This window comes from Oncorhynchus keta, chromosome 30 (assembly GCF_023373465.1).
Source record: "Oncorhynchus keta strain PuntledgeMale-10-30-2019 chromosome 30, Oket_V2, whole genome shotgun sequence".
NCBI lineage: Eukaryota > Metazoa > Chordata > Actinopteri > Salmoniformes > Salmonidae > Oncorhynchus > Oncorhynchus keta.
The window spans coordinates 58,334,533-58,622,890 of record NC_068450.1 but is presented as its reverse complement, the minus strand read 5'-3'; the positions used below and the strand labels follow the sequence as shown (position 1 = coordinate 58,622,890).

The 288,358-nt window shown below is 43.5% G+C and overlaps 9 protein-coding genes and 2 pseudogenes across 17 annotated transcripts in view; 5 read left to right on the top strand and 6 right to left on the bottom strand.

The window, feature by feature from the left end:
• The window catches only part of LOC118363824 (heparan-sulfate 6-O-sulfotransferase 3-B-like), a 26,760-nt gene extending 11,576 nt beyond the window's left edge, over positions 1 to 15,184 (top strand). The window contains exon 2 of the mRNA XM_052488667.1: positions 13,692 to 15,184. Within this exon, the coding sequence (XP_052344627.1) occupies positions 13,692 to 14,457 (766 nt within the window). The 3' untranslated portion in view covers positions 14,458 to 15,184. The remainder of the gene's footprint in view (positions 1 to 13,691) is intronic.
• Positions 15,185 to 19,452: 4,268 nt separating this feature from the next.
• LOC118363823 (2-oxoglutarate receptor 1-like) lies at positions 19,453 to 26,539 on the bottom strand. Of its 3 annotated transcripts, none has more exons than XM_052488664.1 (3): positions 26,451 to 26,539; positions 23,247 to 23,345; positions 19,453 to 20,812 (listed from the first exon to the last, which is right to left on the bottom strand). In XM_052488664.1, the coding sequence occupies exon 3, from the start codon at positions 20,770 to 20,772 to the stop codon at positions 19,714 to 19,716; it is 1,059 nt and encodes a 352-aa protein (XP_052344624.1). In that variant the 5' UTR covers positions 20,773 to 20,812; positions 23,247 to 23,345; positions 26,451 to 26,539; the 3' UTR covers positions 19,453 to 19,713. The 3 variants fall into 3 exon arrangements, with proteins under 3 accessions (XP_052344624.1, XP_052344625.1, XP_035600963.1); XM_052488665.1 differs by having other exon boundaries at positions 23,251 to 23,345; XM_035745070.1 differs by lacking the exon at positions 23,247 to 23,345 and having other exon boundaries at positions 26,451 to 26,513.
• A 1,497-nt stretch (positions 26,540 to 28,036) lies between these two features.
• On the bottom strand, positions 28,037 to 32,060 carry LOC118363822 (kelch-like protein 41b). Its single transcript, XM_035745068.2, has 6 exons — positions 30,799 to 32,060; positions 30,382 to 30,539; positions 30,151 to 30,258; positions 29,087 to 29,272; positions 28,757 to 28,903; positions 28,037 to 28,454 (listed from the first exon to the last, which is right to left on the bottom strand). Exons 1-6 carry the CDS (start codon positions 31,906 to 31,908, stop codon positions 28,343 to 28,345), a joined length of 1,821 nt encoding a protein of 606 aa, XP_035600961.1. The 5' UTR covers positions 31,909 to 32,060; the 3' UTR covers positions 28,037 to 28,342.
• Positions 31,961 to 67,974, bottom strand: LOC118363179 (collagen alpha-1(XXVIII) chain-like). 2 transcript variants are annotated; one of them, XR_008087657.1, is made up of 37 exons: positions 67,624 to 67,974; positions 67,097 to 67,266; positions 65,239 to 65,813; positions 62,552 to 62,572; positions 62,362 to 62,421; positions 59,680 to 59,733; positions 59,558 to 59,602; positions 59,344 to 59,370; positions 59,209 to 59,253; positions 58,886 to 58,930; positions 58,651 to 58,704; positions 50,499 to 50,567; positions 50,331 to 50,399; positions 50,140 to 50,208; positions 46,268 to 46,336; positions 44,787 to 44,855; positions 43,143 to 43,211; positions 42,960 to 43,028; positions 42,780 to 42,851; positions 42,608 to 42,676; positions 42,403 to 42,474; positions 42,234 to 42,302; positions 42,075 to 42,143; positions 41,875 to 41,943; positions 41,722 to 41,790; positions 41,542 to 41,610; positions 40,702 to 40,770; positions 40,498 to 40,566; positions 40,329 to 40,409; positions 40,162 to 40,197; positions 40,033 to 40,069; positions 39,340 to 39,897; positions 38,574 to 38,836; positions 37,671 to 37,896; positions 37,198 to 37,389; positions 37,009 to 37,097; positions 31,961 to 31,990 (listed from the first exon to the last, which is right to left on the bottom strand). XR_008087657.1 is itself a non-coding variant. In XM_052488663.1 (36 exons), the coding sequence occupies exons 2-36, from the start codon at positions 67,245 to 67,247 to the stop codon at positions 37,093 to 37,095; spliced, it is 3,654 nt and encodes a 1,217-aa protein (XP_052344623.1). In that variant the 5' UTR covers positions 67,248 to 67,266; positions 67,624 to 67,974; the 3' UTR covers positions 34,600 to 37,092. The 2 variants fall into 2 exon arrangements, 1 of the variants encoding a protein (XP_052344623.1); XM_052488663.1 differs by lacking the exon at positions 31,961 to 31,990 and having other exon boundaries at positions 34,600 to 37,097.
• A 5,221-nt stretch (positions 67,975 to 73,195) lies between these two features.
• Positions 73,196 to 78,923, top strand: LOC118363821 (ATP synthase subunit beta, mitochondrial). The gene is made up of 9 exons (XM_035745067.2): positions 73,196 to 73,363; positions 75,464 to 75,637; positions 75,832 to 76,006; positions 76,192 to 76,313; positions 76,401 to 76,585; positions 77,159 to 77,440; positions 77,589 to 77,801; positions 78,145 to 78,346; positions 78,660 to 78,923. Exons 1-9 carry the CDS (start codon positions 73,261 to 73,263, stop codon positions 78,755 to 78,757), a joined length of 1,554 nt encoding a protein of 517 aa, XP_035600960.1. The 5' UTR covers positions 73,196 to 73,260; the 3' UTR covers positions 78,758 to 78,923.
• A 2,379-nt stretch (positions 78,924 to 81,302) lies between these two features.
• On the bottom strand, positions 81,303 to 85,973 carry LOC118363820 (retinol dehydrogenase 7-like). Its single transcript, XM_035745066.1, has 5 exons — positions 85,875 to 85,973; positions 83,209 to 83,523; positions 82,320 to 82,578; positions 81,948 to 82,111; positions 81,303 to 81,723 (listed from the first exon to the last, which is right to left on the bottom strand). Exons 2-5 carry the CDS (start codon positions 83,519 to 83,521, stop codon positions 81,500 to 81,502), a joined length of 960 nt encoding a protein of 319 aa, XP_035600959.1. The 5' UTR covers positions 83,522 to 83,523; positions 85,875 to 85,973; the 3' UTR covers positions 81,303 to 81,499.
• A 3,146-nt stretch (positions 85,974 to 89,119) lies between these two features.
• LOC118363177 (bile salt export pump-like) lies at positions 89,120 to 103,484 on the top strand (annotated as a pseudogene).
• A 4,971-nt stretch (positions 103,485 to 108,455) lies between these two features.
• LOC118363176 (cystein proteinase inhibitor protein salarin-like) lies at positions 108,456 to 117,625 on the top strand (annotated as a pseudogene).
• A 14,616-nt stretch (positions 117,626 to 132,241) lies between these two features.
• On the bottom strand, positions 132,242 to 246,141 carry LOC118363819 (beta-1,3-galactosyltransferase 1-like). 2 transcript variants are annotated; one of them, XM_035745064.2, is made up of 3 exons: positions 246,046 to 246,141; positions 185,259 to 185,313; positions 132,242 to 134,494 (listed from the first exon to the last, which is right to left on the bottom strand). In XM_035745064.2, the coding sequence occupies exon 3, from the start codon at positions 134,223 to 134,225 to the stop codon at positions 133,236 to 133,238; it is 990 nt and encodes a 329-aa protein (XP_035600957.2). In that variant the 5' UTR covers positions 134,226 to 134,494; positions 185,259 to 185,313; positions 246,046 to 246,141; the 3' UTR covers positions 132,242 to 133,235. The 2 variants fall into 2 exon arrangements, with proteins under 2 accessions (XP_035600957.2, XP_035600958.2); XM_035745065.2 differs by lacking the exons at positions 185,259 to 185,313; positions 246,046 to 246,141 and adding an exon at positions 134,716 to 135,199.
• Positions 246,142 to 251,696: 5,555 nt separating this feature from the next.
• Positions 251,697 to 288,358, bottom strand: part of LOC118363817 (xin actin-binding repeat-containing protein 2-like) — a 53,567-nt gene continuing 16,905 nt past the window's right edge. For 2 of the 5 annotated variants that reach the window (XM_052488652.1, XM_052488653.1), the window contains exons 3-11: positions 281,008 to 281,128; positions 270,650 to 270,834; positions 269,162 to 269,302; positions 268,175 to 268,267; positions 267,191 to 267,260; positions 266,730 to 266,833; positions 256,112 to 266,399; positions 251,946 to 252,079; positions 251,697 to 251,844 (exon numbers count right to left, since the gene is read on the bottom strand). In XM_052488652.1, the coding sequence (XP_052344612.1) occupies positions 251,985 to 252,079; positions 256,112 to 266,399; positions 266,730 to 266,833; positions 267,191 to 267,260; positions 268,175 to 268,267; positions 269,162 to 269,302; positions 270,650 to 270,834; positions 281,008 to 281,128 (11,097 nt within the window). In that variant the 3' untranslated portion in view covers positions 251,697 to 251,844; positions 251,946 to 251,984. Of the gene's footprint in view, positions 251,845 to 251,945; positions 252,080 to 256,111; positions 266,400 to 266,729; positions 266,834 to 267,190; positions 267,261 to 268,174; positions 268,268 to 269,161; positions 269,303 to 270,649; positions 270,835 to 273,489; positions 273,686 to 274,415; positions 274,794 to 281,007; positions 281,129 to 288,358 lie in introns of those variants that run through there. The other 3 variants (XM_052488655.1, XM_052488656.1, XM_052488654.1) reach the window with 3 other exon arrangements.
• Positions 281,881 to 288,358, top strand: part of LOC118396022 (cysteine/serine-rich nuclear protein 3-like) — a 67,161-nt gene continuing 60,683 nt past the window's right edge. Inside the window, exons 1-2 of the mRNA XM_052488661.1 lie at positions 281,881 to 282,253; positions 282,873 to 283,080. The gene's annotated coding sequence lies outside the window, so the exon portion shown is untranslated. The remainder of the gene's footprint in view (positions 282,254 to 282,872; positions 283,081 to 288,358) is intronic.

Genomic DNA, 288,358 nt, shown 5'->3' with positions numbered 1-288,358 from the left:
TTATTATTCTTTTTTATTTTATTTGAACCTTTATTCAACCAGGAAGGGCTCATTGAGATTAAAATCTCTTTTTCAAGAGCGCCAAGTCATTACAAAAAAATTACAGACAGACAACGTGAAAAACTACAAGTAAACTAGTAAAAAACATTGAAATCACAAGAGTATAAAACAGGAAATTAAAAACATTGACAGGTCAGGGAATCAGCCTCAAAATCCTTCATCAGTGATTTAAAAACACCAATCGGGACAATTATTCTTTGGTGTCTCCCCGCCTACCCTCCGTTCCTCTCCCTCTCACCCTCGCCCTCGCCCTCCTTCTCCTACTCCCCTCTCCCTCTCACCCTCACCTTCCTTCTCCTTCTGCTACTCCCCTCTCTCTCTCTCAATTTAATTCAATGGGCTTTATTGGCATGGGAAACATGTTTACATTGTCAAAGCAAGTGAAATGGATAAACAAATATTTTTCTCTCTCTCTCTCTCTCTCTCTCTCTCTCTCTCTCTCTCTCTCTCTCTCTCTCTCTCTCTCTCTCTCTCTCTCTCTCTCTCTCTCTCTCTGTCACACACACACTACCCAAGATCTACCCGGTAAATCTCTCATTTTACTCCACTGTCTCCACACCAGTAACCCTGGGGCTTTCCTGTAGCTCCCGAAATAGCATCCCAGATCTGAGACCATCAGAGAGCCACAGTTAGCCCTCTCTCTCTCTCTCTCTCTCTCTCTCTCTCTCTCTCTCTCTCTCTCTCTCTCTCTCTCTCTCTCTCTCTCTCTCTCTCTCTCTCTCTCACTCTATCTCTCGCTCTCTCTGTCTCTGTCTCTCCCTCTCTCTACCAGTCTGTCTCTCTCTCTGTGCTGTATCGAGTAACATACCTTCTCTGCCTATTCTTCTGTGGGCTTGTAATGGACTGCACATTGTACTGTGGATGTACAGTAAGTGTGTGGGCATTTGTGTGTGTGTGTGTGTTGGCACATGGGCATGTGTGGGTATAGAAAGGTATTCTATTATCACCACAACTGGCAGAGCATTCCAGTAGAGGAAGTGATCTGCTCAGTCACGTCCACTAATTGCTCAATTAAAATGCACAACTCTATTTAATCCAACAGCATCAGCCGAACGAGTGGTGTTAAGTTATGACAGCGTCTCTAAAGGAAACAAGGATTTCACACACAGCTGTTCACGCTTGGCTAGCACGTAGCATCTTTCCCTGCTTTAAATGAGTGTTGCATCAGCATTCACTTTTCATCTGTGGAGAGAGACTATACACGCCGTCGAACAGAAGAGAGTGAAGAAGTGATCTGATTGGTCCCTAATACAGTTGAAGTCGGAAGTTTACATACACTTAGGTTGCAGTCATTAAAACTTGTTTTTCAACCACTCCACAAATTTCTTGTTAACAAACTATAGATTTGGCAAGTCGGTTAGGACGTAATTTTTCCAAAAATTGTTTACAGACAGATTATTTCACTTATAATTCACTGTATCACAATTCCAGTGGGTCAGACGTTTACATACACTAAGTTGACTGTGCCTTTAAACAGCTTGGAAAATTCCCGAAAATGATGTCATGGCTTTAAAAGCTTCTGATAGGCTAATTGAAATCATTTGAGTCAATTGGAGGTGTACCTGTGGATGTATTTCAAGGCCTACCTTCAAACTCAGTGCCTCTTTGCTTGACATCAGAGGAATGTTTGACCCAAGTTAAACAATTTAAAGGCAATGCTACCATATACTAATTGAGTGTGTGTAATCTTCTGACCCACTGGAAATGTGATGAAAGGAATACAATCTGAAATAAATAATTCTCTCAACTATTATTGAATAAAAGTGGTGATCCTAACTGACAGGGCATTTTTACTAGGATTAAATGTCAGGAATTGTGAAAAACTGAGTTTAAATGTATTTGGCTAAGGTGCATGTAAACTTCTGACTTCAACTGTACATGATGACAGTCATTTACATTCAGGAAGAGAAACATTTGTTTCTGTCCCAAATGGAACGCTATTCCCTATTTAGTGCACTACTTTTGACCAGGGCCCATAGTGCTCTGGTTAAAACTAGTGACCTTTAGTGAATAGGATGACATTTGGGACAAACCCACTGAGAGAGACACACTAACAGTCCCATTCTGCCAAGTGTGAGCTCTGACGTTACTTGATGCTCTGTATCAAATATTCTCAGTGAGGACTTATTGAGCTCAGTTGCCATAATTGGGGCTAGTTCGATTTTTTTACCTGACCATGATGATCTCTGGGCTCCAGTCATTATAAGTGAATTACCCCAACAACACCACACCTTCCAATCCTGGAACTGGCTTGAGCATCAATCAGTCATTTAACAAAATCAATCTCACACTAGAGTGAATGAATCTGTTCACTCCCACACTTGGCTTTTACGAGCCGGAGACAGTGCTGAGAGTGTGAATGGACAAGAGGTCAGTCTGACCCATAGAACTGGAATGAGTTTCATTCTATTTCTAGGATCTGACCTTACTCTACAGACAGCTCAGGCAGGTCTTTCAACTCCTGTGGAGTTGTCCTCCCTGCAGGCTCTAAGAAGGGCCTTTGTATATATAGCATCTATGCTCTTTTATCCATCACTTATATCATTCCCTGCCTCTTTTTTGTCACTTCTCCCTCTCACCCTCTGTCTGTATTTTTCTTAGACCCTGTGGGGCAGCGAGGGTTTATAATGTAGAGCTCCAGCTCTTTGTTGTGTCGTTGTGTCTGTTTGTCTCCCTGTCCCTATTTGCCTCTTCTTCTATAACTTCCTCTCTCTCTCTCTCTCTCTCTCTCTCTCTCTCTCTCTCTCTCTCTCTCTCTCTCTCTCTCTCTCTCTCTCTCTCTCTCTCTCTCTGTGTTTGAGTTTTCATTAAGTAGATCTCTAGACCAGACTGGGGAGGATATCTCCTACAGTGTGACTGCTGGCAGTTGTCACACAGCTCCACATGGCTCTGGCTCAATGGACACACTGATGATCCAACTCCCATCTGATCGTTTCTCACATTAATATAACTCCCATACTGACATTCTAATATTCTGAAAGAAATGTTTAGGTGATGTGATTTTAGATGTTATCTTCAGTTCCCTGTTTTGACAATCTTTCAGGCCCTACAGTAAGTATTGAATGAATCTGCCACTAAGTGATCTGCCACTAAGCATGACCACATTACCAAGGACACAACCTCCATTCCCAGCAGCAAATTCCACCTCTTGCAGGGGGCCGGGGAGCAGGAGGTCACAAACTCACACCCTCTGGGTCTCCTGCAGAGAAGCTAATTCCCACACCAGAAAGGGGTGTCGGAGAGTGTTTGAGGGTGTTAAGTTTGGGAATAGGACAACCGATTGGGTTATTGTGAAGATGAAAATGTATGATAGAAAATGGTACGCCTCGTGTACCCTATGTGGGTGAATGTAGCTTCAGTGTGGTGTTAGTGACACGAATGAATTGGATTTGCACTGGTTGTGTGGTACACTCCCCGAGAACCATCATCACCCTAGCTTCAGTGTGAAGTAGAAACATCCACCTCTTTCAAACCTCTTATCTACCAGTATCACACAATATGGCAGAAGTAAGGGTAGGGTAGGAACGCTAGTACACAAGTACCAGGTCAGGCAACCGTGATTTATTGAAATGTCTGATGGACTTATTCACCTCATTGGAATCACAGACAGTAGTCTCAGTTTGGCCAAACTTCCTATGGGGGGGACAGTACACAGACTTAAAACAGCCATTTTACAGGCTCCTGACCAATTCTTATTTTTTTTGTGCATAATGTGTTCGCCATAATTTCCTATGAACGAAAACAGCTTCTGGACAGAACAGCGACCACTAACCTCGATTTGGATGACAATTTATATTTCAATGATTCGACAGCTCTGGACTTGCTGCTTACTCCAGACCAGGCACTAATCCCCGGGACTCGAAAGAGGAAGCGACAGGGCAAGACAGGCAGACGAGCCGCCATCCTGATGAGATGATGTTGACGAGGAAATGAACCACCTTTACCCTCTGTTCTTTTGGTGAACGTACAGTCACGAGAGAGCAAACTTAAGAACTTTAATATTCAATGTTTCTCTGAGTTGTGGCTGAACAAGGACATGGATAATATACAGTGCATTCGGAAAGTATTCCGACCCCTTGACTTGTCCCACAATCATTTCAGCAGCACTCCACCAATCAGGCCTTTATGGTAGAGTGGCCAAGCGGAAGCCACTCCTCAGTAAAAGGTACACGACAGCCCGCTTGGAGTTTGCCAAAAGGCACCTAAAGGACTCTCAGACCATGAGAAACAAGAATCCCTGGTCTGATGAAACCCAAGATTGAACTCTTTGGCCTGAGTGCCAAGTGTCACATATGGAGGAAATATGGCACCATCCCTACGGTGAAGCACGGTGGTGGCAGCATTATGCTGTGGGGATGATCTGGAAGACCAGCCAGGATCAAGGGAAAGATGAACGGAGCAAAGTGCCGAGAGATCCTTGATGAAAACCTGCCCCAGAGTGCTCAGGACCTCAGACTGGGGAGAAGCTTTACCTTCCAACAGGACAACGACCCTAAGCACACAGCCAAGACAACGCAGGAGTGGCTTTGGGACCAGTCTCTTAATGTCCTTGAGTGGCCCGGCCAGAGCCCGGACTTGAACCCGATAGAACATCTCTGGAGAGGCCTGAAAATAACTGCGCAGCGATGCTCCCCATCCAACCTGACAGAGCTTGAGAGGATCTGCAGACAAGAATGGGAGAAACTCCCCAAATACAGGTGAGCCAAGCCTGTAGCATCATACCCAAGAAGACTCGAGGCTGTAATCGCTGCCAAAGGTGCTTCAACAAAGTACTGAGTAAAGGTTCCGCACCGCTCTGATTCAGAGGGGTTAAATGCGGAAGACACATTTCAGTTGAATACATTGAGTTGTACAACTGACTAGGTATCCCCCTTTCCATTTTCAGTTTTTTATCTTTAATGCAGACTATACTATTTACCAAGAGAGTTTTCATCTACATTTTTCATGGCTATCTATTTGCCACTACAAACCGACGCTGGCACTAAGACTGCACTCAACGAGCTGTACAGGGCAATAAGCAAACAAGAAAATGTACATACAGAGGCGGTGCTTCTATTGGCTGGTGATTTTAAAGCAGGGAAACGGAAATGAGTTTATCTTCATTTTTACCAGCATATCACCTGTACAACTAAATGCAACATAAATGTACATCACATTTACTCCACACATAGAAACTCATACAAGGCTCTTGCCCTCCCTTTAGCCAGTCTCTATCCTCCTGATTCCTGTTTACAAGAAAAAACTCAAACAGGAAGTACCAGTGATGCCCTCAATACGGAAGTGGTCCGATGAAGCGGACGCTAAGCTACAGAACTGTTTCGCACAGACTGGAATATGTTCTGAATCCTACTATGCCGGCTCTGACACTCGTCGGATGTGGCAGGTTTAGCAAATTATCACGGATTAAAAAGGTAAACCAAGCTGCGAGCTGCCCAGTGACGCGAGCATACCAGATGAGCTAAATGCCTTCTATGTTCACTTCGAGGCAAGCAACACTGAACTAGTGTTGTCACAATACCATCATTTTGACTTCAATACCAGATTTAGTGTCACAATACTCGATACCATCACAATACCCGATACCAAAACGATACCAAGGCAAAAAATAAGGCATATTAGCCAATGCCACAGAATGGCATTTGATCCAGACAGATAAACTCAGCTGCTGCTCTGTTAAATTTTTGGGCATCTTTTGAGCGCCTTTTTTTTTTTTTTTTTTACATCAACATATTTCAGAGACAGCCATATATAAGTGAATTAATCAATTATACAATCATACAATCAATTTGATTTTTTGTTTGTTTACCAATCTAACTACATAATGGTAATCATTTATTTGAATGGTAAATCTCTGTTGATACATTTTGTAAATCAACATATAGCCTTATCCACAAAACAGGTGAATACATATTCAATAGGAGTGTGTTGAGTTATTGAGCTTGTTTTAGCAGATTTCATGGGCCTCAGATGACAAGCAATCTGTTTCCCTTCCATTTGGGACTTATTTTATTGCACTGATCAACAACATTTGCATAGAAGTAGATTATTTTATATAAATGTGCTCTGTCTCTTTAACCTGTAATAACGAACATTCATAATGCAGTTAGTTCGCTAATGAGAGACCGAATAAGTAAATTAATAACATTTTGGCAATCAGCTTTGAAATCAGCATTTTTTGCTGATTTCATTTGGCTGATCACAAACAAAGGACGAGGGTAGTGAATTGATGTCAGATTTATCTGTAAGCTAGCAAGGAAAGTTATCCTACAAAGCTGGATGCTACCAGTATTTCATTGTAAAGGGTTCTAGCCTGTATAGACATTGTTTTGTGAAAAATAATTAACAGTTTCAACATTTCTACAGGCAGTGTCACATTATTCAAGTGTGTTAACTTCTGTGCAGTGGGTATCTAACATAATGCCTTAACACCTAGTATCAACACCTAGTATCAAAAAAGTACAGAAGTTTTGGTATACCGTGCAACACTACTCTGAACCATGCATGAGTGCACCAGCTGTTCCGGACGACTGTGTGATCTTGCTCTCCATAGCCAATGTGAGTAAGTCCTTTAAACAGGTTAACATTCATAAGGCTGCGTACTCATAGCAGCTGACCAGCTGGGATGTGTGTGCAGCCCAGTACATCACTGGGGCCGAGCTCCCTGCCATCCAGGACCTCTATACCAGGCGGTGTCAGAGTAAGGCCCTAAAAATGGTCAAAGACTCCAGCCAACCATAGACTGTTCTCTCTGCTACCACACGGCAAGCGGTACCGATGCACGAAGTCTGGAACCAACAGGACCCCGAATAGCTTCTATCCCCAAGCCATAAGACCGCTAAATAGTTACCCAAATAGCTACCCGCACTATCTGCATTGTCCCTTTTTGAACTAACTCTTTTGACTCATTACATACACTGCTGCTACTAATTATTATATATCCTGTTGCCTAGTCACTTTAACCCAACCTATATGTACAGTTGAAGTCGAAAGTTTACATACACCTTAGCCAAATACATTTAAACTCAGTTTTTCCACAATTCCTGACATTTATTCCTAGTAACAATTCCCTGTCTTAGGTCAGTTAGGATCACCACTTTATTTTAAGAATGTGAAATGTCAGAATAATAATAGAGAGAATTATTTCAGCTTTTATTTCTCTCATTGCATTCCCGTGGGTCAGAAGATTACATACACTCAAATAGTATTTGGTAGCATTGCTTTAAAATTGTTTAACTTGGGTCAAACATTTCGGGTAGCCTTCCACAAGCTTCCCACAATAAGTTGGGTGAATTCTGGCCCATTCCTCCTGACAGAGCTGGTGTAACTGAGTCAGGGTTGTCAGGGCCTCCTTGCTCGCACACTCTTTTTCAGTTCTCCCACAAATTTTCTATGGGATTTAGGTTAGGGCTTTGTGATGGCCACTCCAATACCATGACTTTGTTATCCTTAAGCCATTTTGCCACAACTTTGGAAGTATGCTTTGGGTCATTGTCCATTTGGAAGACCCATTTCTGGAGGAGTACAATTGTTTTTCTGAGGTCTTGGCTGATTTCTTTTGATTTTCCCATGATGTCAAGCAAAGAGGCTCTGAGTTAGGTAGGCCTTGAAGTTAGGCCTTGAAATACATCCACAGGTACACCTCCAATTGACTAAAATTATGTCAATTAGCCTATCAGAAGCTTCTAAAGCCATGACATCATTTTCTGGAGTTTTCCAAGCTGTTTAAAGGCACAGTCAACTTGGTGTACGTAAACTTCTGACCCACTGGAATTGTGATGCAGTGAATTATAAGTGAAATAATCTGTCTGTGAACAATTGTTGGAAACATTACTTGTGTCATGCACAAAGTAGATGTCCTAAGAGACTTGCCAAAACTATAGTTTGTTAACAAGACATTTTGCGGAGTGGTTGAAAAACAAGTTTTTATTGACTCCAACCTAAGCGTGTGTAAACTTCCGACTTCAACTGTACATATCTACCTCAATTACCCCTGTACACCGACTGGTACCCCTTGTATATGGCCAAGTTATCGTTACTCATTGTGCATTTATTCCTCTTGCTATTCTTTTTTTATTGAGAATCTCTCCATTGCTGGGTAAGTAAGCATTTCACTGTCAGTCTACACCTGTTGTTTATGAAGCATTTAACTGTCAGTCTACACCTGTTGTTTATGAAGCATTTCACTGTCAGTCTACACCTGTTGTTTATGAAGCATGTGACCAATACAATTGTATTTAATTTGAGCCATTTTCCAGTAAGTCACTCAATTCCACCTCATCAAGCCAGTGTGTGTCCTTAATGGTAATGAATGAGAATTGTCTTGGCTAATATTGATCCCATTTCCTCTACGGAAATATGAGTGCCTTGAAAGCCTAAGCAAGCGAGGGGGAGGTGAGGGGAGGCAAGGGGGGAGACGGCAAGAGCGTCAAGTTCGCCCCACACACTCAGGTTAATCAATGAGAGGCTGTCTGCGCTGCAGATGAAGGAGACTTGGAGATCAGGCCATAAGAGGGGCATAGAAATAGACATAGAATTCTAGGTCTATGGGAATACAAGGTGTTTCAACATCTCTTGCTCCTGTTTGAAGTGTCCCATCCATTCATTTACGTTAGTCATGGAGTGCTTTGTCTGATATAGCAGCATAGTGTTTTCTTAAGAGTTGTATTTTTTTCAATCATATGAGTTTGTGTCCAAGTATCTTCCTGACTATCATGGGTCCGAGTACCCATAACACCATCTGTTTCCCTCAGACATTTCTAAACCGGAGAAATGTGTCAAAAAGTTCAGCAGACACTGCAGACACTGTATAGTTTACTAAATTCCAGTGGATACAAGTCCAGCCGTGTTAAATGCCATAAGCCAACTTCGCCCATTTAGTTTTTTAAAATATTTGACCAATTATCTTTATTCAACCATCCATCAGACAGACACTGGGAGTCCTGGCAGGGCAGTATTGATTGCTTGCCCAGAGTGCTCCTATGCACTGTTGAAATGGTCCGTTATGAATGATTGAGAGGCACTCATCTTATTAGGGTGGATAGAGGCCTCTCTCTGCCACTGGGTCAGATGCATCTGAAATGGCACCCTATTCCCTATACAATCCACTACTTTTGTCAAAATAAGTGCACTACATGGAATAGGGTGCCATTTTAGCCACAGCCTTTGCATTGAATAGAAGATGAGGAGGGGTGTTCTTCTGAATGAAAATTATTATCTAGTAGTGAATTACGTTGTTGGTCATTTACATACTTTCCCCTAAATTGCGTGTTTTACTACTTTATTTCAATAAATATTAGTGACTATTAGTAAATTATATCGGCTTCTTACAGTACATGTTCATATTCCTTGTTGCAACACAATTTGAATTGAAGTGACACGGGGATTTTGTCAGAGCAACACAGAGAGGAGCTGGGCTCATTTGCCTGCACTTCTCTGCCTGAGCTCTGTGGAAATAGTCGTTTGTTTCTCAAGGAAGTCATCAGGCAGGATCAGTCCTCCAGTCGCGCTAATAGAATCCGAGCTGTCTCATTCCACTATGGAAACCCAGTAGATATCACAGGTATTCATTAGAGGAGTAGCAACCCGCTACAGCTGTTGAAACAGTGGGAGGCAGTTGTAGTGTAGACGGTCATCTAAGGTCAGGGGTTAATGTACCGGTTTGAGGATGGGAAGCTAGATCTGTCCATGTACCTGCAGCGTTGAACCTTTTTACTGCAGTGGGCTGAATAAGGGTCACACAGAGTGTTTCTTGGTAGTCTTAAAACAAGAAGACACCTGCACCATGTCAGATATAGAGTTGAAATGTATTACATTTTGAGTTTGCATCCCAATATTACACTTCATATACATAATGGAATAAGGAAAAATATAAAAATCGTTTGACAGAAATCCACACTAGTTTTATGTGTTAAAAAAAATAAGAATGTTTATTAATTAGGAAATTAGGAAAAATATGAATAACATTCTACCCATGAGGCCACTAGGTCATTTGACTGCAGTAAAGGTCTACACAGAAGAAATGGAGAAGATTCCCCATGTAATGAGGATGTTTAGTTGGCACGATGTCCCATTTTAGTTAGGTCGAAATGATTGGGAACAAAGTGGCTGCCAGCTAAACTCTCTTTTTTTGTCACCATATGCAGATGGGCCCTAAGCATTGTTTGACTCTCATTTATAAGGGATCATAATATATGTCTATAAGCACACAGAGTGTATAGGATTTGGCGTTAAATAGTTTTGGACATTCACATTTTCAGCTTGTTTTATTTAGATGTCATCCCCTTTTAAAGATGACTGGCGCTAACAAGAAAGCCACTGAGGCGGCAGGGTCGCCTAGCGGTTAGAGCGTTGGCCTAGTAACCAAAAGGTTGCATGTTCAAATCCCCCAGCTAAACGACATCTGTCATTCTGCCCCTGAACAGGCAGTTAACCCACTCTTCCTAGGCTGTCATTGAAAATAAGAATTTGTTCTTACCTGACTTGCCTAGTTAAATAAAGGTAAAATATATATATTTTTTAAAAGCAAGCCCTTAGGCTCTAGTCAGCTTCAAGTGACTGGAGTTTCTTATGTGCTGTAGAAATGAAACAAGTATACTGAACAAAAATATAAATGCAACACATAGCAATTTCAACTATTTAACTGAGTGACAGTTCGCATGAGGAAATCAGTCAATTGAAATGAATTCGTTAGGCAACAGCTCTGGTGGACATTCCTGCGGTCAGCAGGCCAGTGGTACACCCGCAAAACTTGAGACATCTGTGGCATTGTGTTGTGTGACAAAACTGAACATTTTAGAGTGGCCTTTTATTGTCCCCAGCACAAGGTGCACCTGTGTAATGATTGTGCTGTTTAATTAGCTTCCTGATATCCTACACCTGTCAGGTAGATGGATTATCTTGGCAAAGGCTCACTATGTAAATAAATTTGTGCACAGAATCTGAGAGAAATAAGCTTTTTGTGGGTATGGAAAATGTCTGAGATCTTTTATTTCAGCTCATGAAACATGGGACCAACACCTTACATGTTTCGTTTATATTTTTTGTACAGTATATATGTAAATGCATGGAGTGTAGCCCGTCTGTAAGTCAACATCCATCCTGCTACAGAATATGATGTTCGCCCAGGTCAATTACATGCCAAACGTGTGCATGTTGAAACAATGTGTGTGTGCACTGTTGTTTTGCCCAGTAAGATAAAGCTGAACACTCCATCGTTTGATGACGGACTCTAATAACTGTTGACTGATGCTCCGACCTTCCCAACCACTCTGTCCCTCGGACACACACACACACACACACACACACACACACACACACACACACACACACACACACACACACACACACACACACACACACACAGACGAGTAATCGGAGCACTTTGACATTCGTCCATTCATGTCAATAGGTCACTATGGAAGAATAGAAGGATGGAGCTAGAATGTCTGGATTGTGCGGAGACATATTGATGGGCCTGTCCTGTGGTTATGTAGAATCTTAATTGGACCAGTATTGTCACAGCAAAATAATCCTGCAGCAACAGGATTTGAACGGTTAGTCCATAATGTTGCTTGAACAGTGGTTAGGCTATTAGCTGGTCAAAATGTAGTAACATGAAAAGTGAAATACTCTTAATAGAACTGTGCGTTAGTGCGGGTTTTCTGTGAATGTATGCATATCCAGTGGTGCAGGAAAATTCTCAGCAACAAAAGAGTGATCAAATAAAGATCCTACATCTGTAATAGGGGTCTAAAATGCCCTCTTCCCAGAAACACTGTGTAGGCAGCAGCTCTGGGAGTGTGTGTCCATCTCTCTGTACAGCTCTGAGAGTGTGTGTCCATCTCTCTGTACAGCTCTGAGAGTGGTGTGTGTCCATCTCTCTGTACAGCTCTGAGAGTGTGTGTCCATCTCTCTGTACAGCTCTGGGAGTGTATCCATTTCTCCCCACACTCTCAGTGCCAGTTTAATTCATTTGCAGCCTGTGCTGTGGTCGAATATCCATTACGGCTTGGAGTGTGTGTGTGTGTGAGTGCGTGTGTGCGTATGTGTGAGTCTGTGTGAGTGCGTGTGCGCTCACGCTCGCGCGCGTGTGTCATGAAAAAAAAAAACTTTGTTAGGATCTATTTCTGCTGACACATTAAAATATCGGTCGATGGTAGTCTGCCACCCGACAATAATCTCCTAATTACCTTTGAGGGTGGTGTGTGTGTGTCCCCTGCACCAAAAGGTCAACAGTCAGATGGTTCTTTAAATGGCAGCCACCGAGCCATTATTACCACTTCAGTGGTGCAGACTGACATTTCCCTTTCCTTAATTACCCCTAAGAGTTTTGGTCGAAATCAATATTTGTTGATCAGTATAGAGACAACATCTGACATACTCTGACTACTCAACACCATTGCTCACCGTCGAGAAAATCCTGTTCAAGCAATTCAGTTTCTGTTCAGGCAAAATGTTAGCGGCTCAGTGTTGACTATGATATTCTATCGTATAAAGCGTCTGTTCCTTCTCCATCAGAATGTACAAGTGAATGCTTTGTGACGCTTCGTCTCCTCTGGCAGTCTCAACTCTTTTGCTACCCGCTCCTCATGAGTCTCTAGCAGCTCTGCCGTCTTTATGCCCTTACACTGTGTATAAGACAGTAGGTTTGGAATTGTTAGTTAGATTACTTGTTGGTTATCACTGCATTGTCGGAACTAGAAGCACAAGCATTTCGCTACACTCGCATTAACATCTGCTAACCATGTGTATGTGACAAATAAAATTTGATTTTATTTGAACCTCGAAGTGAAAACAAAGCAGCGCTCTGCATTTGACACATACAAGATGTTTACTTTGCCGTGTAGCTGCAGCTTTCAAGGTTTTAGTCTTGATCTCAATTCTCAAACTCCCCGTGGTACCTGTCGGGTGCCCAAAACGGTTCCCCTACTTTATTTGACTACGGGATCATGTAAAAACAATACTGCAGTGCGGTGTGATCTGTATTAGAAAAAAAGTGATTCTATACACTACACTCATCTTTAGACTATATTCCCTTTTTCTGATTTAGAAGAAATCCTGCAAGGTTTGGATGTTCGATAAGTTCATCGTTTTCAGAAAAAGGACAGTAGAGCGCAACATGCTACTTAAATGTAGCTATTTGTTACGCAGTGAAAGGAATGTACCGAGGTACGCATATTCAGGAGCTAGGGAGGCCTAGCAATAGGATGAGAAATGTCTCTTATTCAGTATGAAAAATGAGATAGCCCACTGTGCTCTCAGCTCATTAGGATCACTGTTTAGAGAGAGCGTTATGAGAGTTTCCTATCTTCTAATGCTGGCTATTTTTAAATGTGAGAAATATGATATTTTCTTCATTCTATTCATCGCCCCATTTCCACCTTTTTCTCTCTCTCACATGGTCAAATAATTATAGCTCATTGCCACCTCCTAGCTCATCAGCGAGTGTTACATAGAGGGAGGGAAAGTGAAAGACGTGTGCCAGTCTCACTCTCTCTAACGCTCCCACTTCTCCCACTTCCCAGTTCTGTCATTACGGATTGGAGAGCACAGAGGAAAGGAAACAAGGAAAGGAGACATGGAAAGGAAGGAAGTATTGAAACAAATGTCTTTTTCTGTCTTTGCTGCTGCAGGAACTTCTACTACATCACCATGCTAAGGGACCCTGTCTCCCGCTACCTGAGCGAGTGGAAGCACGTGCAGCGTGGCGCCACCTGGAAGACTGCCCTGCACATGTGTGACGGCCGCTCTCCCACACAGGACGAACTGCCCGCCTGCTACAGTGGTGACGACTGGACCGGGGTCACGCTGACCAACTTCATGGACTGCCCTTCCAACCTGGCCAACAACCGGCAGGTCCGCATGCTGGCCGACCTCAGCCTGGTGGGCTGCTACAACGTCTCCACCATCGGCGCCGAACGGGAGCGCGGCCGTGTCCTACTAGCCAGTGCCAAGAACAACCTCCGCAACATGGCCTTCTACGGCCTGACCGAGTTCCAGCGCAAGACGCAGTACCTGTTTGAGCGGACGTTCGGCCTGCGCTTCATCCAGGCTTTCACGCAGATCAACAGCACGCGGGCGGCCAGCGTGGGGGTGGGGGAGGGGGCTCTGCGGCGGCGCATCGAGGGGCTCAACGCCCTGGACGTGGAGCTGTACGAGTATGCCAAGGAGCTGTTCCTCCGGAGGTACCAGTACAGCCGCCAGACACAGCACCAGGAGCAGAGGCTGAGGAGGAGGCAGGAGAGGCAGGAGGAGAGGCAGCGGCTACACCAGCACACAGCCCCCATCTCCAAAGCCAGGAGGGAGGAGGAGGAGAGGGAGATAGAGGGGGTGGAAGGGGAGGAGGTGGGAGGTGTAGCCACCACAGAGGACTACAGCAGCCAGGTGGTGAGATGGTGAGGCCGCAACACCCATGCAAGGACTAGTACTTCCTGTCAGTTTCTCTCTCTCTCTCTCTCTCTCTCTCTCTCTCTCTCTCTCTCTCTCTCTCTCTCTCTCTCTCTCTCTCTCTCTCTCTCTCTCTCTCTCTCTCTCTCTCTGCCTTGGGCTGCCCAATGGTGTCTTAATCTTTCAAATAGATGTATTTATTATTACTATTTATCATGATGTTGTCAACTTTTGTTTCTCCTCTCATGCAGAGTTTATTGTGTGTTCATTTTCTAATGCTTGTCTGTTCTTCAAAGTAGGTGAACAACTCTAGTGTCAAATGGACATTCTACAAGATTTGATCAGAATCTCCATGGGACTGTACGTAAACAAAATAAGCGCCTCAGGATTCTTGAAAAGTAATGTGGTTCGCTTAGGGTTGCAATGGGAGGGTATATTACTGGAAACTTTTGAAGTTTACCAGTAAACTACCAGGATTTTGGTAGCTTTCTTTTTATATTTTATCAGATGGCATCTACTGGCCATTTTGGGTACTTCAGATTATCACAGGTGTCAGTAATTATCTGTGGCCCTCTATGTGGCCTTATCACATGTAAAATGTATAAAATAATCAAGTAAGATTATTCTAAAATAAGAAATTAAATGTAAAACCTGTCAAATATTATCCTAATATAAACCATCAATCAAAACCATTGGTGTTTAATATGAGGGTTTCAGCATTAAACACCTTTAGATTTTTTTCACACGCTTTTATTTATTTGACTGTCTTTGTTGTAAATGTGTTGGCGCCAATGTGGTGGCAGTTGTGAAAAAAAGTCAATAGTTGGAAGAGTTGCAGAGTAAGATGAAAATAATGCCATTCTTAATTAGATGCTTTTTTCATTAATTAGGCTATTTTCTCTTGAACCATATGATCTATCCACTAGAAACTCATGGACAATACGGACACAGATATAAAAAAAAAAAAATGTATACATATATGCATATAAATATTTTTAAAGTTATTTGAGTAAATTACCAAAGTTACCAAAGATTACATTTTAATTACCAAAATTACTGAAGATTCCGTTAACCTAGCTTTACAACATAGGACTTGCTCATGATATGTTAGTAAATAACACAATAAATTATCCATTTACCACCCTCCCATACTTTGGTTATTTAGGACAGGACTTGTATTAGTTTACCTTGTAAGTTTGCTTTCCAACTATGAGTTAGTATGTACAGTATGATGGTATTCAAGACATTCACCTGAGGGAAAGTTGTGCATTAAATGTACGCAGCGTACCACTGATTCCCAAGCTTTCCAAAAGCTGTCCTTTTTTCTGCTTCCATTCACATCGTGTGTTATTCATGACAAAGAAAAGTCTTGATGACATCCACTTCTCTTTGCACGCTTTCTCTGTCAAATCCACGAACGCACACACACTCACATGTACACGTACACACACACACGCGTACACGTACACGTACACACACACACACACACACACACACACACACACACACACACACACACACACACACACACACACACACACACACACACACACACACACACACACACACACACACACACACACACACACACACACACACACACACACACGTACACACACTGTGTGATGGAACTCTGTTTAAGATGTTAGAAATAAATACCGGGGGGCACAATAGGCTGGCTGTCTGAACCAATTAGAGCCTTCTTACATCATGGTGGTGTAGAGCAGCCGTTAGCCATTAGTTGTGGTTACAGGCAGTTCAGGGTGAAATGAAGCGTTTAAAGTGCGATTGAGCTTGACTCCAACGCAGCACAATAAAGAGTAGGCTATCTGAATACCTTTCTCCTCCATCGGGGTACATAGTCACTCTGGGGATTTCTACATACCAGAGAGGCTGGTGTAATGTGATGAAGAGAGAACAGAATCAGTGATGTATGGAGGAGGAGGAGGAGGAGGGAGGGGAGGAAGAGGAGGGAGGGAAGGAGGAGAAAGTCAGTGTGTTCTTACCCCAAAATAGCCTCTCTTCAGCCCAGCTGCAGTTCTCAGGCTATCTAATTGCTATCGCAGTAGGAGAGAGAAAGAGAGACTTATTGAGGTCAATAATTCTACAACCATCATTACTTCTTATCAAGTCAACTACTTCTCTCACTGTTACTGGGTTTTTCTCCATAACTACTACCATGCACTACTCTGAATAACACTTAGAATGTGAAGCTTTTTTAAAAAAGCAGTGTGATTCCATTGTTGTAAGAATTCAGACCAAAATGAACCCGTGTCAAGTCCACCTCTTCTCCAAATGGCACTTGTTCTAACCAGAGGAGCTCTTTCCCTTTTACAATCATTAACATGAGCGAGCACTGTGAAATGGTCTGTGAAGCATGGAGGGATATGACATATGGCATTCAGTAGAATGCCTTTGATGACATCATTTCTAAAGAACAAGCTATCCAGTCACTCTTCTTTTCTGAAGATGGTGGTTCGGGGAAGAAGGTGGTTCGGGGTTGACTAATTCACCTTAAATATACATTGAAATGAAATGCAGCCAGCCCTGAACCACACGGAGTCCTTATACGCAGTACACTTATGTCATATTCAACATGTTATGTCAAATTGATGTTTTGGAATCCGACTTTTTACATTTTTTTTTTTATAGTAAACTATCTGTGGTCTGTAGAGACGCCTGTAAAAACAAAAGATTTGTCGATTTACATTCCAGTTGAGTTATATGGGAAGGGCGGGGTGCTGATCGAAAGACAAGCGGTTAATCGAGAAACGTGAAAATATGTGGATAGAAAGGGAGGTGTGCAGGAAGGAAGAGACAAACACTGGAAAGGGTTTTTACCAGACAGAAACAGTTCCTTCCTGGTTCCCAGTCAGTATGAAACACAGCACCGATCTCTGTATGCCTCCAAAATGGCACACTATTCTCTATATGTGCACTACTTTTGATCCGGCTCTGGTCTAAAGTGGCGCACTATAGGGAATAGGGTGCCATTTGGGCCACAGGCCCTGAGTAGCCTGGGAGTACACTGACTACAGAATAAACCACTGAGTTGGAATCGCATGCAGTGACCGTATACGTCCATGTGTACAAAAGTACATGCACATCCACGTTACACCATGTTGAGAGTAGTGAAGTATGATGTCATTGGCAAAAATCTGTACATCTGAACACTGCTGAATGACAGTAGATACTATGATAGGAGACCGCATGCTCCTGTTGGCATACACCTGCACATTCTCAAAAGGGTCAAATGCATAACACAGATTCCAATGATTTGGGGAATTCATCAAAGGAGCTTCTCAACCATGTTTACTGGAAAGGTAGAGGAAGAGATTGAAAGGTTGACAAGAAACAATATCCAACAATCAATTGCAACTAGAGACAGGAGGAACTTGTTGCACGCATAGATAGCCCAACTCATTTATATTCATATTCAAGTTTCCCTCCTAGCCTATCACTCCTCTTTATTGTTCTCATTGTGTTATGGTAGCAAGATACTATACTGAGGTCTTTTTTGCTGTCAGAGTTCACTCAAGTGTTTCTTTGCATTTGATACTTGCTTTCAGCTTTGAATTTGAAGTGAGGTCTGGGCTCCAACAAGGTAGGATGGACAGTGGACATTACCCCCCTTTGATGTGGGACTCAAATGGTACAGCCTCAAATAAACATTTGAGCACCACTAATCTGACACTAGTTTGTTGGCTATTTGATACTATCAAATGATGAAATGTGTTGAAATAATTCAATTGGATGAATAATGTATTACAGTAAATAGCCTCCAGACGAAAAGCAGGATGATACAGTTTACTATCAGTTTCCTTATTAGGAAGTGGTTATGTGATTCTCCATAATGTAAGATGTAAAACAGACAGAACTTTAACAGCAGGACGTCTTTCCCCCCAGCCGCTCCTTTCCCCCCCAGCCGCTCCTTTCCCCCCCAGCTACTCCTTTCCCCTCCAGCCCCTCCTTTCCCCCAGCCGCTCCTTTTCCACCCAGCCACTCCTTTCCCCCAGCCGCTCCTTTTCCCCCAGCCCTCCTTTTCCCCCAGCCGCTCCTTTCCCCCCAGCCGCTCCTTTCCCCCAGCTACTCCTTTCCCCCCAGCCCTTCCTTTTCCCCCCTCCTTTTCCACCCAGCCACTCCTTTCCCCCTCCAGCCCCTCCTTTTCCCCCAGCCCCTCCTTTCCCCCCAGCCGCTCCTTTCCCCCCAGCCGCTCCTTTCCCCCCAGCCGCTCCTTTCCCCCAGCTACCCTTTCCCCTCCAGCCCCTCCTTTTCCCCCAGCCGCTCCTTTTCCACCCAGCCACTCCTTTCCCCTCCAGCCCCTCCTTTTCCCCCAGCCGCTCCTTTTCCCCCAGCCGCTCCTTTTCCCCCAGCCGCTCCTTTCCCCCAGCTACTCCTTTCCCCTCCAGCCCTCCTTTCCCCCAGCCGCTCCTTTTCCACCCAGCCCCTCCTTTTCCAGCCCCTCCTTTCCCCCAGCCCTCCTTTTCCACCCAGCCCCTCCTTTTCCACCCAGCCCCTCCTTTTCCCCCCCAGCCCCTCCTTTTCCCCCAGCCCCTCCTTTTCCCCCCAGCCCCTCCTTTTCCCCCAGCCCCTCCTTTTCCCCCAGCCCCTCCTTTTCCCCCCCAGCCCCTCCTTTTCCCCTCCAAGCCCCTCCTTTTCCCCTCCCAGCCCCTCCTTTTCCCCCCCCAGCCCCTCCTTTTCCCCTCCCAGCCCCTCCCCCTCCCAGACCCTCCTTTTCCCCTCCCAGCCCCTCCTTTTCCACCCAGCCCCTCCTTCCCCCCCCCAGCCAATGTGTTCCTTATTCCTTGACTCTCATCTCATTGTTGCTTGCGTTAAGTAGGGGAGAAATAAATACCTGACAACACTTGGTATAGAAGTGAAAACATTTGGTTTCTGAATCATATTGGCATGTTTCTGGTCCTGGGCCAAATGTATCATGTTCTTGTTTCTCTCAAGTCATACCAGAACAATGCATCAAATACCCACTGAGCTCTGAGACAGATATCGGATGGTTAAATGTTGATTGTTAAATGTTTATTCATAATGAAGTGATACGGCAATATCAATTAGAGTATACAGTATATATAAAGTCACCCTTTATAGGTATCTAATATTTTTATAGAAACCACATCAATGTTGTAAACCTCATACGGGCCTATAATAAAATCTGATAAAAGGTGTTCTATTTACAGTACAGTATACACAGTATTGTAGGACGATATATTGCCATGGTAGTAATGTCCACACAGAATGAAGTAGAACACTGTATTATGTTTCCTGTTTATGGATGTCCATATCCGTGGCTACTGTCCTTACGGCTGAAGCTGTGTTACTGGGCTTACTGACGACAGCCTGGCTGAGTTTGAGGTGAGTCCTGAACCTGATCCACCAGGGGCCCCAGGGGAACACACTGAGGAAGGCCTGCTGGAACTTGTCCCCGGCCAGGGTGTACAGAGCCAGGTTAAAGAAGGTGTTGAGGCCCGCTATGGGCCTGGATATGATATAAGCGGCATGGACCCAGTGCTCCACCATACATGACGACTCAGGCTTCATCCTGGTGTCTACTCTTAGGATCCTCAGGACGTGGTACGGCAGGAAGCATACCACGAACACCACCAGGATCAGTATGGTGAGGCGGCGTGCCCGCACCCGGCAAGGGCTGTGGGTGTGGGGCCCCTTGGCTAGTTCCCGGGCGATACCGGCGTAACACAACACAACCACCACCAGGGGCAGCAGGTAGCCCAGCACGGTCAGCAGCCAGCTGTACCACCACACTAAAGCCGGGTCGCCGCTAGCAAAGTCCAAACACTGGGTGTTGTTGTTTTTATTCTCCATGGTGATCATGGTGAGCATGGGCACAATCTCCGCCCCGGCTATAGCCCAGACTGCGGCGCACGCCAAGATACCCCACCTCTTCTGCTGCACCTGCGCCGTCCTCAGAGGATTCGTCAAGACTACATATCGAAACACAGCCAAACAGGTGAGAAACAGTATACTACCATATAGGTTAAAGTGGAACCCAAAACGCACAAAGCGACACATGAAGTTGCCCAGGGTCCAGGATTCACCGTTGGTGTAGTAGTAGACCAGGAAAGGCAGACTCAGAACATACAGAAGATCTGTCAACGCCAGGTTGAACATGATGATACAGCTAGACTTCCAGGGTCGTAGCTTGGCCAAGTAGATGGCGATGGAGGTGATGTTACCCAGCAGCCCCACAGCGAAAATTACACTGTACATGATAGGCAGGTAGTAGAGTTTCATCAGGATGACCACGTTGGTGCAGTTATGGTCGGATTTGTTCCCGCTGTAGATGACGCTAGACATGACCGTGCTGTGAGTGTTGTTATCGGCCTAGAAGAGGAACCTAAACAGAGAAAGTGTTATATGATTATATACGTATATAGTGAGCTCCAAAAGTATTGGGACAGTGACAAATTTGTTGTTGCTTTAGCTCTGTACTCCAGCACTTTGGATTTGAAATTATAAAATGACTATAAGGTTAAAGTGCAGACTGTCAGCTTTAGTTTGAGGGTATTTTCATCCATATCGGGTGAACCGTCTTGAAATGACAGAGCTTTTTGTACATATAGTGGGGCAAAAAAGTATTTAGTCAGCCACCAATTGTGCAAGTTCTCCCACTTAAAAAGATGAGAGAGGCCTGTAATTTTCATCATAGAAATAAAAAATCCAGAAAATCACATTGTAGGATTTTTAATTAATTTATTTGCAAATGATGGTGGAAAATAAGTATTTGGTCAATAACAAAAGTTTATCTCAATACTTTGTTATATATCCTTCGTTGGCAATGACAGAGGTCACACGTTTTCTGTAAGTCTTCACAAACTGTTGCTGGTATTTTGGCCCATTCCTCCATGCAGATCTCCTCTAGAGCAGTGATGTTTTGGGGCTGTTGCTGGGCAACACGGACTTTCAACTCCCTCCAACGATTTTCTATGGGGTTGAGATCTGGAGACTGGCTAGGCCACTCCAGGACCTTTAAATGCTTCTTACGAAGCCACTCCTTCGTTGCCCGGGCGGTGTGTTTGGGATCATTGTCATGCTGAAAGACCCAGCCACGTTTTATCTTCAATGCCCTTGCTGATGGAAGGAGGTTTTCACTCAAAATTTCACGATACATGGCCCCATTCATTCTTTCCTTTACACGGATCAGTCGTCCTGGTCCCTTTGCAGAAAAACATCCCCAAAGCATATTGTTTCCACCCCCATGCTTCACAGTAGGTATGGTGTTCTTTGGATGCAACTCAGCATTCTTTGTCCTCCAAAGACGACGAGTTGAGTTTTTACCAAAAAGTTATATTTTGGTTTCATCTGAACATATGACATTCTCCCAATCTTCTTCTGGATCATCCAAATGCTCTCTAGCAAACTTCAGACGGGCCTGGACATGTACTGGCTTAAGCAGGGGGACACGTCTGGCACTGCAGGATTTGAGTCCCTGGCCGCGTAGTGTGTTACTGATGGTAGGCTTTGTTACTTTGGTCCCAGCTCTCTGTAGGTCATTCACTAGGTCCCCCCGTGTGGTTCTGTGATTTTTGCTCACCGTTCTTGTGATCATTTTGACCCCACTGGGTGAGATCTTGCATGGAGCCCCAGATCGAGGGAGATTATCAGTGGTCTTGTATGTCTTCCATTTCCTAATAATTGCTCCCACAGTTGATTTCTTCAAACCAAGCTGCTTACCTATTGCAGATTCAGTCTTCCCAGCCTGGTGCAGGTCTAAAATGTTGTTTCTGGTGTCCTTTGACAGCTCTTTGGTCTTGGCCATAGTGGAGTTTGGAGTGTGACTGTTTGAGGTTGTAGACAGATGTATTTTATACTGGATAACAAGTTCAAACAGGTGCCATTAATAGAGGCAATGAGTGGAGGACAGAGGACACATCATAACATTGTTATTGCATTGTATTATCAAGCTTTTCCTATAGGTGACCTCTGCAGACCCAGACCATTCGTCTGGACAAAACTGCAGGGAGGGTATGTACTGTGTTGGTTCGTGAGCTGCTGATTTCACAAGCCTGGGCAAATGCAAAGTATTGTTCATGGTCAACCAAGTATTGTTTTAACCGTACTTCATGTCAGTGGAGGCTGCTGAGGGGAGGACGACTCATAACAATGTCTGGACCGCAGCTGATGGAATGGCACGAAACACATGGCAAACCATGTGTTTGATGTCGTTGAGACATTTCCACTCATTCCGCTCCAGGCATTACCAAGTGCTCATCCTCCCCAATTAAGGCGCCACCAACCTCCTGTGCTACACGCGGCTATCACAAACCGACACAGTGTCCATAACCATATCCAGTCCCTAAAGTGGGTCCTGTTAAAGGAAACATTAACAAGACCCTCTTGCATGATGCTAGTCTAGTTACGGTTAATGTGTCCTACAGCATATCTAATGTTCTGGCAGCATTCCAGGCTCATTGTAGCAGTAATGGTAGAACATACACATGGTTGCAGACACTTATTGAGGATTTAATTTCTGGTTACAAGGGCAGACTTGCTATCCAAGCCACACACGTACAAAGCGAGACTTAATCGTGGCTTTGACCGGCCTTTTTGGGGCTGGTAACTCCATGTCGAACACATATCAGCTGGCTAAACAAACACAATATACTGCATGGATTTCAAATCGAATAGCTACTGGTTTTCAGCACCTGGCGCTTGGTGATGATAGTATCATCAAGGCCGTCAAGTCATAAGCTGAGACATTATTGAAGCTTAGTCACATTGTTTTTGTCCAAACCCACACTGTGGAACACAATACAGCTTGTATAACTTACGCACAGGACTTGTTCACAGCTGCACGGCAGGAGATATTGGATCTCCGCCTGGGTAAGGAGCGGCGCCATGCGCTGAACGACCTCGTTGTTTCACTTGAACTAGAGAAATGGTTCAAGTCAGACAATATTCAGAATATTTAATATGCAGAACTGTTAGCCACCATTGATGCACAATTCTAGAGGATTTTTTGGCTGTATTTGTTTTTATATGACCCAACATTTCCAACTCGAGCTCCACCCGCCCTTCGTGAGTGGTTGTTAAAGACCAATTAATAAAAAAGGGATCACTTTGCTGGCTATTGTTGGGTGAAGGGTACTGATACGCTGGTAACAACTCGGTCTTGTTGTCATGCGACTGTAATAAATATGTCATTTGCGCCTGTAATACATTACCACCGGTAACTTTTGACGATACTAAACTGATGAGAGTACTTAAAAACGACGGAAGATTTCACAATGGGACAGACAGCTGAATATTCTCGGACGGGTATCCATGTACACTGACATTGCACCCTGGTGGGAGGATGCCTTCTATGAGAAGAGCACCAGGTCTCTGACGGAACCCACGGCCATGGTACAGGAGCTTCTGCAGGAGACCTGCTACCATCTTGCACACTCCCAGGTCGAAGTCAACCTGGTCAAGAAGACGCCAACTATCCCGACTAGTGTCTCCATTGCCTCAGCCAAATACGCCTACACAGGGTGGGACTGGGTGTACCGCGCGTTCCGTCTTGGCAAGCCTGCTTGTGGTAACTATAACTTTAACACGGTGTTGCTTTTGCAGACATTGGATCACCTCTCTTCGTGAGACCACTTCGACTGCTTTCGTTATGGCACCCCTGGTTCTTTCCTGGCCCAGAGGTGCCAAACAGGACATTATTGTAGTCGAAAAATAGAGAGAGTAAACTAATGTGAACGATGATGAAGGCCAGTGATGACGACGCGTCTAGCGACTTGCTGGCGCCGAGGCCCGGGATGATGACTCAATCACGATTTATGACATTGTTTGAATGGCAGACCATCAGTGGGCTATCACATGGGTCAAACACACCTTATCTGTGGTAATCTCGAGGAAGAGACATTCCCACAGAAATCCCAGGGTCGCTGAAGGCAGGAGAGGTGAAGACTGATTAAACGTGAAATGAATGTTATTGTTGTGTGAATTAAATGATCGTGTTTGGATTGTTTCAAGAGTTCACAAAGAGCTATGAATTATGATGTATGTTATTGTACTGTAAGTGCTATGGATTTGTTGTTACATAGACACTGTGTTACTCTGTTGGTCGGACGGCGGATAGTTCAAAAAGGACCGGCACAGGGGTGTGCTCTCATCACAGTGTTGAGATGTGGTGATTAGAAAATGCGTGTGAAGTTTCATACCTTTTGTTTAGATTTTTTTGGGGCCTTGCAAAGTGATGTTAATTAGATGATGGGAGATACTGGGATTTGCCATTCTTGGAAGAAAAAAAGATGGGGTTAAACGTTGATCATGGAGTCATTTGTAAACTGATCTCCTGATGTACGTTTGTATGTCATAGTAGTGAATTTTCTATGCCGTTAAAGACTTAGGATATTTTGTATTATTTTTATCGTGAAGATTTCTGGTATGTACCATTTGCTAATTGTATTCTTATTGCGTGACTGGAATAAATCGGATTACTTTTAAATGGATACAATCCGTAGTCCTCACGTTTCTGAGTAATATTCCTTGAATTATTATTATTATACTACTACTATAACTATTACTATTCCTGCTACTACTGCTACTACTCCTGCTACTGCTACAACTACTGCTGATGATGCTACTACTACTACTACTGCTACTACTACTACTGCTGCTACTACTCCTACTCCTGCTACTGCTACTACTACTGCTACTACTACTGCTACTGCTGATGATGCTACTACTACTACTACTGCTACTACTGCTACTACTACTACTACTGCTACTACTACTGTTACTACTGCTACTGCTGATGCTACTACTACTGCTGCTACTACTACTACTGCTGATGCTACTACTACTGCTACCACTACTGCTACCACTACTGCTACTGCTGATGCTACTACTACTACTACTACTACTGCTACCACTACTGCTACTGCTGATGCTACTACTACTGCTGCTGCTACTACTCCTGCTGCTGCTACTACTACTACTGCTACTACTACTCCTGCTACTGCTGCTACTACTACTACTACTACTACTCCTGCTACTACTCCTGCTGCTACTACTACTACTGCTACTACTACTACTACTGTTACTCCTACTCCTGCTACTACTACTACTGATACTGATACTGCTACTGCTACTACTACTACTACTACAGTACTATTACTATTTCTAATACAGTCACTTACCCTCAATTTTCAACACTAGCCTCTAAAAATTTCAACTTCTAAACATCTTCTATGAACATAAAAAACACTGTGAGACAGTCTCAGGTTTTTCTGGCAGCATAAATAAACCAAAAAAATCCACACCATGACATTGCAAATTTTACACCTCAGGTCTAATGATTTTTTCTCATCTTGTTCCTTACTTTTCACTCTGCACTTCATGTATTCTTCCTTTTAGAAAATACTGTAACATGTGAAGCCACCTAGTAAGTATGATCAACGCTATACTAGAATTTAAAAAATTATACTTAGAGTTTCTTTGTACTGAACACATTGAGTCAGAAGCCCCGTTGATAACTGGTTATAAAATGTGTCCTTTGTCCTGGTCTTGTCCACATTCTGATTGTGCCCACATTTTTAGACAGGTGTGGATGATTAAAATACGCATTGTGATCTGTCCGTGATCAGATCTTCCTGACCACCTCCGGACGTAGTCAGGGACCCAGTGTGTTTGGATATTATCATCACTATACCGGTCTCTAAAATTGACAGGAAACACCATGTCTTAAAATAAATACATTCATATTATTTTGAAAGAATATCTGTCAAATAATCTGCATACTGGGAGGCACAAGGGAATCTAGTCACAATGCAGGCAAAATACACATTTTAATACCATTTGTAGATGCCATGGCTACAATGTGGGCACAATAAGAATGTGGCAAATATCAGGACAGAAGTCACATGTTAGCATCAGGTATAAGCAAGGCTAGAGATAAGTCTTCCTGTCCCAATACACTGAAATGGTCCCTTTCCTTCCCTCTTCTCCATTTAACTGTGATATGGCAACATATGGCAACTTACAGTTAGTCAGTCAGTCAGACAGTGCTGCTCCCTCAGTCATCGGTATCCTCTCTGAGATTTTCCTCCTCCTCTCTCTTATACATCAACCACCTCTGGTCCCTCCTTTCAGCTACATTAACCTCCTACAGCACAGTCTGGCCCCCACCACGGGGAAACACAAGCATGTCACGCACTGTGCCTTTGTTGGGTGTTATCTCATTGTCTTCTGCATCGAAACCCTTATTCACAAAGAATTCCGATCCTATTTCTGTATTTGACATGAATGTATTGAAAATATACGAGAAGTACAGTACTACTTCCTCTTCACTATGGGTACAGTACAACATTCCTGTGCAGCAGTTAAATAAAGGGAGGAATAACGTGGAGTACATTAAGCGGCGTTATTCCCCCTCAGTGCTGGGTGTTTAGTGGCTTAGTATTACTGTACTATGATGTCACATGTCCTGCATTTAGCATCAGCCGGCAGGTTGATACAGGGAGGGAAAAAAGTATTTGATCCCCTGCTGATTTTGTACGTTTGCCCACTGACAAAGAAATGATCAGTCTATCATTTTAATGGTAGGTTTATTTGAACAGTGAGAGACAGAATAACAACAAAACAATCCAGAATAACGCATGTCAAAAATGTTACCTAGTTCACCTACATTTCATCTCTAGGACAGACATAGAGATTTCCAGTTCTGGGTTACCAGGGGTGTAAAGTACATCAGTAAAATACTTAAAAGTACAATTTAAGTAGTTTTTGGGGGTATCTGTACTTTACTATTTATATGTTTGATAACTTTTACTTCACTGCATTCCTAAAGAAAATAATATAATTTTTACTCCATACATTTTCCCTGACACCCGAAATTACTCATTACATTTTGAATGCTTAGCATGACAGGAAAATGGTCCAATTCACACACTTATCAAGAGAATATCCCTGGTCATCCCTACTGTCTCTGATCTGGCGGACTCACAAAACACAAATGCTTTGTTTGTAAATTATTTCTGAGTGTTGGAGAGTGCCACTGGCTATCCCTAAATAAAACAGAAAGAGAATTGTGCTGTCTGGATTGCTTAATATAAGGAATTTGAAAGGATTTATACTTTTGATACAGAAGTATATTTTAGCAATTACATGTACTTTTTGATACTTAAGTATACTTAAATCCAAATACTTTTAGACTTTTTCTCAAGTATTATTTTACTGGGTGACTTTCACTTTTACTTTAGTCATTTTCTATTAAGGTATGACAATTGGGTACTTTTCCCACCACTGTGGGTTAATGAGATTAACCTTTTGTATGTCAAACCTACTGTGGAAATCTACTGGGACCTACTGGTATGACACATACTGTAGTGTACATAGTGTATGCATAATGCATGGCAGTTGTTTAAATCTGCCAATGAGTAGGTGTTTCCCATGTTAGTTTTAACTATACCAACTGGCTCACACCTAGATTTAATTTCCTGATATACCATATCTTCGACCTGAATCTAGTTCTAGTAAAACATGTGTGCTATGCACAGACAAATGTTTAAACTAAACCAGCCAGAAAAATGGCGACAACTGTTTCTCCAAATTCAAAACAACCATAACAGGAGTTTTTGAACAAATGTTTATTTTACAAAAAAGCTAGCTAAATACACGTTGTGGGTTACTCTATAATGAGGGAAACTAATATACTGATGCGGTCTTCACTGAAGCAAAGTAGATGTTTTTATTGTACAGAAAATCACCTGAGATCAGAAAGAAACTCACAACACAATCAACCAATAAGAGTCCACATTTGAGTTGTCATGTGACACCCCCTCTATTCCTGAAATGGAAAGACTACTCAGAGGAGATGGTGGTAATCCGGGCAGACAGAGGGCACCATGGGGAATCATGACTGGGCAGCGAGGGTCTAGAGTTTGGGCATCTTGGCAGCATTGAGGCGCATGGACACGCAGGAGGAGCCAGCGGCGTAACGCATCTCCCTCAGCATCCCGCTCCATTCCTTCTTGTCCTCCTCGTACCTAACACAGGGAAAAGGAAGATACAGTGATGAAGAACAAACCAAGACGTCGTTGATTGTTTGTACAGTACCACTGACCAAGTAGGGCGCTCTCATTTATTTTTTCATTTAGCTTCAACTTTATTTCTTATCATACATTTATATAACAAATTATTATGGAAATGTAAGCCATCTAAAATAATGAACCCACAACTAAACTAACAGGGCGGAACAATGCAAACTTCTGTTAGCTCACTGGGTTAATGCAAGAAGACTTGGGTTTGAAACACGGTTGCTAACATAACATCCAAAGAGGGTACTTACTGCCAAACATCAGTAATCTCTGCGGGGACCACCTCCTTGTTGTCATTCTGGATGAAGGTGAAGCCCCCCACGGCGTACAGGGTACCCTCATTGCTCAGCAGGTTCACTGAGCTCCTCTCCTGGGGAAAGTCTGTGAACGCCTCCCATCTGCAAAACAAGGTGATTAGGGATAGCGTCTGGGGGACTCTTTCTAATTAAGGCCATCCTGACTCAAGATGACTAATAACGTTCAACATCCAGAACCAGCAAATGGTATTGTTATGGTGAATGATATTAAAAGGTATTAAACAGTTCTTAAACTGATTGATCACCAAAGTAAATGCTACATACTTGTTTGTTCCAAAGTCGTAGACTTCAGATGCAGCAGTGAGGCCTTCCTCGTTGACTCCACCAGCCACCACGATCTTTCCATTGTGAACGACGGCTCCGAACATGGCTCTGGCTGTCTTCATGGCAGCCAGCTCCCTCCACTCTGACTGCTTGTGGTTGTATACAAACATCTTGTTCAGGGCTTTGCTGCACGGGAGAATAATAGACAGAGTTGTCAGATCTCAGGAAATGCCCTTCTGGCAACAGTATAGAATGACTGTGATGGGTTTGCAGTTACAGTTTGGATCCTATAAATCAGACAACATGTATTACAATACGGGCTCACATGCAGTGGAGGCTGGTGAGAGGAGGACGGCTCATAGTAACGGCTGGAATGGAGTTAATGGAATAGTATCAAACACATCAAAGACGTGGTTCCATGTGTTTGATGCCATTCCATTTACTCCATTCCAGCCGTTACTATGAGCTGTCCTCCCCTCAGCAGCCTCTACTGCTCACATGTAACCCAAAGAATACATTATTTTCACTACGGTCACGTATGAATAACTGTTTACTTTACCATGTGTAGTTCCATAATGAAAATAATGACTTCTACGCTAGCTCTATGGTCTGACATGCTCAGGTCTTAAAATGATAGACTACAAACAGCTGCAGCTTACACCATATCTTCAGCACGACACACACACACACACACACACACACACACACACACACACACACACACACACACACACACACGATGTTCAATTGTTGTGGGGACCTGAAATTGATTTTCATTCAAAATTATATTTTCCCTAACCTAACTCTAACCCCTAAACCTAACCCTAACGCCTAACCCTAATTGTAAACCCAAACCCTAAGCTTAAGAGAGAATTTTCCTTGTTTTACTATCCTTGTGGGGACTTTGGGGGAATTCAGGTCCCCACAAGGATATAAGAACAAGACCACACACACACACACACACACACACACACACACACACACACACACACACACACACACACACACACACACACACACACACACACACACACACACACACACACACACACACACACACATACTTGTCATCAGTCTTTCCTCCAATGCAGTACACCAAACCCTTATGGGAGACCACAGAATGGCCGTGGATCTTCAGGGGAAGCTTTTTGGTCTCACTCCACTTCATCTTCCTTTGGGAAAGCCATTACAGAACAGGAGGGTCAAAACACACACTTCAAATGGTAAAGAGTTGAGTAGTCCTATATGTTTCTACTGTACTGTGTGAATGAGACGTTGAATGCTATTCCACTCACTGGACGTCATAGCACATCACAGAGTCCAAACACTCGTTGCTCTGGAGGTCTTTTCCAGCAATAGCGAACAGCAGGTTCTCACACTCTCCCATGTTGAAAAGGGCTCTAGGGGAAGGCATGGGGGGCAGAGCTACCCAGTCAGCTGCAAGAGTGTCCAACTGAAATGAAATACACAGGGTTGAATGAATGAATGATTGATTGATGGAATGACTGCATTAATCTATTACAAATAAGTATTATGAATAAAGAGAGTGTTTTGTGCTATTGACATCATCATTTATTCTAACATCAAACAAAGACTTTTGTCCATGTAACTTAGTGAGCTAACATAGATTCCGAAAGGCAAATGTTACCAATAGAAGATTTGAAACCATCAAAAGAAGTGACCCAAACTCTAAATGAACAATGATTGGTTACCTGATAGAAGTAGCACTGTAGGGGAGCGTCCTTGTCCTCCTCGTCCACAAACAGTCCTCCGATGAGGTAGAGCTGGTTCTTCTGTGACGCCAGGCTGACGTGGTTCCGGGGGATCTGTTCCGACATGGCCGCCAGGAAACACTCGTTCTCGTTGACGTCGTACGCCACCGCTGCCGTGTCGTTGATCATCAGGATCAGGTCGCGGACGTACATGCCGTGGCGACGGTTATCGTTCAGGAAACCTGGGAAAACCTCCTCTGCCTCGCCACCCTCACCATCCGCCCCCTTATCCCCAGCTACCTTCTCCTTCTTCTCTGGGAGTTTCCCCTGGAACGCGTCTTTGATCATCTGGACCTTCTTCAGGAGTTCTGGGTCGGCCTTGATGATCTCGTCCGTCTCCACTTTGTCGTGGAAGTATTTCTCGGGCATGAGGCGGAAGCGGATGCACTCAAAGGCGTCACCCAGTACCTGGACACGTTTGTCTTTGTCGTTGTGGACCCATTTCATGAGGGCTTCGAACACCATCTCCTCCCTCTCCACATTGAGCGAGTCGCCACCGATGACAGCGAACAGTTCATGAGCGGCCAGCTGGAGGAACTCCTCGTCTTTAGAGAGGATATCGAAGCGGTCTGCGATGTAGTCACGGGCGGACACCGCCAACCTGGGCACGTTGAGGACCAGACCCATCCTGAAGATTGCCAGACAGTTGGTCACGGAGAGCTTCTTCTGAAGATAATTAACACACACGGTGAAGACTGAAGGTATCTGGAAACGGTTGGCTACGGCAAATATGTCCTGCACATTTTCGTCAGTGAGGTCGATCTCGGCCGAGTACAGATACATGATTATCATGTCCAAGATTGCGGGATTGACATCGTCCAGGACCACCTCCTTGTTGGCCTTCACCTCCTTGCCATCCTCGGAAAATAATATCTCTCTGAAGTATGGGCTGCAGGCAGCCATGATGAGTTTATGGCATGGGAAGCTCCGATCGCCCACTTTCAGAGTGCAGTCCACAAACTTGTTCTCGTTCAGCAGCTCCTTGAGGCCATCCTGGAGCAAGGTGCTCTGGAAGAGACGCAGCTCCTCCTTCATGGCTTTGGGGTCCATGATGTTGGGAAATCAGTGGCTTGCAGAGGGGAAGAAATGGTGGCCACAGGTCCTCTTGGCACCTAGTCCAGGCTAGAAAAGGCTGAGCAGAGAAAATGTTCCCAGCTTGAAGCCCCCACTGCCGACTGCAATTTAATACTTTCCCCTCTAAATATAGCTGCCTGCCTGCCTCAGTCGGTAGGAATCTCAGCTCTTCCAAATCTGAATGCGGAGACCGACTCATACAGCTGTCACAGACTGAAAGAAGCAACTGGGGTGTTCCGGGCTATAGTCCACTACCATGATTCAGCCTCAACACTGTCATTGGTTTAGTAGTGGCTAAAGAGGGATAATGCTGTCAAAGCTACTGGTTATTAACCCAATATTGGTTGTTTAGACTAGTGTCTCCACCCTGTATCTCATTCCCATTCATTAATTTCCAAAAAACCATTCAAGCTAGGGTAATACCTCTCAATTAAACTATTTAAAGTGGATTCTAGGATATTATGTCCCTATGCCACTGTGCAAAATACAATGTACTATCGTTTTAATTGAATTTAGCCCAAAGACTTACTAGGATTGGATTCTAATGAGCATGGTTGAGCAAAGTTGAGGAGGGATGAGCAGCAGCAGCTGATAGACAGGCCTCTCCACCTATCAACATTCATCCTAATTTTCTCTTCATTGTTCTGGGGGGGGACTGCTGACACGGGCGAGGCATTCAACTTCAAGCCCTGAAAGTAGACACTTTTTCCTGAATTATACTGTACCCTCAGAGTAGGCTTTCATCTCTGTTTAAACTTAGGTGGCTACAGATCAAATATATAGCAGGTAGACTTAGCTTGATTATATGTCAAATTGTTTGGAGATGGGTGGCAATGTGGACACTGTAGTTGAGGACACTAAAGATAGACCATTTGGACAGGAGTGGAGTGTCTCACACGTAATATAAATATAGTGTGTTGCACAGACAGCAGTGTCACCTCGCCAATATCAGAAATGGATACCTATCGATAGCGGTGGCTACAGGAAGAGGTTCCTAAATTCATAGAAAGTGAGATTTAGAGAATACTTTCAAAGTACATTCATCTTGTTTGTACTGATGAAAATATTAAGTTCAATTTAGTTGAGTTAAATTCACAGACGTTTATTTACTCTCTAAAGCAAAGTCATTTTCTCAGAGCATGATACATTTCAAAACGGTCCTCTGCCTATCAAATAGATAGTTAAAACAAAATAAGTAGCAACATGTAGTAGTAGCAACTATAGTAGCAACATGTAGTAGTAGCAACTGTAGTAGCAACATGTAGTAGTAGCAACTGTAGTAGCAACATGTAGTAGTAGCAACTATAGTAGCAACATGTAGTAGTAGCAACTGTAGTAGCAACATGTGCACATATTATATTATTAAAGTTATATAGACGTTATATTTGTGTTAAATTACAATCTGAATCAAGTGAGCTACCAATGGAACAGCTGGGGGTTCCTGATGAGAGAATTGAGAACCACTGACTGATTTAGTCAACTGTTCTTAATGGACACAAGTTCATATGTGAGTCTTTCACAAGACACTACACTGGCCATAGACATATAAATGATTTAACAGCATAACACAACAGATTACATAAACTGGAATGATGACACTCACTCACGGCTGCACAAAAAGAGCTAAGAGCAAAACACGCCCAAAAAATACTCTAATGAGCCGGCGAACCTACATTTGAATTATCACTGAAAAGAGCAAGTAACGCTTTTTGTGAACTGTAGAGAAAAAATGAGCTCTTCTAAGGGTTCTTTGAGTCATCATGGTTCCACAGAGAACCATCACCTTTCCCAAAGAACCCTTGACGAACACTAGCTTCTAGTGTGCATCAGGCAAGGCAACTTTTCACCAGTAGAGGACACCATACATCTACAGTATAATCCACATGAACCAGTGTGAAATAAAAGGTAACAATTGTAATGTAGAAACTGTACGGTAATGTACTAGTATGACAAACATCGCAAATTCAGACAAACATAAAACAAAATCACATTTTTATTCCTAAAATCTTTGTTAAAAAAACACATTTGTCACGCCCTGGTCGAAGTATTTTGTGTTTATCTTCATGTATTTGGGTCAGGCCAGGGTGTGGCATGGGGTTTTTGTATTGTGGTGTGTTTTGTCTTGGGGTTTTGGTGTTGGTATTGGGATTGTAGCTTAGTGGGGTATCTAGCAAAGTCTATGGCTGTCTGGAGTGGTTCTCAATCAGAGGCAGGTGTTTATCGTTGTCTCTGATATCGGAACCATATTTAGGCAGCCATATTCTTTGAGTTTGTCGTGGGTGATTGTCCTTAGTGTCTTTGTTCCTGTCGCTGTGTTAGTTGACAAGTATAGGCTGTTTCGGTTTTCGTTACGTTTATTGTTTTGTAGTGTTTGTTATTTCGTGTTTACGTTTGTTGATTAAACATGGATCGCAATCTACACACTGCGTTTTGGTCCGACTCTCCTTCACCACACCTAGAAAACCGTTACAACATTCAAATGCACAAAACTATCCCTAGACATGAACGGTAGAGCACCGTTGTCATTTCCTAGCGTGGTTTGTTGACAGCACAGTGAGTTGATACAGGGTTGGTTCTTCTTGGAAATAAAATGAGTTGCTCATAGTTTCTGTAAACGTGTAAATACTGGGTCACAAGCTAGATGAATAGCATTATTGCAGGAACACGTTATGGCACCAATGGTGTTATTTCACAGTTTGAACAATGTGGATATTACAATTACGTTAGCAATATAAAATCAGTGATCAGCATAAAAGAGTTATGATATGATGCGGGATATATACATTACATACTGATGCTGTCAAAAAAAATGCTGTCAAAATCTATAGACCATACTGATTTGCCACTTGAAGCATGTACAGTTGAAGTCGGAAGTTTAGGTTGGAGTCATTAAAACTTGTTTTTCAACCACTCCACAAATTTCTTGTTCACAAACTATAGTTTTGGCAAGTTGGTTAGGACATCTACTTTGTACATGACACAAGTCATTCTTCCAACAATTGTTTACAGACAGATTATTTCACTTATAATTCACTGCATCACAATTCCAGTGGGTCAGAAGTTTACATATACTAAGTTGACTGTGCCTTTAAACAGCTTGGACAATTCCAGACAATTGTGTCATTGATTTAGAAGCTTCTGATAGGCTAATTGACATCATTTGAGTCAATTGGAGGTGTACCTGTGGATGTATTTCAAGGCCTACCTTCAAACTAAGTGCCTCTTTGCTTGACATCTTGGGAAAATAAAAAGAAATCAGCCAAGACCTCAGAAAAAAAATAGTAGACCTCCACAATTCTGGATCATCCTTGGGAGCAATTTCCAAACGCCTGAAGGTACGTTAATCTGTACAAACAATGGTACGTAAGTATAAACACCATGGGACCACACAGCCGTCAACACACTCATCTCCTAGAGATGAACGTACTTTGATGCAAAAGGTGCAAATCAATTCCAGAACAACAGCAAAGGACCTTGTGAAGATGCTGGAGGAAACAGGTACAAAAGTATCGATATCCACAGTAAAACGAGTCCTATATTGACATAACCTGAAAGGCCGCTCAGCAAGAAAGAAGCCACTGCTCCAAAACCGCCATAAAAAAGCCAGACTACGGTTTGCAACTGCACATGGGGACAAAGATCGTACTTTTTGGAGAAATGCCCTCTGGTCTGATGAAACCAAAATAGAACTGTTTGGCCATAATGACCATCGTTATGTTTGGAGGAAAAAGGGGGAGGCTTGTAAGCCGAAGAACACCATCCCAACCGTGAAGCACGGGGGTGTCCCCGGTTGTGGGGGTGCTTTGCTGCAGGAGGGACTGGTGCACTTCACGAAATATATGGCATTATGAGGTAGGAAAATTATGTGGATATATTGAAGCAACATCTCACGACACCAGCCAGGAAGTTAAAGCTTGGTAGCAAATGGGTCTTCCAAATGACAATGACCCCAAGCATACTTCCAAAGTTGTGGCAAAATGGTTTAAGGACAACAAAGTCAAGGTATTGGAGTGGCCATCACAAAGCCCTGACCTCAATCCCATAGAACATTTGTGGGCAGAACTGAAAAAGCATGTGCGAGCAAGGAGGCCTACAAACCTGACTCAGTTACACCAGCTCTGTCAGGAGGAATGGGCCAAAATTCACAAAACTTATTGTGGGAAGCTTGTGGAAGGCTACCCGAAGCGTTTGACCCAAGTTAAACAATTTAAAGGCAATTCTACCTAATACGAATTGAGTGTATGTAAACTTCTGATCCACTGGGAATGTGATGAAAGAAATAAAAGCTGAAATAAATCATTCTCTATACTATTATTCTGACATTTCACATTCTTAAAATAAAAAGTGGTGATTCTAACTGACCCAAGACCTTCTAGGAGTAAATGTGAAAAACTGGAATTGTGAAAAAAGTATTTGAATTTGGTCAAATGTATTTGGTAAGGTGCATGTTAACTTCCAATTTCAACTGTATGTATTAATTAATCAGTGTCTAATACTAAGTGGTATTTTCTACTATTTCTTGACTACATACCTGAGTGAGATTGACTGAATTGTATGATAAAATGATGTTATATGATGAGCTATCCATTCATTTTGAATGAAAATGGTAATGTTAAATTAAAGGCCCAGTGCAGTCAAAAACTAGATTTGCCTGTGTTTTATATATGTTTCCACATTATGAGGCTGAAAGATTACTGTGAAATTGTGAAAATATTGATAATGCCCCTTTAGTGTAAGAGTTGTTTGAAAGAGTGCCTGTTTTGGTGTGATGGAGTTTTGGCCTTCCATGGTGAAATCACCAGGTGGTACATTAGTTAATTGACCAATAAGAAAGAGTTCCAAACCAAAGTAAGGTACTTAATTGTCATCCAGAAATGATTTGATATTAAGATAAAAACGGCTGCATTGGACCTTTAATGATACATTTTACAGAGATTGGCGGTAAAATTAAAGTTCAAATCAGACACTGGAATTAGTATATGAATATTTATAATAAGTGCGTAGAGTTTTAGTTCAAGGGTAGGGGGGGGGGACTAGGGAGTGTCAAACAAGCATTTATCCAATAGTACAACATACTGTCATGACTTGACCTCCTACCATCGTGAAGTACATGGTGCCATGGAACATCCGTTTAAAGACCGAATTGAGTGAGATGTCTTCTCAGCCTGTTGTGAAGAAAACACACAAAAGCATTCATACAAAATCCCATACTTGATGAATATTCAACGGAAACCAAAGATCATTGAACGATGAGCTATACAGTACCTGCCCTGCCTTGCACACATGTCCTCTTACACTCCTCCTCTGTGTCGAAGCGGTTCTGGTTCCCCTCACAGGCTCCGTACCAGAACTGGGCGCATGCGTTGGCCTGCTTGTCATAGTACCAGCGCATTTTGTAGTCCCGACAGGGGCCCTGGTCTAGGACCAGTGCACAGCGAGGGTCCAGAGGCACATACTCTGACATGGGCAGAACACAGAGAGAAGACCGTTAGTGAAGGCCCACTAAATAAATAGATGTTATATCAGGATGTAGGGGCCATGGCACACTAGTATACTGATTCTGTTCATTGGCAGATATAGCTAAAGCATCAACAAAATGTGGGTCAATTTCAGTTGGAATCATCCAGTAACTAATCTGAACAGCTCATATGATTAAATCCTTTAGCTTAATGAACCGACACAGGATAGACTTCTATGACCACATAGACATAGCACTTCTCCCAGCTGTTGCAACATACCTTTGGGAAGTGCGGGTCGTGATGCAGGCACTAACTGGACAGAGCCTGAGGACCCTGAGGATGAAGATGACGTTCCTGATGAGGAAGAGGACCCTCCTGTATTGGAAGATGAGGAATCCCTGGAGGAGGAGGATGTGTTGTGGTTCAACGTGGGAACGTCCCCGCGACCAGTCCCCCAATCTGGGGTGTAAACACCTCCATCCTGGCCTCCCTCACGCTGCCCTTTCTGGACCCGGAGGAATTCAAACACACAAGGAAAAATATGAGGACCAACAAAGTCCTTACCCTATTGTCAATTAGTAGCAAAACACAAATACACAGTTTTAAAGCCTGACACAGAGTAACAAGCCCAGTGTTACTATAGTGAGATAATGTACAGTAGACTAACAGGAGACAGTGTTACTATAGTGAGATAATGTACAGTAGGCTTAGAAGAGACAGTGGTACTATAGTGAGATAATGTACAGTAGACTAAGAAGAGACAGTGTTACTATAGTGAGATAATGTACAGTAGACTAAGAGGAGACAGTGTTACTATAGTGAGATAATGTACAGTAGGCTAAGAAGAGACAGTGTTACTATAGTGAGATAATGTACAGTAGACTAAGAGGAGACAGTGTTACTATAGTGAGATAATGTACAGTAGGCTAAGAGGAGACAGTGTTACTATAGTGAGATAATGTACAGTAGCCTAAGAGGAGACAGTGTTACTATAGTGTGATAATGTACAGTAGGCTTAGAAGAGACAGTGGTACTATAGTGAGATAATGTACAGTAGACTAAGAAGAGACAGTGTTGTCATTAGTTCAATGGAGCCTGCAAGTCAGGTCAACTATACATTGACAGTAGGTTGTTTTCTGGCCCAGTGCCTCTGCTAAATGTCTGTTAATGTGCTGTAAAGACCTGTACTGTGGCAGTGCCAGGGTTGATAGGCTGGGTCAGGTCTACCCTGCCACCCTGACTTTGAGTGCCGGTAGTGGTGACTGTTCGCCTCCTGTTGTTGAAGTCCTCCTGGTTGGTGGTTCCATAGCCATTGCCCCCGTTGCCATAGTTCCCATTGTTCCCGTTCCTGTATCCATTGTTGCCGTAGCCGTTGGTGACACGGTTGTATATCAGACCGCCGTTCTCGTCTTCACAGAACTTGCTGACGAGCTTGGACTCCAGAGCTGAGAGAGAGAGAGCCACAGAGCAACAGGAGTTGTGATGACTGGGAACAGGTGATGAATCACATTGTACTGGTATTAGCCTTGGAGACTTCACGGCAACTTGATGCAGTTAACTTGGTACATTAGGTCAATTTACAGACCACACTGTATAATAACAGTAGACCTACTGCTAACATAGGGGCAGAAGTTTTTCTTCACTATGTCAGCTGACCAGGGCCATTCAACATTCAGCTAACATTGTAACGACCTAAAGCTTCATATGACACCATCTACAGATGAAACACTGTGGTGTCTTAAAGGAGGCCTGGGTAGGATCAAAATGTCATAAATATTCATGTATTTATGTTATTAGATAGAAATGTCAAATATTTGTCAACAATCCTGAAAAGGACTATTCTATGGATTACATTGAGTGATTATCCCAAAAATCATGGTCTTTTTTGTTTGGGTTTTGTGAGGAATCACTCTGATATGACTACACCAACACGATAAACCAGCCTTACCTGGCAGCGTGTTGAAATCATCAATGAGGTACATGTGTTCACTATCAGGGTCCGACGCGATCAGGTTGAGCTCCCTCAGGAACTCGGGCTGCGTGGGGTCCGACGTGTTCACGATCCCCAATGCGTACATCTCGATGTTGGCTGCATGTGCCTCCCGAACCGCAATATCCAGCTTCACCGGCTCCCGCTTATCCGTCTGTCCGTCCGTAATAACTATAGCCACTTTACTGACCCCCTTGCGCGAGCTGTAGAAGGCATCCTGGGTGGCCTTGCGGATGGCGGTGCCCGTGTGGGTGCCCTCACCTATATAAGGGATTTTTCGTATGGCCTGTTTGATGTCCTGCTTGGTCATGTGGCGTGCCAGGTTGAACTCTAGCTTGACCTCCAAGCTGTAGAGGACCAGGCCGATGCGGGTGGCGTTGCGGCCCACCGTCACGCGGTCCACCAGGGCCGCCACAAAGTCCTTGATGATCTCAAAGTTCTCCGGCCCCACGCTCTCCGAGCTGTCAATGACGAACACCAGCTCCATGGGCCGCTCCTTGCATTTGATTCCGCAACCTGGAAACAAGGCAGAGGTATACGATTCGGACGTACAAAGGATGTTTTCCAGTGCACTCTCGACAAGGCCTGCCGTATGTTGCAATCGATGTTAAATGATACTACACAAAGCACAACAAATAATGTTTTATTCACCACAAATCTCCTTGATCATTTTAATGATGTCTTCTCTCTGTGGGTCAAAATCCAGATTGACATGGTGACTAAATGGAATGAAAAAAAGACTATGTGAACTCAAAAGACAGCTATAGACTGAGAACTTACTGTGAGGCCCATGTCACCTTTGAACCCTGGTCTGCCCTAAAAGGAAGCAGTAAAACATTGGTCTGATCCGTTTCTCCTCTGATTGCAGTTAATTGTTTATTACAGCATGTATCCATGTTATCAAATGAATAGCCCTGATTATAAAAGCGACCCATGACATGACTCACTGATTGGCCAGGAACTCCAGGGTCACCCAAATCACCTTTGACCCCCTTCAGGCCCCTCTCCCCTCCAGAGCCGCGGTCACCCTGTCATAGAGCCAGAAAACACAAGGTCAGAGGTCATGAAAGTTCAAATACACTGCCGTATGCTTCAAATCACTGTGTCTGTCGTCACCTTGGCCCCTGTGAATCCTTCCCCTGGTGGCCCCCGAGGGCCCGTCACGCCCTGAGACCCTGGCTCGCCCTGAAAGGGTCCACAAAATAGAGAGAAGATTTGCCGTGCTCAACTCAACATTTTAAAGAAACAAGAACATTTTTGTTTGCTTGCTTAGTTCGAATTACTATAGAAGTACCACTTGAAAACAAGAGCGAGGCCTACCTTTGGCCCCTGAATACCCTGCCCAGGAGGCCCCGTCGGCCCTGGGGGGCCCAGTCGTCCAATGCCACCCTAGAAATGAGCTGAAGTTATATGTGTACAACATCAATCAAAAAGTGTCAGCACAACACAGCCCAACGACACTGCACTACCTGTGTCAAACCTAGCTAGCCATGCAAAATAAGCTAAGCTAAGGGACAAACCCTTCACTTTTTACTTAACAAACCTAGACATTAAAAGTGACCCAATTTCACAGGGCAACCGTGTCACGAGCAGGTAACTTCACAACTCGAGTGTCTCTGGCTTTACTGTTCATAGTCTGACACATATAAGCAAGCTTACTGTATGAGACCAGACCTACTGATGTGACGGACAGGGGTACCTCAACCCCCAGGTCTGCCCGCTCCCTAGGGCTTCTGGGGCTACAGAAGATGAAAAGCCTGAAGACAAACCTGGACATAATATTATAAGCTAGACTGCCGGCTCTGGGTATTGTGTTGGTTATAGGCACCCTGGTCCCAATGGTTCTCATTAGACCATTATGTTGGGATATATTCACACGTTCTTGGAAGTGTGTGAAAATGATATATGTTTCGTGAGAATGAAACGCTGATTATCGCAGCCTTTGAATACAAGGTCCCTGGGGATATGTGTTCACACGTACAAGGTGGATCTGAAATGTGGAGTCTGCCAGCATGAGGTAATACTAGTATCAATCACCATGACTCAGTGGTTTTATGATGGCGCTGAACAAGGCTAAATGGGTTTCGCATCAGAGCTGGGATTGATTCTTTGCCAACTGTTTAGCAGGTTAGTTTCTTCATGTCAGACTACAATACATACCGGTAGACCTTGTAGCCCCTCGCCTGGGGGGCCTGCTAAACCTGGAAAGCCCCTGAAGCCAATATCACCCTAAATGGGAGAAAACACACAGCTATCATGATGTCCTCTGCTAACCCAGGACTGTTGTCACTATCCAAAATAACCAAGATCCGACACCCTCACACAGACCCATATCTTTACCTTCGGTCCAGGGATGCCCAGCCCCTCCAGGCCTGGTTCACCAGGAAGCCCCGGTAGACCAGGAGTTCCCTACAAACCCCAGGTAAACACTAGAGTCAACACTGGTACAACTCATGCAATAGCAACACTTTAATAAGCAGCAGTGTTGCTCACCGTAGGGCCAGGATAACCATCGCCTTTGGGCCCAAATGGACCAGACGGACCAGGACCTCCACGATCACCCTAAAAGTTTATGTGATTAAATAAAAGTACAGTAAGATTCAAGTAAAGAAATATCAGTAAATCAATGAATTACGCTGATTATTCCGATAAAAAAGTATCCCTATTATTCTAATAGTGTGGCAGAGTGTGACCTTAGGACCAGGCAGCCCGTAGCCCGTCTCTCCTATTGGTCCAGATGGACCAGGTGGGCCAAGATTGCCCTGAGACAGACAGTTACAATATGGTTATGATATGGCATAAACCTCATCTACATGGTGAATTGCAGGCATTTTGGGACAGAGGGCTGTTACCTTAGGTCCTATGATTCCCCGCCCTGGAAGTCCTGGCATACCCAGTCGACCTGGTGTCCCAGGCTCCCCCTAGAAGAGGTCAGAGGTTAGAAGTCAAAGCTCGCAGTGTGACCACATTACACTACAGTACAGAGTGTAGACTGATGATAATTGAGGATTATGTCCTCACCTTTGCTCCAGAGGGCCCGGCGATTCCAGGAGGCCCACCCAAGCCCCGAATGCCCCTCTGGCCCTGGTCTCCCTATGGCGAGAGACATCATTTGTCAAAAAAACAGCACAGAAAATCAACCTCGGAATACCACAGCTGTCCAGATTAATGAAGATTAAAATCTTGAAGCAGCGATGTGAGGAGAAAAGCCTGGTAATCTTCTTACCTTCTCACCCTGGGTGCCAATTCCCGCAGCTCCCTCTGGCCCCCTCAGACCACCAACACCTGGTTCACCCTATATAGACAAACACAAGCAAAGCATATGAATCCAATGGTCACATTCAAAGAGGTACAGTATCAACCTATGGTTCCCGGAGAGATGGCAGAAGGTGAAATACCTTCTGTCCCGGGGCCCCATCCTCTCCTGGGAGGCCAGGAAAACCAGCCAATCCTGACGCTCCTGGCTCACCCTGAAGAGAGATCGTTGGTCGTCTGTCTCACATAGCATCGACTACATATCCAAATGTGACACCACACCGAGGCCAAACTACACATTGCTTTTCCATTGGAGGACTCACCTTAGCCCCAGGTTCGCCAGCCCCTCTCTCTCCTGTTGAACCAAGCTCCCCTGGTAAGCCCTGGTCACCCTGTGCATGAGAGGAGCACCCATACACAGCCACTAGTATTAACGATAGCCTAAACATGCCATAACCACAATTGATACAAATGTAAAGTCAAGGAAGAAGCATTCAAACACAGACCTTGGGCCCTGGATATCCATCTCCTTGTGGGCCCCTGCCCCCTGGTGGCCCCCGTGGCCCCTCTATACCCTGGTAGGACAGGAAGCACAGGGCAGTCACATTAAGACAGTAATCCATAAACTATATATATATATATTTTTTTAATTTCACCTTTATTTAACCAGGCAGGCCAGTTGAGAACAAGTTCTCATTTACAACTGCGACCTGGCCAAGATAAAGCAACGCAGTGTGACACAAACAACAACACAGAGTTACACATGGAATAAACAAACGTACAGTCAATAACACAATAGAAAAAAAGTCTATATACAGTGTGTGCAAATGGCGTGAGGTGGTAAGGCAATAAATAGGCCATATTATCGAAGTAATTACAATTTAGCAAATTAACATTGGAGTGATAGATGTGCAGATGATGATGCGCAAGTAAAAATACTGGTGAACAAAAGAGTAAAAAAGTATATAAAAACAATATGGGGATGAGGTAGGTAGATTGGATGGGCTATTTATAGATGGGCTTTGTACAGCTGAAGCGATCGGTTAGCTGCTCAGATAGCTGATGTTTAAAGTTAGTGAGGGAGATATAAGCCTCCAACTTCAGCAATTTTTGCAATTCGTTCCAGTCATTGGCAGCAGAGAACTGGAAGGAAAGGCGGCCAAAGGAGGCATTTGCTTTGGGGATGACCAGTGAGATATGCCTGCTGGAACGCATGCTACGGGTGGGTGTTGTTATCGTGACCAGTGAGCTGGGATAAGGCGGAGCTTTAACTAGAAAATATTTATAGATGACCTGGAGCCAGTAGGTCTGGCGATGAATATGTAGCAATGGCCAGCTGACGAGCGCATGCAGGTCGCAGTGGTGGGCGGTATATGGGGCTTTGGTGACAAAACGGACGGCACTGTGATATACTGCATCCAGTTTGCTGAGTAGAGTGTTGGAGGCAATTTTGTAAATGACATCGCTGAAGTCGAGGATCGGTAGGATAGTCAGTTTTATGAGGGCGGAGTGACTGAAAGAGGCTTTGTCGTGAAACAGGAAGACAATTCTAGATTTAATTTTGGATTGTAGAAGTTTACTATGAGTCTGGAAGGAGAGTTTACTGTCTAGCCAGAAACCTAGGTATTTGTATATGTCCACATATTCTATATCAGAACCGTCCAGAGAAGTGATGCTAGTCGGGCGGGCAGGCGGGTGCGGGCAGTGATCGGTTGAAAAGCATGCATTTAGTTTTACTAGCGTTTAAGTGCAGTTGGAGGCCACGGAAGGAGTGTTGTATGGCATTGATGCTCGCTTGAAGGTTTGTTAACACAGTGTCCAAAGAAGGGCCAGGTGTATACAGAATGGTGTCGTCAGCGTAGAGGTGGATCAGGGAATCACCCGCAGCAAGAGCAACATCGTTGATATATACAGAGAAAAGAGTCGGCCCGAGAATTGAACCCTCTGGTACCCCATAGAGACTGCCAGAGGTCCGGGCAACAGGTCCTCCGATCTGACACACTGAACTCTATCTGAGAAGTAGTTGATGAACCAGGCGAGGCGGTCATTTGAGAAACCAAGGCTGTTGAGTCTGCCGATAAGAAGACGGTGATTGATGTATGGGTGATACTTGGTGAAACCTGTAATAATGAATAGGTGGGCCTACGTACCTTCTCCCCCTGAATGCCCAGGCCTGGCAGGCCGACAGGCCCTGGAAAACCTGGAGGGCCAAAGCCACCCTGAGGGTCACAAAGAGAGTCGTTGTTGGCATCATAGCTATAATTACACCAACACCAGCTCGCGGATGTTTTACAGGAAAAGTGTATGAAATAAATATACAAAAAGTACATATACATTTATATACATTGGTCTGGATAATCACCCTTTCATTATCTGTTATAAAATGTAGGGAAAGTTGTCAACATAACACAATTACTGTGTTAAAAATCCTCCTGCTAGTCCCCTTGCTATTAAATATTGAGAATGTTCATGCAATTTACTATTTTGATAGGCAATAAAGTAAACCAACTCCAGATCCAACGACCCAGTAATACATGCATGCCTCAGCTATAAAATGCCAGCATGATTCACTTTATAGTGTCAACAGGGCGGTTATAAAGTTACATGGCGTAAACACAGAATGTTAGCCAACTGCAACATTCATCCAAACCGTGAGCAGCATTCTTGCTGAAGGATTGGCCTCATATGATGAAAGTACTGCCAATATCCCAAGAATGAATTTCACCACAAGGCTAACCTTGCCAAGACTAATTGGGCCAAGAAGAAACACCATTTTAAGGTCAATTAACGTTCAAATCTGTGAAAATGATCCTCAGCTACCGGAATTCTGTCAGTGTTTGCTTCATTCATAATGGTATATTTAAGCAATAAGGTCCGAGGGGGTGTGGTATATGGCCAATATACCACGGCTTAGGGCTGTTCTTAGCTCGACACAACACCGAGTGCCTGGACACTGCCCTTAGCCGTCGTATATTAACCATATACCACAAACCCCCAAGGTGCCTTATTGCTATTAGAAACTGTTTACCAACGTAATTAGACCAGTAAAAATAACTTTTGTCATACCCGTGGTATAGGGTCTGACATACTACGGCTGTCAGCCAATCAGCGTTCAGGGCTTGAACCACCCAGTTTATAAATGTCATCAATTCATATCCCATAATCAGTGTGGGACCGTGATGCTACTGTATTTCTGACAGTACACAACGTTATTCAGGTAGAATGAGGCTACATCAAAATAACGTTAAGTAGATTTCTCTCCTTGTCTCCTCCCCTTTATCTGAAAACACAGACTAGGTGAAAGCAAAAGACAAGAATCCTTCTGAACCAGGACTTTCCATCCACATGTCCAGATCTTTAACACCAGTTTCAATGAAGGCAAAGAGACGAGGAGAGGAGGCCACTTTAGACAATTGAGATGCACCCTTTACATTAGCCTTGACCCCCATGTGATTCATCAACACACAGATTCCATAGGGGCCTCATATATAACCTCAGTCTGAATGAGACCTAGATGCCAGTGCTTCTGGCCACTCCCTACCCAAGGTTCTTTATGTGTTCCTGGGGAACACTGCGTGTTTGTGTGAAGGCCATTCACCCATATTTAGTTTATTTACAGTCTATACTGTACCTTGTCTCCTTTCAGTCCAGCGCCGGGCTGTCCTCTGGGTCCCCTCGGCCCCTCCAGGCCCCGGTCCCCCTGCGGAGAGACAAACACAGCTCTTGTATTGTATTCTCTTCAACTCTTCAGTCTCTCTCTCTCTCTCTCTGGCTGGTGTGAGAGAAACTCACACCAGCCACACAGTGAAGGCAGAATCCCAATTTGAGATCTGTGCCCATAACTCAGAATTTCATCTACTGATGTCAATGAGAGATTTAGATTTCAAATTTAGATTTCAAATTAGGATTCTGCCCTAAGACAGCTAACAGCAACACAGATAGTTATTCATTGACGGGAAAACAATCATGATCCCGCGAACGGAAAACCACAAGGCTGATGGGAACAATGGAACATTCTGGAAACGTTAAACTGAGTTTTTCCTTCCGCCTTGGCAAAAGGTTCAAGCATTCTGTTGTCATTTGTGTTAACGTCTATCTATGTGCCACGCCGAGGCTGGTGCGTAAGGTGACAACGGACGTCCGTTTACTGTGTCTGTTCCTGCGTGAGAGACAGGAAGTCTAAACAGGAACGTGAAAGGGGTTCTGGAAACTTCTTCAGATATCTTCCCAGCCACGCATACATCCACTCTGGACCTCCAAGAAACGTTCCAGGGAGATCACATGGTCGAGGCGGGTTGTTGAGATGCCGGAGGACATGTTTAGTGTTTGGCACCGAGCGAGAGTCGATCAGCACTGGTGGAAATGGAAACCACAGCGACCAGCTGAATGTCGTTGAAGGTTCTTTGTACTTAATCACTGCAAGAGTCACGCGCCGACTAAAAGAAAAAAAACTGTGAAGTAAATTACACAATAATCAAAGTTGAAGCCAAGAGAGAGAGAGAGTGAGAGCCTTGTATGTGTGCAAAACATATCCATTACCTCAGAGGTTACCTCAGGTCTAGGGAGAATACACTCTGCAGCTACATCATTAGCATTAGCAATACCTGAGGACAAACCAGCAACAGAATATACCTGCAACGGAGCTTAGATAAAATGTACACATTAATCCCCCATAATCTTCCATTTCTTCACCCCAGCAGGTGCTGATGACAAGGGTAGCAGTTAAAAAAAGAAAAAAAACTCTTCAGCTCTCGTGAATCTGGAACTTGCCAGAACTTGTGACGAGCAACAGAGCACTGCTGCTCATAACCAGAGCTGTGTCTTTGGGCTCAGTCTCAATGCAGGAAAGTAAAAGCCTTGAGGCCATCTCTAATAGTAGAAGCTTCTAGATGACTGGTGGAAACTCACACCGTCACTCTCTCCAGAGTAAAATGCCAGATAAATATCTCTGATGATAGGAGTTTCAATGAAATAATGCAATAAACGATGTGTCTCCTCAGTCAGTTGACTGGACTATTATTATGAGTCGAAGTTGCAACTTTGCCAAACAGAGATTACATTTGGCGTGATGTTACTTAAGTGCGTTCCCAAAACGTAATCAAGCGTTGTATTCCCAGACCGTTCAGGAATGATCAAAATAATTGTTATTCTGTGTTCCCTCACCTGCCACTGGAAGCGTAATGTTATCCTCGTCGCTAAGTAGGCAATATAAACCTACAGTGGGGATAACAAGTATTTGATACACTGCCGGTTTTGCAGGTTTTCCTACTTACAAAGCATGTAGAGGTCTGTAATTGTTTATCATAGGTACACTTCAACTGTGAGAGACGGAATCTAAAACAAAAATCCAGAAAATCACATTGTATGATTTTTAAGTAATTCATTTGCATTTTATTGCATGACATAAGTATTTGATCACCTACCAACCAGTAAGAATTCCGTCTCTCACAGTTTTTCTTTAAGAAGCCCTCCTGTTCTCCACTCATTACCTGTATTAACTGCACCTGTTTGAACTCGTTACCTGTATAAAATGCACCTGTCCACACACTCAATTAAACAGACTCCAACCTCTCCACAATGGCCAAGACCAGAGCTGTGTAAGGACATTAGGGATAAAATTGTAGACCTGCACAAGGCTGGGATGGGCTACAGGACATTAGGCAAGCAGCTTGGTGAGAAGGCAACAACTGTTGGTGCAATTATTAGAAAATGGAAGAAGTTAAGATGACGGTCAATCACCCTCTGTCTGGGGCTCCATGCAAGATCTCACCTCGTGGGGCATCAATGATCATGAGGAAGGTGAGGGATCAGCCCAGAACTACACGACAGGACCTGGTCAATGACCTGAAGAGAGCTGGGACCACAGTCTCAAAGAAAACCATTAGTAACACACTACACCGTCATGGATTAAAATACTGCAGTGCACACAAGGTCCCCCTGCTCAAGCCAGCGCATGTCCAGGCCCGTCTGAAGTTTGCCAATGACCATCTGGATGATCCAGAGGAGGAATGGGAGAAGGTCATGTGGTCTGATGAGACAAAAATAGAGCTTTTTGGTCTAAACTCCACTCGCCGTGTTTGGAGGAATAAGAAGGATGAGTACAACCCCAAGAACACCATCCCAACCGTGAAGCATGGAGGTAGAAACATCATTTTTTGGGGATGCTTTTCTGCAAAGGGGACAGGACTACTGCACCGTATTGAGGGGAGGATGGGGCCATGTATCGCGAGATCTTGGCCAACAACCTCCTTCTCTCAGTAAGAGCATTGAAGATGGGTCGTGGCTGGGTCTTCCAGCATGACAACGACCCGAAACACACAGCCAGGGAAACTAAGGAGTGGCTCCGTAAGAAGCATCTCAAGGTCCTGGAGTGGCCGAGCCAGTCTCCAGACCTGAACCTAATAGAAAATCTTTGGAGAGAGCTGAAAGTCCGTATTGCCAAGCCTCGAAACCTGAAGGATCTGGAGAAGGTCTGTATGGAGGAGTGGGCCAAAATCCCTGCTGCAGTGTGTGCAAACCTGGTCAAGAACTACAGGAAATGTATAATCTCTGTAATTGCAAACAAAGGTGCCTGTACCAAATATTAAGTTCTGCTTTTCTGATTTATCAAATACTTATGTCATGCAATAAAATGCAAGTGAATTACTTAAAAATCATACAATGTGATTTTCTGGATTTTTGTTTTAGATTCCATCTCTCACAGTTGAAGTGTACCTATGATAAAAATTACAGACCTCTACATGCTTTGTAAGTTGGAAAACCTGCAAAATCGGCAGTGTATCAAGTACTTGTTCTCCCCACTGTATGTAATACTGTCAATACCGTTACACAGATCTCTTTCTAAAGGAATGGCATGTTTGCATTGATGCTTTTACGACCATTCTCTTACAAGTCGCAACAAGGGAGTAGACTACAGTAGAACATAATATCTTTATGAAGTCAAGACACGCACTGCAATGCAAATAGCATAGCCGTATCCTGGCAACACTTGAGTTCATGTGTGCCTGAGCAACCCAGTGAAAAGCAGATGGACTCATTCCTTCCTTCTGGTCTCGGTTGAGTGACTCATTCCTTTCATGTTCTACAGAGGTTCTGGATAGCTTCTGGGGGTTTCCCAGCCCAGGGCCTGTATGGGTTCACCTGACGTCCTTTTGAACTATGAACTTCGCCTACCTGCATGCTGGAAGTTACTCCGTAGTAGAAAAATAAATCACTGATCGATAGATCCATTGCATGTGACACCGTGCTTCTACACCTGCATTGCTTTACTGTTTGTGGTTTTAGGCTGGGTTTCTGTACTGCACTTTGTACAGCACATATCACCTGATGTACGAAGGGCTATATAAATACATTTGATTTGATTTGAAATAGAGGTGTAATTCAGATGGACTTTTATGGCGCTGCGTCTTCTCCTATAACCATCATCCGTGTGATGTTCCTGGTTTTACAGCGACAGATCTGGAGCCCAGACCGGGACACATGTCTGCAGACGCTCAGTCATACCTTTGGCCCGGCGAAGCCTTCTCCTATAGGACCCTTCTCTCCTTGGACGCCCTGTGGCCCTTGAGGCCCCTGTGAAACACAAACAAACAAATCAACCAATGATGGACAGACTTGAATAACCATAGACTCCATACTGAGTCATTTATGAGTATTCATAAATGCATGCGTACATTGTGGTAGCGCTAACTCACCGGTAGTCCAGGTTCCCCTATGCCAGGTGGTCCCGGAGGCCCCAGTCGCCCCTGGAACCCCACATCACCCTGCAGAGAGAGTTGAACACCCGCAAGGTGAGATACAACAGGTGGTTGGGGGAAAATGTAATTCTAATTCTTCAAAACAATGGTTTGATGGAGTGATACCTTGGGTCCAGGAAGCCCGATCCCAGTTTCTCCTTGTATTCCAGGTGGCCCAGAAAGTCCCCGCTCACCCTACAAACACACACACACACACACACACACACACACACACACACACACACACACACACACACACACACACACACACACACACACACACACACACACACACACACACACACACACACACACACACACACACACACAATTCAGTATACAGGGAATTCATATTTAAATGTGTTTGGCACAGCAACAATTCATAAGTCTCTCTCCCTCCTTCTCCTCCACTGTAGGCCAACAAGAGAACTCTTTGAACGAGGTGACATAATTTCCATTGAATTCCTCTTAGCTTTAACCTCACGCCACCATCACTAACCCAGTCATTACCTCACCACATAAACCAATACACACACACACACACAACACCACACACACCACCAAACACTGACCTCAAACGTTAACATTTGTCCCTTCACACATCTTCCATCAATCAAATTGTACCAGGGGTTCAGGCTAGCACTAGGTGTTCTGAAACTCCTCGAGAATTCAAATCACTAGTGTTAAAAGCCATTAATCAAACAGTGCCCTCCGTAATTATTGGGACAGTGAATCATGTTTTCCTCTTATGGCTCTATTGTCCAAAAGTTTGGATTTTAAATCAAACAATGACTATGAGGTAAAAGTTCACTGTCAGCTTTAATTTGAGGGTATTTTCATCCATATCGGGTGAACTGTTTATAAATTACAGCACTTTTTGTATATAGTCTCTTCCCCCCATGAGAAAGTTAGACACACAAATATCATACCCCCTCCAAAAACGCTAACCTTCCCTGTAATTGTTATGGTGAGAGGTTAGCATGTCTTGGGGGTATGATACTTGGGCGTCTTTCTCACTCATCATTCTTGATGATTCACTCAGGATGATCCGTAATCATGGTAGCATCCACATTAATGTAGAGGTGTTTAGAAACATATTCTATTCTTAATTACAATAAAAGTGACTCCAAGATGACAAAATACATGATTTAACATGTATTTCTATTGGGCAAAAAGAAACACAACCAAAACAAAGAGCAAATGCATCCAACAAATGTGTAGAGCTACCAGCTTGATGTAGTCATTGTATGCTATTAATATGGGACCAAATACTTAACATTTTACTACTTAAATACACATAAGTGAAATTGTCCCAATACTTTTGCTCCTCTAAAATAGGGGGACTAAGTACAAAGAGTGCTGTAATTTCTAAACGGTTCACCCGATATGGGTGAAGATACCCTACATTTAAAGCTGACAGTCTGCACTCTAACCTCCTAGTCATTGTTTGATTTCAAATCCAAACTTTTGGAGTATAGAGCCAAAAAGAAGAAAACATGCTTCACTGTTCCAATAATGACGTATGGCATTATAATAGAAGTAAATCAACATGCTGTTATACAATAACAAGAACAGTGTGAGAAGACGGCTGTCACGTCCTGACCTTAGTTCCTTTTTTATGTCTCTATTTTAGTTTGGTCAGGGCGTGAGTTGGGGTGGGCATTCTATGTTTTGTTGTGTGTGTTAGATTTCTATGTGTATGGCCTGGTATGGTTCCCAATCAGAGGCCTTTGTCAATCATTGTCTCTGATTGAGAACCATACTGAGGCAGCCTGTTTTCCCACTATGGGTTGTGGGTAGTTGTTTTCTGTTTTGTGTGTCTTCACCTCACAGAACTGTTTCGTTTCGTTCACTCTCTCTCTTTGTTGTTTTTTGGTTATTGCAGTGTTCAGTTTATTTATTCAAATTAACATGGACACTTACCACGCTGAGTTTTGGTCTGATCCTTGACCCTCGATCATTACAGCGGCAGAGATATCTCAGTGCGTAGGCTAGTCTACATACTGTTCTCTTTGTCAGACATTAGTTCTACGATAACAAGAACAGTGCGAGGAGACGGCAGAGATATCTCAGTGCGTAGGCTAGTCTACATACTGTTCTCTTTGTCAGACATTAGTCTGCCATTCATTTTTTATCTTGGATGACAGTCAAACAAGCAACATAAACATTCTTTCAAAACAATTAAGCCTCTGAATGCTTGACTGGGAGTGTGGGCATATGTCAGACTTGGCAGTAGTGTTGCTGAGAAGTTTGAAAAACAAACTGACAAGATAATAACATGATTATAATCCCTCAACGGGTCTGTGGCGTTCATGCAATGACTGATGATACTTAGCAAGTAATGTATCCATTCAAAACATTAGTGCACACATACATGGTCAATCATCTGCCGTTTGCTTTTGGGCCCCACTTGAATCGGTCTGTCAGTAGCTCTGGTCCAGGGCCGCACGGAACGTCCTGGACCAGATCTAGTCGGTCTACTCAGGTCTACTCAGTGGGACCGATACCGGTGTTGTAAGACCACATATTGAGTATCTCGGTCTTGTCTCGGTGTTGGATACATGTGTACTTGGTCTTGACTCAGAGTTTTAAAAAAATGTAGAATTATCAGCTCCCATTCAGTCAGCCATAAAACCACTTCAACTGGCAAAATATATACAGTCCTTTCTTGAAACATTTGTTTCTTAATAGTCTTTATATCTATTATAGACATTTTTGTGCAGTCGCAAACCTATTGGACCCAGGCCAGTGTGTGACAGGTTCGTGATTCTGAATGTACAGCAACCATAATACCAGAGCACTCATGTAGAAGAGTGCACTTTTTATAAAACAGGAAGGGCCAGTGGTGTAGTGGAGGGTATATGCAGGTACAGTCTAAGCCGTACAAGCCACTTTATTATTATTATTTTTTTCAGTTGGCATTGCATAGTAGAGGTATACGACTTTTCAATTGTGTTGTGCAATAGAGAAATCATACACAAAGTAGTCTACACAATCACAAAGCACGTGAAATATATTCACATGCGTGCTGCACACAGCCTAGTTTCAGTGGAATATCATTTGCAGGCAGCAAGAGGATCTTAACTGGTTGTCACATGGAACAGCTCACAGAAGAATGACATCGGTAGCCGGTAGGGTAGGAAAGACATTTCAAATTATGATATGTACCAGGTAATGCTAACTAAGGCAACGTTGGGTTTGAAAACCAGGTATTGAAAAGGTTTGGTCCAAAGTGTTGGTTAGTAGGCTATTTGTGAGGCGCAATTGTCGTCATGTGCTGTTTGCATCAGGGGGCGTAAGCATGGACGGACACAGTCCCACCCGCTGGGGAGCCTGGAACTGCCAGGCCCAGTGGTGCTTAATCATGTATGCCAAGGGAAGTCAGGCTTCCCCAAATATTTGACCAATAAAAACATTTCAATGATAAAATCATGTATCTTTCGTCTCTCTCTGTGTTGTCATAATTTTACGTCAATTCACAAGTGGCTGAATCTCACCGGAGAAATCATCCGAGTGAGGGAAACAGCGCCCCTCCATCTCAGTATGTGTAGCCCATGTATATGATTCTGTCAAGACCAAAAGAGTATAACATGTTGCCGCCGTACCATTTCATTGAAGCCAGCAAGCGTTTGGACTCCCTTGATAAAACAAATACATAGAATAATTAGCCAACAAACTGTGGGTTGTCCCGGTGCAGCACAATGCACCCATAAAGAGGCCAGTTTGGATTTGGCTTCAGACCAATTAAATCACTTCCTTTGCAATCATCATTTTCAGAAAAACATGTCTGTTTCTGGTCTGCTTGTGTTGATGTCCTGCAGTAGCTAGATGACTAAATCGGCCCTTTGGCAAACCATGGATGGAGATTGGGATTTGGACTTGTGGTTTTGAATTAATTGTCTGTGCAGGCCAATGATTATGACATGGATTCTGATCTAACCATAAATTAATGTTGTGCCACTGGCCTGAGATGATTACAGTTCAATATGTAGACTAGTAGTCTCACATTAACTAGCTAGCTAGATAACTTAGCTGGTTCATTGTTGCCCATGCAAGGAGGTCAGGCTAGTAAGTATTTTAGCTAGGTAGCATATGACAACAAAAGCTAAAAGTGCACTGTATGACAGACCATTTTTCCAACATGAAAGAGAGGAGGAAGGCATTGGCGTTCAACTAGTGTGAGTGCAAAAACAAATTATTTTACTTGCGTACACACACACACACACACACACACACACACACACACACACGTACACACGTACACACACACACACACACACACACACACACACACACACACACACACACGCACACGCACACGCACACGCACACGCACACGCACACACACGCACACGCACACACAGAAATCAGAACCAGGGACAGCCACATGATATTTAGCAGCATTGATTGGACTAAATTGTTTTGGGAATTTTTACATTTGTTTTCAGTATATTTAAACTAAGCATGTTCTTGTTGATTTGATGATGTTTAAATGTTTAAGTTGAAATGGTGCTGGTATAGCGGAGGCAGTGCTGCTGTTGTCCTTGTGCTGACTTGCTGTATCTCCATGGTTCTAAATCAGTAGCTCTTTAGTAAACTGTCGAAAACATAAACTTGCATGACCGTGCTGCAGGTGATATACAGTTGAAGTCAGAAGTTTACATACACCTTAGCCAAATACATTTCAACTCAGTTTCACAATTCCTGACATTTAATCCTTGTAAAAATTCCCTGTCTTAGGTCAGTTTGGATCACCACTTTATATTAAAGAATGTGAAATGTTAGAATAATAGTAGAGTGAATTATTTATTTCTGCTTTTATTTCTTTCATCACATTCCCAGTGGGTCAGAAGTTACAATAGACTCTATTAGTATTTGGTAGCAATGCCTTTAAATTGTTTAACTTGGGTCTAATGTTTCGGGTAGCCTTCCACAAGCTTCCCATTAATAAGTTGGGTGATTTTTGATTTCCCCATGATGTCAAGCAAAGAGGCACTGAGTTTGAAGGTAGGCCTTGAAATATATCCACAGGTGCATCTCCAATTGACTCAAATGATGTCAATTAGCCTATCAGAAGCTTCTAAAGCCATGACATAATTTTCTGGAATTTTCCAAGCTGTTGAAAGGCAAAGTCAACTTGATGTATGTCAACTTCTGACCCACTAGAATTGTGATACAGTGAATTATAAGTGAAATAATCTGTCTGTAAACAATTGTTGGAAAAAACTATTTGTGTCATGCAGAAAGTAGATGTCCTATTTGACTTGCCAAAACTATACTATGTTAACAAGAAATTGGTGGAGTGGTTGAAAAACGGTTACATACAACCTAAGTGTATGTAACCTTCCGACTTCAACTGTAACTGTTGATATGCAATATTAGCTTTGTGGACTTCACCAGACAGATGTTGCTCTTCGGTTTTGTGATTAAATAATGTGTAGTTGAATTTATGCCGCCACTGTGCGACTTGTCTTTTTGTTGTCACGGCCTTATTATATATTTTATCACAACATGGGTTGTAATTTGGCTTTTTTATTGGCTTGGCTTCCTCAGTGATTTTGCCCACGCACCGCTACTGCCCAGGTCCACCCAATCAGATTGATCTGGTTCAAGCATTATTGAGGACTTGAACATATTGTTTTGGTATAGAAAAAATACAAAAATGTTAACTTCATATGGCTGGGGGCAGTATTGAGTAGCTTGGATGAATAAGGTGCCCAGAGTAAACTGCCTGCTCCTCAGGCCCAGTTGCTAATATATGCATATTAGTAGTATATTTGGATAGAAAACACTCTGAAGTTTCTAAAACTGTTTGAATGATGTCTGAGTATAACAGAACTCATATGGCAGGCAAAAACCTGAGAAAAAAATCCAACCAGGAAGTGGGAAATCTGAGGTTTGTAGTTTTTCAACTCTTTGCCGTGTCTATGGGGTCAAATTGCACTTCCTAAGGCTCCAATAGATGTCAACAGTCTTTAGAACCTTGTTTGATGCTTCTACTGTGAAGGAGGGGGGAATGAGAAGGGATTGTGTCAGAGGTCTGGCAGAGTGGCATGAGCTGACCATGCTCGTTCACGTGAGAGTTAGCTTGAGTTCCATTGCATTTCTGAAGACAAAGGAATTCTCCAGTTGGAATATTATTGAAGATTCATGATGAAAACATCCTAAAGATTGATTCTATACTTCGTTTGACATGTTTCTACGGAATGTAACAGAACTTTTTTACTTTTTGTCTGCTCGCGTGTCATGAATTTGGATTACTGGGCTAAACGCGCAAACAAAAAGGAGGTATTTGGACATGAATTATGGACTTTATTGGATAAATCAAACATTTATTGTGGAACTGGGATTCATGGGAGAGCATTCTGATGAAGATCATCATAGGTAAGTGAATATATATAATGTTCTTTCTGACTTCTGTTGACTCCACAACATGGCGGATATCTGTATGGTTTGATTTGTTGTCTGAGCGCTGTACTCAGATTATTGCATGTTGTGCTTTTTCGTGTAAAGCTTTTTTGAAATCTGACACAGCAGTTGCATTAAAGAGACGTGTATCAATAATTCCATGCATAATAGTTGTATCTTTTATCAATATTTATTTAGAGTATTTCTGTAAATTGATGTGGCTCTCTGAAAAATCACCGGAAGTTTTCGAACTACTAAACATAACGTGCCAATGTAAACTCAGATTTTTGTATACAAATATGAACTTTATCGAACAAAACATATTGTGTAACATGAAGTCCTATGAGTGTCATCTGATGAAGATCATCAAAGGTTATTGATTAATTTTTATCTCCATTTCTGGTTTTTGTGACTCCTCTTTTTGGCTGGAAAATGGCTGTGTGTGTTTTTGTGACTAGGCTCCTTCATACTGTTTGGGAACTTTTTGGAAAAATTAGAGTATACCCACTTCTTCAGTCACCACTACACCATTGCATAAGGCCGATGGAAAGACAACAGTCACACACAGCATGATGTTAAAGGATAAGTAGTCCATTTACTCGGACATAATAAGCCAGTAGGTCCCAATCATAAGAATACAAAAACACAACCATTAAGCATTTCCCAATCGAAATGTACATGCATTACTTCCCATTGAAAAAATGATTTCAAGTTTAGCACACAAAGTAACTGATCACCTAAAGTTTAAATGCAACAAAGAGATGGCTAACAACAGCAAGCGTGCTGCAATAAAAAAAACACAATTCCACTCACCAGATGAGGATCATTTGAAACTTAACTTATTGTTGAAGTTATTTTTGAAAAGGGGGAAGCTAACAAATTAGCGACAACAACTCATGCTGCTGCTGCTGCTGCAAACTAGCCTACAACAAAAGCTAACTAGACCATGGAAAAACTACAGCTCACTAATGCATAGTGAACTGTTAGCCTTCGAGTAGTTTCCATAGGCTTTTGTAAAAACGGTCCCACCCATTATGTCAAAATGCGATTGGTTGATTCCACTGTCATTCCAAAATGTTGCACTAATACAGTTGAATGGCAAAAGCCTTCTATCTCGCTTCTGATGGCCTAGCCAATGGCTGAGTTAGCTAGCTAGATTGATCCCCCACCAGAGACCAGCAAAATAAAAATCCTGATTGGATCTTTTCACTTCAGTGTTAACCCTTTCCTTTCCAACAAAAACTGGAGAGATTAAATCAGAACATCATTGAAAAGCATAATATAATAATAATAATAATAATAATAATTTTATAAATCCTTAGCCCTTCTTTTAAGACATAGAAGGCCCATTTTCCCCGCTGTAATAAGTTGTAGAGTGGCTCTATTTTCTCTCTGCATGCATTTTCTTTCACTATTCTGTATGTCTAAAGAATCCATATGTTGTTCTGAAATATGAACACAGAAACACTCTTATTATGGTGGTGATTTGACAAAATTACTATCGTGGCCTTGAATGGGACTTGGCATTTTTCTGGTTACGGTCTGGACTTGGTGTCTGACTACCAATTTTCTTCAACCATGAACCCAAGAAACCAAAGACCTGATCCAAACCAGATTCCATACACCCAAAACATAATTGATGTTGTCCAGCTAATAAACTATAATCTAGTGATCAATGGGTTGAAGCTAAGTGGGGGAAATTCTGGCCCTGACTTAGTGAATAGACACGTAAGACAGACCAGTCAGTCAGTCACAAAGTAGTTGCTTTCTCTTCCATCCTAAGGGCAGATGTGGTTCCTCTAACCAATGGCTTTCTGTGAATGACACTCTGTTAATGAAAATGTATTAGGTTTTATGAAATAAAACTCACTTTTTTCCCTATGAGACCCTCAGGCCCGGCATCGCCATTTGGACCAGGTAACCCCTGTGTGAAGACAGAATAAAGTAGTCTACAAATGGACAAGTATACAAACACAATTGAATTTGAAACTTAGAGGACAGCTTGAAGGACATTTTTTACTTTTACTTTTACCATTGAAACTACCTAGCTTGTGACAGTCTTAACAAAGATGGGCAACACAGAGGATTCTAGAACAGAGGCTTACCTGTAGCCCTCTGTTTCCCCTGGTGCCAACTGGCCCCTCAGGCCCCTGGAGAAGGAGGGGGTCAATCAGTTCATGTCATAACATGACAAACAAACATAGGAGGCACAGTCAACATATAGTAGTATGGGTTTCACACTGACTGCATTCATCAGTGCAACATCATAGCCCAGACATTACTCTAACCACCCAAGGGCGGGATTGGCCCCCCTCGTGGGCCGTATCCAGCCCGCGTGCCATATGTTTTACACCCCTGCCTTAGGTCCTTGGTAAAGGTGGGATTAAAAAAACATTTGATGACAAAACAAAAGAAAAAGACACTGTACCCTGTCTCCTTTGATGCCAGGCGTGCCACATTCTCCTCTCTCCCCCTACAAGAAAAATTAGGTAGGTACATTGTGTCATATTTACTAAATACTAGGACACCCAGAGGGATATTGATCTGGAGATTCATACTCTACCTGCTCTCCTTTGTAGCCCGGCTTGCCCTGAGTTGAAAACAACACACTCTTGATTAGCAAGGAGACATTGATCAAAACATTGTCACCGACCACAAAACACAATCCTTGTCTTTACAGTTAGCAATGTTGAGTTGTTGAAGTCTCTGCCAATTGGCTGTGTACATTCATCTAATAATATAACAGCAGGTGTTTAGGGTATGCCCTCTGTACTGACCTCTTCCCCATTTCGACCAGGAAGTCCACTGAGCCCGCCCTCACCCTGTAAGAAAGAGAGAATTAAGGTTTTGAAAACAGAATGACAGAAGAAGACACACAGGCAAAGCAAATCACCAGTACCTTCGATCCTTTAACACCTGGGTTCCCATCATCTCCAGAATTCCCCTTCTTGCCCTGTGGAGGGAAGTGAAATCACATCAGCATGGTATGGAGAGAAAAACCTCATTTGTGGTGTAGTAGCATCTGATCAGTGTGTGGCAGCTGCATCTGGTTTGACAAACTGCATTTTTGGTCTGTTATAGGATAATGGCAGTGATTACTGTGCACAGGCCCTAATATTAAAGTACAGGCACATCATTGTGCATCCAGTGGGGATAGACTATAATATTCTACAATGTCTGGTCACCAAGTGAACAGTCTACAGTAGAAATGGTCAGTTAGGTAAAAGACTACAATGACCTACAGTTGAAGTCAGAAGTTTACATACACTTAGGTTGGAGTCATTAAAACTCATTTTTCAACCACTCCACAAATTTCTTGTTAACAAACTATAGTTTTGGAAGTCGGTTAGGACATCTACTTTGTGCATGACACAAGTAATTTTTTCAACAATTGATTATAGACAGATTATTTCACTGTATCACAATTCCAGTGGGTCAGACATTTACACACACCAAGTTGACTGTGCCTTTAAACAGCTTGGAATACTCCAGAAAATGATGTCATGGCTTTATCAAATCAAATCAAATTTATTTATATAGCCCTTCTTCCATCAGCTGATATCTCAAAGTGCTGTACAGAAACCCAGCCTAAAACCCCAAACAGCAAGCAATGCAGGTGTAGAAGCACTGTGGATAGGAAAAACTCCCTAGAAAGGCAAAAACCTAGGTAGAAACCTAGAGAGGAACCAGGCTATGAGGGGTGGCCAGTCCTCTTTTGGCTGTGCCGGGTGGAGATTATGACAGAACATGGCCAAGATGTTCAAATGTTCATAAATGACCAGCATGGTCAAATAATAATAATCACAGTAGTTGTTGAGGGTGCAGCAAGTCAGCACCTCAGGAGTAAATGTCAGTTGGCTTTTCATAGCCGATCAAGCTTTAGAAGCTTCTGATAGGCTAATTGACATAATTTGAGTAAATTGGAGGTGTAAGTATGGATGTATTTCAAGGCCTACCTTCCAACTCAGTGCATCTTTGCTTGACATCATGGGGAAATCAAAAGAAATCAGCCAAGACCTCAGAAAAAAATGTAGACCTCCACAAGTCTGGTTCATCTATGGGAGCAATTTCCAAATGCCTGAAGGTACCACGTCCATCTGTACAAACACAATGGGACCACGCAGCCATCATACCGCTCAGGAAGGAGACACATTCTTTCTCCTACAGATGAACGGACTTTGGTGCGAAAAGTGCAAATCAATCCCAGAACAACAGCAAAGGACCTTGTGAAGAAGCTGGAGAAAACAGGTACAAAAGTATCTATATCCACAAATCCGCCAATAGAAAGCCGGTTTACAACTGCACATGGGGACAAAGATCGTACTTTTTAGAGAAATGTCCTCTGGTCTGATGAAACAAAAATAGAACTGTTTGGCCATAATGACCATCGCTATGTTTGGAGGAAAAAAGGGGATGTTTGCAAGCCAAAGAACAGCATCCCAACCGTGAAGCACGGGGGTGGCAGCATCATGTTGTGGGGGTGCTTTTCTGCAGGAGTGACTGGTGCACATCACAAAATAGATGGCATCATGAGGAAGGACAATTATGTGGATATATTGAAGCAACATCTCAAGACATCAGCCAGGAAGTTAAAGCTTGGTCGCAAATGGGTCTTCCAAATGACAATGACCCCAAGCATACTTCCAAAGTTGTGGCAAAATGGTTTAAGGACAACAAAGTCAAGGTATTGGAGTGGCCATCACAAAGCCATGACCTCAATCCTATAGGAAATTTGTGGGCAGAACTGAAAAAGCATGTGCGAGCAAGGAGGCCTACAAACCTGACTCAGTTACACCAGCTCTGTCAGGGGAAATGGGCCAAAATTAAACCAACTTAGTGTGGGAAGCTTGTGGAAGGCTACCCGAAAAGTTTGACCCAAGTTAAACAATTTAAAGGCAATGCTACCAAATACTAATTGAGTGTATGTCAACTTCTGACCCACTGGCAATGTGATGAAATAAATAAAAGCTGAAATAAATCATTCACTCTAGCATTATTCTGACATTTCACATTCTTAAAATAAAGTGGTGATCCTAACTGACCTAAGACGGCGATTTTTTACTCTGATTAAATGTCAGGAATTGTGAAAAACTGAGTTTAAATGTATTTGGCTAAGGTGTATGTAAACTTCCGACTTCAAATGTATTTACTTATGTGGATATTGTGACTGCCTATGACTAAAACAAAAAACAAACGCATCCTTATTAGATCAACCGGAAACATACTTTTTTAATGTAACCTATAACATCAGAATTCTGCAGATTTTCCCAAGCCGATATCTGTCCCGGCTTTGCTGATCATAAAGTGAAGCAGGAATGTTAAGCATTTGCCACACTATCACTGCTTCAGGGAAGCAGATATGAATCGCCTCTAACCACACAAATCACTAAAGCCTACCAAAGCCCCGCAATTATCTCACGTGTAAGCATCAAGGCAGGCTTTGTGTGTTGGTACTGTACTGTCCTTCAGTTTTGAAGTAATCGTCCACTACAGGATGTTCAATTCGAAAAGGGGCTGTAATCTCAATGTATTGATGTCGAGGGGAGCTTGAGGGTGATGTTGGTCATGTTCAGACACTTACCTGGAGGCCAATGGGTCCCCTCTCTCCCTTGTCACACGCACACTTCAGGGCCAGAGGACACTAAAACCACAAGGACACAACATAGGGGGTCAGACAGGAGTTTAGACTCCTAAAGAGGAGAGTTCATTGACTAATGTGTGAAAAGGATGCAGTATATCAAGATTAGTAGGTCTAGATAACTGGGACTTACCCCCTCATCAGCCAACTCTGTCTGTGAAATGAGAAAAACAAATAATTGGTCAAAATTTAGTGCACTTCATATTTATTCGACACATATCTCATGGCGAGACAGTGACTGTTGAACAAAGTCAGGACATTCCTCTCCCACTCGGCGCAGACGTTAATTCAACGTCTAGTTTTGATTTGAATTTGGTTGAGGTGTCAACTAGCGTGAATTCAACGTGAAATCGACAAAAAACGTCACCATGTCATTGGATTTAGGTTAAAAGTTGGGTGTAGAAAATGCAATTCCCTCACTTTGATGCCGTTTTTGCAAATCCAATCAGTTTTCCATGTTAATTCAACGTCATCAAATTGAATTTTATTGTTGAAATTATGTGGAAACGACTTTGATTCAACCAAATTTTGCCCAATGGTTCCTTTCCCTAAATGGTTATTTTAATGTTGATTGATGAAATACCTGTTTAGGTGCATTTTGGATTATCCCAGTGATATGGGTTTGGGAATCTAACCTGTTCAAGTTACTCATTTCAGGAGAGTTTAGGCTGGAGTTGTAAGATCTGCTTCCAACTCACACTCTCAAACACGTAGATCCCTTGAACGTAGCTCACTTTCCAGCCCACTTTCCAGCTCACACTCTCAAACACATATATCCCCTGAACGCAGCTCACTCTCCAGATCCCAATCACCGGAATTCTGATCACCTGTTCACACACCTGTTTGTAATTATCACACACTATGTAGTTTAGTTCTTTGCACCCCATCATTGTGAGGTATTGTTTGTTTTGTGACACACTTTTAGTTGGAGTGTTGAGGTTCCTGTGATTGAATCTGCCTGTCTATGATAGTTTGTCTGCCTCACTAACGACGCCTATTCCCTGCCTGTACTTTAGCCTATCGGCTTTCCTGTTATCAACCTATTGCCTGATCTCCCTGACGACATTACTATCCTTTTCCCTAACCTGTACTGTTGCCCTTTTGGACCCTCTGTGTATGACCCTCTGCCTGCCCCTGGACCCAGCTACCTGCCGCCTCATGTGGTCCTTAACAAATAAACACCTGCTGCGCTCTGCGCTCCCATCGTGTTCATTACAGGAGTGACAAGTTTTCCCAGGGCTCTCTAAACTCAGCTGTGTGACTAATTCTTAGTCTATCTCAATCTCTGCCTTCATCTCACTGTACAAGTCTACTTCAACCTCCAGCACCTGATCATGTCAGCTGGAGGCCTAATCCTCAAAAAACTGGTAGAAGAATGATTCTGTTGCCAGCTGACAGCCAGCCACATTCTATATGGAGGGGGAATGGTCGACATTCAACAGAAACAAACACAAACTACATGCAATGGTCTCGGAGCATCCAAAGTATATTTCCGCTCGCAGAGAAGCACTTGAAGCCGCCACAGAAGGTCTGTTTATTTTTACCGTGAGAGGATTGGAGCTGATCCCGCCGGAGACAGAAGCATACAAGAGACAAAAAAACAAGAGATAAAAAGACAAGAGACAAAAAGACAAGCTAATGGGACAGACAGACTTATGACATACAGATGCCGCCTGAAACAGGATGAAGCCGCTGTGTTGACTGGGTGCTACTGGGTACCCGAACGCAACTCGAATCAGTCCATATGGATCTAGCAGTAGAGCGCGTAGCTGGTTAATATGGATTTCATGACCCGATTTTCTTGATTGTGTTATGTCTAACACCTGCGTCAACAATTGGTTGTGAAGTCGATGGGTGTGCGTGAGACTCGTTGAGCTATTCAGCCGTGCGTGATCTTGCTGAGCTTCGTTTCTACTGCACACAGCAGTTTTCCACAGAGTTTCAACGTAGAACCAATGGTATAGTTAAACAGGTCCTGAACTCATATTGTGTCTCTAGACCTACTGTACTGTTTCATGCCCGAATCCGTCTTATTGGACAGACATCAAAGGGTTCATTTCCATGACTACTTTTACCTGAGGTTTCAGTTCAAAAAGAATGTTGTTAAAATAGTTTGAAACACCGGAATGGTTTCCCACAAAATGCCTCAGAAACACCAGCCAGGGGCCACAGTCAAAAATATTGATGTCTGCATTTCCCCATGTCAAGTGAAGACTAAACAAGGTGCTAGAGCGATAACAGTATGAATATAACGGTACTGTGTTTGTGATGACAGAGGGGACCAAATCACCAGCAACTATGACAACCTTAGCAGGTGCAGCGAGTTGACACCACACAGGATGCCCCCAAAAAGCATAATATATTATTTATCCTAGACTGTTAGGAGATGCTGAAACACTAAATATACATGATTCCTCTTCAACCGGCAAAGATAAAGCATGCAAGTCTTGACATGAGTAAGCCTACATAATATTGTGTAATCCAAATACATTTGCATCCATTTCTTCTCAAACCATTTTCCAGGCCCAGCTTGTTGTATACATGGTAATATCCAAAGAGTGATTAGCAAAATATGGCCCTGAGGGCGCACTGTTTTGACAAAGCCTGATTTGTCATTCCGATGGTGAATGCCAATTCCCAAGAGGGAGGAGTCCACACAGATTTAAAATTCCCTACCATAAGCAGTTATACAGCCACAAGACACATTCAGCAAACTACAGAGACCTTTTTCTCTAGACACCTGAAAAATGTGGACTGAATTTACATCTCAACAAACCACAACCTGAACCAGATGACGAAACGTGATGATGTTGCACTTACAATCTCTTTGATGACCTTTTCCACGATGCCCCTGTCCTGAAGGTTATGGAGGTAGCGATTGGCTGGGGAGCTAGCCAGCCGACGAAGCTGTGCCACGTTGGAGATGTCATTGGCCGCGGGCGTGATGCCCACCATGAAGAACTTCACACCCTGGTTTTTGGCGTCGACCACGGCGGAGAAGATGTCTGGGTTCCTGGGGTGGGAGATGCCATCCGTCAGCAGTATGGCCACCCTGATGCTCCCTGGCTCTGACTCCTCCATGTAGATCTTGGTCAGGTTGGTGATGGCGTAGGTGGTGTAGGTGCCGTGGCCGATGTATCCGATGAGTGCGATGCGAGTCTTGAAGTTAGCCACCCCCCTCCACTGCTTGAAGGTCTGCTCGATGATCACATGGCTGCTGAACTGCAGGAGGGCGGCTCGCGAGCTGAGAGCCCGGCCCGTCTGGAGATTGACCCCCTGCAGGCGTTCAACCACATCTGTGGCGAACCTCTTCTCCTGGGCGTGGTTGTCCTTGGCGCTCTCCGAGCTGTCCACCAGGAAGGCCAGCTCCAGGCCACAGTCATCGTTCAAAAGTGCTAAGAACATGAAAAAAGTGTTAACCAATTGTTAATTTATCATGTACCATGCACATTACACAAGACGTAGCTAGCTACCGCTAATTTGTCAATCTTTGGTTGGCAGAGGGCAGAGCTGGGGTCAACCCCATTTCAAAGCAGGAGATCCGATATGGGTAAAACTGGATATTTTCTCATGTCCACCGCTAACACCAAAGAAGGATCATTCATCAGTTCACGTACTGGGTACAACATTAGCTAGCTACATTACGTAAGTGGTTCACAGAGCTGGGGGTCACTACCATTTCAAAACAGGAGATCAGTGTTACGCACGCCTCTGTGAAGAGGGAACGCAACACCCTGCTACAACTCAACTCTCCGTGAAGTGAAAGGGGTATGGGACTGTAGGTGTGAGTAAGGATGACATAGGCAGAGAGAGTGGTACCGATTACAAATAATTTATTCCGTCACACGGTAATATGGGGAAAAAGGGGCTGGACGGAACCAAAGCAAAGAAAGTCAATATCAAAGCCCCCTCTCCTATCTTACCTGCCTACCCACTACCTATTTAACTTAGCACCACCTGGTGCGCTAACCAAAATACAGGGGGTGGTCTGGGTCAAGCTAGGTACTTTCTCACATCCAACTCAAGACCAACATTGACCAACGACTGACCACAACTCTGAAGCTTAAGCTAGACCAAAGCCACTCAGAAGCTTAAATTCTGAGATACTGAACCTTAATGACTCAGAGAGAAGATTGAACCCAGAAAAGATCTGATATGATTTATTTATCAAGGTGAAGCTTGGAGGGGAGCCATGACTTGAACTGTGAACTGATGTTCCTGATTCCTGTCTGATATCTAAAAGGCTCTCGGAGAAACGAGTCACACAAGGCATCCTAACCTACAATATTTTTCAAGGAGCGAGGGCACATATCCAATATAAACCGGGAATAAATCATATTTATGTTCAAAGAAACGTGTCCGAAAGAATGTGCCCGGGGATACCCAGCTCTTGAGGGAGAAAAATGTTCAAGGAACAGAATGGTTGGCACTGAGATGGATGGGTTTCTAAGCCTGGCTGTGAGATATAATCATTTTTTAAGTGGATCCCATCATTTGCCAATGACTCTTTAAAATGAGATTTTCTTGCAGCCACACATTTTTTTTCGGTGATGGATGCTTTACCCATGTAGTATTTTCAGAAGTGAACATATCCTATCAATTCTAGCCAACACTATGTCTAAGAAAAACGTTTCTGTGTCTCTCCTTTAAAACAAATAAATACTTTTGGGACTCTTACATTGGCCATTCTTGGGTATGACGTTGGTTGTCAGTAGTTGGTTCTTGGCTCTCCTGTCCATGGTTCTATCATCATGGGTACTATAGTCATCCTGAGCCCAGAGACTGTGGAGTCTACAGAGCAGCAAGAACCAGTACAGAGAAGGGGACATCACCACCTGTTCTCCTCCTCTGAGAGAGAGAGAGAGAGAGAGAGAGAGAGAGAGAGAGAGAGAGAGAGAGAGAGAGAGACAACAAGAAAGAGAGAGAGAAAACAAGAGAGAGAGAGCGAGAGAGAACAAGAAAGAGCGAGAGCGAGAGAACAAGAAAGAGAGCGAGAGGGAGAGGGAGAGAGAGAGAGAGAACAAGAAAGAGAGAGAACAAGAAAGAGAGAGAGAGGGGGGGCAGCCAGAACAGAAAATTCAGCTTGTGTTCAGGTAGAAACTTGTCTCACATGAAAATCTGCACACCAACACAGAGGTGCAAAAGTCCACCATTTTCTGAGACCCATAACCTGTATCATTGTAACTTGATCCTGCACATACTCACAATACAGTGCTGCAGGCTCAGGTCTCCAATATACTCAGCTCAGTGTTCAGGATTGAGAAAGATGCACATGAGAGAATCAGAGGGAGCAAGAGAAGCAGAGGAAAAAATAAGACAGTTTCAAGTGTTGTTCAGGTTAAGTTCCACTTAGACTCCTGCTCTTGTCCTGCTCCTGTGATGGTGTCAGTCTGCAGGATGGGAGCTGGTCAGGTCAGGTAGGATGTCTGCAGTACAGCAGCAGTGAGTAGAGGGTCTGTGGAGGTCTGTGCTCTGGTTCACACTGGGTTTCCTGAGGTTTCTTTAACTGCAGCCATCCTCACACAGACACAGTGAGTACAGTAGAGGCAGAACCAGCCCCCTTTCACTCACAGCCACTCCATGTTTGGAGAAGGGCGGGGCAAGGAGATCTCGCGGGGCAGGGATAAGCTGGGGGAAAGTGTGGGGGTAAAATGTTATTTTTATAATAGTTTTTGTTTTTTTATAAATGGAGTTTGGGATGGCACCTCCGGGCTGTAATAGCAAAGATCCAATTTATTAAGACTATAGTTGTAATCAGTTTATGGGCCTTTGTCCGTTCTTGTTTGTTGCCTCGTATGTTTTACTATTATCCACTGGTGACCAGGGTAAATTCCCTTTTCTGCCCCATATTGCCCTGATGTCTCATTCTGGGAATAATAGCTTCCGGAAGCCTCACCCACAGAACAAAGCAAAGCTTTTTTGTAAGGAGACTGGTAGTGATTTACTTCTAGGGCTCTAGGCAGCGCACCTTGCTCGCACAATTTTCCATGATTCACATTCATATGAAGGCACTAGTCTTTGGCTGCAGCTGCAGGGGGTGAGGCAAGACTATAAAAGTGTTTAGAAGATTAGCTGTAGCTGCTCCTCCAGAGAATTTAGCACTCCAACAATCAGTTTCGGTTCACAATACCCCGTTCACCTTGTCTTTATGGATTGGCATTTTTTTAAATAGGAAAATATATTTTTTAAACTTTTGATTCACTCCACTCTGAGTTTAAAAAAAATCTGGAATATAGAGCTCATGCAAAGGTAGTGAAAATCCATACGCATTCCCCTGGCCGCAGCTCTGCTCCAGCTGTGCACTTGGTGGTGACAGCGTGTGTTTTTTTTATAGCCCACAGTATTCCAAACCTGGAGGCAGAAAGCAATCAGAGGTGAGCTGCCACGCAAGAATGCCGTCATGAGAAATAGGCCTGCTCAAATCTGGTTCAGATATACCGTCCCCTTTCATGGGGAGACAAGTAAAACATGATGAGGATCTCTCTAACACTTCCTATATGATGCTGATCAGCCCAAAGGAATCTCTGCACAGTTCAATTCAACCATCTAGCAACAATAATGTTTCACGGTTTGGTTCATTTCAAGTTGAATTCATGCTTAATGACAAGATGGTGATCTGACGTCTTTTCCCAGTGTGATGTACATATCGTGTGGTGAATGTACACATGTGCAGTGAATTGAAAAGGAGTTTGGCAAGGACATAAATTCAGCTTTTCCTGATAGCTGATGACATCATTTTAACATAAAGCCGAGCAGCCAGGTGGTTAAAAATCATCAATCCATAGCATCTCTGCAGCACATTCTCAACCAAAACTTAATGCAATTCACAATGTGCTTGCAATCTGTAGCGTTGGCGTTCTCTTTGATTTCCTAGCAGGTTAGGACTTAGTGTAGGGATGTCCCATGGATCCCAGATAGCACTAACCAATCTAGAACATGTCTGTGGAAGGTCAAAGGTCTCCTGTAGATCGTCTCCCATCAAAGTGGTCCTGTCACAGACTGTCATGAAACGCAGTACAAGCTGCTTTCATTATGATGAATGGCCGAGGTGTCGGCTGAAAGCGCCTCGAACATGGGTGTGAAGAGCATGAAACAGCCGGTGAAGGATTTCCAGAGAGGTGTGGCAAACATATGAAAACCTCAATTGTGGCTGGCAGGGAATGTTGTAGCATCCAATCTAGTCCAGAGTCTGGTTTCTGATCCTATATGTACTTGTGAAACTACACTTCGAAAGTACCCGTGCATATTTCAGTAACACTTTCAGGTATACAGAAAACGATTTATAAAGGGTTACAAACGGTTAGTTATCCATTTATAGATACCAGATAATATGCCAAATACCAGATAGAAAGTTCCATAGAAAACACAAGGCCACTGAAAATAATTTACGCTGAGTGTACAAAACATTAGGAACACCTGCTCTTTCAATTAAATAGACTGACCAGGTGAATCCAGGTGAAAGCTATGATCCCTTATTGATGTCACTTGTTAAATCCACTTCAATCAGTGTAGATGAAGTGGAGGAGACTGGTTAAAGAAGTATTTTTAAGCCTTGAGACAATTGAGACATGGACTGTATGTATGCCATGAAAGGACAAGGCAAATAATTAAGTGCCTTTGAACGGGGTACGGTAGTAGGTGCCAGGTGCACTGGTTTGTGTCAAGAACTGCTACTCTGCTGGGCTTTTTACCCCCAACAGTTTCCCGTGCGTATCAAGAATGGTCCACCACCCAAAGGATACCCAGCCAATTTGGCACAACTGTGGGAAGCATTGGTGTCAACATGAGCCAGCATCCCTGTGGAATGCTTATGATTTCTTATAGAACCCACGCCCCGATGAACTGAGGTATAGAGTGTGTATGTTTTTCTTAACCAGACAAAACCATCTTAAGAATGTTGAAAAGCCTGACTCATGTGTAGACAAAACCTGAGGAGACAGGGGCATGGAAATCATTACCACAGTACTTCAGTAACATTCATCCATTTTCATAGTTAAGGACAGGAGAATCTTTAGTTGGAAGTTGGTGTGACAAGCTGGCAGATACCTTATCTAAAAGGCTTAAAAGAACTGAGAAATAAAGTTAAAAGTAATTATTTTAAAAACTGCAGACTTAAAGTAAACGCACATGGCTGGTGGCTAAAATCAATGGCTCTTCCACAGTCAGGAAACACACCTTTTCAAGAAAACACAGGCCCGGATTAAACATTACAGGATCCTGTGCCAATTAGCTACTCCCACAAATTAGGCAATACAATAGGAAAAAATTGAGATTATAGAAAGTGCAGGTCATGGATGAAATTAATTAAGAATCAAAACAGAAACTAACACTGCAACACAATAATTTAGTTTAAAAACTGCAATAAATACCTTTAATCCATATAATAAAAAAAATTGTCCAAAGTGAAGGCTCTCCTTCACAGTTGGCATGTAGCCTACTTCACTTCCCATTACAGGATATTCCATCTATTACATTACTGGGATTCTAACACTGGTTGGTAGCATTCATTACCACACTTAATTCCACATGTTTCAACAAAAGAGATGAAGATAGAGGAAGCACTAAAATGTATAGTGCAGCCCCACACTCTAGTGGAAAGATAGTGTATGTACTGAAATCGAGCTTGTGCACACAGTGTTCTAAACACTCTGGGTGTGGAGCTCTGTACAATGCCTTCGGAAAGTATTCAGACCCCATGACTTTATCCAGATTTTAGGTTACAGCCTTGTTCTAACATTGATTAAATTGATTAAATTGTTTCCCCCCTCAATCCATACACACACAATACCCTATAATGACAAAGCAAAAACAAATGTAGATATTTTTGCTCATTTATAAAAAAATAAACTGAAATATCACATTTACATAAGTATTCAGACCCTTTACTCAGTACTTTGTTGAAGCACTTTTGGCAGCAATTACAGCTTCGAGTCTTCTTGGGTATGACGCCACAAGCTTGACACACCTGTATTCAGTGTTCTGTATTCTTCTCTGCAGATGCTCTCAAGCTCTGTCAGGTTGGTTGGAGAGTTTTGCTACACAGTTATTTTCAGGTCTCTCCAGAGAATCAAATGTATTTATATAGCCCTTCGTACGTCAGCTGATATTTCAAAGTGCTCTACAGAAACCCAGCCTAAAACCCCAGTTAGAGGCAGAGAATCCCAGTGGAAAGGGGGGAAATCGGCCAGGCAGAGACAGCAAGGGCGGTTCGTTGCTCCAGAGCCTTTCCGTTCACCTCCACATTCCTGGGTCAGAGAAGTTTGATTGGTTTAAAGTCCGGGCTCTGGCTGGGACATTCAAGGACATGCAGGGACTTGTCCCAAAGGGACTCCTGTGTTGTCCTGTTGGAAGGAGAACCGTCACCCCAGTCTGAGATCCTGACCACTCTGGACAAGGATTTCTGTACTTTGTTCCAGTCATCTTTGCCTCGATCCTGATTAGTCTCCCAGTCCCTGAAGAACACCCCCACAGCATGATGCTGCCACCACACTCCACTGTAGAGATGGTGCCAGGTTTCCTCCAGACGTGACACTTGGAATTCAGGCTAAAAAGTTTAATCTTGGTTTCATCAGACCAGAGAATCTTGTTTCTCATGGTCTGAGAGTCCTTAGATGCCTTTTGGAAAACTCCAAGTGGGCTGTCATATGCCTTTTACTTTGGGGTGGCTTCTGTCCGGCCACTCTACCATAAAGCTCTTATTGTTGGAGTGCTGTAGGGATGGTTGTCCTTCTGGAAGGTTCTCCCATCTCCACAGAGGAACTCTAGAGCTCGGTCAGAGTGACCATCAGGTTTTTGGTCACCTCCCTGACCAAGGCCCTTTTCCCCACCGATTGCTCAGTTTGGCCGGGCGGCCAGCTCTAGGAAAAGTGTTGGTGGTTCCAAACTTCTACCATTTAAGAATGATGGAGGCTACTGTGTTCTTGAGGACCTTCAATGCTGCAGAATCTTTTGGTACCCTTCCCCAGAAATGTGCCGCGACACAATCACGTCTCGGCGCACTACAGACAATTTCTTCAACCTCATGGCTTGGTTTTTGCTCTGACATGCTCTGTCAACTGTGGGACCTTATAATATCCAATCAATTGAATTTACCACAGGTGGACTCCAATCAAGTCGTAGAAACATTTAAAGGATGATCGATGGAAACCGGATACACCTGAGCTCAATTGTTGAGTCTCATACCAAAGGGTTTGAATACTTATGTAAATAAAATATTTCAGTTTTTTATTTGTAATAAATTTGCAAACATTTCTAAAAACATGTTTTCGCTTTGTCTTTATGGGGTATTGTTCATAGATTGCTGAAGATGATTATTTTTAAAATCCATTTTAGAATAAGGCTATAACGTAACAAAATGTGGAAAAGGTCAAGGGGTCTGAATAGTTTCCAAAGGCAATGTATGTTTGTGTTTTGCTGTGTTTTGGGGAGATGGATATTCACTTACTGCATTACTTACTGCAATATACACATACACATACACACACACACACACACACACACACACACACACACACACACACACACACACACACACACACACACACACACACACACGCCTATAGTGACCTTGAGTTTGAATGTTGTTATCTATGTTGTTAGAACATTGTACATGATTATTCTTGCTGAATTGACATGATACGTGATTTGTAATGTTGCGAAGACAATTACAAGTGTTGTAGTATGACAGTAATATGGGGTAGTAGCAATCAATGCAAAATAAATCACGAAGTGCGCCTGCTCAGTTTGGCCCTGGAGTTGCGCGCACGCTCAGTTCTGCTCCGCGGTCATTCATTATAAAGGCACAAGTCGTTTCGTCTCTTTCCACCTTCAGCCATTTTGACAATGTTAGGAGCTGTTGGACGCTGCTGCACCGGGGCTCTCCAGGCACTTAAGCCTGGGGTCCAGCCCCTGAAGGCCCTCGTTGGCTCTCCATCTGTCCTTGGACGTAAGTTTTGCAAGCATATTACAGAGGTAGCTAATGAATTGTAAAAACCGTTTGGAACAGAACTGGTATTAGGCTAACTGCTAGTCAACTTTAGCCCAAAGCAAAACGCTGGCTTTCTTCAGTGTAGCAGGCCTCACATTTTTTACCATGCTTAATTTCGTCTACTAGTGTAATGTTGAACGTGGAACTTACGCCATTGATTCGATTTAGTAGTTATATTAATATGTTACTTAAGTACATATAGCTGAGTGACATGATTTTTGTGTAAATTGAAATGACCTTTGTATGACATGAGGTTTGGAGGCTTGCGAGTCCATACTGTGGCTAGTTAGCCAGCCAACGTCAAGTGTCATTCACTTAGTAAATGAATCACGGTCGGTGTTATTTCGTAGTCAAATCGTTTATAACGAGTAGAAATGAATATCAAAATATTTTTCTTTAACTAGCAGTTCGACTTCTTCACACGTTGTCTGGTTCATGTACCGTTACAGTAGTTTGCTAGCCACCTGACAACTAGCTAGGGTTAACTTATGCGAAGTTCCAAAAATACCAATGTCACCTTTAGTAACTCGGTTGGCTTGACATGTGTGTCGGTCTTCGAAGATATTCGTTTTCTAATCATTTGTTAACTAGCTTGCTGATTACTTTAACTGCTGAGCTGTAGCATTTCTCCCGCACAACATGGCCGAAAATACTTGACATTGAGTTTGCTTCGGTGTTTCAGACCTCCCAACATGCACCCATTTTGCGTACCATCTACGCAATTCTCTGTCGGGTACTACATCCGAGTTAAAAGTACCTCGAAATGAATAGGGCCTGAATTTAATTGTATTTCATTTTTCATCAAATTAACCCACTGAGTAAATCTAACGTCCAGATTCTCGAGCTGCAACACAGACAACTAACGGAGTTTGTGTCTACGGACATGGCGATTAATACATAATTATTCGACGTAGCCCCTCCTGTTTGTTGTGATGCTGAGTTTGCCAACTGTCAGCTGTACGTAAACACATGGACAAATCCCTTTTCGACTCCCTGTGTTGTGGAAACGTAAACGCATTATTGTTTCAAGCTAACGTTAGCGAACATAAGATGGACATTCAGTGGGCTCTGAAGTGCCAGCGGTTCACTCGCATTTGTTAGTGAGAAATTTAAACGCAAATACAAAAAATAACTGGTCTCATTTGTGCGAGTGATACAACTATTTGGACGCATAATTAAATGTATTTCCACGCATGCAACCTCATAGACTAACTGTAATTATGATCCACTCCACAATAAATTTTAAAAAAAGTATAATCAAAAATACATATAAGCATCTAAGCATTAAATGGAGTCGGGAGTTTAGAAAACTGCGGGATTAAGAATGAGTGTCCGTTATCAGCTATAGAGGCAATGCTTCTAAAATGCCTTTGCACTAGATTTGAGGTTTTCTCAATTTCGAAAATCTGAAATGATGGATGTGCTGCAAAGAAATAGGCTGAAACACTTGGCTTCTAGCGAACAGCGTTCAGATTCCCTTTGTGCTAGCCTACTTAAGCTTTGTGTAGCCAGTTTGTGTAGCCAGTTTGCGGTCTGTATTTTTATGGATAATATGTATATTTGATACTGATGCTCAGCTTCAGAAATGTGTTCCTATCATATCAGTTAATGGGTTTTTATCCTGGATAAGTCTTTTGTACCTAATTTGTTTATTTTAACAAACTCTGAGAATGAAGGCCTTGTGTTTCTAGTAAGATCTTGTTAGTGACTTTTACCATGTGTAAATGGAATGCTGTCAAAAATATTCCAACATTTTTAGGCATCATTTGGTACAATTCTATAATTGTATTACTCAGGAAAGGAAAGAACCCCAATTCGGGTTGTGGTATGTTAGTTGAATCTCCAATTTGCTGCCTGTGTCTGGTACTCTAAAAAGTTGGACAGGGTTGGCAGGTCTGGTGTTTTCTCTTGTGCACATGGCTAACTACACAGGTGATGTTACATTTCCAACTCCTTGCATTTTGTAGGCTAGGTTGGCAAGGGTCAGCAGACATGGCGTATTATTGATATTTCACTCACAACAAGGTCATACGGTTTTTGGTCAATGCACTTTTACAGGTAGAGACTACGTTGCACCTGCTGCTGCTGCCGCCTTCGCCCATGGAAGGATCGTAGCGGTCATCGGTGCCGTTGTCGACGTCCAGTTTGATGAGGGCCTCCCACCCATCCTCAATGCACTGGAAGTTGCTGGTCGTGAGTCCAGGCTAGTGCTGGAGGTGGCACAACATCTTGGTAAATCATTTGACCTGCATTTAGAGGCAGCCTAATTTGTGTAGAACAGTCTTTTTATTTTTAAGGCAATAATTGGGCAGAGATCAGGATTTGTCTACTTGTGTAAACACAGCCATTGTTTGCAAAGGCATTGTACCAACATTGCATAATCAATAACGGCTTATTGGGATGAATTTTGTTATGTTGACTTTCAGGTGAGAACACTGTGCGTACCATTGCCATGGATGGTACAGAAGGTCTTGTCCGTGGACAGAAGGTTGTGGACACTGGCGATCCCATCAGAATCCCAGTTGGTCCTGAGACCCTGGGCAGAATCATGAATGTCATTGGGGAGCCCATTGACGAGAGGGGACCCATCTCCACTAAGCAGTAAGCACTTTGTCTATCAGCCAATTTATAGTTTTAGATATGTCAATCACAATATTTACATCCATATTCAATTATTTTAATGACTACTAGAATTGTCTTGAGACTCTGAATGATACACAATTGGAAATTGCTTGTTCAAAGTTAAGTGTTGGCTCTGATTATACTTTTTTTTTTTTTTTTATTAGGACAGCAGCCATCCATGCTGAGGCCCCGGAGTTCACTGACATGAGTGTGGAGCAGGAGATCCTGGTAACTGGCATCAAGGTGGTAGATTTGCTGGCTCCCTATGCCAAGGGAGGCAAAATCGGTATGTGGGACAACAAACATCCTCATTAATTTTTTTGCAATTAGCTAATTAAAGTTTAATGACAGTAAGTTGCTTACCTTTCTATAGGTCTGTTTGGTGGTGCTGGTGTGGGCAAGACTGTGTTGATCATGGAGCTGATTAACAACGTGGCCAAGGCCCATGGTGGTTACTCTGTGTTTGCCGGCGTGGGAGAGCGTACCCGCGAGGGAAATGACTTGTACCATGAGATGATTGAGTCGGGTGTCATCAACCTGAAGGACGACACCTCCAAGGTGACCAACTGGTTACATTTGACAGTCATAAGCAGGTGCCTCTAAGGAATCTTATACAGATTGATGGTATTTAAAGCTGTCACAGGGGAAAAATATCCCCCAGTTGAATGTCAAAATATAAGGTGCAATATACAGGAATTGCTCTTGACATTTCCTGGTTGCATAAATCCAAAGTCGGGTTTCCCAAAAAGTTACATTCTGGCTTTAAGTAGCATATCACCAGTCTGGAAAGTTGACCTCATTACCCACTTGACTTGATGTTCACATCAGCTTTACCCTTCGAACTCACCGACAGCGTCATTGCATTTTAGTACACCAGAATTGCATTCATTTCCATTGAAATGCTATGTTTCCTTGCAGAGGTATTTGTGTTCGGTGTGGTACATACGCTGGATTTATAGAATGTGTGCGTAGACTGCTTGACAGAAAGGGGCGCAAAGGTGAATTTTGTATACATATCCAGATGATGCTGTGTACTATTTTGCGCAATAACTGTCAGTGTGCTATACGTCAGTTTCTATTATGGGTTGACCTAGATGTATTCTCTAACTGCCCTCTCCTCCAAACCCCTAGGTAGCACTGGTGTATGGACAAATGAACGAGCCCCCAGGCGCCCGTGCCCGTGTGGCTCTGACTGGTCTGACCGTGGCTGAGTATTTCCGTGACCAGGAAGGTCAGGATGTGCTGCTCTTCATCGACAACATCTTCCGCTTCACCCAGGCTGGCTCAGAGGTGTCTGCTCTGCTGGGTCGAATCCCCTCCGCTGTGGGTTACCAGCCCACCCTTGCCACTGACATGGGTACCATGCAGGAGAGAATCACCACCACCAAGAAGGGTTCCATCACCTCTGTGCAGGTAAGCTGGAGTTCAAGCAGCATAGGCCTGTTGGAGGGCCATGCTAACATGGCAGTTAGCAGTTAGCTAACATGGCAGTACCCAATAGTCTGACATTGCATCAAGACTGAAACGCTACTTGTCACTGTAACAACCTGTCTTCTCTAAGGCCATCTATGTGCCAGCTGATGATTTGACTGATCCTGCCCCTGCCACCACCTTCGCTCACTTGGATGCCACCACGGTGTTGTCCCGTGCCATCGCTGAGCTGGGTATCTATCCCGCTGTGGATCCTCTGGATTCCACCTCCCGTATCATGGACCCCAACATTGTCGGCGCTGAGCACTATGACGTTGCTCGTGGCGTGCAGAAGATCCTCCAGGTTAGTGTCTTATAGCCCCCCAGTGTATCGGTCACTCCAACCATTGAGGTTATTTTTTAAACAAGGACAGTGCACATTCATTTGTTTCAGTAGAAGTGCTGGATTTAGCCACCTGGCAAATTAACTGCACACACTGGCAGGTTATTAAACCATTCCCAAGACAATGAGCACATGCAGAGCAATGTAGGACAAGCAACACGTAGCATGCAGACAGAGCAATAACAATGGCGTAAAATGCTTAAAAGCAACAGCGTTACACACCTCACAAGCTACAGACATGGAAAGCGGCAGTATACAGCTTCTAATAATGAATGACATTATGCCTACAACTCTCGCCTCTCAGGACTACAAGTCCCTGCAGGATATCATTGCCATCCTGGGTATGGATGAGTTGTCTGAAGAGGACAAGCTGATTGTGTCTCGCGCTCGCAAGATCCAGCGTTTCCTGTCCCAGCCTTTCCAGGTGGCGGAGGTCTTCACTGGTCATGCTGGCAAGCTGGTGCCACTCAAAGAGACCATCAGTGGCTTCCAGAGCATTCTAAATGGTATGTAGTACTTGTGATTAGGTTTAAAGATACTCTGCGATATGACGTAGATACGCGAAGTTAAAAGCTTAGTAGGTCAATTTCTGCAACTACTAAGAGTGTGGCATGAGGTTCAACTTTGCTGTTTTGGTGCTGTGGCTCCCATGTAACCGAGTCAAATCATGCATATAGTCTTGCAACTCGCTTATCACAATATCTGCAGTGCTGCTAGTGGCAACATTTCAGTCAGTCTACCTTTAAACTTATGAATTTCCTTGATGTTGTCTGAAATTCTGTTTGTCTTGAGCTAAGTGTGGTCATTCTTTCCCTCCAGGTGAGTATGATGCCCTGCCCGAGCAGGCTTTCTACATGGTCGGACCCATTGAGGAGGTGGTTGAGAAGGCTGCACAGATGGCTAAGGATCTCGCATAAGTTCATCTAACTGAGGGGAGGAGGGAGAAAAACAACACAGGGTTGTGTAGTAGGTGCACTTGATTTGTAAGAATGTCATATGCAACAAATATCTGTATTGTCATCCAAAAAGTTATATTTAATGTTTCCAATGAAAGATGGAATAAAGATCTGTCTTGACAATTTGGTTTGGTCTCGACTGTATATTTTGTAGCATTTTTTAAATGTTGCAATGTTATTCTGGTCTGGGTGCTGTCAGACTGGTTGTAAAATGTCATCCTACAGCACTGATCCACTAGATGGCGTTCAAAGGCTTTGTACAATGCTTGAGTGAATAAATAAAATGGCTGTTAAAGTTGAGGAGTTTGTCATTCCTTGCACATAGTGCAGTGATCTATTTGTAAGATGCTTTTTTTTAGACCAGCATGTGATGCATTTTAAGACCTACAGTAACTATAAAATGCTGGCTGTCTGTTGGCTTACTGCTGAGACAAGCCATGTTGACATTATAAAGGTGCAATATGCAGAAATCATTGCCATTAGCTGATTGCTAATAGTTTGCCTAATTTTAATTTGTGACCAGCCATGTAGAGAATCATTGTACCCTCAAACCGGTGTGAAGTCTTGTTCAACCAAGTATTGTTTGCTGCTTGTGTACAAAGACTCAAATGGGAAAGATGTACTACTTTTTAGACAGGCTTTCAATGAGTAATGGATCCATACAACTAAATTGATTGAGTTGCCCAAGTTAAATACAGCTATGAAGATGTTTTCAAAAACAAACTAGACCGCACTAACATGCAATCCAGATTCCTACCACACCTGCAATTGTAAACGCCATCTGGCATTAGTTCTTATACTAGGCAACTTTTCTTTGCAGCTACATTTTTTGACAAGTGAGTGGAGGACCAAGTTTGAACTCGCTAGCCCTGCTGAGCAGAAATGGTCGTGGACATGTTTAATGTACAGTACCGGTTAAAAGTTTGCACCCCTACTGAATGGTTATTTTACTATTTTGTACATTGTTCAAGTGCAGTAGCAAAAACCAAGCACTAGGAAACTGGCTCTTGTGAAGACTGCCACATGAAAGACCCAGAGTTACCTTTGCTACAGAATATAATTTCATTAGTTATCAGACTCAGAAATTGCAGCCCAAGTAAATGCTTCACACATTAACAGACATCTCAACATCAACTGTTCAAAGGTGACTGCGTGAATCAGGCTTTCATGGTTGAATTGCTGCAAAGAAACCACTGCAAAAGGACACCAATAAGATTACTTGTTTGGACCAACAAACACAAGCAAGGGAAATTTGAAATTGAAATCTGTCCTTGGGCTGATGAGTCCACATTTGAGATTGTTGGTTCCAACTGTATTTCCTTTGTGACGCAAAGTATGTGAACGGATGATCTCTGCATGTGTGGTTCCACTGAAGCACGGAGGTGGTGTGAGGCTGCTTTGCATGTGAGTCGGTGATTTATTTAAAATTCAAGGCACACTTAACCAGCATGGCTACCACAGCATCTGGTTTGCGCTTAGTGGGACTATCATTTGTTTTTCAATAGGACAATGACCCAAAACATACTTCCAGGCTGTGTAAGTGCTATTTGACCAAAGAGAGTGTTGGAGGGCAGATGACCTGATGATCAGATGACCTGGCCTTCACAATAACCCAACCTCAACCCAATTGAGATAGTTTGGGATGGGTTGAAAGTGAAGGAAAAGCAGACCAGTGCTCAGCGTGTGGGAACTCTATAACGACTGTTGGAAAAGCATTCCAGGTGATTCTGGTTGAGAGAATGTCAAGAGTATGCAAAGCTGTCATTGAGTCAAGGGGTGGCTACTTTGAAGATTCTAAAATATATTTTGATTTTAACACTTTTGCTTACTACATTATTCCATTTCATAGTTTTGATGTATTCTCTATTCTAGAATGTAGAAAATCAAAATAAAGAAAAAACCTTGAATGAGTAGGTGTGTCCAAACTTTTGACTGGTACTGTATTTAAGGTAGAAATCTGACATGGGCTGCAAGATCGAAGTAGAACTTTCATAGACGTACTTATCTTCTACCAATATTTACATTTTTTGTAGAATTTAATATTTCATTCCTGAACGTAGAGTTATTTGAATCATAGCGGCTAATATCAGTGAAGTTGAAAGATTCTGAATGATTCAAAGCTTGTAAACTTCCTTTTTGGTCAATTATTGCAGGTTAACCTTCAACATACCAATATCAGCACACCAAGGACAAAGACTGTCAAACCTTGACCTTAATCCCCATTTATCTTGTAAAGTTCTCAAAGACCAACCCAACACTGCCCATGTCATACTGGCCAGAGATGGAAGAGGAAGTGAGAAATCCCACAAATGTTCTGTTTCAATGGAAGTCAATGAATTAAGTAGACCAGACCCAGCTGCGATTGAATTGGTGTCCATGGTAGAGCCACTCGCTTAAGATTTTTTTTCTCCAATGATGAACGGCCTGAGTGAACTGTCTTCAGTTTCACCATTATCTTTGATATTGGCATAGAGAATGCACTGAATAAAAGAGGGCAAACAAGTGGTACCAAATAGCAATTATGGAATATTTATTTTTGTCAGAGATTAAACCATGTCTGTAGCAAAGCTTACATCATACTGTATTTCGGCCTGCACACCGTAGGATACAAAAAGTGTTTTATACATTGAAGACAAGCAGTAGCACAGCACAATAAATTATTTGTTCTGACAGTATATAAACACTGGCAATCTTACGTCAGCCTTAGTAGACAGCCTTGGCTGGAATGATGGCTTTCTTGAGCAGTAGCCAGTCAACGAACCTGGTTGGCATGTAGGACATAGGGATCCAGAAGAACTTGGCGTCCCACCCTGGCGAGTAACGGGTGCGAGGACGGACTGCAGCGACAGCGTGCTCCATACAGCTCACCACCTTCATCAGGTCGGCGTCGGACATCTTGTCAAGCTTCTCCCTCATCCTCACCTCCACTAGAAGGGACAGGGAAGGTTTGTCTTTAGCTATTCAAGATGGCCACTTACACTAGAACATCGAGGTGAATAATGCTTTCTGAATAGATCAAATCCTTTGCAAGACTGATGTCACAGAGGGCTGACAGAATAAAAAAAACAGCCAAATTTTGCATAGGCTATAGAAAACATTTGTGCAAATTAATACATTCCAGAATGTAGGGAAATAAAATGTTTATATTTACCCTTGTCCAAATAATCATGTCCATAATCATCTCTGACTTCTTGTGGCATCTTCTCCCACAGCTGCTTGAAGCTTTTCCCCAGGACTATCCAGTCGGTCATGGTGGTCTTGAAAAAGCCTGGCTCAATGCAGAGGACTTTGACTCCGAAAGGTACCATGTTTCTCCTGAAAAACAAGGTAACAAAACTTCTGTTTACAAAATATCCTCTGATATGTTACAGATTTGTATAGTTTCATTTGCTGAAGTCAAACAGTCAAAGTTGTATTGCTTATGGTTCACCATTGCTAGATTACTGAATGTATGTATGTAAAAAAAATTGTTTTAAACACAGATGAAAAATATGGCATGGATAGGATAATGTTCTTGTTTCACCTGAGACTGTCATTGAAGGCCTCGACTCCAAACTTAGACACAGTGTAAGGTCCTCCACCTGGACTGATCCTGCCGAACACACTGGCTACGTTGACCACGCGACCCCTGGCCTTCTTGATGAGGGGCAGCACACTCAGGGTGACTGCGATGACCCCGTTCAGGTTCACGTCCAGCATGGACTTGTAGTCATCAATGGTCAGCCAATCACATGGGGCCGAGGGCATGGCCACGCCCGCGTTGTTCACCACAGCCCACAGGCCTAGAAGGTGACAGGTCATTAAGTAGCTCTATGAACATGCATTATTTCACATAAGGACAAAGATACCGGCACTCGGGCCTCCCGAGTAGCCACCAGAGACTCTGGGTTCGAGCCCAGGCTCTGTCGCAGCCAGCCGCGACCGGGAGGTCCATGGGGCGTCGCACAATTGGCCTAGCGTCGTCCGGGTTAGGCCGGTAGGGATATCCTTGTCTCATCGCGCACTAGCAACTTCTGTGGCGGGCCGGGCGCAGTGCACGCTAACCAGGTCGCGAGATGCACGGTGTTTCCTCTGACATATTGGTGCGGCTGGCTTCCGGGTTGGATGCGCGCTGTGTTAAGAAGCAGTGCGGCTTGGTTGGATTGTGTTTCGGAGGACGCATGGCCTTCGACCGTCGTCTCTCCTGAGCCCGTACGGGAGTTATAGCGATGAGACAAGATAGTAACTCCTAACAATTGGATACCACGAAAATTGGGGAGAAAAGGGGTAAAAAATATATATATTTTTAAAGATACCAGCACTCAACATGAATGTCAACACATGTAACTGAACTGGTAATATTGCATCATTTGACTGGAAACAAATGATGATGATAGGACTGTTTGCTTTTCAATATAAACACTGACACTCACCCCTAGCCCCAACTTTGTCTTTAATCAAAGCAGCTGCTTTGTCGACGCTCTCGTTCTTTTTGACATCCAGGTGGAGGGTGGTGAATCTGCCTGAACAGGCCTTCCTCAGATCTTCCTCTCCCTTCTCTGTGAAGCAGGATGCGATCACACAGAAACCCAGCTCGTCCAGATGTCTGGCCAGCAGGTTGCCGAAACCAGAGTCACACCCCGTGATGTAGACATATTTGTCTCCTTTGTCTGGGACTCTGGGGATCTCCCGGAACCAGCGGTACAGGTAGTAAAACACCACCAGTCCAAGCAGGTACAGAAACATGTCTGGGGCCAGGATGAGACAAGACAGCCTTTTAATAAGTCGTCTCTAGTTTATCAACATTTTAAGCTAAAGGTTCTGATCTGTTGTGTCAGCCACATTGTATAAAACAGTTTTTTTAGATGCTACTGGTTGTATTCATTTGGAATCTATCGCATCCCACAACTGTCCCAGACTATGTTTGGAATATTTATTTCTCACACAGAATTGAATAGTCAACTTTTGTTCTATGGGGGATAGTAGACTGACATAGGCTAGTGATTTTGCTGTTTGTTAGGCCTACTCATCTTGTTGGCTGATGAAAAATAAATGTGAACAGTTCTTCCAATATCTTTAATATGCAACACGGAAGATGGATAAGGATGCACACAGTTGCATCCCCAATGGGTCTGTCTTAACTTATAGCCTGTGAGAAAGACCCGATCACGTGATGAGAGCCTTGTGGATTGCGCAGCACTCAGGGAGAAGAGCACAACACAGCACTCTGGGCTGCAAAATGCATGGATTTTTTAGGGTGCATTACGGCCACAAAGGGGACGCTGCCGTTAAAATCGAGGCATTATCAAGTGCTTGTGAAATTGTGAATGAGAGACTGATGAAGTGTGTACAGGTGCAAAAAAAACAATGCAGAGCCCATGCCTTTCAAGCGACTTTTTTCAAATCATCATAAGAGTCTCGTCATGCAGCCTTTCAATAAATTAAAAATCAAAACAAATACCCCAACATTTATAGAACTACTAAAGTTACATTAATAACTTTAAATTAAGCATATAGGAGTACCTATCTCTTTGTTAACCGCTCAACACAGAATAGCCGCCGCATGTGCGCACTCCCTCAAATCGTTTGGAAAAAATATTCATATTTTATTCAGCTATGTTCAATTTTATTCTTCATAATATAAAATAATGCCATGGAATTATAGGCTAATCTTATCTGCTAAATTAACTAGTGTAGCTCACAGCCATTTGGCATAGCCAGATCAAGACAACTCAGAGTCAGCTATTCTTTTCTTCTGAAATATACTATAATTTTCTTCATGTCATGCTTTTTTAGACCTGTTTAAAGTAAATAATGGATTTATTGTGAAAGTCTAGGCTACATTCAGTGGTGTAAAGTACTTAAGTAAAAGTACTTTAATTTTTTTTGGGGGGGGGGTATCTATACTTTCCTATTTTTGATGACTTTTACTTTACTACATTCCTGAATAAAATCATGTACTTTTTACTCCATACATTTTCCCTGACACCCAAAAGTACTCGTTACATTTTGAATGCTTAGCAGGACAGGACAATTGTATAATTCACGCACTTAAGAGAAAATACCTGGTCATCCATCCCTACAGCTTCTGATCTGACAGACTCACTAAACACAAATGCTTTGTTTCTATATTATTTCCGAGTGTTGGAGTGTGCCCCTGGCTATCCGTAAATGTAAAAAACAAGATAACCGTGCTATATAAGGAATTTTAAATTATTTATACTTTTACTTTTGATACTTAAGTATATTTAAAACACAAATACTATTTTACTTTACTCAAGTAGGATTGTACTGGGTGACTCACTTTTTCTTGAGTCATTTTCTATTAAGCCCCACCCACCATTCCTCAGTGTACCAAACAAAGTGCTTGGGCCATCACAGCAAGTTACAGAAATATGCACATTACACAATATGCGGTTAGACATACATCAAGTGGAATAATAGGATCTGCCTTTTACAGTTCATCAGTAATATGCGTCTTGTAACAGTAGTTTATAGTAATAACGTTATTGTAGCTATACAGTCCGTAGCTGGAACAGAACAAGGATCAACAGTTATTATGCGCCTGTTTCAACGTGTACTCTTGTGCAGTTGCTCTTTGTAAATTATCCACTACAAAATGAGCCAATCTCTTGCCAAAATGTCCTTAAAACCACAACTAACAAATACTATTGAAAATGTGGTTCAAATAAACTGGAAGGAATCTGTGCAACACTCCTGCATTTCTATTTGAGTGTAATCTCATGTTATATGCAAGTTCTCGGTGTTTCAACTAACACAATATGTGCAGTCAGGGCGTTGACAGAAGTGAATATCCAATGAAACCATATCAAATTACTTTTTAACTATTGACGAAAAAAACACTGCAAGTAGGATTATATAGTGACGAGTTGGCCTAAAGAATGTCCAACTATTGTCATTAATGCCTTTTCATTGAAAAGAGAGCTGAGAGCTGTCAAACTCTCAATTTCAATAACATGAATGCGCACTGCCCATCACATAATAATAAATATTTGTTCGATCAATTGTAATAGATTGCCTATCCTCAACTTCTGCATGTTCAAGAAGACTACAGTCTGGTGGAATATTGAAGTCTTACCAGTCGAAAATGTTCCACGCCAGCGCAACAAAAGTAACAGTTTTCATAAACTACGCAAGACCAAAATCTGCACAAGGACTCTGCACAAGGACGTCACATGTCTAGTTCTGACCAATCGGAGCCAAGTTATGTCATTAGAATTAATTTGGTCAAAAATGATTTGATTCCACCTCCTTTGACAGGAACTTAAAACCATTTAACATTCTCTTGACTTCAATATGGAAGGAATATGAAATTATTCCTTTATCCATATTTCATCATGTCTAATAGATGACTTTAAAAAAAATAGGCCTACCTATTACATTGCATATTAAATCCCGATATAATTAATACAAATATGATTTTTACAGAAAATGTGTTTTACATTTTAAAATATGGTTGTCATGGATTATCATTTCAAATATACTGAACAAAAATATGAACGAAACATGTAAAGTGTTCGTCCCATGTTTCCTGAGTTGAAATAAAAGATAACAGAAATGTTCCATATTTACAAAAAGCTTATTTATCTCAAATTTTGTGCACACATTTGTTTTAATCCCTGTTAGTGAGCATTTCTCCTTTGCCAAGATAATCCACCCAACTGACAGGTGTGGCATGTCAAGAAACTGATTAAACAGCATGATCATTACACAGGTGGGTGGATTACACCTTGTGCTGGGGACAATAATAGGCCACTCTAAAATGTGCAGTTTTGTCACACAACACAAGTTTTAAGGGAGCGTGCAAATGGCATGCTGACGGCAGGAATGTCCACCAGAGTTGTTGCCAGATAATTAAATGTTAATTTCTCTACCATAAGCTGCCTCCAACGTCATCTTAGAGAATTTGCCAGTACGTCCAACCAGCCTCACAACCGCAGAACATGTTTAACCACGCCAGCCCAGGACCTCCACATCTGGCTTCTTCACCTGCGGTATATTTCTGTCTATAATAAAGCCCTTTTGTGGGGAAAAACTAATTCTGATTGGCTGGGCCTGGCTCCCAAGTGCCTTGACCCATGGCTGCGCCCCTGCCCAGTCATGTGAAATCTATAGATTAGGGCCTAATGAATTCATTTCAAATGACTGATTTCCTTATATGAACTTTAACTCAGTAAAATCTCTTGCATGTTGCGTTTATATTTTTGTTCAGTACAGTTCAACTCAATACTAACTCAATGATCACTAGATGGCGGCAAATATTTGTAGGCTATTGAAAACGGGCGTTATCAATAATATAAATACTTTCTGCTCATCCTAATTTGAGCCAGCTTGCTACAGCAGGAAAAGGATCCTGCAGCAACAGGAAATGTTCATTATTTTTGGGGGGCTTGATACATTATTCGTATGGGAAAATCAAGTCTCACATTTCATAGTGGAAATTACAAACTTCAGAAGCCTTTTTATACCTCAAATACACTACAAGTTTTACATTTCCTGGAAAGTTCTCCTGCAACAGGGTGATCAAATTTAGATCCTACATCGGTACATTCATTGACCCCAACCAAAATAATTATCTATCACCTTATCTACCACTCTAAGTTCATTTCATAAAATAGGTTTTTAATTGACAGATTATGCTACATTAATTGATGAACTACTATAGACATAGTTCTGATCTAGGCAAGCTGTATTAGTAGTCAGTAAGCACGACTATCTGCCAATCAATTTTAATAGTCATAGTTTAGCTACAGTAGAGCAAGAACAATGCTTGCAGTGGCCTGTAATGATCTGCAAAGTGAATTGTCATAATGTTGCTATAATGGGCAACACGACCGACTTTTGGAGTTAATCATTACGTAACAAACTGTTCGCTTATTTGGGCATGTTTCAACGAGCATGTTTCCAGAACCTTTTCTTCACGTGTCAGTAGCCTTCACAAGCGTGTCACAGCCCCAGGGGCACACAGGCCTATTCACCTGCTTCCCAATGGGGAGGGAAAACATACCATTTACAGTTACAATTCACAAACAAAAAGGAAAATTGGTTTGAGTTAGTACTACTCATGGAATAAGGTTGTGGGCTCAAATTGGAAGTGCTGTTGCTTGTTAGTAATGGCTTTCCAACCCCATGAAAGCAAGTAAAAGCAACAAAACATCCCAGTTAGGAGAGAAACTGTTATGACAAGACTGCTAAAATGCAAATGCAACAGAAATATAATAATTTCAGGCAGATCATATCGGCTTGTTTAGGACTGAAGAGGACAGCAGCCCGGAGGGAGATGACGTGGAAGGTGTTTGACTTAGCTTCAACTCTTGGAAAGTATCCTGTCTCCACACACTGTTTGTGTTCACATGTAGAAGGGTCGATAAACTGTAATATCTGTAGATGTCATCAATGTGATATGATGAATGTGTAACACTGAGCCCAATCATCGATGTCTTATCGATTTTGCCATAGTCTTTGATCACTTAAAAAAAAAAATGCTAGATCAGTTCTTTAACAAAAGTAGGCGTACCTCAGGTTGTGATGGTGATTGTGACTTAATATCATTACTTGTTATATATTCTTGAAAATGATTCGCTGACGTTCTCATAACGTCCATTTAGCCCTAATTTAAGAAAAACACATATACCATGAGTGCAATTGCAAGTGTAAAACCCTGATTCCTTTTCATTGCAAGGAGAGCTTTGTAGTAAAGGGTCTGGATTGGTTTTTGTACCATGCTCTCGCCTACTCTTTGCATAGCTGGATCATCGGCCCCTTGGGCAGTACGAAACGACAGGACACTTACCTCTAAACACGATCGTATGACCCCAAGCTCCAGCCTGGACCTGGCTTGCACGTGGTGCAGAGGGCCTCAGCGTCTTCCAGCCCACAGCCACACTATCAGTCTACTCTTTACCCACTATCAGTGACCACGTGCCATCTCTACAGACACACAGTGGTGGCACCAGGCTGTCAGGTGGACTCGGCTGCACATGTCTTAGTACGGACTGGAGACCATTAGTGTACTGTACAATTCGATCGATTATATTATAAAGAAGCAGAATCCAACAAGGGTTTTAGTGCAAAGAGGAGATAAGTCGTTTTTTATTGGATTTGGGAAACAACAAGTTGGTAGGTATCTCAGTGATAATACAATACATTTCAAATGAGATGTATTTTGGCTTTGTAATGACACCTCGAGCACTGGTCTGTAGTGACACCTCTAGCACTGAGATGCAGTCGGGAGCCCATTTCTTATAATGTTTCTCAGAATTGTGACATGTAAAAACAAGGTCACATTTAATAGCATGTTCTTTGTTTCTCCACTGCAGGACGATGGGGAACCTGGAACAGAACACAAAGTAAGTCCATCTTCACCCCCTACATTATTCCCACTCATGTCCTTTAGGCTTTGACTCATTTCTCTGTGATTGTCTCAGGTCTCCAAACAAGAAGAATGAAGCTGCTATTAGGATTGGCTTCTTTCAGCTGGTAAAGTATTTGATTTGTGTTTCTTTTCATAGAGATAAAACAAAACCGTACCTAACTCTGTGGTTCCTTCAGTGAATTCCCTGTGCGGTTGTGTAGTGTTGTGTAGTGTTGTGTGAAGGTCACATGCAGATGTTTTTATTTAATCTCATTTGTGTGGGAGAGCTGGTTCATAACTCTTGTACATAAGAGCTTTAAACCACAACTGGACTGGAAATCATCAGAAACATGTTCAAGAATGGTAGGTATGAGAATGGAGCATCATGGGACAGACTCATCACACACAGGCAGGTTCCAATGGGGTTCCTTTATTTTAGCAATGACTATATTACCATCTACATGGTTACAGTGATTAAAGCATGCATATTTTGTCCAGGTAGTACATACTGAGACAGTAGGTCAGATTATCAGAACGCCTGTTGTGATGACTGACACATTGGTTGGTTGTGTGTGTGTGTGTTCGGTGTGTGTGTGTATTTGCAGTTCCGTTTCGCCACATGCCGGGAGACCCTGATGATGCTGGGGGGTAGTGTGTGTGCCTTCCTCCACGGTTCCGCCAAGCCTCTCATGCTGCTGGTGTTCGGGATGCTCACCGACACCTTCATCGAGTACGACATCGAGTTACAGGAGCTCCTGGACCCCAGGAAGGAACATATCAACAACACCATACAGTGGAAGAACCAGTCAGTATGGACAGACTGGCTGGACAGCACCAAGACTGATAAGATGAAGAATTTAACATGCGGGTAAGTCCTATTCGTCGCTGCACAGAAGAGTAGAACGTTGCTACACATGGAATTTATATATCAAGGATTAAGGATAGAAAGATATATTTTATATTTTAACCTACATCTGTATGACATTCATTCTCAGGCTTCTTTCTGGACATTGAGTATGAGATGACCAATTTTGCCTACTATTACGTTGCCATCGGATGCGCAGTTTTCTTGCTAGGAAACCTTCAAGTAAGTATATAGTTGGCATCAACATACTTTCAAGCAGTTTGATGACAGAGCGCTAGATCTTGATTGCTTTGAATGCCTTATTTGTCTTTTAGATCACGTTGTGGATGACGTCTGCAGCGCGACAGATCCAGATCATCAGAAAGATGTACTTCAGGAGGTGATGAGGATGGAGATTGGCTGGTTCGACTGCACCTCGACTGGAGAGTTAAACACACACATGTCAGAGTAAGAGAAAAACACAGACCAAAATTCCCCTTTTAGGTTTTAATAGAAAAAGTTCTGGGAAAGTTTTGCATTTCTTGTCATGCTTAGGACCAGTACAGATGTAGGATCTTAATTTGATCACTCTTTTGTTGCTGAGAATTTTCCTGCACAGCAGGTAGTGTAGTGTATTTGAGTTTTAAAACAAACTGTTAGGGAAATTCTGCAGTTCGATAAAGTATAAAGGTACTCAGATCCAATTATTTTGATTGGGAGTTGAAATTTCAGACTTTATTTGCCCTAACAAAACCTGTATCAACCCCTACAAAAATGTCCATTAATTAACTTATTGATGTACCCATCCCATTAGCGGGATCATTTTCGTCAACCACCGCTGAATTGCAGAGCACCAAATTCAAATTTAAAAAATATTTAATTTTCATGAAATCACAAGTGCAATATAGAAAAACATAGCTTACCTTGTTGTTAATCCACCTTGCGTGTCAGATTTCAATAAAGCTTTTCAGCTAAACATACCAAGCGTTTATGTAAGCACATCTCTCTCAGTAGACAAAATATTACAAACAGCTAGCAGCCAGGTAGATTGGTCACGAAAGTCAGAAAAGCAATAGATTAAATCGCTTACCTTTGATGATCTTCGGATGTATGCACTCACGAGACTCCCAGTTACACAATAAATGTTCCTTTTGTTCCATAATGATTATTTTTATATCCAAAATACCTCCTTTGGCGTTTTATGTTCAGAAATCCACAGGCTCGAGCGGTCACGCCATCGCAGACGAAGATTCCAAATAGTATCCGTAATGATCGAGGACACATTTCAAATGTTTTTTATAATCAATCCTCAGGTTGTTTTTACAATATATAATTGATAATATATCAACTGGAACTGAAGCTTCTTCAATAGTAGAGAGAGAGAAAATGGCTGCACCAAGCTGTTGTGCATACAAAACGCTGCTGGCACCCAGCCATACAATGACGCGATGTGAACTTTCTCGGTCATTTTTCAAAATAAAAGCCTGAAACTATGTCTAAAGACTGTTCACACCATAGGAAAATGAATCTGATCGATATCCCTTTAAATGGAGTGAAAGCAGGCTATGGAACATGGAGCTTTCAAAATAGAAGTCACTTCCTGGCTTGATTTTCACCTGCAATATCAGTTCTGTTTTACTCACAGACAATATTTTGACAGTTTTGGAAACTTTAGAGTGTTTTTTATCCTAATCTGACAATTATATGCATATTCTAGATTCTGGGCCTGAGAAATAGGCAGTTTAATATGGGTATGTTTTTCATCCAAACATCAAAATACTGCCCCCTACACTCAAGAGGTTTTAACTATGGTCCACATAATAATTCACATTTCCTGTTGCTGCAGGATTATTTTCCTGCTGTAGCAAACTGGGTCAAATTAATAATCTACATCTGTAGTTGTTCTTGAACCTGACCTGGAAAAACGTTAATGATTCTCATGACTCTGTCTGTGGTGTGCCCCGCTATTTCACAGTGACATCAACAAGACCAATGACGCCATGGTGGATCAAGTGAGCATCTTTATCCAGCGCTTCACCACCTTCGTGTGTGGTTTTGCGATTGTCTTTGTGAAGGGATGGAAGCTAACGCTCATCATCACCGCAGCCAGCCCTCTTATTGGAGTAGGGGCCGCCCTCATGGCTCTGGTAGGATGGTCAATGTCAATCAATGTGGTCACTTCCTGTCCCAATTCACTGAAATGGTCCCTTTCCTTCTCTCTTCTCCATTTAACTATGTTAGGAATGGATAGATGAAAGCAATTTACTAGTGGTCACTTAGTAAAGGAGACAATGAAAGTTAAAGATGAGAAGGAAAGCTCATTTATGAGTATTAGGACTTGGCCTATGATTTACATGATTAATTTACTATGTGTCGATTCTCAATGAGCTCCATTGAGGTGGGAGTTAGTAAGTGTACTGTACTGACTGCACCTTTCTACTTACCTCCTCTGCTCTCGTCTAGTTTGTAGCCAAGCTAACAGGTCAGGAGCTGCTGGCCTATGCTAAGGCTGGAGCCGTGGCCGACGAGGTGCTCACCTCCATCAGAAAAGTGTCCGCTTTCGGAGGAGAGTGGAGAGGTAATATAATAACATGACTGAAACTGCCCCAACATTTTCTTCTTTAGTTACTTGCTGAATTTGTAAGTGTAAGTACTCGCCAGCCAAATTTGACATTCTTTACGTTGATTAGCCTCACAAAATACTGTTTAATTCCATTAATTGTTTTCTCCTTAAGTGGCAACTAGTAGCACCGCCTTACATATTATATCCAGTGCTGGGCCTCTATCCCAGTTTAAAGTGACGCTCCAGAACTTTTGTGTAATTTCAGCAAGTAGTTTTGAAAGTAGTGCTTACAAGCCAAAACGGGTCCCTGCTTTTTGTGTACTACATCATCCAATTGTGTACTACATCATCCATTTATGATATGTTATGTCCTGCAAAAAAAATCACAGTTGTTTGTTGGAATTCACGTGATATGTTACAAATCCAATTCGTACGATATGTTACGATTTTGTCGTGCTTAAGATCCCAGATTGCATCTTTAACCCTCTATCCCTTTCTCTCTCTCTCCCAGGTATGACAAGAACCTGATCTCAGCTCAGCGTTGGGGCATCATGAAGGGCCTGATCATGGGCTTCTTCACAGGCTACATGTGGTTTATCATCTTCCTGTGTCACGCCCTGGCCTTTTGGTACGGATCCAGCCCAGTGGTGGACACACAGGAGTACAGCCCGGAACACTGTTACAGGTTCTATTTTGTAACCATACGGCCAACACCATGAAGTATACTTTATAAAGAGTCCGTAAGTAGATCAGCTATAGACTGTGAATCAAATTTCTTTGGTTTTTGAATTAATAATAATCACCTCATCTGTCCTGTGTCTTGTCTGTCATCGCAGGTTTTCTTTGGTGTGCTTGATAGCAGCCCTGAACTTAGGGCAGGCATCTCCATGTCTGGAGGCATTTGCTGCAGGAAGAGGAGCTGCTACCATCATCTTTGAGACCATCGACAGGGTGGGAATCTCAACATTGTTGGAGAATTTCATTTCATATCAATTTACTGTGTACACGCTCAACTTTAAACAGCCCTGGTGGTTTACACTGCCATTTGTCTGGCTGTGTCACTGCGCCTAGGGGCCGGACATCGACTGCCTCTCAGAAGCAGGGTACAAACTGGTCAAAGGGGTCAAAGGGGACATTGAGTCACCTTTTCACTATCCATCCAGACCTGAAGTCGTGGTATTGTGGCTTTGTATTTCCTATAACGACGACATGCATCTGATTATTGTATCGCAGGGCGATCGTGGAATATTTCCTTAAAGATGCAGTCTGTAATTTGTTTTGGTCTGTGTCAGATCGTGGACCAGCTGAGTGTAGCAGTGAATTCTGACGAGACGACCGCCTTTTTGGGGCCCAGTGGAGTGGGCAAGAGTACTGCCGTGCAGCTCATCCAACGATTCTACGACGCGAAGGAGGGCATGGTAAGTTATCTTCCATTACATAAACTCAGAAAAAAAAGAAACGTCCCCTTTTCAGGACCCTGTCTTTCAAAGATAATTCGTAAAAATCCAAATAACTTCACAGATATTCATTGTAAAGGTTTAAAAACTGTGTCCCATGTTTGTTCCATGAACCATAAACAATTAATGAACATGCACCTGTGGAATGGTCGTTAAGACACTAACTGCTTACAGACTGTAGGCAATTAATGTCACAGTTATGAAAACATAGGACACTAAAAAGGCCTTTCTACGGACTCTGAAAAACACCAGAAGAAAGATGCCCAGGGTCCCTGCTCAGGGTCCCTGAACGTGCCTTAGGCATTCTGCAAGGAGGCATGAGGACTGCAGATGTGGCAAGGGCAATAAATTGCAATGTCCGTACTGTGAGATGCCTAAGACAGCACTACAGAGAGACAGGACGGACAGCTGATCTGACTCGCAGTGGCAGACCACGTGTAACAACACCTGCACAGGATCGATACACCCAATCATCACACCTGCGGGACAGGTACAGGATGGCAACAACAATTGCCAGCGTTACACCAGGAACGCACAATTCCTCCATCAGTGCTCAGACTGTCCGAGAGAGGCTGGCCTGAGGGCTTGTAGGCCTGTTGTAAGGCAGGTCCTCACCAGACATCACCGTCGCTGGACCATACAGGACTGGCACAAAGTGCTCTTCACTGACGAGTCAGGGTTTTGTCTCACCAGGGGTGATGGTCGGATTCACATTTATCGTCGAAGGAATGAGTGTTACACCGAGGCCTGTGCTCTGGAGCGGGATCGAGGTGGAGGGTCCGTCATGGTCTGGGACGGTGTGTCACAGCATCATCGGACTGAGCTTGTTGTCATTGCAGGCAATCTCAGTGCTGTGTGTTACAGGGAAGACATCCTCCTTCCTCATGTGGTACCCTTCCTGCAGGCTCATCTTGACATGACCCTCCAGCATGACAATGCCACCAGCCATACTGCTCGTTCTGTGCATGATTTCCTGCAAGACAGGAATGTCAGTTCTGCCATGGCCAGCGAAGAGCCCGGAGCCCGGTAACATCTCACTGCAAGAACTGGCAAATCTGGTGCAGTCCATGTGGAGGAGATGCACTGCAGTACTTCATGCAGCTGGTGGCCACACCAGATACTGACTGTTACTTTTGATTTTGACCCCCCCTTTGTTCAGGGACACATTATTCAATTTCTGTTAGTCACATGTGTGTGGAACTTGTTCAGTTTATGTCTCAGTTTTTAAATCTTGTTATGTTCATACAAATATTTACACATGTTAAGTTTGCTGAAAATAAACTCAGTTTACAATGAGAACGTTTCTTTTTTGGCAAGTTTATATTTATCATGATGTAACACATTAGTAAAATAATGCTACCTCTATCAATACGAAAGTGCACCTCCACTAAAGTGTATCATTGAGAGAGTCTTTAGAGGAAATAGTGTAGAGACATTTGAAATATCTCATTTTTCTCCCTCCCTCCCATCCTCTCTTTCTCCTTGTTTATGCCTTGTCTCAGGTGACCTTGGATGGCCATGACATCAGAGGCCTGAACATCCAATGGCTACGTTCGTTGATGGGCATCGTGGAGCAGGAGCCCGTGCTGTTCGCCACAACCATCGGTGAGGATATCCGTTACGGTCACCCCGGAGTCACCCTGGATGACATCATCCATGTCACCAAAGAGGCTAATGCCTACAACGTTATATTGGGCCTACCACAGGTGAGGTTGACATCATTTAGCGTGCTATACATTGAGGGCTAGTGTAACTGGTGTGAAATTAATAGCTAAATTTGACACGCTAGTGGGAGAGGGCAGAGGTCAGATGAGCGGCGGTCAGAAGCAGCGTATCGCCATCGCCCGGGCCCTGGTCAGGAACCCCCGGATCCTACTGCTGGACATGGCCACCTCCACTCTGGACAATGAGAGTGAGGCTGTGGTACAGGAGGCTCTAGACAAAGTGGTTGGTTGCGTCCCAAATAGCACCCTCTTCCCTAAATAAAGCAGGAAGTGACCAGGAAGTGTCTCTGCTAGGATCAATTAATTACAGTAACAATAGTTAGGATAACTCTGATGATAGATTGTGTTTTCGTATCATCTTTCATACAACAGGATCAGACCTACGTACGTGACAAATGGTAGAAAAACAACCATGAAAATAACCATATTTACAGTAGCCAGGTAGGATACCGGTCTCGTGTTTATCTTCTATAAGGTACGCAATGGCCGCACCACCATCTCCATAGCCCATCGCCTGTCCACCATTAAGAACGCGGACGTGATCGTGGGCTACGAGCATGGGCGGGCGGTGGAGAGGGGCAAGCATGATGAGCTGCTGGAGAGGAATGGTGTTTACTTCACTCTGGTTACCCTACAAAGCCAAGGAGACAAGGCTCTCAACTGGAAGGCCAGACAGAGTAGGTCCCTATGAGATCAATGCATTCCCATCCTCTGCCAAAATTCTAAAGTTGACTTGAACGCACTTTTGTCAACATAAAAAGTATTAAGAGAGAAATTAATGTGCAGGAACATTTTTAACAAAACATTCCTTATAACATTTTGTGTAATAACCTCCCTCCTTTTGCCCGTGTCAGTGCGGGCAACGACGAGCCAGAGCAGACGAATCTATCCAGGGAGATGGAGATGTAGGTGCGTACCTTATAGAAGATACAGGGCCAGTCTTAGGTACTGTAGAACTACATCTCTCATGATGCACTTCACATCCTTTTCACAAGGCCTCACTCACATCTGGTTTCCTTGTAATCCGACACACATCTGGGTGAAGCACGGCAGACATTTTGTGCCAGAATACTGACTGATGATGCCATTTTGTATCTTGGTAGTGCATTGACATGTGCAGAGCCTCTATCAGGAAGAGGACCCGCTCACAGCTCATTCCAGAAGCAGAATCCTTTGTATCTCAGGCAGATGCGGGCAAGGTCTGTGTGTGTGTGTGTGTGTGTGTGTGTGTGTGTGTGTGTGTGTGTGTGTGTGTGTGTGTGTGTGTGTGTGTGTGTGTGTGTGTGTGTGTGTGTGTGTGTGTGTGTGTGTGTGTGTGTGTGTGGTGTGTGTGTGTGGAGGTTGGTATGGAAGTCATCAACAGGGTTAAACGGGGTTACTTACTACTGTATGTGTATGTGTGTATTTGTTAGACATGTTCACAGTCCAAATCAAATGCCAGGTGGAGGAGCATTTGATTTGTCACATACAACATGGTTACATGATGTTGATGTGAGCTGTGTCAAAGCGAAATGTACCCCTTGTGCTTCTAGTTCCGACAGTGCAGTAATAACCAAGACCGTCTTCATTGAAATCGGTTAATCTAACAATTTCACAACAGCTATCCAAATTTATACACACAAGTGTAAAGGGATGAAGAATATGTACATAAAGATATATGAAAGAGTGATGGTACAGAACGGCATAGGCAAGATGCAGTAGATGGTATCGAGTACAGTATATACATATGAGATGAGTAATGTAGGGTATGTAAACATTACATTAAGTGGCATTGTTTAAAGTGGCTAGTGATACATTTTTTACATGTATGGCAGCAGCCACTCAATGTTAGTGGTGGCTGTTTAACAGTCTGATGGCCTTGAGATAGAAGCTGTTTTTCAGTCTCTCGGTCCCTGCTTGGAATCACCTGTACTGACCTCGCCTTCTGGATGATAGCAGGGTGACCAGGCAGTGGCTTGGGTGGTTGTTGTCCTTGATGATCTTTATGGCCTTCCTGTGACATCTGGTGGTGTAGGTGTCCTGGAGGGCAGGTAGTTTGCCCCCGGTGATGCGTTGTGCAGACCTCATTACCCTCTGGAGAGCCTTACGGTTGTGGGCGGAGCAGTTGCCGTACCAGGCAGTGATACAGCCCGACAGGATGCTCTCAATTGTGCATCTATAAAAGTTTATGAGTGCTTTTGGTGACAAGCCGAATTTCTTCAGCCTCCTGAGGTTGAAGAGGCGCTGATGCGCATTCTTCACCACGCCGTCTGTGTGGGTGGACCATTTCAGTTTGTCCGTGATGTGTACGCCAAGGAACTTAAAACTTACTACCCTCTCCACCACTGTCCCGTTGATGTGGATAGGGGGGTGTTCCCTCTGCTGTTTCCTGAAGTCTACGATCATCTCCTTAGTTTTGTTGACGTTGAGTGTGAGGTTATTGTCCTGACACCACACTCCGGGGGCCCTCACCTCCTCCCTGTAGGCCGTCTCGTTGTTGTTGGTAATCAAGCCTACCACTGTAGTGTCGTCTGCAAACTTAATGATTGAGTTGGAGGCGTGCATGGCCATGCAGTGTGGGTGAACAGGAGAGTGCTCAGAATGCACCCTTGTGGTGCCCCAGTGTTGAGGATCAGCGGGGTGAAGATGTTGTTACCTACCCTCACCACCTGGGGGCGGCCCGTCAGAAAGTCCAGTACCCAGTTGCACAGGGCGGGGTCGAGACCCAGGGTCTCGAGCTTGATGACGAGTTTGGAGGGTACTATGGTGTTAAATGCTGAGCTGTAGTCGATGAACAGCATTCTCACATAGGTATTCCTCTTGTCCAGATGGGTTAGGGCAGTGTGTAGTGTGCTTGCGATTGTGTCATCTGTGGACCTATTGGGGCGGTAAGCAAATTGGAGTGGGTCTACGGTGTCAGGTAGGGTGGAGGTGATATGGTCCTTGACTAGTCTCTCAAAGCACTTCATGATGACGGAAGTGAGTGCTACGGGGCGATAGTCTTTTAGCTCAGTTACCTTAGCTTTCTTGGGAACAGGAACAACGGTGGCCATCTTGAAGCATGTGGGAACAGCAGACTGGGATAAGGATTGATTGACTATGTCCGTAAACACACCAGCCAGCTTGTCTGTGCATGCTCTGAGGACACGGCTGGGGATGCCGTCTGGGCCTGCAGCCTTGCGAGGGTTAACACGTTTAAATGTTTTACTCACGTCGGCTGCAGTGAAGGAGAGTCTGCAAGTTTTGGTAGCGGGCCGTGTCAGTGGCACTGTATTGTCCTCAAAGCGAGCAAAGAAGTTGCTTAGTCAAGACATCCTGGTCCGCGAACGGGCTGGTTTCTTTTTGTAATCTGTGATTGACTGTAGACCCTGCCACATACCTCTTGTGTCTAAGCCATTGAATTGCGAGTCTATATTGTCTCTATACTGACGCTTAGCTTGTTTGATTGCTTCGCGGAGGGAATAGCTACACTGTTTGTATTCGGTCATGTTTGGGAATGTTTTCAATTAGTTTCTGGTTGGGGAATGTACGATATCGCCAATGGACTTGCTAATGAACTCGCTCACCGAATCAGCGTATTCGTCAATGTTGTTGTTTGACACAATGTGGAACATATCCCAATCCACGTTATCGAAGCAATTTTGAAGCGTGGAATCAGATTGGTTCGACCAGCGCTGAACAGACCTGAGAGCGGGAGCTTCCTGTTTTAGTTTCTGTCTATAGGCTGGAAGCAACAAAATGGAGTCGTGGTCAGCTTTTCCGAAAGGAGGGTGGGAGAGGGCCTTATATGCGTCGCGGAAGTTAGAATAACAATGATCCAGGGTTTTACCAGCCCTGGTAGCTCAATCGATATGCTAATAGAATTTAGGGAGTCTTGTTTTCAAATTAGCCTTGTTAAGATCCCCAGCTACAATGAATGCAGCCTCAGGATATGTGGTTTCCAGTTTACATAGAGTCAAATAAAGTTTGTTCAGGGCCGTCAATGTGTCTGCTTGGGGGGGAATATATGCGGCTGTGATTATGATTGAAGAGAATTCTCTTGGTAGATAATGTTGTCGACATTTGATTGTGAGGAATTCTAAGTCAGGTGAACAGAAGGACTTGAGTTCATGTGTGTTGTTATGATCACATCACGTCTCGTTAATCATAAGGCATACCCCCCCGCCCCTCTTATTACCAGAAAGATGCTTGTTTCTGTCAGCGCGATGCGTGAAGAAACCAGCTGGCAGTACCGACTCCAATAGCGTGTCTCGAGTGAGCCATGTTTCCTTGAAGCAAAGAATGTTACAGTCTCTTATGTCTCTCTGGAATGCTACCCTTGCTCGGATTTCATCAACTTTGTTGTCAAGAGACTGGACATTGGCGAGTAGTATGCTAGGGAGTGGTGCGCAATGTGCCCGTCTCCGGAGCCTGACCAGAAGACCGCTTCGTCTTCTCCTTTTATGGCATTGTTGTATTGGTTCACCGGCTGGGATCCGATCCATTCTCCTGGGTGGTGGGAAAAACACAGGATCCGCTTCGGGAAAGTCGTATTCCTGGTCATAATGATGGTGAGTTGACGTTGCTCTTATATCCAGTAGTTCCTCCTGACTGTATGTAATAAAACCTAAGATTACTTGGGGTACCAATGTAATAAATAACACGTAAAAAAATAAAATATAATACTGCATAGTTTCCTAGGAATGCGAAGAGAGGCGACCATCTCTGTCGGCGCCGGAAGTGGAATGGTTGGTTCCTGTAGACATTCTCCATACCAGACCCAGAGGCTCAGAGGAGGGAGATCAATGGTATCTGTATGTTCTTTGTGCTGGTCGGAGTGACCTCCTTCATCACCCATATGCTCCAAGTACATGTCCCTCCCTCCCTCCCTCCCTCCCTCCCTCCCTCCCTCCCTCCCTCCCTCCCTCCCTCCCTCCCTCCCTCCCTCCCTCCCTCCCTCCCTCCCTCCCTCCCTCCCTCCCTCCATGCTCACCTTTCCTTTGTTACTTGTTCTAAAATACATATTTAATCTTCACATCAACCGGATCCTTTCTCCCGCTTCTCTAAACTCTGTGAAAAGAAAAGCCTATTTATCTTTTTGTCATTCATTTCCCTTAACCTGATCAGATGGTGTCGGTGTCTGCCCCAGGGCTATGCCTTCTCTAAGTCTGGGGAGCTGCTGACAAGGCACTTGAGGAGGATGAGTTTCCACGCCATGTTGGGTCAGGAGGTGGGCTGGTTTGATGACCACAGGAACAGCCCTGGGGCTCTGACCACACAGGTCCAAGGGGTCAGTATGGACCTCATATCGTCCTCATATAGTCCTCATATAGTCCTCATAGAGGGCAGTTACCAGACCAAATAGTATTAGTGTCTTTCAAATACTTGATTTAATGGAGTGCTTTGGAACTAATGCAGCAGACCCAAAAGAAAACCTCACCCATCTGGCATTCTGGGTAAATAACCTAATCCGACCCAAAGTGATTGACACCGCTCCCTCGTCCTCTCCTAGGCCACGGGCTCTCAGATCGGCATGATCGTTAACTCTCTGACCAACATTGGCGTGGCCGTCATCATTTACTTCTATTTCAGCTGGAAGCTCAGCCTGGTGATCATGTGCTTCCTGCCCTCCCTGGCTCTTTCCGGAGGCTTCCAGGCTAAGATGCTCACTGGCTTCGCCAAGCAGGACAAACAGGCCGTGGAGGATGCAGGACGGGTAGGCTACAGTACTCTACCGTACTCCACCGTACTCCACCGACTCACTGACCAGGGCTGTTTGTAACACAGGCTGGAGTCACATAGTGCTACTGTGACTGGAAGTGAATTGTCACTAACTTCTCACATGAGTTATCGACACGTTATCAACATGTTTCTCGAAAGCTTCTGTTAGGGTCGTTCAAGCAAAGTCACTACCACAGAACTTCCGTTGTGTCATATTGTAAGATATTTCAGCCTGTAACTACTGTAATGTCTGTTATAGACATCAGGTGCGCGCTTCCTGAAACCTTGTCACAGTAAACCCACTTGAGGGCTTACCTTACAGTGTGTTAGAGATCATGTGTAGAGTTCCTGTACTGTATACAGTTCCTACTTCCTATTCTAGACTTACACGGTGGTAGTGGTGGGTGGTTGCGACATCTCTGTGGTATCTTTTGTAGATCTCTGAGCGAGGCCCTGAACAACATCCGCACCATCACCTTTGTTAACTGGGGAAGGAACAGAGCTTTGTGGAGATGTACGAGGCTCACCAGGAGGCTCCGTACCAGGCCGCCAAGCAGAAGGCCAACGTGTACGGCGCCTGCTACGGCTTCGCCCATTGTGTTGTCTTTATGTCCAACAGCGCCTCCTACAGGTTTGGAGGGTACCTGGTGCGCCAGGTGGGCCTCCACTACAGCCTGTTCTTCAGGTGAGAGAAACTATCTGCCTGTCTGCCTGTCTGTCTACTTCATAAACAGACCATGAAATTACATAGTCCAAGATGTATTACATCACCTTTGTTAATTCCTATATATTAACTTGACTAAACCACATTGTCTCTCTGTGATTGGTTCAGAGTGATCTCAGCCATAGTGACAAGTGGCACAGCGCTGGGCCGAGCCTCTACCTACACCCCCAGACTACGCCGAGGCCAAGATCTCAGCTGCCCGCTTCTTCCAGCTCCTCGACCACGTGCCAAAGATCAGCGTCTACAGCAATGAGGGGGACAAATGGGTACATGTCGCTCAAGCGCACACAATCATTCTCTCTCTCTTGCTCACGCCCCCTCTCTCTCTCTTGCTCACCCCCCTCTCTCTCTCTCGTCCAGCCTGATTTCAGCGGGAACTTAGAGTTCATTGACTGTAAGTTCACGTACCCGACCCGGCCAGACATCCAGGTGCTGAACTGCATTAACGTATCGGTAAAGCCCGGGCCAAACACTGGCCTTCGTGGGCAGCAGTGGCTGTGGGAAGAGCACCAGCTCTCAAAGTGGTGAGTCCTCAGTTTCTCTCAGCAGCACGCAATATCCCCATATATGTCTCTAGAGGTATAAGGACTGTAAGAGGGTGGGGGTATCCTGGGAGCTGGATTAGTTCACAGGATAGTTGACTGGATTTTCCATGTTGCATTTGCAGATTATTGATGGCCACGTACCTGCACTCCAAGATCGGCATCGTATCCCAGTAGCCCATTTTGTTTGACTGCAGCATCGGAGACAACCTGCGTGAAGTCAGCCTGAATGACATCATCTCCGCATCCAAGAAAGCTCAACTCCACGACTTTGTCATGACGTTACCTGATGTAATGCTGCTGTCAGTGTACTGACTTAAAACAACACTGACATTGTACAAACTTAAAACAAGACTTAAAACAACACTGTCAGCGTACTAACTTAAAACAATACTGTCATTGCAACTGAAGTTTGTAGCACCATTAGGAAGGAAACGCCAACGATTTAGATGTGTCATTTAAATCAAGTCAGTCTAACATCTTTGTTTTTATCAAAGATACCCGCACACTAAGATCCAAATACAAATGTCCAGTTTCTGTGCCAAACTTCTAGTCACAAGAACTCTGTCGGAGTATAACCGGCATCTATAGCACTTTGTTTGACACAGTAGTCTTTTAAAGTTTTAATTTCCCCCTTTAGAAATATGACACCAACGATGGGCTCCCAGGGATCCCAGCTCTCTGAGACAGAAGCAGCGCATAGCAATCGCCAGGGCGATCATCCTCGACCCTAAGATCCTGCTGCTGGACGAAGCCACTTCAGCCCTGGACACGGAGAGCGAGAAGGTAATGTCTCCATGACAACCGCCTGTCATCATCACGAGCAGTAGAAGAAGTCCTGAACCTGATGAGGATAGACTGAAATTTATACAGATAGCATTATTACAGATAGCTATTTCAAATGGCTTTAGAATTGGTACGAGGCAAGGCAAGCATGCAATTTGCCTGTGCCTTAGGTCCATTGTATGAGGCAGAGGGAGTAATCAAGTAATCATGGTGAGTCATGGGTGAATGTGAAATCAGCTCAAAGCTTTGTGTGTGTGTGTGTGTGTGTGTGTTTGTGACGGTCCTGAACGTCTCAGTGCTTCTCCTTCCAATAGGGCGCTTTCCCTTAATTCCCAATTAAATAGCTAGCTTCAGCTGCGCAAAAGTGGGGTTGTGATGGAGACGTGAATGAGGATGTGTTCAACCCGTCTCTATTCCGTTTGTTTTGTTGCCGTTAAACGTGTGTTTTGTAGCCTAATAGAGTTTACCCAGGATCGGATCCACGCTTTGCTTCGGTGGACTACACCTCTCTGTTCTTCGTGGCCTTTCTCTGCTGGAGATCTATTGGCGGATTGGATTGTTTGACTGACCGACTGACTACAACCTTTTTGTATACGGTATTTCATTTGTTTTGATGTGAGGTATACGGTGATGATTTATGTAGTTAGTTGTAGTTGAGGACTTAGTAAGAGTTGATACGCTTTAAAGTTCTGTGGTAAAATAATTGTTATATTGATTGTATGATTAATTAATACTGGGTTTATGCTACACTGAATGAACGGGACAAACATTGCGTGACAAAGGTAACTTGAGTTCCCTGAACTCCTTTACCAGGCTGGACTCTTTTTAGGCCCGAGGTACAGGACATTTCTGGAGGAACCAGAACTCATTGTGATATTATTATATGTGTGTGTAATCATTGATGTTGCTAATACAACCCACGCAAAATAATATAGTTGTTTTTGAAGTTCTTTCCAATATTTTAAGGGTTTATGAAAAGTTTATTTCCATCCTGACTTTTACATAAGTCCTTTGTATTGGTTTAGACTTGACGGACCAGATGGGACTCAAACCCTCCCAAACCAAAAGGAGAAACCAATGTTTTCTCTGGTAGGCACAACCTACCTGGCACCCCTATAAATAATAACCTCAAGTCAAAACTGTTACAGTGTGTGTGTGTGTGCGCGCTACAGACGGTGCAAGAGGGGGCTTCGTCATCGAACAGGGTCCAAATGACTATCTCATAACCCTCAAAGGGGCCTATTACAAACTTGTCACCACCGGTGCACCAATCAGCTAACTCCTCAGGGTTATAGGAGCCAAACCAGGAAATGCCTGTTCAGGTCATCATGCCGGGTCAAATAGTATTTATTCTGAAGAAGGGATCCTGTCAACCGTCACACATTCTTCAGTGTTAATTGGTCATGTGTATTTTATTTGTTGTCGTTACATGTAAACAGTATGTCTGAGAAGACTGTAGGTCTGAGTGGCTACCTTTGATCTTTGAGTTTTTACTTTTTTGTAATGAACTGTATTGCATAAGAATAAAATGAATCCAAATATCTACATTGAGGGTATAAAGTAACTGTTTACGATTGTCGACCGTTTGTACCGTTTATCATTATACATTTACGATTTAAAATGTTTTGGATTTTAAATGGAACATTTTATTCTTAAATCAAATATGGTGCATTTAAATTGCCTGCAGATGATAATACATTCTACAATAGTTGATTTTCCTTAAGTCAAAGGTTAAGATAACAGACTCATTGAAGAGCCTGGGACAGACTAGTACTACAGACTAGTACTACAGTATTCTCTACACCAGGTCTTGCTGATACTTCCATGACTGACACCGTGACACCCTGACCTGACACCAGGATGAGATTTGCTGCGTCTATCCATCAGTGGTAATGTGTGATCACACACCGCTCTGACCTTAAGGAATGGAGTCTTCTTCAGTGCATCCCAGATTCCCAGCACCCAGACAAGGGGTGAATTAGTATGCGGGTGAAGCAATATAATCTCTCTTGGCTTTCTGCTCACAATCCTACCGCTTAGAGGACACTGTTTGACTTTGTGCCATGTAGCGTCAATACAACATTGATTGATAACGGCGAGCCGGTATCCTGGAACCAAGTGTTGTGGTGAGTGTCTGGGTCTCTGTTGACTTAGTGGGTGAGAAGTGGGGCTAACGTGCTCTAATAAGTGTTGCCCAGTATTGCCCAGTGCGGAAGTGCTGCATTTGAGCCACTTGTGTGTTTTCAATCTCAAGCCGTTAACCTCCACGATGTCATCCCTTCCTAAAGATGAGTCATCAACCTCCACGATGTCATCCCCTCCTAAAGATGAGTCATCAACCTCCACGATGTCATCCTCTCCTAAAGATGAGTCATCAACCTCCACGATGTCATCCCTTCCTAAAGATGAGTCATCAACCTCCACGATGTCATCCTCTCCTAAAGACTCAACCATGTCATGACTGTCCTGATCAAACCCAACAGAGGAGAGATCTAGGGGTCTGAAGATGTGGGAGGTTTATGACCCCCTCACGCCCCTGTTAAATCTCAGGCCACAGACAAATTCCTTTGTCCTGTTACTATGGAGAACCAGCCTCAGAACATTAAACATGAAATAAAGGGACTTTGGAACAATGGTTTCCGTCAGCCACAATGGTGGTCATGATGATGGAGGGACTATGAACATGTATGTCATTTTTGTTTTGTTATTAAAGGTTAATAGATAACGTTATTGCGAAAACATTGTAACGTCAACAGTTTACCTAGTATATGTTTGATGTTTATACGTTTGTACGTTTTATATACGTTTTATATGTTTGTACGTTTGTACGTTGTATGGAAAATGTCCAAATCAAGGAGAATGTTTTGGTGAAGTTGTCTAAAATTGGATAGGAGTCAAATCTAGACTTTGCCCATAACTTGGTACGCCTAGAGAATTGCCCTAAAGGCGGTAACGCCCACTTCTGACCTGAGGGTATAAAACCTGTGAGTGAAGAATTTACAGATTAGACTACGTGACCCAAGCTGCAGCCGAGGTCTAAAAAGTCAACGAACCCAAATCAAGTTTGAAGACAAAAATCTTTTTCTACCCAAGCTATGGATGAGTAGCTGTGTCTAAGCGGGTGAATTCAAGTCAAACCACCTAGTCTCTACTCCCCATCGAATCGTGGTATCTAAAGGGTTTCATTCCTACGCTGAGCTACAGAGCTGTCTGTCCTCAGAAGAGCCCTTCCAGAGCAAGGGTGAGGGAACAGACTCGGAAGCCAAAAGGACACTGACATTGTGAGGATGACCAGAGAGTTGCGCCGGAGAAGTGCGTCATTGAGCAGCCTGAACTGTCCACGCGGAGAATCCACGGAGACCTTCCCCATGTAATTACATCATTATATTCTGATCCATAAGAGCGGCAGTTTGGGGCAAGGCTAGGGTTAGAATAAGCATAGCTGACAAATTCACCCAAATGTATATTTCTCTAATGGACTCCTATATACGGTCTCTGTCCTACTCGTCCTATTCTGTTTCTCTCATTCTAGTCCTATACTGTCTCTGTCCTACTAGTCCTATACTGTCTCTGTCCTACTAGTCCTATACTGTCTGTCCTACTAGTCCTATACTGTCTCTGTCCTACTAGTCCTATACTGTCTGTCCTACTAGTCCTATACTGTCTCTGTCCTACTAGTCCTATACTGTCTCTGTCCTACTAGTCCTATACTGTCTGTCCTACTAGTCCTATACTGTCTGTCCTACTAGTCCTATACTGTCTCTGTCCTACTAGTCCTATACTGTCTCTGTCCTACTAGTCCTATACTGTCTCTGTCCTACTAGTCCTATACTGTCTCTGTCCTACTAGTCCTATATTGTCTCTGTCCTACTAGTCCTATACTGTCTCTGTCCTACTAGTCCTATACTGTCTGTCCTACTAGTCCTATACTGTCTGTCCTACTAGTCCTATACTGTCTCTGTCCTACTAGTCCTATATTGTCTCTGTCCTACTAGTCCTATACTGTCTCTGTCCTACTCGTCCTATACTGTCTCTAGTCCTATACTGTCTGTCCTACTAGTCCTATATTGTCTCTGTCCTACTAGTCCTATACTGTCTCTGTCCTACTAGTCCTATACTGTCTCTGTCCTACTAGTCCTATACTGTCTCTGTCCTACTAGTCCTATACTGTCTCTGTCCTACTAGTCCTATACTGTCTCTGTCCTACTAGTCCTATACTGTCTGTCCTACTAGTCCTATACTGTCTGTCCTACTAGTCCTATACTGTCTGTCCTACTAGTCCTATACTGTCTCTGTCCTACTAGTCCTATACTGTCTCTGTCCTACTAGTCCTATACTGTCTCTGTCCTACTAGTCCTATACTGTCTCTGTCCTACTAGTCCTATATTGTCTCTGTCCTACTAGTCCTATACTGTCTCTGTCCTACTAGTCCTATACTGTCTCTGTCCTACTAGTCCTATACTGTCTCTGTCCTACTAGTCCTATATTGTCTCTGTCCTACTAGTCCTATATTGTCTCTGTCCTACTAGTCCTATATTGTCTCTGTCCTACTAGTCCTATATTGTCTCTGTCCTACTAGTCCTATACTGTCTCTGTCCTACTAGTCCTATATTGTCGCTGTCCCACTAGTCCTATATTGTCTCTGTCCTACTAGTCCTATATTGTATCTCCTTCTAGTCCTATACTGTCTGTCTTACTAGTCCTACACTGTCTTTCCTACTAGTCCTTTACTGTCTCTGTCTTACTAGTCCTTTACTGTCTCTGTCCTACTAGCCAATACTGTCTGTCTCATTCTAGTCCTATACTGTCCTACTGGTTCTATACTGTCTCCTACTAGTCCTATACTGTCCGTCTCATTCTAGTCCTATACTGTCTCTGTCCTATTAGTTCTTTACTGTCTCTGTCCTACTAGTCCTATACTGTCTCTGTCCTCTGTATTTCTAATGCTCCATCATCCACCGGTGACACAAGGGGCCTCAATGTGAAATGCCACACAGGAAAGAGCAGAGGGACTCTGAGAATGAGGGTGCAACTAATTCAAAGACGATAGGTAGGCCTGCTCCCAAATGGCCCTGTCAGAGATTGTTGCTTTGGGATTGAATAAGATGCATTTTGTCAGGATTTGGCCAGGATTGTTCCGGTTTTGGCCACTAGATGCCCCCATTGTGCTTTTTGACCCTTTTGTTTTCCCTTGTTTCCAGTTATTATTTGCACCTGTGTTTGAATGTTAGCACCCAGCCCCAGCGATGCTGTGAACATTTGTTGCTCCAGTTGGACTCTTGTGGTACTCTGTTTTTGTTCTCGTTTATTTATTTTTGATTATCGTCTGATGCTTTTTCCTGCTGTACCTACCACCTTGTGGATTTACCTTTTGACTTGGAGGATTACCTTTTTCTCTTGGAATTACTTTTGATGTTGTGGATTTATATTTTTGCCTGAACTTTCCTTTTTACTTTATTAAAACACAGTCTCAAGTACTGCTGTGTCTGTGGGCTCTCCTTCACCGCAGCCAACGTGAGAAAAACATTTTAAACGTGTTAACTCTCGCAAGGCTGCCGGCCCAGACGGCATCCATAGCCGCGTCCTCAGAGCATGCGCAGACCAGTTGGCTGGTGTGTTTACGGACATATTCAATTAATTCCTTCCCTGTAACGCACAGCATTAAGATTGCCTGCAATGACGACAAGCTCAGTCCGATGATGCTGTGACACACCACCCCAGACCATGACGGACCCTCCACCTCCAAATCGATCCCGCTCCAGAGTAGAGGCCTCGGTGTAACGGACAGTCTGAGCACTGATGGAGGGATTGTGCGTTCCTGGTGTAACTCGTCCAGTTGTTGCCATCCTGTACCTGTCCCTCAGGTGTGATGTTTGGGTGTACCGATCCTGTGCAGTTGTTACACGTGGTCTGCCACTGCGAGGACGATCAGCTGTTTGTCCTGTCTCCCTGTTGCGCTGTCTTAGGCATCTCACAGTACAGACACGGCAATTTATTTCCCTGGCCACATCTGCAGTCCTCATGCCTCCTTGCAGCATGCCTAAGGCACGTTCACGCAGATGAACAGGGATCCCGGGCATCTTTCTTTTGGTGTTTTTCAGAGTCCGTAGAAAGGCCTCTTGAGTGTCTATGTTTTCTTAACGGTGACCTTAATTGCCATCTGTCTAAGCTGTTAGTGTCTTAACGACTGTTCCACAGGTGCATGTTCATTCATTGTTTATGGCTCATTGAACAAGCATGGGAAATAGTGTTAATTAACCCTTTACAGTGAAGTTATTTTGGATTTTTACGAATCATCTTTGAAAGACAGGGTGTGAAAGGGATGTTTAATTTTTTGCTGAGTTTATTTACTAAATGGACATTTTTTTTTAGTTAAGACTTATAACTCCACAGAGGAGGAAGCTAAGCGTACGGATATCTGGTTAGCTACTAGGGCAAGAGTGCTGGAACACAAGAGAGCAGAGAATGGCTCCGCTTCACCATGGGGATGAATTACTTCTGACATGATAAGGTGGTACCATTTATTTACTGTCAAATAATTATCAAATTGATCAGTCTATTGAATACTTGTCTAACATTTTATGGTCTGATTTTGAGTGTCTCTTTTTACACCTCCAGACTTTTGAGGAGGTTGCTAAAGGACGCCTTATGGTTGTTTCTGCCTTGAGGTGGAGTGGAGGAAGCGGAGGTGGATAGAGTTTGAAATGTGGAAGGTTCAACACTGTAAAACTGGTTCAATACTCACTGAAATAGTAACCAGTGATAGTTGACTACAACAGTTTGAATGATAGATGTTATCTAACCATTTGCAGGGAAGAGCTATGGTTCCACTGAGGAAGCCAAACATAAGGAGGTCTGGTTAGCTACTAGGACGAGAGTGATGGAACACAACAAGCGGGCAGAGAATGGTTCAGAGAGCTTCACCGTGGGGATGAATCATTTTTAGTAGGCCTCTTCCTGACATTGATCAAACCTTGTCAGGAAGAGGCCTACTATACAAAAACGTTTAACTCGGAGGTTGCTTATTCGGTTAATAATGATACTTTTCTGATAGGCTTACTTGATACTATGCATGTTGCTTCCTCTCACAGACTACTGGGAAGGTTACAAGACGAAAGGGTAGGGTGAAGCATTATTGCAATTCACTGCACTCATAAGGTTAATGAATATATGAATCATTCATTTGTAATGGTAATTGTATGCTCGAGACCTCTCTTATTCCTTTCGCCTCAAGATAGCCTCCTTCTGTTCACCTGATTTAGAATTCCTCACAATCAAATGTCGACCGCATTATCTACCAAGGGAATTCTCTTCGATTATAATCACAGCCGTATATATTCCACCCCAAGCAGACACATCGATGGCTCTGAATGAACTTTAACCCGCGCAAGGCTGCAGGCCCAGACGGCATCCCCAGCCGCGCCCTCAGAGCATGCGCAGACCAGCTGGCTGGTGTGTTTACGGACATATTCAATCAATCCTTATCCCAGTCTGCTGTTACCACATGCTTCAAGAGGGCCACCATTGTTCCTGTTCCCAAGAAAGCAAGGGTAACTGAGCTAAACGACTACCGCCCCGTAGCACTCACTTCCGTCACCATGAAGTGCTTTGAGAGACGAGTCAAGGACCATATCACCTCCACCCTACCTGACACCCTAGACCCACTCCAATTTGCTTACCGCCCAAATAGGTCCACAGACGATGCAATCTCAACCACACTGCACACTGCCCTAACCCATCTGGACAAGAGGAATACCTATGTGAGAATGATGTTCATCGACTACAGCTCAGCAATTAACACCATAGTACCCTCCAAACTCGTCATCAAGCTCGACGACTCCGCCCTGTGCAACTGGGTACTGGACTTCCTGACGGGCCTCCCCCAGGTGGTGAGGGTAGGTAACAACCTCTCCACCCCGCTGATCCTCCACACTGGGGCCCCACAAGGGTGCATTCTGAGCCCTCTCCTGTACTCCCTGTTCACCCATGACTGCGTGGCCATGCACGCCTCCAACTCAATCATCAAGTTGTGGACTTCAGGAAACAGCAGAGGGAGCTCCCCCCTATCCACATCGATGGGACAGTAGTGGAGAGGGTTGTAAGTTTTAAGTTCCTCGGCGTACACATCACAGACAAACTGAATTGGTCCACCCACACAGAGCATCGTGAAGAAGGCGCAGCAGCGCCTCTTCAACCTCAGGAGGCTGAAGAAATTTGGCTTGTCACCAAAAGCAAAAAAAACTTCTACAGATGCACAAAAGGAGGGACCGAGAGACTGAAAAACAGCTTCTATCTCAAGGCCATCAGACTGTTAAAAAGCCACCACTAACATTGAGTGGCTGCTGCCAACACACTGACTCAACTCCAGCAACTTTAATAATGGGAATTGATGGAAATTGATGTAAAATATATCACCAGCCACTTTAAACAATGCTACTTAATATAATGTTTACATACCCTACATTATTAATCTCATATGTATATGTATATACTGTACTCTATCTACTGCATCTTTATGTAATACATGTATCACTAGCCACTTTAAACTATGTCACTTTGTTTACATACCCTACATTACTCATCTCATATGTATATACTGTACTCGATACCATCTACTGCATCTTGCCTATGCCGTTCTGTACCATCACTCATTCATATCTCTATGTACATATTCCTTATCCCTTTACACTTGTGTGTATAAGGTAGTAGTTTTGGAATTGTTAGGTTAGATTACTCGTTGGTTATTACTGCACTGTCGCAACTAGAAGCACAAGCATTTCGCTACACTCGCATTTACATCTGCTAACCATGTGTATGTGACAAATACATTTGATTTTGATTTGAAGCAGAGGTGCACAAGGAGTTTGAAACATGGAAAGTTAACATGGTAAAACTGGTTCAACACTAACTGAAATAGATATTCCCAGTATTAAATAAGTCAAATTCCGTAAAACAAGTTGACGTTTTTTCATGCTTGCAGGAAAGACCTATCCGTCCACGGAGGAAGCTAAGCGCAAGGAGATCTGGCTAGCTACTAGGAAGATGGTGAGGGAACGCAACAAGAGAGCAGAGAATGGCCTGGAGAGCTGCATCACGGCAGCCAGTCACCTTGCTGACTTAGTATGGTATTATTCATTCAGATTAGTCTTAAAGAAATCCGGGTTGTTATACAGTATATTACTATGTTGATGGAACATTTCTCAAAGTTGTTTGTAGCCTCTTTGTTTCCAGACTACAGAGAAGGTTCGTAGAGGACTTTTTCCCACGGTAAGGTTCCAGAATATCAAAACGTGTTTCATGCTACACTGTAATTTAACTGTATACATCAATGATGTCGCTCTTGCTGCTGGTGAGTCTCTGATCCACCTCTACGCAGACGACACCATTCTGTATACTTCTGGCCCTTCTTTGGACACTGTGTTAACAACCCTCCAGACGAGCTTCAATGCCATACAACACTCCTTCCATGGCCTCCAATTGCTCTTAAATACAAGTAAAACTAAATGCATGCTCTTCAACCGATCGCTGCCAGCTCCTGCCTGCCTGTCCAACATCACTACTCTGGACGGCTCTAACAACTACAAATACCTAGGTGTCTGGTTAGACTGTAAACTCTCCTTCCAGACCCACATCAAACATCTCCAATCCAAAGTTAAATCTAGAATTGGCTTCCTATTTCGCAACAAAGCATCCTTCACTCATGCTGCCAAACATACCCTTGTAAAACTGACCATCCTACAAATCCTCGACTTCGATGTCATTTACAAAATAGCCTCTAATACCCTACTCAACAAATTGGATGCAGTCTATCACAGTGCCATCCGTTTTGTCACCAAAGCCCCATATACTACCCACCATTGCGACCTGTACACTCTCGTTGGCTGGCCCTCGCTTCATACTCGTCGCCAAACCCACTGGCTCCATGTCATCTACAAGACCCTGCTAGGTAAAGTCCCCCCTTATCTCAGCTCGCTGGTCTCCATAGCATCACCCACCTGTAGACTGTAAACACGCGCTGCGGCAGGTATATCTCTCTGGTCACCCCCAAAACCAATTCTTTCTTTGGCCGCCTCTCCTTCCAGTTCTCTGCTGCCAATGACTGGAACGAACTACAAAAATCTCTGAAACTGTAAACACTTATCTCCCTCACTAGCTTTAAGCACCAACTGTCAGAGCAGCTCACAGATTACTGCACCTGTACATAGCCCAACTATAAATTAGCCCAAACAACTACCTCTTTCTCTACTGTATTTATTTAATTTATTTATTTATTTATTTTGCTCCTTTGCACCCCATTATTTTTATTTATACTTTGCACATTCTTCCACTGCAAATCTACCATTCCAGTGTTTTACTTGCTGTATTGTATTTACTTTGCCACCATTGATGGAAAGACCTGTGTTGTCCTTGTCAATGCAGATAGAAAAGAGCTCCAACTTCTTAATCTTAGTCTCACTTTTGTCCTGCACATTGAATATAGTTGCGCAGAGTCCCTGTAATCCTAGATTCAGATCATTCAGGCGAGAAACATCACCCAGGTAGGCTAGTTGTGTGAGAAACTCGTCATCATGCAAGCGGTCAGACAAGTGAAAATGATGGTCAATAAAGAGAACTTCAAGCTCGTCTCGCAATTTAAAAAAAAATGTGTCAATACTTTGCCCTTGATAACCAGTGCACTTCTGTATGTTAAAGCATTACATGGTCGCTGCCAGTATCATTGCATAGTGGGGAAAATACACGAGTTCAGGGGTTTTGCTTTATCAAAGTTAAACCATTTTCACTGTTGTGTCCAAAACGTCTTTCAGGCATTCCCTTGGCAGCAAGAGCCTCTCGGTGGATACTGCAGTGTACCCAAGTGGCGTCGGGAGCAACTGCTTGTACGCGCGTTACCACTCTGTCTCTCTGTCATTGCGTTTCCGCCATCAATACAGATACCAACACATCTGGACCACCAGTCCATTTGTCACAAAGCTGTCCAGCACTATAAAAATATCCTCATGTTGACCTGGTTTCCAGTGGTTTGCAGAAGAGGATGTCTTCCTTAATTGACCCCCCCCCATAAACGTAATGGACATATACCAGGAGCTGTGCCAGGCCCGCAACGTCGTGACTCATCCAGGTGTAATGCATATAATTCACTGGCTTGTATGCTAAGCAGTAATTGTTTCAGAATCTCATGCCGTGCCACTGATGCGTTATGAAAGTTTGAAGGCATTGTCTCTTTTTGGAGGGGTCTTTTCCCCCAGCATTGTGCCAGCCATATCTGCAGCAGGAAGAATTACGTCCTCCACAATAGTGTGTGGCTTGCCTGTCCTAGCCACTCGGTAACTCACCATATAAGACTCATCCAGCCCTTTATTAATGGCATCTTTCTTTTATGCATGTCTTACTACTCGAAAGTCGTCTTTATTCTCACTGAAAATTCTGTCTTATTTTTCAAATGGTCATGATTAGTTTCTTAATGTCTGCGCAAGAGTGAAGGTTTCATGCGAGAGAGTAACGGTTAATTATTTGACTAGGCCACCTGTATTTGACATACAGGTGGCCTAGTCGCATACTATTGTGGAGGACGTATTTAGCTGAACACTAGATGGTTAAATTGTATTTTTGGCAGGGAACCGAGGCTACTCGGGTAAGAAAAAAACCTCCCCCAAATGTATAGCCCCGTAAAATACAAATGTACTGTTTGAAAATGTGAAGAAAACGGTCCGGTATGGCCACTTCGCATGCTAGAATCTCAATTATTAAAATGAATGACCTCCCTCGTATCAATTTTCTGAGTTCCATGTTACCACTGCCTCTGTCACACCCTGATCTGTTACAATCTTTGTGATTGTCTCCACCCCCCCTCCAGGTGTCACCCATCTTCACCATTATCCCCGGTGTATTCATACCTGTGTTCGTTCTGTTTGTCTGTCAGTTCATCTTGTTTGTCAAGACAACCAGCGTTATTCGTCTCAGCTCCTGCTTCTCCCTAGTCTCTCTCTTTCTCGCCCTCCTGGTTTTGACCCTTGCCTGTCCTGTCTCTGAGCCCGCCCACCTGCCTGACCCTAAGCCTGCCTGACCATCCTGTATCTTTCTCCCACTACTCTGGTTATCAACCCCTGCCTGCCTTAACCTGATGTTAGCCTGCTCTGTTGCCATAATAAACATTGTTACTCCGACAGTCTGCATCTGGGTCTTACCTTCAAATCTGATACTTCCTATATAGACTATTGGTCTAAACATGACTCTGTCATAATAAAAAGTTAATTTTGGGGAGAAAGAGACCACAGATTAAACACAACACTACAGAGAACAGAAGCATCAGGTGGACTTGCAGTTCCTAATCTAAACATGTATCACCTATCATTCCAAATGAATTTCCTGAAGACCTGGTTGAACCCAACAGCTTCTGTTCCCTGGCATGCTATAGAAGATTCCATATGTTCACCAATTAGATTACAAGATGTATTCTTTTCTGGACTGACTCCTAAAAAATGTGCATTGTTTGAACCCATTTTCTGAACTGTTATTTCACCTTTATATAACCAGATAGGCCAGTTGAGAACAAGTCCTCGTTTACAACTGCGACCTGGCCAAGATAAAGCAAAGCAGTGCGACAAACAACAGTTACAAATAAACAAACGTACAGTCAATAACACAACGGAAATAACATCTGTCTTGTGTAGAAATGTTGGGAGGTAGGCAATAAATAGGCCATAGAGGTGAAATAATTACAATTTATCATTAATACTGGAGTGATGTGAAGATGATGTGCAAGTAGAGATATGGGGATGCATATTTTGCAGCTCTTTCAGAACATCAGCTGCCTGGATTTTTTTTTTTTTTGGGGGAGCCAGGCAAGTTGCTGTGATGTTGGGATAGGGGTAGCCAGGTGGAAGGAATTATAGCATACTCAGTAAATGTGTGGAAAGCTACAGAGAAGCATATTAGATCTAATCTTAAATGGCATTCATACTCTCCAATATGGTGTAATAAAGAATTCTTAGCTTGTAGGAAACCATTTACATCAGATTCTTGGTCTAAGAAAGGTGTTTATACTTTCGAATACATAATCAATGTGAATGGACTCCTCAGTTTCCAGGGTATCCACAAGTGTTTTAATGTCCCAGGTTCATCATTTTGTCTTTACCTTCAACGACGCCAGTCCACGCGAGCCTATGTGGCCCCTGGGGAGCAGAATTAGCAGTACACCCATTGGTCAAACTTTCAACGGACAGGCGCCCCTCATAAGGAGTTGTTTCTGATATCTATAGTCAATTAATTCTTGCAGCACAAAAACCATTATGTCTATCCACTGTATTGGAAAATGATTTTAGACTTGCTGACAGACAAATTCATTGGGAGACGGTATGGAAAAATATATTTGGATCATCTAGAAACCCCAATCACCAATTCATGAATATTTTTGCCATAGAACCAATCTAACACCTAAAAAAAGACATCACATGGGTATTAGTTCATCACCATTATGTGAATTCTGCACCACAGGGGACCTTAGTACTTTTCAGCGTGTGCTGTGGAAATGCCCGAGGGGGTTGAATTCCGGGAGAAAGTCAACCATGTCATCTCTGTACTTATAGATAAAATACTACCATTAGATCCAATAGTGAAGTTGCTTTGTGATGACTCTGATTGGCACTTGTCAGAACGCTTACGGAGAGTGTCATTGGCAGGAACCACAGCTGCTAAGAAAATGATTGTACAAAGGTGGATTCCACCTCATCAGTTACCATTGCAACAATAGCTGCTCACATTTAAGGAAATTGTACTTATGGAGCTCTCCACGGCCAGGATCCACACGGCCAAGGTGTCCACTCTCCATGGCCAGGATCCACACGGCCAAGGTGTCCACTCTCCATGGCCAGGATCCACACGGCCAAGGTGTCCACTCTCCACGGCCAGGATCCACACGGCCAAGGTGTCCACTCTCCAAGGCCAGGATGCACATGGCCAAGGTGTCCACTCTCCATGGCCAGGATCCACACGGCCAAGGTGTCCACTCTCCACTGAAAGGATCCACGCGGCCAAGGTGTCCACTCTCCACTGAAAGGATCCACGCGGCCAAGGTGTCCACTCTCCACTGCCAGGATCCACACGGCCAAGGTGTCCACTCTGGACACATGGATAAAAGCAGCAGCGGACATTTCTGAACTCAACCAACGGGCCTTTACATCCATGCTCAGCGGATTTACTATGTAACTCGGGATTGGAAAAAAATATATCTGTAAAATATTGTATGAATCCTATGAATTGAAATAATAAAAAGTTTGGACACCAACTCATTCCAGGGTTGTTCATTATTTTGACTATTTTCTACATTGTAGAATAATAGTGGAGACATCAAAACTATGAAATAACACATGTGGAATCATGTAGTAACCAAAAAAGTGTTAAACAAGTCAATATGTATTTTATATTTGAGATTCTTCAAAGTAGCCACCCTTTGCCTTGAAGACAGCTTTCCACACTCTTGACATTCTCTCAACCAGCTTCATGAGGTAGTCACCTGGAATTAATTTAAATTAACAACGTGTGCCCTGTTAAAAGTTAATTTGTGTAATTTCTTTACTTTCGATGCATTTCAGCCAATCAGTTGTGTTGTGACAAGGCAGGGATGGTATACAGAAGATAGCCCTATTTGGCAAAAGACCAAGTCCATATTATAGCAAGAACAGCTCAAATAAGCAAAGATAAACAACAGTCCATCATTACTTTAAGACATGAAGGTCAGTCAATTCGGAATATTTCAAGAACTTTGAAAGTTTCTTCAACTGCAGTCGCAAAAACCATCAAGGGCTATGATGTAACTGGCTCTCATGAGGACCGCCACAGGAAAGAAAGACCCTTGCCTGTGCTGACCCTGAGCCTGCCCGCCTGACCACTCTGCCTGCCTGCCGTCCTGTACCTTTGCCCCATCTCTGGAGGATCGACCTCTGTCTCACCTGAGCCTGAACCTGCCTGTCGTCCTGTACCTTTGTCCCTGTTGCCGTAAGACACATTGTTACTTCGACGCGGTCTGGGTCTTACCTTTATCCTGATACATTCCAATAGAAGCAACAAGACGAAGCCTACTGAAGTACATTACATCGACATGCACATGACATCTTAGTCACTAAGCAGACACTCATCACCCAGAGCAACAATACAAGCATTCAAATTAGCAGGCTGAAACAACCGCACGACACAAGCATCCGCCAATCGCAGCACTTGAGACATACAGTGCACTGAAATAAAGTAGTACAGCAACAAAGTAACACAAAGGAGGAGCAATACGATAAAGTAGAACACATGATTGGTCCATTATGAGTTGCAGAAGGGCTGTTCCCTTCCTGGCTCTGAGCTGTCATTTACAGTCCCCTCAGGTGTGACAGCCAGACATTGGGAACAGTGATTTGTCATGATTGGGTAAGTGTAGAGCCCCTCTAAGTGTTTTGAGTCAATACAACTCCAGGAGGGAGCCTTTCAGCTGACACTGATATCATTCAGCCCTGTGTGTGTGTGTGTGTCCGCCCCTGCGTGTGTTTGTTTGTGTGCGTGTGCATGCTTGTGTGTGTGTCGCACCTTGCAGTGCCAGTCGAGGTACTGATTATTACTGCCATAAAGAGCCTCAGTGCTATTCTCCCTTTGGCCATTATCCTATCCCAGATTATCTCCCCATCAGCCCACAGAAGCCATATCCCCCACAATCCCCCTGTGACAAGAGCCCACTGCCAATCGCCTTAATTACATTTTCCCATTATCTTCCCCAGCAGAGAAGCCGGGACGGGTAAATTAAATGGATTGGAAAGGAAAGGTTAGATGACTAACACCCAAAGTTATGTAATCACTGACCTTGTGTTTGTCCAAACTGGTATTTTTGATATTGCACTTTTACTTTAGCTCTTCTAACCTAAATCAAATCTAAAAAAATCTAATTTTATTTGTCACAAGAGCCGAATACAACACGTGTAGACTTTACAGCTTACTTACGAGACCTTTCCCAACAATGCAGAGGTAAAAAGAGTAACAAAACCTGCTAATATGAGATACTAACACAATAAACAACAATAATGTGTATATCTACAAGGGGTACCGAGTAATACGTATATGTTGTCACACCCTGATCTGTTTTTACCTGTCTTTGTGCTTGTCTCCACCCCCCTCCAGGTGTCGCCCATCTTCCCCATTATCCGCAGGGTATTTATACCTGTGTTCTCTGTTTGTCTGTCGCAAGTTCGTCATGTCATGCCTACCAGTGGATTTACTGGTCTCCTGTCCCCCCTAGTCCTTATTTATTTCTTTTTTTACTTTTCCCGGTTTTGACCATTCTGCCTGCCCTGAGCCTGCCTGCCATTCTAAACCTTGTGACACTGCCCTGGATTTCTGACCTCTGCCTGCCCTTGACCTGTTGTTTGCCTTCCCCCTGTTTTTGTAATAAACTTTTGTTACTTCGAACTGCCTGCATCTGGGTCTTCTCCTGAGCCGTGACACATGTAGGTAGGGGCAATCAGGATAGATAATAAACAGAGTAGCAGCAGTGTATGTGGAAAGTGTGTGTTTTTTTGTGAGCGTATGTAGTGAGTGTCTGTGTAAGCAGAGTGTCAGTGCAAAAAAGGGTCAATTCAATTGTCCGGGTAGCCAGTTGATAAACTGTGCAGTCGTCTTATGGCCTCCCGAGGGGTGCAGCGGTCTAAGGCACTGCATCTCAGTGCTAGAGGCATCACTACAGACACCCTGGTTTGAATCCAAGCTGTATCACAACCGGCCATGATTGGGAGTCCCTTAGGGCGGCGCACAATTGTCCCAGCGTCACCCGGGTTTGGTTGGTGTAGGCCATGATTGTAAATAAGAATTTGTTCTTAACTGACATGCCTACTTAAGTAAGGGTAAAAAAAAATGTATGGCTTGGGGGTAGAAGCTGTTCAGGAGCCTTTTGGTCCAAGACATGGTGCTCTGGTACCGCTTGCTGTGTGGTTGCAGAGAGAACAGTCTATGGCTTTGGTGGCTGGGGTCTTTCACAATTTTCCTGGGCCTTCCTCTGACACTGCCTGGTATAGAGGTCTGGGATGGCAGGGGGCTCAGCTCCAGTGATGTACTGGGCCATCAACACCACCCCCTGTAGCGCCTTGGGATCGACTGCGGTGCAGTTACCATACCGAGCGGTGATGCAGCTAGTCAATATGCTCTCGAATGTGAAGCTGTAGAACTTTATGAGGATCTGAGGGGCCATGCCAAATATTTTCATCCTCCTGAGGGGGAGGGGTGTGAGAGGACCATGTTAAGTCCTTGTGGATGTGGACTCCGAGGAACATGAAGCTCTAGACTTAATTAATCTTAATGGTTGTACAGTCGTCTCAAATAAAACTGTGAAGGACCTCGGCGTTACTCTGGACCCTGATCTCTCTTTTGAAGAACATATCAAGACCATTTCAAGGACAGCTTTTTTCCATCTACGTAACATTGCAAAAATCAGAAACTTTCTGTCCAAAAATGATGCAGAAAAATTAATCCATGCTTTTGTCACTTCTAGGTTAGACTACTGCAATGCTCTACTTTCCGGCTACCTGGATAAAGCACTAAATAATCTTCAGTTAGTGCTAAATACGGCTGATAGAATCCTGACTAGAACCAAAGAATTTGATCATATTACTCCAGTGCTAGCCTCTCTACACTGTCTTCCTGTCAAAGCAAGGGCTGATTTCAAGGTTTTACTGCTAACCTACAAAGCATTACATGGGCTTGCTCCTACCTATTTCTCTGATTTGGTCCTGCCGTACATATCTACACGTACGCTACGGTCACAAGACGCAGGCCTCCTAATTGTCCCTAGAATTTCTAAGCAAACAGCTGGAGGCAGGGCTTTCTCTTATAGAGCTCCATTTTTAAATCAAATCAAATCAAATCAATTTTTTTGTCACATACACATGGTTAGCAGATGTTAATGCGAGTGTAGCGAAATGCTTGTGCTTCTAGTTCCGACAATGCAGTGATAACCAACAAGTAATCTAACTAACAATTCCAAAACTACTGTCTTATACACAGTGTAAGGGGATAAAGAATATGTACATAAGGATATATGAATGAGTGATGGTACAGGGCAGCATACAGTAGATGGTATCGAGTACAGTATATACATATGAGATGAGTATGTAGACAAAGTAAACAAAGTGGCATAGTTAAAGTGGCTAGTGATACATGTATTACACAAGGATGCAGTCGATGATGTAGAGTACAGTATATACGTATGAATATGAGATTAATAATGTAGGGTAAGTAACATTATATAAGGTAGCATTGTTTAAAGTGGCTAGTGATATATTTACATCATTTCCCATCAATTCCCATTATTAAAGTGGCTGGAGTTGGGTCAGTGTCAATGACAGTGTGTTGGCAGCAGCCACTCAATGTTAGTGGTGGCTGTTTAACAGTTTGATGGCCTTGAGATAGAAGCTGTTTTTCAGTCTCTCGGTCCCAGCTTTGATGCACCTGTACTGACCTCGCCTTCTGGATGATAGCGCGGTGAACAGGCAGTGGCTCGGGTGGTTGATGTCCTTGATGATCTTTATGGCTTTCCTGTAACATCGGGTGGTGTAGGTGTCCTGGAGGGCAGGTAGTTTGCCCCCGGTGATGCGTTGTGCAGACCTCACTACCCTCTGGAGAGCCTTACGGTTGAGGGCGGAGCAGTTGCCGTACCAGGCGGTGATACAGCCCGCCAGGATGCTCTCGATTGTGCATCTGTAGAAGTTTGTGAGTGCTTTTGGTGACAAGCCGAATTTCTTCAGCCTCCTGAGGTTGAAGAGGCGCTGCTGCGCCTTTTTCACGACGCTGTCAGTGTGAGTGGACCAATTCAGTTTGTCTGTGATGTGTATGCCGAGGAACTTAAAACTTGCTACCCTCTCCACTACTGTTCCATCGATGTGGATAGGGAGTGTTCCCTCTGCTGTTTCCTGAGGTCCACAATCATCTCCTTAGTTTTGTTGACGTTGAGTGTGAGGTTATTTTCCTGACACCACACTCCGAGGGCCCTCACCTCCTCCCTGTAGGCCGTCTCGTCGTTGTTGGTAATCAAGCCTACCACTGTTGTGTCGTCCGCAACCTTGATGATTGAGTTGGAGGCGTGCGTGGCCACGCAGTCGTGGGTGAACAGGGAGTACAGGAGAGGGCTCAGAACGCACCCTTGTGGGGCCCCCGTGTTGAGGATCAGCGGGGAGGAGATGTTGTTGCCTACCCTCACCACCTGGGGGCGGCCCGTCAGGAAGTCCACTACCCAGTTGCACAGGGCAGGGTCGAGACCCAGGGTCTCGAGCTTGATGACGAGCTTGGAGGGTACTATGGTGTTGAATGCCGAGCTGTAGTCGATGAACAGCATTCTCACATAGGTATTCCTCTTGTCCAGGTGGGTTAGGGCAGTGTGCAGTGTGGTTGAGATTGCGTCGTCTGTGGACCTATTTGGGCGGTAAGCAAATTGGAGTGGGTCTAGGGTGTCAGGTAGGGTGGAGGTGATATGGTCCTTGACTAGTCTCTCAAAGCACTTCATGATGACGGAAGTGAGTGCTACGGGGCGGTAGTCGTTTAGCTCAGTTACCTTAGCTTTCTTGGGAACAGGAACAATGGTGGCCCTCTTGAAGCATGTGGGAACAGCAGACTGGTATAGGGATTGATTGAATATGTCCGTAAACACACCGGCCAGCTGGTCTGCGCATGCTCTGAGGGCGCGGCTGGGGATGCCGTCTGGGCCTGCAGCCTTGCGAGGGTTAACACGTTTAAATGTCTTACTCACCTCGGCTGCAGTGAAGGAGAGACCGCATGTTTTCGTTGCAGGCCGTGTCAGTGGCACTGTATTGTCCTCAAAGCGGGCAAAAAAGTTATTTAGTCTGCCTGGGAGCAAGACATCCTGGTCCGTGACTTCGCTGGGTTTCTTCTTGTAGTCCGTGATTGACTGTAGACCCTGCCACATTTTATGGAACGTTCTGCCTACCCATGTCAGAGACGCAAACTCGGTCTCAACCTTTAAGTCTTTACTGAAGACTCATCTCTTCAGTGGGTCATATGATTGAGTGTAGTCTGGCCCAGGAGTGGGAAGGTGAACGGAAAGGCTCTGGAGCAACGAACCACCCTTGCTGTCTCTGCCTGGCCGGTTCCCCTCTTTCCACTGGGATTCTCTGCCTCTAACCCTATTACAGGGGCTGAGTCACTGGCTTACTGGGGCTCTCTCATGCCGTCCCTGGAGGGGGTGCGTCACCTGAGTGGGTTGATTCACTGATGTGGTCATCCTGTCTGGGTTGTCCCCCCTTGGGTTGTGCCGTGGCGGAGATCTTTGTGGGCTATACTCAGCCTTGTCTCAGGATGGTAAGTTGGTGGTTGAAGATATCCCTCTAGTGGTGTGGGGGCTGTGCTTTGGCAAAGTGGGTGGGGTTATATCCTTCCTGTTTGGCCCTGTCCGGTGGTGTCCTCGGATGGGGCCACAGTGTCTCCTGACCCCTCCTGTCTCAGCCTCCAGTATTTATGCTGCAGTAGTTTATGTGTCGGGGGGCTAGGGTCAGTTTGTTATATCTGGAGTACTTCTCCTGTCCTATTCGGTGTCCTGTGTGAATCTAAGTGTGCGTTCTCTAATTCTCTCCTTCTCTCTTTCTTTCTCTCTCTCGGAGGACCTGAGCCCTAGGACCATGCCACAGGACTACCTGACATGATGACTCCTTGCTGTCCCCAGTCCACCTGGCCGTGCTGCTGCTCAAGTTTCAACTGTTCTGCCTTATTATTATTTGACCATGCTGGTCATTTATGAACATTTATGAACATTTGAACATTTTGGCCATGTTCTGTTATAATCTCCACCCGGCACAGCCAGAAGAGGACTGGCCACCCCACATAGCCTGGTTCCTCTCTAGGTTTCTTCCTAGGTTTTGGCCTTTCTAGGGAGTTTTTCCTAGCCACCGTGCTTCTACACCTGCATTGCTTGCTGTTTGGGGTTTTAGGCTGGGTTTCTGTACAGCACTTTGAGCTGATGTATGAAGGGCTATATAAATAAATTTGATTTGATTTGGACCCCCCCCCCCTCTCGCTCTCTCTCTGAAATACCCTTGTTACTTTTGGGTTTTGGACAGGAGACTGATGAACAGATGGTGGCAGCTATTTTTCATTCTCTCATGTTTCTTTCTGTCCTCACAGCCACATCCCTGTCTGCATATAAAACACCTGCTCTCTCTCTCTCTCTCTCTCTCTCTCTCTCTCTCTCTCTCTCTCTCTCTCTCTCTCTCTCTCTCTCTCTCTCTCTCTCTCTCTCTCTCTCTCTCTCTCTCTCTCTCTCTCTCTCTCTCTCTCCTCTCTCTCTCTCTCTCTCTCTCTCTCTCTCACACACACACACACACAGATATTTTATTTCCTCTTAAGTTGAAGAAACATCATAACCTTGGGCCAAATCCCCTTGAAATGAAAAATGACACAGCCAGCTATTAATCTTTTGGACAGTTGTATGCGTCTAGCTGAAACATCCCATACAGGTGGAACTACACTGTGACAATATGAGCATGCTGATCTGAGAGCTGATCTTCAGATGTTAGATTGCAGTCAGTTGAGCTTGGAACTGATAATGACAGTGATCAGATAAAGACAAATACTGTTCACAGATCAGGGCTTACGCGTATCTATATAAGGGAGATATAGTAAAGAGACATAAATAGGGATGATAAAGTTTAGAAAGTGAGAGGGGAATATTTCTTTGTCAGTCAATTACATCCCTCGTCCACTCGCTGTTGCTGCGTACCTCCCTTTCCTACACAGGTAAATACACAGCTGAATCACCAGCCCTTCCAAACACATGAAATCAAACAGGTGAGGTAAATAAATCCTCTTTTTAGACTGCGTCACATGGAGATTTGGTTCCTTTTTCACTGAATCAAGTGCCGTCATTATCATTTGATAGGGAAGGAAAGAAACAAATGCATTCGTCTCAAAGGGGTCACATTTAATCCAACAGAAATTGACGGCACTATTCGGGCTGATTAAATTACCTTGGAATCGGCGTTATCTTTTCATTCCCACAAAGCTACAAAGTATCGCAGGCGAAGTAAGTGCCACATCTAATAGATATTGATTGGATTCGCTTTATTCGTTTCTATTTGCAGATGAGATGAAACTGTTGTCTCTGAGGGCATCTTTCCCAGTAGGATTAGAAAACAATTATGGTGGCCTAGAGGAAGTATAGGAACAAAGACAAGGAGGTAGGGAATAGGAAATAGGAACTCTTGTGTAGGAAGTAGGAAGCATAATTGACATGCTTTTGACTATAAGGATGCTGTGCGGAGGCTTATAATATTATTAGGACTATATGCAGCACTGATGTGATGATTTGATAAGGGGCCAAAGGTGTGAAGACCTTTCAGACCGGCTCTTCCTTAAAGCACTCTCTAGAGATTGGTTTAGGACGGCCGTTGAATAAAAAACAATGAATTCTTCATTCTTCATTGAAACTCAATGGAAATCTCCGCTGACAGAAATGCCTGATCTCCCGCGCATAGCTTTCCCAGAAATAGCCCTGCTGTGTTTTCCAAGCTGTTCTGGCTGTCTGAAGCCGACACACACAAAGTATTGTCCCGTCCTCTGTGATGCAATCTGTCAACAGCTTCACAGGCATCTGCTGGGGATTTCTCTCTGTGTGTGGACGATTGAGGGAGCCTTATAGGGGAAAAACATGGAAACTGGAGAGGGATAGAGATGAGGAAAACGAAGAGAGAGAGAGAAAACAGATTGTCACACTGAGTTCAAGCCCTGGGTTATCAGATTACCCTCCTGTGACTGGGAAAGTCACAGGAGGGTGACTGGGGGGTGACTGGAGGGTGACTGTGACTGGGAAACTGAGAAAGTGACAACCACAGCATCACCAAAACGTGAGTGAGAGAGACAAAGGGAGAGGGAGAGAGAGAGAGAGATCCATCTAGCCCGTGTCACCTCAGTCTTAAAGCTAAAACACACTGACTCTCTGAGATGCACTCCTTACATGACAAAAGTGAGATAGAAAGGAGGGTTTGATATAATCCTCCCTCCATCCCTTCCTCCGTCTTCTCCCTCTTTCCTACAGAGATCCATTGCCCTGCTCAGTACTAAGGCGTGTTTGCTGCTGGATTGCCAGCATTGCATCCTGGGATGTAGGTCAGGTGAATAAGAGAGCGAAGTGAAGAGCAGGACGGAGATGGAAGAGATTTCAATAGAGATTAATTGCCTCCCAAATGAGCCACCTAATTCTCCTCCTCAGCTCCCTTGCATCTCATCTGCTCAACACAGGCCTCTGTTAATGATCGTCTGAGAAATTCAATTTCCACTTTTATCTTTCTTTTACCGCAGCGCCCGACCACTTAACTGGGTTTTAATAATTATTAATGGTATTTAAGAACTCTGTAGATAAAAGTTAAAAACTTGAAAGACACCAATCTTAAAGAACATCTGACAGATCAGGCTTGGGGATATTGTATCAATGGGGCTTATGGAAAGAGCAGTTTGAGAGGAATGATTTCAATGCAGCGATTGATCATGATGATAAGTATTTTTAAGCTCTTCTTGTCATGTGTCTTGCATATTGAGACGTCAACATCGTACAAGTTCTGCTGAACTCCTCCTCTAAAGCACTACTGTATTCTGAACCGATCCTGTCAGTCTTATATCAACATCCTAAATCAAATCACCTGTCAACACGTTGAGTGATTCATCCATTTATTCGCTTCCTGGTCAAATATTGTGAATTACTACTGAGATCTCCCTTTGGCAAACAATAACAACAGCAATGGACGTTCAAAATAATTGTGATGAATGATGAATCCTTTGGAATGCAATACCTCCCAACTAGCCCAGACAACCGGTGCGATACGATTGTGATCCGACACGTGACTGCAGTTTAATACCCAGATGTTGTATACTGTATGATTCATAAAGCTAGGACTGCCCAGAGCTATCCCAGGGCTGAGCCTCTAGGCTGGGCTAGTGTAGACTAGAGGAACCCTCCTAGCTGTCCGGATGGGTTAGGTATGCTGCTGTGAACACTGCTGAGTCTGTCATGGTCGGGAGAACAGATGAACACAGCCTTGACCCCTATCAGTCCCACTGAGACAACACCACATAAACACTGTGATTCACCATGGTACAATACTTGACATGGCCTCAAAACAGGATGTTGTAAGCAGCAGGCTTACCTTATAGAATGTCTATTATCACAAGGGGACTTCAGGTCGGGTATTTCTCAATATCTTCTTTGTGGTTTGGGGGAAGGAGACAGAAGAGACATGGGAGGCATCCGAAACATAATACCTTCCTTGTGACATAAGACATATTACTGTTTCTGTCACAGGCGATGTTCTGGGGTATAACGGCATGCGACTGTAATGTTAAGCAATGGAGTGCTGCTGGCTTTAGGATGGTTTCTGTAATGGACTTGCCTTGACACGGTGTGCTTCAGTGTGGTACCTGGTCTATTTAGCATCAGCGGTGGTCTGAATCACCCTCTTTAGGAATCCCATCAGGTATTTATGGTCGTCACCTCCACGGGCACGACCGCCTCGCCCCGCACAATCAAATAAAGCAGGGCTGCCTCGACTGAGGCGGTGGGAGGCGCTAACCATAAATACGAGTCAGCTACTTTCCAATGCATTGCAACGAACGGAGTCAGAGAAGGAGGAAGGTGGAGTAGGCCTCGCTCACAGCCCATCTCCATCACGTCTAACAGAATGGGTTCATTCTGCACTTTAAAGAGTTCATTTATCACAGGAGCATTTCTCTGTTTCCTTGGGTGTCACAGCGCTCCTCCTAGTCTCTGGCTGATGTATGCGGCCCATTTAAATCCCATCCATCTGTTATGTATGACAGAGCATAATTCACATAGGGCTGAATCCTGTCTATCCACCACGGCAAGGGCAGTCTCTTAAGGAAGAATTCAATATTAATGTCATGTTTTTTTTATTTTGCTGGTTGGTGGTTTGCAAATGGCGTCTCGGTCTTGGACTAAATGAAATGGGGTGAATACTATTACGTAAATAGTTGAAGCTGTTGAAGTGGCAGGCAAAAAAGGATGTGATGCATACAGGGCCGTCTTTAAGATGGTAATCTAATCATTTTTAGGAAAGTGAATGTGGGGTTGTTCAACTAAATGGATAGAAGGACAGAGAGTGAAAGAGACAGAGATAGAGACAGAGATAGATACAGATAGAGATAGCGATGCAGACTTGTGGCGTAGAGAACAGAAAGAGAGGGAATGAATGTCAACTGAGCAGTATGAGCAGTATGAGTCGGAGTTGATTCAGTATGAGTCGGAGTTGATTCAGTATGAGTCGGAGTTGATTCAGTCTGAGTCGGAATTTGATTCAGTATTAGTCGGAGTTGATTCAGTATGAGTCGGAGTTGATTCAGTCTGAGTTGGAATTTGATTCAGTATGAGTCGGAGTTGATTCAGTATGAGTTGGAGTTGATTCGGTATGAGTCCGAGTTGATTCGGTATGAGTTGATTCGGTATCAGTCAGAGCTGATTCGGTATGAGTCAGAGTTGATTCAGGATGAGTCAGAGTTGACTCAGTATGAGTCAGAGTTGATTGTGTGCTTTGACGACACGTCTTTAGTGAGCCAGGAATATTACGTTTTTATCCTCTAACTATTGGACTATACTGAATGTTCAAAGCAGTCAGGGTCTCCATGAATGGCGTATTGCATTAGCTTTAGGGATTACATGTCAACAGGATGTCTTACAAATATAAGATATGTCTGAGGAAATGTCTGCATGTGATTTGACGTCATATATTCAAAGCCTGCCTTCACAAGCCAGTACTGCCTTCACAAATCGTCTTGGGGCAAATATAAAGTGTTGCTTGAAAAACGAGGCAGACAAAATCCCTTCCTTAAAAACTGCAGTGACAGGCATGATATTATCGTTGTGGTTCAATGAAGTAAGAGATAGCTGACACAAGAACACCAACCCAGCTTGTCTCTCTGCTCGCCTCTCTTGTAAGTATTCCGATGGATCGGATTTGCAGGGGGGCAATGCAAATAAAATACCAAAACCTTCCGATCCAAACAAATCACCTTTTGTTTCATGCATATTTATCACACTTTTAAAATCCAGCAACTGTGACAAAGATTAAAAACATGTGAGAGGATCATTGCGGCACTGCACCAAATTCTGACCGTTAAGTCAGTTCTAAGTAATAAGAAAATGTCACCAACAGCCAAATAGACTGTGCCCTCTCCAGAGTACAAGACCGCGTCAATAGATGTTTGGAACTACTCAGCACTGAGGATTGAGTTGTGGTATTTACCCATGTGGTGGAGTATTGCTTTGGCATGTGTAGGCCTACAGGCACGTACCGACAGGCCTGCTCACATAAAGCACGGCACGCAGCTGTGCAAGACAGTTCCAGAGGAGATAGATGATTGGCAGATGTGGAAAAAACTTTGGATTTTAAAATCCGCATAATCAGCTCATTGTTTCTGCTTCATCACAGCGTAATGGGGGAGCTTGTCTCCTAGGAGATTGGTACGAGAATAAAAATGTCCCCCCCCCCTCCCCCTTGTGTATGCTCCCATACACACAGACCACAGGCTCAACACAAAACAGTTCACAATGAGTAACCTAGATAACTTCTCCCTATTAGATCCACCCCCTCTGTGAAACAGATGCAGAACATCCCTATGCATATTCCTCCCACTGAACAGCACCAACCAAAAGCAACACTCCATAATCCCATTGCATATTCAGAGAGAATCCAGTGACACAATAGCATCACCGAAAATAAAAACGATTGTGTGGCCAGCTGCTTTCAGTGAGCCCTCATCTGAAAGCCCTTTGCTACCATGGCAGATGGTTCATGCTGCCCTCAGATTGGTACCAGATTTTTAAAACTTGGGCTGCTCATTTTTATCTGGTTCAGTTTTTTGACTTAAATGCACTTGGAATGTGATAAAAGTTTACTAAGAAACTTGTACCTCTTTATTTTCCGAAATATATATATTTTTGGCCTAGGTCCCATTGCGATAAACACACAAATGAATGAACTTCATAGACTCACCAGAACTACCGTTATCTGTCAACTCAGCAGTTTGCCTTCTCCAACTGTGTGGCTGATGCCCCCATGTCTCCCATGTCTCCATGTCTCCCATGTCTCCCATGTCTTCCATGTCTCCCATGCCTCCCATGTCTCCATGTCTCCCATGTCTTCCATGTCTCCATGTCTCCCATGTCTCCATGTCTCCATGTCTTCCATGTCTCCATGTCTCCAATGTCTCCCATGTCTTCCATGTCTCCATGTCTCCCATGTCTCCTATGTCTCCCATGTCTCCCATGTCTCCATGTCTCCCATGTCTCCCATGTCTCCCATGTCTTCCATGTCTCCCATGTCTCCCATGTCTTCCATGTCTCCCATGTCTCCCATGTCTCCCATGTCTCCCATTTCTTCCATGTCTCCCATGTCTCCATGTCTCCCATGTCTCCCATGTCTCCATGTCTCCCATGTCTCCCATGTCTCCCATGTCTTCCAGTGCTACAGGATGTTATTCCCAATGGTTCCGTTTGTTCCACAACACTGAAAATATAACTGCAATCTAAGGAACACAAAATGAGTCATATAGTGAATGTGTCACCTGTGAGTCATTTAATAGAAAACCGTCAGCTAAATTGTCATACGACTGAACAAGCTCTGGGAATGAAGGTAACACGTAGTAAAGTGGATGCATTTAGGATGGAGCAAAGCCATCAAAACACCATTTAGAATCTACAGTACTAAAAGTCCAATTACATTTCAAGGGGTTTCAAGTTGATCACAAGTTAACCGAATAGATTTTCAACCAGAACAGCATCTGGGAATATTCCTATCGTGAGGAAAACGGTTAGGACATAGGGATGTGTCTGTCCCCAAAGATTTCAAGTCCATATTACTTGTGAGAACACTGTAAATGTTTTACCACAGTGTGTCGTTGTGTGTTCAACATATATACTGTTGAGTATCCCCGTTTGTTCTATATAGAATCTATCGAACTCCCCAGAGGCTCCTAGCAGCTCCCAGGAGCCATGTTGGTAAACTTGTGTTTCAAAGTGTTCTCACCTCCGCCACACACACACCTGTCTGCATCTGACAAAACTGTTCTCACCGATAGGAAGAACCAATTACTGGAGCTCTATTCAGACATCACACACACACACACACACACACACACACACACACACACACACACACACACACACACACACACACACACACACACACACACACACACACACACACACACACACACACACACACACACACACACCTCTACAGATGAGCAAATGTAAATCTTGAGCATTCAGCTGAGTAGTTCAGTCATAGCATGAAGGCATTTCTCAGAGTAGTTGTTCATGGCGTGTTGACAGCTTTACACAGAGAGTTGTGTTGATAGGCAATCTTAATGAGCGCCGAACATGTCTCCAATTCATTACCTGACACACTGCAACTACAGAGAGGGACTTGGGTAAAGCTGAAGTCCTTAATTCAGGCATAAATAGGTATGTGTCAGTCCACTGCATGTATTGAAATAAAAACCCATTGAATAATTCAACACTATTATAAACTGTCCTCTTATTAGGATCACACATAATAAATGACAGACTTAAAAAGAAATCCCAAATACGTAGGAAAAAAGGGAATACACTCTCAAATGAAACCCGTCTTTAATGTAATGCAGCCGTTGGTTGTGTCGTCCCTCTGGTTTCAAGTAATAGAAAATATAACACTCTGCCGTCTGTCTCGTCACCGCGCGGCTTAAAGAGCGGGGGGGAGAGCCTCACATACAGATGGAACAACATTCACCGGGGAATGCATGTGGTTAATGCCGTTACATCGCCATTTGTACCGTCCCATACAAAGGACTCCAGATCCATAGTAAGAAAATAGGTTTCATTCTTTAAAACAGTATATTACAACTCAATTGCAGAGGCATGTATGTCCGTCGTGTCACACAGTAGGTCCATTGAACTGTTAGTCTCCTGTTCTAACGATCTTAGATCATTCCAATGAACACTCAATCTATGTCTATTGTGAACTTATCATGGTCTTTTCACTATGACAACATCTGTTGCGGTACCAAAACAGTGCTTCCCACAAATACATCTTTATTAAATATACAAAGACTGGAAATTAAGAGTGGACATTCATTATCAACCTAACTGACAGCAGAACGTTTACATAGGTTGTATATCTTGGTATTTCTTATCATCCCTACTACTTCAGTAATAGGGCCAGACTTTTTCTGGAAATTAGCAGCATTGCCTACATAGATTAGCCTAATAGCATCTGAGCCATTCTGTCCCACTGCTAAGCTTCCACCTCTGTGTTTTAGTGATTTCATCTCATAAACAACATATGGTGCAAATGGCATACTGTTGCATTGTGAGACATTATTTGATTTTCATAGAGTGGATTTTTTAATCAAACATGTTTCAGAAAATATACAGAATTATTTTATTTTCTAAACTGTGGCCTTTAAACTCATCAATAGGGGGAGAACGCAGGAGTTACAACAGCAGAGAGAAACCTTGGTCTGATAAAGAGGCTTTTAGCGAAGCGCCACTTAGACTATGCAAACGGCCAGATGGTTATTGTTACAGTACTGCTCCCTCAGGGTCATGTGCTGTACAGTGACAAAGAAAAGCAGAGATAGGAAGAGGTGGAAGGGGCAGAGGAGGAGGAAGAGAAGAAGCAATAAAGTAGAAGAAGAAGAAGAAGATGAAGAATTCAGGACCTCTTCACATTGGCACTAACTGTAGGTAGCTGATTAACACTTGAGGTGTTTCTTGCTGGTCATGTCATTCCAGATGCGGTGCATCTCCTCCGGGGAGATCTGGTGGACCGTTACGACCCGTCTGTAGCGGCACAGACTGTAGGCCATCTTCCAGTGGTTGAAGCCACTGTTCTGGAAGGGGTGGATGCCCAGTTTACGAAGGCACAGCCCCACGTACACATCCTCTAGGTGGAGCAGTCTGGTGTGCAGGGACGTCTTGTAGATGAGCTCGGCCACATCCGCCGAGAACACGTACCCAGTGCCCGAGCAGAAAGGCGGGTACTTAGTCTCAGGGTAAAGGTCTCTGGGCATGTACCACTTACTGCGCATGTCTCTGATCGGACCTCCGTTGATGACGTAGCCCGTGAAGTAGCGTCTCCGCGGCTTGCTGGCGGGCTTGAGGAGGTTGTAGACCAGGTTCTCCATGTTAACGTAGATGTCCGAGTCCGTCTTGAGGACGTACTGTGCCTTGGGGCAGAAGGTGGCCACCCAGCGCATGCCCATCAGGGTCTTGAGGGTGAGGTTGTGGTAGGAGTCTATGAAGTCCTCCACCACGACATCGTGGAAGATCTGGCTCTCCTGTTCCACCATCTGGTTGAGCACCGGATCCGTGTTCCTCCCAAGCAGGAAGAGTGTGAGGACGCGAACGCCATCGCCGAACGTGCTCTCGTCGCCCCACGTCTCTCGAATCGCTTGACGTGCATCAAACTCCTTGTGGGTGGTGCTGATCAGGATGACTAAGAAAGGTGCCTCCGTCTCACACTTCTTGGGCTCGTTGATGACAAAGTCGAAGGCGTGCGGGTTGAGCGGCCGAGTCCGTATATTGCTGAAGGTCACGTTCTTGGTGAGCTTGGTCTTCTGGCGGATGGGGATGGACAGCTGGCCCACGTAGGAGGTGGAGGGACGGGACAGACTCAGGTACCAGAGTGCGCTAGCCCAGCAAACGACCGTCAACAAGTATAAGCAGCTGACCTTTGAAGGCATTTCTGTTTACTTGGTGTGTGTTAGGAGCATTGAGAACGTCGAGAAGCCGGAATCTCCATGGGTGGTCCTCCAGCTACTTCCAGCGGTGCAGCATGATGCTGCCTCCACGAGATGCTTGACATTAATTCAGTACCCCTGACTGCTTTAATACAGCCTAGTGGTGGGATTCTGGTTGAAAAGGAGGGTTGTCGTTTTTCCTCAATGCAGCCATTGTACTATTCCATTCCATTAGGGGCGTTTCCTTGCATTCTTCTCGCCAGCACTTGATTCTGGACAGAAACAGATAAAAAACAAATTAGTCAAGCCTTAACAAGAAGGTTTCAGAACTCTTTGGCAAAATTAAAGTATTTACATGCGTGGAGTTATGAGGAGGGTTAGTATGAGCTTAGAAAAACATACAGAAAGTTCTACTTTGTTTGTTTCCTATAATCACAGATAACAGATAACTCAACATGTGAGACGATCTCTATAGCTTTAGGTGCGTGTATACTTCTCCAAGCCGTCCTCTGGCGGTGTGTTTCTGTCCTGCTTTTTCTTCTTCTTTTGTTCTGGCTACTTTGTGTTTACAAACACTGTTTATCTCCGCTTGTCCTTCCCTCGCTGCATATGCCGTGTCAAATCAGCAATATCACTCTTACTCTCTGAAAGTCTCCTCAAGAAGAAACACTCCCGAGGGAAATGCTCAGCATCCTCTCTTTCGCTCTCTCTGTCTCTGTCTCTCTCGCTCTTCTTCCCTCTTTCCTTCTCTCTTTATATCTCTCTCTTCCCCTGCCTCTCTCTCTCTCTCTCTCTCCTCTTTCTCTCTCAATGATACAGTGATCTTGGCATGACGGGAAATATTGTTCAGTAATGAGCTCTTCCTCGCTTGGTGGAATAAGGTACTGTAGCATCCAGAGAAATAATGCACCAATGCTCTGGTGCCATTATTAGGAATTGTATGGCACTTTCATGGGCATATAAGTATGCACACACGCTGCTTTTAGAATGGTTTATCATAATAGTGGCTTTGTGACGGGGAAAAAATGAATCACAAAATAACCATTGTTTCGCTTCGATGATGAAAGACATGATTAAAGAAAGTCAGCTCTGATAAAAGCCCACCATGCTCAGTGAGTGTTTCCATCACAGACAGCAACAGCATTGGTTCTGGATCAAAGCGAAGAGTGCATTTTTCCATCATTACAGTAACAAGAAGTGAGAGGCACTCTACTGGATTTTACTCAGGGAACAGGCACCTGTTGCTACCAACAGTGAGACTACTGATTGTGGTGTGGAATAAAATAAAAAAAAGTGTGTCTTTATGTGTGTGTTGATGAAAAACTGGTATTAGGAATGAAAGAGAGTGTAAAAAATAACAGACGAAAATAAGAGTTTCTGTCTCAGGTACCACTCCAGAAACTTCCATAAGTGTTCAATTGTGTTGAGATTTGAAGACTAAAATGGCCATGGCACATGGTTTACATAGTTTTCATGCTTATCAAACCATTCAGTGAACACTCGTGCCCTGTGGATGGGGGCATAGCCATGGTAACCAAAATATTGGCCAAAATAATGGCCTGTCCAGCATTTTTATACATGAGCATGATGGGATGTTAATTCCTTAATAACTCAGGAACCACACCTGCTTTCATTATACTTTGTATCCCCCATTTACACAAGTGTTTCCATTATTTTGGCAGTTACCTGTATGTCAAAACCAAAGATGAATCCCACAGTATGCGCCCCTTTTATTCGTCACAAAGATAATCCTTTGGATAACGTAATATGGCATCTGTGCATCAACATAGGGGAACAGTTATATTCCTGTATCCAAAGGATTATCTTTCGGACAAATAAAATGTTCAGAGGTCCAGAGGGCTGAAGTCCATGTCTTTTGGACATGAACATAGTTTTTGACGTGGTCGAATGCTGTGCTGCGTGATTAAAGGAAAGTCCTGTGGATATCCCACAAATGAGACGCTCAAAATGGTGAGATGGTCTCATGATTTCTTTAGATTAGCCTGACTTCGCAGTTCTGAGTTGGGGTCCTGCCTTTATCGGTCACATTTTGAGAGTGGCGACGATGACATCTATTCATATTCTTTATCCCATCTCTTTCAGTGGCAGAATGATCTATTCTATGTCCTCACATTTCCTGTCCTCCCATCACTTTTCACTGGGAGTTTAATCCATCTCATCATGTTTCCCTACCTCTCTCCCCTCTTCTCAATCATTCCTCCACCATCTCTGTTTAGCACTCTCTCCCTCTTTCTCTCCCCATTGTTCGCCATAATTTCTCCTCCGTCCCTTCCTCTCCCCCCTTCGTTCTCTGTCATTCTTCTCTTTCTATCACTCGCCCTCCTTTTTCCCAGTGACACTGTTGATCCCTCTCCCCATGCTCCTCTGGGCCTCACCCACTGCAAACACACAGCTTTGTTTTCGCCACCCACTATAAACCCTTCAATCTCTATGGACACCTCGGGCTGCTTCCTCTCATCCATCTCTCTATTCCCCTCTCTCTTTTAGTCTAACTCCACCACTAAATCATCTGCCCTCCCTGACCTGCTTCGTCCCGTTCACTCTATTATTTCTGTCTCTGAGCGAGACAGCAATAGAGAGCGAGAGAGAGAGAGAGAGAGAGAGAGAGAGAGAGAGAGAGAGAGAGAGAGAGAGAGAGAGAGAGAGAGAGAGAGAGAGAGAGAGAGAGAGAGAGAGAGAGCGAGAGAGAGCGAGAGAGAGAGAGCGAGAGAGAGAGAGATGTTTTGCTTGCTTTCCTTCAGTCATTTCCTTGGGATTGTACTGTACAATTCCTTTAATTATTCTCTCTTGGATTGATTCTTTGTGCTTGAGATCACAGTGTCAGCCGATTCTGATAAATGGTGCAGGGAAAGTAGTACTAGAAACCTGCTCTTCTCACGACAGACGGACTCGTTACATGTATTCATTCCACCCCTCATGTTGAAGTAGCTTCTTTTTTAGAAAGAACACCTTGACCTGTAGATGCTATTTGAATGAACAGGATATGAACAGGATATCATTGCAGTATCATATTCATGTTTCTCCCTGATTCTTGGATTGCCATTACGGAAACGGAAAAGACAGGCTTTCAATTGAGCTTTGTTTAACTTTTCCCCAACATTCAATTAAAGAAGAAGATTTTTTTTTTTTTACTTTCACCCCCTTTTTCGTGATATCCAATTGTTTAGTTGTAAACAGAAAATGTCAACAACAACAACAAAAAATCCTTACACTCAATAAAACGTATCTTCTTCTCTTCACTCAGTGAAGCGTTGTTATTTCCCAAATTAAGTCTTTGGTGTAAATTACAATAGAAGCCTATTAACATCAAGCAACAGCCGTCTTTGACAGATGTGAGATATTGCATTGGTTGTCATGACAGCAGGAAGCAGACAGTAAAGGCTTGTGTAGAGAGAAAGTGGGAGAGAGAAAGCGAAGGGAATGAAGAAAGAAAAAAGAAAGAGACACTGCCGCAGCCCTGTCACCGCCCCTGACTGACAACTGGCAGACAACAATGCACTCTGGGTAATTGAAAGGAAGTCCCGTCTTCACACTAGACAGGGTGGGGGCTGAAGAGATGGGGGTGAAAATTCAATGCATCTGGCTGGATTAAACCATTCAGCTCTAAATCACCACACACATCCCCCTTCCTTGAGGAACTCAATTTAGCAGCCTTAGATATCATGGCTCACCCTCTCGTTGATCTACTGCTTTGGCCTGACGCCCAACACTCCTCTCCTCAGTGTGTACGTTTTTGTGTGTGTGTGTGATAATAGACAACCACCCTGTGATGTTAAAGGCTGGAGTCAGTTAAAGGTCTTCTCCTCCCAGAGAGAGTGTAATATACTGACTCTGATGCGCCACAACATTAGACCAGCCTGGTGGTTACTCACTGCTGAGGGCCTCTCTTTTCGTCCTCACACCTAATTAACTGAAGTTGTTATTTAAGCGGATAGTGACCTTCGTTAGAAGGGTGCGATTAGGGGCGGACAATTCAAAACAAGAGTTCGGGTAGAGGCTATCGTCGAGTAGACTGAGAAGACGGAGTGTTTCAGAGATGGGCTTCAGCTCATAAGATGAGAGGAACATGCCACTTTATAATAAATCATACATCACATCTATGGGCACATCCATCAAATGCCAAACCAAAGGTAGACATCTCACACTGCCCTGTCCAATGTACTGATCTATCTCGAGATAAAAGGAGGAAAGGGAGACAAATACATAACTACCCCTACAAATCTGATGCCTACTCTTATGAGCAGAGCGGTCAACATATCTCTTCATGAAAGGAGCTCCCGTCTCCCTGTGATTATCTGTATCGGAAACCAGGTCAAGAACTGTAACATAGAACTGTAATATAGAACTGTAATATCAGTCAAATATCAATCAAATCAAGGAGTACGAAAGGCAGATTTAAGACTTAAATGGAAACCCCCTTACTTCCGAATAGAATATAGCCGTTTCAGATATATTGTTAGCCAGACATGAAGTCTTGCTGTCAATGAGGTATGTCTCGGGAAAGCTACTGCTCCAACTATGGCAAATCTCAAGAGACCCACTTTTCTTTCTCTTTGAAATGCAAACTGTGGAGTCAGTCAGATGGCGGCTTCTTGGGAATGCAGCACTGTAGGCCCCCATAGGCAGTACAGTGACATGGATTAATGCAAGGCAGCCTATCATCAGCCACCTTATATCTAAGACTGGACCCGACCCTATAGTAATTGCATGGGCAGCAGTGGAGGCTGCTGAGGGGAGAACGGATCATAATAATGTTTAGAACGGAGCGAATGGAATGGCATCAGACACATAGAAACCATGTGTTTAATACCATTCCACTGATTCCGCTTCACCCATTACCACAAGATTGTCCTCCCCAATTAAGGTGCCACCAACCTCCTGTGATGTGGGCATCTACACATAGTGAGCAGCTGGAGTAAGGGGGAGGAAATTGGGGTGCTCAGTGTCTTGAAATTAAATGAGTGTGCTGCAGGTTTCAGTTATAGATCTGTCATTCTCACTGAAAGCAAGTCTAAGATGCAGTTCTATGTGCGCTATTTCTATGCTTCCCGTTCTTAAGATTCGTTTTTTGCATCTTTTACTTTCAGTTTTGTTCACCAGCTTCAAACAACTTAAAACACAATATTTTTGGTTATGGAAAATATATTTCACACAGGTTTAGATAGTACAATGATTCTCTACAGTATACTTGCTTGTTTTGTTACATAAACTGAAATTATGAGAATTTTAGCAACCAGGAAATGGCGAAGCGATTTCTGCATAGTGCATCACCACAGAAGCATAGCATGACAGTATTTGGGACATGCAAACAAATCAGGGCCCCAAAGTATGTGCTCTGTGGTTAAGGAGTAGGTCAAATGTTTGCATAGTGAACTACAAATCAGGGGCCTCATCGCTCCCCCCACATGGTACTGTGTGTCGGTGTAGAGTAAATCAGAAAACAACCCATTATTTTTGACATTCTTCCAAGCTTCTCTCCTCCACCAATTGGATGTTGCTGTGAATATTGTGAAGATGACATTCTGCTTTCCTGCTGTTAAATGGTGCGTGAAGGTCCTGGTGGAGGCTGAATTAATAAGCGCTCTCTCGCTTTGATTAGTGTTAAATTAAAATTAAAAAAGTCCCATTATGGTTCTAGCCTTTGTGTATTCTCCTGATAACAGATATAATTGAATGATTGTTGGTAAGAAATCATTAACTTAAGGCCGCACACTCCACTTCCTGGTCTGTATTTTCTGCGCAGGCACTGTTTCTGTAGGGGCCACCTCAAATATCTCTGGTCTCCTTATCAAATCTGTTAAAGACAAACAGATGCTGGCATTATTGGCACAGACTCATCATTCAGTACCACCTTGCGATTACACTATATGTTTTAACTGTGAGTCGCTTTGGATAAGCATGCCCTAAATTACAAATAAATTGGAAATTCTGAAGAGGTTTTTGTAAGTTGGAATCAGAGAGACACTGTTACTGTTTGAGGATGGAGGGAGAGAGAGAGAGAGAGAGAGAGAGAGAGAGAGAGAGAGAGAGAGAGAGAGAGAGAGAGAGAGAGAGGGAGAGAGAGCGAGAGAGAGAGAGAGAGAGAGAGAGAGAGAGAGAGAGAGAGAGAGAGAGAGAGAGAGAGAGAGAGAGAGAGAGAGAGAGAGAGAGAGAGAGCGAGAGAGCGGACAGCATCAGTAGTCTGTCCACAGCACCAGGACCTATGCTCTGGCATAAATTGGAAATGACAACTTGATTCATGCCGGTGATATATTTTACCGTCCGACCGGGTGACATTCTTGTCATCTAATATCCGAGACTTGCTGTAGCGTTCCAGAGACGCGACGGGACGTAAATGCTGGGTCCAAAAAGGACACGGAGGATTTTCGTCTGTCTTTGGTAGACTAATGAAATAGAGCGAAAAGCAGGCCCAGATAATGGAAGGGTATCATTAAAACCTGTCGATACATCGAGAAGGAAGTACAGGATGTTTTATTTTATCAATAGAGTAAAAGCCTCCAGCTAAACATGTAGGTGACAGAGACCTTCAAAACCTTCTCTCTCAGCTTAGCTATCTATACTGTATATTCTGGAAGTTTGAACTCTCATTATCTGGTATGGTATGTTGGATGTAAGCTAGTTGAGGTGAAATAAGCCATGGGCAAATGAGAATGGGGAACACTGAAACCACAGGAGGCTGGTGAGGGGAGGACAGCTCATAATAATGGCTGGAATGGAGTGAATGGTACCGAACACATGGAAACAACGTGTTTGATGGGTTTGATACCGTTCCATTCATTCGGTTCCAGTCATTACTATGAGCCCGTCCTCCCCAATTAAGGTGCAACCGGCCGCCTGTGACTGAAACGTTCAGACTTCAAGACGACAATCACTTTTCTGGCATTGATAGTTAGGGAGAGACAGGTTCCAACTCAGTGTGCTGATTGTTATTTTATTCATTTCTATGAACAATAGAACAGGACAAACAAGAACTACTCATTTGGATACATTATTTTACCCTTTAAAAGAAAGTGAAAATCTGTGCTTATAATTCAAAACAGATCATTTGTTCTCAAGAGCCACTCCTGACAAAATGAAAAATACAGGCAAAACATTTCAGGAAATAATTGCACTAAATATATTCCAATGTATAAATATTTTACACACACACACACACACACACACACACACACACACACACACACACACACACACACACACACACACACACACACACACACACACACGCACACACGCACACACGCACACAACACACGCACACACGCACACACGCACGCAAGCACGCACGCACGCACGCACGCACGCACACACGCACACACGCACACACATTTTTGCTTAGATAAACATCTGGAGGCCTGGGTGAAGAAGTGGCAGCAACCAAAACATAAACTCAGCAAACAAAACAAAAGTCCCTTAATCAGGACCCTGTCTTTCAAAGATAATTAGTAAAAATCCAAATAATTCCACAGAACTTAATTGAAAAGGGTTTAAACACTGTTTCCCAAACTTGATCAATGAACCATAAACAAATAATGAACATGCACCTGTGGAACGGTCGTTAAGACACTAACAACTTACAGATGGTAGGCAATTAAGGTCACAGTTATGAAAACTTGAGACACTAAAGAGGACTTTCTACTGACTGAAAAACACCAAAAGAAAGATGCCCAGGGTCCCTGTTCATCTGCGTGAATGTGCCTTAGGCATGCTGCAAGGAGGCATGAGGACTGCAGATGTGGCCATGGCAATAAATAGCAATGTCCGTACTGAGAGAGGCCTAAGACAGTGCTACAGGGAGACAGGATGGACAGCTGATCGTCCTCACAGTGGCAGACCACATTTAACAACAACTGCACAGGATCGGTACATCCGAACATCACACCTGCGGGACAGGTACAGGATAGCAACAACAACTGCCCGAGTTACACCAGGAACGCACAACCCTCCATCAGTGCTCAGACTGTCCGTGATAGGCTGAGAGAGGCTGGACTGAGGGCTTGTAGGCCTGATGTAAGGCAGTTCCTCACCAGACATCACCGGCAACAACGTCGCCTATGGGCACGAACCCTCCGTCGCTGGACCAGACAGGACTGGCAAAAAGTGCTCTTCACTGACGAGTCGCAGTTTTGTCTCACCAGGGGTGATGGTCGGATTCGAGTTTATCATCGAAGGAATGAGCGTTACACCGAGACCTGTACTCTGGAGCGGGATCGATTTGGAGTTGGAGGGTCTGTCATGGTCTGGGGCGGTGTGTCACAGCATCATCGGACTGAGCTTGTTTTCATTGCAATCTTGTTTTGTTCATACACATATTTACACGTGTTAAGTTTGCTGAAAATTAACGCAGTTGACAGTGAGAGGATATTTTTTTTCTTGCTGAGTTTATGTGCCCAGATAATACCCCCTCCGGTGCCATTACCAACCCCCTGTGCTGTGCAGCCCAGACACAGCAACAGATAGAGCTCCACCAAAAAATGAATGAATGACATTTTATTTTCATGTCAAATCGTCCTTTCACAGTGAGAGTGTGCTAGGAATTATCACAGGCACCATCTCAGTGCTCATGGGTAGAGGCAGGCACGCTGCGAGCACCCTGAACACATCCCATTATACAGCACAGCTGAAACATCACACCTGTCCTGATAACATCCCAGCTCCGTACAATAGGCTTGCTCCGTCTCACACAGTCTTACACACACGGACACGCACCTACACCCACACCCACACTCTCTCGCTCTCTCTTTTTCTCAACACTGCTCAGTCATTTTCACTTTACACCCATGCACAAGAACGCACACACACTCTCTCTCCCTTGCTCCATGTCGGTGCTGGAGGCTGACAGGGGTCCTGTTAGTCGCTCTGATGAACCTGGGAGGGGAGCTGTAGCTGTGTTTGGGCGGTGTTGAGGCGCTGAGCAATGGCTGAGGAGGCTTATGGCAATTACCCTGTCGTGTCCTCTCCGTGCCAGACCCTGCTGCTGACACAGCCAGGCACAGGGACAGCCAGGCAAAGGGACAGGACAAGCTGCGCCAGCATCTCTTTTCTCACTGCACTACTCCCTGAGAGGGTGCTGAAAAGCTGCATAACCTGAGGTGAGGTGTGTGAAGATAGATGCTCTGTTACGACAGCAACACCGCACACATACAGTATAAAGTCATGGGTATAATCAATTATATACTGTCTTTGTGCATATAATCAATGCACACACACACACAGACACATGCACATGCACATACACACACAATGGTGCACACACTCGTCCCAGTGATATGTCAACCTGAGTACAATACTTTCCGAGCCATGAGCAGGGTAAAGCATTTCCAGTGACTCTCTCTGGACCTAACCCGACAGTAACATGTAGCAGCTCCAGGCTGCAGCTGTGGAGGAGATGTTACATCGTTACATCTAACTACCCAGCACGGTGCTCCACTGTTAAGGAGCTGTCGCTGCTACATCTAACTACCCAGCACGGTGCTCCACTGTTAAGGAGCTGTCGCTGCTACATCTAACTACCCAGCATGGTGCTCCACTGGTAAGGAACTGTCACTGTTACATCTAACTACCCAGCACTGTACTCCACTGGTAAGGAGCTGTCGCTGCGACATCTAACTACCCAGCACGGTGCTCCACTGATAAGGATCTGTCGCTGCGACATCTAACTACCCAGCACGGTGCTCCACTGGTAAGGAGCTGTCGCTGCTACATCTAACTACCCAGCACGGTGCTCCACTGTTAAGGAGCTGTTGCTGCGACATCTAACTACCCAGCACGGTGCTCCACTAGTAAGGAGCTGTCGCTGTTACATTTGACTACCCAGCACAGTGCTCCACTGTTAAGGAGCTGTTGCTGCGACATCTAACTACCCAGCACGGTGCTCCACTGGTAAGGAGCTGTCGCTGTTACATTTAACTACCCAGCACAGTGCTCCACTGGTAAGGAGCTGTCGCTGTTACATCTAACTACCCAGCACAGTGCTCCACTGGTAAGGAGCTGTCGCTGCTACATCTAACTACCCAGCACGGTGCTCCACTAGTAAGGAGCTGTCGCTGTTACATTTGACTACCCAGCACAGTGCTACACTGGTAAGGAGCTGTCGCTGCTACATCTAACTACCCAGCACGGTGCTCCACTGGTAAGGAGCTGTCGCTGCTACATCTAACTACCCAGCACGGTGCTCCACTAGTAAGGAGCTGTCGCTGTTACATTTGACTACCCAGCACAGTGCTCCACTGGTAAGGAGCTGTCGCTGCTACATCTAACTACCCAGCACGGTGCTCCACTGGTAAGGAGCTGTCGCTGTTATATCTAACTACCCAGCACAGTGCTCCACTGGTAAGGAGCTGTCGCTGCTACATCTAACTACCCAGCACGGTGCTCCACTAGTAAGGAGCTGTCGCTGTTACATTTGACTACCCAGCACAGTGCTCCACTGGTAAGGAGCTGTCGCTGCTACATCTAACTACCCATCACGGTGCTCCGCTGGTAAGGAGCTGTTGCTGCTACATCTAACTACCCAGCACAGTGCTCCACTGATAAGGAGCTGTCGCTGCGACATCTAACTACCCAGCACGGTGCTCCACTGTTAAGGAGCTGTCGCTGCTACATCTAACTACCCAGCACGGTGCTCCACTGTTAAGGAGCTGTCGCTGCTACATCTAACTACCCAGCATGGTGCTCCACTGGTAAGGAACTGTCACTGTTACATCTAACTACCCAGCACTGTGCTCCACTGGTAAGGAGCTGTCGCTGCGACATCTAACTACTCAGCACGGTGCTCCGCTGGTAAGGAGCTGTCGCTGCTAAATCTAACTACCCAGCACGGTGCTCCACTGGTAAGGAGCTGTCGCTGCGACATCTAACTACCCAGCACGGTGCTCCACTGATAAGGATCTGTCGCTGCGACATCTAACTACCCAGCACGGTGCTCCACTGGTAAGGAGCTGTCACTGCTACATCTAACTACCCAGCACGGTACTCCACTGTTAAGGAGCTGTTGCTGCGACATCTAACTACCCAGCACGGTGCTCCACTAGTAAGGAGCTGTCGCTGTTACATTTGACTACCCAGCACAGTGCTCCACTGGTAAGGAGCTGTCGCTGCTACATCTAACTACCCAGCACGGTGCTCCACTGGTAAGGAGCTGTCGCTGCTACATCTAACTACCCAGCACGGTGCTCCACTAGTAAGGAGCTGTCGCTGTTACATTTGACTACCCAGCACAGTGCTCCACTAGTAAGGAGCTGTCGCTGTTACATTTGACTACCCAGCACAGTGCTCCACTGGTAAGGAGCTGTCGCTGCTACATCTAACTACCCAGCACGATGCTCCACTGGTAAGGAGCTGTCTCTGTTATATCTAACTACCCAGCACAGTGCTCCACTGGTAAGGAGCTGTCGCTGCTACATCTAACTACCCAGCACGGTGCTCCACTAGTAAGGAGCTGTCGCTGTTACATTTGACTACCCAGCACGGTGCTCCACTGGTAAGGAGCTGTCGCTGCTACATCTAACTACCCAGCACAGTGCTCCACTGGTAAGGAGCTGTCGCTGATACATCTAACTACCCATCACGGTGCTCCGCTGGTAAGGAGCTGTTGCTGCTACATCTAACTACCCAGCACAGTGCTCCACTGATAAGGAGCTGTCGCTGCGACATCTAACTACCCAGCACGGTGCTCCACTGGAAAGGAGCTGTCGCTGCTACATCTAACTACCCAGCACGGTGCTCCGCTGGTAAGGAGCTGTCGCTGCTACATCTAACTACCCATCACGGTGCTCCACTGGTAAGGAGCTGTCGCTGCTACATCTAACTACCCAGCACGGTGCTCCACTGGTAAGGAGGTGTCGCTGCTACATCTAACTACCCAGCACGGTGCTCCACTGGTAAGGAGCTGTCGCTGCTACATCTAACTACCCATCACGGTACTCTGCTGGTAAGGAGCTGTTGCTGCTACATCTAACTTCCCAGCACAGTGCTCCACTGATAAGGAGCTGTCGCTGCGACATCTAACTACCCAGCACGGTGCTCCACTGGTAAGGAGCTGTCGCTGCTACATCTAACTACCCAGCACGGTGCTCCACTGGTAAGGAGCTGTCGCTGTTACATCTAACTACCCAGCACGGTGCTCCGCTGGTAAGGAGCTGTCGCTGCAATATCTAATTACCCAGCACAGTGCTCCACTGGTAAGGAGCTGTCGCTGTTACATCTGACTACCCAGCATGGTGCTCCACTGGTAAGGAGCTGTCGCTGTTACATCTGACTACCCAGCATGGTGCTCCACTGGTAAGGAGCTGTCACTGTTAAATCTGACTACCCAGCATGGTGCTCCACTGGTAAGGAGCTGTCGCTGTTACATCTGACTACCCAGCATGGTGCTCCACTGGTAAGGAGCTGTCGCTGTTACATCTGACTACCCAGCATGGTGCTCCACTGGTAAGGAGCTGTCACTGTTAAATCTGACTACCCAGCATGATGCGCTACTGGTAAGGAAGGAGCTGTCACTGTTTATTTCCAATCTCTGCAGAGCAGAAGACCATGAATAAATGATTAAACTTGTCAGATCCACTCAAGCCTGATCCTTCAGGAAGTGGCGGGGGACACCGGAGGATGTCAACAGGTTAGAGGTGGGAGGATTAGATGGAGGGCGTGGGTTGGAGGTGGGGAAGGGTGTTACAAATGTTATCTGTCTTTGTGACTGATACAGTGAATTTGATTGAACCCTTATTTTGCCAGGCAAGCTGAATGGGAACGTATTCTCTTTTAAAACAACGACCCAGGGAGTAGCTGCAGGTGAGAGGAGGCACACACACAGACAGATACACACACACCCCAGAGAAAACATTAGACATTAAGATCGCTGCCCCCTCTGCCCACAGGCAAACAGATCTATATGTGTCCTTGAACACTGTTCAAAGAACAGGCCTTAACCTTTAACATGGTCTCTGTTTGACTACAACATGCTTCAAGGCAAAACAGAGTTATGGGGAGTGAGTGAGCGTGTGTGATGAGAAAGATATAGGTTGTGAGCGAGTAATAAGTGTGTGTGTGCAGTATGTGTGTTTGGTAATGGAAGGGTGTGCATCGAAAACACCCTTTTTGACTCCGAATGGCCATGTTACTATGGCAACAGGCTGGGCGAGGCGAGGGAATGTTCTCAATAGGAGAGTTCTGACACTGTGACGTGATCTGAATGCTCCCGCATGATCAGTCGGACTCAGAACGATGTCTGTTCAAAAGAAAAGCCAACTTCCTCTTGGGTTTGGGCAGACCGGTCCTCTGATTTAGCCCAATAGACAGGTAGACTCGGGAATATTAGGCAACACTGGAACCACAGTGTGGGATCTAAATGGTATCATGAAAGTGATGTCCATCGGTGATTAGGAGAGCGGTTATATCAACGACTGACAGGAACAAATCAGGATGTACACATTTCAGGTTTAATTGATAGGAAACTATGTATAATATAATCTACTGCATTAGCAGGTTGAATACATTTTCAAAAAAACACAAAAAAAATCAGCTCAATAATATCATTATTGTTCATCCTCTATGGGTATCACATGATAAAGCCATATGCACCAGCTTAAGCAGCCTTGGATATAAAGAGGACTTAAATATATGCTGATACAAACACGTCAACAAGCAAAGATTTGCACGGCACGTTGGGTAGAATAATTGGCACAGCTCTGAATGAATATTTTACTCTCTTCTGGACTGGTTCCCTCTGCTGAACGAGGGGGATCCGCAACACACTTCTACTGAGAGCTCCGTCTCAAATCCCTGACCATTGTTTTTAATGAGTGCACTCCATATGTCTTCTTGTGAATGTGTGTGTGTGTGTGTGTGTTCGTGGGCTCCCTTAACACTGTTGACAGCCATTGATACAGCACCAGCTTCACCGAGTGTGACTGGCTGTCACGGTGGAAGGGGACATTCATTCATCGGAGACTGATGGAGGGGGACTGGCTTTCCGCCGTGACGGATCGATAGAAGGAGGCGTTAGGGAGAGACACCCTTTGAAAGACACCAAGACAGCAGCCAGCAGGCAGATATTGTAGGAACTCTTCAAAGAGCACTCAGTGGAACCTTAAAGAGACTGACTCGTGGGAGTTGTCTGACTTTGAGGAGGAGGAAGGAGGAGGAAGGAGGGAGGAGGACTGAGAAGAGCCATCATACTGTATCTTGCTGGCTGGCGTGATTCATGTTGAGATCGGAGAGGGAGGCTGTTCTACTTTATGAGGCCCCCGTTAGCTTTTACTGCCTGGAGTGAAGGGCCATGCAATCTGTCCTAAGATGGAGCCACCATGGAGAGATAGGAGGTTTGCATTCGCGGCTTGGGTTCAGCTCTTGTCTTGTTGCTGCTTCCGAGTTTATCATCCATATACAGTACCAGTCAAAAGATTGGATACATCTACTCATTCCATGGTTTTTCTTTATTGTAGAACAATAGTGAAGACATCAAAACCATGAAATAACACATATGGAATCATGTAGTGACCAAACAAGCGTTAAACAGATCAAAATATATGACATATTTGAGATTCTTCAAAGCATTCACCCTTTGCCTTGATGACAGCTTGCACACTCTTGGCATTCTCTCAACAAGCTTCAAGAGGAAATCACCTGGAATTAATTTAAATTAACAGGTGTGCCTTGTTAAAAGTTAATTTGTAGAATTTCTTTCATTCTTAAAGCGTTTGAGCCAATCAGTTGTGTTGTGACAAGGTAGGGGTGGTATAAAGAAGACAGCCCTATTTGGTTAAAGACCAAGTCCATATTATGGCAAAAACAGCTCAAATATGCAAAGAGAAATGACAGTCCATCATTACTTTAAGACATGAAGGTCAGTCAATACAGAAAATGTCAAGAACTTTGAAAGTTTCTTCAACTGCAGTCGCAAAAACCATCAAGCGCTACAATAAAACTGTCTCTCATGAGGACCGCCACAGGAAACGAAGACCCAGAGTTACCTGTGCTGCAGAAGATAAGTTCATTAGAGTTACCAGCCTCATAAATTGCAGCCCAAATAAATGCTTCACAGAGTTGAAGTAACAGACACATCTCAACATCAACTGCTCAGAGGAGACTGCGTGAATCAGACCTTCAAGGTCGAATTGCTGCAAAGAAACCACTACTAAAGGACACCAATAATAAGAAGACACCTGTTTGGGCCAAGAAACACGAGCAATAGACATTAGACCGGTGGAAATCTGTCCTTTGGTCTGATGAGTCAAAATTTGAGATTTTTGCTTTCAACAAGCGTTTCTATGTGAGATGCAGAGTAGGTGAAAGGATGATCTCCGCACGTGTGGTTCCCACTGTGAAGCATAGAGGAGGTGGTGTGATGTTGTGGGGTGCTTTGCTGGTGACACTGTCTGTGATTGATTTAGAATTCAAGGCACACTTCACCAGCATGGCTACCACAGCATTCTGCAGCGATTCACCATCCCATCTGGTTTGCGCTTAGTGGGACTATCATTTGTTTTTCAACAGGCCAATGACCCAACACACCTTCAGGCTGTGTAAGGACTATTTGACCAAGAGGTAGAGTGATGGAGTGCTGCATCAGATTACCTGGCCTCCACAATCACCCGACCTCAACCAAATTGAGATGGTTTGAGATGAGTTGGACCGAGTGAAGGAAAAGCAGTCAACAAGTGCTCAGCATATGTGGGAACTCCTTCAAGACTGTTGGAAAAGCATTCCAGGTGAAGCTGATTAAGAGAATGCCAAGAGTGTGCAAAGCTGTCATCAAGGCAAAGGGTGGCTACATTGAAGAATCTCAAATATAAAACATATTATGATTTGTTTGACACTTTTTTTGGTTACTACATGATTCCATATGTGTTATTTCATAGTTTTGTTTTCTTCACTATTATTCTACAATGTAGAAAATAGTAAAAATTAAGAAAAACCCTTGAAGGAGTAGTTGTTCTAGAACTTTGACTGGCACTGTACATGTATCAGCTGTATCTGGAGTGACACTGTTAATCAGATTGTTTTAACCTTTCTAATACTGATCCATCTGCACATTATATAAGTTAAGAAAAAGGTGGAGTATATTATATACTGAATAAAAATATAAACACAACATGCAACAATTTCTAAGATATTACTAAGTTGCAAGTTCATATAAAGAAATAAGTCAATTTAATAAAGTTCATTGGGCCCTAATCCATAGATTTCACATGCCTGGGAATACAGATATGCATATGTTGGTCACAGATAAGGTCACAGATAATAAAAGGTAGTGGTGTGGATCAGAAAACCAGTCAGTATCTGGTGTGACCACCATTTGCCTCATGCAGCGCGACACATAGCGTTGATCAGGCTGTTGATTGTGACCTGTGTAATGTTGTTCCACTCCTCTTCAATGGCTGTGCAAAGTTGCTGGATATTGGCGGGAACTGGAACACCCTGTCGTATACGTCGGTCCAGAGCATCCCAAACATGCTCAATGGGTGACATGTCTGGTGAGTATGCAGGCCATGAAGGAGCTGGAACATTTTCAGCTTCCACGAACTGTGTACAGATCCTCGCGACATGGGGCCGTGCATTATCATGCTGAAACATGAGGTGATAGGGGCAGATGAATGGCATGACAATTGGCCCCAGGATCTCGTCACGGTGAATTCAAATTGCCATTGATAAAATTCAATTGTATTCGTTGTCCGTAACCCAATGGGGCACTCTGTTCACAATGTTGACATCAGCAAACCACTCGCCCACACGACGCCATACACATGGTCTGCGTTTGTGAGGCAAGTTGGACGTACTGCCAAATTCTCTAAAATGACGTTGGAGGCGGCTTCTGGTAGAGAAGTTAATATTAAATTATCTGGCAACAGCTCTGGTGGACATCCCTGCAGTAAGCATGCCAGCATAAGCTCCCTCAAAATTTGAGACATCTGTCGCATTGTGTTGTGTGACAAAACTGCACATTTTAGAGTTGCCTTTCATTGTCCCCAGCACCCGTGTGTAATGGTCATGTTATGGATTATCTTGGCAAAGGAGACATTCTCACTAACAGGGATGTAAACAAATTTGTGCACAACATTCGCATCCGCTACAAGACCATGGTGCTTGCCTACGGAGCTGCGAGGGGAACGGCACCTCAGTACCTCCAGGCTCTGATCAGGCCCTACACCCAAACAAGGGCACTGCGTTCATCCACCTCTGGCCTGCTCGCCTCCCTACCACTGAGGAAGTACAGTTCCCGCTCAGCCCAGTCAAAACTGTTCGCTGCTCTGGCCCCCCAATGGTGGAACAAACTCCCTCACGACGCCAGGACAGCGGAGTCAATCACCACCTTCCGGAGACACCTGAAACCCCACCTCTTCAAGGAATACCTAGGATAGGGTAAGTAAGGGTAAGTAATCCTTCCCCCCTTAAAAAGATTAGATGCAAGTGGCTGTTCCACTGGATGTCATAAGGTGTATGCACCAATTTGTAAGTCGCTCTGGATAAGAGCGTCTGCTAAATGACTTAAATGTAATGTAAATGTAATTTGAAAGAGGTAAGCTTTTTGTGCATATGGAACATTTCTGGGATCTTTTATTTCAACTCATGAAACAAAGGACCAACACTTTACATGTTTTGTTCACATTTTTGTTCAGTGTTTATAGTTGATCTTTGAAAATGACAGGCAGTGGAGCTGTCAGATGAGTGGGGCACGGGGACGACGACACTGAAGGTCTGTATTGTGTGTTAGTTCTCAGACAGGTAACGTGAGAGAGGAGCCAGGGTGAGTTTGCTCTGTGATAGAGGAGAGTGAGTCGAGTGTTGACCGTGTCGAGGGAGTGAGGGTAGAGGTAGCACTTCCCTGAGGTCTCAGAGGGAGAGCAGGGTGTGGTGTATGTTTAAATTTGACCAGTCTGAGAAACCGATGTGTGTAGACTAGAGACAGGAAGCTGTCAAAAAATGCCTTAGCCGGAAGGAAGGAGGAAGTAGCAAGAAGTAAGTCATTAAAGCGAGAGGTGGTGTGGCGTCCCTCTCATCCCTTTCTTGCGTCTCTTCTCGCCCCATCTTTCTATCTTTTCTTTCAGTCTCATCTCTCTCTCTCGATCGCCCCTTACCGGAATCACTCCCATGTCCCTCCTTTCTCTTCCTGTTTCTCCACATCTCTCTCTCTCTTGACCCTTACCTGAATCCCTCCCGTCTCTCTCCTTTCTTTTCCTGTTTCTCCTCATCTCTCTCTCTCGACCCTTACCTGAATCCCTCCCGTCTCTCCTTTCTCTTCCTGTTTCTCCTCATCTCTCTCTCTCGACCCTTACCTGAATCCCTCCCGTCTCTCTCCTTTCTCTTCCTGTTTCTCCACATCTCTCTCTCTCTCTCTCTCGACCCTTACCTGAATCCCTCCAGTCTCTCTCCTTTCTCTTCCTGTTTCTCCTCATCTCTCTCTCTCTCGACCCTTACCTGAATCCCTCCCGTCTCTCTCCTTTCTCTTCCTGTTTCTCCTCATCTCTCTCTCTCGACACTTACCTGAATCCCTCCCGTCTCTCTCCTTTCTCTTCCTGTTTCTCCTCATCTCTCTCTCTCGACCCTTACCTGAATCCCTCCTGTCTCTCTCCTTTCTCTTCCTGTTTCTCCTCATCTCTCTCTCTCGACCCTTACCTGAATCCCTCCCGTCTTTCTCCTTTCTTTTCCTGTTTCTCCTCATCTCTCTCTCTCTTTCCTACTCGTTCACTCTCAGGGTTTTTTCACCTTCCACTCCAAGAGGTTCTTCTAATCTCTCCTTCTTCTGCTCTTGATTTTGTTGCTCAACTTCGAAATCAATTACAAAACAGTCTGCAGTTGTGATTGGTACAGCAGTGTCTGCTATATTGGAACAGTGAGTTCTTTTGAGGTTTACTTTATGTTAATTATATTCCTCTGACACCCTTCTCAGAGTGCTACTTAACAAGTCTGCTCTGCTTCTAAATGCAGATGGGAAGGTTTACCATTATACGATGCAAATACAATTAATAACATTCTTTGTCAGATAAATTACACATATTAAACCAAGTAGAGAGAAAAGGCACCAGGTCAGTTAGAACTCCTCTTCTCATTTGAGAACTCCCCCCCGGTCCTATTCAGCGATAAATATAGTTGTGATATCGTGATCTATCAAAACAAAAAGGAACAATCGTGACTAGTAGAGTACTTGTCTTGTTTCTAGGGCTATTAGCGTTTTGGCTATTTTGAAACGATCTGTGTATAATCAGGCCACACAACACATTATCCAGAGATGGGAGTGGTAATTATGGGCTGTAATAGGGGCCAATTAGGATGACTCTTCAAGCTTTACTCTGTAATGCTTTGTTTCATTCCTCTCTCCACAGTGGCATGTGGTTTTTCCTGTACTGTGAGGGCTGCTGTTACTGTGGTAGAGCTGGAATAATGTGATGTCGGTCAAGGCCTAGTGTAACCGCGCCTATTTCTATTGTTCTATGATGAATAGTATTTAATTAATATATCTTTTTTAAATGTAACCTTTATATAACTAGGCAAGTCAGTTAAGAACTAATTCTTATTCAACTAATTCTTATTGACGGCCTACCCCAGCCAAATCCAGACGACGCTGGGCCTATTGTGTGCCTACCTATGGGACTCCCAATCACAGCCGGATGTGATACAGCCTGGAATCGAATCAGGGACTCTAGTGACGCCTCTTGCACTGAGATACAGTGCCTTAGACCGCCCCTAAACGTAGCACTATGATCAAATATCATCACAAATATGATGTTTGATACTGTTGTGTCTATCCTGTTTGACTCAAATCAGGAAGAGAACACACTTTTAGGTACATTTGTGATATAGCTTGAATTCCTCAAAGACCGGTATAGGAAGGTCCCCAACAAGCTCCCCCTGAAAATCAAGCTACAAGATACCCACTTGTTACCAGACACTATGATATTTTTCAATATTTTATTTTATTACTTGATGATGTGATTATTTTACTTTGTTACTTGTATTTTAAAGCACTACACAAATAAAGTTGTCTCCCCTTCCTCCCCCCAGTATGTCCTCTCCTCCTAGGCTGTAATGTGAAAGACACCTCCCAGTGTGTGTCTCATCCAGAGGCTGCATGGTGTTGGAGAGATTGTGTCTCTGGAGCTCAAGGCCCAGGCAGGGAAGGATTCACTACTGTTCTCTAAGAACTCTGAAAATGTACGGCTCGAAACACTCTGTCGCTTTTCAAAACTAGATTATATTACTGTGTGTGTGTGAGAGATAAGAGAGAGGGAGATAGATAGAGAGAGAGAGAGAGAGAGAGAGAGAGAGAGAGAGAGAGAGAGAGAGAGAGAGAGAGAGAGAGAGAGAGAGAGAGAGAGAGAGGAACAAATTACAAACATTTTCATTGCCATTGAATAAATCAGTGGAGACAGTTGATGAGGAAAATAACCAAATCAATAATGCAAGCAAAGATAATATCCTAGTTTAATCAAAGTTCTCATCAAACACATCTTTTAATTAACAAAACACTTTTTTTTCTCCAGAGATGCCAATGTGTAGAACTGGTTTTAACCCTAGTGACTCAAAGTCATGTTTTCCATCCACAATGACAGTAGAGGACAGTAGCCACTCTTTCAAGACGTTCAAAACCATGACAACGGCATACTGTAAGAAGAGTAAATACCATACTGTTAACTTCTTATGGCTGCAGGGGCTGTATTGAGTAGCTTGGATGAAAAGGTGCCCAGAGTAAACGGCCAGCTCCTCAGTCTCAGTTGCTAATATATGCATAGTATTATTAGTATTGGATAGAAAACACTCTAAAGTTTCCAAAACTGTCAAAATATTGTCTGTGAGTATAACAGAACTGATATTGCAGGCGAAACCCTGAAGAAAATCAAACCAGGAAGTGGCTTCTATTTTGAAAACTCCATGTTCCATAGCCTGCCTTTGCTCCATTTAAAGGGATATCAACCAGATTCCTTTTCCTTTCGCTTCCTCAAGGTGTGAACAGTCTTCAGACATAGTTTCATGCTTTTATTTTGAAAAATGAGCCAGAAAGATAACATTGCATCAGGTGTTCCTACTGAAAAATACAGTTGCAGTTTATATATTTATTGATTATATATTTTAAAAACAACCTGAGGATTGATTATCAAAGGTAAACGATTAATTTGATTGCTTTTCTGATTTTCGTGACCAAGCTACTTGATGCTAAGTGTACATAATGTTTTGTCGAGCGACCGATAAACTTACACAAACGCTTGGATTGCTTTCGCTGTAAAGCATATTTTCAAAATCTGACACGACAGGTGGATTAACAAAAGGCTAAGCTGTGTTTTCCTATATTGCAGTTGTGATTTCATGAATATAAATATTTTTTGTAATGTTGTTCGAATGTGGCGCTATGTAATTCAGCGGTTGTTGATGACAATTATTCTGTTAACGGGATTGCAGCCATAACAAGTTTTAAAGAGCATCATTCCTTGCTAATAGAACTGTAATAACTCCAGTTCAACATCGCAGGGTGGGTAATTCTGATTGGTTCTCTGTTGCTTCTATTGGCCTTTCCGAGCAGCCCTCTTTCGAAGCCCCCATTTCACCACTCAATGGCACACCGAGCAATATTGATTGCGATAGTTGGGTAGTTTGAGCATTAAAGAGCCTAAAAGTGGTTATTTGAAGACTGACACCCCCTGCCCAGCACGCATAGAGACACAGATACACACACCCACACACACTGACAGTTGCTCCCAATCAAAGCATGAACAGTCTCAGTCTGTGAGTCATAAAAGCATAAGATTACCTTCAGACAGGACTTCGTTAACTATATGGCCCGTCAGTGAGGGTTGTTACCAGGGCTCGATAGGTCTCTACTGCATACACCCCAACTTAACCCTTTTATGATACTCTCAGCCACTGAACAGTAATCAGTGTACTGTTGTGCTTACATACTTTATAGGCCTCAACTGTATATAAACCCGTAGTTAACCCTTGATTGACACCCTCAGCCTCCTGGCAGTAATCACCGCACCATTGTCACTCACACACTGACACCTACATGCGTTACTAAGTCCCCTGCTACACTGTGGAAAGAGTGTGGATCGATGTGGATCCAAACTGAATTGAACCATTATAATGAGGGCAATTTTCTGGGAAACTGCAGGAGAAACAAATCTCCTTAAATCACTACCCACACAGCAGCCTATAATGACCAAATAATGGAGGCCTCCAGTGCTCCCACTCGATTTGGGCTGAGTATAAAGAAATCATATTTGCACGCCTTAAATTAAACACCACAAATAAATCAAACGTTTTAAAATGACTAAGCAACCATTTATTAGAAATATTGTAAAATATGGAAACAAGTGTTATTGCAAAATCAACCATTGTTACAGGCTCTAGGCTGAACAGTGTTAAAACTTTTCTTTTTCCCAAGATGGCGTAGCAGTCGGATGTGTGTTTTCGTCTTGTCCCTTCCTGTCCTGTGTAAACATCGTTTTTTCTAGTTTTTTTCCCATATATATTTTAATATCACTTTCCATCTACGGACTGAATTAACTCTCCTGCAACCCGCCTCACCCAATGTGGTGCGGATCTGCTATTTTAATACTTACGAACAAGAACTCCCATCAAAAGCTAGCCAGCTAACTGGCTACCATCAAACTGGCTACTTGCTAACCGCGACCCGCTAGCTGTCTAGAGCACATCGAACTGTTAGCTTAAGAGGCCCATCGGACAAATTCTTTGGCCACTATACCTTGTTTGCCAATTCGCCTTTTTTTCCACACGGAGCCCTGCGGATCCGTCTTCTGAACCAGAATCCCAACAGAAGCGAGCCAGCTAACTAGCTACTAGCTAGTATTCAGCGGTCATTAGCTACCTCTAGCATGGACAACTTTCGCCAGTCTGCACAACGCGACTCAAACCAGAGCAAATCGGACGTAATTTTTCTCCATATCTCCGGATTCCTACCGCAAGCTCTGGACCTTTTTTCTTTTTTTCTTCACGTGGATCACAGCAGCTAGCTAGCTGCTATCCGAGTGGCCACTCCTGGCTAACGTCCCTGTCACAAAGCAAGAAGCAATTAGCCTGGAGCTAGCCCTGCGTCGTCCCCTGAATGCGCATCGGTTAGCCTGCTAGCCTGCTAGCCGCGGCCTGCTAGCTGTCCAGAGAACATCGGTATGTTAGTTTAAGAGGCTCATCGGACAAATTCTTTGGCCACCATACCTATTTTGCCAATTAGCCTGGTTTACCACACGGAGCCCTGCTGATCCGTCTGCCGATGTAATAGCACGAGGGGGCCACAACAGACAATAGTCACTCCATGGCCTTTTGTCACGACGTCCCTCCAAGGCCTTTCTGCTAACTTGCTAGCTGCCTGAAGCCACTCATTGGACTCATTGGATTCACTCGGCTACATATGCCTCCCGCTAACGTCAATATGCCTTGTCCATTACTGTTTTGGTTAGTATTTATTGCCTTATTTCACTGTAGAGCCTCTAGCCCTGCTCAATACGCCTTATTTAACACTTAAGTTCCACCTACCACACATGCGATGACATCACCTGGTTTAAATGATATTTCTAGAGACAATATCTCTTTCATCGTCATTCTATGCACAGGTTTACCCCCACTGTATTCACATCCTACCATACCTTTGTCTGTACATTATGCCTTGAATCTATTCTACCCAGAAACCCAGAAATCTGCTCCTCTTCCGAACGTACTAGGCAACCAGTTCTTTTAGCCTTTATCCCACTCCTCCTCTGCTCCTCTGGTGATGTGGAGGTTAATCCAGGCCCTGCAGTGCCTAGCTCCACTCCAATTCCCCAGGCGCTATCATTTGTTGACTTCTGTAACCGTAAAAGCCTGGGTTTCATGCATGTTAACATTAGAAGCCTCCTCCTAAAATTTGCTTAATTCACTGCCCTAGCACACTCTGCCAACCCGGATGTCTTAGCCGTGTCTGAATCCTGGCTCAGGAAGACTACCAAAACCCCTGAAATTTCCATCCCTAACTATAACATTTTCCGACAAGATAGAACTGCCAAAGGTGGCGGTGTTGCAATCTACTGCAGAGATAGCCTGCAGCATTCTGTCTTACTATCCAAACAATTCGAGCTTCTACTTTTAAACATCCACCTTTCCAGAAACAAGTCTCTCACCGTTGCTGCTTGCTATAGACCACCCTCTGCCCCCAGCTGTGCCCTTGAAACCATATGTGAACTGATTGCCCCCAATCTATCTTTAGAGCTCATGCTGCTAGGTGACCTAAACTGGGACATGCTTAACACCCCAGCCTTCCTACAATCTAAGCTTGATGCCCTCAATCTCACACAAATTATCAATGAACCCACCAGGTACAACCCCAAATCCGTAAACACGGGCACCCTCATAGATATCATCCTAACCTACTTGCCCTCCAAATACACCTCTGCTGTTTTCAACCAAGATCTCATTGATCACTGCCTCATTGCCTGCATCCGTAATGGGTCGCGGTCAAACGACCACCCCTCATCACTGTCAAATGCTCGCCTAAAACACTTCAGCGAGCAGGCCTATCTAATCGACCTGGCCCGGGTATCCTGGAAGGATATTGACCTCATCCCATCAGTAGAGGATGCCTGGTCATTCTTTAAAAGTGCCTTCCTCACCATCTTAAATAAGCATGCCCGGTTAAAAAAATGTAGAACCAGGAGGCCCATGGTTCTCTCCAGACCTGACTGCCCTTGACCAGCGCCAAAACATTCTGTGGCGTTCTGCATTAGCATCGAATAGCCCCCGTGATATGCAACTTTTCAGGGAAGTTAGGATCCAATATACACAGGCAGTTAATTTCTGCTTTTTCAAGCAGAAATTAGCATCCTGTATAATTGAGAATTTCAAGAAGCATTTTTCTACGGCTGGCCATGCATTCCACCTGGCTACCCCTACCCCGATCAACAGCCCTGCACTCCCCACAGCAACTCGCCCAAGCCTCCCCATTTCTCCTTCACCCAAATCCAGATAGCTGATGTTCTAAAAGAGCTGCAAAATCTGGACCCCTACAAATCAGCCGGGCTAGACAATCTGACCCTCTCTTTCTAAAATTATGAAATAATTATTAATTAATTATAATTATGAAATAGTTGCAACCCCTATCACTAGCCTTTTTAAAATGTTGTACCCCTTTTTCTCCCCAATTTCGTGGTGTCCAATTATTGTAGTAGCTACTATCTTGTCTCATCGCTACAACTCCCGTACGGGTTCGGGAGAGACGAAGGTTGAAAGTCATGCGTCCTCTGATACACAACCCAACCTAGCCGCACTGCTTCTTAACACAGCGTGCATCCAACCCGGAAGCCAGCCGCACCAATGTGTCGGAGGAAACACCGTGCACCTGGCAGCCTTGGTTAGCGCGCACTGCGCCCGGCCTGCCACAGGAGTCGCTGGTGCGCGATGAGACAAGGACATCCCTACCGACCAAGCCCTCCCTAACCTGGACGACGCTAGGCCAATTGTGCATCGCCCCATGGACCTCCCGGTCGCGGCAGGTTACGACAGAGCCTGGGCGCGAACCCAGAGTCTCTGATGGAAAAGCTTAACCACTGCGCCACCCGGGAGGCATCACTGGCCTTTTCAACCTCTCTTTCGTATCGTCTGAGATTCCCAAAGATTGGAAAGCTGCAGCGGTCATCCCCCTCTTCAGAGACACTCTAGAGCCAAACTGCTACAGACCTATATCTATCCTACCCTGCCTTTCTAAGGTCTTCGAAAGCCAAGTTAACAAACAGATTACCGACAATTTCAAATCCCACCGTACCTTCTCCGCTATGCAATCTGGTTTCAGAGCTGGTCATGGGTGCACCTCAGCCACGCTCAAGGTCCTAAATTATATAACCGCCATCGATAAGAGACATTACTGTGCAGCCGTATTCATCGACCTGGCCAAGGCCTTCGACTCTGTCAATCACCACATTCTTATTGGCAGACTCAACAGCCTTGGTTTCTCAAATGATTGCCTTGCCTGGTTCGCCAACTACTTCTCTGACAGAGTTCAGTGTGTCAAATCGGAGGCCCTGTTGTCCGGACCTCTGGCAGTCTCTATGGGGGTGCCACAGGGTTCAATTCTCGGGCCGACTCTCTTCTCTGTGTACATCAATGATGTCGCTCTTGCTGCTGGTGATTCTCTGATCCATCTCTACGTAGACTACACCATTCTGTATACTTCTGGCCCTTTTTTGAACACTGTGTTAACTAACCTCCAGACGAGCTTCAATGCCATATAACTCTCCTTCTGTGGCCTCCAACTGCTCTTAAGTGCAAGTACAACTAAATGCATGCTCTTCAACCGATCACTGCCCGCACACGCCCGCCCGTCCAGCATCACTACTCTGGATGGCTCCGACTTAGAATATGTGGATAACTACAAATACCTCGGTGTCTGGTTAGTCTGTAAACTCTCCTTCCAGACTCACACTAAGCATCTCCAATCAAAAATTACATGTAGAATCGGCTTCCTATTTCGCAACAAAGAGTCCTTCACTTATGCTGCCAAACATACCCTCGTAAAACTGACCATCCTACTGATCCTCGACTTCGGCGATGTCATTTACAAAATAGCCTCCAACACTCTACTCAACAAATTGGATGCAGTCTATCACAGTGCCATCCGTTTTGTCACCAAAGCCTCATATACTACCCACCACTGCGACCTGTACACTCTCGTTGGCTGGCCCCGCCTTATCTCAGCTCACTGGTCACCATAGCAGCACCCACTCATAGCACGCGCTTCAGCAGGTATATCTCTCTGGTCACCCCCAAAGCCAATTCCTACTTTTTTTTTTCTCTTCCAGTTCTCTACTGCCAATGACTGGAACGAACTGCAAAAATCACTGAAGCTGGAGACTCATATCTCCCTCACTAGCTTTAAGCACCAGCTGTCTGAGCAGCTCACAGATCATTGCACCTGTACATAGCCCATCTGTAAACAGCCCATCCAACTACCTCATCCCCATACTGTATTTATTTATTTATCTTGCTCCTTCGCACCCCAGTATCTCTACTGCACATTCATCTTCTGCACATCTACCATTCCCGTGTTTAATTGCTATATTGTAATTACTTCGCCACCATGGCCTATTCATTGCCTTAACTCCCTTATCTTATCTCATTTGCATTCACTGTATATAGACTTTTTTCTACTGTATTATTGACTCTATGTTTTGTTTATTCCATGTGTAACTCTGTGTTGTTGTATGTGTCGAACTGCTCTGCTTTATCTTGGCCAGGTCGCAGTTGCAAACTAGCCTAGCTGGTTAAATAAAGGTGAAATAAAAATAAATAAATAGGTAAATCCCCAACATGGCTTCCTAAACAATAGAACAAGGAATATCCAAGAGAATCGTATATTAATACATCTCTTAATCGACACCAACACTAGGTTCTACTTAAGTAAAGGGAATTCGAGCATCAAGTTAGTATGAGTTAGCGGTAAGTCTTTTTCGCGAACACAGATGACAATTAAAGAGAAAGCAGACAGTGAGAGAGTGGGAGAAACAGCGGGTGTAGAGAGAGGTATTTGGAGCGGAGCGGTGCCGGAGCGCTCATTAGCCGAGGCTGAGGTGGCGATACAGGACGCCCGACACGTCTTTAAACACGCGATTGAGCCGGTGTCTGACTCGCTTCTACACATTAGCATCATCAAAGAGAATATTTAAGAGACAGAGTTAAGAGAATAAAGCATTTGCATGACAGAACCCATGACACGTAAACCTTATCAAAGGGCGTTAGTGTGGGAGAGAGAAAAAGAGAGATTGAGAGAGAGATAAAGAGAGAGAGAAAGGATGTGTGCCGTGCATGCATGCAAACCTTAGCCTCCTCTGCCTGAGAGAGATAGAGAGAGAGAGAGAGAAGGAGAGGGGTGAGATTTAAGCACACATCAAATCTATTGAACTTTAACCAATCAAAACAATTAATAACACTGCAAATACCGAAGTAATAGAAAATGACAAAGCTGACGTGTGGCAGTCAGTGTAATTCAAAGCTGCATCAAGGATACTTCTTAAGAAAAGGCTGAATAATGTTTTTTATAATTGGAGTCTTCAGGCCATGAAAAGAAAATAAACAAAAGGAGAGCTTTTCATTTGCTACAGTGCAAAATCCTTGAAGATAAAAAGTGGGAGGTACTTTATTTCCAACTGTTTTTTCCTCAGAAAAGTTATCTGGTATGACGCCTTTTCAGAAAGACTGAGGTATAGAGCTCGTCATCAAAATGTAATCTCTCACTGGTCCTGCAAGCAAAACCATGGACAGCCTTGACCTCAATCTTTCAGACTTCTGGCTTGTTTCCTTCAGTCCCTAGCCCCGTCTTCTACCCCTTTGGTGTTCACAGATCTGAAAGGAATGGATAGGAATAAACAAGAAAGATGATGACTCCACCTCTCCCATAGGCTAAGTGGAGTTCCTCCACCATTATCTCTTACCAATCAAATCCTTTCAGATCTGTGAACCTCCGTCTCTGATTGGCAATTACTATTACCCTGCAATTACTATTACCCTGCAATTACTCTTCAATTCAATGAATAGCTTACGATCACAATAGATAATTACAACACTCCTATTCTGACAGAGGCACAGTAGGCTGCTCTGAGGAAAATATGAAAAACACAAGCGATGAATGAATACCCCGTCCAAGAATTTGAATCAGTGCAATTAGTAAATGGTGCACAATAGAAAGAGTAGAAAGGACAGTTTTTCTTCTTTTAGAGTCTCCATTGATGTGTCACCAGGTGGTTGTGGGTAAATTAGTGAGATGGCAGAACCTGTAGACACTAGACAGTACATGAAGAACTTTATACCATAAATGACCTGAAGTCTACAAAATAAACTCTTTGTCGTACCTCCCAATCTCCCATTTGACAACAACTAGAGTACATCCCAATTACGATGTGAATTCAAACGTCACCATGGCATGTTGTACAGTACAGACATGTAGGGATACAGACATGTAGGGATACAGAGAAGGTTAGAACTCCGAGTGAACTGTTGAACTGTGTGTTTGGTAAGCGATGAGGATTTATGGTAGTTGGCACATCAGAAGACGATTTCTCCAGGCATCTCTTTGTACTATATGTGTGTAGGCAGATGTAGGATACTGTGTGTTTGTGTGCGTGTGTGTGTGTGTGTGTGTGTGTGTGTAAGAGAGAAAAAAAGAGACTGCCTTAGGTACTTGTGTGTACAATAACTCTGTGTGTGCGTGTGTGTCCTTGCATTGTTGTATGTGTGTGTGTAAGTGTGCTTGCGTGCACGACTTAGTGTGTTTAAATGAGACTTCGCAGTGTTCACAGGTCCGCGAGTGGGAAGAGAAAAAGCATGTGGGCGGGGAAGGGAGAGTGTGTGGTTGCATGGTGCCAGTTCTTTGGTTTTAGAATCTAAATTAGGAATCTTTTCAAAGAAAATAGAACAATACCATTACTGTCACAGTGCTCTTCGTTAGAGGTCAGAACATCTCGCTGAGGTAAAGCATTTTCAATTATATATCCTTCTACTTTTTAAATTACCTTAAGTCATAGAGATTGATGAGTATCGAGCAAGGGAACAAGTATAAACTACAAACAGAACATCAAGATGGTAATGGTACCTCACACTCAAACATGGATCCTTCAACCAGACACACTGTAGGAGGAACTCTGTCTTTCTCTCTCTCTCCATCAGCCTGTCCATAAGCCTGTCACCATGGTGATAATGAAGACAAATTGATAACAAATCCAAATGACTGGATAGATATTATAGGTTTCCCAGACGGATTTCTTTTCAGAAGCCACATTTCTCAACCTGGTGTTGATTTGCTATTTCTCGCAAGAACCATGGCATACTGTAACAATACCTTCCATACCATCCATGGAATACACCATACATACATATCTACCACACTATACATATTTCTCTTTCTCTTATGAAATGTCCCAGATAATACTGACAAATCTGCTTCTTGGCCAAGTTTCTGCATTCAACTTTCTGCATCCTATACATGATTGGGTTAGTGTACAATAACTGTATGCAGCTTCATGATGGTTCAAACACTCCCCGGTTCCCCCTCCTCCCACCCCATAGATGGGTTGGTTGTTTAGCAACAAAACCGACGCGTGCAGAGCTATGGGACAAAACAGACTTACTGTAGATTGTTGACAACATGTAAACTACATTTAGTGTTCAATGTTTAACGAAAACATAAATGAATTTGGACAATGAGCACTTGTTGGCGCTCAAATCCATTGTCACAGTTGTGTGTTAGCTAGCTAGCTAGCGCATTTTTGCCATATTAGCGTCGACATGACATCAGCCAAAACATCTAATAATAAGATGGTATCAAGAACAACATAAAACTAGATAAATTGAGCAACCTGCAATTCTCCACATGGAAGCTTCTTGTCATTGCTATCAATCTGGCCATCCAGATTTAATTACAACAACACATGGAGTTCTTCCCCATTGAATCGTGCGCATCGCTTCGGTGATGTTGTCAGCTAACCCGTCTATAAAGTCGAGCAGTGATGCGTTGACAGAGGGGGAAGGAGAGGAGGACGACGTCACCATGGGACAGGGACTACTTATACTTCCATTATCCTACTGTCTGCATAGCATTAAAAGCTTACACATGTGGTGATTGATAGAGTACTGAGTACTGTGCTCTGCGAGTGTGGTGTCTGTCAGTGTAAATCCTCAGAGCACAGCTGCATGGATATACTGCCGTTTAGGTAGACACCCTGTCGCCATGGGGATAAGAGTGATGTAGCCTGGTAATGTTCATGGATATTTTTCATTCGGTCAGTCTTGCTTTAACTCTGCTCAGTGTACACTCCTGTGTTAGTAGTGCTAAGGCAAGCGCAACATAGTAAACTTGACAAAACTGAATATTGAGTAGGCTGATGCAATAAGGTAAACATTCCATAGAGTGTAATTAATGGGGCTTGTGAAGCAAGAGTCCCCACTTTAAATCTTTGTCATACTTCCTATTATTATTATTTGGAACGGTACTCCTCTTATACTGTTTAAGCTAGTAACATAATTCCAACTTTAAAATGTGCAGAGTGGTCAGGACCAGTGTGCTTGCGTGCAACTTTTAAAAATATATTTTATACTTTTTTGGCCCTCTTCATTCACTTTCATGGGATTTCAACATTCTAAACATTCAACTCCCAGATTTCCAACATTCCATTCACTGGGAACAAAGCACCTTTTGACAAAAATCAGCTAATTTGACCCCTTTCGCAACCAGTTAGTCAAAACGTGAGAGGATGTGCAATATTCCTCTGCTTCTCTGCTTTTCAAATCGGAACAAAATTAGCTGCTAACAATCTACCGATACAGCTGTTTTAGTAACCGCATTAACAATTTTCCACAAAACTTTTTGCAAACAACAAAAAAATTCTGGTATTCAAATCATCTGAAATCAGAACAGAATTATCTACTTCCAATCAAAAGTTACAGCTGTTTGTCAGAGTTTAGAGTGACGAAAAGTATCTAGCGATAGCCAGCTAACAGCTCTCTCAGTCTCGTAGTTGAGCAGCCCAAACGGAGCCATTGCTATGGATACTCACAAAAACTTAGAGGATATCTTGGTTTACTTCTGTTCTATTTAAAGCTGGAATCAGAACGTCATTATCTTCTACCAATCAACAGTTACAGCTGTTTGTCGGAGTTTAGAGTGACGGAAAGCTAACATTAGCTAACAGCTCTCTCATGTCTCGTCATTAACTATATTCATGTGTATAAAATAACTTACCAACAGTCATTATTAAACCGTTCAAGATAGAGACACCAAACCAATTTTCACAAGTTCAGACTATCTTAACTTCAAGTTCTTAAATGTTTATTAACTGTAACTATAAACATTTACATAAATTAACATAAAATAACCCACCAAGAGAAACTCTTCAACCATTCAAGCTAGAGACATCAAACCAACTTTTACATGTTCAGGCTATCCTAACTTCAAATTCTTTAAAACTTATATTAATTATAACTATAAACATTTGCAATAATTAGCATACCAATAAAAAGTTGGTGCTGTTTGTTGGTGTTTAGAGTGACGAAAAGTAACTAGCTTATGTAACTTATTGACTCAAGACATTTCAGCATTTATTTTTTAATTAGTTGGTAAACATTTCTAAACTCATAATTCCACTTTCACATTATTGGTTATTGTGTGTAGGCCAGTGACACAAAATCTAAATTTAATAGATTTTAAATTCAGGCACAACAAAATTTTGAAAAAAGTCAATGGGTGTGAATACTTTCTGAAGGAACTGTAACGACGTTGCTTTAAATAGTAAGGTACAATTAATTTTTTACTTCTTCCACTACCACAAATATATATTTTAAAGAGCTAAAGCAAGCCCCACAACCATCTAGTTATTTTATTTTACTCATCATAAAAGTAGAGTTTGTACATTTTGGAATTGGAAAACTTGTTTGTTGTGTTCAGCCAAAAAAGACTAACACTATCCTGCTTTTAAGCTGTACATTATTCTGCAACATGGACAAAGGTTAAATGGACATTAGAGCCTTCACGAAGTAGCCTCTAAAAGCACTCAACGCAGATTTGCCTTCAGAATGTGCACTTTCTCTTACTCTCAAATAAACGCTCACAAAAAAATAACATAATATCCATCATTTGATCCAGACACCAAAAGGGCCTTGGGGCTATTTTATCTAACATTATCAGAGAAGAGGATTCCAAAGAACTTATCCAAAGTACTTATCAAGCTAGTTTCAGAGGCACATGTTTGATATATAATTACTGAAGATACATGGTTTTTTTTTTTCGCTGTTCTTTCCTCTCAGTCTATTGTACAGCCTGAAGAGGTACAGATGCTCTGATATATCTAGTACACACTATCCTCAAGGTCTGTTCAGCAATACATCCATTCATTCTACTGACAGACAGTCTTAATACAGGAAGACAGGTTATATGCTAACTTTGTAGCTTTATCTTTATGTTCACTATAGACCTACAGTAGAGCGCAAGTCCAATCTGTTGAAATCTTCCATAGACCCTACCATAGACTACCTTGTTGTCGTTGTACCTAATGATCATAGGGCGTGATGATATGTGCAGCCTGGAGCAAACGGATGGTGTTCAGAGCACGACTTTGGCTCATGACAAATTGGATTTTGACAATCGGTTTATCAAATTAAGTGTGTGTGTGGTTGCCGGAGCATGCTGAGCTGACATGCCCCTGTGCTGTGAGACTTATGGTACGGGCCAGGGACTGACTCACAATTGACTCATGGCCCTGATGGCAACACAAACACACACACTGTGCATACATCAGGCGTGGGCCAAGGTTTCACTAGGCAAACATGGTGAGAGCAGAGAGAATCCTATGCAAACAGGTGATAGCTGAGTAAAGGCAGCCAAGCCTAACATCAGGACAAATTTTTCTCCGCAACCCAACCCAACAAACATAGAATTGTTCCCGAGAGCCAACCTGTTACCCGCCAATAACATCAATGTATTTAGCTAATTGTTTTTATAACTCAAGGCAGTAGGCTATTTCCCTTCCTCTGCATGCAATTAATTTGTCTGGATGTCAAGTAGTAGATACAGAACCAGTCAAAAGGTTGGACACGCCTACTCATTCAACGGTTTTTCTTTATTTGTACTATGTTCTACATTGTAGACTAATAGTGAAGACATCAAAACTATGAAATAACACATGGAATCATTTACAGTCGTGGCCAAAGGTTTTGATAATGACACAAATATTAATTTCCACAAAGTTTGCTGCTTCAGTGTCTTTAGATATTTTTGTCAGATGTTACTATGGAATACTGAGGTATAATTGCAAGCATTTCATAAGTGTCAAAGGCTTTTATTGACAATTACATGAAGTTGATGCAAAGAGTCAACATTTGTAGTGTTGACTCTTCTTTTTCAAGACCTCTGCAATACACCCTGGCATGCTGTCAATTAACTTCTGGGCCACATCCTGACTGATGGCAGCCCATTCTTGCATAATCAATGCTTGGAGTTTGTCAGAATTTGTGGGTTTTTGTTTGTCCACCCGCCTCTTGAGGATTGACCACAAGTCCTCAATGGGATTAAGGTCTGGGGAGTTTCCTGGCCTTGGACCCAAAATATTGATGTTTTATTCCCCGAACCACTTAGTTATCACTTTTGCCTTATGGCAAGGTGCTCCATCATGCTGGAAAAGACATTGTTTTTCACCAAACTGTTCCTGGATGGTTGGGAGAAGTTGCTCTCGGTGGATGTGTTGGTACCATTCTTTATTCATGGCTGTGTTCTTAGGAAATATTGTGAGTGAGCCCACTACCTTGGCTGAGAAGCAACCCCACACATGAATGGTCTCAGGATGCTTTAATGTTGGCATGACACAGGACTGATGGTAGCGCTCACCTTGTCTTCTCCGGACAAGCTTTTTTTCTGGATTCTCTCTTCCAGCTTCATGGAATGCATTTAAATTAACAGGTGTGCCTTGTTAAAAGTTCATTTGTGTAATTTCTTTCCTTCTTAATGGGTTTGAGCCAATCAGTTGTGTTGTGATGACGTAGGGCGGGTATACATAAAATAGTCCTATTGGTAAAAGACCAAGTCCATAGGCCAAGCATGACCTAGCGAGATCCTATTGGCATGTTCTGGTCTGTGACGTGTACCTGTGCAATAACTCAATTCGTCTTTGCAATCCTTCTAAACAACGCAATTTTAAAGATATTGGCAAAGTGGGAAAGTTGGGAACAGAAAACTGAATTGAGATTAAATCTTTTATTGATGACACATTTAGCAGAATGTCAGCCAAAATCCATCTTGTTCTATCTTCTCCCACTGCCGGCCAGTTGGCTTCCTTTCACTACCATATTTGGTAGTGAGTGGAAACGCCAAGCGGAAGCTTCACATTTATACATCTGGTGAAATATCTGTCTCATTGTTCTATCTGTGGTGGTACTGTACAGTACAGTAGCATGATAAAGCTGGGCTGCTTACTGAGGCATTGGGCCGGCTCTGAGACAGTTACAGTAGGGAGAATAAAACTGCATAATGACTTGGGAGTATTAATATTGTAAAGACCTGCCTGGGCTGACAGCCTCTCGCTCTGAAATATCTGAGCCGAAAAGGTGAAAAATCTGTCTGAAAGACCTGAGCCGACATGATGAAAATCCTTGAGCAAAGCACTTAACACTAATTTGCTTCAGGGGCTCTGTACTAATATGACTGACCCTGTAAAATAACATATTTCATTGCACCTATCCAGTGTACTACATGACCAAAAGTATGGACGTCAAACATCTCATTCCAAAATCATGGGCATTAATATGAAGGTGGGCCGCCCATTTACTGCTATAACAACCTCCACTCTTCTGGGAAAGCTTTCCACTAAATGTTCGAAGATCGCTGCGGGGACTTGCTTGGCACTGGTGTTGGGTGATTAGGCCTGACTCGCAGTCGGCGTTCCAATTCATCCCAAAGGTGTTCGATGGGGTTGAGATCAAGGCTCTGTGCAGGCCAGTCAAGTTCTTCCACACCGATCTCAACCAACCATTTCTGTATGGACCTCGCTTTGTGCACAGGGGCACTGTCATGCTGAAACAGGAAAGGGCCACCCCCAAACTGCTGCCACAAAGTTGGAAGCACAGAATAGTCTGCGCATGGTGATCTTAGGCATGTGTGTGGGTGCTTGGCCATGGAAACCCATTTCATGAAGCTCCCAACAAACAGTTATTGTGCTGACGTTGCTTCCAGAGGCAGATTGGAACTTGGTAGTGAGGACAGACGATTTTTATGCGCAACACAGTTTGCACTTGTCGGTCCCATTCTGTGAGCTTGTGTGGCCTACCACTTTGCGGCTGAGCCGTTGTTGCTCCTGGTTGTTTCCACTTTACAATAACAGCACTTACAGTTGACCGGGGAAGCTCTAGCAGGGCAAACATTTGACAAACTGACTTGTTGAAAAGGTGTCATCCTATGACGGTGCCATGTTTAAAGTCACTGAGCTCTTCAGTAAGGCCATTCTACTGGCAATGTTTCCCTATGGAGATTGCATGGCTGTGTGCTCGATTTTATACACCTGTAAGCTCCGGGTGTGGCTGAAATAGAAAAATCCTCTATTTGATTACCCACATACTTTTGTATATATAGTGTATGGAAGTACGGTAATGTAGTCATGCAATGTATTACAAACACACATTACTTGTAAACCCAGATTAAAAAGGCTAGAAGCATTACGTTTCTCTCTCAGCCCTGCATTCTGTGGGTAATCCATGTTTCAATTACTCAAGGTGAGTTGCTGAGCGAAACTAAATTATCCCCCAGAGAAATCACTTCTTTAGCACCTACAGTTGAAGTCTGAAGTTTACATATACTTTAGCCAAACACATTTAATCTCAGTTTTTCACAATTACTGACATTTAATCCAAGTACAAATTCGCTGTTTTACGTCAGTTAGGATCATCACTTTATTTTAAGAATGTGAAATGTCAAAATAATAGTAGAGAGAATGATTTCTTTCAGAATTTCTTTCTTTCATCACATTACCAGTGGGTCAGAAGTTGAGTAGCTCTCAATTAGTATTTGGTAGCATTGCCAAGAACCTTGCCCTCATCCAGGCCACGGTGGCGAGACACGGTAGTGATGACACCATAGGCCTTGTTGATCTCTGCACCTGACAGGAAGCTCTTGCCAACATACTTTGTGCCGAACATGTACGCTGCGGCGTCTATGTGCTTCAGGCAGAAGTCATCACGCGTTTTGATGTATTTCAGAACTGCAGTTTCCTCTGCTTGGAGCAACAGTGAAGTGGGCAGGACAATACAGGGCAAAGCAGAGTCTGAACATCAGACAGGATGTTATTGTCTCCCTCAATCCGTGCAATGGTTACTGTTACAGGTTTCAAGAGTTTCTGGCTGCTTAGCACTCTTTCCCAAAATACATCATCCAGGAGGATCCTCTTGATGGGGCTGTCCATATCGGCAGACCGTGATAAGGCCATTTCTTGGAGAGACTCCTTCCCTTTCAGGAGACTGTCAAACATGATGACAACACCAACCCAAGGGGTGTTGCTGGGCAGCTTCAATGTGGTGCTCTTATTCTTCTCTTATTCTTATTCTTCTTGCTTGGTGAGGTAGATTGCTGCTATATGACCCTTCACATACCATTGTAGAATACTGGTTGGGTGGTGGAAATTATGTAGTTAATTATTCCTTGCCCACAAACATTCAACCACCCATCAAAGATTATTGCAATACAGTTTGCTTTCTATATGATTTGCTTGAGCCTTCACTTGAACCCTACATAATTTCCACCACCCAACCACTCTGCATCCAGCAAATGAGTAGATAAAGCATATCTGGTTGGAGGGGTGTATGCTGGGTGAAGACCATTCAGAAATCTCTTCCAATAAACATTGCCTGTGAGCATCAGAGGTGAACCGGTTGCATACATAGCTCGAGCAAGACATTCCTCAGCATTACTTTGTTGTCCTTAAGTCATTTTGCCACAACGTTGGAAGTATGCTTGGGGTAATTGACCATTTGGAAGACACATTTGAAACCAAGCTTTAACTTCCTGACTGATGTCTTGAGATGTTGCTTCAATATATCCACATAATTTTCCATCCTCATTATACCATCTATTTTGTGAAATGCACCAGTCCCTCCTGCATCAAAGCACCCTCACAACATGATGCAGCCACCCGCGTGCTTCACAGTTGGGATGCTATTCTTCGGCTTGCAAGCCTCCCCCTTTTTCCAAACGTAACGATAATCATCCTGGCCAAAAAGTTCTATATTTGTTTCATCAGACGAGAGGACATTTCTCCAAAAAGTACGATCTTTGTCCCCATGTGCAGTTGCAAACCGTAGGCTAGATTATTTATGTAGTTTTTGGAGCAGTGGCTTCTTCCTTGCTGAGCGGCCTTTCATGTTATGTTGATATAGGACTCGTTTTACTGTGGATATTGATACTTTCGTACCTATTTCCTCCAGCATCTTCACAGGATCCTTTGCTGTTGTTCTGGGATTGATTTGCACTTTTCGCACCAAAGTACGTTCATCTCTAGGAGACAGAACACGTCTCCTTCCTGAGCGGTATGACGGCTGCGTGGTCCCATGGTGTTTATACTTGTGTACTATTGTTTGTACAGATGAACGTGGTACCTTCAGGCATTTGGAAATTGCTCCCAAGGATGAACCAGACTTGTGGAGGTTCACAATTTTTTTCTGAGGTCTTTGCTGATTTCTTTTGATTTTCCCATGATGTCAAGCAAAGAAGCACTGAGTTTGAAGGTAGTCCTTGAAATACATCCACAGGCACACCTCCAATTGACTCAAATTATGTCAATTAGCCGATCATAAGCTTCTAAAGCCATGACATAATTTTCTGGAATTCTCCAAGCTGTTTAAAGACACAGTCAGTTTAGCGTATGTAAACTTCTGACCCACTGGAATTGTGATACAGTGAATTATAAGTGAAATAAACAATTGTAAACCATTGTTGGAAAAATGACTTGTGTCATGCACAAAGTAGATGTCCTAACCGACTTGCCAAAACTATAGTTTGTTAACAAGAAATTTGTGGAGTGCTTGAAAAACTAGTTTTAATGTCTCCAACCTAAGTGTATATAGACTTCCGACTTCAACTGTGTGGGGCACCTTTGATTTTCCCCTACAGATTCGGACTCCCTTGGACCCCTCTCCTCTTCTCTCCTCTCATGTCCTCATCCCTCGTCGCATTTCCTCATCCCTCCTCTCATCTCGTCTTCTCCTCCCTTGGCAGAGTTGCCTCTGGAGTCCTCTTCCATTTCACCTTCAATTACCACTGCCTTCAAGGCAGGAGTCCCTCCGCACTGCGCATTTTCAGGTGTCTCTAAAAGACGATCCTCGCTCTCTAGCAGCACACACACACTGATCATCTCATACACACACACACACACCTAAACCCACCCCCCCACACACTCTACTTTATTTTTAATGTGAAACAGAAAAGGAAGAGTGCCAGGGCGTTGGGTGTAATCCCTCTCATAATGCCCTTCACCACTGGCCAGGACATGATGTCATCAATGAACATGCTGGGAGGTCAGCAGGACTAATGACCAGCACAGCAGCCTTGAAAACATAATGTAGCATATCCTGAAAGACGTTCAGAATGTCGAATGGTGAAGTGATCAAACGGTATTAAGGCAGTCATGCCAGAGTGTCACGTGTGAATTCATCATGTAAAAGTCTGTGAAATACAGCCATATTACCAGATGGTCAAGCGATCATGTGGTCAAGTGTCCAGACGGTCATGCCAGAGTGTCACGCAAGTGATGACAGAAGGGGGTGAAAGGTCAGCTGTGGGCGTGTAAAGCTGTTGCATCATCCTCCAGTGTCCCTGTCACAGACACACATGATGCCTGGGGGGTTGGAGTGGGGCCAGGCGGTGTTGTGATCCTAGGTTAGCCAAGTCAGTGCAGAGCTAGGAAGCGAAAAGAATAGCCCTCTTGTCTTGTGAATGTCTGGAGGTCATGTTGAATCTGGCCCCTGTGATGATAGGTGAGAGCAAAGGATGACTCATGGGAAACAAGAGCCTTGAGGTTGGCATTCTGCTATAGGTATTCTGCTATGGTGGGTGGACTAGGACTCACTGTTCACCTCTGTCTCCAGGGGCCCCTGGGGAACTTAGACCTTGCTGAGACTTTGAACTCCTCTCTCTGCTTGACACACGCAAAAACTCACACTCGCAAACAAGCATATACAAATGCACACAATGGCACAGCCCACACTTGTATTACATTATTGTATCAAACCAAGGTTTCTTTGTAGTTATCAATACTGTTACTAGGATTGCACATTTTGGGGAATATTCAGGGGTGGAAACTTTCCATTGGAATTAACGGGAATATATGGGAATTAACGGAAATATATGCAAATTCATATTAATACCATTTAAATGTAGATGTTTTTTTGCATTGGATATATTTACCATATCATATGGAGACAGAAACAGAAACATTTTACCTTATCATAAGTAGACATAATTGCAAATGATTAAATCCTTCCAATAGAAATAAAAAAAACAATTTAGTTACGAATTGAACTTTAATTAAATGAGTTGACTCTTCACACACTTCACTGAACAACAAAAGAAAAGGAATATTGAATGATCCCCAATGATCCATCGCATATCCCAAAAATGTTTTCAACATACATCTGTAAAATGATAGTCTAGAAACTAAAGCTTTGGTTCTCTTCCTCTCAGGCTTCCATGTCTTCTCCCTGGACCTCCTCAATGTCCAACTCTTGAACATCAGACTCTGAGGCCTCATTTTTACTGTCACTTTCCAACCTTGTTGAGGATGGCTCGTTTTCAGGCTCAAAAAGCCTCAAATTTGCCCAGATGGCCACCAATTGTTCAACCCTTGTATTGGTCAGCCTGTTGCGTGCTTTTGTGTGTTTGTTCCAAAATAAGGAGCAGTTGCGCTCTGAGGCGGCTGATGTTGGTGAGATTTGGAGGATGGAGGCAACAGGGGAAAGAGCCCCAGATCCACAATGTCCCTTCCACCAGGTGGCTGATGTGATATGTTGGCACGACTGCCATATTACATCTCCATCCCAAAGCCCTTGCTTGGAGGCGTACTTCGCCAGATTGCCAAGAACCTTGCCCTCATCCAGGCCACGGTGGCGAGACACGGTAGTGATGACACCATAGGCCTTGTTGATCTCTGCACCTGACAGGAAGCTCTTGCCAACATACTTTGGGCCGAACATGTACGCTGCGGCGTCTATGTGCTTCAGGCAGAAGTCATCACGCGTTTTGATGTATTTCAGAACTGCAGTTTCCTCTGCTTGGAGCAACAGTGAAGTGGGCAGGACAATACAGGGCAAAGCAGAGTCTGAACATCAGACAGGATGTTATTGTCTCCCTCAATCCGTGCAATGGTTACTGTTACAGGTTTCAAGAGTTTCTGGCTGCTTACCACTCTTTCCCAAAATACATCATCCAGGAGGATCCTCTTGATGGGGCTGTCCATATCGGCAGACCGTGATAAGGCCATTTCTTGGAGAGACTCCTTCCCTTTCAGGAGACTGTCAAACATGATGACAACACCAACCCAATGGGTGTTGCTGGGCAGCTTCAATGTGGTGCTCTTATTCTTCTCTTATTCTTATTCTTCTCACTTTGCTTGGTGAGGTAGATTGCTGCTATAACTTGATGACCCTTCACATACCTAACAATTTCCTTGTTTATCGTGTAGAGTGTATCCATTGTTTTCAGTGCCATGATGTTCTTAAGGAGCAGATTCAATGCAAGAGCAGCACAGCCAAAGGGTGTGATGTGAGGGTAGGACTCCTCCACTTTAGACCAAGCAGCCTTCATGTTCACAGCATTGCAAATACCTTCTGTGGTCCAAGGTCATTGATGACTGCCTTCAGCTCATCTGCAATGTAGAGACCGGTGTGTCTGTTGTCCCTTGTGTCTGTGCTATTGTAGAATACTGGTTGGGTGGTGGAAATTATGTAGTTAATTATTCCTTGCCCACAAACATTCAACCACCCATCAGAGATTATTGCAATACAGTTAGCTTTCTATATGATTTTCTTGAGCCTTCACTTGAACTCTGTTGAACTCTGCATCCAGCAAATGAGTAGATAAAGCATGTCTGGTTGGAGGGGTGTATGCTGGTTGAAGACCATTCAGAAATCTCTTCCAATAAACATTGCCTGTGAGCATCAGAGGTGAACCGGTTGCATACACAGCTCGAGCAAGACATTCCTCAGCATTTCTTCTGATTATGTTCCTCCATTGAGTTGAAAACATTTCTGATTCCAGGAGGACCATGAGCTTTTGCTATCGATAAGGTGCCTGATTCATCATTTTCACCTCAAATGGAAGCAGAGGGACTTTTGTCAGAGGTTGCTTGTTGTGAGCGCTGAGGGAACTTTATGCACTTGGTCAGATGATTTTGCATCTTTGCTGCATTTTCACATATGATTTGCCATAGTATTTGCAAATGTACACAGCTGCAGTGAAATGTCTCCAAACATCAGATAGTGCCCGTGGCATTTTCCTGTAAAGATTAGGGGGGAAAAGTATATATAAAAATTACAAAAATACAATTCCATGATTAGGGGCAAAAAGTATTTTTTTTTAAAACGAATACAATTCCATGTACAGATAAATAGTTAAGCAGTTAGATTAAACAACTCCTTTGTAAGATAAATGTTTTAAAATAAAACATGTATGGAAACCGGTGAATTAACACTCCTCAGTTAGCAGGCTCAAGCAAGCTAAAAACCCACATGGTAGCTAAAACCCACATGGTAGAAAAAGCTAACTAGCAGAAATTGTGAACAAGTTAGAAATTATTTAAAACTGTCACGTTCTGACCATAGTTATTTTGTGTTTTCTTTGTTTTAGTGTTGGTCAGGACATGAGCTGAGTGGGCATTCTATGTTGTGTGTCTAGTTTTCCCGTTTATATGTTTGGCCTGATATGGTTCTCAATCAGAGGCAGGTGTTAGTCATTGTCTCTGATTGGGAACCATATTTAGGTAGCCTGTTTTGTGTTGGGTTTTGTGGGTGGATGTCTTCGTGTGTCTGCACCAGACAGAACTGGTTTGGTTTTTTTCCCCACATTTGTTATTTTGTATTTTGTAGTGATAATGTTTATCGTCTTTATTAAACATGATGAACACTAACCACGCTGCGCTTTGGTCCTCTCCTTCGTCCACAGAAGAAAGCCGTTACAAAAACACACTTTGCTTTAGGCTACTATTTACTAGTTAACAAAACATTGTGTCAAATAAAATATATTTACCCCACCCAGTATTGTAATAAAAACACTGTAGTAATGTGGGCTCAATAGCGTCTCATTAGTGTGCAAGATCTTGAGAATCAGCTGTACATGTGATGGAAGAATGCACTGTGAATGCAGAGGGTTGCAATTCCATTGAATTGGGGATAGTTTAACCAAAATATGCTACAATACCTAGAATTGCCTGATGTGTATCCCACATAAAAGGTTCACTGCTATAAGATAACTTTTTTGATGAATTTAAGCAAAATCCCCCAAATTCCGGGATTAACTTCCCATGGAAAATTTCCGGGATTAACTTCCCATGGAACATTTCCGGGAAAATTCATCGAAGTTTACTGGAAAGTTTACGACACTTTGCAACCCTAACTGTTACAACAGATACTGTTCTGTACACACCAACATACAGTCCTCAATATAAACCCACACCAAACACAGTGATCTGCCACCATACAGCACCCCAACTATACTCCCACTCAAAATCTGTGCTGATAAAACTGCGGCTCATATCAACTCTTGAAGACCATTGAAAAGCACTCTAAACAGCAGGCTCCCACCGGTCAAACTGTTAAGAATATATACTATTCTCTGATTACTGGGCGTAATCCTGTCAAGTAAAAACATCTAATTATAAAATCTAATTATAAAATGAATGTTGTCTTTGTCCCGAGACGAAGCAGCAGTTCTTAATATACAGACAAAAATTGGTTCTGAGTGGAAGTCAGGAATAGAGGTATGGCCCATGTTTGCCCTCTCATATAGGGAGGACCAACCAAACAGGAAGGAAGGACATGATAAATGAGGTTTCGAAACATCCATCTTGAAACCTGTGTTCATTTCACTGGGCATCACAATAATGGTCTATTGTGTTCTTGCTCCTGACCTGGACTTGAAACAAATGTATTGAACTACAGAATAGTATTTTATGTGCTGTACTATAACTGAGGCAGCGTTTGTCTGTTCATCTACTGAAGTTCACCTCACCAAAGGTCGGTCTAGTGAAATGGGTGCTCACTTGTTTAGTATGCAAAGGATACTAGGAGTTTGTGGTTATAATGACTATGTGAACATAAAACAGGGAAGTGGACAGAAAAGTGAAAAGAAGAAAAAAACGAAATAATAATAAGCATGGACCAAAGTTAACCTATAAATGGGGATCTTAAAACCATCCTGGTTTTATTTGCTTATTGATTTCCTCTTTAATAGGTCCAGCATACTGTATTGCCAAAGATGCAGCACTTTGGCAATACGGTATGAAGCGACCCGATGGACGTGCTTGAACTATCAAGTACAGGCACTTCACACTACAAAACAATCTCCACACAATGTTCTCAGCTTAGCGAAGCCTGGCGAAGATCATTCATACTGTTTTTTTTTATGCTACACTGTTTTTTGTCAAATGTTATTGTGTGTCTAAAAACGTGTATTTTCCTCGATCTGTGTAATTAGACGAGGCTGAAGATGTCAAGCCTTTCTTTGCGGCTGACCCTAGTTTTAGACCTTGGGACTCTGAAGCTCAACTCAACTTTACAATCGCTTTTGTGGGCTACACTAAAAAGGGTTGACGCTACAGCGGAGACAGGTTTTTAACCCTATGAGCTATGATTCCATAATCTAGCCTTCACATCTTAAGTGGTAGTTGGAATTTCTCCCGTTGTGTAATCTACAGTACACAGCACTTTGAGTCCCCTAGAACAGGGTTATAGGAATCTAATCCAATATCAAATCAATTATCATTTGTTTTTTGCTTTGTTTCCCCTATAACCCCGAGAACGGATTTGACTGAATATCACATCCCCACATTCCTGCCCCTCTATCTCAGGAGCAGTGGGTTTGTGTGTTAATACCCCCTGGAACTGAAGAGAGGAGCTTGATGGACGGCTAATGAAACCTGTGCACTGTGTCATTTAATCTGACACCAGCGTAATCTTCTCAAATGTCTGTTTCCCACCCTGTTATGTTGTGTTATCCCAATTACAGCCAGGCTCCATTGATCTGAGGAGATTAAAAGTGTCCTTAGCTGTTGGCACTCTCCACAGTAACTACAAATAGACTGGAAAATAGAATCATGTCACCCAGTACCACTCAATATTTTTTTTTGTGTGTGTGTGTGTGTGTGTGTGTGTGTGTGTGTGTGTGTGTGTGTGTGTGTGTGTGTGTGTGTGTGTGTGTGTGGCAGGCCGCAGATGGTTGCTTGTGTGCTGACACACTACTATAAGGGCACCTTTACCAGGAATGTGATACTAGAGAAATCCACTCAGTGGCACATTTCCATCCAAGAAATGGGTGGATGGCATCACCCACTTTCCCCACGACAACTCTTACTAAGATCATTCCATGACTTCATTTGACAGAGAAGAAAAACATAAAAAAAATATGTTTATTGTCACATACAAACACTATACGTTGAGTCAGACTTGCTTCGGTCATTTAGCATTTCCTATTGACTCTCAATGCCATTCCTCTGATGCATCCTTAACATGTTAGGGAAACAGCTTTCCTATACATCTGTAGTCGAAACAGCATCCCTTTCCCTCCCTCCCCCACACCGCTATACATGCCAGAATGGATTTTCCTCAGAGGTCGGCATTTAGGGTGTATCCTTCTAATTTCCCTCTATAATTCAGGTCTGATTGATTGGAGACTATCGACTAATTCATTAAAAACGCATAGGTCCCTGTGGGAGAGTGGCTGTTCATTTCAGAGTAGGTTCCAAAATCTCCATTAGCTCAGCATCCACTCACCAATAATCACAGGAGATTGGCTGCAGTTGGCTACTTTACCACCCAGGAAGCTTTGTACTGCTTTACTGTATGGAGTTTACACACCATAGACCATCACTGCGTCTATGTCCCCTAAAGAGTGCACTACTTTACTCGATTCCCAATAAGTAGTGCACTATAGGGAATAGGATGCAATTTTTTACAAAGCTCTACGACACTAGCTTCCAACTTACCTAACTTCACTGTTAAAATATAAAAACATGAGAAACCAAACCCATTCACAAGGTTGCTTAACTCTTGAGGTTACTCGGGTGTCGAGCAAACTTGATAATTCTGCTTTTAGCTTTAAAGCACCTCATTGCTGGAACCAACTACACAAAACATTACAATTAGATGTGCTGATGTTTCTGTATGGAGCTTGTTTTGTGCATGGGGACATTGTCATGCTGAAACAGGAAAGGGCCTTCCTCAAACTGTTTTCACAAAGTTGGAAGCACAGAATTGTCCAGAATGTCATTGTATGCTGTAGCGTTAAGATTTCCCTTCACCGGAACTAAGGGGCCTAACCCGAACCATGAAAAACAGCCCCAGACCATTATTCCTCCTCTACTAAACACTTGGCACTCTACATTGGGGCAGGTAGTGTTCTCCTGGCATCCGCCAAAACCCAGATTCGTCCGTCGGACTGCTCGATGGTGAAGCGTGATTTATCACTCCAGAGAACACGCTTCCACTGGTCCAGAGTCCAATGGCGGCGAGCTTTACACCACTGCAGCCGACAGCTGAAGTGGTGATTTTAGGCTTGTGAGCACGGCTACTCGGCCATTGGAACCCATTTCATGAAGCTCCCAACAAAGATTTCTTGAGCTGCCTCTGGAACTTGGCAGTGAGGGTTGCAAACGAGGACTTGTTCTGTGAGCTTGTGTGGCCTACCACTTGGCGGCTAAGCCGTTGTTGCTTTTAGACGTTTCCACTTCACAATAACAGCACTTACATTTGACAAGGGGCAGCTCTAGCAGGGCACAAAATTTGATGAACTGACTTGTTGGAAAGGTGACGTCCTATGACTGTGCCAAGTTGAAAGTCACGGAGCTCTTCAGTAAGGCCATTCTAATGCAACTGTTTGTCTATGGAGATTGCATGGCTGTGTAATCAATTTTATACACCTGTCAGCAACGGGTGTGGCTGAAATAGTCGAATCCACTAATTTGAAGGGGTGTCCACATACTTTTGTATATATAGTGTATATGCAGGGCTCCCTTGTGAAAGAGACCCTGGTCTCAATGGTTACTCCTTGCTTAAATTAAGGAAAAAATTATAATAATTTAACAAAAATACAATCGGAAACAGTGATTGCCAAAAACACAGATTGCATAACTATCGAAGATATAATGCACCTTGTGGAGTAGCATGGTGTGCATCTAAAATGGCACTCTATTCCCTATTTAATGCACTACCTTTGACCATGTTAAAATTAGTGCACCAAATAGAGAAAAGGGCTCCATTTTGGACACACCCCGATGCTCATCACATGGATACAACTATGTCCTTTGTGAAATGGTGTGAAGACAATGAATGTACTGAAGGCGAAGGAGCTAGTAGTAGATTTGATAAAAAATAAATTCATGTTTTTAATCATATTATTATTAATGGTGAAGAGATTGGTATTGTTGACTTTTACAAGCACCTGGGTGTAATAGTGGACAACCAACTGAAATGGAAGGAGAACTTCCACAGCATCTACAAAAATGCCCAATCCAGACTGTACTTTTAAAGGAAGCTTAGATCTCTTAATGTCCGTGACCAAATGCTTTGTATGTTCTACAGCAGTGTCGTGGTGAATGTAGTAAGCGATGCCATTGTGTGCTGGAAAGATCGTTTATCCAAGGAGGACATAAACAAGTTTGACAAAATTATCAGGAAATCCAGCACTGCAATTGGCTGCAGCCTGGAATCAATGCAGGACATGTTCATAAAAAAGCTGCAAGCAAAAACACACACGATCATGGATCATGCAACACAGCAGCAGCTTCAGTAGCAGGTTCATCCTGTCCAGAAGCTCCACAGAGAGGTCAAGACGGTCATTTTTACCCAAAGACATGAGGCTTTTTAACGAGCTGATTAAGTGTTTCAATTGATGAGCTGTTTTATGATGTCTTCCTATTGTGAACAGCATTCTTGCAGGTTTTTCCTCCAGAGTGGGATGGAAGACAGCACTTGAATCCGACTGCTCTTCTGCGGATGCTAAGGTGCAGGTGCCTTCATGAGTCTTGATATGTTTTCTGTTTGGTTGTGTATCTGTCATTGTGTCCTGTCCTTATACGTTATGGATGATGAATGCTGTGATAAAACAATTTCCCAAGCTGGGATTAGTAAAGTAATACTCTACTCTACTCAGTTCACGCACAAGGACGGGCCAGGAAGATGTATGGGTTGGAAGCATAATGTATTCATAGGGAGGGCGATGGAAAAATTGGTCTGGAGTCATGATGAAGCACCTGCTGAGGTGTCATTGATAAATGATTATGGAGTTTATAGAAATTCAGTCAGATCCCCACCAAAGACCATTCAATTAGCAGAGCACTATACAGTGCTTTACTGCTTCAGTTGAATTGGCATATGTACAGTAGTGTAAACTCAACATATTTGGGATGATTTGCATGGAAAATGACAAGGAAATATCCTATTTGGATATTTCAGAGGACGCTTACGTCAATATTAGTTTATGTTTGATTTAATAATGCTAAGTGCATTGCTACATTCTGAGTCCTGAAGCACACTGTTCTGTGCTGTCATCATCAGACTCTAGTCAGGTTGCAAGTCAACGAAAAATCTGCAACTTCAAGGCACTGACTAGATTAGTGAAATGCTTGTTTTTGCATTCTAGTTCTACCCAATGAGAATCTAATTTATACCGCACAAACAAATCATAACAGATTGGGTTTATCTGGCACATTTTCTTAGCTCGCACACACCCATTATTCACAATATAGACTGTGTTAGAATCTGTGTCAGACCAGATACTTTACTAAAACCTGCTCTAATGATGTGTGCATTATTCATAGGTAGCCTAACACTGTCTTTGTACAGTTTCCCTTCCTTGCGGAAAAACCTCTGGGTTCCTCTGGGTTTTCAGACAATTAGCCTAGCACAGGGGTGTGAATATTTACAAGGGTCTTGCTCTAAGCCACATCATAAATAAAAGCCTTGGATACATTGAGTCAAATGGATTTATTTGAAATGTCTAACATCTTCATGTTGAACTTGATATGACTTCTGCTAGGACTAGCCGTGGTGGCTTCTCTCTCCCAGACGTAGGCTATGCATCACTGACTGGATTTCAGACCTTTTTATGTCCCATTCTGGGATCACTGCCCTCCTGGCTGTCACTCATGGCCGGCCTTCACCACACTGTATCTAGGAACTCTTCTGCTGTTGCTTCACAATCATATCTGCATTCACGTAATGCGGCAGGCAGCTCTTGAAAGTTCTCTGTGCTGTTTTGCCTTTGGTAATTATTTTTTTATTTTTTTTATTTCACCTTTATTTAACCAGGTAGGCAAGTTGAGAACAAATTCTCATTTACAATTGCGACCTGGACAAGATAAAGCAAAGCAGTTCGACAGATACAACGACACAGGGTTACACATGGAGTAAAACAAACATACAGTCAATAATACAGTATAAACAAGTCTATATACGATGTGAGCAAATGAGGTGAGATAAGGGAGGTAGAGGCCAAAAAAGGCCATGGTGGCGAAGTAAATACAATATAGCAAGTAAAACACTGGAATGGTAGATTTGCAGTGGAAGAATGTGCAAAGTAGAAATAAAAATAATGGGGTGCAAAGGAGCAAAATAAATAAATACAGTAGGAGAAGAGGTAGTTGTTTGGGCTAAATTATAGATGGGCTATGTACAGGTGCAGTAATCTGTGAGCTGCTCTGACAGCTGGTGCTTAAAGCTAGTGAGGGAGACTGTGCTAAGACAGTGGGAATGGGACATGGGAATCTACGAAAGCAGAGACGGGTTTGACTAACCCAGCCTCCCACTTTTCACAGAACACAGGATGAAGTCTCACAAAAAGACGTAGGCCTTTATACATCTTCCTCTATTAGAAATTGATCTCTAGTAACGGTTGCTGAAACTGTGTATATTCCTGATTTACTCGGAGTCTTCAATAAAACACTATAGTTCAGTGTAAGTAGAATGACTACCACTAATTCTGATCATTTCTACCCATATTATTATCATAATAAGTAGTGTTAGTCATATTAGTACTGAAGTAGTATAGCAGTTAGCTGTACAGCAGTAGCGTGTAGCAGTGGTAGCATTGGAGGTGGTGGAATTATCCCTGACCTCATTGACATACAATAGTCTACTTAGAGGTAGAAATGTCAATCGTATGCAGATTGACAGAATTATTCACTCCTTGAATCGCCAAGGTGTTCAGCTGTAATTATGTGAGTGGGCTGGAGCAGTAGGTAGGTAGGCAGGCGCCTCTTGCCCTGTTGTTAGCCAGGGTTAATGATGGAGGCTGCAACATACCTCTCAGCTTTACTCTGCAGCATGGAACATGGATGACCTTTCTACCTGCAACACACTGTCTTTGTTCCAACTGGCACCCTTTTCCCTATATAGTGCACTACTTTTGACCACAGCCTTATGGAGCCTCGTCAAATGTAGTGCACTATATAGGGAATAGGGTGCGATTTGGGATACAAGCACTGATTCACTAAAACAAAAGCTGAAGCATAGGATTATATAGCTTTTCTGGGAGCTTTTCCTCCCAATCACATTACATATCAACCATACTGTAACACTATAGGGCAATGTGTTAGCTAGCTAGGCTGCTACAGGTAGATTGGCAAGGTGTTAGCTAGGTAAGCTGCTACAGGTAGATTGGCAAGGTGTTAGCTAGCTACTGTAGGCTGCTACAGGTAGATTGACAAGGTGTTAGCTAGCTAAGCTGCTACAGGTAGATTGACAAGGTGTTAGCTAGCTACTGTAGGCTGCTACAGGTAGATTGACAAGGTGTTAGCTAGACTGCTACAGGTAGATTGGCAAGGTGTTAGCTAGCTAAGCTGCTACAGGTAGATTGGCAAGGTGTTAGCTAGCTAGACAAGGTGTTAGCTAGCTAGACTGCTACAGGTAGATTGACAAGGTGTTAGCTAGCTAAACTGCTACAATTAGATTGACAAGGTGTTAGCTGGCTAGGTTGCTACAGTTTGATTGACAAGGTATTAGCTACAGTAGCTAGGCTGCTACAGGTAGATTGAAAAACAGCCTTGAAACATTGTAACAGTCAAGGTGGTAGCCAGCTAGGTTATTACAGGTAGATTGATAACAGTGCTGTACTGTGTGCTTTCATTTATATTCGGTGGCCTTCTGTCGCAATATTATACTGCTGCCAAACACAATGTTTTAGTACAGGCAGCATAGGGAGTCAAATACAATGTTGGTTCTTTATATCAGTTATGAATGATGTGATTAGACAGAGAGACAGAGGGGCCAAACCATCAGAAAGGATTTGATAATAGAAAACACTGAGTCATTCCTTACCTCACACAGCTGGTTCCTGCCCTTAACGATAGGCTCTTTCCTCTTCACTCCATCTCTGCAAACAGAAGACAAGACAGCAAGGTGAGTGGTGATAAGAAAGGAGGAGAAAGAAAGGGAGTTGTTAGAATGAGAGAGAGAGAGAATATATATATATATAGAGAGAGAGAGAGAGAGAATGAGGGATATTTGATAAGAGGAAGTGAGAGAAATAAAGAGAGGTGAATCATGCGAGAGAAAGAGAGTATAACGAGTCATAGGACAGAGAGTGAAAGAAACACAGGGAAGATGCAATATTTTTATACTCCGCAGAATAAACGCACTCCGAAGTTGCACGTTGCCTGATCTATTATAACAATAGTATTTATATTTTACGACTACAGTGATACTGTGCAAAGGTAAGGGATCACAGCCGCTACCTCGCCAAGCAAGGTGTATGAATTGTGGACCAAACTGAAGTAGAGAGGCGATTCAGCAACTCCTGGAAGACAACAGAAGTAAATTTAAAAGTTTTTTTTTTTTTTTTTACAAGTAAAACCTGATATTGTGAACAGCCTTTCTACCTCCATTGTGCAATCATAACAATGAACAAGGTGGCCAAAGAAAGAACAGATGTGGCCTCATTCATCCAAACTGCATACAATTCAAGCCAAATTCATGTTGATGTGGTAGAAGCAGAGAGCCAACGTCTGATCAGTAGTCTGCAGAACTGTTGCTGTGCTAACCATAAACACTTCTGGAAGGTTGAGAATCTATTGATGTACGAGCAGTTCTCATTCAGACCCATTTACTGCATAAAAGGTCAAATGAAATTCTCCCATATCAAATTGAGTTTCCCCTTTCTCTGTTGATGAATGTGTTGCTATGGCTGACAGTGCTGATGCAAATTGACGGACTAAAAAACATATATTACCACCAGGTTCTCATTTCTGTTGTGAATGATATTAAATTGAAGGAAAATGAATGTATTTAAAGAACCATAGAATAGTCTAATTAATTGATTAGCATAATGCACTGGATTCCTTTTTTTAAATGAGGAAAAAAACAGTGAGTAAATCAAACACTTGACTGTATGACAGCATCTGGATGTGCACACAATAGTTTGATAAAGGTTTTCAGATCAACCTATATATAAAAGCAGAGAAAAGTTACTGCAATTACTGCAAGACTATTTTACTCATAAAGGTTAACTAAATTGGAAAGTAATTGCGAGTACAGTAATTTTAGAATCCAAAGTGCACTTAGGGGTTCTGGAAACATAAAAAAATAAATGTTGTTTTTCCACAACATGTCTTGTAATCCATTCTGAACCACTTCCTAGCTGAAGACATTTCAAGTGCAAGCCAAGAACCTGCCATCTACCTGTCAGCCTCTGTCAATCATAGAACCATACTGAATAGGTAAGTAAAGAATAGAGACAATTAAAAATAGAAAGGGAGAGAGGGAGTGAGTGAGAGAGGGGGGGAGAGATTGAATAAAGAGAGACAGAGAGACAGACAGACAAGGAGAGAGAGACAGTTGCCCCAACTTACTGCAGCCCTGTCACCAACCCTGACTGACAACTGGCAGACAACAATGCATTCTGGGTAATAGAGAGGAACTCCTCTCTTCACTGGGCTCTAAGTGGCAGGAGGGAGTCTGTCCGTCTGTCTCAACCCCAGCATGTGCACTGTCACCTCAGGCTCTGTCTGACCCCTGAGAATCACAGCTGATAATGACTTATACACCCATGCCCGTCACCCAGGGGCCATATCAGCCAGAGTACACACAAGACAGAAATACACAGGGCTGACTCACTGTAAGAGGGACACAAGCATGCACAAAGACACATGTTACCGCAAACATACATAAGCACACACACACACACATTCATGCACACAAACAGGAACTCCTTAAACAGGTGGCCTGCCGATGATCTTTCATCACTTTATGAAAAACCCTTTATCATAGTGATAAATTAAACTGTTTGAAATCTATTTCACATCCCATCCACCAGGCACAGGCAATTTAGTCTGGATTCTGTGGGTGATCCCACATTAGGTGAGGTCCTTCTCACATTTACTCGAATGCATTTATCGCAGTTAGAAAACATACCGTTGTTCACAGTTCACTCCATTCATCTGAAGCTGTAATCATTTAGGCATTTGAAATGCATTATGCAACTTTATCTGTGGGCTCATCAACATAACATGAATTATTGCCATCATTACGGAGGGCAAAGCAGAATCACAGTATCACTTAATTATTCACCAAATGAAAGAATGAAGGTAAATTATGGCACTTTCATTTTAGCTGACAAAAAGATTAGTCGCTTACTAGATTTCTCTACTTCAGGAAAATAAGACAGCACTAACAGTATAACCCTTACTGGATCTCTCTCCTTCAGGAAAATAAGACAGCACTAACATTATAACCCTTGCTGGATCTCTCCTTCAGGAAAATAAGACAGCACTAACATTATAACCCTTACTGGATCTCTCCTTCAGGAAAATAAGACAGCACTAACAGTATAACCCTTACTGAATCTCTCTCCTTCAGGAAAATAAGACAGCACTAACATTATAACCCTTACTGGATCTCTCCTTCAGGAAAATAAGACAGCACTAACAGTATAACCCTCACTGAATCTCTCTCCTTCAGGAAAATAAGACAGCACTAACAGTATAACCCTTACTGAATCTCTCTCCTTCAGGAAAATAAGACAGCACTAACATTATAACCCTTACTGGATCTCTCCTTCAGGAAAATAAGACAGCACTAACAGTATAACCCTCACTGAATCTCTCTCCTTCAGGAAAATAAGACAGCACTAACATTATAACCCTTACTGGATCTCTCTCCTTCAGGAAAAGAAGACAGCACTAACAGTGTAACCCTTATTTGTGATCAGTTGTAAAATAAGTTGTGATGCCAGACTCTTTTGACTGGTAAATGTATTATTATGTGGCAAGATGTTGAGCGTTGCCATTATATTAAAGGAACACTAAGCTTTAATAATCCTCTAAACAGCTACCAACAACACAGAGCCGGCAAAAAACGTGTGGCGAGCAAACATTTTCCCTTTTCAATCAGGTGGAGCACCACTTCTTATTTAGTTTAGTACAAAATATTGAAACAAAGGCATTAAAAGAGGGACAAAGTGCTGTTTTTTTTTAGACTGATTTGCTTCATGATTTGTCAACTCGCAATTTATCTATCCTTCACATCGGAGTGCTGCAGGTTCGGTGCGTGTTTGACCAATCATATTCACGGAAATCAAGGGCCGCGTGGGCCGGGCACAACGCACACTCAAGTGCGCTTTCCACTTTACTCCGGTATTTATTTAGCGAACATGATAACACATCGCCCTGACAGACACATGCAAAAAACTCTTTCCATAAATGTTACACGACTGGGCTACTAATAACAGAAGCTGCATACAGCCTATGCACCCTGTCCATCTGGCCAGGTTAAATAAAGTGGTAAGGTTATGTATATATATAATCCATTTATTTGTGTTAGGAGAAAATGTGTACAGTATTTTCTTTACATTCAAACTTGGTGGTGACATTCTGTAGAATGTCAGTCATTTTTTTATTATTAGACATAAGGTTTTTAAATGTATTTTTATTGTTTAAATTGAACCTTTATTTTACTAGGCAAGTCAGTTAAGAACAAATTCTTATTTACAATGATGGCCAACCCCGGCCAAACCCGGACGACACTGGGCCAATTGTGCACTGCCATATGGGACTCCCAATCATAGCCAGATGAGATACAGCCTGGAATCGAACCAGGCACTGTATTGACTCCTCGTGCACTGAGATGCAGTGCCTTAGACCGCTGCACCACTCAGGAGCCCTGCATAGGTGCAAAGCCCTGCATGGTTGCATAAGCCTACACTATTGAGTTCTATTGTCCAATCACAGTTGTTGTCTCTCTGTATGTAGAGGCCCCTTTTATACTAGTTTTATAATATAATTAATATGAACAAGTACAAGTTTGCTGCAGTTTGACAAGACGTTTGACAAGACATGGACGTTTTTCCAGGATTCTTTTTTAAAACCATGTGACCTGATAACATTTTTTTTTGTCCCATTATACCCCACAACTGATTTAATCACTGTCATAGCTATAGAGTCTGAAAGAAAAATGCCCCTCTGGGACCTGTGGTTCCACCTCTGTAACAACATCTTAGATGTTACGAGAGAACATTATACTTTTGACAATGTAAAATCACTGTAAAATATATCAGCACTTTTCCAACAGCAGCTATGGTTATTACAGTATATCTAAAATACCTGACTATCTGTGTAAGACCTGAGAGCATACAGGGCAGATCATGGATCAATTAGCCATTCCGGTGTTAATTAGCTGAAATATGCTTTCCCACTTAACAAAATAAAGTTACCGTCCCTGAATCAATCAATTATTTTAAATACTGTTAAAGCATCCGCGGTGTAACCATCCTCTTCCGTTGTCATGGCACATTACATCAATCGTAGCCTATTATGTGAACAAAACATTAGGTTCAATCCACACATCAATCTTACTGTATTTATTATGAACCATATCAAAGCAAGTACTGCCAATCACGTCTATCCATCTTACTGACTATGGTAACAGCGAGATAGTTGTGACAGCGATTAACGACTTTATATATCCTTGTCCGTCAAAGATGAACCACCAAAAGTCACGGACGGCTCTGGTATAGATGAGTTATGACTTCCTGTTGATGGGAAAAGAACGGCGTTGTGTCAGATTGTGTGGCGTCACCTGTCGATGAATGATACCCCCCTCCATCCTCCCCTTCAACCACCCCTCATCATTCCCCCCTCGAACGCCATTGTGAGAACACGGCCTTGGTGACCGAAGGCCATTAGAAGCATCAGTCAAACCCGCCGTCTCCACTATAAACTTTTCCATTGACACTCCTGCTCTCTCCGATCCTAATTACCGTGGAGAAGTGTGCGGCTGAAGGGCGCGTTCCGAATTCAAAGTGTCAGCGGCTTCGGCTGCTTGGAAACGGATAGCGAGCGTCTGATCCAAAGAGGACCACAGGCGGGAAACGGGATGATTAACCTTCAGATAAAACGTTTCTTACGGGGGTACCTGTCAGATGTCGTTAGCGACGGGGAAGTGCCCGAAAGACTGATGATATTAAACAACTGTGTGAGCGTCATGGAAGTGTAGGTGCTGAAACGTTATCGAAGCGGTTCCATGAGATTAATGTCCTCAAAGTTGTAGGGTTGAAATACATCTGGGAAGATAGGGAGATAGCAACCCTGAAGTCAATGTGTTTTCAAAGTGGATATAATTAAAGGATGACAAGGATGGGCTCTGTACTGTAGGTACTGTACCACAAACTCTAGCCAACATCAACCTACCGGTTCAAAACAATGTCGGTGTCACATTCGTCGTATACATAATGAGCAGACCAAGGCACAGCATGAGTAGAGTTCCACATATTTATTAAAGTGAACCTTCAAAAAACAAAACAGAATAAACAAACGTGCCGTTCGTAGAGCACATAGCACTAAAACTAAACAATATCCCACAATCGCAGATGGGAAAAGGATCACACTAAGTATGATCCCCAATTAGAGGCAACGATCATCAGCTGCCTCCAATTAGGATCCATACTCACACCAACATAGAAATTCAAGACTAGAACACCCCCTAGTCACACTCTGACCCATTGCACCATAGAGAACCCCAAGGGCTCTCTATGGTCAGGGCGTGACAGTCGGCCCCATGACCAGGTGAAATCATGTTTTTTGATCTTTGTCTACTCAACAAAGCTCTCAATACACTGAGCAGAAAAACCTTCCATACGCAAGTCGATCTCTAGCAGTATTGAGATTCCTAGTGAAACCGTAACCTGGAGGAATGATCTTCAGTCTGCCCTGATAGGCTCACGTCGTGATGTTAGATGTTTACCGAAAGGAAGTGTTCCAATCAAGGTTGATCTTCGCACTTGTCACTCTTTAAGCTCTGCTCAGCGTTATATCAGATGCCCTTCAAGCTCAGATTCTAACAGAGATGTGCACAGCAGTGGAAACCACACGACTGATTGAAGTGGAAGCACATCTCTCCCTTTCTCTCTCGCTCCCTCTGAACAGTGATGTACCATCCATTCACACTTGAGACACTGGATATTGTGGTTTGTTCTATCGGAAAATACTACAGAGCATGTTGTGGACATACAGTGCTTTGCAAAAGTATTCATCCCCCTTGGCGTTTTTCTATTTTGTGGCATTACAACCTGTCTTTTAACTGTATTTTTTATTTGGATTTCATGTAACGGACATACACAAAATTGTCAAAAATTGGTGAAGTGAAATGAAAAAAATTCCTTGTTTCAATATAATTTTTTTAAGACAAAAAAAGTGGCGTGTGCATATGTATTCACTCCCTTTGCTATGAAGCCCCTAAATAAGATCTGGTGCAACCAATTACCTTCAGAAGTCACATAATTAGTTAAATAAAGTCCACCTGTGTGCAATCTCAGTGTCTGTCAGTGTCATGATCTGTCACATGATCTCAGTAATATACACCTGTTCTGAAAGGCCCCAGAGTCTGCAACACCACTAAGCAAGGGGCAACATGAAGACAAAGGAGCTCTCCAAACAGGTCAGGGACAAAGTTGTGGAGAAGTACAGATCAAGATTGGGTTATAAAAAAATATCCAAAACTTTGAACATCCCACGGAGCACCATTAAATCCATTATTAAAAAATGGAAAGAATATGGCACTACAACAAACCTGCCAAGAGAGGGCCGCCCACCAAAACTCACGGACCAGGCAAGGAGGGCATTAATCAGAGAGGCAACAAAGAGACCAAAGATAACCCTGAAGGAGCTGCAAAGCTCCACAGCGGAGATTGGAGTATCTGTACATAGGACCATTTTAAGCCATACACTCCACAGAACTGGGCTTTATAGAAGAGTGGCCAAAAAAAGCCATTGCTTAAAGAAAAAAATAAGAACTTGTTTGGTGTTCACCAAAAAGCATTTGGGAGACTCCCCAAACATATGGAAGAATGTACTCTGGTCAGATGAGACTAAAATGGCGCTTTTTGGCCATCAAGGAAAACGCTATGTCTGGCACAAACCCAACACCTCTCGTCACACCGAAAACATAATTCCCGTCCCAGTGAAGCATGGTGGTGGCAGCATCATACTGTGGGGATGTTTTTCATAGGCAGGGACTGGGAAACTGGTTAAAATTGAAGGGATGATAGATGTTGCTAAAAACAGGAAAATTCTTGAGGTAAACCTGTTTGACTTCCAGAGATTTTAAGCTGGGACGGAGGTTCACCTTCCAGCAGAACAATGACCCTAAGCATACTGCTAAAGTAACGCTCAAGTGGTTTAAGGCGAAACATTTAAATATCTTGGAATGGCCTAGTCAAAGACCAGACCTCAATCCAATTGAGAATCTGTGGTATTACGTAAAGATTGCTGTAGAGCAGCAGAACCCATCCAACTTGAAGGAGCTGGAGCAGTTTTGCCCTGAAGAATGGACAAAAATGGTGGTGGCTAGATGCGCCAAGCTTATGGAGATATACCCCAAGAGACTTGCAGCTGTAATTGCTGCATAAGGTGGTATTACAAAGTATTGACTTTGGGGAGGGGTGAATCGTTATTCACGCTCAAGCTTTCCGTTTTTTTGTCTTCTTTCTTGTTTGTTTCCCAATAATCTTCAAAGTGGTAGGCATGTTGTGTAAATCAAATGATACAAACCTCCCCAAAAAAATCAATTTTAATTCCAGTTTGTAAAGGCAACAAAATTGGAATGATGCCAAGGGGGGTGAATACTTTCGCAAGCCACTGTACCTAGGGCTGTGATTTGATTTGGTGCTCACGAAATCTTGTCAGCCGGTGATTGTCAAGCAAATAACTATCGGTCTCACGGTAATTGACCGTTAATTAACATAAACACATTTAGCATCTCCTGGCATCCACACTCAGCCTACAAGCCATTTTAAAAAGTGTAATAAATCAATATAATATAGCCTACAGCTTCACAATACATCCATTATTTACTTTAAACAGGTCTAAAGAAGGAGCATATGAAGAAAATGTAGTCTATTTCAGAAGAACAAGTTGTCCTTATGTTAGGTCCTGATCTGGCTGTTCCATATGGCTGTGGGCTACACTAGTTCATTTAGCAGACAAGATTAGCTTAGAACTCCGTGGCATTATTTTATTGTATGAAGAATACAATTGAACAAAGATGAATAAAATATACATATTTTCTCCAAACGATTTGAAGGACTACACTGGAAGTCAACGTTCCTCTCCTCTTCTCCCATCTCCCCTCATTTCCTCCCCGCCACTCTCCTCTCCTTCTTCCCAGTATTACAAAAGAGCATCTGCGCTCCACAGTAAAATAGGTCAGGCTGGTCTAGATTCCCTCAGTAACCTTCTGGTTCATTGTCATCATGTGTAATGAGGGAAGTCGCTTTTGAAGCATCGTTTAACATGGAAGTGTGTGCACCAGGGCCACTTCTTTTCCCCACCGGCAGGTTACAATCTGCAGCAAATAGCCAGAGGGTGTGTAGGCTGGTTGAAAAGCAGAATAATGGTCAGTCGGTATTGAGGAATGAATCTGCTCAGTCAACTGTATGATAAGCAGTGATTCATTTTTATTTAACTAGGCAAGTCAGTTAAGAACAAATTCTTATTTACAATGACGGCCTACCGAGGAACAGTGGGTTAACTGCCTTGTTCAGGGGCAGAACGACAGATCTTTACCTTGTCAGCTCGGGGATTCAATCCAGCAACCTTTCGGTTACTGGCCCAACGCTCTAACCACTCTAACCACAGGCGACCTGCCGCCCCACTAATAATGATAATGATAAATAATATGATTATGCTAAGGACTAAAGAGAAAAATGAAGAGAAACGGTTTTAGCTAGCGAAATGAGAAGACTTCGTCTATCTTGATGTCTACAGAAATTTGCCCCTCACTCTCTATTGGCATTGCAGTGCATCGCAGCCGAAGAAGAGACAACCTTCCATTGATGTGATTTCCTTTGATCTTCCCGAAGCATCCCAACACCCCACCCTCTTTCGAAGTCTCTTACACCCCCTCTCTCCCCTCCTCCCCTCTTACTCGTTCTTTCTGCCTCTCCTTTTCTTACCCTCTCTCTCTCTCTCTCTCTGCCTCTCCCCCTCTCCTATCAAATAAATTGAAAGGGCTTTATTGGCATGGGAAACATATGTTTACATTGCCAAAGCAAGTCTATCTCTCTCTGTCAGGACTCTGAAGTGTGGCATGTCTGTCTGCTCCTCTCCTTACCACTTGCACCTCATCCTGCCATGAACCCCATTGCTGACCGTCCGTATAACCGGGCTCCCTTCATCCTCTCCCAGACCTAGCCCAGACCTAACACCTAGCACGTCATGTGGCCAGTCCACCGAGAGAGTGCTCTTCTCACTAATCGGAGCTGGCTATTCCCTCCGTCAAAGTGGAGCCATTAGTTGATGGTGAGGGGACCTTCCTTCCTCAGTACAGCCAATTGTCTCAATTATGGTACGGTGCTGCAATTGCGCGGGTGTGTGAGAGACTGGTATGAAGGATGGGAATGGCTTGCTCAGCTAAAGGGACATTGTGGAACCCCATAGTGTTTGTATGGGGTTCTTCATACATTGTGTACAAGACACCCAAAATGGTGGCATCTGTTAGGTTCAGATTGGGAAGTACAATGAAGGATGGAGAATCATTCCTCTCTGTCGTGTTTTGACTGATGTGTTTTGATGTGAGATCAATGCCTCCTCACAGCAGGCCATTTCAATCAACGTCTTTTCTTTTCTCTGGCTAGACTGGCTCATTTACTGTTTATATGTCTGATGAGACTGACACTTCTCATTACCTCGGTGTTCTCCTGCTCCTCATGACAAACCTCTCACTGCTGTTAGTCAAAGCCCTTTTCATTCTCTTCACTTCTCTATTGGACCCACATCCCAGTCCCCTGCTTCTCTATTGGACTCACATCCCAGTCTCCTGCTTCTCTATTGGACTCACATCCCAGTCTCCTGCTTCTCTATTGGACTCCCACATCCCAGTCTCCTGCTTCTCTATTGGACTCACATCCCAGTCTCCTGCTTCTCTATTGGACCCACATCCCAGTCTCCTGCTTCTCTATTGGACCCACATCCCAGTCTCCTGCTTCTCTATTGGACCCACATCCCAGTCTCCTGCTTCTCTATTGGACCCACATCCCAGTCTCCTGCTTCTCATTTGGACAAACATATCAGTCTCTTGCTTCTCTATTGGAGAAACAAATCAAATCAAATTGTATTTGTCACATGTGCTGAATACAACCTTACAGTGAAATGCTAACTTACAAGCCCTTAACAAAAAATGCAGTTTTATGAAAAATAAGTGTTAAGTAAAAAATAGATAAGTAAAAACATAAGAAATAAAAGTAACAAATAATTAAAGAGCAGCAGTAAAGTAACAATAGCGAGGCAATATACAGGGTGTACTGGTACAGAGTCAATGTGCGGGGGCACCGGTTAGTCGAGGTAATTGAGGTAATATTTACATGTAGGTAGAGTTAAAGTGACTATGCACAGATAATAAACAGAGAATAGCAGCAGCGTAAAAGAGGGCAATGCAAATAGTCTGGGTAGCCATTAGATTAGCTGTTATGGCTTGGGGGTAGAAGCTGTTGAGAAGCCAGTTGGACCTAGACTTGGTGCTCCGGTACCGCTTGCCATGCAGTAGCAGAGAGAACAGTCTATGACTAGGGTGGCTGGAGTCTTTGACCATTTTTAGGCCTTCCTCTGACAGCACCTGGTATAGAAGTCCTGGATTGCAGGAAGCACAACCCTCTGTAGTGTCTTGCAGTTGGAGGCTGAGCACTTGCAGTACCAGGCAGTGATGCAACCAGTCAGGATGCTCTCGATGGTGCAGCTGTAGAACCTTTTGAGGATCTGAGGACCCATACCAAATCTTTTCAGTCTCCTGAGGGGGAATAGGTTTTGTCATGCCCTCTTCACGACGGTCTTGGTGTGGTGGACCATGATAGTTTGTTGTTGATGTGGACACCATGGAACTCGAAGCTCTCAACCTGCTCTACTACAGCCCCGTCGATGAGAATGGAGGCGTGCTCTGTCCTCCTTTTCCTGTAGTCCACAATCTCTGTCTTGATCATGTTGAGGGAGAGGATGCTGTCCTGGCACCACACAGCCAGATCTCTGACCTCCTCCCTATATGCTGTCTCATCATTGTCGGTAATCAGGCCTACTACTGTTGTGTCACCAGCAAACTTAATGATGGTGTTGGAGTCATGCCTGACCATGCAGTCATGAGTGAACAGGGAGTAAAGGAAGGGACTGAGCACGCCCCCCTGAGGGGCCCCCGTGTTGAGTATCAGCGTTGCGGATATATTGTAACCTACCCTTACCACCTGGGGCCAGCCCGTCAGGAAGTCCAGGATCCAGTTGGAGAGGGAGGTGTTTAGTCCCAGGGTCCTTAGATTAGTGATGAGCTTTGAGGGCACTATGGTGTTTAACGCTGAGCTGTAGTCAATGAATAGCATTCTCACATAGGTGTTCCTTTTGTCCAGGTGGGAAAGGGCAGTGTGGAGTGCAGTAGATATCGCATCATCTGTGGATCTGTTGGGGTGGTATGCAAATTGGAGTGGGTCTAGGGTTTCTGGGACAATGGTGTTGATGTGAGCCATGACCAGCCTGTCATGAAAAGCCCCTAGTGGGCTAACCCGATATTACGGCTGGTTACACAAAGGAAGGGGGTTGGGTTTGAATGAAAGAGCAGGAAGACTGAGGGACAAAGGGATCGGGTCTCTATCAGACCTTGAGTAGCTATGCTACCGTAAATACAGAATCTTATGCATTCTAATAACCGCCCATTCGGAAAAGGAAAATGCAAGATTTATATTTACTCTGAGCTGCACTTCGATAGATGGGTCGAAGATTGGTTTGCCCAGAGAAGAAATTGTCCTTTGTATAATCTTTCTGGTCGTAGTGTTGTAGAGCGGATACGTTGAAGTACGCTGTCATTCTTAGGAGATTGTCTGTCCTTTCCTAGGCCACGTACGTTTACAACTGCAGCTGATAATTCGATGTATCTCTTCTTCTATAGTGAATAATAGTTCAAAGTTCATACCAAGTTGCCATAATCAGCTCGTGCTGTATTCTGGATGGTCTAGTCAAAATTCACCATTCCAGCGTGGTGATCGTCACCTCCACGTGATCTGGTCTCATGTAAATTTCGTTAGATAGAGTAGTCGTTCAACCATTCGCAGCCACAGCTCACGCTGGGGTTTGCTTAGTTTAACGTGAATTGGGTCACGGGGGCTTTTGTACTGGGGAAGAGAAGGGCGTGTTTCATCCCTCTCCAACCAATGTCTGTTCACTTGGGCATGGCCACTGAGTGAGCATGAGGTTACTTATGAAAACAATTCTCTCATTTAGAAGCTAAAATCTTCTCACAAATAGTTTCATATTTAAACATTTAAATTGCACAACAATTCCATGTGAATCTGAACTACAATGTGTGAACTTTCCAAAATACAATTTATGTCGTCCTATCATCAGATATAATGTCCCAGAGAACAACTGATCTGACATCATATTCTTTGAGTACCAACGGACACTTTCAACTGTTTGAGAAAGGGAAATATTGTTCCATTCCCCAACCTTTTGATGTTACCGTACTCTCTCTGTGGTAACACAGGGCTTTCCAATAGTCCATTCTGTAGAAAGGAGAGAAAAGAGGGAAAGGTATTTATGGGGGGGGGGGTCATAAACCTCACCCAATAGGGCAACGTCATGACACTGTAATAGTTTGCAAACCCTGCCACATCCGACGAGCGTTGGAGTCGGTGTAGTACGATTCGATCTTAGTCATGTATTGACGCTTTGCTTGTTTGATGGTTCGTCGGAGGGCACAGCGGTATTTCTTATCAGCAACCCTCTGCATCCCTGTGATTGGACATTACATAATTATGATAAACATGAATTATATGAGTCTGAGTAACAGCAGAAGTGTGAGCTGAACAGTGAGAGTTGATTGGAGTGCACAGACCTCATCACTGCAGGCTGCTATAGACGTTAATGGAGGGAGAGGGTAAACAACATTGAATGTTAAGTTCTCCCCTTGTCAAAGCCAGCGGAACAGTAGCGGGCAGATGAGAAAATGACGTGTTGCAGTAATGGAGTCTCGCTATGAAAACATGCTTTCAGACCTTGATCAATCAATTGTATTATGCGGTGGCAGGAGTCACCTTAACCTGGTTAAATATGTAAATGAATGCACTTTTTGAGAATTAAATGCATAAATTGGTTTTAATAACCTAAATTATAACCATATTTTGTATGATGAATTGTCTGTGTGGAACAATGCCCTTGTGGTAACAATATTGTGACAAGGCAAAAACACACATTTGAATGAATCATGGTTTCTTATTAAGGGAAATATTATGCAGCAACAAAGTGTAAACAAAATTAATATAAACATACTTTTTATTCATTATGTTAGGAATAATTCCACGTAAGTTTAGAAATAGGGTGTATTTCTTCCACCCTGGCGTAACATTTGCCGTGACTGTCCACCATTATCTTTGCCTATAATTCCCGAAATCCAAAATCATTTTTTAAGATGCCGAAATGGTTGGATGACAGAAACTGTCCCCTCAGGCAGGAATAATAGTTATAGAGGGAACCTCAGAATGGAGAGGAGGTCAGAGTAAGTCATCTCTCTTCACTTCCCCAGAGCCATTAGAGACCTGCACAAGGCCTTCCTCTCAACAGAGCATTACAGCTGGCACAGTAACTTACAATTGTTTCCCCTCTGACTGAGCATTTTAACTAAAAGCAATGACCTACTAATCAGGAAAGACTTTGGGTTTCATTTTTAAACCAAAGCTAAGTGTTTACACAGCGCACGCTAAACCCTAGGGGAATAAATACTTTCTTTCCCTAAAACACTTTGCCAAACAATCTGAGACGAAAATTGAAAAGTTAAATCACGTGTTGAATATATCTCGGCTCTATGGTAAAACGGGTAGGTCATCTGAGGTGAAATTTGTCAATACTGTGAACATTATCAGCACAATGAGACAACATAAGGAAAGGAGAATGAGAGAGACATATATAAAGAGGAGAGAGGGAGAGACAGGGACAGTGAGGGAGAAAGAGAGACCTCGTATAATGGAATGTGCGTAGGTTGCTGGGTTACTTTCTCAAGAAAACAGTTGAATTCACACCGCCACTTTCTCTGGCACAGCACGCTAGCACTTAAAGGTGAACGGAGGAAAGGAAAGGCCAGAGGAAAAGGAAAGGCATAATCTGTCTTAAAGAGACAGTCATAACAACCTGCCTTGTGCCTCCTACCTAGACAAGATTCCAGGTCTTTTACCAGCACACATACAGGAAGTGTTTCGCACGGTAGCAACAGCTACCGACACAAGGGAGTGAAGGTTACACTGCAAGGTGTGAGCGCCGAATTACTGGCAGCCTACTGAGTCACTATCCAAATGATGAGACAGAATGCGGTAGGCAGGAAGCAGCTCTCTAGGTGAATTACGTGTCCACTCTTGGTCACCTATTCGCGTCCGGATGCTGCCATGAACTGTCACCATGACAGAATCACAGCCGTGCCAAGGAGAGAGAGAGAGATAGAGCAAGAGAGAGCAGACGGACTCATCACCGGACCTGTTGCTTCTTAAGCACCTCTCTACTACTGTGACTCTGTCTGTAATTCATGACTACCGCTTCCCCGTAACGCCTGTAGATGAGATTTTAAAAAGCCCATTGAGGTAGTTTCGTTTCCCCTCTCTGTCCTCTTTGAAATGTGCCCGCTCAGATGGTAATCAGGCACACATTGAAATACAGGCAGAACCCCAACAATTTTCTTGTTGATTCTCTCACAATATGATCATAAAAAGGGGATAGAAGAGGTTCAATGTAGTGGGGTCGATAGAATTATTTGAGCTTTTAACCGTTTTTGAGTGAGAGCTCAAGGATACAATAGAAGCAACTAGGCTCCTAGGGACTACAGCGAGGCATTTCGCCTTCCCTTCGGTCGTCACAGACCAAAACAGAGAGAGAAGAGGTCTTCAGTGAAAGCTCTGTTGTTGCTTAGAAGCTCTCTGAAACCACCAGACAAAAGTGAAAACGCCCCGAGCTCGATACGAACAGCAGGCATTATGTGAGAACAAAAAATGAATGCACTTGCGCTTCGACATACAAGATGGAGTATTACTCATTCTAATTAGACACACTCTTTCTTTTCTTCCCTCTCTAGATACAAACAGCACACACACTATAAAAGACGAGTCTTTGAACGAGAGTGTGAATGGAAGCTATGCCCTCCGGACTGATATGGTAATTATGCTTCTTTTCAAAACAAACCAGTCAATAACTAGTGTAGTCGTATTCTCCTACCTTTTGGATCATTTAACCCACTGAGGTTGATGCTTTATAAAATGTCAATTATGACACGTGAACTGGATGAATACAAAGTATCTGCCCTCCCACACAGATGTAAATAATCATCCTCACACGGGGCACCATTACACACACATGCACCCACGTAGCCAAATGATATGAGCTGTCTTTCTCTATCTGTCTCTAGCTAAGCAAGAAAAATAAGATATTTCTGCACATGAATAAAGCAATGGCATAGCTGTCAAACTCACAATGGTGTTTACACACACTAGGAACAACTGTTGGTTATTGTTTCACGAGTCGACAAGTCACCCTAATTGCTCATCTTTTCACGAGGAGCCTGACACCCGTTCATCTATATTATCATCACTGACTAGCGGTTATTATTCTCAGCCTCCTTGTTAGCGCGGCAGAATGGCAACGGTCACTTGTTTGTTTCCCCATGATTCCCTTTCTTCACGGCACAATTGGCTGAATCATATTTCTTCAGGAAATTGCACAGTGGCGGTTGGCAGGTGGTGGTCAGAAAAAAAACTGAACGCGTGCGTGAGAATGCAGATAGGGAGAGAGAGAGAGAGAATGAGAGGGACATCGGCTCCGTGGGTCTGACTCACTGAGCCCGGGCACACACATCAGCTCTGACACAGACGCACCAGATGGACAGGAGCAGAACAGAGGTAGGGCACAGAAAAAAAAAGACGCTGAGAAAACAACAGCTGTCAAGCCACGGAGCTGGCAAAACAAAAACGTTGTTATTCCAATCCACCCTCGTAAAAATATCTATGGTCCCAACCGCTAATTAAGCCCAGGTAAATTGGCTAGGTCTGAGAGGTGTTGAATGATCTGTCCATCTCATCGGAATCGTGGAGAGATGAGTAAATAAACATGTCAACAGCTAACATGTCAAAATGTCAGCTGGCTACGGAGCAGTTTTCCTCTGGTAGCTGCCAGAGCCAGAGAGAAACATTTACATGTGTTCATGAAGCTGATTGGCGAGGAGGGGATAGAGGATGAGTAGTGCACAGATGGAACATAAAGCACACCAATGGACCAACACACAAACAGTGCAAACATGCACACATCCATAAACATGCAAACACACAAGAGAGCACTTGGACTCGCATGTGCACACGCGTACAAACACTTCCGTCCATCCACCCACCCACCCAGCAATCCATACCCATACGTCATTCTGATTCACCTAGCATACAGTGAGTGTGGAAAGGGGTGGTGGGGGTGGGGGGTCCTCTCAGTCCACCATTCTCTCCCCCTCTCCAGACATCTCTCCTGGATGTGGGTTATCAGGATCCAGCCCTGCTCCCAGCAGCTGCTGCTTCCCCAGCTCTGGACTGCAATGAGCTGTGTTTAATGATCACAAGCCATCTGCAGACTGTGCATACACTCAACTCCCCCGTTAATACATGCGGTGTATACAGAAGGATATTATATAATACATTATAAGGAGAATGTATACAATATGTCAACAAATGGTGAAGAGAAATCAACAAGGATTACTGGGCAACAAACATGGCTGCATCCAAATGGCAACCTATTCCCCATACAGTGCACACCAAATATTTCCAGCCCGGCCTAACAGAGGGAAGCTTGTTTCATTCATATTGCATGTACAAAGGAAAGGGAAAGGATGAAAGTGTGTTTGGTTAAATTAAACTGGTATGGATTTATTTATTCTGGAGTATAGGGACACTGATTAGGAGCATCAGCCACATGTCTAGATGCTTCTAAGCAGAGGAGGCTTCACAACCCAATTGGTATTCATTTATGCAGGAATGCGGCGGCTGTGGAAAATAACCAGTCGAGTACATAGAATATTGTTTTTATAGTCTTTCTCACAATTTCAAACTCTTTCCTCTCTCTCAATACATCTTTGCTGTTTCAGTACACATTTGTGAAGAACAATATATTGTTATAAAACATGTTGTTTGTATCCTGGATGCTGATTGGTTGATAGCAGGGAGTTATTAATGATAGTCCCTGGGTAATACCTGTTAACAGGGCTCCTGAGTGGCGCAGCGGTCGAAGGCACTGCATCTCAGTGCTAGAGTTGTCACTACGGACCCTGGTTTGATTCCAGGATGTATCACAACCGGCCACGATTGGGAGTCCCATAGGGCGGCGCACAATTGGCCCAGTGTCGTCTGTGTTAGGGTTAGGCCGTCATTGTTCTTTTAACTGACTTGCCTGGTTAAATAAAAAAACAGTTTGAATTATCAATGTACATCCACTGTCCTACAACCCAGCCAAGCAATTCATGAACTTCATTTCCCCTGGAAAAAAGCATCTAGACATTTCCCCATGCTTTAAGCATTTGATTCGTTTTTTTCTTCTAAACCAGACATTTTGAAAGTTAGAGAGAGTGGGCCTCCCTTCAGAGACCCTCAAGAACCCCCCTGCTTAATGAGCGTGAAATTATGAATTTTGGACACTGTTCTGATTTAAATCATTAATCTTCAGCTCCCACATGTGGGCTTAGCCTTAATCATGCTCAACACAATTGAATTAACTTGCAACTGACTTATATATAAATATGGGGCACTCTTTTCACAAGCTGACATCGGCAAACCGCTCGCCCACACAACGCTGCCATCTGTACAGTTGAATCCGAGATTCAGTCCTGAACGACAGTGCTGTTCTGAATGACCAGCTGAAGATCAGTGTGATTATGGTGGCCTAGAAGGGTTATGTATGGTGTGTGCTGCATGAGTTTTGCTACTTCAAATGGTCACACCCATATGGATCAGGTCACACTTTGTCACACCTACCAAAGGGGAGCAAACATACCTCGAAGTCTGTTCAAGATCGTTAAAGAACGTTTTGGGGAAATGTGTCGTTCAGAACAAACCGTCACGCAACATAGCAAACATTTAATCAAACTGACCACAACCCCATGCTGCAAACTCCGGTTGTATTTGCGTTTTTAAAACAATGCCATGCTCGCAATTTTAGAAGTTGAAAAATAAACGTGGTAGCACTGGAAAGCTAAAATATGCGTTTCCCCCGCGATTGTAGCTAGAAATATGCCATAACATTTATTCATTATATAGAACTGAATACAGTTTGACTTGGCTTTCCTTTCACATCTCCCCTGAAAACGCAACTTTGAAATTAAAATATATATTTTTATGTAAACCTGTCTTTAAATCTTTTTTTAATATGTTGGCAACCATTTTATAAAAGCAATAAGGCACTCGAACCCGGGGATTATCGTGAATAACACCCTCGTAAGGGCTGTTTTCCTGGCCCTCAGCTTCAGATTTGGCCCCGGGTTCTAATGCCTTATTGCTTAAATACTCTCTTAGTTTCTCTAAATCTCTCTCAAGTTCTCCGCAGTCCTTGAATATATAGCTGTTTCTGTACAATGTTGTGAGGAACAATATCTTAATACTATTTTTCTTTCAAATGCTCTCTCTCTCTCCATCTCTCTCTGTTCTATGAAATCCCTGTGCATGTTACTGTTTCAGTACAATGTTGTGAGAAACAATAGCCAAACTACCTCCAGCAGCCGCAGCCTGGAGCAAAGCTAAATAGCCTACATTAGTCTAAAACGAGGGCACCAAAATCCCAGAGGTAGGGAGGGATGGGGACCACTCTGGCAGAGTCCTCATTTACTCTAGACTCACAAATTGATGTGCATTATGGGAGTTCTCCCCGTGCCTAGACTGTTCCTGCCTGCTCAATTACGGGTCTCATTTTCCAAGTTGGCTTTGCAAAAGTCCCAAATCACGAACAGCATGGGGACGTCAGAGCAGTTCATCTTCGACAACACAACTATAATGGCTGCACAGCCAGCGCACACAATTTAGCAGCCCACTGTATGCGTGTTTTACTGTTGTATCAGCGGTGTATCAAGTATTGGACTAAATTCGGTAAAACAGTTATATTGCATCTGCTCAGTATACAGCAACAATGATATGTGACCGACGTTGGATAAAAGTAGAGACTCAGAGATAGAAAATGGTATATCATACACTACAGTTGAGGAACAATGTGAAAGTAATTCTGCTTTGAAAGTTGATAAACTTGTAACCTCACTTTTGAGAAAATGGAACTTGAATGTTTTGGTACCTACTGGAGAGCTCTTCGTTGTCTACACACATTCAGCATCATTCACACCCTCTTAAGCTTTAGCCCAACCCATCTCGAATGTTATGTTATCAATAGCATTGGTGACTGCAACTGTGCTGCAGGCAACAATATAATCATGCTTTTTTTGCCAAAGTTTACTGACACCAGCCATATTTAACAGGTGTTGAGTGTTCGTAAATTCATCAGTTACTCTGCTCTCTGGCCCACTCAGATGAGAGTGCTCTGATATAAGAGTAGATAGCCAGAGTGAATTTACCAGCTACGTCTACCGACAGTGGTTGCAGTGACATCCTAAACATTCCATTGAAATAGTTACTTGTATAGTGGAGTCTTTTGTTTATACAGATCATACATGCAACCATAGCTAGTAGCCAGCCAGCTAACGTGAGCTAGCTAGCTAACAGTACACTTTAACTTGAAATGAAAATAACTTTCTGACAAAATTAGAAACGTGTAATATCTGAAAATGTAGCTTGCTAGACTCTCTCACCCAGATACATAGGTGGATGTAATCCAGAGACAGGTGTTTTATACAACAGCCTTCTGTGTGTTCTCTTTCGACCCCGTCTGCATATTTTCAATCAAACGGCAGAAATCTCCATCTCCTTAGCTATCATACTCTAATTCCACTGATTTCAAAACTCAGTCCTCCAGAAAGTGGAGAGCAACACTTATACAGTTCTATTATGTGATGTCTTTGAAAAAAGCCACGTTTGAAAGGGTTACCATCTCATATTATAGACAGAAGCGTGCAACATGGCAGATCAATCTGAACTCATCTCTCGGCATGTCCAGCACACTCATTATCTCAGCCAATCATGGCTAGCGGGAAGGTTGCTGACTTTTTGTTGGCTAAACCAACAAGGCTCGTAATTTAACAGTTGTATTCATACTTACAGATGGCATACAAGTTTGTTATTAAGGCACATGAAAGTTCACATGTTCCAGAAGGCATTTCTGCCCAAAAAAAAATGCATTTAGATTTTTAAAAACATGTTTACGTTCAACTGGCGCTCCTGTGAAGTAGTGATACGCGACATACGCCTAGTTTCCCGAAACGAGTCACATATCCTTTAGGGTTACCCACTTTATAACGGCAGCCCAAGGCACACTTAAACCTAATGAGACTGTCTACAGTATTACAGTACAAACCATGCAAGGCCGTGCCAACACATCACTCTTCTCCAGTGCACCTCTGAATCATTATCCAGAAAAACCTCCTCTCAGTCTGTGACCCAAATTGCACCCTATTCCCAATATAGTGCACTGCCTTATGGGCCGTGGTCAAAAGTAGTGCACTACATAAGGAATAGGGTGACATTTGGGACACAGACAGAGACTAGGCACTGTGCCCGTATTGTTTGTGCAGCCTGACACCACGTCGCGAGGCTGAGAAACGTATTAGTCGCTGACAAGTGTTGTTGTTCTTCAAATGTTTTACCCAAGAAGACATAAAACGAAGACTGAGTAGAACACCGTAGGCGCAGGAACTAAATCCCTATTTTCAAGGTCTGGAATACATGCAAATAGGATGCCATTGTCTTTCGGGCATCTTTCACAATAGAAACATTTGTATGTTTCTGTGCATTGTATGCAAAGACAAAGCCACTAAGCCAATGGGTGTTTATCTACCAATGAATCAAGTCAATGTCCAAGGCCTAGGCCAGTAGCAGCCAGCCAGGGAGGATGCAGTACAGTAACGTTCCAATGACATTCAGGAATGGAAATCTCACCACCAGCCCTGCTTCCCCTTGAATATGGAACAGGGCCATTAATGATTAGACCATTTTGAGAATAAATGAGAGAGCTTGCAACTGGAATTCTAATGTCCATGTTAACCAGTTAGCCAGTCCATTTGACATTCACTTTGGGGGTCCTCGTGTAATTCCACTATAATGCAGCTCAACCTTTGATAATGTCTTACCCTTGTGTTTGGAGTTTTGCCAATCTAATTGGGAGAGAAAAGTACCAGTGGATGAGAAGATTGAAAATCATATTAAAGAAAAAGTATGTAATTCAAATCACAGCCCCCCCCCCCAGTTACATCAAGGGATACAGGAGAGTATTTTAGTTGATTTAACTAGGCAAGTCAGATAAGAACAAATTCTTACTTGCAATGACAGCCCAGAAACTGTGGGTAAACTGTCTTGTTCAGGGGGAGTTACTTTGTCAGCTTGGTGATTTGATCGAGCAACCTTTTGGTTACTGGCTCAAAGCTCTAACCACTAGGCTACCAGCCACCCCAAAAACTATACCGTTGTCGGCAGGATTCAAACCTTTGCGGGAAGATCCCAATGGATTTCTCGTCCATCGCCTTAACCACTTGGCCAAAGCTGTATCAAAGCTGTCTGAACTCGTGAGTGTGTGTGGGTGTGTGGACAGCGTATGATTAATATGCGATCATCTGATAGCGTCATTGAGGCATAAATTCACATTCACACCATGTCAAACATCATCGTGCCAGGGCCCACTGACACATCACCGTTATATCACTACAGCACAATTAGTCTTAACTCAATGATGAACAGTCAACGAGCTGCATACCGACACTTCCAGACAACACACTGTTCGTACAGACAGGATGAGACCTCCTCATCCGAATGCCCTTTTATGAAGCAAACCATACAGACACCACACACACACACACACAAAGCAGAAACAATCTCAGGAGGGAGATGGACAGAAAAGAAGAAGACAGGAGTGGACAGAGGAGTGGATCCAGCAGCATGTAGGCTGTGTTGTCTGTGCCTCCAGGTGGGTGCTTATCTATTCCAGGGAGATAAACGAAAAACAAGCATGCTATCTCCCCTGTGGGCTGGCCTGTGTTGGCTGGTTAACCTCAAGAGTGCCTCGCTGCAACCCACAGCAAATGAAACCTAGAGCAAGAATGATACAGCTGAATGCTCAAGCATCTTCCCCTAGCACACCTATCACCTTGAAATTAGAAGTCTATGCCAATGAGAGCAAAATATGTTAAGTAGGAAAAAGCCATATCTTTAACATTCCAAGTAGCGAGTGGATGTTTAGCACCTTTCTGCCCTGAATAATAATGGTTTATGATGTAGTGGGCTGTAACATTATAGTATGAGGAAATGATGTTTGTGACAACCTGTGGCTGAGAGAGAGAGACTCCTATGGTAGATACACCTATAGCTCATCTCTTGGCAGTAGTACTGTAGACTACTTTATCACTGACCTCAACCCAGAATCTCTCAGAGCGTTCACAGTCAGTCCACTAACACCCCTATCAGACCACAGCAAAATCACAGTCTACTTAAACAGAGCAATACTCAACCACGAGGCATCAAAGCCAAAGGAACTGAGTAACATTAAGAAATGCTATAGGTGGAAGGAATGCAGTTTGGAAACCTACCAAAAAACAATTAGGCAACAACAAATTCAATCCCTTTTAGACAATTTCCTGGGTAAAACGTTCCACTGTAATAGTGAAGGTGTAAACTTGGCAGTAGAAAATCTTAACAGTATATTTGACCTCTCAGCTTCCCTATCAAATCTAAAAATCTCAAATAGAAAACCGAAGAAAATTAACAATAATGACAAATGGTTTGATGAGGAATGCAAAAATCTAAGAAAGAAATTGAGAAACCTGTCCAACCAAAAACATAGAGACCCGGAAAACCTGAGTCTACGCCTTCACTATGGTGAATCACTAAAACAATACAGAAACACACTACGGAAAAAGAAGGAACAGCATGTCAGAAATCAGCTCAATGCAATTGAAGAATCCATAGACTCTAACCACTTCTGGGAAAATTGGAAAACACTAAACAAACAACAACACGAAGAATTATCTATCCAAAATGGAGATGTCTGGGTAAACCACTTCTCCAATCTTTTTGGTTCTATAACAAAGAACAAAGAGCAAAAACATACATGATCAACTACAGATCTTAGAATCAACTATTAAAGACTACCAGAACCCACTGGATTCTCCAATTACATTGAATGAGTTACAGGACAAAATAAAAACCCTCCAACCCAAAAAGGCCTGTGGTGTCGATGGTATCCTCAATGAAATGATCAAATATACAGACAACAAATTCCAACTGGCTATACTAAAACTCTTTAACATCATACTTAGCTCTGGCATCTTCCCCAATATTTGGAACCAAGGACTGATCACCCCAATCCACAAAAGTGGAGACAAATTTGACCCCAATAACTACCGTGGAATATGTGTCAACAGTAACCTTGGGAAAATCCTCTGCATTATTATTAACAGCAGACTCGTACATTTCCTCAATGAAAACAATGTACTGAGCAAATGTCAAATTGGCTTTTTACCAAATTACCGTACAACAGACCATGTATTCACCCTGCACACCTTAATTGACAACCAAACAAACCAAAACAAAGGCAAAGTCTTCTCATGCTTTGTTGATTTCAAAAAGCCTTCGACTCAATTTGGCATGAGGGTCTGCTATACAAACTGATGGAAAGTGGTGTTGGGGTAAAACATATGACATTATAAAATCCATGTACACAAACAACAAGTGTGCGGTTAAAATTGGCAAAAACACACACATTTCTTCACACAGGGTCGTGGGGTGAGACAGGGATGCAGCTTAAGCCCCACCCTCTTCAACATATATATCAACGAACTGGCGCGGGCACTAGAAAAGTCTGCAGCACCCGGCCTCCCCTGCTAGAATCCGAAGTCAAATGTCTGCTGTTTGCTGATGATCTGGTGCTTCTGTCACCAACCAAGGAGGGCCTACAGCAGCACCTAGATCTTATGCACAGATTCTGTCAGACCTGGGCCCTGACAGTAAATCTCAGTAAGACCAAAATAATGGTGTTCCAAAAAGGTCGAGTCACCAGGACCACAAATACAAATTCCATCTCGACACTGTTGCCCTAGAGCACACAAAAACTATACATACCTTGGCCTAAACATCAGCGCCACAGGTAACTTCCACAAAGGTGTGAACGATCTGAGAGACAAGGCAAGAAGGGCATTCTATGCCATCAAAAGAAACATAAATTTCAACATACCAATTAGGATTTGGCTAAAAATACTTGAATCAGTCATAGAGCCCATTGCCCTTTATGGTTGTGAGGTCTGGGGTCCGCTCACCAACCAAGACTTCACAAAATGGGACAAACACCAAATTGAGACTCTGCACGCAGAATTCTGCAAAAATATCCTCCGTGTACAACGTAAAACACCAAATAATGCATGCAGAGCAGAATTAGGCCGATACCCACTAATTATCAAAATCCAGAAAAGAGCCATTAAATTCTACAACCACCTAAAAGGAAGCGATTCACAAACCTTCCATAACAAAGCCATCACAAACAGAGAGATGAACCTGGAGAAGAGTCCCCTAAGCAAACTGGTCCTGGGGCTCTGTTCACAAACACAAACACACCCTACAGAGCCCCAGGACAACAGCACAATTAGACCCAACCAAATCATGAGAAAACAAAAAGATAATTACTTAACACATTGGAAAGAATTAACAAAAAAACAGAGCAAACTAGAATGCTATTTGGCCCTACACAGAGAGTACACAGCGGCAGAATACCTGACCACTGTGACTGACCCAAAATTAAGGAAAGCTTTGACTATGTACAGACTCAGTGAGCATAGCCTTGCTATTGAGAAAGGCCGCCGTAGGCAGACATGGCTCTCAAGAGAAGACAGGCTATGTGCTCACTGCCCACAAAATGAGGTGGAAACTGAGCTGCACTTCCTAACCTCCTGCCCAATGTATGACCATATTAGAGAGACATATTTCCCCAGATCACACAGATCCACAAAGAATTCGAAAACATATCCAATTTTGAAAAACTCCCATACCTACTGGGTGAAATTCCACAGTGTGCCATCACAGCAGCAAGATTTGTGACCTGTTGCCACGAGAAAAGGGCAACCAGTGAAGAACAAACACCATTGTAAATACAACCCATATTTATGCTTATTTATTTTATCTTGTGTCCTTTAATTATTTATACGTTGTGTATATATATATGTATATATATATATATATATATATATATATATATATATGTATATATATATATATATATATATAATATGACATTTGTAATGTCTTTACTGTTTTGAAACTGTTGTATGTGTAATGTTTACTGTTAATTTTTGTTGTTTTTCACTTTATATATTCACTTTGTATGTTGTCTACCTCACTTGCTTTGGCAATGTTAACACATGTTTCCCATGCCAATAAAGCCCTTGAATTGAATTGAATTGAGAGAGAGAGAGAGGTACGGAAAGATGATGTATGAACAGAGGGATGGATCAGTTGAAAGAAAGGCATTTTCATACCGCAAGAACATTCCTGGTTGGAGGAAGCTTTGATTTGAAATTTTAAAATGCAGGTAAAACAATGGATTACGCAAGACTAAGAATGACAGTATGGATCTCTTACCAAAGACCATTGTACTATTTCTATATTATTAGCATATTAATTATCGCCTCATGTTACAATGTTTCGAGATACAGTAAGTCATGCAGCAAGTATTGGGAATAATAGAGTAATTTCTGCCCATTCCAGTGCCGTTAAGCTGACAGAAAATGTCACTCTGGAGTCTCCTGTCAGAATACCCTGGTGATTCCGCCATGTAGGACGCAGTCCCCCATCCTCATTTCCATTTGGCCCGGACTACAGACAGTAAGTAACTAAATAAAATCATTTTTTACTGAAAAACACTGGGTTTAATGAAATTCTGCCAGCCTGCCCACACATTTCCCTTCTCTAGAGTGTATTTACATTAAAGAGCTGCCCCCCCCCCCCTCTCCTTCCAAATAGGAGTCGTTAGCTACATCAGTGTGAATTCTGGGTTCGATGCTGCGGGCTGCTAGAAGCCCATCGCTCATAATTCCTGTGTTTAGCTATCGCTGGGTCTCGCCTACCACTGAGCTCAGACCAGTCTTTGCATGTGTCTTCAAATGTACCATATTCCCTACATAGTGCATTACTTTTGAATATATAGTGCATGACCTCTGGTCAAAAGTAGTGCACTAAATAGGGAATAGGGTGCCATTTGGGATACATTGTCATCGGCTGATATGGGAATCAGTCCAACACCAACGTTGTGGTCTCCCACGTGCCGATACTACAGTCGTGGCTAAAAGTTTGGAGAATGACACAAATATACATTTTCACAAAGTCTGCTGCCTCAGTTTGTATGATGGCAATTTGCATATACTCCAGAATGTTATGACGAGTGATCAAATGAATTGCAATTAATCGCAAAGTCCCTCTTTGCCATGCAAATGCGAATTGAATCCCCCCAAAACATTTCCACTGTATTTCAGCCCTGCTACAAAAGGACCAGCTGCCATCATGTCAGTGATTCTCTCGTCAACACTCACACCTGTGTTCACGAGGTCAAGGCTGTAGATCACTCTTGTCATGCTGATTGAGTTCGAATAACAGACTGGAAGCTTCAAAAGGAGGGTGGTGCTTGGAATCATTGTTCTTCCTTTGTCAACCATGGTTACCTGCAAAGAAATACGTGCCATCATCATTGCTTTGCACAAAAAGGGCTTCACAGGAAAGGATATTGCTGCCAGTAAGATTGCACCTAAATCAAACATTTATCGGTTAAATTGTTGTGAAGAAGGCTTCAGGGCGCCCTAAAAAGTCCAGCAAGTGCCAGGACCGTCTCCTAAAGTTGATTCAGGTGCGGGATCGGGGCACCACCAGTACAGAGCTTGCTCAGGAATGGCAGCAGGCAGGTGTGAGTGCATCTGCACGCACAGTCAAGCAAAGACTTTTGGAGGATGGCCTGGTGTCAAGAAGGGCAGCAAAGAAGCCACTTCCCTCCAGGAAAAACATCAGGGACAGACTGATATTCTGAAAAATGTACAGGGATTGGACTGCTGAGGACTGGGGTTTAAGTCATTTTCTCTGATGAATCCCCTTTTCGATTGTTTAGGGCATCCGGAAAAAAGCTTGTCCAGAGAAGACAAGGTGAGCACTACCATCAGTCCTGTGTCTTGCCAACAGCAAAGCATCCTGAGACCATTCATGTGTGGGGTTGCTTCTCAGCCAAGGTAGTGGGCTCACTCACAATTATGCCTAAGAACACAGCCATGAATAAAGAATGGTACCAACACATCCACAGAGAGCAACTTCTACCAAACCATCAGGAACAGTTTGGTGACAAACAATGCCTTTTCCAGCGTGATGGAGCACCTTGCCATAAGGCAAAAGTGATAACTAAGTGGCTCGGGGAACAAAACATCAATATTTTGGGTCCATGGCCAGGAAACTCCCCAGACGTTAATCCCATTGAGAACTTGTTGGTCAATCCTCAAGAGGCGGGTGGACAAACAAAAACCCACATATTCTGACAAACTCCAAGCATTGATTATGCAAGAATGGGCTGCCATCAGTCAGGATGTGGCCCAGAAGTTAATTGACAGCATGCCAGGGCGGATTGCAGAGGTCTTGAAAAAGAAGGGTCAACACTGCAAATATTGACTCTTTGCATCTACTTCATGTAATTGTCAATAAAAGCCTTTGAGACTTATGAAATGCTTGTAATTATACTTCAGTATTCCATAGTAACATCTGACAAAAATATCTAAAGACACTGAAGCAGCAAACTTTGTGGAAATTAATATTTGTGTCATTCTCAAAACATTTTGCCACGACTGTATATACAGTTGAAGTCGGAAGTTTACATACACTTAGATTGGAGTCATTAAAACTAGTTTTTCAACCACTCCACTAATTTCTTGTTAACAAACTATAGTCTTGGCAAGTCGGTGAGGACATCTACCAGGTGCATGACACAAGTAATTTTTCCAACAATTGTTTTTGACGGACAGATTATTTCACTTATAATTCACTGTGTATCATAATTCCAGTGGGTCAGACGTTTACATACACTAAGTTGACTGTGCCTTTAAACAGCTTGAAAAATTCCAGAAAATGATGTCAGGGCTTTAGAAGCTTCTGATGGGCTAATTGACATAATGTGAGTCAATTGGAGGTGTACCTGTGGATGTATTTCAAGGCCTACCTTCAAACTCAGTGCCTCTTTGCTTGACATCATGGGGAAAACAAAAGAAGTCAGCCAAGACCTCAGAACATTTTATGTAGACCCCCACAAGTCTGGTTCATCATTGGGAGCAATTTCCAAATGCCTGAAGGTACCACGTTCATCTGTACAAACAATAGTACGCAAGTATTAACACCATGGGACCACGGAGCCGTCATATCGCTCAAGGAAGTACACGTTTTGTCTGCTAGAGATCAACGTACTTTGGTGCGAAAAGTGTAAATCAATCCCAGAACAACAGCAAAGGACCTTGTGAAGATGCTGGAGGGAAACAGGTACAGAAGTATCCATAGCCACAGTAAAATGAGTCCTATATCGACATAACCTGTAAGGCTGCTAAGCTAGGAAGAAGCCACTGCTCCAAAACCGCCATAAAAAAGCCAGACTACGGTTTGCAACTGCACATGGGGACAAAAATCTTACTTTTTGGAGAATTGTCCTCTGGTCTGATGAAACAAATATAGAACTGTTTGGCCATAATGACCATTGTCATGTTTGGAAGAAAAAGGGGAGGCTTGCTAGCCGAAGAACACCATCCCAAAACCGTGCTTTGCTGCGAGAGGGGCTGGTGCACTTGTGCACACGAAATAGATGGCTTCATGAGGAAGGGAAATTATGTGGATAAATTGAAGCAACATCTCAGTCAGGAAGTTAAAGCTTGGTCGCAAATGGGTCTTCTAAATGGACAATGACCCCAAGCATACTTCCAAAGTTCTGGCAAAATGGCTTAAGGACAACAAAGTCCTTTGGAACTTTGGAATGGCCATCAAAAAAAGCCCTGACACTTACATTACATTTACATTTAAGTCATTTAGCAGACGCTCTTATCCAGAGCGACTTACAAATTGGTGCATTCACCTTATGACATCCAGTGGAACAGCCACTTTACAATAGTGCATCTAAATCTTTTAAGGGGGGTGAGAAGGATTACTTTATCCTATCCTAGGTATTCCTTAAAGAGGTGGGGTTTCAGGTGTCTCCGGAAGGTGGTGATTGACTCCGCTGTCCTGGCGTCGTGGGGGAGTTTGTTCCACCATTGTGGGGCCAGAGCAGCGAACAGTTTTGACTGGGCTGAGCGGGAACTGCACTTCCTCAGTGGTAGGGAGGCGAGCAGGCCAGAGGTGGATGAACGCAGTGCCCTTGTTTGGGTGTAGGGCCTGATCAGAGCCTGGAGGTACTGAGGTGCCGTTCCCCTCACAGCTCCGTAGGCAAGCACCATGGTCTTGTAGAGGATGCGAGCTTCAACTGGAAGCCAGTGGAGAGAGCGGAGGAGCGGGGTGACGTGAGAGAACTTGGGAAGGTTGAACACCAGACGGGCTGCGGCGTTCTGGATGAGTTGTAGGGGTTTAATGGCACAGGCAGGGAGCCCAGCCAACAGCGAGTTGCAGTAGTCCAGACGGGAGATGACAAGTGCCTGGATTAGGACCTGCGCCGCTTCCTGTGTGAGGCAGGGTCGTACTCTGCGGATGTTGTAGAGCATGAACCTACAGGAACGGGCCACCGCCTTGATGTTAGTTGAGAACGACAGGGTGTTGTCCAGGATCACGCCAAGGTTCTTAGCGCTCTGGCAGGAGGACACAGTGGAGTTGTCAACCGTGATGGCGAGATCATGGAACGGGCAGTCCTTCCCCGGGAGGAAGAGCAGCTCCGTCTTGCCGAGGTTCAGCTTGAGGTGGTGATCCGTCATCCACACTGATATGTCTGCCAGACATGCAGAGATGCGATTCGCCACCTGGTCATCAGAAGGGGGAAAGGAGAAGATTAATTGTGTGTCGTCTGCATAGCAATGATAGGAGAGACCATGTGAGGTTATGACAGAGCCAAGTGACTTGGTGTATAGCGAGAATAGGAGAGGGCCTAGAACAGAGCCCTGGGGGACACCAGTGGTGAGAGCGCGTGGTGAGGAGACAGATTCTCGCCACGCCACCTGGTGCGACCTGTCAGGTAGGACGCAATCCAAGCGTGGGCCGCGCCGGAGATGCCCAACTCGGAGAGTGTGGAGAGGAGGATCTGATGGTTCACAGTATCGAAGGCAGCCGATAGGTCTAGAAGGATGAGAGCAGAGGAGAGAGAGCTAGCTTTAGCGGTGCGGAGCGCCTCCGTGATACAGAGAAGAGCAGTCTCAGTTGAATGACTAGTCTTGAAACCTGACTGATTTGGATCAAGAAGGTCATTCTGAGAGAGATAGCGGGAGAGCTGGCCAAGGACGGCACGTTCAAGAGTTTTGGAGAGAAAAGAAAGAAGGGATACTGGTCTGTAGTTGTTGACATCGGAGGGATCGAGTGTAGGTTTTTTCAGAAGGGTGCAACTCTCGCTCTCTTGAAGACGGAAGGGACGTAGCCAGCGGTCAGGGATGAGTTGATGAGCGAGGTGAGGTAAGGGAGAAGGTCTCCGGAAATGGTCTGGAGAAGAGAGGAGGGGATAGGGTCAAGCGGGCAGGTTGTTGGGCGGCCGGCCGTCACAAGACGCAAGATTTCATCTGAGAGAGAGAGGGAGAAAGAGGTCAGAGCACAGGGTAGGGCAGTGTGAGCAGAACCAGCAGTGTCGTTTGACTTAGCAACGAGGATCGGATGTCGTCGACCTTCTTTTCAAAATGGTTGACGAAGTCATCTGCAGAGAGGGAGGAGGGGGTGGAGGGGAGGAGGATTCAGGAGGGAGGAGAAGGTGGCAAAGAGCTTCCTAGGGTTAGAGGCAGAAGCTTGGAATTTAGAGTGGTAGAAAGTGGCTTTAGCAGCAGAGACAGAATAGGAAAATGTGGAGAGGAGGGAGCGAAAGGATGCCAGGTCCGCAGGGAGGCGAGTTTTCCTCCATTTCCGCTCGGCTGCCCGGAGCCCTGTTCTGTGAGCTCGCAATGAGTCGTCGAGCCACGGAGCGGGAGGGGAGGACCGAGCTGGCCTGGAGGATAGGGGGCATAGAGAGTCAAAGGATGCAGAAAGGGAGGAGAGGAGGGTTGAGGAGGCAGAATCAGGAGATAGGTTGGAGAAGGTTTGAGCAGAGGGAAGAGATGATAAGGATGGAAGAGGAGAGAGTAGCGGGGGAGAGAGAGCGAAGGTTGGGACGGCGCGATACCATCCGAGTAGGGGCAGTGTGGGAAGTGTTGGATGAGAGCGAGAGGGAAAAGGATACAAGGTAGTGGTAGGAGACTTGGAGGGGAGTTGCAATGAGGTTAGTGGAAGAACAGCATCTAGTAAAGATGAGGTCGAGCGTATTGCCTGCCTTGTGAGTAGGGGGGAAGGTGAGAGGGTGAGGTCAAAAGAGGAGAGGAGTGGAAAGAAGGAGGCAGAGAGGAATGAGTCAAAGGTAGACGTGGGGAGGTTAAAGTCGCCCAGAACTGTGAGAGGTGAGCCGTCCTCAGGAAAGGAGCTTATCAAGGCATCAAGCTCATTGATGAACTCTCCGAGGGAACCTGGAGGGCGATAAATGATAAGGATGTTAAGCTTGAAAGGGCTGGTAACTGTGACAGCATGGAATTCAAAGGAGGCAATAGACAGATGGGTAAGGGGAGAAAGAGAGAATGACCACTTGGGAGAGATGAGGATCCCGGTGCCACCACCCCGCTGACCAGAAGCTCTCGGGGTGTGCGAGAACACGTGGGCGGACGAAGAGAGAGCAGTAGGAGTGGCAGTGTTATCTGTGGTGATCCATGTTTCCGTCAGTGCCAAGAAGTCGAGGGACTGGAGGGAGGCATAGGCTGAGATGAACTCTGCCTTGTTGGCCGCAGATCGGCAGTTCCAGAGGCTACCGGAGACCTGGAACTCCACGTGGGTCGTGCGCGCTGGGACCACCAGATTAGGGTGGCGCGGCCACGCGGTGTGGAGCATTTGTATGGTCTGTGCAGAGAGGAGAGAACAGGGATAGACAGACACATAGTTGACAGGCTACAGAAGAGGCTACGCTAATGCAAAGGAGATTGGAATGACAAGTGGACTACACGTCTCGAATGTTCAGAAAGTTAAGCTTACGTAGCAAGAATCTTATTGACTAAAATTATTAAAATGATACAGTACTGCTGAAGTAGGCTAGCTGGCAGTGGCTGCGTTGTTGACTTTGTAGGCTAGCTGGCAGTGGCTGCGTTGTTGACACTACACTAATCAAGTCGTTCCGTTGAGTGTAATAGTTTCTACAGTGCAAATACTAATTGAGTGTATGTAAACTTCTGACTCTCTGGGAATGTGATGAAAGAAATAAAAGCTGAAATAAATCATTCTCTCCACTATTATTCTGACATTTCACATTCTTAAAATAAAGTGGTGATCCTAACTGACTTAAGACAGGGAATTTTTACTAGGACTGAATGTCAGGAATTGTGAAAAACTGAGTTTAAATGTATTTGGCTAAGGGGTATGTAAACTTCCATCTTCAACTGTATGTCCTATCTAAAAAAACAACTGGAAATGGGGAATGTAAATGAATTCATTGTTATTGGCGAGATAACAGATGGTGGTGAGTGAATGTTCTGGCTATAGGGAGCGTCTTTGTGAGGTAGGAGTGATGATGTTTGCACCTCTCTCTCTCTATCTCACCTTTGTTCGAGCTTGATGTGCTTCTTATCACTCCCATACCCCACATCTGACAGTCGTTGTAGGGCGAAGAAGCATCCCGTCGCTAATCTTTCTATCAACTGCGTTTGATCATTTGTTAACGCAAAGTCAATACAGCATTGGAATTTAATCGAAGGAATCTTCAAAGACAACATCATAAGGGAGCCGGGTATGACCCAGTGGCTACAAAACAAAGTCATAATGTTATTAATTACCCATGTGAATAATACAATCTACATTCGACTGTCAGGGATGGTTATTACTCTAGCTTTTGCTTGAGAAAAAGACTAAGCATTTTGGATAAAGGAGTATTAAGAAGATTACAACACTAATCTATCTCACAACGTAGTGAAGGAGCTGTCTTAATACAAGCCTGTCGGATCTTATGTATTTGAGTACTGCTGATTGGACAGCCGTGTGTTTAACTCTCTGATAGAGAATCACATGGAAAAACAATGCCTGCAAATGGCCACGAACTTCCATCCATGTAATTACAGTATTGAACATTTCCATGCGAAGGCAGCCTCCGTCAAAATGTGAAATGAGACGCAAACGAGACACAAGAGATTAATGTTCACTGGAGGCTTCGTGGCCATGGATCAACACTGGAGACTTCGAACGCGGAGCCGGAACAGGTCTCACCGGACTGAGGAGACGTACTGGCAGCCTAGTGAGTGGAGCTGCCACAACACGACCTGGCTGGATACCCACTCTAGCTCGGTGAGAGTGGAGAGCTGGCACAGGACGCACTGGGCTATGACGGCGCACTGGAGGCATAGTGCGTAGAGCCAGCGCAGGACACACTGGAACGTGTAGGCGCACCGGAGGTCTGGAGCGCAGAGCTGGCATAACTCATCCTGGCTGGATACCTCCTGTAGCCCGACAAGTGCGGGGAACTGGAACAGGCCGCACTGGGCTGTGCTGACGAACCGGGGACACCGTGCGTAGAGCTGGCGCAGGATAACATGGGCAGAAGAGACACACCGGAGACCAGGAACGCTGAGCCGGCACAATCCGTCCTGGCTGAATGCCCACTCTAGCATAGTTGGCTCAGGTCTGTAACCTGACTCTGCCAATCTCCCCGTGTGCCCCCCCAAAATATGTTTTTGGGGCTGCCTCTCGTTCCTGCCTCGCTACTCCAACTCCTCGTAAAGTCGCCGTTCCGCCTTTGCTGCTTCAATGTCCTTCGGGACTCGATACTTCCCGACCTGCGTCCACGGTCCTTTTCCGTCCAGGATCTCCTCCCATGTCCACTCATCCCTTTTCCCATGCTGCTTGGTCCTTTGGTGGTGGGTAGTTCTGTCACAGCTCTTGTCGGATTGAGTGTACCAAAATGCAGCGTGGCAAGTGTTCATGATATTTATTGATCAAAACACTCGAACAAAATAACAAAATGAAAAACGAACAGTTCTGTAAGGCAAATAAACTATACAGAAAGCAACTACCCACAAAACACAGGTGGGGAAAAGGCTACCTAAGTATGATTCAACGATAGACAGCTGCCTCTGATTGGGAACCACACTCGGCCAAAAACACAGAAATAGAAAACATAGAAATAAAGAAACTAGAATGCCCACCCTAGTCACACCCTGGCCTAACCAAAATAGAGAATAAATGCTTCTCTATGGCCAGGGAGTGACAGGAATAGAAACAGGAAGAAAGACAGGTTTTCTATTGAAGTAACCCCCACCCATGCAAGGAGAATGTCTCAGGCTATGGTTGGGTGACCTGTGAGTGACTGTCCTGAAAAGTCCCTTAATAAGGATAATAAGGATAAAAACCACAACACAACATTAACATTGCTATCTGGTGCTGCACAGCAGCAGTAAATCCAGTCTTTCTCTCAGGCTATTGTTCCATCTATGACATCACAGCCTTAACAAAAGCTCCCAATATAAAAGAGGCATAGACAAAAACAGAGAAGTAAACAAAACAAAAACATGAAGGGCTTTCTTCTGTGGAATACAATGGGACTATAACACCCCATTCGTCAATTGTCGCCATCCTCCATATAAAACCACAACAGCTTTCACGGCGAGATATCAAGCCGCTTTAAATGAGAACTGTCTGTGTTTTGTGTGGTTTTCAATTTCACAGACCCAGGCCTCTGTGGTTTCTCATAAAATGGACAGACACTCCAAGACTGTCTTTTTAGAGTCCCGTGTGTGTGTTTACACTTTGTGCCTGTTAGGGAACACTGCTCCTCCACATCTCTCTCTGCCAGGGTCACCGTGAAAGACAGGAAAGGACTTGTACGGTAACGTATTCCATGCTTCAGAAAATGTCACTGATGGAAACAGGAAGTATTGGAAATATTCAAATGGATGTTTTTGCCTAAGATCTGATTTTCACTCTCTGGAGAAGGACTGATTTGCTTGGAAAGCAGGGCTATGATTTGCCTGCTGTCTCTGTGCATTCAAGGGTTTTTCTTTATTTTTACTATTTTGTACATTATAGAATATTAGTGAAGGAATCATAACTATGAAATGACACATAAGGATTCATGTCGTAACCAAAAAAGTGTAAAAATATCTAAATATATTACATATTTGAGATTCTTAAAAGTAGTTACTCTTTGCCTTGATGACAGCATTGCACACTCCTGGCATTCTCTCAACCAGCTTCACGAGGTCGTCACCTGGAATGCATTTCAAATAACAGTTGTGGAATTTCTTTCCTTCGTAATGTGTTTGAGCCAATCAGTTGTGTTGTTACAAGGTAGGGGTGGTAAACAGAAGATAGCCCTATTTGGTAAAACACCAAGTCCATATTTTGTCAAGAAAAGCTCAAATAAGGAAAGAGAAATGACCGTCAATCATTACTTTAAGACATGAAGGTCAGTCAATACGGAACATTTCAAGAACTTTGAAAGTTTCTTCAAGTGCAGTCACAAACTATCGAGCGTTATGATGCAACTGGCATTCATGAGGACCGCCACAGGAAAGGAAGACCCAGAGTTACCTCTGCTGCAGAGGATAAGTTCATTAGTTACCAGCCTCATAAATTGCAGCCCAAATAAATGCCTCACAGAGTTCAAGTAACAGACACATCTCAACATCAACTGTTCAGAGGAGATTGCATGAATCAGGCCTTCATGGTCAAATTGCTGCAAAGAAACCACTACTAAAGGACACCATTAAGAAGACGAGACTTGCTTGGGCCAAGAAACACAAGCAATCTGTCCTTTGGCCTGATGAGTCCAAATTTTTAGATTTTTGTTTCCAACCACCGTGTATTGTAGAGACGCAGAGTAGGTGAAAAGATGATCTCCGCAGGTGTGGTTCCCACCATGAAGCATGGAGTAGAAGGTGTGATGGTGTGGGGGTGCTTTGCTGCTGACACTGTCTGTGATTTATTTAGAATTCAAGACACTTAACCAGCATAGCTACCACAGCATTCTGCAGCGATACGCCATCTCATCTGGTTTGCACTTAGTGGGACTATCACTTATTTTTCAACAGGATAATGACCCAAAACACACCTCCAGGCTGTGTAAGGGCTATTTGACAAAGGGGAGCGATGGAATGCTGCATCAGATGAGCCTGGCTTCCACATTCATCCGACTTCAACCCAGTTGAGTTGGAATGCATTTCAAATAACAGGTGTGGAATTTCTTTCCTTCGATCAGTTGAGATGGTTTCATCCGACCTCAACCCAGTTGAGATGAGTTGGACTGCAGAGTGAAGGAAAAGCAGCCAACAAGTGCTCAGCATATGTGGGAACTCCTTCAAGACTGTTGGAAAAGCATTCCTCATGAAGCTGGTTGAGAGAATGACAAGAGTGTGCAAAACTGTCATCAAGGCAAAGGGTGGCTACTTTGAAGAATGTCAAATATATTTTGATTTGTTTAACACAGTCACGACTTCCACCGAAGTTGTTCCCTCATCTTGTTCGTTCGGCGGTCGACGTCACCGGCTGTCTAGCCGCCACCGATCCATGTTTAATTTTTCCTTTTGTTTTGTCTGTTTACACACCTGGTTCCCATCTCATAATTATGTTCCTTATTTAACCCTCTGGTTTCCCTTTCTGTTTTGTGCGTGATTGTCTTTCGTGTATTCAAGTGTGTTGGATTGTGAGTCCTGTTTTGTCCTGGTTTGGAACGGGATTTTGGATTGAGTAAATCAGTGTTTGTTACTCTTACCTGTCTCCTGCGCCTGACTCCTTCACTATCTTCTAGATGGACTCTGACAAACACTTTTTTTGGTTACTACATGATTCCATATGAGTTGTTTCATAGTTTTGATATATTCATTATTATTCTACAATGTAGAGAATAGTAAAAATAAAGAAAAACCCTGGATAAGTAGGTGTGTCCAAACGTTTGATTGGTAATGTTTGGACACACCTACTTCCAGTCCCTGGAATGAAACCATCCTCTCACAACTGTGGATGTATGAAACAATAACCTCAACGCCAGGCTGCTGTACATTCAACAACAATATTTCTCATCTGCTTTACACCCCACCATCCCATTGCTCACACTGTCCTCTAACCCTCTGGCACCTTGTACCAACATAAGGCAACCATATAACAAGGCAACAGTAAACATGTCGCCCTCCACGAATGATGCAGCGCCCCTCTTGGGCCAATCAGTGTGATTTTGTAAATTACAGATCTCTATGGCAAGACGCATCATTCACCCAAGTTTGGTTGAAATCAGGAAAGTGATGTCTGATATATCGTGTTGGTTAGCTAGACTCATAACCCTGAGTATGTGTGCCAAATTTCATAACGGTGAGTCAAACAGCTCAAGAGATATAAATATCTGCCTGTTATAGCGCCACCGTGTGGTCGATGTTGGGTCTTGACAGTGTTTGCAACGTGTGTACCAAATTTTGTTACACACAACCACGTGAATGTTTATTGATCAATAGCAGCCATGTTGTTTTAGGTATGACCCTTGAAATGTATCATATTCAATCTCTTGTTATAGCGATACCATCTGGCCAAACAGTGTCATTTTGTGAATGCTGGATCAAAATCGGGTCAGTGCTGTCTAAGATATTGCGCGTGACCATCGTACGAACGTACTAACGGACGGGGACAGATCCACAGTCCCCTCCACGATTTCATCGTTGGGGACAATAATATCACAGTAAAATTACTACAATAATGCAACAGCAGGTCTGGAGGCAGGGTGAAGTACCCTGTACAGTACAAGACCTTGGTGAAAACATGTGGGTCAGCCAATTCATGTTGGAATGCAGCCCTATCCTGCCTTCTGTTTTGCTGTGAAGAAGTGAGGAGTTTTGCATGGCTACTATTTGCCTGAGAGGGCAAACGGATATGTACCTAATGTAGGGGGTTAGAGGTAAGAGCAATGACCCGCTTGGACAGAGATAGGGTGGGGGACACAAGGAGCAATGGTATGTTCAGATGAGGAAAGGAAGCCATATGATTGGTGGGCTGGGTTTCCAGGTGGGTGGGGCCAGGTAGATGGAGCAGATGGAAGAGCAGCAGCAGGGTCAGCTCAGTTCCACACCACATTGACTGAGCACTGGGTCATCATGCAGAGGAAGAGCAGCTTCACTGGGCTCCTCGTCACTGCTTTGTGTGCAGTGGCCTCTGGGCTGACCAGCAAAACGTACTACCATGTGGATAAAATATTGACCTGGCATGACGCTCAATAGTAATTCCGAGAGCACTATACTGACCTGCCATTCATCAGCAACCAGGAAGAGGCAGAGCTGGTCTTTAACATTAAAGAAATGGAGCAAGTGACGTGGATTGGTCTGTACAGAGATGACAATGACCCAATTGGGTGGAAGTGGTCAGGAGGGGAGGACTCAGAGTTCAGGCTTTGGGGAAAAAAATAACCAAACAAATGTAAATCTGAGACCTGCGCCAATGTGCTTGATAATGTATGGATTGACAAGTCATGCGATAATGAACACACTTTCATCTGCTATGGAGGAGAGTGTGAGCTGATCCTGGTTCAGGAGAATAAGATGTGGTTGGAGGCTCTGAAGCACTGCAGGAATCACCACGCAGACCTCCCCAGCCTACTCTCTGTGACAGAGCAGCTCTGGGGAGTTAGGGACTGTGAGGAGATGATGAACTTCCTCTGCTACAGAAAGTGATTTGACTCCATTTGCCAACTGTCTTATCCAGATGCCTCCAAGTCAAGATTTTGAAGGTTGAGGAGCACATTTTATTGCTGTGAGTACGAAGTGTAGCTATTACTTATTTACTGTGTGATAAACATACTGAATGCGTATATTCATAAATTAATCAAGCTTTCTTTTACTATCAGAAAATACATACAAATATAAAGGAAAATGAGCGCCAATGGTTTCTGTTTGTTCCTGCGTCATATTGTAGACTGAATATTATTGTCTTACAGAAGAGACAGTAGACTTTGCTTCTGCTGGCCTTTTACGAGGCTGGCAACGCTACATTAGAGTTGACTTGATAAGTGATAACTGTAACTTGATAACTGTGGCCAGAGTTGTCATACATGCAACGGGTCATCGGTGTGGGAGACGTGCTATTCCTCGTAAGCGAATGGTTTCCCTATCTTCTATCGTAGGGATGGGCAACATTGATGGGGGTGGGGGCCACAAAAAAAACGGAACTCATCATGTTTACAGTTTTTTAATATGATAACTGATGATCAATGGGCCCCACCCCGGGCGGTAATTGGACCATGCTTAGTACAAGTTTAGATAGCTGGCCGCTAGACTCATTTACCGATCACATTTGTTTAGCTGACATGGGCTAATTGAGTGACTGCTGACACACAACCAAATTTCGAAATTGCAACTTGTGCATTCTATTATTCCAACTCTCAAAAGTAAGTTGAGACCCCGACTGAGTTCCAGTTATTTAAACAATGTATTGGTCCACGGGCCTACAAAAGGGGGGCCCAGTTGACCATCCCTGTTCGATAGCATGCACCAGCTGAGACACAGGTAAACAGAACAGGCAGGGCTGGCCACCTGCTGTCACCCCTCCTTTCCTACGTCTCATCGTCCGTCTCGCTCCGGGGCCTACCCGCTCTGCATGGTAGCAGCCTCATCGGCATTCACTCAGGGGAGCACCTGCTGCCGCTGAGGTGGATGCTCCACCGTTATTGGATCGCTAATCTGTTCCTGGGAGGCCTTTCAGACTGGCGAACACTGGAGGAAACGGAAATAATCCATCTACAGGGGCCGCAATGATAAACTTTGAGAATAAAACAGCGGCCCAGACACGTTTGGGTTTGTGAAGAAAAAAGTGAAAAAGACAGTCGTTCGGTTGTCGGTTGCTTGCCAGCAAAGCCCGGAGCCTTCCGGAAGCACAGAGTTATTGCTTTTCTTTGAAGACTGCTCCGGCTTTCACCCCCAATAAATCACAGCACTTGATATTTTAGCTGATAGATGGTGGAGGAGCCTGGCCTGCCAACCATCTCTGTGTTTCACAGACTACTATGCCAATCTCCTGGAACATTGAGTGCTTGATCACTGGTGATGAATATACTGTAGCCTAGCTACCAGCGGAGAAAAATGTATTTCTCAAATTTGTTTTGACTTTACTGTACCGAGGCTGCTCTGTAAAAAACCTCCAACTGTGACTCAAAGCGATTCATTCTCGCAGTGAAAATGATTATCTTACAATGCACCTACAAATGACTGACTCTTGGAGATCCATGACATTTCCACCTCCAATATTCATTAGAAACCACAAAGGATGATGCCCTTGGTATTTCTCAATTCGGTAAACACTTTACTTGACACCCGGTGTCATAACACGGTCATAATCACGTCATAATATGTCATAACAGCTGACGTAACTTGTCATAACCTGTCATAATATGGTCATAACGCTGCCATGACACATATACATATGACACCGAGCATTGGGGACAGACACTCTTATGTAAGTGTCATAATAACCAACAATAAAATAACACAATATATGTCACAACAAGTCTAAATATATGTGTCGTGGCAGTGTTATGACCATGTTATGACAGGTTATGACATATTATGACATGGTTATGACCGTGTTATGACGCTAGGTGTCAAGTAAAGTGTTACCCTCAATTCCTTTCTATATTGCTTGCCAATTAGTTACTTGGTCTCACTAAACCTCATCAACAGTAATGATGCAGTATAATTAAAAGAAGATGCCCCAAAAGAGAGAATAATTCTAGGAGAAAGTTCATAGCGAATGAGACAATCAAACATCTAAGCGTTGAGCACAAAGCCAAAAACTAGATGTCGGATAAGAAAGCAGATAGCTGTCTTAAAACAGATTCTGCTTGGCCTAATGGCTGTAAGTTTGGCTTTTGATCAGCAGAACCCATTGGTTCAGTTATAAGAACCACAGTGTGCACACCCTTTCTTTGATTCAGAGCTGTGATCAACACTGCGGGGCAGATATGGGCTGTAAAGCACTGGCGGTGTGCTTAATGGCTCTCGGTTGATGTTTCGCTGAGAAGAGTGATGCATGGATGGATCCTTGACGGTGTCTTTTTTTTACGAGACAAAATGATGGCATGTAGCCTCCGTCCTTTCGATCTCTCTCCAACCCCTGCCAGTCTTCAATGCCCCAAACTGAAATGGCCAATAAAAGAATAACACTACTCTGTTGGCAGAGTACGGGGTCAATAATGGACCATTCATTATCGTTGAACAGTGGTGAAGAGTAGCACAGTGGTAAATGGCTTGTGGTAAGATGTCCAAGAGGAACAGATGGCAAATTAAAGTTGAGATAAGTTGCATGATGGTGGATGGAACGCTGTCAAAAGTTACAGGTTTGGGATACGGATGTACTGCTACTCTCAGAACTGGTCATTTAAGCAGGGGTCTAAGTACAGTATGAAAAGAGAGAATTAAGAATTGACAGAAACAATGAATGACCATGAGTAGGGCTGTTGCGGTGACCGTATTACCGCCACACCGTTTAGTCACGGTAACTAGGCTTCTCCAAGCTCTGATGCCGCTGATTGTCATTAGTAGCCTATCAAACTTGCTAGCTGGTACTCAGCACTCTATTGTCCCTCTAATCAATCTGACATCAATGCAAATGTAATCGAAAAACTAATCAAACACATAATGAGAGCCCATGAGCTTCTGTTGCGCAACATTTCTATAGGCATGAAAATGAACCACAGGAAATGAACCACACACATTTCTTGTTAACAAACTATAGGTTTGGCAAGTCGGGTAGGACATCTACTTTGTGCATGAAACAAGTCATTTTTCCAACAATTGTTTACAGACAGATTATTTCACTTATAATTCACTGTATCACAATTCCAGTTGGTCAGAAGTTTACATACACTAAGTTGACTGTGCCTTTAAACAGCTTGGAAAATTCCAGAAAATGATGACATGGCTTTAAAAGCTTCTGATAGGCTAAATGACATAATTTGAGGTGTACCTGTGGATGTATTTCAAGGCCTAAATTCAAACTCAGTGCCTCTTTGCTTGACATCATAGGAAAATCAAAAGAAATCAGCCAAGACCTCAGAAGAAAATGTAGACCACAAGTCTGGTTCATCCTTGGGAGCAATTTCCAAACGCCTGACATGCTGACCAGACCGGACACGTCACTTGCACGAGCGTCGCAAAATAAAGTTAGAAATCCATGTTATTAAATTATTGCACCCACACTGCTCACTCGCGCCAACGAGCGTCTGCTTTGCCAAGGGCTAAAATAGAAATCCTTTCTATTTCTGATGCAGATCGCACTGAAAGTCCTGCCTCTCCCATCTTCTCATTGGTTTATAGAAGCAGGTACCCACGTGCTATCTCCTCATTGGTTATACCCACGTGGGTGATTGAACGACAAAATGTTTTGCCGGTTGTTGTGGTAAAAGTGTAGATGCCAATCACCATATAAGTTCAAATATGAAAAAGCCTGGAAGGAGGAGAGATGACTAGAAACGATTTGGTTGGCCGTTTCATGTGTGGATTGATTGTTGGAGTAGAAGACCTTGTGCATTTCAGGTAAAATTTCAGGTAAAATAACAACTCAATGTTTATGTCCCAGGACAAATTTGCTAGCAACAGCAAGCTAACTAGCTAAATTGCCATACATGTTTAATGCTTTTCGACCTGTCCCCAAATTAATGTCATTGGTTCAGAGTTTGTTTTGATATTTTAACCTGCGTTTCGTGATCTCGTTTGGTGTAGGGGGACAAAATAAATGTATGCACGATAGTGCACGCGCACAGCCGGTTTGGGTTCCGTGTGAAGGTACCACGTTCATCTGTACAAACAACAGTACACAAGTATAAACACCATGGGACCACGCAGCAGTCATACCGCTCAGGAAGGAGACGCGTTCTGTTTCCTAGAGATGAATGTACTTTGAGGAGAAAAGTGCAAATCAATCCCAGAACAACAGCAAAGGACCTTGTGAAGATGCTGGAGGAAACAGGTACAAAAGTATCTATATCCACAGTAAAACGAGTCCTATATCGACATAACCTGAAAGGCCGCTCAGCAAGGAAAAAGCCACTGCTCCAAAACCACCATAAAAAAGCCTGCACATGGCGACAAAGATCGTACTATTTGGAGAAATGCCCTCTGGTCTGATGAAACAAAAATAGAACTGTTTGGCCGTAATGACCATCGTTATGTTTGGAGGAAAAAGGGGGAGGCTTGCAAGCCGAAGGACACCATCCCAACTGTGAAGCACGGGGGTGGCAGCATCATGTTGTGAGGGTGCTTTGCTGCAGGAGGGTACTGGTGCACTTCACAAAATAGATGGCTTCATGAGGCTGGAAAATGATGTGGATATATTGAAGCAACATCTCAGGACACCAGCCAGGAAGTTAAAGCTTGGTCGCAAATGGGTCTTACAAATGGACAATGACCTCAAGCATACTTCCATAGTTGTGGCGAAATGGCTTAAGGACAACAAAGTCAAGGTATTGGAGTGGCCATCACAAAGCCCTTTCCTCAATCGTATAGAAAAGTTGTGGGCAGAGCTGAAAAAGCGTGTGCGAGCAAGGAGGCCTACAAACCTGACTCAGTTACAACAGCTCTGTCAGGAAGAATGGGCTAAAATTCACCCAACTTATTGCGTGAAGCTTGTGGAAGGCTACCTGAAAAGTTTGACCCAAGTTAAACAATTTAAAGGCAATGCTACTAAATACTAATGTCACGCCCTGGTCTTAGTATTTAGTGTTTTCTTTATTATTTTGGTCAGGCCAGGGTGTGATATGGGTTTATTGTGGTGTGTTTTGTCTTGGGGTTTTGTTAGGTATTGGGTTTGTGGCTTAGTGGGGGTATCTAGCGTAGTCTATGGCTGTCTGGAGTGGTTCTCAATCAGAGGCAGGTGGTTATCGTTGTCTCTGATTGGGAACCATATTTAGGCAGCCATATTCTTTGAGTGTTTCGTGGGTGATTGTTCCTGTCTCTGTGTTTGTTGGCACCAGCCAAGGCTGTTTAGGTTTTCATGTTCCGTTTATTGTTTTTGTATTGTTCGTGTTTATTTGGTTATTATACATGTATCAAAATTACCACGCTGCATTTTGGTCCGATCCTTGCTACACCTCTTCGTCGGAGGAGTTAGAAGAAAACCGTGATAACTAATTGAGTGTATGTAAACTTCTGACTCACTGGGAATATGATGAAATAAATCAAAGCTGAAATAAATAATTCTCTCTACTATTAGTCTGACATTCTTAAAATAAAGTGGTGATCCTACCTGACCTAAGACAGGGAATTTTTCCTCGGATTAAATGTCAGTAATTGTGAAAAACTGAGTTTAAATGTATTTGTCTAAGGTGTATGTAAACTTCCGACTTCAACTGTAAGTGCATAGTTTTCCCCGCTGCCCCTATTTCGAGACAGGTGCACGATAGTGGTCCATTCTAAATCAAAACAAATTTCACACATATATTATTTAGTATATGTAAAGACAAGATTAAATGAAGAATAGTCTGATGCGTGACAATATTAGCCTATCACTTGTGAATTATATATTATCACTTGTGAATGACGCCCAGCAAAAGAAACTGCCTTTTTTTGCAACTTTTTCAAATAGTAGTCGCACACCTCATATAGCCTAGCCCATAGGCCGATATGTTTTGATAAGGTTTGTATCACAACTAATTTGGCCAAATAACTTATAGCACATTAATCAGCTTTACAAGGGGTTTAGAGCCTAATTTGCATACATAACCAGCGCATGATTTTCAAGTTTGGGGAAGATCATTTTCACCATAAAAATGCACCTTTATAATAAAATCATGATCTGTATAATCGCAATTGTGATCAGTGGTGAAAATTGTTTCAAATATAGTATCCAAAGTAAATGTATAAATCATTTCAAATTCCTTATATTAAGCAAACCAGATGGCACTATTTTCTCATTTTTTAAATTACGGAGAGCCACGGGCACAGTCCAACATTCAGACGCAGCATAATTTACAAATTAAGAATGTGTGTTTAGTTAGTCCGAGAGATCAGAGGGATGACCAGGGATGTTCAGTTGATAAGTGCGTGAATTTGACTATTTTACTGTCATGCTAAGCATTCAAAATGTAACGAGTACTTTTGGGTGTCAAGAAAAACATATGGAGTAAAAAGTACAAAATGTCTTAAGGAATGTAGTGAAGTAAAAGTAAAAGTAGTCAAAAATATAAATATTAAAGTACAGATACCCCAAAAACCTACTGGAGTAGTTGTCACTCCCTGACCGACCCGCACCGTGTCCCTGTGGTCATCCCCGAAGCCGGTGTCGGTCCGCGGCGGGGGGGGGGGCTGCTCATTCCGTTTATGTCACCGGCCTTCTAGGCGTTTGTTTTGAGCTTCGTCCCCGTCTTTTTCATGACATACTTTATTTTGGGTGGAGAAATAAAATCCCCCCTTACGTATTCCTGCGCCTGTCTCCTATCATTATATAGCGTGACATGATAATCTAAACGGAGACAGTGGGAAAGGCCGAGCTGGCGACCATCGTAGAGACAGTCCAGCATCACGAGGACTGTCTCTCCAGACTCGGCAGCGCCATGGACAGCGTGCTGGCAACCATCTTGCATTTGGAAGGGAATGTGCAGTCCCTCCATTCTCCAGCACCGGATCTGGCACCAGGCCACACACACCACCACTACCTGCCTCCGTCCCATCTGAGACGGTTTGCGGAATACCACTGTGCCTCCCGGAGCGCTATGATGGCGAGCCAGCGAGATGCAAGGGATTCCTTCTGCAATGTGATGCGTACCTCGCTCGCTACGCCGAGGCTGTCTCCAGGAGAAACAGAGTTGCCACCGTCATCTCAGCACTGACCAGACGGGCCCTGGACTGGGGTGCTGCGGTCTGGGAAACAGGCGGACCCGAGGTTGAGTCCTACGAGCGCTACACCCTCCTCTCCCACTCAGGGTTTGATCATCCTGTGGAGGGCCGAGAGGGGGGTGAGCACCTACTCCGACTACGCCAGGGATCTAGGACCACCTAGGAGTTCGTTCTGGAGTTCCGGACCATCGTGGCCTCCACCTGATGGAACGAGTTGGCTCTGGTCACCGTGTTCTGCAGAGGACTGTGGGAGGATGCACAGATGGAGTTAGCCTGCTTTGATTACAACCTGTCACTCGACCAGCTCATCAGCACGGCGATACGGTTGGACAAACTCCTGCGGATCCCACGAATCCGGAGCCCATGGCTACACCTGCTCTGTGGCCAGAGCCGATGGAGGTGGGCTCTGCACGTTTGCCCGAGGCAGAGCATAAGAGAAGGAGGAATCTGGGCCTATGCTCCTATTGTGGAGAAAGGGGTCATTTTTCTCCGACCTATCCACAAATAGGTGAGGAATTCCAGGGAATTCCAGGGAATTCGCATGCTCCAACCGAGGCAGGATGCAAGATCTCACCTCCTTTTCTGTCAACTCAACCAGTGTGTTTTCCAACTAAATTCCCTGAATACCCTAGCCCGTCACTCCCGTTAGCTCTGATTGATTCCGGAACTGCCGGGAATCTTTTGAAAAGCGCACTGGCCACTGCATTACGCATTCCTTTGGTTCCCCACCCATTCCGGTTCGAGCCCTGGATAATCGTCCAATAGGGACAGGGCTTGTACATCACATCACAGTTCCCGTTTCTCTGCTGACCCATGACACTCATTTAGAACAGATCACCTTTTTGATTATAGACACCCCCACATAACCCGTTATTTTAGTTCTCCCCTGGTTGAGTTGGCATAACCCTTTTATTTACTGGTCCGAGAGGAGACTGCTGGGCTGGTCGCAAGAGTTTCAGGGGAGGTGTCTCACTTTGTCTGTCAACACCACTATGTTGGAAAGTCCGGACTACGCCCCTCAAGTGGATTTACCGGAGGAATACCAGGATCTGCACCGGGTTTTCTCTAAGACCCAGGCTACACGCCTGCCTCCTCATCGCCCCTGGGACTGTGTCATCGACCTGCTGTCTGACACAGCCCTCTCCTATGCAGAGACCGAGGCCATGGACACCTACGTACAGAAGAGCCTCCAGCAGGGTTTTACTTCACCAGCCTCCTCAAGCTTGTTTTTGTTAGGAAGAAAGATGGAGGACTGCGCCCCTGCATTAATTATTGAACACTGAATAAAGCCACCGTTAAGAGCCGCTATTCTTTACCCCTCATCCCAACCATCATCGAACAAATGCACAGGGTGCAGTACATCACGGAACTGGACTTGAGGAGCGTCTACAATCTGGTCCACATTCGTGCAGGTGACAAATGGAAAACGGCCTTTTCCACGACCACAGGCCATTACGAGAATCTCGTTATGCCCTTTGGCCTGTTTAATGCTCCTTCGGTCTTCCAGGCCTTTATTAACGAAGTGTTTCAGCACATGCTGGGACGGGGCATAGTGGTTTATATAGACAGCATTTTGGTCTATTCTGCTGACTGCGCCCAGCATGTCTCGTGAGTCAGGTCTGTGCTGAGAAGACTGTTGGAGCATGATCTATATGTTAAACAAGAAAAATGTTTGTTTTTCCAGCGGTCCATGCCCTTTTTGGGCTACCTCATATCCACGGAGGGAGTGGAGATGGAGGAGCAATGCGTCAGCGCAGTCAGGCCATGGCCCATCCCCAACTTCGTTAGAGCAGTCCAGCGATTCCTGGGGTTCGCCAACTATTTCTGGAGGTACATCCGGGCCTCCAGCACTGTGGCCGCGCCTCTTACCTCCCCGCTGAGAGGGGAGGAGGTCTCCAGTGGTGTCTTTGGACGGCGGAGGCGGAGAGGGTGTTCGAGACACTGAAGGCACGATTCACCACTGCTCTGCACTGATGTGCTGGCAAATCCCGACCCCTCAGTCTCCTTCATCGTCAAGGTGGATGCCTCCGAAGTAGGAGTCAGGGCAGTGCTGTCCCAGCGCACCGATGTACGATGTAGGGGACCAGGAAATCTTGGCAGTCAAGAAGGCTTTGAAGGAGTTGAGGCACTGGCTTTCCTGGTGTGGATGGACCACCGTAACCTGGAGTACATCAGGGCATCGAAGAGGCTAAACCCGAGACAGGCTAGGTGGGCTCTATTCTTTGCCAGGTTCCAATTCACGCTTTACTATAGGCCAGGCTCAAAGAATGTGTAGGCGAACGCCCTGTCTCGCCTCTATGACGAGGAAAGGCAGGGAGAGGAGACCCCATCCTCCCTTCAGTGCGTGTTGGGGTATTATCGCGCCAGTGGTGTGGGACGTGGACGCCGACATACGGCAAGCCCTGCGCACGGAAACCCGCACCTGCACAGTGCCCGGAGAACCGCGCCTACATGCCCACGGGTGTGCCGGACCGCCTCCTTACCTGGGCGCACATGGCGCCTTTGTCTGGTCATCCTGGGATAAGCCATCGCCTGCCTGACTGAGAAGTACTGGTGGCCAACCTTGGTTAGGGACACCCGGGTTTACGTCTCTTTCTGCTCCATCTGTGCCCAGTCAAAGACACCCAGACACCTCTGTTATGGAAAGCTCCTTCTCCTGCCGGTTCCATAACGACCCTGGTCTCACCTCTCGGTGGACTTTGTCACTGACCTTCCCCCCGCCCAGGGGAAAACCACCGTTCTCGTCATTATGGACCAGTTGTCCAAAGCTTATCGCCTCCTTGTCGACATATTTTTAATCATCATTAGAGTCTCATCATGCAGCCTTACAATGTATTAAAAATCAAAACATATTGCTCAACGCTTGTAGAACAACTAAAGTTACATTAATAACTCTAAATAAAGCATACAGTATAGGAGCACTTGTTTTTTTCAACACAGAATAGCCGCATGTTCACTCAAATCGTTTGGAGAAAATATTTATATTTTATTCTGCTTTGTTCAATTGTATTCCTCATACTATAAAATAATATAAAATAATGCCACGGAATTCTAAGCAAATCTTGTCTGCTAAATGAACTAGTGTAGCCCACAGCCATATGGCACAGCCACATCAGGACCTAACATAAGGACAACTCAGAGTATGCTATTCTGTTCTTCTGAAATGGACATCATTTTCTTCATATCATGCTTCTTTAGACCTGTCTAAAATATATCATGGATTTATTGTGAAGGTGTAGACTATATTACATGGATTTATTGTGAAGGTGTAGACAATATTACATGGATTTATTGTGAAGGTGTAGACTATATTACATGGATTTATTGTGAAGGTGTAGACTATATTACATGGATGTATTGTGAAGGTGTAGACTATATTACATGGATTTATTGTGAAGGTGTAGACAATATTACATGGATTTATTGTGAAGGTGTAGACTATATTACATGGATTTATTTGAGTTCTAAACATGTAGATGTTCCAAAGGTCTGCATCCGTGGCTTGTGTGGAAGCCAGGAGATACTAAATGTGTTTATGGTAATTAACGGTTAATTACCGTGAGACCGACAGATATTTGCTTTTCAATTACCGGCTGACGAAATGTCGTGACGGTCACAGCCCTAATCATGAGCTCATCTTAATTTAGCTAGGAGACTAAATAAATAGATTGATTGATTGATGATAACTATCAATGACATTAATAAGAGATTGATTATTTGGACACACATCAGTAGATGATTGGGAATATGTCAGGATAAAATGATTCAGATGGCGCAATTTATTTCAATTTTTTAAAAACGTATTCTTTGCGAAGGCAATGTGATAAGCACAGTAAACAGAAGTCTATTTTCCTATTAGCCAATATAAAGAGATCGATGTGATTCTGAAGTCTAACTTGGTTTATTCTCCATCATGTGGAGTTATCAGATCACTCATCATAATCACTCCATCCCTTTCCAATGTTCTGGGTCGCTGGCAGATGCTCCTTAGCACAATGAGATTAAATCAGTATTATATGAAGATAAAGGAGTTTGCTGTCAAAGATTTAATCAAAAGGAGGTTCATCACATATTTCAGTTTCCGAAAGACTCAATGGCATTACTTACAGTGGTGGAAAAAGTACCCAATTGTCATACTTGAGTAAAAGTAGATATAATTGTAAAATTATACTTAAGTATCAAAAGTAAAAGTACTTCTATTAGGCATTCCAAATGGTGCAATTTGATTGTTTTTGTGTGTTTTTTTTACAGATAGTCAAGGGCACACTAAAACACTCAGACATCTCAGACATTTACAAATGAAGCATGTGTGTTTAGTGAATCCGCCAGATCAGAGCCAGTAGGGATGACCAGGCATGTTCTCTTGATAAGTGTGCGAATTGGACCATTTCCTGTCCTGTTAAGTGTTCATAATGTAACGAGTACTTTTGGGTGTCACGGAAAACGTATGGAGTAAAACAAAAATGATTTTCTTTAGGAATGTTGTGGAGTAAAAGTAAAAGTTGTCAAAAATATAAATAGTAAAGTACAGAAACCAACAAAAAAACGACTTCAGTAGTACTTTAAAGTATTTTTACTTAAGTACTTTACACCACTGCTGATGTATAAACTGGTGCTGGGTCAGTTGACAGCAAGGTGAAAGGTGCACAGGACAACGTGAGAAAGGAAAGGGAAAGGGGGATACCTAGTCAGTTGTACAACTGAATGCATTCAACTGAAATGTGTCTTCCACATTTAACCCAACCCCTCTGAATCAGAGAGGGCTGCCTTAATCGACATTCATGTCTTCGGCGCCCGAAAAGGGCCACGGGAGCATAATATTTGTGTCTCAGAAGCAATCCTTGTTGCATTGAACAGATTCAATTGAATTCCTGCTTTCGTAAGGTAATTGATAGCGTCTGATATACATCTGAGAAAATAGCTGGAGCATTACCGACTCGTGGTAATCATAATGTATAATAGGTGTACTCAAGACATAATCCAGTCTCTTCCCTTGTGTGAGTTCAATCCCATCCAAGGCCCTGTGCTTTTTAAATACGAATACATCACCCAGAAACTGTAATCAACTGCATCTTGAAAAAAGCATGGACGCAACAAATGAGAGATGATATTGTGTGCAGCACATCACAGTGCCCGTATCATGAAGCAATGCCATTTTGTGTAGCCTGCGAACGGAAAATAAGGACTGAAGGAGACAGATGTTTTGCTTAGAAATGGCTAAATCCAAATATGTGGATTACAGTTGAAGTGCACGCCAGGTCGTGTTTACTATTTTTGACCGCAACAGAGATGATGTTCTTTAAAACCTTGTTAAACTACAAAATGCAATACATTCAACATCCCTGTTCAAATGCCTACAGTCCCGGGGGTTCTTGTCAAGAATAAACTGTGAAAACTGTGACCTCTATATGTACAGTAGCACCACATGATTAAACAAAAACAAACAACTACAAATTAAAAGGACGATAATATAAGTAGTGTACACAATTGATTTCAAATTCCCTTCAGGAGGGTTGACAGAGCAGTCCTTCATCCATAAGTCATAGCTTTTCTTTCCCACAATTCCCAGGGTACAGTAAATACACTCCCCTCCATATTTATTTGGACTGAGAAGCAATTATTATTATTTTTTTTACATTTGGCTCTATACTCCAGCATTTTGGATTTGAGATCAAATATTTCATATGAGGTGACAGTACAGAATGTCAGTACTATGAAAATATGAGTATTTTCACTTGATGAAAGAAAATTGACAAATTCACTTACATGTAAGTGTATTCAAGTATTCAAAATGTTAATATTTGGTACCATATTCCTAGCACACAATGACTACGTCAAGCTTGTGATTCTACAAACTTGTTGGATGCATTTGCAGTTTTCTTGGGAGGTTGTGTTTCAGATTATGCTTTGCCCAATAGGAACTGAATGATGCATAATGTCATGTTGAAGTCATTTTTATTGTAAATAAGAATAGAAGATGTTCTGAACACTTCTACATTAATGTGGATGCTACCATGAATATGTATAATAATGATGAGTGAGAAAGTTACAAAAGAACAAATATCCCCCCCAAAAAAATACTAACTTCCCCTGGGAGGTTGGATCAGGGCTACGGGGCACCGGCCTCCAGCAAATTTCCTGCAATTCTACACATTTTCCTAACAATCTGACCTCCAGGGGTCACTCAACCACCCAAAACTAAAAAACTAAAACATTACTTGGTTAGGGGCCCCCTGGAGGTCGGGGGTCGCATGCCCGTTCGGTAATCCAGGCCTGGGTATGATCTCAAATCCAAAATGCTAGGGTATAGAGCTAAATGTAGAGTGGCTCCTACTTTAAAAGTTGCGAGCTTACACCTTGAGGTACCCAGCTTACACTTAGAGGTACCCAGCGTCATGGCTTCATTGCTCCAGACCACCACAAGGGGGAGTTAAGAGCACTCATTATGCATTTGGGTCCCAAGGTTTTTATATGACCAATCATATCGAGTGGTTCCAATGACGAAATTGATGCGAGCCACCCGTCGCTGGTGACTTTTTTCAGCAAAGGTTGCTGACAAAACATTACGGTGGAAGCAAATGTAAGTAATTATAACGTCATAACGAGTCAAGCAAAAAAATTACAATTGAGAGGAATATGTTAATACACAGACAAACGATTGTGCATATTTTTTTGTCATAAAGTTAATTTACGAAAATCCCTATTTAGCAAGTTAGCTGACTAGCTAACATTAGCCAGCTAGCTAGCTAGTGTTATTACATGTTTTAGGGACTCCTGAGAAAAGCAGCAAACCAGGCTGTCGCCTTGTGAAACAGTGGATGTAAAGAATCTAGCTAGCTAAAGCAATTACTGGAAATTGAATGTACGATTGTGTAAGCTTGCCTTGCTTATATTTGCCATGCAAAAGTAACACACCTAGCTAACTATGTATTTGCTTCTTGTGTAGTGGAGGATGGAAATAACTGTATTCCCATGGATGTGTAGCTAGCTATAAAACGTATGGTATGAATATTAGTTCAGAACCTATGAACCTCAGCTATCATAGTTGTATCGACTTCAAGTCTGAATGGTATTAATGAAGCCTGTGGATAGAGTAGAACATTATAACTTTATTGTGCCAAGGATGCAAGTCCTATATACACATGTACTGTAGTTATTACCACACATGAGATCCCCACATTGTAGCCTGTACATTGAATATATTCACTGATCATGTACTCTTCCATGGCAAATAAAGGTGCAGTTCAGGTATGAATCTCTGTGAGACATTCTTTTTCAGTCATATCCAATACCAGCTGTATCAAACTCAAATTCTTTGAATGATGCTGTGTCCATGCATACTCCACAAGACACGCCACCAGAGGACCCTTCACAATCCCCAAGTCCAGAACAGACTACATGGAACTATATTCCACATCAGGTAACTGATGCAAGCAGTAGAATCAGATTATTTTTAAACACACCTTATGGAACAGCGGGACTGTGAGGAGACACACACACACACAGGTGCATAAGCACACAAATGCTAGCACTCTACACAAACGTACCTTGAAATAACGTTGTATGGTGGTATTATACATTTTGTAGATATGTAATGATGTAATAATGTTATATGATGTACTGTTTAATCTTTTGTTTTATGTGTGATGTACCTGCCTTAATGTGTTTGGACCCCAGGAAGAGTAGCTGCTGGAACTAATGGGGATCCATAATAAACTCCAGGAAGAGTAGCTGCTGCCTTGGCAGGAACTAATGGGGATCCCTAATATTTACAAATAACTCTCATTTTCTTTTTCATAGAAAACACCTGTCTATGTGTGTTCAATGTGTGTTTTTTCAAAAGTGATCTTCAATCGTTTGGTTCATTTCAAAGTCAGTCAAAGCCTTTATAGAGCACCTCTGATTCATAGAGTGTGTAAATCCCCTAGTACTAGTAGGTCATGTGGCCATCGGGGATAAGACAGGGATCAGACAGTTCCATATTAAACCTGCCTCCCTTCAAAATCAATTTGAGAGGCATAATTCTGAGCGGAAGGCAAATGTCAAATTGACATGCAGATCTCAGAGGATAACGCAAGCTGAAACATGCGTGGGCTGTATCTAACTACTGTCTGTTTGCAATAAAAAAAATACTGTTAGGTCTACTCCATCCTATATACTGTATAAACAATCAGAATAGTGCATCAGTGGAGGCTGCTGAGGGGAGGACTGCTCATAATAATGGCTGGAACGGAGCAAATGGAATGGCATCAAACACATGGAAACCATGTGTTTGATTTTGTTGATACCTTTCCACCTATTCGGCTCCAGCCATTAGCACTTGCCCATCCTCCCCAATTAAGGTGCCACCAACCTCATGTGTAGTGCATAGCCTATTGGAGTGAACAAATGAGTATTCAAATGGAACATTGTAGTCCACTGAGCTGTAATATTGTTTCGTTCACAGACTGCGTGGAAACAGACTAGAATTGACAACGTGAACAAGGCTACCCAATCACATCTAAATGTAGCACGTCCTTCCAACAAGCCATAATCCTTCAATGTTGCATCTGGGGGCTATAGCGGTCTGTACATGGCTTCAGATATGTAAAGTAACATGCATGGACCACACCTCTTCTTCCTCATCCTCCATTTCTCTCAGTCTCTCGACCTCTAACCCAGGCCCATAATGAGTTTGGAGCCGTGCTGTGCTCTAGGAGGATTAAAAAAAACAATTGAGAGCTTAAATGGTTCTAATGGCGCGCTGAACCTGACCCTCTCTTTCTAAATGGCACAGGACCAGAGACATAATGTATGTGGTGTGGGTGGGACATATCAACTTACACATACGGGAAATATAGGAGCAGATTCAACAACTACTTTTGTTGGAAAAGGGGCACTTGCCAAAGTTTAACACAAGGAGGCAGCGAGGGGACCGCTCGTTCCCCTGAAGCCCCTCTCTTGTGTGACTACTGCAGCGCAAATCCAATCATGCACTTGACCAGGGGAGCTGGGAGCCGTCCGCCTCCAGTGGCCAAGTTGGCAAACCAGCAAATGCCCTTCAGCAGAACCCAATTATACCCGAGACCCATGAGACACTCTCAGAGCTTGGAGCTCTTCCCTTCTCACAGCTAACAATGGTGCGGTGGCCTATGCTCAGTAGGCTGCTCATGTACTGTAGATCCACACACCGACACCGCAGAGCGCGGACCAGAGTCGGCGTTCAGTCCCTGCTGTGGTGGAGGCAGGGCTGCAGAAAACAAAGTGGGCTACGGCTGCTGATGCTGCTGATGGGGTGGAATCGTGGTGCGTTTGCCTCCTCTTTATCTCTTGTCCCAGATTGGCTGCCGAACACCGTGATACCAGCTCTACGAGCTCCAAGGACGTGTTAAAGAGGAACCTTTGTCCTAAAGGTCCTCGCATTCTGGCTAAAGCACTTAAAGGAAGACTGCAACTGCAAGTTTACAGTTCAGATCCCCCACATAATCAGCCGTTGGATTATATTGGGAAAGCTAATGGACTGAGTTTGTGTCGCTGCGTTCATTAGACATCGCATTGCTACCAATTCTTCCGATGGCGGTAGCTCACCTCGTCAACCTCGGATGTGTTTGTGGTGTCGGCGTGACAGCCGATTGGCTCCGCTCCGACACGTTCACATCACACGCTGTTCAATTGTTTCACAGAGAATGAATGTGGACGTCTGCCATTACAATGCTTACGGAGGATAACAACGCTGTGTTTGCCATTCAGGGCCATTTGCCATTCTTGTAAACAAATATGGTAAACAATGCTTGTGTCTATAGCCTGGCTTAGCATAATCACTGATACAACGACCGTTCAGATACAGTACAACACAATCAATTTGACTCTGTAACTTCCTAAATACTGGCATCGAATGCACTGTGGTATACAACATGGGATTGCGGTCCTGTATGGCTCAGTTGGTAGAGCATGGCGCTTGCAACGCCAGAGTTGTGGGTTTGGTTCCCACGGGGGACCAGTACGAAAATATATGCCCTCACTACTCTGGATAAGAGCGCCCTGCTAAATGTAGAATGTGTCTAGCCAGCATATTTTATGAAAGTGTCAAATTAAATAAAACACAAAAATGGTAACACTGTCACTGTGGTTGACTGATTGTGTGCTGCTGTCACATTTGGGCCTTGGAAAGCACAAGCAGGACGGGAGCCATGTGTGACTGTCATAGCTAAAGGGATTATCTAGTGATCCAATAAACTCTGGACGGCAATGACAAAGATGATCACGGCCGAGCATTGAGTGAGACGGATGAAATGTACAGTTGCATTTGTTAGTGACTTTGTATAGAGGAGGACGGCGCAGGTCAAATCACATCAGCATGAAAACATTGGAGACGCTTGGAGAATGAAAATCCCTAAAGGAAATGTGAGGAATTGTATTATAGCTGTACTGTGGTTCATATTAAGACTAGACTACACAAGACTAGTGCCTTTTATGCATGGTATAACAAACACAAATGACATTACCAGCAGCAACACATAGAGTACTATGTACTACAAGTGAAACATTGCTTTAAGCAGAATATAGTCCCACATAAACGTTGTCAGAAAAATAATATATAGCTAACAGACTATAGGTACAGTCTTAGAAAAAAAGGTGCTATGTAGAACCTAAAAGGGCCCTCCAGAACCTAAAAGGGCTTTCCAGCTGTACTCATAGGAGAACACTTTGAAGAACCCTTTGGTTACCTTGATAACATGCAGCGACACAGATTTTCCTTAATTGCTTTGATAAGAAAAACAACAAACGCTGAAGTGCACATGACCTGGGAACAGTGTAAAATGATATTTTGCGATACACATTTCTATTGCTCTCTTATCGATGCCATCCACCACCCTTTTAGGTTCCAGGTAGAACTCTTTTGTGTTCCATGTAGAACCCTATTGGGAAAGGGTTCTACATGGAACCCAATAGGGTTCAACCTGGAAGCAAAAAGGGTTCTACTTGGATCCAAAAAAGGGATCTGCTATGGGGACAGCCAGAGAATCCTTGTGGAACCCTTTTTTCTAAGAATAGTCAAATAAATGACACTCTAAGTCATATTAATTCAAAATGTAAGGGGTAAACTGTATTTATTGTAAACAGCCGAGGACACTTAACAGGGAGAGTTCATGCTCCTACTAGGCCCATCACTAAACCAACCTGCCAGCAGGCTTTTAAAAGGCCTTTATCTAAAACAACCCCAAATACTGACCCAATATGCAGACATCCACAAGGTGTTAATAAAATGGCAACTGTTTCAAGCTGCTTCTGTTTGGACAAAACAACATTGGCATTTGACAAGCTCAGGCCGGCTAGACTTGAAAGAGATAAATATTCCCCTGAGGGAAAAAAAAAAAAGGTTTACCGTAATAACATGCAACAACACAGATTTTCCTTTTAAATTGCTTTGATAAGAAAAACAACAAACGCTGAAGTGCACATGACCTGGGAACATTGTAAAATGATATTTTGTGATCCACATTTCTATCGTTCTCTTATCGATGCCATCCACCACTGTCACATAGTGTTGATCTCCTGAATGAACTATTAACCTTGTAGATTCTTATAAATAACATTCCACCACAGCACACACATATAATTAACAATATGTAGCTGTTGGCTATTATATTATCCCTGTGGGTAGAAGAGCATTCAATGTTCCATTCCATTAGAACTGTGGCAGTACACTGTTGCATTGTTCTGAAGTGTATATTTCAAAGGACCAATTTCTCAAGTCAAATACATCCTAGATGTAGACCTACATGTTCCCTACACGAATGGAACAACGCATACAATGAATCTTAAGCAAGTAGCCAGTGGAGAGAAGGACCATAAACACGCAATCAAATGCCCCTCGGAGAGTTAATACATAGGGTACGGTGGAGCTTCTCCTCACCAGTGTCAATGGGACAGGGCTTACGGTAAAAGATAAGTAGCTATTTATAGATAAGAGGGGTTGTGATATGACCTGGGACGGTACACGTTCAATATTGCAATACATTTGATGTGAGTCAGTGCTTCTAAAAAAATGCACAGGATGTTTCCTGAGGCAAATCGTTGCTTCCCTGTCGACCACCGCTTTTAACGTAATTCAAGGCTATTCCGGGGTTACTATTACACTTGACCGATGCACGGCCTGCTGACAGCACACGGCTACTTACTGTATTAACTTACCACTGATCTATATCTAAGGTAATGCAAACGTGAACATGGACGATGTAGGGTACAGCCAGGTGAAATATGGCGATTTCGCTTTGATCATAGCCCATGATCGCTCTTTAAGGAACCGTAATCTTTCAATGCAGTAGAGTAGAATAGGCAATTATGATACGTATGATATTATTGAGATCAGTCAATATGTCAGTGTTTAGATGGATCAAACCAATTCAGCATCTCAATCCCTTGTACATATAAAGACCCCTCCTCTCTCTCTTCTCTTCCACAACCTTCATTGTTCTTCCATCTGTCTAAGATACCCGTTTTGATATGTCATTGTTTAATTGAGATTCAACTGCGGCCTTTCTTGTCAAATTAGATAAATGGGGCACTGAGGATGTTTGAAATTAAATGGGACATTTTTTTCACCCGTAAAATATCAGTTACTGGTAGGATGCCAGAACGCAGGCTTAAATGAGGGAATTTTGGCAGGACCGGGGGAATTAACGACCAGGCACTGTAAAGTCGAGAGAGAGAGAGGCTGCGCGTACACAATATGGACTATGCTTCCTGCTACAGCATTGCTCTCTGACAAGCAAGTGTGAAAAGTATTGATGTAGCAACTTCAAACAGCCATGTAATTCCAAAAAAGGATCAGTCGCACAGTGAAAAAGCCTTTGAGATATATGGCGTTTCGCCCCACAAAGGCTCTGTTAGAATACGTCTCTGTCAATAGATTTCCCGAGGTTTAGACACACTGTTCACAGAATGATAAGACGCTGCAGCTTAAATGGTCACTATGCCCTATTGGCTACAATCAACAGTTCTAAAAACGGAGGCGGTTCAGTCTTGCTCCGATTTACTTTGTCATGCTTGTGTATACTACACCTAAATGGTAAACAGTGGTGATACTCTAGTCCCGCACAGTAAACAGATCAACGACCTACTTTTGGCTATGTAACATTTGTTGTCCACATGCAGTTATTGACTTTGTATGTGCAAGGTCATTGTGGTAGAACAAGTGCGTTGAACCTAGCTACTGCAAACAGATGCCTCTAGATCCACACTGCTTGTCCTCTCCTTCCCTCTGATATATTTAAATACCTATTTTTCAAGTATAGCAATTACATTTTGTCGAAACATTGATGCTATCACCAAAACGTAAAATGAAAATCAATAAGTAAAAAGTGAATATACTTTGCCTATGCAAAGTTGATAGGCAGGGTAGCCTAGTCGTTAGAGCGTTGGACTAGTTACCGAAAGGTTGCAGTTTCAAACTCTCGAGCTGACAAACTCACTGTTCCTAGTCCGTCATTGAAAATAAGAATTTGTTCTTAAACTGACTTGCCTGGTTAACTAAAGGTAAAATTAAAAATTAAAAAATATTACTGCTGCCTTCCACCGCTCAGTCAGACTGCTCTATCAAATCATAGACTTAATTATAATATAATAAACACACAGGGCTTATAGGTTCTCACTTGATGAGGGAGATTCTGAGTAAAATATACTGTTAGCGTGGTATTTAAAACAGTAGTTGTATTGTAATGTATGTCCCTATGCTGAACGCCCTGTAGTATGTGGATGACATAAGGTTAGAGCGTTGGACTAGTAACCGGAAGGTTGTGAGTTCAAACCCCCGAGCTGACAAGGTACAAATCTTTCGTTCTGCCCCTGAACAGGCAGTTAACCCACTGTTCCCAGGCCGTCATTGAAAATAAGAATATGTTCTTAACTGACTTGCCTGGTTAAATAAAGGTAAAATAAAAAAATTAAAAATTAAAGTGCTAGTGGACTTGTTCTTGAGGCATGTGCTCAGTGTGATAGCCTCTATCAACAAACAACACTATGATATTAAAGCGAGCCTTGCGCAATTCACTTCAAGCAGGAGCAATAAAATGGTTTCAACTCATAGCTATTTGGTTCGCTTTACATCAAATCTGCCGACAATCCTGACCACAAAACATCGCAGCATCACTGCTAATGTGAGACGCACTCTTCAATACAGAACATTCATTTGGAGTCCCGGACGGTCCATCAGAGGGCAAAGCCAATAGGACAACAGCAAACAACAGACGATGCATTTCTAAACACAAAGAAGCAGCGACCGAATGGTTTGCACTGTCACTACAAAACGATTATAATCTAAGCAGAAAGTAGTCGCATGCACGAAATAAAAAGACTGAATGACGACGAAAGCTTGTACCAAGTGTTCAGTAAGCTGTTGCGGGCTGTCGCCACTGAATAATCACAAATAGCAGCAATAGGATTCAGTTTACAAAGCATTTGTACCTACCTGTCTCGTTGTCTACATCCCACCAAGACAAGTGGTGCTGAAACTGTGTCCGTCCAGCGCTGGGCTCCGCATCTGATCTCACCGCGAGAAAGCAGTGGGGGAGACATGATAGTGACTGTATGCGGTACTGCAGCTGACAAGAGAGCTGTCCAATCAGGATCATTTGCGAAATGAATAGTAGCCAATCAATCCGTCTGGAAGTGAGGATTCCACTTTTTTTTAGCAAGGTTGACTGACATTGCTGCTAAACACATTTGCAATGCATGACCGATGGTTTCAAGGAATTGCACTGCAAAAGCTGAGAATTTTGAGGTAGTCTAATGTATATTTTTTGTAGAGTTTGCATGGATATGATGCTCCTCATAACAGAGAATTGGAATTAGACAGTTTTGGGCTAAATTAACTAATGGCTCGATTTCACAGTGTGGCCATTTTGCTTTGCTAAATATAAAAGTCTTCCAAAATTGGGATAGAAAAAAACTGCTAGTAATGGTGACGGAGCCCTGCAGCGCCTTCGGAAAAATATTCACACCCCTTAACTTTTTTCCACATTTTGTTGTGTTACAGCCTGAATTTAAAATTGATACCCCACCATGTCAAAGTGAATTGTTTGTAGAAATGTTTTGAAATTAATAAAAAATGTAAAGCTGAAATGTTAGTCAAGTATTCAATAGCTTTGTTATGAAAAACCTTTCAGAATTTAAAATGTGCTTAACAAATTGCATAATCGGTTGGATGGACTCATTCCGTGTTCAATAGTAGTGGGTAACATGATTTATGAATGACTAACTCATCTCTGTACCCCCACACATAAAATTATATTGAAGGTCCCTCAATCAAGTAGTGAATTTCAAGCACAGATTCAACCACAAAGTGCAGGGAGGTTTTTAAATGCTTCGTAAAGAAGGGCACAGATTTGGTAGATGTGTAAACAGACACTGAATATCCCTTTCTGTATGATGAAGTTATTAATCAGGCTTTGGGTGGTGTATCAAGAAGAGGTCGACCGATTATGATTTTTCAACGTCAATACCGATACCGATTATTGGAGGACCAAAAAAAGCTGATACCGATTAATTGGCTGATTTTTATATATATTTGTAATAATGACAATTACAACAATACTGAATTAACACTTTTATTTTAACTTAATTTTAACTTTATTCTCAAAAAAATAATAAAACATGTTCAATTTGGTTTAAATAATGCAAAAACACAGTGTTGGAGAAGAAAGTAAAAGTGCAATATGTGCCATGTAAAAAAGCAAACGTTTAAGTTCCTTGCTCAGAACATGAGAACATATGAAAGCTGGCGGATCCTCTTAACATGAGTCTTCAATATTCCCAGTTAATACGTTTTTAGGTTGTAGTTATTATAGGAATTATAGGACTATTTTTCTCTATACCATTTGTATTTCACAGACCTTTGACTATTGGATGTTCTAATAGGCACTATAGTATTGCCAGCCTAATCTCGGGAGCTGATAGGCTTGAAGTTATAAACAGCGCTGTGCTTCAAGCATTGTGAAGAGCTGCTGGCAAATGCAGGAAAATGCTGTTTGAATGAATGCTTAAGAGCCTGCTGCTGCCTACCACCGCTCAGTCAGACTGCTCTATCAAATATCAAATCATAGACTTAATTATAATATAATAAACACACAGAATTTCAAGCCTTAGATCATTAATATGGTAAAATCTGGAAACTATAATTTCGAAAACAAAACGTTTATTCTTTCAGTGAAATATGGAACTGTTCCGTATTTTATCAAACGGGTGGCATCTCTAAGTCTAAATATTGCTGTTACATTGCACAACCTTCAATGTTATGTCATAATTATGTAAAATTCTGGCAAATTAATTACGGTCTTTGTTCGGAAGAAATGGTCTTCACACAGTTTGCAACAAGCCAGGTGGCCCAAACTGCTGCATATACCCTGATTCTGCTTGCACAGAACACAAGAAAAGTGACACAATTTCCCTAGTTAATATCGCCTGCTAACATGATTTTATTTTAACTAAATATGCAGGTTTAAAAATATATACTTGTGTATTGATTTTAAGAAAGGCATTGATGTTTATGGTTAGGTACATCGGTGCAACGACAGTGCTTTTTCGTGAATGCGCTTGTTAAATCATCACCCGTTTGACAAAGTAGTTTGTGATTTGATGATAAATTAACAGGCACCACATTGATTATATGCAACACAATACAAGCTAGTTAAACTAGTAATATCATCAACCATGTGTAGTTAACTAGTGATTATGTTAAGATTCACTGTTTTTTAAAAGATAAGTTTAATGCTAGCTAGCAACTTACCATGGCTCCTTGCTGCACTCGCCTAACAGGTGGTCAGCCTGCCACGCAGTCTCCTCGTGGAGTGCAATGTAATCGGCCATAATCGGCATCCAAAAATGCTGATTACCGATTGTTATGAAAACTTGAAAATGGCCCTAATTAATCGGCCATGCCGATTAATCCGTCGACCTCTAGTATCAAGTCATTACACCCAGTCATTACAAAGATACAGGCGTCCTTCCTAACTCAGTTGCCAGAGAGGAAGAAAACTGCTCAGGGATTTCACCACGAGACCAATGGTGATTTTAAAACAGTGACAGAGTTTAATGGTTGTGATGTGAGAAAACTGAGGATGGATCAACAACATTGTATTTACTCCACAATACTAACCTAAATGACAGAGTGAAAAGAAGGAAGCCTGTATAGAATAAAATATTCCAAAACATGCATCCTGTTTGCAACAAGGCACATAAGTAATACTGAAAAAATGTGTCAAAGAAATGTTTTTGTCCTGAATACAAAGTGCTATGTTTGGGGCAAATCCAACACAACACATCACTGAGTACCACTCTTCATATTTTCAAGCATGCTAGCATGCTGGTGGCTGCATCATGTAATGGGTATGCTTGTCATATGCAAGGACTAAATAGCTTTTTATGATAAAAAGAAATAGAATAAGCTCAGGCAAAATCTTAGAGAAAAAACTGGTTCAATCTGCTTTCCGACAGACACTGGGAGACAAATTCACCTTTCAGCAGGACAATAACCTAAAAACCCGAGTTTAAATCTACACTGGAGTTGCTTACCAAGATGTCATTGAATGTTCCTGAATGGCCAAGTTACAGTTTTGACTTAAATCGTCTTGAAAATCTATGACGAGACTTGAAAATGGCTGGTCTAGCAATGAACAGCAATCAACTTGATAGAGCTTGAAGAATTATAAAAGAATAATGGGGAAAATATTGTACAATCCAGGTGTACAAAGCTCTTAGAGACTTACCCAAAAATACTCACAGTTGTAATCTCTGTCAAAGGTGATTCTAACATTTATTGACTCAGGGGTATGAATACTTATGTAAATGAGATATTTCTGTATTTCATGTTCAATAAGGTAGCAAAAATGTCTAAAAAACATGTTTTCACTTTGTCATTATGGGGTAGTGCGTGTAGATGAGTGAGAAAATATATATATATATATTGAATTCAGGCTGTAATACAACAAAATGTGGAATAAATCAAGGGGTATGAATTCTTTCTGAAGGCACTGTACATTTTAAAATCTGTATTCCTCCTACAACCCTCTGGCTCCCTCAATGGAAATAAATATGGCTCTAACTTAAGAGATCACAGCTGGCCAACCATACAGACTGTAGACCAAACTACACCTCTACACACAATGTTTACCTCAGTATCTCTTCCCCCCCACTGATTAAAAAGTCATGTACCAGAAACATGTCAAGTCTTTATTAATAACTACATTACTAATGTAGAAACAATAGAATAGGAAAAGTAAATAATCTTTAATCAGACTCGGAAGATTAAACCTCACAGGCATTCTTTCCAACAAACCAAGCAAATCGAAAACCCTTATACTGTAGCAAGAAAGTATAATGAATGTCTTGAAAAATATGAATATGTTCTGTTTTGATGGTTTTAAAATATCAGAAGCAATGTATACAGAAAAACATGGAACAGAAAATCCCTTTATAATATTTTTTTAACTGCACACCAGGTGCTTTTAAACAGCAAGATCAAATCTATATATTGTAATAAAGAGCATTGATATCATTGCTAAAACACAGTACAAAATAGTTATAGGGAAGTTGCGATATTAGCTTGATTCTTCTAACCACTGACAGAAATGAAATTAGGGATTGTATGAGGACAGAATTGACTAATTAAGTGATAGAATCATGGATTAAATGTTATCAGATTTAGGAGTTGTCACTGTCGTCCTCGTCATAATATCTGTTCCTCTTGATTTGTTCCTCCACTGACAGCGAGTCATAATCATCTTTCCACAGCATGTTGCTTATCCCCTGTGCACAGACATCCTTCATGGCAAAGCTGTCAAGCGGTTCATCCCCGTTCCGCCCGTCTTTGGGTTTCTCTGTGTTTCCTCTTGACTCCATTCCAAAATCCAAAAGGTCGTCCAGAGTTGACACCAAGGGCCTCTCACTGACAGACTCACTGAAGAGGTCAGACTTGAAATCAGACAGGAGGATGGAACTGTTATCCAGACCAGCAAAAATGTCCTCCAGGAAGCTAGAGGTGCTAATCTTTGGTTCCGCTTCAAAAGAAAATGTACTTTGAGTCGCCTCTGTGAAGACATGTTTACCTAGACTGTCGTCTGTGGCCTCCATACATTTGGCACCCATTGGCACAAAATCGTCCTCCCTCTGCGCCATGTCTAGAACGTCGGTTGGCATCCATTTTAGTTCTTCATCCCCGAATATGCCCTCCTTAAAATCACTTTCGGCAGCAGCTGGTTCTGTGGACTGAAGTATTACATCTCTTTCTTCCGTTTTGTAGTCATCAAGCACTTTGAACTTTGGTTCATGGTCAAATAATAATAGTCTGTTATTGTTGTTGTTGGAGTTCGCATTTACTGCTGCCTCACCTGATGCCTCACCATCTATCATTGTGACCTTGACCTTATCCTCCTCACTCCCATTTACTATCTCCATTTTCTCCTTCTCCTCTTTATAAGAGTTCTCTGCCTCGCTATGCCCATTTACTCTCACCTCCTCTACCTTCTCTCCACTTTCCTTTTCATCTTTCTCTGTCACATTCCCACTTTCCACAGCTCCTTCCTCGTTCACCTCGCGTGTCACTTCCACATCGGGTTCCACTTTCCCAGCTACCTCTATGCCACCGTCTCTTGGGGGTTCATGGGTGGGAGTACTCTCTGGTACCTCTACTAGGTCTACAGGAGTTGTCAAAGCCTTCTTCTGTGCTGGAGTTTCTACAGTTACAACGGCACATTCCCATGCAGTTTCTTGAGGACAATTTTGTGTTTTTATAGCAGGGCTGTCGTTTAATGATGGTTCATTGATCTGGCTTTTATGGGCATCGGTGTCAGTCTGTGGAGAGCTATCCTGGGGGGGCCATGAGGGTTTAACCAGCTTCACCTCGTCTTCCACCATGAACACTTTCTTGGGAGAATCATTTTGAGGGGGCCATACAACCGCAATCTTACTAGTGGGCTTTTTGTTTTCATCCTGTGATTTGCTCACTTCCTTTTCCTGTGGAGGTGGTACCTCTATCTTTGTCAAACTGACACTGCTCCTGGCTGTGGAATTTCTGGAATCTAGTTTTTCAGGGGACGGGGATTTTAGCTTAGTCTTTTCATTTTCAATGGAATACTCTTGATTTTTAGCACTCCAAAGGTCTTTGTGAGGCTTCTGTCCGAATCCTTCGTCATAATTTCCTTTGGATTTGAACAGTTGCTTGAAGTGTGGCTTGCAGTACATTCGTCCATGGAGAGAGGCGTAGTTGCCAAGGCTGCGAAAGACAAAATGTTGTTGCTACAGTAATCAGACAACATTTGAAATAAGATAGTTGTTATTATTTGTACGGGTTATAAGTCGAAGTTTGTGGTTTACCTTAGTTTGCCACTGCAGTGCTCACAGCGGAAGCAGCTTTTATGGAAATTGTGTTTGTCTGCGATCAGACACTCCATCGAATACACCCTCTTCCGACACACCGTGCACAGTTCGGACTCTGGAACTCGAATTTTCTGCAAGAGAATGATAGTGTTAGGTCATTCTTTTATTGACCTTTTCAGTAAAAACAAAAGTGACAACAAAGCACAATTAGTTAACACTAACATATCAACACTATTAGTTAATAATTAGTTATTATCAGTAAACCTACTGGACAGTAAATAAAGTATGAAATAAATGAAAAAATGGTTCTCACTTTAAACAAGCTTTATGTAGAATATACAGTGAGGGAAAAGAGTATTTGATCCCATGCTGATTTTGTTTGTTTGCCCACTGACAAAGACATGATCTGTCCATTAAATTTATAGACTGATCATTTCTTTGTCAGTGGGAAAACGTACAAAATCAGCAGGGGATCAAATACTGATTTCCCTCACTGTATACAGTAACATCTTGCTGAGCACTACACAGATGCTTCACAAATCTGTGTAGTTCATTCCATAATCTATAAAGGGTTTAGAAAAGGTGACATACAGTAGTCTACCATTTAAAAAATGATTAACGAGGCAAATCAGTTCAGAAAAAAGTATTATTTTATAATGACGGCCTACCCCGGCTAAACCCTCCCCTAACTCGGGTCTGTAGTGACACCTAAAGCACTGAGATGCAGTGCCTTAGACCACTGCGCCACTCGGGAGCATCTCTCTATGTATTCTATAGTAGGCTGCATTGCCAAATGTGACTTAACCAAGACAGACATAACACACACCGACATACAGATGTTACCAAGCTAAGCTAAGCAGGCCTCATAAAGATGGCGTTTGTGCTGATGTTAATCAAAATCAAATCAAATCAAATTGTATTAGTCACATGGGCCGAATACAACAGGTGTCACCCTTATATTGAAATGCTTACCAACGAGCCCGTAACCAACAATGCAGTTTTAAAAAATATGGATAAGAATAAGAGATAGAAGTAATAAGTAATTAAAGAGCAGCAGTAAAATAACAATAGCGAGACTATATACAGGGGGGTACCGATACAGAGTCAATGTGCTGGGGCACCTGTTAGTTGAGGTAGTATGGTGCAGCTGTAGAAGCTTTTGAGGATCTGAGGACCCATGCCAAATCTTTTTCAGTCTCCTGAGGGGGAATAGGTTTTGTCATACCCTCTTCACGACTGTCTTGGTGTGCTTGGACCATGTTAGTTTGTTGGTGATGTGGACACCAAGCAACTTGAAGCTCTCAACCTGTTCCCACTGCAGCCCCATCTATTAGAATTGGGGGGTGCTCTGTCCTCTTTTTCCTGTAGTCCACAATCATCTCCTTGATCACGTTGAGGGACAGTTTGTGGTCCTGGCACAACACGGCCAGGTCTCTGACCTCCTCCCTATAGGCTGTCTTGTCGTTGTTGGTGATCAGGCCAACCACTGTTGTGTCATCAGCAAATTTAATGATGGTTTTAGATTCGTGCCTGGCTGTGCAGTTATGAGTGAACAGGAAGTACAGCAGTGGACTGACCATGCACCCTTGAGAGGCCCCTGTGTTGAGGATCAGTGTGGTGGATGTGTTGTTACCTACCCTTGCCACCTGGGGGCGGTCCGTCAGGAAGTCCAGGATCCAGTTGCAGAAGGAGGTGTTGAGTCCCCGGGTCCTTAGCTTATTGATGAGCTTTGAGGGCACAATGGGGTGGAACGCTGAGCTGTAGTCAATGTATAGCGTTCTCACATAGGCGTTCTCACATTGCAATAGAGATTGCATCATCTGTGGATATTTGGGGGCGGTATGCAAATTGGAGTGGGTCTAGGGTTTCTGGGATGATAGTGTTGATGTGAGCCATGACCAACCTTTCAAAGAACTTCATGGCTACAGACGTGAGTGCTATGGGTCGGTAGTCATTTTGGCAGGAGGTTACCTTAGTGTTCTTGGGCACAGGCACTATTGTGGTCTGCTTGAAACATGTATTACAGACACAGACACGGACAGGGAGAGGTTGACACTTGCCAGTTGGTCAGCGCATGCTCGAATACACGTCCTGGTAATCCGTCTGGCCGTGCGGCCTTTTGAATGTTGACCTTTTTAAAGGTCTTACTCAAATCGGCTGCGGAGAGCGTGATTACACAGTCTTCAGGTACAGCTGGTGCTCTCATGCATGTGTCAGTGTTATTTGCCTCGAAGCGAGCATAGAAGTAGTTTAGCTCGTCTGGTAGGCTTGTGTCACTGGCAAGCTCTCGGCTGTGCTTCCCTTTGTAGTCTGTAATGGTTTGCAAGCCATGCCACATCTAACGAGTGTCAGAGCCGGTGTAGTACGACTCAATCTTAGTCCTGTATTAACGCTTTGCCTGTTTGATGGTTCGTCAGAGGACATAGCTGGATTACTTATAAGCTTCCGGGTTAGAGTCCCGCTTCTTGAAAGCAGCAGGCCTAGCCTTTAGCTCAGTGTGGATGCTGCCTGTAATCCATGGCTTCTGTTTGGGGTATGTACGTACGGTCACTGTGGGGACGACGTCATTGATGAACTAATTGATGAAGCCAATGACTGATGTGGTGTACTCCTCAATGCCATCAGAGGAATCCCGGAACATAATCCAGTCTGTGCTAGCAAAACAGTCCTGTAGCTTAGCAAAACAGTCCTGTAGTTTAGCTACAGTCCTGTAGCTTAGGTACTATTGTATGAAGCTGCCAGTTCAGGACTTGTGAGGCATCTGTTTCTCAAACTAGACACTCTAATGTACTTGTCCTCTTGCTCAGTTGTGCACCGGGGCCTCCCACTCGTCTTTCTATTCTGGTTAGTGACAGTTTGCGCTGTTCTCTGAAGGGAGTAGTACACAGCGTTGTATGAGATCTTCAGTTTCTTGGCAATTTCTCGCATGGAATAGCCTTAATTTCTCAGAACAAGAATAGACTCACAAACACTGATGCTCAAAATACTCAACTAGTCTAAAGACGGCCAGTTGTTTTGCTTCTTTAATCAGACCAACAGTTTTCAGCTGTGCTAACATGAGTGCAAAAGAGGTTTCTAATGATCAATTAGCCCTTTAAAATTATAAACTTGGATTAGCTAACACAATGTGCCTATGTAGATATTCCATAAAACAATCTGCCGTTTCCAGCTACAATAGTCATTTACAACATTAACAATGTCTGTCCTGTATTTCTGATCAATTTGGGGGCGGCAGGTAGCCTAGTGGTTAGAGTGTTGGACTCGAATCCCGAGCTGACAAGGTAAAAATCTGTTGTTCTGCCCAGTTAACCTACTGTTCTTAGGCCGTCTTTGAAAATAAGAATTTGTTATTAACTGACTTGCCTAGTTCAATTTAAAAAAGGATGTTATTTGAATGGACAAAAAATTGGCTTTTCTTTAAAAAACAAGGACATTTCTTATTGACCCCAAACTTTTGAACAGTAGTGTATACTTAAGCAATAAGGCCTGCGGAGGTGTGGTATATGGCCAATATACCACGGCTAAGGGCTGTTCTTACGCATGACACAACGTGGAGTGCCTGGACACAGCCCTTACCCGTGGTATATTGGCCATATATTACAAACCCTGAGGTGCCTTATTGCTATTATAAACTCGTTACCAACGTAATTAGAGCAGTTAAAATAAATGTTTTGTCATACCCATGGTATACTGTCTGATATACCATAGGTATTAACCAATCAGCATTCAGGGCTCGAACCACCCAGTTTATAATTAGAAATATGCAACCACATCCTCACACAAGCATGAAAACATTAATCCATAACTTTCCATCGCTCCTTTTTGCAAAAATAGCTCTATACAGTATCTTAGGCATCAACAAAAGCACCCCCCTGTAGACAAGCATATCATGAGGCACGCTCTTGCTGTGTTTTAATAATGCATTCTAAACAGACTGCCAGTACCCATTAGATTCATTATGCTTTAGAAGTGTTAGTGTCTGTCAGATAAGAATAAAGAAGAAGAACAACAAAGGGGAAATGCATAATTAAAAACAGTGCAGATGCAAAACGTTAATGCTGAATTTGAAGGCACTGTTAATATTTTTTACTTTCACACAAAAATATGTTAAACACACCATCACTCTCTATTAGTCTCCCCTCATGCTCCACGCGTTGGTTTACCCGTCACGACAGTCTCCTGCTGGTGTGTTACAATCTGTGATGTCCTCTGTTCTGAGACACTGAATCCCAGATTCTGGAACATACTCTCTGTTTCGGCCCAGGACTGGTTGAAGCTCTTCAGTACGTCCTCTGTGGCGGCCTTCACAGGAACTGCCATCTCTTCAACCGTCCCTTTCACCACGTCGGCATAGGAGGGAGGGAGGGGTCGGGACATGTGGCTCTCAGAGTGCATGCTGGTCTCGCTCCTCACCCCGCTTGTTATGTTGCCAAATTCATCCATGCCAGAGAACTCCTCAGTGACGGACTTTGTTTCGGAATGCCCCGTCGGTTCGGCAGACTCTGATTCTCGCCTCTCTCTCTCCTCTTGTTTCTCTCTCACTTCTTTGAGAGCATTTTGATCACCCAAGTCAAAAGCATTCTTGATGGCCTTGATGTTGAAGGCAGGTGTTTCATCAGTTTTTGCTGTTTTGGGGTCTGCCTCTGGATCTTCAGTGTCACTTCCCAGTCTATCTGTGATGATCATGGGATCTTTTCTGATGAACAGCTTCTGTTGTGGTGATTCAAATTGATTGACCAGCTTTGACAGGTCAAGCCTAGGGAGATCCTCTTTCATTATGTCTATATTCACACCCTCAGGAACTTCCTCGAGATCCTCTGGACCCAGGCGCTCCGGGATTTCAATGGGGTCCTTCCGCATGTATGTCCTGCTCACCTCTGCCTTCTGAGCTTCCTCAAAGAAGAACTTCTTGTCTCTGACAGTCATCATGGAGTCATCCATATCAGCCACATCCGGAGTCGTCGTCCCAGTCTCCATCTCCTGTGTCTGCATGTGGATCTCAGGTTCAATCAGCGCTGGGGAATCCTCTCTGTCAGAGGCATGCTCTGTGGTCAGAAACTCAGGCATGGGTGGGGGAGGGGTCATGCCCCTATAGAGCTTCGCAGTGGTGTCCTTCAACTTGGCTAACTTCTCTGAGCAGCTCAAGGTGGGAGAGGGTGTGGCCCTACAGAACCGAGAGGTAGGGGTGTGGGGAGGGGGAGGTGGTGGGGTTGGGGTTGGGGTGGCACCAGACCTGTATGATGGAGGAGGTGAGGGGGTCACCATGAGGGGTGAGTCTGTTCTCCTCACTGATTCAATGCTGATGAAGGTAGGTGAAGGTGTTCGCGTTGCAAGCATAGGAGAGGGAACTCTGGGATCAGGACCTTTTACTTCAGTCAGCTCCGGCTTTTTGCTCTCACGAGAGATCTTCTTCTCCTCAACCACTTTCTTATGGGTTCCGACTCTTGATGAGCCAATGCTTGTTTTAGATATCTTGGCTGTTGCTCCTCCAAATCCTTTATTTTCAGATGCTGGTGCAGGTGGTGGTGCAGGTGATGATGCAGGTGCCGGTTCTCTATCCTGTTTTGCCATGGCTGCCATTTGTCCTTCTAAGTTTACAAGTTTTGCTTGTGCTAAGTTTCTCACGTGGAAAATGATCTCTGTGAGCTTCTTCTTATTCTGCTGAACAGCAACCTGTTTTAAATCATGCTTTTCCTCCGCCCTCATCAACCAGACAGGGACCTCACTAAGTACTGTCCTCACTGAGTTTGAATCCATTTTCCCTGGATGAAGCTGCTTAATGTTAAATAGCAGCTTCTGTACCATTACACATTTCTCTGAATCTGTGCTCTCCACTGATTGAGCTGAGCTTTCCGCCATTGATTGAGCTGCTTCTGTCTGTGCTGCTGCCTTCCCTGCAATGTTCACGGAGACATCCGTTGACTCTGCCTTCGACCTCTCCTGATGCTGCTGCATTTTGCTTACTTCTCCTTGTTGTTGGAAAGACTCGACCTGCTGCTTCTGTGTGCGAACCTGCTGTTTCTGTTTCTGGAAGCTCTGTTGAACGACTCTCTCATTAACAATCACTTGCTCCTGCTTCTGAATGTGCTGTTCCTGCATGCTCTGTTGACTATGGGAGACAGATATGTGGCAGTGCTCTGGAGCTTGAGCTACTGGCATGGGAACTAGCTTTGGCTCTTTGGGAAAAGGGACTTTAATGCCTTTCTGCTTTGCCTTTGTCGTCCTTTGGATCTCCAGCTTTGTTTCCTTGGCAGCTGCAGTTTTTTCAACTTCCTCAGCTTTCTCCTGTATCACATTCGTCGCCACCTTTACTTCATTTTTTGCTGAGCTACTGGTGGCCGTCTGCGTGCTCTCCTGAACTACTCTGGTCTCACTCTTAGAAATAGTCTCCATACCCATTTGATGTACATGTAATTTGTTTTTCACTGCTTGTTGATCTTTTTCCACCATCTCGCTTTTCTCATCCTCCTTCTCTGTCGGCAACTTCACAGTTCTCACCTTGAAATTTGGTGTCACTTTTGGAATTTTGATTTTGGTGGGCTGAGATGGATTTTTTGTAACTTTCTGTGTGAGAGAGGCGTCAGTATTATTTTCCTCCCCTGCTTTGTATATGACGGCGGATTGGGATTGAAGGTGTACATTTTCCTGGACAATGCTCTGAGTGGAGATGATAGACCGTGAGCTAGCATTCATACCACTCTGCTGCTCAGCTACTGAGGATGAAATCACATTAGCACCAGAATGGACTTTAATGTGGGACTCATGGTGAGGGTGAGCAGCAGGGACTGAAACAGGCTGATGCTCGCCAGAGGAAACAGACTGATGCTCGCCAGAGGAAACAGACTGATGCTCGCCAGTGGAAACAACCTGATGTTTTCTGGAGGCAACAGATGAGGCGAGTTCTTTCCCAGAAGAGACCATAGAGGACTGACCAGTGGTAATATGTTTATTATCTGAGGAAATATTTCCAGATCCAGAGGTTGATTTCTTTTCCCCCACTGAGATCAAAGGTTTGCTCAGGGGGATATGTGATGGAGCTTTCTTCATGGGCGGCTCTTGTGATGAAATGCATACTTTGCTTTTAAACTGAGTTTCCTCAGCCTGTGTTACCTCTGAGGTCACTTTTGACTGCTCTGTTTTGTGTGCAACTGAGTGTTGTTCACTTGCAACATTGGTTGAGCCCATCATTTGCATCATACTAGTTGGAGGAGAGGTGGGAGATGTGACTCGTGAAGTGGCGGGAGTTGTGTCTTGTGACTTGTTTCTCTCAGCCTCCTCTCTCTGCACACGATACCTTTCCTCTGCAAGCATCAGTGGGGTTTTGAATTTACTGGCATACGGTTTAGGTTTTGCAACTGGGGCAGGCTCTGCAGGTGGGGGTATTTTGATTGGAGGGATGAATACCTTTTTAGGTGGTCGTGGCAACTCTTCCTGTGGTGGTTTTGCCACTGGGATTGGTGAAGTGATTTTATTCATGGACACTGTAAAATCAGATTGAACCTGTGTGTTGGTAGTATTTGTAGTTTCGACCTGTTTACAACCGATTTCACTCTTGACTTCCTTGACTACTGCTTCCTCTTTATGTTCTGTCTGAACTGTCATTGGCTGAGGAGGTGGAGGAGGCGGTGGTGGTACTGCTTGCTTTTTCTGCCATTTTGGTTTGACCAGTATTGGTTTCTTGGGTGGCTCAGATTTTGGGATTTTGAATAAAGGCCTAGCTTTAAATGGCTTTCCAGGTGGTGGTGTAGGCACTTGGTGTGGCATTGAGTTCAGCTCTTGCTGTGAGGGCGGTGGAGGAAGAAAGTCTTGCCCTGCCTCGGAGGGTGGGGGTGGGGGAGAAGAGAAAAAGTCAGGCTCCCCGCATTCTGCTGGGGGTGGAGGAGGTGGAGGCGGAAGGTCACTGTCCTGTCTCATAATCAGGGGACGGGATGTTGGAAACATTGGGCTATGGCATGACAGGGACATTGGGCAGCCTGCCACTGGTGAGGGCGGGGGAGGAAGAGACATCTCAGACTCAGATGGTGGAGGCGGGGACGTGGGAGGAGGAGGGAAATGAATCTCAGGCGTCCCTTTCTTTATCATACCTTTTCCCTTCACGTCCAGGTTCCGGAAATTTGTATTGAGATTTTTGACGTTGTGTTTTTGTGTAACAGTCTTATGCTCTGTTACGGTTGTTTGCAACCCTTTCATTGTTTTTGTTTCCTGTGTTTGCTTTGAAACCATATTAGTTTGAGATGTGCTTTGTGTTTCTTTCATCACATGTATGTCTGAGGCTGCTTCATTCTCAGTTATCTGATTCGTTGATGTATTGTCAGTCATCTGATTGGTCATGTTTTTCTTCTTTATGAAGATGGGTTTAGGGGGTGGTGGTATTCTCTGTTTCACAGCCTGTTTTTTAACATGTGTCTGCTGTGAGGACTCAGACATATTGACTGTTTTGACCTGTGTGGTCACGTTCATGTCTGAGACTTGTGTTTCTCTCTGTGTTTCTTTCGTCACATTTATGTCTGAGACGGCTTTATTCTCAGTCATATGATTGGCTGCTTTATTCTCAGTCATATGATTGGCTGATTTATTCACAATCATCTGATTGCCTGCTTTATTCTCAGTTATATGATTGGCTGATTTATTCACACTCATCTGATTGGATGCTTTATTCTCACTCATGTGATTGGCTGATTTATTTACAATCATCTGATTGGCTGCTTTATTCTCAGTCATGTGATTGGCTGATTTATTCACAATCATCTGATTGCCTGCTTTATTCTCAGTCATCTGTTTGGCTGCTTTATTCACAGTCCTCTGATTGGCTGCTTTAATCTCTGTCATCTGATTAATTGATGTATTATCGGTCATCTGATTGGTCAGGTTTTTCTTCTTTATGATCATGTGCTTAGGAGGGGGTTGCATTTTCTGTTTTACACTCTGTGTCTGTTCTTTAACTTCAGTCTGTTCTTTTACATGTTCCTGCTGTGAGTCCTCCAAAATATGTACTGTTTGGACCTGTGTTGTCATAGAGTGTTCCTCTTGGGTGAGGGTCTTGCTGCTCTTCACTGACTTGTTCTCGGTGTACGTCCCAGTGTGCTTTTGTGTGGCGTCCTGTAATTTACTGCTCTGACTCTGAGACAGGTTTTTCACAGCAGGGGCTAGATTGACTGTGACGTTCTCATTCTTAGCCACATCTGAGTATTCATGGTCCATCACTTGCTGTGTGGGTAATGGATTTTTCACATGAGCTCTAGGAGCTTTCCTGGGAGGATACTTTCGTACTTTCCGATTTGAATATTCTTTTCTCTGCATCAGATTTTTTATGGCTCCTTTAACATCTCCCTTTATCACCTCCTCCTTCTCCATCTGCGATTGCTCCTCATCCTGGTCCTGCCCCTGCCCTTCGTAGAGGCATTTTATGGAGGTCTTCACATCTCCCTCAGTGCTTCCCCTGCGTTGCATTCGGGGGGATGTGGATGGTTCTAGTAACAGCTGTATTGTGCCTCTCACGTCCCCCTGTTCACTCACTTGGTGCTGGTAAAGCTTTTTCTCACTCGAGGCCTCATGCAAACCCTTCAGCGCAGTATGAATGTCTCCCTTTACAATCTCCTCCTTTTCCATCTCTTTCACTGCCTGCTTAGCCTCTTCTAGTGATTTCAAGGTGCCTTTGATATCGCCGGGCACTAAATCCTCAACAATTACCTCAGTCTTGGTGGTCGACGATTTCTCTAATGATTGGAGGGCTCCTCGGATATCACCTCGGACAATTTCTGGCTTTTCCATTTCCTTGGCTTGGTTTTGAGCCTCCTCCAAAGACCTCAGAGTGGTGTGCAGGTCCCCTTTCACCACTTCTTCTTTCTCTATCACGACTCTCTTGCTAATAGTTTTGGTCAGTGAGTCCAGGGCTGCCCTCAGATCTCCCTTGACAATTTCCTCTTTCTGCAGGTTGTCCAGCAAGAGAGCAGGTTCCATCATGAACACCTTCACAGTGTTGTTGACATCACCAGGGACAATATCGTCCTCAGCTACTGTGCGTTCAATCTGCTGTTGATTCTTCCTTAGTGTCATTTTGGTTTCCATAACGTCGCCGCCAATGATACGTTCCTTCTGCGCCTGTTCTTGTTCCTCATTAGGTTCAAACTGGAGTTGTTTGAGGTAATCCAGTGCCCCAGATTCAATACAGGTGGAGTAAAAGCTAACGTTACCCCTCTCCGTGTCTTCCACCCTTATCCTTTTAGATTCCTCTGACCCTGGGTTGGACAAGAGACTGTGAAGGGTCCTACTGACATTGCCTTTGATGATATCCTCCTTCTCAATGCCACCCCCGTCTTCCTTATTGAGGAGGGAGTATATAGTCATTCGCACATCTCCCTTTTCATCTTCTTGAATCAGAATTCCACGTTTTGAGGAGCCCTCCTCCTTCAGTAGGTTGTTGATGGCCTCTTGAATGTCGCCTCTGAGGATTTCCTCCTTCTCAACATTGAATCCCTTTTCTTGGTTGAATAGCTGTTTTACTGTTGTGTTGATGTTGCCTCTCTCGTCCTGGTCTATGACTATCCCTGTCTCTGTCATTTCTCGTCTGTTTAGGAGGTTCATCATGATGTTGTTCAGATCCCCTCTGATCACCTCCTCCTTCTGGATTTCTGGAGCATCTTGGTTCAAGAGTCTATATTTTGCCATTCTGACATCTCCTATCTCATCCGTCTCAATGAGAATCCCTTGTGAGTCAACCATTTTCTGACAATACAGCTCTTCAAGGGTCTCTTTGATGCTCTTCCCCATTATTTCAGTTCTTTCTACACTGTTCTCATTAAATTTGGTTAAAGGAGTGGTTTCAAAAAGCCATGTTGTTGTCTTTACATCTGCTTGTGGGATCTCCTCCCGGGTGACAACAGTCTCTGTTCCATCTGACTCTTTAATGCTGTCAAGCGGCTGTTTTTCAAAGAGCCATACAGACTGTTTGACATCTCCTTTCATCACTTCTTCTTTTGTCACAGTCTCCATTTCATCATATTCTGAGCCCTCGCCATGGATCTTATCGATGCTGTGTGTTTCAAACATCCACGAGGCAGTCCTGACGTCCCCTTTTTGGATCTCACTCACACTAACAGTTCTAACATACTTCTCGGACAGTTCATCTGTCTCAAAAAGGTGTTTGTTTGTCTTCACATCACCACCCTGGATATCTTCAACTGTTTTAGTCAACACTTTCATGTCCTCAGCGATTTCATCAAGAGGTTGTGTTTCGAACCTCCACCTGGCCGTGCTGACATCACCTTTCTGGACGTCCTCCTCAGTGACAGATTTGATGACATAGACGTCGTCTGTGTCCCTTATTGAATCCAGAGGTTTTGTTTCAAATAACCACCGTGCCCCCACCACGTCTCCGCTCATGATTTCTTCCTTTGTCATAGTGGTAACTTCATGGTAGTGGCCCTCTTTGTCACAGATTGCATACAGTGGCTGATTTTCAAACATCATGGTGTAGCTTTTCACATCCCCTTTCTCTATATCGTCCCTGATGATGCTCTGGAGTTTTGACATCTCAGTCTCGGTGGACTCCTCTTGGATTTTATCGAGAGAGTAAGTCTCGAAAACGAAGCGTCCTTGACCAACGTTTCCTCCCAGCACATCGGTTACGGTGCGAGTGTCCTTGGCTTCCTCTGTAACCTCACAGATAGTGTCTATAGGTTGGTTTTCAAAAAGCCACATGTTGTTCACTACATTTCCTTTCTGAATTTCCTCCGCCGTAAGGGTCTTCAGCTTATGCATCGTTTCAGCTGAGGTTGAGGTCATGATGTCTGAAGACCTATTCTGGAAGAGAAACTTCATCCTAGACACATCTCCAGACTGGACATCAATCTTAGTCACTCTCCTGAAGGCACCACTCTCCTCCCCTGTGAGGTTCTCCAGGTTCTCTGTCTCAAAGAGGAAGCGAGCGTGATGCACATCTTTGCCTTGGACGTCCTCTTGTTTGACAGTGCAGGTTTTGAGAACGGTCTCTGATTCGGACTCGGAATGGTCACAGATGTTATCGAGGTTCTGCGTCTCAAAGAGCCAGGTGCATGTTTTGACGTCCCCTTTGTTGACCTCCTCAACCTCAGTCTCATTCCTCACCTTATCTGCTTTCTCATACAGATTATCCATTGGTTGAGTCTCGAACAGCCACCTGCAGGTTTTCACGTCACCCTTCTCAATTTCAACACTCTCCTTTGTCTTAGTTTCATCTTCTTCAGTGTTGCTAAAATGTTTAATACCATCGAGGGGTTGAGTTTCAAATAACCACTTGGCAGTCTTGACATCGCCCGATTCAATCTCCTCCTTTGATATACCTTTTATAATCTGGAATTTATTGATACTTTCCTCAAACTCATCGATAGGACGTGTTTCAAACATCCACCTGCAGCTGCGAACATCTCCTTTTACTATCTCCTCACGTCGCACGGTTTTCACCTCGTGGTAGTGTCCCTCGCTGTCTTGCATGGCATACATCGGGGTGGATTCAAAAAGAACTTTGTTTGATTTCACAGACCCACTGGTAACGCCTTCAACTTGGATTCTCTGTGCCCCCTCACATCTGCTTAAATCCAAGGTTTCAAATCTTTCCTTGTGATTTGTGACGTCGCCCTTATCAAGTTCTTCAAGGTTTATAGTGCGTGTCATTTCCTTCTTCTCCTCCCTTATCTTTTCAAGTGGTTGACTTTCAAAAACCCACTTCTGATGTCTAACATCACCCTTCTCCTCCTCGGACGCAACCATCTTCTGAAGTTTCCCTACTTCAGCCAGATCCTTCAGGTTCTCTATTGGCACTGTCTCAAACAGATGTTTTGCTGATCGCACATCACCTCCTACAATCTCCTCTGAGGGTAAAGGTCTGGCATTGGCATTGTCTTTCAGAGTATCCATCTGCTGTGTCTCGAAAACCAAGCAGTGCTTCCGCACATCAGCTCCAATAATCTCCTCCTTTTGCCTGATGCTTTGCCATTCCTCGTCTTTAATGGAGTCCAGTGTCTTTGTCTCGAACAGCCACCTCCCCCGGTTCACGCCTCCCTGGGAGTTGTCCTCCATGGAGACTCCACAGATCAGCTTCACCTTGGCAGGGTCTTTGTTGATCATGTCCAGAGGCTGGGTCTCAAAGAGCCAGCGGGAGGTCTTCACGTCTCCTTTCTCCATCTCTTCCCTGCGGATGGCGGTGATCTCCAGTATATTTCCAGAGTCGCCCCTGATGACACACATGGGCTGGGTCTCAAACATCCGCGTGGTTGTCTTCACTTCCCCTTTGATCTCCTCAAGCTCTGACTTCAGGTTCAAGAAGTGGCTCTCCTCAATGGTCTCTGTGTGGCTGAGGGAATCCAAGTGTTGCGTTTCAAACAGATACCTGGCCGTTTTCACGTCCCCTCCTGTAATATCTTTAGTGAAGACAACCTCCAAGGCTTGCTCATCCTCCTGGTAGAATTTATTCAGACAATCCAGTGGCTGGGTCTCAAAAAGATAGGTGGCTGTTCGTACATCTCCTCTCGCTAGCTCGGTCAATTTCCCTGTCTGTACGGTGGAGTCTGGGGTGTCTGCACGCAGCGCATCCATGGGCTGGGTCTCAAACATCCAGGCTGTGTATTTGACATCACTTCCTGCAATGATTTCCTGCTCAGCAATGTTATTCACTTCATCATCCTCATCTGGGGTGTCATCTTTAATGGTATCCAGCGGCTTATTCTCAAACATCCAGCGCATGGACTGCACCTCCCCTTTAAGGATCTCATCCCACTCAAGGTAATCTCCCTCAGGGCTCATACATTCATCCCCACCACTGTTCTCAAACACATAGCAAGCCTGCTGGACTTCCCCGGTCATCTCATCTTCACTATCCAGCTGTGACTGCTCGATCTCCGTGACGTCGGTGAAGTAATCCTTCTCCATGGTCCTCCGAACCTCTGGGTGCATGTGCTTGTACAGGCGCTTCAACTCATTGAGGTTCCTCTGCTTGGAGTACTGCTCTTTGTTGAAGATGTATCTCTGTTGGCCAGCCTGCTCCTGAGGCGGGAGAGAGTCACAGCACTCGGGGACCTCCTGGGGCAGTAGTTCAGTGGGTGGAGGAGGGAAGTGCTCCATGGTCTCATAATCCATGGATGAGGCTGAGGCAGCGGTAGAGGAAGAGACAGCCCCTGTCCTGATATTGGATGAGGCTGAGGCAGCGGTAGAGGAAGAGACAACCCCTGTCCTCATATTGAATGAGGCTAAGGCAGGGGTAGAGGAAGAGACAGCCCCTGTCCTGGTATTGGATGAGGCTGAGGCAGCGGTAGATGAAGAGACAACCCCTGTCCTCATAGTGGATGAGGTTTCATAGCTCGTTGCTGCTGAAGCCCTGGACGACTGTTTCACAGTGGACAAACTTTCATAGATAGCTGCTGCTGAGGAGGACTGGTTTACCGGTGCCCATTGAAACTGGTTATAATCCAGATCAATCTATGGTTTTATGATTGATGGAAAGAAGGACAGGGGTAGTTGCAGTCAGAATATGAAGTGATAGAGAAATGGAAAAGAGGACAGTATAGCAGAATAACCCATCAAGTAGATTTAAGCAGATAATGACATCTCTGAATATGTTTGTTTTTACACAAAATAATAACAACTATCATAAGTTTGTGCTTTTTAAGCTCATCCCATTCTCACGTCATCCAATATACTCAGTACTCACTACCCTGAAAGTGAATTCCCCTGCTTTGATGATGATATCATGGCATCGTCTATAGACACACTATAATGGCCACGTAGATAAACAGACTGCATCATTACCTTGATTTGCTTGCCCGGCGTGGCCTGTTCGATCGTCTTCTCATACTGCTGCTTCAAAGCCTGAGTGGAGACCTTTGGTAGGTCCTCTCCTCCTATGACCTTAACTGAAATAGAAACAGGAAACAGTTGTCTCATTAAACGAGTCTCAGTTTGAAGCCCAGTTGGTTTGGAGGAAACTAAAATTGTGTCTTTAAAACCTACCATTTCCAATTCCGAAAGTGGCATCGATTACCTTATTCCCAGTTGCAATATTTTTTTTACCTTCCTATGCCTTGATTTAATTTGCAGCCATGCACTGAATTTCTGATAGAAAATCATCTGCAACACAATTAAATTCCGCACCTCATCTGTAATTTTGGCTTGGAGAATAATCCTTTTCAAAAGTCATTACTGTACAGCATTCACTCTAGGCTGTGATCAAAAAAGCCCAAAATTCAAATATGAATAGTATTAAAAGCTACCTGTTTCATCATAATGGTTTTCATAACTGGAGGCCACGTTGCTTTGTTGACCTCTTTGATCATGAGTCACCTGTAATGAGATGGAGGCAAGTGGTGAGCACAATAGGCAATTCTTCAAATTGATTTCCTTCACACACAGACAACAGAAAGGGTGTGTAAGTGGAATAAATTCACAATGAAAACAGTATTTGTCTTCCCACGTAAGGTTAATTTAGCCCTGCATTTATATATTTTTTTTACTTTACTCTGTGTTGGAAAACTTTGGAAAACAAACGAAGTGACATGAGAAACAAAAAGTGTTACAATTTGTCACGCCCTGGCCATAGAGAGGTTTTTATTCTCTATTTTGGTTAGGCCAGGGTGTGACTAGGGTGGGCATTCTATGTTCATGTTTCTATGTTTTCTATGTCTTTGTGTTTGGCCAGGTATGGTTCTCAATCAGGGACAGCTGTCTATCGTTGTCTCTGATTGGGAATCATACTTAGATAGCTCCCCCCCTTCAGTGTGGGATCTTGTTATTTCGGTTGTGTGCAGGTAGTTGGCACAACGAAGCTGGTCGGTTGTTGTATTCTTTGTTTTGTTTTCCCTAAAAGTGTCACTTCATTATTCAATTATGTGGAACTCAAAGAACACTGCGCCTTGGTCTCATCCTTCCGACGACACCCGTTGCACAATTATTAACGTACACTTAATTATAGATGTTGGGGCAGGTGCGGGGACAGCTGACCTATTGAGTAGATGTGCACTAAAATGATGGGAAGCGGCCTAGCAGGCTCCGGGATGGGCTCAATATGCGTTTGTGAGAAATAGGCTTAGTTTGAGACTGCACAGTTGCAGGGTTAAGGGTCCAACTGAATATAAAGACTATTTTTTTTTTAGATATTGAAAAAATAAATATGTGAGAGAAAAGTTGAGTAATGATCTGAATTCATTGGTAAATACCAGGTGAGTAATGTATTGTAATAAAGCATGAGTGTATAATACCTCCTGGTCATGGAAGTAGGCCACTTGCTGAGTGGTGGGAATGACCTCTCTGACACTGCTCCTCACTGTCACCTCCTGTGAGCTGGACACCTCCTGTCAGAAAGACCACACACAGACCGTTCACACACTAGGCCTACATATTTATGATTCACAAACACAAATGTCTCCAGGTGCCGGTGGGTGTGGTTGACGCCGGTTCTGCTTTACATGGGTACTTTAGATGAGGGTGGCATACAGTATTTTATCACAAACCCGCTCGACTGGCGTCTGTTCCTGTCGCTGACAGGTTGCAAGCAACACACTCGCACACAAACACTTTAACACACACACATTGTAGCTAGCAGTCACAAACACACAGCGGTATTGTGTTCCCCCTGACAGCAGACCATATTTAGCAGCAGGAGGGGAAAAATATGAATGTTCAGAGAGCAAAGCTTACTGGAAAATCCATCTGTTGTACATAATACATTATTTCCTGTCAATTGCAGAGCTCTCCCCGTGAGAATAGTAATGCCAGAATTGTATTAGACATTAACTTAAGGAGAGTGAGTGACAAATAGAGAGAGGTGGAAAATCTCTGAAGTAAAATGAAAATACACCAAATGCACCTCAAATAGGTTTTTAGAAATGGAATACTTGTAATTGGACTTTCTTTCCCTGGCATTGTACCTCGGCCGTCATTGTAAATAAGAATTTGTTCTTAACTCACTTGCCTAGTTAAATAAATAAATGTTTTCAAAAATGTAGAGCGTAAAAGCATACATGTCAGAATAGTACTGGCTCCCTGAGACCAGGTCTGGTATAACATATGTTGTTACTGTACAACTTGCCATACAGCAAAACAAAACAGCATGTGGACCCATTACCTGAGCCGCACAACAAAACCCACTGCTCCACATCTGCCCACAGCCCCAGTGCAATATAAATAAATAAGATTGAAGGATTTCTATGTATGGCTTTATGCCTTGCTTGTTTAGTTGCCAGTACCTGCACAGATCTCTTTTCTACGTGGACCTGAGTAACGCTGGTCTGGGACTGGGAGGATGAGGCGTACTCCTGGCTCTCAAACTGTTTCTTCACGCTGGCCAGACCCCCTGGCAGAGAACAGGCTTCAGACTCCTCCATAACCTATGAAGAGAAGACATAGGCATCATTCGTTCGAGTCCTCTCCATGCAAAGGGCTCTCAGAAGAGTGTCTTCAGGGGTACAGTGGTAGTTAATGCAGAAGCGATAGTTCCTGGGACGTCCTGAAGGGGGCATAAGTGAGCAGCATATTCCACAGGACTGGACTACTTTCCCTAAATCCAGTAGGGAGTTATGACCTCATGACGTTTGCAAGAGAATGATGTCCCCAGTCTCCCCACACGATTGGAGATCCCAAACATCTGTGACACCAAGTCAAATCAAACTAACTAGTACAACACGGCATAACAGTATCAAGCTATGTTTTAGTGGCGTATGCAGACAGTAGCTGTAAAGGTATGGATGGATAATTCTGGTCCAGATTCTGTCTGTTACCCCTCGTAGTGTTCAGTAACCCTACAGCCCAGCCTCCCACCGCCAGCTGTCAGCAGCTTCCCCATGGGCCGTGACACTGGGATCAACGGAGGTCACCGCAGTGGCACCGACAAATGACACTGATGGCCTCAATGCAAATCAACATTGGTATCATTATTCAGTACTGAATGTAAAAGTAAATGATACATGATGAATGTTGATATCCCACTACTTGTCTTCAGAATTGTACACGTTACTGTGTGGACAGAGGTTCCTGGAATATGTGGTTGCTGGAAGATCTTTGTAGTGTCCAGGAATATTCAACACTGGGTTTCTTTATGACAAAAGAGGAATTATTTCTATCCATGAGGCTTCTCAGTATAAAAAGGCTTAGAAATACAACAACGTCTTCCTGACGTTCCTTTCAGTTCCAATCAGATAACAGTGACCTGGGTATAGAGAAGCTGAATGGAATGCAACAGACCAGGGAAGAGAAGCCGTATAATAGTGAATAATAGTGAACCGCTGAGAATAGTAAAGGGCTAAAAGGTTGCGGCTCCGATGGCTTCAGTCCACAGACTGAGTTGAATTAATGGCCTCGGCTTAAACATGCCCTCGTTTTCAATTACAGGTTGGACAAAGTGTAAGCTGCTTCCAGAAAGGTGTTTCTTTACTCTGATGAACCAGGCACGTAAAGCTCTTTTTTTTTTTTTTACACAGCAGATTTGCGTGGTCATGGATGTCTGTGTCAAACGTTTTGAGAATGTGTCATATTTGGAGGTATGTGAAAATGTTCTGTTAATAATGTCCATTAAAATGGGATGCACTGGCAATTATACCACGCGCATTTCAATGTGTGTGTTTGAAAGTATAGTGCCTGTCTGCCTGTCCTGCCTGCTTATCAGCCTGTCTAGTTATTATCCTTGGAGTGTCTTTCCCTCCATCTCTCTTTACGTCCTTGTGGAAGTATCCCCTTACCGTGGCGGATGAGCTGCTGGCCTCCTTCTTGGACACGGCAGCCTGATACATGGCCATGCGTTCCTTTAGTGACACGGACTCCGGCTCCTCACTGGTGGGCGCTCCTCCGTCTCCTTTCCTCTGACTCGTCACCCCTTCCCTTTCCTCAGGACGTCCTGACCTGGTTCCACCCGCGCTGCCCGCAGCTGCAAAACGCAACAGACATGGAGTTTACTCTCCAGGACATGAGAATGCAGTTTATGCACGGAACGAGCCGAATCCGTTTGTCACGCGAATTGCTGCATTCGCTCTTACCATTGATTTACAGTGAATCTATGGTTTACGTAAAAGTCAGATCAGTTATGAGTCAACTTTCCAACTTTTCCCATTGATGTCCACCATTTTGTGGTGCCAATAGACTTATGGTCAAATAAAATAAAACATGTACAAACAGAATAGATACTTTCAAGAGATACTTGTTGAAATAACAATGGATGACATTGGAAAAGAGTTGTGCTAGCTACATCCTATTATTAAGGTCAGGGCCATGATGTAACTGCGACACAGAGACAACAGTGAAAACCTCTACCAGTGGAGGCTGCTGTGGGGAGGACGGCTCATAATAATGGCTGGAACGGAGTCAATGGAATGGTACCATACACAAACGTGGTTTCCATGTAGTTTATACCATTCCACCCAGTGATTACTATGAGCCATCCTCCCCTCAGCAGCCTCCACTCATCTCTTCTGCCATCCAAGTTAGCTTGACTCCTCCGCCTGGCTTGTTCCAGAACCACGTCCCCTCACATATTTCGTACATGACCCCTCGATACAGAGCCATAGGCATGACAATGGGGATTCACAAAGGATGTTGTCATGAAACTGAAGCGAGTCACACTCATCAATCAAACAGGACTGCTCTAACATCACACGCACACACACACACACAAATTGGACCCGCACACTGATTAGCGGTAAGTACGGTACATCCCTATAGACGTCCAGTTAGTGTCAAGTATTGATTCATGGTTGACTCCGCTACGCTATAAGGCATCATTAAGCCAGTGAGATGACTCCACTGAGGATCTCTGTAGTACCCACACTGGACCTCAAGGCTTTTAGCATGTTGAGTCTGCCGGGGTTATAATGCATTGAGATCAAAGAGGACACGGATGGAAATGGTAATTGTGTTGTGTAGTACACGTTGACATTCCTACGTTGTGGATCTTCTCTGCTGTTCCACATACTGGGGCGGGATCGTAGCCAAAACAAAAGCACATGGATAGAGCACTGGTATATTTTAAGGAACTGTTCCAATGGTATCTCAGCTACTACTATTAGCGATATAAAGCTATTCTTTGCCTGGTACATACCGTGCGCATATACCCCTATGGAGACGAGCTAGTCGTCCTAATGCCTGTCAGAAAGTCCTATGAATACATGTGTTATTACTCTCTGCCGGTTTGATTTCCTATTCCTGGAATTGACTGGTTGTCTGACCGGATGACACAAGTCAAACATGCTCCCTACTTCAAGTCTATTGAAACAGGGCCAAAGTATATATTCGTCTCATAAACGCGCATGATTTCTCACAGGAGCCAATCACTTGAATTGGCTACCATGTGATGAAAGCATGTTCCCTTAAACCACCATTTTTAGATCCTCCTGCTATGGCGGGCGTGTTCGTGTTAACCAATCACCCTGCGCTGCCGAGAGAGATAGCTGGAGGATGACACACCAGCACAGCAATGTCCAAAAATAAATGTGGGTTTTACCCGCTCTTGACTATAAATACAGGTCAGATACCCTACACCTGAGATCACCTGAAACCCGACACTCGTCTAACACAGCGAACGTGGGATAATGTCCTCATTTATCACTGGGGATAGGTGCGTACCACACATAAGGCTAAATTAATCGTTAGAACCTTCGTAGGAGCATCGTTAAATCTCAGAGCTGTTTCCCAAAACCATTATTAATGTTGGACTTGAAAATGTTTGTAATCTAACGCCTGCCTCGGACCACTCGTAGAACAGCAAAGTGCATTGTTAAGAGTTTTTTTTTTTGCGTTCCCGCATCACTTTATACAGAGCAGATCTCAGGTAATTAGAATAAGCCACCTTAATATTTGTAGCCGTAGGTGGTAATATCTCTCTAGGAGCTGATCCGCCGTCAGTTTTGTGAACTAATTCTAATGTTAAGGAAAGATTTTAATGTAGAAAGCTGATCCGAGAGCAGATTGGCTGATCCTATCAGTATTGGCACATGCCCTAACGACACACTTAGTGACCGTTCTCTCTGCGTGGTGTTTTGGGAAACATGTGTTACATCTTCAGCCGTTGTAGGGAAACGCGTGTTCCATCTTCAGACCGTGTAGGAAAGATGCATATTTTAAACAATCCTAATCCTAAATTACAATGCTATCGGGAAACTGGGCCCTGGGCTGTCAGTAAGACAGAAAGACATACAAGCGTTCTGATGCCATAAAAACGCTGACTAAACCAAGCTCCATGAGAGTCGCAAAATTCATCCTCCTTTTTTTGTATCCCAGTAAGAGAAAGAGGGGATGAAGGGAAGGAGAGAGAGAGAGGTCAAACACAAGGACATCTCAAAAGAGCAACATTTCTCCAGAAGCCTAAAAGCTTTTTCCTCTACATCACTGGCATGTTCCTCTGTTTAATTAGCGATATCAACCAATTTCAATGATTATAACGTTTACAAATGGCTTACTGGGTAAAATGCCATAAACTTCCAGCAGATTACCATCTGTTTGCGTTTCGACATTGCTATCTTAAAAGCAGAGGTGCTTTCAATCATTTTATTTTCCTATATTAATCCCCCTTCTATGGAAGGCCACCTACTGTATGATTAGTCAGCAGTGTGTTTTCACCAACTCCACATGGCAGGGATGGGTGGCTCTTGTTCTCTTCCTTGAGTGTTAAGTCTTAATCTCTGATATGCGGGCCAGCGGTGGCTTCATCTGGCTCTAGGGATAGGAGGGGGAGGTTGAGGCGGCGGGTGGCTGGCTGAAGGTGGCGGGTGGGCGTCAGGAAAAGTCTATGTGGGAGACAGTATGTGTGGGTATGCATGGCTCAGTGGCTATATTGAGCTGAGCCAGGGCCGCAAATGGATCAAAGAGACCACTGGATCAGCCTCAAGCACTTGGTCACAATGTTTCTACTGAATACGCTCACAGTCGGAGAGCATTCCAGGCAAAATAACTAAGTCATATCAGATTGGAAAAACCAAGCTGACTTCATGCATACTTAACAATCCCACATCCTCGTGGAATCATGCTTCCTTTTCGCAATTTTACATTTTATTAATTTAGCAGACGCTCTTATCCAGAGCGTCAACTAGGGTCAAGTGCCTTGCTTAAAGGCACATCAACAGATCCCTCACCTAGATACCTCGGGGATTTGAACCATCGACACCTCGGTCACCAGCACAATCAGCTTCATCTGACAACTCTATACTTCTTGAACACGTTTAGAAGACTCTTGCTGTAATTCCAGGCCTGTTTTACATGGTAAAACAACCTAGTCGTACACTACACGCAACCAAAAGCTGTATAAAGCTGAAAAGGCAATCTACTGTCAACACAGTCAATTTACCATTCAGCCTCTCATTCATCCAGTACATATAGTATCTCTCTCCACGTATCTCTAAGTGTCTTTGTGTTCTCACTCAAATCAATCACGTGACAATGAATGTCAGTCCACCTTTACATGCAAAGTATTGTAACACACTGAAAGGCTATGAAGGTTGTAAAGACTGGCTTACTTACTGTAGTGCTCTCTATGCCTTTAGCACGACCGTGTACCTCGACAATACAATCCCACAGATAATGTTGAAGAGCCTTGAAATCCCCTGGGAGCCAGCAGCAGGGTCCTTTTGCCCAGTCGTTACCAGAGGAAACTAAAAAAAAACCTGAGAGGTGATTTAATGAGGGTTGGAGACCAGCTCCAGCAGTGTGCGATCAGCTCAGCTCTGTGGGGCCTAGTGGACAGTGACAGCTGATTTTATTTTAGATGCCCCCCCCTTCCTAAAAGACAGAGCTCAGGAGGGGTAGGGGGGCTTTTTTTAGATGAGGTACCCTACATGCCTTTTACCTTAAGTCACACGGACCTAACGGAACAGACGTCCTGCACTGAGACCTCGAAACCAGACCCGCATCCCTAATTTCTCCGAGAGGGGGGGAAAAGACGAAGGGGTGGGGGCTAATCAACCCAATGAGAGGACCAACTCAAATAACCTCATACAGGTCCCCAAATCTAGAAATATTGACAATGATGATTCACCATTCTTTTAATATCTTTGATGATGAAATGTGTGAAACCACCCTAGGCTCCCTTTTAAGAGCCACAGACAGCAGGACTTTTTACATGCCAGAAATGAAAGGTAGAAAGTGAAGGGGACTAAGTAAAGGGCAGATACCTGAGGTTCAGGGATCTCCCTTGGCTGCCCGGGCCCAGATGGGGAACAGGGATACCAGATGGGCAGGAGTCCCCTCTGAGACCACAACAGAGCCGCCTGTCATAGCTCGCCCTGATCATGGCATTTACAACAATCCCTCTCATATCTTAGTGTGTGTGTGTGTGTTTGTTTGCGGTACCGGGCCTCTCTAAGTAACTTGTGCCATCGAAGCTCCCTCCCCTTAAGTTACTGCCCAGCCTTTCTGAACTGCCTGGATGAACAGCACCTTATCACCTGAAGATGGAAGAACATCGCCCAAGACCTGCCAGATCTCTACATTAGTTTTGTTTGTTTTTACAGCGTGTTTGAGATTCTCTTTGTAATGAAAAGCGCTATATAAAATACATCTATTACTATTATTATTATTATTAAAGCCACATGTGTTCTGGGAATCATTGAAAACATCTCCAGGAACAGTTACATAAGTGCATGTCTTAAAGTTTGTTCCATAGTTGCTAGATCCATTTTAGGACTTAATGATTCCCATTGGTTCCTGATGAATATCTTATAAATGCCTCATGAGCTTATTTTCAACTGTCACACTCCATCAGAACTCAAAATAGCTTGCTTTACTCCAATGTTTAGAAAACAACATAAATGTAAACAAACACTGTAGAGATTCAAAACATGGTTAAATCGAAGTATTTGATATCATGAATTTGAGTGGTTACATTCCTCCAGACCCATTGCTTAGCTTTTTAGCTAAACAGGGGCGGGGAGTGTGTTTTGTTATTGTTTCAATTAAGGACTCTATCTTAAGAACACACGTACATTTGGTGACTGGAAACTTGGCCCTTTACGTGACATACAAGAAGTATCATTGAACTGACATCATGTCGCAGTTAAAAGGCAATTCCGCCACTTTTCAACCTCATATTCGTCATCTCCAGCACCAAACCAGTGTTTAAATATAGTGGGGTCCAAAATGATTGACACCCTTGATAAAGATGAGCAATAATGACTGTATAAAATAAATCATTCAAATAACTGAGCTATATGGTGTGCTCTAAAAAATGAAGGTTGAGGTCAAAATGATTGACACCATTGAAGAGTCTTTTCAATAAATTCAAAGGTGTAGTATTTGGTTCCGTGTTCCTAGCACGCAATGACTCTACAAACCCGTTGGACGCATTTGCATTTAGTTTTGGTTGTGTTTCAGATTATTTTGTGTCTAATAGAAATGCATGGTAAATAATGTATTGTTTCATTTTGAAGTCCCTTTTATTGTAAATACGAATATAATATGTTTCTAAACACGACTGCATTACTGTGAATGCTACAATGATTACAGATCATCCTAAATGAATGATTACTAATGATGAGTGAGACAGTGTCAAAGGTCATACCCCCAAGACATGCTAAACTTCGCTGTTATTGGTAATGGCGAAGAGGTTAGCATGTCTTGGGGATATGGTCTTTGACCCTCTATAACGTTCTCACTAACCTGCAGAAAGAGAAAGGGAGACGGCATGAAAGAGGAGAGTAAACTTTGCCCAACAAGAGATAGCCCCCCCCCCCTTAAGCCATTGACCTTGTGAGAGTAGCTTCACCACGCTAACTTCTCTCATTCGGGCCATTTATCAAAGACTGATTAGCATTAGCTCGCTCAAGGCACCAATGTGCAGACCCTGATGTATCTTGACATTCTACCCAGGGTACTCCTGGTTCTGTTCAGCAAACCTCCCGGTATTGTATAGCTCACTAAATTCAAAAAGATAGCAGTGATTGTTGTTTTCGGCCCTACAGTGTGTACCATAGGAGGCTATTGGGAGGAGCTATAGGGAGGAGGGGCTCATTGTAATGGCTGGAATGGAATTAATGGAACAGTATCAAACACATGGAAAACACATGCTTGACTCCATTCCATAAATTCCATTCCAGTCATTACAATGATCCCTTCCTCCTATAGCTCCTCCCACCAGCCTCCTCTGGTGCAAAATGTACCCCCAGAGTCAGACATAGCAGTGCATCAACTAAAGAAAAGCCTGCTTATCTCTGCTGTAGGAACCTGTTCCGTGCTGATAATCCCTCTGAAATTGCACATGGATTTCCTGTTCCCGGAGTGTAAACAAATTTGCCCAGAATATCTGATGTCATAGACAACATCCCCTGGCACTTTATCAGCTAGCTAAGGCCTGTAGTCCTTCAAAGGGTTAATAATGAACGCATTCACAAATTCTGGAAACTTCTTTTGATAAATCATAGTAGATGTGTATGCAAATTCTCTGACAAGGCTTATTTTTAGGTCACTGTTTAGACAATAGATAATCACAGTTTATTGTGTGTGCTGCCTGTCTAGGTAGAGACTGTTGTCCCTCAAAGCACCCTAGCCCTCTGGTTCTGTTTGAGTATTGTGCTTAATGGAAGTTAATGGGAGGAAGTTAACTTTTGCCATTTAGAGAAGCCCTAAGAGAAACACTGTGGATCGTTACGTGTCAATCTGAGTGACTGCAGCTTCGATTTTCCTGAGGCTAAAACCTCCTCCAATAACCTTCATGGGTAAAATCCCCCGAATAAATTGCCTCGTTTAACACAAATTAAGTGGTGCTTCTCTCAATGAAGCGTATCCCCTGATATTATAAAATAATATCACTACAATCACTACAACTGTGAATATGACATCCCATTTAAAAAATATTGTGTTGTTTGGACCCACAGGTGTGGGCTATATGAACCAGACCCAGAATCCACTGGGATATACAAAAGGGAGATATTGTAACCAAGGTTGTTTATTTAAAAGACAAAAGCTTGCTGGTTCAGAGGTGAGGTGAGTGCTTGTTTAAAGCACAAATTGCAGTATGTCGTTCACAGGTCTTTATTTAACACGGTGGCTTTGGACAAACAGCTCCTTTGTCACTCACTGTGAGCTGGAAATCACATGATGCTGTCACTGACATGACACTGTCAATCGGTCAGCTCTCACAAACCCTCATCACTCACACCAACACCAGTCCGAAAGGCCACAGTGTCTTCCAACTTTAGCTACCACAGTGATTTACGGCTGGTTAACTTCACTAGGGTAGGTGGCAGCATTCGGAATTTTGGATGAAAAGCGTGCCCAAATTAAACTGCCTGCTACTCAGGCCCAGAAGCTAGGATATGCATATAATTAGTAAAATGAATTAGGAAACACTCCAAAGTTTCCAAAACTGTTAAAATAATGTCTGTGAGTACAACAGAACTGATATGGCCGGTGAGAACCTGAGGAAAATCCAACCAGGAAGTACTATTATTTTGAAAGGCTGTTTTTCCATTGAAAGCCTATCCAACATACAAAGACTTAGGACCCAGTTCACGAGCTCTATGGCTTCTTCTACATGTGGCCAGTCTTTAGGCATTGTTTCAGGCGTTTACTCTGAAAAATGAGGGAGATACAGCACTTTAAATCAGTGGCCAGTGGAAATTTCCAGCCATGAGTCCTGAGCCTGATCGGGAATGCGCGTTTCTTGTTTCCCCATTTCTATTGACAAAGCTTTTGTCCGGTTGAAATATTATTGATTTTTAAAATTACAATTTTACCCCCTTTTCTCCACAATTTTCGTGGTATCCAATTGTTAGTAATCACTATCTTGTCTCATCGCTACAACTCCCGTACGGGCTCGGGAGAGACGAAGGACAAAAACCATGTGTCCTCCGAAAGCGAGCATCCAACCCAGAAGCCAGCCACACCAATGTGTCGGAGGAAACACTGTGCACCTGGCTGCCTTGGTTAGCCACAGGAGTCGCTGTTGCACAATGAGACAAGGATATCCCTACTGGCCAAATCCTCCCTAACCCGGACGACGCTAGGCCAATTGTGCATTGCCCCACAGACCTCCCAGTCGCAGCCGGCTGCGACAGAGCCTGGTCGCGAACCCAGAGTCTTTGGTGGCACAGCTAGCGTTGCGATGTAGTGCCCTAAACCACTGCTCCACCCGGGAGGTCGGAGGAGTGGTTTTAAACATCGTTTGGCATGTTTCTACTAACTTTTATTGTACTTTTTTAAACATTTCGCACCTTGAGCATTCGGATTACTGGACAAAACACTCAAACAAAAATGAGGTTTTTGGTCATAAAGAGGGACATTATCGAACAAAACAAACATTTATTGCCTAACATGGAGACCTGGGAGTGCCACCAGATGAAGATCATCAAAGGTAAGTGATTAATTTGAATGCTATTTCTGACTTTTGTGACACCTCTCCTTGGTAGGAAAATGGCTGTATGTTTTTCTGTGGCTAGGTGCAGACCTAACATAATTGCAAAATGTGCTTTCGCCGTAAAGCATTTTTGAAATCTGACACAGCGGTTGCATTAAGGAGAAGTTTATCTTTATTTGTATGTTTAACACTTGTATCATTTATCAATGTTTATGATGAGTATTTCTGTAATTTGATGTGGCTCTCTGCACTTCACCAGATGTTTGTTTGAGACAATGCATTTCTGAACATAACGTGCCGATGTAAACTGAGATTTTGGGATATAAATATGAACTTTATCGAACAAAACATACATGTATTGTGTAACATGAAGTCCTATGAGTGCCATCTGATGAAGATCATCAAAGGTTAGTGATTAATTTAATTGCTATTCCTGACTCTTGCAAGCCCTCTCCTTGGCTGGAAAATGGCTGTATGGTTTTCTGTGACTAGGTGCTGACCTAACATAATCGCATGGTGTGCTTTCGCAGTAAAGCCTTTTTGATATCGGACACTGTGGTTGGATTTACAAGAAGTTTATCTTTAAAATGGTGTATAATACTTTTATGTTTGAGGAATTTTCTGGGATTTCTGTTGTTTTGAATTTGGCGCCCTGCAATTTCACTGATTGTTGTCGAGGTGGTACGCTAGCGTCCCCCTGGTACCAGAGAGGTAAACCATTTCACATGACCGACATGACATTGGAGAACAAATAAAATAATCATGAAATTCAACTGCTGTATATAGGTTGTTACTTAAACCACAACAACAACTAGGAGTAATGACGTGTGTGTGTGTGGGAGTGTGTGTTTGTGTGTGAGAGTGAGTGAGTGAGTGAGTGAGTGAGTGAGTGAGTGAGTGAGTGAGTGAGTGAGTGAGAGTGAGTGAGTGAAACACACAGTGAGCTTTCAACATGTCCATCATTCCACTGAGCCTTTCCCCACCCACTGTCTCTCTCTCGCTTTCTGTCCCTCCCTCCCTCATTCACACACACACACACACACACACACACACACACACACACACACACACACACACACACACACACACACACACACACACACACACACACACACACACACACACACACACACACACACACACACACACACACACACACACACACACACACACACACACACACAAACACACAGAAGCACCTCAACATGACCCCAATGTCACACACTCAAGCATTATCTCACTCAGGTCATGTCCTCTGCCTTCACACGTGTAAATAATTTAAATGGAGTGAAACAGGGAAATGTGTATTTGTGGATGATTTACCATTACAGAAACATACATCTGAGAACCTTTTTAAATACTGCACCTTTTTGGATGGAGAATACTGCACATTCCCCACGACTACTCTGTACAGACAGTGTTATCAGTTTCAGTGGAAACCCACAATGCAGCCACTCAGCAACTTCTCCTATCACAGTAATGGAAACACTGTTTGTGTATCTAGGGTTGTTCATTTTCTACCTCGGATGGTACTCAATTCCCAGAGTTGATTTGATCCCACACAGGACAATACAGTACATTCTCAACACACAAGCTCAACTTCAGATTTCTCTCTCAAACACACGTAACCAATATCACATTCTGTAGCTACTATGTGGATTTGAAGAAATTCTTTGAAAGTTGTGAAACCTGATTTCTGATGGAATAAAAGTGCTGGAGGAGGCGGTAAGGCAGTGCCTAATACTACAGTCATGGACTACTTACAGAGGCTGGGTTCTTGAGTTGAGGCCATGTTCTCACCAGGTGATGGGTCGCTCTTCTGGTCCAGCTGGTAGCTACTGGCTGGGGCTCTTCTAGATGTGCTGGTCTGTACGGCTCTCACTTCCTGGTTAGGGAAAGAGAGGGAGGGAGGAAGGGAGAGAGAGGAGGGGGAGGTGAGTGTATTATCAGAGGAAGCACCTGTGCTTTCCCAGAAGGGGGTGGAGATAGAGGTACAGGTCATAGCTCAATATGCACACACACACACATGACCATACACACACACGCACACAAACACACACACAGTACCAGTCTGAAAAATGATCCACCCAGTGAGTGTTAGGTGTCATTGAACCCCTGGACACCAGTGGAACATTATCGATGGTAGCGAGGATGTCTGTGTCTGTTGACTGGATGGCAAACAAACCTCTGAACTTACAGAGCAAACACTGACGACCTTGACTGGAATGTGCAAAACAGGCATCGACTGGAAAGTTACAGCAAACAAAACACTCCAGTGAATTTTAATTGGCAAACTCTTAGTGTGTGTAGCAGCTTAAGGCTACACCCTTCAATAAGAACTGTAGGTTACACAACTACTGTGTTAGACAAAATGCAATGTTATAATGCCAAACGCTGTTAGTGGCATATCCTCGAGGCATATAATCTTGTGTTTCCTGAAGTGTTTTTTTTTTGTTGGTCAAATGTAGAAACTCGTAGACAAAGCACGCCTCGTTTTCTTGCAAATCAGTACTGTCTGGAACAAACACACCTGCGTGTTGTTTTCCAAGAACTATTTGCAAATCAAATGTGTTTCCTGTGGTATTTAATGTACAGCTTCCCAGCGGGACCTGGGGAAGAGTGACAACAAGGAAACAACAACACATGGACACAACAGACAATGCTCCCAAACACCTGCCACAACCAGAGAAACGCACCCGAGACAAATCTAGGACACACACACGCAAAGACACCATGTATTTGAAGGGCATGTCCATGAGAGGAACAGCTTGTGCGGTGTGTCGAGGTCACAGGTCCCTAAACAGAGTTAACCTGTGGTCTGGGTTCTTCGATTGACTGAATGTGGGATTTGGTCCCTCACACTTCAAGCTTTGTCAACAGCAGTAAACACCATGTAGCTGAACACTCCATTCTGTAAATGGCGAACCACTCCTCTCCTCGGGAACGAGCTCTCTGCCTCCCACTGGATCGTGATACCATTTCTGTTGACGTCTCCCGTCTTTTAATAACAGTAAGTCTATGGCAGCGCTTGTGTGTTGCTCCGGAGATGTTTAAAAGCGCCGTTAGCGGCAATAGAACTGATGTTTGAACAGCACTTGTGTCTGTGAAGTAGGGATTGACGGTATAGAGAGGACTGTGTGCTAATTTCGAGACAGGGGTTCCATTCAATCTAATCCACAAGGGGATTTTGGAGTTAAATCACCTGTAAATAATAATGGTACACTGCAAACATGTTGGCACACTGAGTTTATTTCACTGTTTAAAAGAATCCAGTTGCACATTGTATCACAGCAAGCAAGTGGTGTATTCTAATTGATTTCATTGGATATGGCCCGCAGTCATGTTACCGGGCAGACTGGGCTCGATCCCCTCTATGTCTATTCAGCTCTGAGGTCAGATGTCAACAAACAGAGCAGGATGTAGAACATCTTTATCAGCGGAGTGAGCATTTACATCACATAATATAGGCAGCAATTATATGACACATTTCTATACAAAACATGTCATATCTCTACTGTGTATACATATATACACATAAGTTCATTCAGCAGTATCCTCATGTATTTCCTCACCCATTCCCATTAAAATAGATCAAATGTTTTCTGCTTTTCTCCGCTATCATGCCACAGCATTTCCATTTCTGAAGAGGAATGGGGTCAGAGAAGACACAGACAGGAGGCCATTTCCCAGGGATACTAGTTAGCCAGATCCTATCCTCCATATGTTCCCGTTGGCCCTGCCACAGCTTCCCCGTCAGCTTCCCCGTCAGCCTTCCCATCCAGCCTGGGGAATTACTTCCCCTTACGCTCCCCTTGACAGACTGACATCATTAATAAGGTACGTGCTTCAGGAAATCTACCAGCCTCAGAGACAATACGCAGGAAAAATAAATTGCCCTTTTAAGGGTGTCTCAGTAATGAAATCAATGCCACCCGTCCATGACATTAATGTTGATGTGACAGCATGCACAGTAAAATGCCGGTCGGACACGTGTCAGGGGAAACCATGGTGATAACATCAGTTTATTATATGGAGCTGCAGATTAGGAAGTGACATCGCAACCTGTTGTTTTCTGTCACCTGGGGGTGCACTCATACACAACCATGCCTATTAAAACCTAGTAAAGTACATCATACAGTAACTATAGGTGATCCCTCTCTCTCGCAGCGCTCTGTGTCCGCATAGAAAAGGGAGTTCTGGCTGAGATGACGGACTAGAAGGGGTTTGCTGAGGGAAATGGCAGCTCATATGTGACTGACTCACCACTTGGAGGGATGCTTTGTTTCTAATGATGCACACACAGACGCACATATACACACCACCAAGCCTGATTGCTCCTGGCTAGGAGGTCTAATGTTGTGAAAGCTGCCTTATTGCTTTCCTGGCACAACATGAAGTGACATGAAGATGACTCATCAGGATCCACAGTTGATAGTCAAGACAGAGACATACCAGTAGGTTGTAGGAGGCATCTGCCTTGCTGCTGGTGGAGAACATCTCATGTTTCTTCACTCGCCTTAAATCAATCCAATACTTTGTTAATCAATCCAATGTTATGAGTTACAGCGTCACAAAACTTGCTTCACCTGAGCACGCACTGTACCTGAACAAGTTTGATTTCACGTTCTCCTCCTCTTTAGTGAAATAACAGCTTTAGTTTCTGGTTTGGAAGCTTTTGCTGAAACAGCAGATACTTCCTGTCTTTGAAGGTCACCCAGAAGCACTTAACAGACTCCAGAGTGTCTCATCCAAACCTTGGCAAGAGCTTCTCTTTCCATCAGAGTTGTTTGTTTGCATCCAATGCCATTAGCTCTCCTCACATTCCAAAACGTTTGCTGTGAAAAATATTGTACAGTACAATTCTTTGTTGACTCCCCATTATTAGGAAACACAGGCCACTGAGATCCACCCACTTATATTTCAAGCACTCTCAATCCAACACAGTCACAAAAGAGTTGCAGCGAGGATAGAAAGATAGAGATGAGAGCGGGGAGAGCGGGGAGAGCGGGGAGAGCAAGAGATAAAGGGGGATACCTAGCCAGTTTTACAACTGAATGCATTCAACTGTAAGAGATAGTGAAGATAGCTGGCAGTAGAAAGTGTCATGACGTTGAAATGGGGGGTAGGTTTATTTTTTTATTTATTTTACCTTTATTTTACTAGGCAAGTCATTTAAGAACAAATTCTTATTCATAAATACCTCTTCCCCCCTTTTCCACTCTCTACCATACTGATGTTGCATTTGCAAAACCGTTGGTTAACATAGAGATTCTGGGAACATCAGAAGGTGGGGTGAAATTAACTATATTCTGGTAATCTGACCAATTGAACATATGCGGTGGTACTTAATGAATATAATGTCAGTTCGGTTGTCATCTGAGACATTCTCATCAATGATAAGATGACATAAACTCTACAGTGGAACGTCTACACATCAGAGTTATCGGATTCACATGGAATTGTTGTTCAATTTAAATGTTTGAATAGGAAATTATTCGTGATGGGATGAAATGTGATTTTAGCTTCTAAAATGTGAGATTTGGGTTTTCATAAGGTAGGGCTCTGCTCAATCAGTGGCCCGCCCCTGTGAAGGGACATGGGCTATAAAACTTTTCAGACACGCCCTCCTCTCCCTTCCTATATAAAGCCTTGACGACAATATAACCTCCTGTTCCGAGGATGTGGGGACGACGGTCCGATGTCAGAAAGGTTCAGATAATAAACATAATTACTTGACACATTTGAAAGAATGAACAAAAAACAAACAAAGCAAACTGGAATGCTATTTTGACTATGTATAGACTCAGTGAGCACACCCTTGCTATTGAGACAGGAACTCCCATAGGCAGAGCTGGCTCTCAAGAGAATGCGGGCTATGTGCAGACTGCCCCAAAATGTGGTGGAAACTGAGCTGCATTTCCTAACCTCCTGCCAAATGTGTGAGACACACTTTTCTCTCAGATTACACAGATCCACAAAGAATTTGAAAAGAAATCCAATTTTGATAAACTCACATATCTGTTGGGTGAAATACGACAGTGTGCCGTCACAGCAGCAATATTTGCGACCTGTTGCCACAAGAAAAGGGTGACCAGTGAAAAACATAAATATGGGTTGTATTTACAATGGTGTTTGTTCATTTATTTTCCCTTTTGTACTTTAAGTATTGGCACATCGTTATAACACAGTACGTAGCCATAATATGATTTTTGAGATCTCTATTCTTTTGAAACCTCTGTAGCATTTCGCTACACTCGCATTAACATCTGCTAACCATGTGTATGTGACAAATAACATTTGATTTGATTTGGATATTTACTGTTAATTTCTGATTGCATTCAACTTTTGTTCATTGTCTATTTAACATATGCTTCCCAAGCCAATACAGCCATTTGAATTGAACTGAGAGAGAGGTAGAGAGAGGGATACAGAGAGAGACAGAAAGGGAGCAAGAGAGAGAAAAAAGAGAGTGAGAGAAGAGACATACAGACAGGCACATAGTGGAGAGAAAGAGAGAGGCTGAGTAGAGAGAAAGTGTTGTGATGGAGTGGGCCCAGCTTGGCTGTGGCGTCTCCAAGCAGGTTTGAGATGATTAGGAGCCTCTGTCTCGCTGGGCCAGCTGACACACACAGAGGAGCTAAACAGTACTGTGTGCCAGATGGCCAGACGGCCAGACAGGCTGCAGAAGTGTCATATGTTGTATGGGTGGAGAGGACATTCTAGCCACCAGGCTTTATTGTTGTTAACACCTCTCACTCTAACACACTCATCACAACACAGTACATAAAACCCAGAAAAGCCACAGCTCCAGTTGGGGGGTTAGTGATGATGTAACACTCCTCTGAGTGTAGGCTACTTTACACTGGATTTATGGAGGGTGTAGGAAGTACTCTGAAAAAAAAATTCAATGTTGATATAACATGCATAATAATTTTTTCCACTGAACACCGAGTGAGACAGAGAGTTGGAAACTACAGAGAGTCAACATGAAAAAAAGAGTGTGGTTCTGAAATGTGCTCATCATGCTTCACCATAGATGGAACTTGTTTATGACGTACAGTGGCCTGCTTGTTAACTCCCCAGAACCAACATCACTCTCTCTCTTTCTTTCCCTTTCTCTCTCACCCACTCTCGCTCTCTCTCTTGCTCACTCTCTCTCTCGCTAATTCTCTCTCTCTCACTCTCTCTCAATTTCAATTGGGAAACATATGTTAACATTGCCAAAGCAAGGGATCTAGATAATAAACAAAAACTCATTCGGCTAGCAGAAACCCTTGCCAACAGCCAATGGCAGGGCGCCAAATAGAAAAGCACAAATAGAGATAAAATAAATCACTAACCTTTGATGATCTTCATCAGATGACACTCATAGGACTTCATGTTACACAATACATGTGTGTTTTGTTCGGTAAAGTTCATATTTATGTCCAAAAATCTCATTTTACATTGGTGTGTTATGTTCAGTAGTTCCAAAACATGCAGTGATTTTGCAGAGAGCCACATCAATTGACATAAATACAGTTGATGACAATACAAGTGTTATACATGGAAATATAGATAAACTTCTCCTTAATGCAACAGCTGTGTCAGATTTTAAAAAACTTTACGGAAAAATTATAATCTGAGTACGGAGCTCAGAGCCCAAAACAGCCCAAAGAAATATCCGCCATGTTGCGCAGTCAACATTAGTCAGAAATAACATTATAAATATTCACTTACCTTTGATGATATTCTTCAGAATGCACTCCCAGGAATCCCAGTTCCACAATAAATGTTAGATTTGTTCGATAAAGTTCATAATTTATGTCCAAATAGCTTCTTTTGTTAGGGCGTTTGGTAAACAAATCTAAAAGCGCGTTCAGTTCCAGCCAAACGTCGGACGAAAAGTTCAAAAAGTTATATTACAGGTAGTGGAAACTTGTCAAACTAAGTATAGAATCAATCTGTAGGATGTTTTTCAATAATGTTCCAACCGGAAAATTCCATTGTCTGTAGAAAGGCAATGGAACGAGTGCTACCTCTCATGTGAAATGCGCGTGACTGAGATCGAGGCTGCTGCCAGACTTCTGACTCAATCAGCTCTCATCCGGCCCTCCTTCACAGTAGAAGCCTGAAACAACGTTCTTAAGATGGTTGACATCTAGTGGAAGCCTTAGTAAGTGCAAAATTACCCATATCCCACTGTGTATTCGATAGGGGCTGAGTTCAAAATTGACAAACCTCAGATTTCCCACTTCCTGTTTGGATTTCTTCTCAGGTTTTGGCCTGCCATATGAGTTCTGTTATACTCACAGACATCATTCAAACAGTTTTAGAAACTTTGGGGTGTTTTCTATCCAATACTAATAATAATATGCATATATTAGCATCTGGGACTGAGTAGGGGGCAGTTTACTCTGGGCATGCTTTTCATCCAAAAGTGAAAATGCTGCCCCCTATCCCAATGTTAACATTACACTCACAAAAGTTCCAAAATAATAAAGACATTACACATGTAATATTATGTGCAAATAGTTAAAGTACAAAATAAAAAATAAATAAACATAAATATGAATTGTATTTACAATGGTTTTAGTTCTTCACTAGTTGTGTCACGTTCGTCATAAGGATCGGACCAAGGCGCAGCGTGGTATGCGTACATTCTCTTTTAATGAATGAACCACTTAACAAAAACAACAAAACCAACGAACGAAACGTGAAGCTATATGAATAGTGCAGACAGGCAACTAAACATAGACAAGATCCCACAACACAAATGAGGAAAATGGCTACCTAAATATGATCCCCAATCAGAGACAATGATAAACAGCTGTCTCTGATTGGAACCATATGAGGCCAACATAGACATACAAAAACTAGAGTACCCACCCTAGTCACACCCTGACTTAACCAAAATATATAGAAAAACAGAGATATCTAAGGTCAGGGCGTGACAGGTTACCCTTTTCTTATGGCAACAGGTCACAAATTTTGCTGCTGTGATGGCACACTGGTATTTCACCCAATAGATATGGGAGTTTAACAAACTCGCGTTTGTTTTCTAATTCATTGTGTATCTGTGTAATCTGAGGAAAATATGTCTCTAATATCATACATTGGGCAGTTTAGGAAGTGC

Bases quoted from the DNA above. Each gene is read 5' to 3' on its own strand.
- LOC118363821 (XM_035745067.2), top strand. From the start codon at position 73,261: ATGTTAGGAGCTGTTGGACGCTGCTGCACCGGGGCTCTCCAGGCACTT. The intron at 73,364-75,463 runs GTAAGTTTTGCA...GCACTTTTACAG, and splicing joins CTCTCCATCTGTCCTTGGAC to GTAGAGACTACGTTGCACCT. The intron at 77,441-77,588 runs GTAAGCTGGAGT...GTCTTCTCTAAG, and splicing joins GTTCCATCACCTCTGTGCAG to GCCATCTATGTGCCAGCTGA.
- LOC118363823 (XM_052488664.1), bottom strand. From the start codon at position 20,772: ATGTCTAGCGTCATCTACAGCGGGAACAAATCCGACCATAACTGCACC.
- LOC118363820 (XM_035745066.1), bottom strand. From the start codon at position 83,521: ATGTTTCTGTACCTGCTTGGACTGGTGGTGTTTTACTACCTGTACCGC. The intron at 82,579-83,208 runs GTGAGTGTCAGT...GTCACCTTCTAG, and splicing joins AGACAAAGTTGGGGCTAGGG to GCCTGTGGGCTGTGGTGAAC. The intron at 82,112-82,319 runs GTGAAACAAGAA...CTTGTTTTTCAG, and splicing joins GCCTTCAATGACAGTCTCAG to GAGAAACATGGTACCTTTCG.
- LOC118363819 (XM_035745064.2), bottom strand. From the start codon at position 134,225: ATGCCTTCAAAGGTCAGCTGCTTATACTTGTTGACGGTCGTTTGCTGG.
- LOC118363822 (XM_035745068.2), bottom strand. From the start codon at position 31,908: ATGGACCCCAAAGCCATGAAGGAGGAGCTGCGTCTCTTCCAGAGCACC. The intron at 30,259-30,381 runs GTGAGTGGAATA...GCTTTCCCAAAG, and splicing joins GTGATGTGCTATGACGTCCA to GAAGATGAAGTGGAGTGAGA. The intron at 29,273-30,150 runs GTATGTGTGTGT...TCTCCCGTGCAG, and splicing joins GGAGGAAAGACTGATGACAA to CAAAGCCCTGAACAAGATGT.
- LOC118363179 (XM_052488663.1), bottom strand. From the start codon at position 67,247: ATGTCCCCTTCTCTGTACTGGTTCTTGCTGCTCTGTAGACTCCACAGT. The intron at 58,705-58,885 runs GTAAGCCTCTGT...GTCTTCACACAG, and splicing joins GGGGAAACAGAGGGCTACAG to GGGTTACCTGGTCCAAATGG. The intron at 40,771-41,541 runs GTATGTATTGTA...GCTCATTTCTAG, and splicing joins AGGGGCTACAAGGTCTACCG to GGTGGCATTGGACGACTGGG.